Raw genomic sequence first — 228,913 nt, forward strand, 5'->3', positions numbered from 1 at the left:
GAAACGAAATATACTAAAATGTTGGAAGTCCATAGATCCTCCCAGGCGACTGGACTTCTTGAAAGACCTGTCGATGGTTAATGAACTTGAAGAACAATTTATTATTACATTGCCATCGAGATACCGCCCCAAAGACATATGGACGCTGTTCAGACTCTATCTATGTAATATGTTATCTGATGAAGAGGACAATCCATCGTCACCGCTCTAGTACTGTCAAACAATGTGCAAATGTGTAGTGTATACTGTAAATGTTCATCTATGTTGTTATATCATGCTGGGATTCGCTAGCGGCTGGGAGGTTTGGTCTTGTTGTACCTCTCTCTGAACAAAAAAAAAAAGAAACAAAAAAAAAGAAATGTAAACATCTTTTTCATGCTCCACCCTCCAACTTCTCTGTCACATCCTGATTGCAAAAGGTGCAGTGGTGATGTGATAACTCCGCTGTCCCTGATGAATCTGCCACATGCCGCGGTGAGTGCACTCAATAGTGGGAGGGTGGCTGTAAACCACTTTACCTTGCGCTGTCTCTTTAGCTTGTTATCTTATGTTAGGTGGTATTTGTATAGCTTTGTCTACCTATAGTTCTGTGAGGATAAACGCCCTTTGGAAGACCTTAGTCTGTGTTGAGAAGCAAAAAAAGGAGTGATAAAATGCACGTCAGCATTTATTGCTAATTCGAAAGTAGGTAGACAGTCGCTGTTTCAGTAACCGCAGCTCAAACGGCAAAGGCACGAGGAATTGTGAGAAATTAAGGGCCTGATTCACAGAAGCATTTTATAATAGCGCAATACGATAGGAAAACATTCTGTGAATCAGGCCCTATGTGTGGAGTGAAGATGCCCTATAGTGATTGTGAACCTGAAAATCAATTGAAATGAAGCAGGTCCAGATCCTGTGTTGCTTACACCAGGTTACATTAAGTAGCCTCTCAGGAGCCCGCTAGCACCCATCACCCAGGCTTGATCCCTCCAACTCCTGAGTATAGAACCTTACCCAATAAAGACTCTCTCCCTCATACAGCATTCTCTCAGCATTCTCTCTGACATCATAAGATCCATGCGTCCATCCAAGCACTATACAACCCAATCAATATCTAAACAATAGTGACTGGACCTTGATAAAGCTGCAGGAAAAACACTGGGGTATCATGAACTATGCTATGTTGTCCTGTATTATAGAATGTGTCACATTATGTGTTAGAAAACGTCATGATATGGATTATCCGTTAAATGCCATAGATGGCATCAGCTTGCCAGAACCATACAAACCATGAGACCAATCAGATCTCTCGGAATGTGAAGGAGACATTTGTGACCAACTACCAGAATTCTTAAGTGACTTTAACAGACCAATTTTTGTAATTCTTTTGCACTTCATCGACAATAATCAGAAAGTCATAATGTCAGGATGAACATAGACATGTTTCTATAAAGCATTTAAAGTCTCATTATTAATAATAAGCAATCATTCATTTTTCAGTCCTATTGAAATAATACATTAATGAGGTCATGAGTAATAATAACCATTAGTAAAACGTTTATTAAATAACAACAATAATACCATTACCTTTACTAATATTTTGCTTCATTTTAATGACTGTTTTTCTTTAATGTAATCAACCTCAAAACATTAATGTATGAATCACATAAAAAGTAATATAATTACAGTGCATTTTTCTTTTGTTACTTATTAGCATTAAAACAAATGTACAATGATCACATTTTCGTCAACATGTTTTCTTTTCAGTCTTGTTCCCTTGTCGCAAAGTGTCATGAAATGATCATTCTCGCTCATGTTTCGGGGGGAAAAGCCAGGATTTTAATGCTTTTCAGGATTAATACTGATGTGAGAGACTGACGTTTTCTGAATGGTTGGAGGATTTGAAACAAGTGTCCAGGTTTGAGAGAATAATTCTTCACAGAGATAAGAAGATGAACCTGTTTGATCAAACGTGTGGTCGGTTTTCGGAATTGTGATATTGAAGTCTCTTAGTTGTTTTCTGTTCCATCTCTGTGAAGACATGGCCAATTTCACCTTTGGAAAGGGGTGGTGGTTACTGAGAGATACTGATGGTGATGAATTTAATTGTATTGCTGTTAATGATATTGTTTTCTTTCTTATGTTTATAAAATTAATAAACATGTTAATTAAAAAAAAAATACTGATGTGAAAGTCTTACTGTACTTGTAACCCAAGTACATTTACTGAAAACAACACACATTCCTGAATAAAGGAAAAGAGTGACTATATCAATGAAGCCCTACCAAAGAGTTCCGCCTGCAAGCCCAACAGCAGGCCTGTCCTTAATCGTTGATCCCCTACAGGGTTTTATGCATAAATGTGCAATATATACAGACATGTAAACATCATCCTCATTTTTGTACGTACATAAACCACTTATATTAGCTTGTTTCTAAAATTCACGACATCCTGCTACGGTGCCCGTTTCTCATCCTCTGAGTTGGAGCCCCAGCACATAATTCTAATAAATGGACTGGCATACAAGGGGGGTAGGGAGATCACATTGTGGCAGAATTCTTTGAATTTATCTAAATATTTTAGACAAATTTGGTCGCAAATATATGTGGGGGGTTGGTAATCATAATAAAGAAAGGGGGAGGCGCGATGTGAGCTGTGGGGGTCTCCCCCGCATATATTTGTGGTCAAATGTAAAAAAAAAGAATAAAATAAATTGACAAAATCGAATTCGACAAAACAAAATCTACAAAATCACATACAGCCCATACAAGGCAGCCTACAGCAATTTTACAGGATGTGCATTTCAATGTTGTGAAGATACGGTGAACGCTACAAAGCATCTTTGGTGTTGACAGAGCAGAACGTTGGAAATACAGTCCAATCATAAACTGGAGTGGCCTTAGCGTGTCCTCGCCTTGCTCACAGCTCTTCTCGCTCCTCCTCGTTACAGGTGCAGGAGGATCTCTGGCTGTTCATGAAGGGCCGGCAGCCTAGGGTCCAGACAGTATTGAAGACTGTGTCGGCGACAGACTCGCAAGCTGCACAGGTAAAAGGAAAGGGATCATTAATGGTGGTGCTCTCACTGTTTCGTAGACATGCCTCTTAATTGTTCTTACCCCACTGGTGCGCAACCACATTCTCAGGATATTCGCTATTACATGGACATTTCCAACAGAGGAAATTTGAGAATTTAAACCGATGTAGTGGTCGGTCCTAAAAGCTCATACTTCACTTTTAGAGATTACCAGGAGAAGACAGAGTAAATCACTAACTGGTTCCCCATTGTGGGAGCCCAACAACATTCCATCGGTTTATGTTCCCATTATTTACAGGTTTATAGATTCCATTGATTTAAGTAGTCTACTTTTTAAAATGTGTTTGGACATTAACCTAGAAACAAATAAATGCGAACAGAGGGCCTCGTTATAAGTTTGCCGGTCCAGTAACTAGGTTACCAGTAAGCTTGCCGTTACCACAGTTACTGGACCGGCAAACTACGAGTTCTGCTTGCGGGTGCCTTTTCGCCCACCAGGTCTGACCTGGCGGGCAGACCGGACCCCGCGAGCAGACCATGTCGGATGCACCGGCACCATCCTGAATGGTGCCGGTGCATCCGGCTTCCCCATTCCCATTGAGCTCTAGGGGGCTCGAATGGGTAGCATTTTTTTCCAGCGCCCGGGAATGGACAATTACCGGGTCCGGCGGGGTCGTAATGACCCGGGAATTGCCCATTCCCGGGTGCCGGAAAAAAAATTATACCGGTGGCAGCTGTGCCAGTTTTACCAGTCTCAATATGTTCACCTCAATTCTTTAGGACTTCTGGTACAATATAATGAGGCCTCCAGGCATTAGGGCTGCTGCAAGATAAAACAATGACTCTGTGTTACTGGGACGCAGCGTGACTCAAATATTTCTGAACACGGGACACCACTCGATGGACAAGTACATGTTGCTCTAGACAGGAGGCTTTGGTAGGTAGCCCGTGATTACTGCCGAGTCTGGAGGTTTCGGGAAGGTTTTTGTCACGAGGTTGGGTGCAGCAGGTGCACAGGAAGGTGAAGATGGACTAATGAGAACAGTAAAGAAGGACTAGGTGGAACTTGCTTCGGAATCAGAAGCGAGACATCTGCCCAGGATGAGAAGATCATTGAAAGTGGAGTGACCCCATATCGACAAGGTTTCCTTTTCATAAGCATGAACTCTATAAATGAGTATGATTTGGGGCGGGGCACAGATGTCATTTAGGGGTTGCCAGGGGTCTCCCTTGAGACTCCTGAGGTCTCCCTTGCTACCATTAAAAAAACGTTTTTCTTTTTCTTTTCCAAATTGAAGCTCCTGGGCTGTGACCAATGCCATGTGGCTCTTTGTGTCTGGGGTGGCTGGCTTTCTTCTTCAGGCTTCTTAAAAAAACAGGGGGTTCCACAAGTGTAACACTTTGAACAGTGACCCTAAATAAGAAAGAATAGGAATAACAAATAATTCGTTTTTTTGGAATTCTATACAATAATTGCCTGACTCATTAAAGGTTTATTTCAGGCACACTTCAGGGGGTGAGTCACTGATTTAGTCTGTTCTTAAACACCTCAAATTCACAATCCAGATCCAAAAACCATTCCGAGTGGAATAAGCATCCATTTCGGACTATGTATTTTGCTTTTCATAAGTTGCAGTTATAGCATGTTTTTTTTTTCTGCCGATACATATGGTGATACATTCTTGTATGAAATATATATCAGGTTACAGTGATATTGTAACCATATTTTGCATAGTGTACTTAGAAACAATTCTATGTGATGCCACTTCCTGTTTTGTCAAGGGGTAAACGGCCGTGTTCCATCACTTTCCGTGATGTCACACTTCGGGTGGGGTCAAATGACATACTTCCTGTGATGTCATCATAGGTCAATGGTCATGTGATGTCACTTCCGCTACCCCTGGCATTTTGGTGAAATGACATCCCTGGGTGGGAGGTTAGGTTGCTGCAAGTTATTGTGTTTCACTAAAATGTAGTACATTGTCTCTGTTCCTTGCTACCCTATGGCATTATCTGTCTAAGCTATGCTTCTCCCATACCATGGAACGCAGTCTATGCAGGGCAGTGCTTGCGTCACAGATAGAAAACAAGGACCATTACACAGCGTTTGCCTATGATGTGCTTGTATGTTATATACTATTTCTTTAATTTAAAATGGTCTGCATGGGTGACAGAGATGGAAATAGCTGGTCTGTATCTCTTCCTTGTAGCTCAGAAGAGCCTGGTTAGCCAAGTGCTTCTAGGAGCAACATTTGACACCCCAGACCACCCGATGCCATACAAAAATACCTATATCCTATTACCTTATTGAATTATGGAATTTGCATGAAGGTGCATAAGGAAACTTCTAGACAGCATTACAAACATAATGGGTCACATGTGATGCATATAGTTTGCCTTTGATGCAGAAGTTACATGTGTTGCTCCCTATTCACCAGTTCCTCATTATTCAGTGGTGGCTCCTGCTTGCTGGATGGGAGGCGTGTCTAATGCTGGTCCTTAAGTGTTAACACCCAGTCATCAACCACATGTGATCCCCAGCGTAGATTATTTGACATTAACGCAATTGAATGGGAACGTGTTGACTGATCGCCACCTGGTGGTCATCATGACACATTGATCCACCATAATGACGTCATTTTGTATATTTGCATAGTACTCCCCTTTATTTTGAAGCACTTGTCGCCTTAGGTTAATATTACCTTTGTAAGACACCTGTTTTCTTACATATTTATTTCTGTTTGTTTTGTTTCTGTTTGTCCCTGGCATATTTCCCTCTCTTTTAACACCCTTATAATCTGACTTACCACTTGTTCTCATCTTTGTGCTATCTTACAGGCACCGTTCGTGGGAATGCCTTACTGTATGCAAATGTGTTATCGTAAGTCATTTCTGATTGAAACTGACATCTGTGTTCATCAAATAAATCAAATAAATACAAACATATTGATTGTCAACCAATTAAATTGTACCAAGTCTGCAAAAATATATTTGTCCTCCCTCCCTCCCTCCCTCCCTCCCTCCCTCCCTCCCTCCCTCCCTTCCTTCCTTCCTTCCTTCCTTCCTTCCTTCCTTCCTTCCTTCCTTCCTTCCTTCCTTCCTTCCTTCCTTCCTTCCTTCCTTCCTTCCTTCCTTCCTTCCTTCCTTCCTTCCTTCCTTCCTTCCTTCCTTCCTTCCTTCCTTCCTTCCTTCCTTCCTTCCTTCCTTCCTTCCTTCCTTCCTTCCTTCCTTCCTTCCTTCCTTCCTTCCTTCCTTCCTTCCTTCCTTCCTTCCTTCCTTCCTTCCCTCCCTCCCTCCCTCCCCCCCTCCAGCTAGGCCTGCATGTCCTGCCTCCCCACCAGGGTGACCCCTTAACTCACAAGCAGCCCCTCCCTCTGCTGCATCCACCTTTAGGCTGTTCACCCTCCCCCCCTTTCCGTGGACCCACCGTCCCTGGCACCTTTGGGTAACTGGTCATCATGAACAGACTGATCATACGGACATGTGACCCAGATGTACTTGGCGACCATCCTGACCTTTGGAGCAGTTTCTAATGAGCAGATACCAGTGATTATCAGCTGAGAGTCGAACAGGAGAAACAGTGCCTCTGGATGATATCCTGCACCCAGGAGCTGCTCGTAGGCATCCTTACAACACAGGGACTATTACTCATATCCTAGGTATGGACAACATCTACCGACAATCACAATATTAACACACACGGGTGGACAGGTCACATCATGCTTGTAGTCATGGCATCTTTATTACAATGCCCTGGCGACTGACTGTAATGTGGGGGCAACGTGTATCAGCAAGCACTTTGAGAAGGGCTAACTTGGAGTCATGGAATCTAGCAAGTTGCCCATATCCTTGTCTATGTGAAAAAGAAATAGGACTTGAATGCAGAGTGAAAGTTGCGAGCATAACAGACACCATGGGCACAATGCTCACTAACAGCTTACGAAATATCAGCGAAAAACCCTAGATATAGTTCTCGACAACCATCTGTCTCAATATCTGGAAATTCAGAATTACTTGGAAACTAATAACATCCTGGGGTTACGTCAGTCTGGTTTCCGAAACAGCATTACTGGACTTAAAAATCCAAATGGACAATCTGAGGGACAATGGGAAACTAGCTATGCTTCTTCTCCTAGACCTCTCCGCTGCATTCGATCTGGTGGACCACAACATCCCATGTGAACACCTAACGTCTACAGCAAACTTCTCCCATAATGCCACACTATGAATTAATTCCTTCCTCAGCGACAGAACTATGAAAGTTTTCTCCCCTAAAACCGAAGCCCCCCTGCCCCCAGTCACCTGTGGAGTTCCACAAGGATCCTGTGTGGCCCCCACCTTGTATAATATATTCACAAAGCCTCTCTTTGACCACCTCGATGACTTGGGTGTCATCTACACCAACTATGCAGATGACACCCAGGCCCTCATACCTATCTCAGGAGACCACGAAACCGACACAGCCACCATTAATGCCATATACCGATCTATCCAAGATTAGATGCCTAAATGACGATAAGACCGAGCTGCTTATCATCGGCTCTCAACACAAAATCGACAAACTCAATCACCTCGTCAAGTCCTTTATCATAGATGGACACACCATTAAATTCACCAACAAGGTAAAAACGCTTGGCTTCCACCTAGATTCCTCACTTAATCTCATCAAACAAGTAAATGCCACCACCCCAGCCACTGCCTACACATGCAGACTCATTAGTGCTTGCAGAAAATTCCTCTCACCAGACAGCTGTCTTACTCTAGCTAGAGCCCTAGTCCTTACGCACCTCAACTACTGCAACGCACTGTATGCTGGTACGAAGACACAGAATATCCGGAAGTTACACGTCCTACAAAATAATGCCCTCAGGGCAGCGCTCAACATCCCCAGATCTGCACACATCTCAGCCACTAGACACCAACAACGCTGGCTCCTAGTACAGGAACGCATCATGTTCAAATCACTGACCCTCACACACAAATGTCTGCACCAGATGGCCCCAGTCTACCTATCCAACAGCTTCACGCTGACACAACGCTCTAGACCCACCCGAGCTACCTATCAGCACCGCCTAGCCATTCCCAGATTCAAGCTCCAAAAGGCAGGCGGGAGCAGCTTCCCCACGTTTGCCAGCAAACTCTGGCACTCACTGCCTCTCCCACTCAGAGCTCAAGAATCCTTCTGGATTTTCAGGAAGCAACTCAAAATGCACCTCTTCACCCAAAGCTTAAGCAACCAAGTACCCCCTCTCACCTAGCTCGTCACCACCTCCTCCTGCTCCTACCGGTATTCGAAAACATGTATGTTATTATTTTCATGCCATCTATTTGTAATGCCATTATCTTCACTCTGCCTGTCTTGTACTTTTTTTTTTGTTTAACTATTTCTAGTTTTTACAAATTTGCTTGTTTAAGAGTTTATGTTCTTTGTTTGTTTTAATAGATTCTTGCTATTCTTTTCTTTTCTTCTTTTCTTCTTCTTTCTTTCAATCTCTCATTCATTCTTTCTTTCCCTCCCTTGTCTCTTTTGTTTATTTGTTTCTTAAAAATAAGTCAGTTTCAATTTCAAATTCAAAGTTCCAAGTTATTGTTGTTCTTGTCCTTTAGTGAACGTCTATTCATGTTTGAGCTATTTTGAATCCAAGTTAAGGCTTACAAGGAAATTCCCCACTGAGATGACAGGTTTGGTGAATTCTCCATTCATCAGATATGCCCACCAAGAGTCCTCTTCCAAACTACAGAAATAGGTGTAGAGGTGGCCGAGATGAGTGCTTCTGGTTGTAGATAGGCCTTTACAGTTAAGGAGCAGATGTCTTAGTGTTTCCACCGTTTGCGGCTCCTTACAATATCTGCAGTTGTTGGATTTAGTTTTATCCCGGATTGCTTGAATTTCCATGGTTTTCAGGATGGTCAGCCTAGCTCTCATGAAGGTTGAACAAATTTTCTTGTTCTTGCCTTGTAACAACTGTAACCTCTACACTCTGTAAGAAAGTGCCTAGATGCCTTTGGGCTTGGCGCGTTATATAAGCTTCAAAATAAATAAATAAATAGACGCAGTTAAACTTTCTGTTAGATACGGTAGGTCCATTTCTTTTCCCTTACCCCGTACTCATTGTTTAGCTCTCCCCATTAGCCGGGAACTGTTTGCTCTGTCTAACCCTATGCGGGCTCAGCTTATTTCCGACTGAGCCCCGATGAGGTTATCAAGAGTATAGCTTTTCAATTGAAGTCAACCTATAACAAGGTCAGTAACTTGACCTTGTCAAGAGAGGATAGGAACCCCCATCAGCAAGGGGTGGGAGGGATGCCAGGGAGGAATCCAGAGCCAGACCTACCTCAGAGGGTCGGTGGCAGTTGAGAGGGCCGCAACTCCTGTTCCTTCCCCAACTGCTTACTTATACTTGGGCAGTACCTATCTGCCATAAATGGCATCAATGCTCGCCAGGTTCTTTCTTTCTCTCCCAGGCGTGAAACCAACTGAGCAGCTGGTATGAGAGACCCACAGAAGAAGCACAACCCAGCAGTGCCCCATGCCATACACTCTGCAGCAGTGACCCGGTGGAGAGAGAGAGAGGAGAAGCCGGGGGCCTACATGGTTCCCTGACATGCCAAGTACTGCTCCCCAGTACCAAAGCGTACCGCAGCAGTAAACCTGAAAACTCACAAAACCACCAGTGACTACAACCATTTTTCCTTACAGCCACAAAGACTGTTAATACTTGAGGGAGCCCAAGCCAGGTCCCTTTACACAAACTTGCACACCGTACAGCATGAGCCGCCCCACACAGAGAAAAGGGGCGGGGTTTAACTTGTGATATGAAACATCGATATGTTCCCTTGTGCCCCCCACCCTTTTTGCACACAGGTGTTGCCTGTTTTGCTTGATTCTTCTACCGTGCTCTATCCCCCTCCAGCCTATTTCTGCAGGAGTCTGTCCTGATACATTCTGGTTTCACCATCACTGTCTTGAGGCCAATGCTGGATTTGACTTTTATGGACTTCATTGACTCACGGTGCGTCACCCTTTCTCAACTCTCATGCTGGACTTCCTTTGGATCTTGTACTCATGGTGGCCCTAAATCGTGCTGTTCCCATCTTCATCTTGTATCTTGGCTTGCAACATTATGTGTCACTACTGACTTCTGCAAATTCTGCAATTGTATTCGCTCTCACCTCTTGCCTCTCCACTCTTTTTGACTGCTCTGTGTTCTCTCCTCCTTTCCCTTCTCCCTTTTCATATCTCCTCCCCTCCTCCCCTTACTTTCTTCTATGCACTTTCTCTATCAGAATAGTCCTTGGACCTAGTATGATAGCAACCTTGTCTGGCACCTCCCCCCTGCCCTTACTTGTTTACCCCCGCTCCCCTTCGCTCCAGCACTATCTGAAATATCGTCAGGCCTAGTACGATAGTCCCTTGTTTTGTTCCCTCCCTTTCTGCACCCCTCTCCCTCACCTTTTATGTTTCTCTGGCTCTACCAGAAATATCTTCAGGCCTAGTACGGTAGTCACCTGTCTGTTTCCATTTCCTTCCCACTCTACCCCTCCCTTCCTTATCTATGTCTTAGCTCTTGCACTATCTGAAATGTCATCAGGCTGTGTACGATAGTTAATTGCACATCCTTACTGTCCATGGCCTGTAAGAATGTCATTGTATTTTCCCTTGTTCCCTCCCTTGCCTTGAAGCGCTTTGAAACACATTGTGTATAGGCGCTATATTAATCAACAATCATATCATATAATTTCTCAGGTGGGGAAGATAGGGCCAGGTTGGCCAGGTTACAGGAGCAGCCAGAGGACAGTTGTGGGTTGTCCGGGTGAGGTCAGAAGAGGAGGAGGAGGTGGCCATACCAAGAAATCAGCAGGAGTAAGGATGATGGACAAGGGCGTGAAGGCAAATTGCAAAGCAGGTGAGGTATTAGTAGTTGAGCGCGAGTGGTACTGCATTGTGAATGTGCATTGAGACCAGCGTGTGAGATTATTGGTGGTAGTGTAGGGAGTGAATGTGGAGTGGTTGTGAGAGTGAAGGGTGTGTGACTGGGGAAGAAGATGGGGAGGAGTAGTAGTGTGGGGCAGAGAGTAGTAAGAGAAGGAAAAGAAGCAGTGAAAGACATCAGAGGCATAGGAAGACATAAGGGATCTCATGTTCCATGAGCACGTAGTGTACATGAATGGCATTAAAGCCTTAAACACCCCCTGTTATGCCAGCATGCCAGCAACGTTTACTCACTTTGCAATGCAGAGTGCAAATGTGAAAGGGAAAAGGCAGCATACAAGCGTGTACGCCACCCTTTGCCCTTTACATTTGCACCCCGCAGTGCAAATTATGAACATTTGGTGGTGGGGAGACGTTTACGTTTCCTCTAAACACACAGGGAGTAGATGGAGTGAAGGTGGGTGGAGTTGGAAGTAGGGGAGCTGTAAGAGGGGAACACCAGATAGAGAGAGAAGGGGATGGGCACATGGCCATGATAGAAGAAAACTGTCCGAAAGGCATGCCCTATAATCCCGGTTAGTGAACTACAACATTAACAGTGCAGAGCTGGTCTAGGAAGTCGCTGAAGGACTTTAGGTGGAAAAGGCACTAGCCTTTAGGTTGTCCATGTAGCAAAGACAGAACCTAGACAGTAGGGACACCCCTGCAGGATTTTCTAAACTGAGGATTAGAGACGCCACGGCTCGGGAGGATGGGTGCTTTTTAGATGAGAGAGAGGGACTACCATTGAGCCCTGAGAAACCATTGAATAAAAGTCCTTGCAACGTCTCTAAGACTAAAAGTATTCCTTGAGCTATCGGTGACATTGCACTGCAGCATCACGTGAAGTCTTGCTAATGGTCTTCAATGTAAAAATATAGATGAATGTAAGTACCTGTGCCCCCAACATTCCCTTGACTCTATTCAAAGTCTTACATGGGTCATTGTAGCCATAGAAAACATGTGCTCCCATCATGTACAGATGACCAGCGGGCTATCATCCCCAAATGGAGAACTACAATTTACTACAGCAAATCCAATGTTCCATATCTCTTGCCATTGTTCAGGTTTTTCCACATGTGCTGCTAATTGTCCCACTTCATCTAGGTTTCGAAAGATCTTTGCTTCTCACACATTTTGCAATGTTTCTGACAAGATATGTGTCAGTATCGGTCTTTATATTGATCAATGTGGTTCTCCAATAATTAACAATTTTCCCAGAGTAACATTTTATCAGAACGTCACATTATTTTCTAACCCATTTTTGTAGTCACGATCACGTACCAGATCTGCACAGGTTGTATGTAAATGAGCTATGTGGATCAGTGTCACATCATCTATTTTACATCAACTAGACCGAATTGAGTGATTTGCTTTATCTTATCCCATAGTAGGTAGCCAAGAAAAGTAATTAGATTCGTCCGCAATAATCTGCACCAAGAAGCTGGAATGGACTCTGTCAGCTCCAGGCTTAAACATAGGTCTTGTTGAATTTTGTGAAAGTGTTAACAGGAATTCCCCCCGTTTGAGATCAGGCTTAAATGCTTGGAGTTGCCAGTCTCCTCTCTGATTCTTCTTTTGTGGAGGGAGAACTATAGGTGCTCTTTTCTCGTGAAGTAGAGCATTTTCTATCCCCACAAGACATGGCCCTGCCAGATCCTTTCTTGGCTCCATAGGAAACCCTGCATGTTTTACCTATGATACTATTGCCTGACCTAGCTTTATTTGCCAATTCCAGCCTTTGGTTTCCTTTCATAAATAAGCTTATTTCATTGACTTATTGTCCACTGGTTTGCATAAAACCTTACACATAATACAAATATTAAAATACAACAAATTCTGTATCTAAAATCTTTCAAATCCCTACTAACAGATGAATATAAAAACAATATTAATACAACCTACCATAAAAGAGTTAACCTACAGTATGTAAACATGTTAGATATATTATGACAGACAGAGTAAGTGAAGTTTGAGTCCCTGAAAACATTCACACCCCAAAAGTATCTGATGTTAAATAATTGGCGTCATGCACAAATCTTCCAAAATATAGTCGTTGCTCATTTAAGGAATTGCGTAAAGAAACAAATACTTCAGGGATTCAAGTTGATCAGTGTTTCAGCAAATTCTACAAATGCGCTCTGTCGGGGGAAGTTTGCCGCGCATCCCAATTATTTCTCATGTAGGCCATATGTTCAAACAAACTCTCATAAAGAGCCTGTTTCAAATAGATAATAATAAATGGGCTTATAAACACCCTTGCCCATTTGTACGAAGGTCATTCAACTGTGGAAACATATAACTGTTCTTCTTCACCAGGGCAGGTGTTAACTAATTAGTCTTTTCCCCATTCCTCATTTCACAAGTGTGTTATTCATTTTTTTTTATCACAACGGGGGCTTCATACATAACTGACCTTCGACTTTGGAGACGAAGCCCAGGCTTTTTTTCAGGTCAGAACATATGGAATGAAGGCACCACCGGAACTTGGCGTCGCAGCGGTACTTGTTGGCCCCACAGGTGTCATAGCAAATGTCCAGCTGATTGCAGCACTTGGTCATGGCAGGGATTCCCATGTCCAGCTAGAAAGAGAAGAGGAGAGACACCTGCTGAACAGAAGTCCATGTCAAAGGTAACTGCGCACTGCCTATGGCTGAAAGAAGACAATTTCAATGTCTTTGATGCTACCACATTATTTAGTATTCGATGTATTTTGCACTAGTCTAACGCAAAGATCTTCGGAGTCATTAACATACCCAAATTAAAATGGAGGCTGTTCAAATAAATTCTTCAAATAGTTGCTTACATTGGGGAAGGGGCAGAGAAGTGTGTGAGGGAGATTGGGACTGAGGAAGAGAAACAAGTCACTGGGAGAGAAGCATAGAAGTAGGAGATAGAAAAATATTCAAGAAAACCTTTCTTGGGCCTTAACCATTTGTTTGAAAAAGAAAATCATCTTTAATGTATATAGGATGACATAGGCAACCCTATGGTGCATGTTATTGTGCCCCAACCTACCAAAGACATGTTCGATGCTTTTCACTCAACTCCCGGTATCTGAACATCTCCACTCCCACAAGAGACAGACAGATGGCCCACATACACCATCTCTCATTATATGTGAGTGACAGAATGTCTCTAGAAGAAGATGAACCAGAATTAAATTCTGTCAAACTAGCTCCTCTCTAACTAAGGGGATATATGGAGATACACGCTACAAACTCCTTCTACCCCTGGCCGAGACCTTAGTCCATACTCTTAACCACTCATGCAGCCTCACTTTGTGCCTTCCTCCAAATCCCTTTACCCTGATGTAATACGGTGCTTCTGTCCTCTTGATAACCTTGAACCTGTGCAAGTTTGCTGATATATATGATGTAGTCAGGATGTCCTAATTGTAAATGGCATTGCAAAATATCATTTACAGCACTGTGATACCCAATGCACCTCGTAGGTGCTACAGAAATTGCCCAGATAAATAAATAGTTATAAAAAACAGTAAGTGCAAAAATGATCCATAAGTTGGTCAGGATATTCCGAGAGGTGGGTCACTTGCTTGCTATACCTAAAAAAAATAATCAAGGGGCACTTCACTGGTGATTCCCAAAGTGGCCAAACAATATCTGGCCTTGTTTTTGTTCCCACCCCGAGGTGGAACAGTCTAGCTGTTTCAGGGGGACTGTTACCATTGGTGGCAGGAAGACACTGATTTGCATATCTGCCAATGCGCAAACAGGCTAAAAACCAATGGTAGGAAAGACTGTCAAGGGCAATGGCCGTGGTTAAGGCTAATCAAAGGATCCAGTCCATAACTTGTTTCTTTTATTTTGTATGTTCACCTAAGCGAGTGCCAGTTACCCGGACGTGGAATGAAGCTGCATTTCACTGTTGAGCCTAAACAAGGCTAACAATTGCCAAATGCTGCTTGTTTATCCATACAGAGGGCAACCGGTCTAACAGGTCAGACAGGGCTGCTCTTATTAATGACTGGTCCAAGAATGATTTGCATGTGACATAAGCCATCCTTTAATGGAGCACACAGGCTAATAAAACAATCATAGTTAAGTCTACTCAGAGCACTGCCGGTTCTAATGGTTCATTCAAATATTTCAGCCATCATTTTTTTAGTTGTTTTAGTTTCCATTTTGCCCCCAGTGGCGTGCCATTTTCAGCAATGTCATGCTAGTTTTACCCATGGTAAGCACCTTGCCAGGCCAGTTTCCACAATAATTATCTAATGATGTATTGTGTGCTTGTAACAGACCCATACAGCCTTGGGTTTGCTTCAGAACATGGAAGATGTTAGCATAGAAGATTGCATGGAATTATGGCAGAGTGGTGGCAGACAAGGCTGAGTGTTATGGAAACTGCATGTCTAGGATAATCACATTGAAATCATTCTTTAGTTATGTCCCGAAAATGCATACAGAAAGTTGCAATACCATTTTCAGGATAATGCCATGGGGGTGGGGGTTTACATTGTCACCATAAAATCACCAGGTCATCAAAGGTGCCATGCCAGTATAGCTCAGTTGAGGATATTGTTATGCCAGTTTCACAATCCTCCAAGTAAATGTATTTATTTTTAAATGTATTTAGCGCACACAACCCAAGGGCATCGAGGCGCTGTTACAACCGGGTACTTTTACATTGTGGAGAAGAGGGAAGGAAGAAGAAAATAAACAAAGGGTAAAGTGTCCGGGGCACTAGGTAAAGAGCCAGGTTTTCAAATTGCTATGCTAGTTTCATGCTGCCCAAGGAAAATGCCTATGCCAGTTTCAACCATGCATGCCATGTTCATTTTGCCCAGCTAAGCAGTGTCATTACCTGTTGCTACATCTCCTCTAGAAAATGGCCCTTCCAGTTTTACACCGACCAAGAAAAGAGCTGTTTGTTTCACATTGCTCACAGAAAAAAAAACATGTCGGTTTCCTATTGCACTGAGAAAAGCATCAAGCGAATGGTATGTAGCTCTGAAAATAATTCCCTGTGTCAGCTTAATATTACCCTCTCTCCGGATAATTCCCCCATTCTTGTTTCACATTACTACTCCAACAAATTCAAGGGAGTGCCCCCCACCAAGCTCACCCATGGCTCAACAGCACACACACAAGCGCTCTATGTGCCTCTCTCTCTCTCTCTCTCTCTCTCTCTCTCTCTCTCTCTCTCTCTCTCTCTCTCTCTCTCTCTCTCTCGATAACAGCGGATGCACATTTTCAAGCAAGCGCTCAGGCAAATCCGATCGCAGAAGAGGTATGGCTAGCGCATTTTAGACAGATTTATTCTAGCTCTTCTGCGTGGGACCCTGCGAGTAAACCTTGTGCAGAGGCCTGGGAGATAGACTTAGAACTGAATAGAATTGAAGGGCGGATTAGCGCGAGTAAAAACTAGAGAACGTCGGGCCCAGATGGCCTTGCAAACCTAACTCTAAAGGCCTCTCTGTCATTATGGTCAAATTTTCTGAAGACACTGTTTGGAAAGATATTGGTCTCTAAGGAAATCCCTGAGCCTTGGAGAACTAAACCCTCCAATTACAGGCCCATTGCCCTCTTTGATATACCTAACACACGTTTTTCTGCATTATTGTGAGAGGAGATGTTTGAATGGGCTACAATTAATGGAAGGCTAGATAAGTGGCAGTGAGGCTTCGTTAAAGGAACAGGTACATCTTAGAATGGATTCCTTCTTAGCCTGCTTAAAGCTGAAGCGGTTCGTAAGAACAAACCGATCTATATTGCGTTCATAGATTATTCTATGGCGTTCAATAGTGTTAACCGCAACCATTTATGGGCAAAGTTATATAAGTGGGGTTGTCCCCTGGCACTGTTGAATATGGTAATTGCCCTGTATTCACATACCCAGGTTAGGATTAGGTTGAATAATCAGGGACTACCTTCGGCGCCAATAGAGACCAACCTGAGGTCTGAAACAAGGATGTGTCCTTGCCCCTCTTCTTTGCAATCTTTTTATTTCAGATATTGGTGAGGTTTTGAAAAGTTCTATCTCTTTCCCCCTAAAAAAGGTGTTGAAGTGATCCAATGGCTACTCACCCTCTTGGGTTATAGGCCAATCAGGCTTCAACGCCCGCTAAAGTCCTTGGAAGTTTATGCAACCAGTAATGAACTTTGTGTAAATATCGCTAAAACTAAGATCCTAACCTTAAGCAGGAACAACTCGAGAGAGTTCCCTTTTTTATATATTTGGAATTTCGATTATTTGAATCTATAAATGAAATGTATGTATTTAATTTGCTAAAGAATAAAATCTCTAGTTTGGCATCTCAAGCGATTATTATAAATCGTAGATTTAGGCAATTTGCTCTTTTGCCAGTTTTGGAATTTTTTTAATGTTCAGTTGTCCCGATTATAACTTACTGAGCTGAGACGAGGCTGAGAGACTCAAAACTCTGGTGGGCTCATCTGGAAGGTACTTTCTGAAAGCAAATTCTTCAACTTCCGAGGGGATTGCCTAATTGTGCAATCAGATTTGAACTTGGGCTTACGTCTTTGGAAACTATAGTAAGGTAAAAAAAACAATTGTTACTTGCTAAAATAATTCATGCCCAAGTGCCTTCAATTTGGCACTCGCTTAAAGAATTGAGAATATAATGAATGGAATCCTGCACTGGATGGGTCAAATTCTGCTTGGGGTTTTTAGAGGAAATTAGAGCTTAGGAGGAGCTGATTGTGTCAAATCCCCTGATGGTTAAGAATAAACTCTATCTGATTGGTTGGCTATGGACCAATGATGAACTCGGAAAATACAAATCACTGTATCAATTGGCAGATCAGACTAAGGCTCCAAATGGATCTATACCTCACTAACAATGTGTTGGGGCCTATTAATGGGACCTCACAGTATAACTTTGTATGCCGCTTCTGCGCTTCTCAAGGGGTGGTGTAAACTCTCTGCCACCTGATTTTAGAATGTAAAGCCCTAAGGAATTTGCTCACTCAGCTCTTCAGACCTCTTTTAAAAAAATGTAATATCTTATCTCACAAGAAGTTTGTGGAAAAGCATTACTAGGTTGTCCAACATCATAGGTATTGACAGCTCTTCGTTTGGTGACACAAGTTCTACAGTGATTCTTGGATCTTTAGATACACACTGTTGGATGTTATTATGGTACAAGACGTAGAGTTCTAAAAGTGAATTTGATTTCCTTCTGTTTTATGTGGATACATTGCAGATATAATTAAAGTGAATGTGCTCACTAATATAACTGAATTTTGCATTTAAATCTTTTAATATTTTAAGTGTGGTGTATTATGTAGTAAATCTAACTCTTATTATTGTGATGGGTGTAAACATAGTGTGAAAAGTTCATGCATGAACTAATGTACTTTAAAAATAAATAAACAAAAAAAAGAAATAAAATAAACTTTATTTAAGATTCTCCTTTTCCATACTGGGGACTCTTGCTTGACCTCTATCACTATCCGGAGATTGCATGTTGCACTTTTCATAATTAATGTTGACTTTTCAATGATCATTGTAGCATCGCTTGCTCGCAATATTGAAAAAATAGATAATTAAAAACAATCCTGTCTGCCAATGTTCTTATATTGGTGAACGACTTCAAATGTATTTTAATCAAAAGAGGAGAAGGTTGCAGCCAGGGTCGGAAACAGAAAAAAACACAACCGAACACCAACACAACAGTAGCTCTCATTTCCCGGGACACTACTGGAAGTGAGATTTTTGGGAAATATTGTTGAAATGTGTTTATTTTAAACCACATTGGGCAAGTAACTTTGGTCAAACTTGTCAGCTGCACAGGGTACACTGCCATGAAACAGGCCCACCTTGGCAAATGAAAGCAAACCACAATGCCATGATGGACCAGCCCTACAAGTGTTGCCCTTTTGACCTGTATGCTAGCCACGGGCCACTTACAGTGTAATAGTATTCTTATTTTATCCAAAATGTGTCCAGTAGTGTAGAGGGCACGTAGGCTTCCATTAGCATGCATCTTTTCTATATTGAGATCAGAGATAAAATGAGACAAGACTTTTCCCGCATATGGAGGACATTGGGTTGGATAAGTCTTTATGTCTGAAAACGAATATCACACAACTATTTTCATAAGCATTACTCTGAAAAGGCTCCCTGCATGCCCCATGTTCTCTGTCCGTCTCTGCATTTGAAATGTAAGACTTGTTCTAGTGATTTTCCTCATTTGTGCTACTTGTCATGAAATGTGCATCAGCTAAACAGTGTACTCACAAAACCAACTATGAACAGTGGCGTTAATGGTTTGTCATTGTACAGAGGTTGGGCGCCTGAACAGCCCTTGGCCACGTTCACCAGAAATTGTTAATAAATAATTAATAAATACAATTTCCTGGAAGCCATCTTGATGTGCCTCCATTAGTTTGAGAGAAGAAACTGGATCATAACACCTCACTGATTTTCTTTTCCAATAATATGGAGCTGAAATAGTAGCCAGACATGCCGACTTCATTGTAAATGGGTGTGGTAGGTTCTGACAGCCTTGCGAAGGGGTGTCTTTGGAACAATTATAGAGGTTTGAGCTTGATTGCTAAGAGCTCAAATGGGTCTAACTGGCAATGTCTGGGATCAGGCAAGCTTTGCTCTGCCATCATTGAGGGAGCTAAGGGGGGGCAGAGAAAAGAATTGTTAGAAAGTCTAGCTTGAAGTATGCATTTGTCGTCCATGAGCCAACTGTATTGTTGACAGCTACGTACTTATATGTAAAACTGTATTTAATTCATAAGAAAAATAACATCCATTTTTAAAACCTATCCGATTGAACTCTATTCCTTGATTGAGAACCTGGATGATTTGGTGGCTCGCCTGGGTCACCTGAGATGGTCAGGTAAAATGAGAAAAAAAGCCTGCCCGCAAAATGCTTAGCAAAAAAGACTACCTTACTTTATGTATATCGCATGTCTATTTTAAAACAATGATGAGGACAACTAGAGAAGTGACTAAATCAGTGGAGGGCGTAAGGGGGGATGGGCACACCCTTAAAAACAGACTAATTCACAATAATCTTCCCAATTTTCAGATGTACTTCTGGGGTCACAGCTTCAATGGCTAATGACTAGTTCTGTCTAGGTGAATTAGCCCCACGCATAGGACACATGAGGGCTGCTAGCCACCTCCAATTCTCTAAGAACTGCCTAGACTAGGGGCACTTCACCGATGGCAAGGCCTGTTGCCCAAGTATGGAGGGAAATCATGGAAGCCACTGAGATGAAAGAGAATGTCACATTGGAAGACCCAGGGCCTCATTACACGGAAGGCGGTAATGGTTAACGGCCACCGTTAATGGTAACGGTGGCCGTTAACCATTACCGCCTTACTACGAGGTCCCTTAGCGGGTTGATGCTTTAACGCCTGCTTTTTGCAGGTGTTAAAAACCAACCCGCTAAGGGACCTCGGAGCTAATTACGGCACCGCAAAATTGCGGTGCCATAATTAGCGGCTTCCCCATTCCCATAGAGCCCTATGGGGCAGAAATGGGAATGGGGAAGGGCAATGGTGGAAGGGGGATTTACCGCCCCTCCAACCTTGGAATGGGGCGGTAAATCCCCTTTCCGCCAAGGCGGTGCCGGTATTTTACCGGCATGAGCCATGGCGCTAATAGCGCCATGGCTCACCGCCTTCCGTGTAATGAGGCCCCCAGTCTGGAACAACTTGGATCTACCGAAATTGTGCTACATAAGGAAAGCCTAGAATTGGGAAATGAAAAGAATTAAAATGCTGAAGGATTTGATTAGGACAAGACCTACAGGCTTAAAACCAGCTCAGGGATAGGTACCGATTACAGTGACGTGAATTCTTCCAGTACTTGCAGTTGTGACATGCACCTCCAAGGGAAGTTTTACATCCACAAGTGATCCCTTCTGGAAGAGAATGTGGTGGGAATAGAAGTAAAACCTGACTCAGCATTATAAAACATAATACTGAATTTGATAACCTCAACCCCAAATGTACTGCCAAGTAGGTGGGATATCGATGAGGGTTCTTCCCAGAGGAGGACTAGGGCATACTTTAATGGCCCGTTTGTGAATTGAGATCTCCTGTAGTTTGTGACATTTTACACTGAATAATGCATAGAGTGTCTGTTTCCACAGGGTAAGACCACACTATGGTACTTCTCAGAAATCTAGGACTGCTGCAGGAAAGTGTGCACCAAAATAATTAGTGTTGGGAAGACCTATTGAAATAGACCCGATCGTGTTCTCCTGGGGCTCTGAGGTGACCTGGACATCAATAGATGGTGCTGACGAGCAGTTGTTAGCAAAATGAGACATTTGAGCAAGATGGCGGACATCTGATGTTCTTGACCCGGAGGGATGGCATTAAGGGGCTGTATTGCTGTGTGCAAGGAGAGCAAATGGCTGTTTGATCACGGGAGTGCCCCAGGAATTGTAACAAGAAATTACACAGTGGCATTACATGAAGTAGACACAGCCATGGACAATGGTACTTGGCTCACATAAATGAAACTCGTAAAATGGTCAGAGGAATTGTAATATTTATGGATCTGGTACTCGAATGGGGTCATGATTGAAGGAACCAGACTTTGGACGATAAATGGCAACTGTGATGTCCTGAATATAGCTGCTCTTCGGATTTATTTCTGATTAAACGAGTGTCTGAGCACCCTCATAAATGGAGCTGAAGGTTCTCAAATACTGGAACGAGGCATTTCCTGTCTTTTAAAGAGACAGGCAACAATTTCCCAGCATGGAGTTTGGGTCTGTAATGAGGGATCTTCAGGTTCCCGTCATACTAGGGGGGCTTCTGCTCTTTTCTTTCTCTGGTTCTGGGGGTCTTGAGTTCCTTTACAGGCCTGGGCAACCTGCCTGTGACTCCCCCCTGCATGCTCTGCAGGGACTGTTTTCTGTGCATTTTACGCATGTCTGAAGATTGTTGGGTGTGTGTGTGTGTTTGTGTGTGTGCGTGTGCGTGCATGTGTGTGTGTGTGTGCGTGCATTCCTCTGTCCGTCCTCACCCGCACGTGTCTGTGCACATTTGCCCTACTGCTCAGGTTCAGGTACAAAGTAAAGATATGATTTGGATAGTTTAAAAAGTGAATATCTCGAGTTTGCCTTATCCGATACAACAACGCCTCCTAGTGCTATGCCAAACATCTCAGTGGACATTTTCAAAATATTTATCCCAACCTGTTTTTTAGGTTTATCTAAAACCCAATGCAAAATCCTCCCTTTTCAAAGTGAAAACATTCATCAAATTTCACAAAATGTGGAATGTGTGTTTTGGGATGTGGCCAAACATTACTTTCCCCCAGTTTTGGTTAACGTTTATGGACGTCACAGGTTACAGAGCAAGACATCACATTTCCGAGTCTTGGGGCATAAACGGAGAAATCCCGTCTTCTGGTTCTTCACTTCCTGCACCAGTGAAGTTAAAGTCTGCACATGTCTTTACTTCTAGTGGATTGTGGGCCTCCAGAGATGCTGAGCCTCTCAGTGAGATAGCTTGAGGACGTCATTGTGACAGCCTTGTATATGATGCAGCAGGATATGAAGATGACACAGGCTTGCAGCGGGAGCCAGTGTATTTCAATGAGGTTCTGGGTGATGTGGTCGAATTTGGTCGAATTTGTGGAGTCCTTTGATAAGTCATGCTGAAGCATGCAGGACACATCTTGTGGGTGCCCAGGTGGTAATTTGAAGGCCTTCCGAAAGGGTATTGCCACCAACCAGGTGGAAGAGGACCAAGACTTGGACAGCAGATTGAAAGTTGTCTTGTGGGATGCCAGGCTTGATGCTCACAGGAGAGAAATTTGGTACCAAGCTGTTTGAGTCTTCCTTGCTATGTGCTGTTTGAAGGAAAGGTCTGTCGATGTCAAACCCAAGGGACTTGGCACAAATGGCCAGCTGGGGTGTGAAGCCTTTGAGGTGCATAGCCGAGAGCCAGGTCTGGATGTCAGGGTGTTCAGTGTTGTTGGTCAGCAGTAGAATTCAGTCTTGGAGGGATTGAGCTTCTGGTAGGCACTAGGCATCCATGACTAGATCAACGACAGGCAGACCTTGAGACTATGGATGTCTTCAATGGATGATATCTTGTCGGAGAGTTGCATGTCTTCTGTGTATTGCAGATATGGATGTTGTGTGGAGCGAGGAGGGGTCCAAGCAGTTCCATATAAAGAAAACTGGTGGAAATTAGCAAGGTAGGATTTGATCCAGCTGAGGACAATCTTGCTGATCCCCCTGTAATGATGTAGATCATTTGTGAGTGTCTAGTGGTCTACTATGTCGAATGCTGCTGAGAGGACAAGGAGAACCAGGAGGTAACGATGGCCATCATTGAGGATTTTAAGGGCATCATTGATTACCTTGATGGTAGTCATTTCTGTAACATAACTAACTTTGGAGTCACTATCACAATGGCATTTTACATTATACTGTACAGTTCTGAATTATAGCTAGATTCTGAACATTTTAAAAAAAAATGAATATCTCGAGTTTGCCTCTTCGATTTTTGATATTGTTGTTGTGTGCAACAGATCTTCTATGCTCACAATCTAAGTGGGTAGTTTCAAGATATTTGTCCCAAAAATGTGTTTTTGTTGTAGGTAAAACCCAAAGCAAAAAACAACCTTCCCTTTTAACATGAAAACATTAATCAAATTTCACTATATTTGGAAAGTGCGAAAGAATGTAACCAAACTTTACTGTTCACGAAATTGGTGAACTGTTAGGAATGATATCCTAAGTTACACGGCAAAATGCAAAGTCTCATGTAACCTTATCTGTGGTGTCACTATTTCAACACCATAATATACATGCCTATGTTTATTTTCATTTGACCACATAGTTCAACATGCATCAAAGTTGGGGAAAATATATATTTTTTAAAAGCCAACTTTATAAGCGATCTGAAATGCAACACTTGCATTCATCTTAAACACACCTCTTTCTTATGGTCATAATGTGACTTGGATTCCCATGACAATTTCTGGGAGGTGGCTATGCACCATTCATTTTTTTATGCACACACCTTTAAGTGTCTGTGCTCTGGCACGCTCCAGGTGATGGGTGATGAGGTCAGGTTGCTGGGATTAGAAGGATCCTCTGGTGCTGAGTGTATCATTTGTCACTTGATTGTGGGCTGTGGCTGTGCTGTTTTTGAGAGCTAGTGTCCTAAAGGAATAGTACTACATGTTTTGTTACTGCTGGTTAATAAGTATTTGTTCTTCACTTGCTGACCGTGCAACATTGGGTTGTATTTTTATAGACAGGTAGACGAGCAAAGTCATGGGAGTGGTCTTCATGTCTGTGATGTTTGCATTGATAATATTGTCCCTCTTCTTCCGCTCTGCTCTTGATGATTCCTTAAAAAATCTGGTTGACAAACACCCTCTCTGATGTCTTTGCTAATTGCAGACATTTCATTATTCATTTTCTTGTGCATTTCTCTTCCTATGTATTACGGTAGAGGGGGTCAGCATATGAGAGCATTGTTTTGTTGCTCCTATACCCAGTATACCCAGTGTTAGAAGTATACCAGTATACCCGGCGGGGGACATAGTAGGCAGGAAGGGAGCACCGTGCAACACATTTTTCAAGGGTTGCAGTCATACTGACTGACAGCCAATCGAGTTGAAGCAGATTTCAAATTAGCTGTAGCTGCCATTGGGTAGTAACGTGGAGGAGTGTGCTTTAAGTTCTCAAAGAACAGTTCTGGAATGGTGAAAAAGTTACAAAAAGTAGTGGAACTGTTAACAGTAAAAAATAAAAGTAGTGGAACGCCGCTCCCGACCGTTCCCGCTCACTTTGACCACTGTCTATACCTCCTATTTTTGGGACATCATTTCAGGCCTCTAAGATTCACAGATATAGCCGCCACTTATACATGTGTGTCTTTGTATATAAGCATATATAACACATATTGTAGAGTGTAGAGGTTAAAATGCAGACATGTTTCAGCCCTCTGGTTTTGCTTTCCGTGGAATTGCAGGCCTATCATAGTGTGACTGTCTTTGGATTTGTCGTAGAAAGCAGTCTGCCTTCAAGCATGAGTACCAGTTGACACTGGTCCCTCAATAGATAGGTTTTAGGCAGAATTCCCTTTAGGAACACTACAGGTAATTAGGACTACAAGTGTAAGCGCAGTTTCACCTTTGGTACAAGCCTGTCCTACACAGTAAAGTGGTAGCGATGGCTGCGCAGCCAGACTTATCTCAAGAGTTTAAGTGAGCAGTAGAACAGGTTACACAAAGGACCAACCAATACAGTGATTCAAGTAAACATTTACTTAAGGTTTCTTAGTAAAAGAATATACATTTATTTACTCAATCATTTATAAAACATTACACTAGCATAAGCATCTCAATATCCCACACTAATATACCACAAAATTCCAACCGGTAAGTAATTGCAAAAATGAAGTGTGAGCAAAACGGCACTTCAGATACTTAAGAAGGGAGGGAAAAGACAAGGTTATATGAATAGACAGCCCAAATACATTCATAGGCAGGGCAAAGGGTTTCAGTTAAATACAACCAGCAATTCTTCTCAATGGGCCTGGACCAAAGTCAATGGTTCAGAGTCTTTTGTATAGGATAGCACAGTTCTGGTATGTAACGGTTAAGTCTTTGCCCCAGATTTCTAAAGGATTTGGCTAGGCAAAAAGTTTGATGAATGTTTAGGGAAGGACAAGCCTTCGTAGTTGAGGAATGTTTCACGCACTTTCTCGATGGCCGAAAAGATTTCCGGACCGCGTTTGCACAGTACCTTTTAAATGAAGAAAGCTGTAGCTGAGGCAGTTGTTCCTGGCAGTTCGAGCAGATCTCGCTGTTCCTGTGCTTCAGTCGTGGGGACAAGAAGGAGGAAGTCGGGAGGTTCCTACACTGCCCAGGGAAGAGGCCAAAAGCTGTAGCAAGACGTCGGTTTAAGGTGTGAGTGCCTTAAAGTCCCTGTGGTTTCCTTCCCTCTGGCTATCCGGTTTTCAACAGCACTCTGATGAAAATTCGACCAGAATAGGACGGTGTCCAGGTGGCCTGCGAGTTGGTTGTTCCCACCAAACTCAAGGGAAGAAGTTACCCTTGAAGGGCTTCTCTGTTGTCTGAGTTTCAGCCAATTTGTACCTGCAGCAGGGCTTCACCGGTCGTCCAGGAGTTGCAGCAGTCCTCTCCCTTCCTCTCCTCATTCCAGTGGTCGACTCTGCTTTCCAAGTCCCAGAGACCTGCTTTTAAACAGTTTTCCCCCATTCATTCCAACCTGGCTGTCACTCACACAGCAGAGTGGCTGTCCTTGCCGGACAGCCAGCCGGCCAATCACACCAAAGTGCATTCAGGTCTCCTAGGAGGCTAAGCACAGGGAGTTTCAGGCACCTCCCTCACATCCTGTCCACCCCAGACACTCTGGCACCAGAGGAGGGCTTCAGTACAGAAGCCCACCAAAGGGCACGAACAAAGGGACCAAACCTGGTTTGGCGCGCAGAGACAAACACAAGAAGGACTTTTCCTAAAAGAAACGGTGAAAAAAGATGACCAGAGTCTGTTTTTATAGATAGGTCTGGGGCGCCATATTGAAAAACATGGCTAGCCCTGATTTTTAGCTAACGTTGTTAGCGGTCACGAAAAATCACGGTAGTTGATCTAAATCACTGCCACCAGCCATTTAAAATAGGAAAAGGTAACATTTTACTGTTACATGGGTGTTTTGACTGAGGGGAAGCTAGGCAACCCCTCCAGCACTCTATAGGAAGATAGTGTGTGCTGGGTCAGTACATTTAAAAAGACTAGTGAAGTCAATTTAACTTTACATGCTCTGGGAGACAGTAGTCAGTCCCAGAGAAGGTATTTAAACCTTGGGAAGTCTGAAAGACATCACTGTGCCACTGCACTGAAGGTGCTGTGTGACACACAGAAAAGGATGATTCCACTGGAGTTGTTTTAAATCTCCATAACAAAAGAATACAAAAGTAAAACACATTGAAAATGAAAAGTGTAAAGCCCCAAAATATAGCAAAAGAGCTGGGGGGCTCTAAGGTAGAGGGAATTTAGAACTTGTGTGAGAATTCTCCCCAACAATACGCTCTCCAGCTGGCTTTACAGACAAAATATATTGTAGGCTACAGATGCTGAAGAAGGCCAATGAACACAGATCTTCTCTTGTTTTATCACTGTATTACTTTCACACCGAGCTCGAGAGTGTTTTGCTTTTGAAAGGCTTGAATAGAGAATGTTAGTCACTAAGACACCGTTTGGAGTACCGGCCTAAGGCTGGACCTTTGCTGCTCTTTCCAGGACTCCTCCTGGGGTAGGACGATGACAAAATTACATTAGCAGGAGGGCTTTTGTGTGTTAAGTGTGCTTTTAGGAGTGGTGTGAGCTAAGCTTTTGTAGTGAACCAAGGATGATGAAGTCATAGGATGAGCCATCAATACATGTTTTGAACATGTGTGTGACTTGAGACCCACAATCACTATGCTTTGGAGAAGCAAGTGTCTGCTAGGAACATGATATGTTTCATGCTTCTGAAGAATCTTTGCATTATTATGACTTGAGTAGACCTGGGAAGTGAGATGTGTAGAGAGGAGAGAGAGAGAGAGAGAGAGAGAGAGAGAGAGAGAGAGAGAGAGAGAGAGAGAGAGAGAGAGAGAGAGAGAGAGAAGAAGCTTTGATGTATGATTAAGGCGAGACTAACTCCAATGGCACTTGTCTTTCATGAATGACTTTAGTCGATTTCTGAGACTGTGTTTGCTCAGGTGGGTGTAAAAGGGTCTTGCACCCAGGGGTGTTGCTAGGTCTTGAAAATATCTGGGGCTATGCTAATTTCGGGACTGCAGGCTACATAGCCTTTTTGGTTGTAACCCCTGAGCTTGTATCCGGGGCTACAACCAAAAGACCCGGGGCTATAGCCCCCTGAGGCCCTGAGGCCCCCCCCCTAGCATTGCCTCTGCTTGGATCTCTTAAGAGCCTTGAGCACCACTGACCCCCAAGACATTACACACTCATCTCACGTGTACATATAGAGTTCAGTGCTTGAAACCCATATTATATTCCATCCAAAAGGGGCTTATAGCTCATGCCAGGTCCAATTCATGCTTCCACAGAGTTAAGTTCTTCTGTTGGTGGGAGACCTACTGCCCATGAATGTCTGGACTCCCTCACAATACTCAAACTACATGCAGCTACATTTCTCTGAAACAGATGCCAAACCACTGTGTAACAATGTCGTATTATCATCAACACACCTGAGCCAGCAGGTAAGTTATATGGGTTTATTAGTATGTACACAGCAGGAAACACCAGCACATCCTTGCCAGCCAGCTCTCTATCTCCAACTGCCCCCCATGGAACACATATTCAGATGACAACACTCTAAGCACAGTGACATCACCTCATTCCACTGACACCACTACTCCAGGGAAGGAAATGGAATAGAGGGAAGACACAGGAGGGAAGACACTCATTATAACACTTCTCCCTCCCTTCATTTAATAATATGAAAGCCCAACATTGGTAGAGTCTTAGTCATTCCTACACACAAAGTACCATCCTACACAATACTGATACAAATATGCATGCCACCACGTACCTGCCCAGCAACACCCAAGCTCATATGAACACAAGACTCAACCCCAGGAAACGGTCACATGAAGTCCATTCACCCACCAAGGCCAACAACAGAGAACAAACACTCCACACTACCATAAAGGTACAAAAGGGCACTGACACCACTGAAAACCAGTTCCCCACTAATAAAACCCAAAGCACAAAGCAGGTGGAAATATAACCTTGCACAATGACACCTACTCAGAAAGGAACACAGATCCAATGTACAACACTTTAACTACCCACTGTCCACCAATAAACTCATAAAAGAGGAACCCACCGACATGAAATAAGGGCTGCACCTCCCTTCAACTGAACTGGAATGACACTCAAGGAACAAAACAATAAAACAAAGCACTCCACCTGCTTCAAGCTGCCCCTTGAAGCCTAGGGCCTGCCACACCCTTGTGTCCCCAAAAACGGATATACCACTAACAACCACGACCCCTCAGTGCACCTATAACCTTCCACCCTGGTCTGCACCCCAGGGCACCAGGGCTGCCACCCCCGGGCACTAACCCAACTCAAAAGAGCAACCACCGGGCACTAAACCAACTCTAATGAGCAACAAGCACAACTAACAACATCAGTTCCAACACTCTAAAAATATAGAGAACACTTTACCTCTAAACCAACCCAACCTGAAAATACTATTCAAATCTAGTCCCTGTGAACCAACGCACAAGCTCACCAAAAGGATCCAAAAAGACCCCTATATCACAGTGCAACCTAGACACGACACCTAACACCACGGGACCCCGGGTCCCTGCCACACAGAACACCTAAATGCACCACAGGACCCCTAGTCCCTGCCAAATACAGAACACCTCTACAACCACAGGACCCCTAGTCCCCGCCACAAAGAACACCTCTACAACCACGGGACCCCTAGTCCCTGTCAAATACAAGACACCTCTCCAACCACAGGACCCCTAGTCCCTGCCACACAGAACACCTCTACAACCACGGGGCCCCTAGCCCCTGCCACAACAAACACCTCTACCACCACAGGACATTAGTCCTCGCCAAGTACAAAACACCTGTACACACCAACGGGACCCCAAGTCCCTGCCAACTACAGAACACCACCTCCTGATGTGGGACCCCAGCACCAACTAGCTGCCACGGTGGTCACACCCACCAAGAACATCCAAAATGGCAAACACCACCTTACAATGGGACCCCTAGCACCTACTAGGCTACCAAGGTGGTTACCACACACACGCACCACAACATGCGCACAACCAACATGCGCACTCGCACCCACACTCACACCTCAACAAAAGACACACAACACATGAAAATATCACTTGAGTTCTTAAACTAATGGCAACTGTTCAAAAGACACAAAAACACCATTCATTATGGCTGGAATCGTCACACACTGGCGTGTTCTATATTGCGGAACATTTCTATACTCGAAAAACAAAGTGTCAGTAAAATTGTCAACAAAGAGTAACTGGCAAATAAAACACCAGCCACAGTTCAAACACAAACCCAGTTCCCAATGATATGAGTCAGTTTCCCCCGCAAGTCCAGAGCAGGCACGGCCCTCCCCCCTTTCACAAATTAATAAAATGACATGGTGGAGGGCACTCCTCCAATGCCCCAGACCAAACCCTTCCTAGGGAAAAATAATGTTACAACAATCATAGATAAATCGCGGCACATTGCAATAAAGTTACATTACTAACGCAAACGGGCCACAACATAAACATCCACACCCTTGCGTACCGGCCCAACACCAAAGACTACATTAATACTAAAGGCCACAACATATACACGCGACAACACCACACAGGCCTTACTACTGCAACCAGGTCCGGAAAATCTCAAAACGTCCTGGTTACGAACATCGCTGCATTCCAGCTAAGGCGAAAGGAGTTGCTTCCTCCACCCATGAAACACGTTCTCTGCAGCAACCTCAACTTCTTTGTTCCCTGCTCCTGAAGCAACTCCAGGATGATCCGTTCAAAAACCTCTGCCATGACCCGGCACTCCGCAGTAGCAAAACGCACTTCCTCAGTCCTCCACAAACACGCTGTGACTGGGTCCACAGTTTCCATGGACACAGGAAGGCGTGACCCTGTACACGTAACAGAGATGGCAGCGTCATTGCGTTCGCTGCGCACTGCAGGCGCAATGCATTCTGGAATCTCCTGGCACGGAGACGTCATCATTACACGGCTGCATCCACCAGGAATACATCTCCAACGTCCCCCAACAGGATGACCAGTTCTATTACTAGGGCGCTTATCCATGACCACGCCCACGCCGGCCTTGATATGAGCGCTCCTCCGGCAACGCTGTGGAGACATGAGACACCTCCACCGGCAAGTGCGTACCTCAAACGGGCACCTTCCACGCCCGAAACGCTTGACACGCGGCCGCCAGCCACAACACTGGACCACCTGGGGCCAAGCAACCGCAGGGCGAATCCACTCTCTATTGGGTTGCCGCCACCACGCTCAACCCCCCTCCTGCACCGGGGAACGCAGGCGCATGGCACAATGAGGACCAACTGGTCTCCTCACCAGATGACTGATCCTCCTGCACAGACGACTGGACCACCCGGCCTCCAATCAGCAGACCACAGGACCTCTCGAAGACGGCTTCACTGCCACTCGACACTCCAGCTCTGGACCCGGGGTACACTCCCCCGCTGCCAGACCGCCGGAGCTCTCCGGACAGCTTCCCTGACCCTGCACCTCCAGAGCCCGGCTCCGACCGTAAGGGAGCCTTCTTCCTCCAGCACCACCCGACCGGCTGGGCTGCAATCTCGGTCCGGACTCCAAAGGCTGCACAGCTGGCTGCTACTCAGGATGTGGACACTTGGAGGGCGGTGTCCTGTTCAACTGCTGTCCCCTCCATGACAGGATCCCACCTTCGTCGCCAGTTTAACAATGTCGTATTGTGATCAACACACCTGAGCCAGCAGGTAAGTTATATGGGTTTATTAGTATGTACACAGCAGGAAACACAGGCACATCCTTGCCAGCCAGCTCTCTATCTCCAACTGCCCCCCATGGAACACATATTCAGATGACAACACTCTAAGCACAGTGACATCACCTCATTCCACTGACACCACCACTCCAGGGAAGGAAATGGAATAGAAGGAAGACAATGAGGGAAGAAACTCATTATAACACACTGCATATAATAGGCATGGGTGCAAATTCTGACACCCATCTTCTGCACAATTAAGGGCCTAATTCACAGAAGCGTTTATAATGGCAAACCCCCATTGGAAAACGTTCTGTGAATTCGGCTCTAAGTTTGTAGCGATAGATGCCATTCTCCATAAACCTGACATGTCATCTTGGGGAGTATTACTTCCAAAAGATGTAACCAAAGCTGCTTTTATTTCTATTGCCAGGCCACTTGGGCTGGTGGATCTATTTAAATCACGTTGAATAATAATCCAAGTGTCTCAATTTAAATTACATTCCCATGACACCGATTTCAATGTTGAAATCGTTTGTCTGATCTTGCCTTGTCTAATGTATCCACTTTCTCAAAGGTCTCCCCCAAATCTGTTCTAACCTCCACGCCAGCCACCCAAAGCTGCCCTTCTCGGTTCTGGAACCACACACTGAAACTTCAAAGTCACTTCTGCGTGGCCTGCACTTGCTATAACTGAAAGCCGGAGCCTGCTCACAATAGCCTGCAGACACTACCATGGAAAGCAATAGACATTACACCCCTAACCCAAAGGGCCACTATCTGACCATGGAACACAGCGCTGGTTCAAATACTCTACTAAAAGCGTGCATGAACAATGAGCCGGGTGGTCTCCATTGCCCGCATCGCTACACTTGGACGAATGTGTGTATGTAGGCTGGTTCGGGCAGCTATCAAGGCTTCGATTTTGCAATTACTTTCTTATAATGTGAGCACATCCTTAACAGACTGCACTGACTGTGTCATTTGCATATTGCAACAACCAATATGTGAACATTTTATATGTCCTACAGCACCAGCAAAGCTCCAAGCTCCTCAAACCTCTGCTTCCCAGGCCATGATGTCTGCCCTTTAAAGAAAACTAAAAGAAATCATTTGTGCCTTTTGAAGGTTTTGAAAACTGCCCACAACAAGCCTGGAAAGTGAAACCTATTTTGACCTAACTTTCCAGATAAGTAGCATACCTGCCCGTTTTACTACCTAAAATAGGCAGATACTCCCAACAGAAAAGTCAGTGTAATGAGATCGCCTGCCTGGATCTGAGACCAGCATGGTGGCTGTTAGACCTGGGGGTCATGTGAGGAATATCCTCTGGTCCCGGACACGTGCTAGGGGACAATCACAGTGGCCCACCACAAGCCAGGCTCACCCCACCAGCCTGGCATGGAAGAGCATCCCTGAAAGAGTATATATGACCGAAAAAAGCTTGTGCGATCCTGCAGAGTAATGTAGATACCACCCCCACCCTACTGAGAGAGCCTAAACCGTCTTATAAGCAGACGTAAAGGAAGAACAAAAGGATCACAAGAGGCACAGTGAACTCTGCAAACCCACTAACGCAATGTTTCCGGTTCATAACTTCCCTCATGCTGCTGATTTAGTGTGGGAGACAAAGTTATCAAAACAGTGTTTCCCGGCAAGAGATTCTCATGCCAGAGATATAATGTTGCAATTTCCCCTCTGTGCACATGATATATAATAAAATGTCAGGTGTATATTTGTCCAAACACATCCTTCCCGCTTCACCTGTAATCACCGCTAGTGGGAGTTGTTGCCTTACGCATTCAACAAAAAGACTTCAAGTTCATCTTCTAGGCGAACAAAATGTGTATTTCATGTTATCACCGCTAGAGGGAGCTGTTCCCTTAGGAATATATAGTGATCCTACAGTGTGAATGAAAACCTACTGTATCTTCTGCCTTAGGATACATAGTGGGCCTACTGTATTAATAAAAAACTAAAAACATGTTTTCCTATGAACATGAATTACAATCAAATATGCCACAAAATATATTGACACTATGAAAATGTCTTTCCTCACGCAGTTTGGCCCGTGTACAAAGGCTTTCACACTAGTACAAATATATGAAATGAAGTGTCCAGTATGCTTACTTAGGGACCCTCAAGCGTCCAACCTACATCCTGGAAACATTGATGCTTCCAGGCATCACAGAGAGCACCAGATAGGGGTAGAGAAGGAACACTTCTATTGAAAAAGGCAGACAGGTCTATTATAGACTTGGTCTAGGACCTGGATCTCAAAGAAGCCCATCTGTACTTAAGGAGAGCAACCAAGCCCAGCCTTTACCCATTTAGCAGTCACAGGTGCAGATCTTTACTAGAAATTCTACTCAGGGGTAGAGGGGAAACTACATAGAAACACCCAGACCCAGGTGCTCAGTGTGGTTTGCTGGAGCAGGAGGCTCGTGTTTGGAGAAGGCTGGAAACTGGGTGAAAGAGCAGAGGCTAGAGAGATGGAGGATAGTGCAGAGGTGGCAGCAGTGGAGAACAGGAGCAGGTGTTAAGAAACAACAGGACCAAAGAGGAGTTGGTAATATGAGAGGGGGAGCAGGAGGTTGTGGAAGTTGATTAAGAGAAGGAGGAGGTACTAGCAACAAAGGGTGAGAGTGAACAGAAGGAGATGGTGGGAACTAAGAAAGCAAAGGAGAAGGTGGTGACATCAAAGGATGAAAGGGGAAAGGAGGAGGTGGTAACCAAATAGGGAGTGGTAGCAATGAAGAAAGAAAGAGTGAAGGAGGAGGTGAGCACTAGTAGAATAAGAGAGACTAACATGACAGGAGAGTGGGAGGAGCCAGGGTTCAGGAGGAGGTGCAATACCCAAGGAGGCGGAGGATGAGGAAATGGGAAAATCAACTGCTAGTGACATGGAGGACGACTGAGGAGAGAGCAACACAGGAAGAGGTGTTGTGATACTAAAGATGCTATAGACAGTATGGATCTAGTTAAATACAACACAAGTTTTACTGTGAATCCCAAAATATTTAATTTTCTTCTCTGGTTTTCTGTTCATTTCATTGAGTATAAATGTGGGGGAGGCAACCCACCCCCCACCCACAAAACCACCCATCTTTATTAATACCCCAACCCAACCCCTCCCCCCATCTATTATCCGATGAAAAGTGTAAAAATTCGATCTATATAATGTGTTATTTTATGATTCACAGTAATGGTCTGTGATGTTTTGTAGTGATACCAACAGTATAGAATAGCCTAAGGTTTAACATCAGAGAGAAAAGGTAATTCTGGAACAGAAACATCAGGTCGTTAGTGAAGAGACCACAAAGAGAGTGAAAGAAAAGCCACACCTAGCTAGTAGGAACCGGAACGGCCCGGGGTCTCGGTGGGCAGTAGGCAGGACCACAGGGTGGGAGTTTGTAGGAGCTGGGGTCAGGGTGCTTAATGTGAGTTTAGAGACAACGGCGACCATTAGTCCCATATCAGACCTGCTGTTAACCCCTATACACACCTTCTCAATTCTCTTGCTCCACAGAAACCATGACGCATGCCTCACCCTCAAAGGACACCCCCTGAAGCTGACACCTCAATGATCTGCTGTGTTTTAATGTACAGATTAGTGTTAAGGTTAAAATGTGTACTAGCGCACATTCTAAGGCGCAATGTGACTTAGTTGGAGTTAGTCATACATACACTCTCTGGTACCTGCAGACCCATGAAGTAGGAGCTGCATCCATTCGGCTCTGGCGCCTTGTAGTCGGGTCTGGGCATCGGGGCCTTCCCTGGGGAGAGAGAAGGAGGAAAGGCGAGACTTTTAGCATGCAGGACTTTTCATTGTCACAGTCATCATACAACAACTCATCTAGTCGTTGAACTGATACAATATTTTCATGGTTACTAAAATGTCCGCTCACTTTAGGCACTTGGACCGGTGTGTATCATAACATGAACCCCTTGTTTCAAAAGCTGGTGCAACCGCAGCAGCGGTCTCAGTAATGGGGAGTCACTGCACAAAGACAATTCCAGGCACATCCAGATTGCAATAAAGCTCCTTTGCACAAAATGAAATGACTCCACTTCCTCACGCGTGAAACCCTCATGATCCAGCATCTTTAAAGAGCAAGACACGCCGGCTTGTGAGTGTCCTGGGCTACCCAGCATCTAGTTACCAGACAGGTTCTACCACTAGGTGGCCAGCTAGGCTGCCACCAGCAGGGGGCACCAGCAGTTTGTCAGACAGCCCCTACGTTTTTTTGTCCCATTGACGGGAGGAGGGGGCGGCGGCGGGTTAAAAAGGCATGAGTCTAGATTTTGCATTCCCCCTCCTGCAGAGACACAGTAATCACATCTTTTGAACATGCATCTGGCGCAGGAGAGTATCTGTAGTATCGGGGATGGTAAGAAGACATCTGTTTTCAGGTAAGGCACAGGAGACCAGTATATATAAAAGGAGTGAGTTTATTTATAAATTACAGAGTTACAGGGCTAGTTATATAGAAAGGGACAGGGAGCTAAACAGATGACATCCTTTCAGTAAGGTTCTCCCATCCTGTGTTCCCAACTGTAGTTCCTGGAACCCTCAGGTCCCATCACATTCCATATGACATAGCTGTATTCTACTAGCAGCACTGTGTGCACCCAGTGCAAATAGATAGGTACAATACTACAGTATCCTTCAGATCCGGATAAATTCTGAAGTATTACGTTTGCACTGGTTTTAATGTTGCCTATTTTAATCGGTTATATGTGATTTTACCAAAGTAGAAGAGTAGGTAGTTTTACCAAGGTAAAAAATACAAAAAAATACCTTTTTTTATTTTATTTGGGGGGTTCAGGGGTCCCCCCAAACCTCCCCATTTTCCTACCATTTTAACCCCATCCCCACCCATTTTAACACCTTATCCCACTACCACATATACATATATTCATTTAAAATGTTCAGTATTTTTTGGTAATTTTTACTTCAGTAAAACGTACCCCTCTGAATTGTTTTCAGTTAAATGACTGGATACATTTTAATTATGTCTAAAGATGTTATATATCAATATCCCTACCAATATTGATTGGTACGAATTAGCTGAACAGTCAAAATTATTCATACTTACGAAATGTTTCCTAACAGGAAATGTTGACATGGCTATGGAATAATATCCCAGTTATGGAATTTACTTGATTTTCCTCTTATTTGGGTTATGTCAATAGAGGCTGCGGTCTGGAATCCCAAGGGAAAACAGATGGAACAACGTGGCTCCAAACCTCTATCACTGTCTCCTCAAAGGGGAGAATTCAAGATGTCTAATACAGCCGTGTGCCCCCCCCCCCCGAACCACACAGAATCAATGATTTAGTTAAAATGGGAGAAACAATTGTTTACTTTTTTACCTTTATTAGACTGGACACATTTTCCTCCCTCGGAAGTATGTAAGAAAATTCAAAAATTCGACACAAAACTGCCAGCAACATAAAATGTACGCAAACCTGAACACTCTTGAACTAAAAGCATTGATCCCACTTCCAGAAGCAAGGGCGTTATCCCCATGTCCATATGTTTCATCACAGTCTTCAATTATGAAGTCATGGAACCCTGGAGACAGGAAATCACACCTGGACCTTCCAGAGGTGTATTATCCATCAAAAGTCCCTCCCCTTGCACTTATTTACTCTGCCTTCCATTGCACTCCCATTTCCTGTTTCCTGTTTCCTGTTTCCTGTTTCAGAGGCAGCACAGTCATCCCTCTGATGAATGCACATGGTCACTGGTTAAGTACATGTGTCTCTTCCATGTGTTATATCTCTCTGTATGTCAAAGCCTGTTGTATCTACCTGTGTCAGGGTCAAACAAGGGGCTTTGGGGACGGAAAGGGATTGAGGCAATAAAAGAGGCTAAAGAGGTTTGGGGGCAAGAAAAGGGACTGTGATGAGAACAGGGGCTAAAGGGTGATAAGGGCAACAAAAAAGGGTATGGGGCAACAAAATGATGCTAACGGGGCAGTAACAGGGACTAAAGGGAACAAGCACATGTGCTAGTGGCAACAAAAGACACTATATTGGACTGGGTGTCGAGAAAAGGGGTAAAATGGGTCTGGGCAGCTAAAATGGTTAAGGGCCACGAAAAGGGGTAAAATGGGACCGGGGATCAAGAAAGGGGCAAAATAGCTCTGGGGCATCTAAAAAGGTTAAGGGACAACAAAAGGTGTTACATGGGCATGGGGGTCAGGAAAGGGGCAAAACGTGTCTGGGTCAGCTAAAAGGGTTAAGGGCACCAAAAGGGGCTAAATGGGACAGGGGGCCAGGAAAGGGGGCAAAACGGGCCTGGTGCAGCGAAAAGAGTTAAGGGACAACAGAGGGAGCTAAAAAGAACTGGGGATCAAGAAAAGGGGCAATTGGGTATAGGGCAGCTAAGGGAGTTGGGGCAACTAAAGGGGCCAAAGGGTGCTGGAGGAGAAACAAAGGGTCTCACTTAACTTTTTTTGAATTCGCGCTGCCTCACAGCACCACCAGGAAGTGTTAAAGTCCTGCTCCAGCCAATGAAAGAGTGGCTGGGTGGGACTAAAAATAAAAAACTGTGCTCCAGGTGTGCCGGCAGCACTTACAGGAGCCCCTCTGCCTGATTTCCCGTCCTTCCGCCTCACTTCTTGTCCTGCCTCAGCCAATCAATGTGTGACTGGGGAGGGACTGGCAGTTAGGCGCCCAAGTACCAGAAGTCAGGCGCTCGGTATGCTTACAGGAGCGCGTCTTTTTTCTTTTAATCTAATGATCTGAGGAGAGGGCGAGCACCCAATAGGGCTTGTGTCTGGGCCCTGCTTTGGGCAGGAACTGGCCCGAGGGGAGGGTCAGGTCATAGCTTAGCTCTAGAAAGGGGAGTGTCCTTATTGTACTCTCCAGAACAACGACAGTGAGATACGGGAGGCAGCGAGGAAATGCAGGCTAGATGGGGTTAGGAGCAGAGGCCGAGGGAGGGGCTGTATGGCAGTTCAGTGGGCAGGTGGTTCTGGGGGCGAGACCCCCGACCCCTTGGAAATGGACATGGGGAAGAGGGGAGAAGTATAAGAGCGAGTTTGTGTGGAGCAGCATTTACGGGTGGGCTTTAGCAACGTCTGTCTTTTACAAGCGCCATTTTTACTTAGATCCAACTGGGACGTGAAAGACCAGCATAGGAGTAATGCGCAGATTATGAATGCAGGCAACGCACATATCAAAAACCTTTCTTTAAAAGGCAAACCCTGCTTTCTGCGAGGCATGCAGTGGTGCATTCTTTCACACTTTTCTCATTCTTGTGGCGCCCTTACAGCATGCGCCTAAATCTGCCACCACACACTGGTCATTACACTGCTGCACGGTGGGCGTGCACAATATTACACAGCATGCGCCATAATGCAGCGCTAAATGTTTACTGTAAGTAAAGAGCCGCACCTCATGCGCCCCTTTTATAAAAGCAATGTAACTGTCACATGCATTTATGGTCCCTGTCTTGCTTTTATTTATTTTAATTTAATCAGAACCACTGGCGTAATTAAAACATCAAAACCAAAATAAGAAGCAGTTTTCTTTCAAGTTGTAAAATATGCGTTTCTGAACCAGAGCAAGATTCTGTATCTGAATCAATATTTTCTAAAAAGCCGTGTTTAGTGTGCACACGTGAATACGTGATAAAAAAGTTATATCTGTCGCTTTGAATGGGCACATAAAAAAGCATTACATTTAAGACGGATCTCTGAGGTCCTTGCGGATGGTACGCTCGCTTCACCAGTTCTTCTAATGGCTGGCACAGCGGGTCCCCTTCTCTAAGGTAAGGGGAGATGTTTCGGTTTCTTGTCGCCCCAAGAGGCTTTATTTGGTTGCTACATATTTAGGCTTTATTTGGACAGGGCACTGTGCTGCCTTCGTCTGAGCAGGAGCGCCACTGTGTATATTTTTTGCAGAGCCCTTTTGCTCTGCAACGAAAGCTCATGTAGGGTGCATGCAGGTAGGATTTTTGTATAAAATGTAATGTGTAGTTATGGGTGGATTCGTTGTATGTATTTTGGTGTTTGTTTTTACAAATGTATGAATGATGTGTAAATGCACAGGTGAAAGTGTTTGTGTGTGTGTGGGGGCCGCTGGAGGCATGCCAATTGTTTGCTTTACCCTTGATGCACAATCCTGTTCAGCAAGGGTAAAGCAAAAACGGTGAGTTAAGTATTATTACGTGGCTACACTGTCCTACAGTGGATGTAGGACAGTTTTGCTACGTAATAACCCTTAGGTTTGCTTTACCCTTGATACACAGTTACTGTGCATCAAAGGTAAAGCCAACATGACAAGAGTTTTCCATGGCCTACATTCAATGTATGCCAGTCTAACCAAGTATTACCTGGCATACATCAAATGTCGGTCAATCTAGCCACATATTAACACTTATCATGTTTGCTTTTCCCTGGATGGCAAATAAAAAATGTCTTGTCACATTAAGAAAGTAAATTCAGACTGACACTACAAGTGGCCTACATTATTCTGGAAAAATATGGGACCCTGTCCCACCTGATGCGGAACATGAGTCCCACAATTCTTCCTTGGGGAGCCCATACCCTCTATGGGTCTGGAAAGCACCATTTTGGAAGAGTTCTGTTTTCTGAACCGTAGGTGTTTAGATCCTGCTCTCAGGTTAGGTTTAAGAGAGTGTCATAGAATGTAATAGACTGTTGACTATAGGCCAAAATTGTGCCCTGCACTAAGCTAATAATGGATGTCAAACACACCGTAGCCCCATCCATCGTCATTATTCCTGCTGAGCTTCTAGCCTCTCAGTCACCCACCAGCCAGACTTCAGCCTCCCAAAGCAGGAGTGGGGCCGCTATCTTAGCCAGTGAAGACTGTGACTAACTTCTAAACTGCTCAACCGTGAAAGCCTCATGGGCATTTTTAAGTCACTCCCTCCAGCTTCATCATATAGAAGGAGGGATTGAAATCTCAGTGGCCTTACCTATGGATTTTGTTGACTTGTGTTGCTGTACCCAATACCCTCCCATGGACAAGGTGCCTGAGTGACAATGATTTTCATGGCTTTAAATGCTCTCTCCACCCTTCAAATAAAGGTCATATTTAACTTCGTCCTTTCCATCCTTCCTTTGTTTTTCTAGTACAGGGGGATACTTGCTGATACACAGAGAAAGACCGAACACGTCTAGCCGTGGACTCACTCTCATACACACAACTACCTGTGCTGTTCAATGGCCAACTCTCCAAGGCATTCCTCCTTCAAACTCATAGTTTCTAAAAACAGGTTCTTCCTAAACTCTTTTGAAGCCCTGATCATGGCTGACAATTTTCTGAACACCTCAGTGTGACCTTATGACATCCATTGTCCTGCGCAACTCTCCTAACATCTCCCCTGGACATCTCAAGATCAGCATGAGAGCAGAACATACCTTCCTTGTTAGGAATGCACGCTCAATGCATGATTTTCACCAACTACTTTCTCTTCCAGTGTACAATAAATGGAAAGACAACTGTACCAATACAATAACCAGTGGGCTGGAGACCGCAATTCACAATGACTGTTCAGACAGACCACTGCACCATGCCGCAATTCACAATGACTATTCAGACCACTGCACCATGCCGCAATTCACAATGACTGTGCAGACCACTGCACCATGCCGCAATTCACAATGACTATTCAGACCACTGCACCATGCCGCAATTCACAATGACTATTCAGACCACTGCACCCTCCCGCAATTCACAATGACTGTTCAGACCACTGCACCATCCCGCAATTCACAATTCACAATGACTGTTCAGACCACTGCACCATGCCGCAATTCACAATGACTATTCAGACCACTGCACCATGCCGCAATTCACAATGACTATTCAGACCACTGCACCCTCCCGCAATTCACAATGACTGTTCAGACCACTGCACCATCCCGCAATTCACAATTCACAATGACTGTTCAGACCACTGCACCATGTCGTAATTCACAATGACTGTTCAGACCACTGCACCATGCCGCAATTCACAATGACTGTTCAGACCACTGCACCATCCCGCAATTCACAATGACTGTTCAGACCACTGCAACATGCCGCAATTCACAATGACTGTTCAGACCACTGCACCATGCCGCAATTCACAATGACTGTTCAGACCAGTGCACCATGCCGCAATTCACAATGACTGTTCAGACCACTGCACCATCCCGCAATTCACAAAGAGTGTTCAGACCACAGCACCATGCCGCAATTCACAATGACTGTTCAGACCACTGCTCTATGCCATAATTCACAATGACTGTTCAGACCACTGCGCATCCCGCAATTCACTATGACTGTTCAGACCACTGCACTTCACAATGACTGTTCAGACCACTGCACAATCCCGCAATTCACAATGACTGTTCAGACCACTGCACTATGCCATAATTCACAATGACTGTTCAGACCACTGCACATCCTGCAATTCACAATGACTGTTCAGACCACTGCACTTCACAATGACTGTTCAGACCACTGCACCGTCCCACAATTCACAATGACTGGTCAGACCACTGCACCATGCCGCAATTCACGATGACTGTTCAGACCACTGCACCATCCCACAATTCACAATGACTGTTCAGACCACTGCACTATGCCATAATTCACAATGACTGTTCAGACCACTGCACCGTCCCGCAATTCACAAAGAGTGTTCAGACCACTGCACCATGCCGCAATTCACACTGACTGTTCAGACCACTGCACCATGTCGCAATTCACAATGACTGTTCAGACCACTGCACCAGGCCGCAATTCACAAAGAGTGTTCAGACCACTGCACCAGGCCGCAATTCACACTGACTGTTCAGACCACTGCACCGTCCCGCAATTCACAATGACTGTTCAGACCACTGCACCATGCCGCAATTCACAATGACTATTCAGACCATTGTACTGTCCCACAATTCACAATGACTGTTCAGACTACTGCACCATGTCGCAATTCACAATGACTGTTCAGACCACTGCACCATCCCGCAATTCACAATGACTGTTCAGACCACTGCACCATCCCGCAATTCACAATGACTGTTCAGACCACTGCACCATCCCGCAATTCACAATGACTGTTCAGACCACTGCACCATGCCGCAATTCACAATGACTGTTCAGACCACTGCACCATCCCGCAATTCACAAAGAGTGTTCAGACCACAGCACCATGCCGCAATTCACAATGACTGTTCAGACCACTGCACCATCCCGTAATTCACAATGACTGTTCAGAGCACTGCACTATGCCATAATTCACAATGACTGTTCAGACCACTGCGCATCCCGCAATTCACAATGACTGTTCAGACCACTGCATTATGCCATAATTCACAATGACTGTTCAGACCACTGCACTTCACGATGACTGTTCAGATCACTGCACCATCCCGCAATTCACAATGAATGTTCAGACCACTGCACTATGCCATAATTCACAATGACTGTTCAGACCACTGCACTTCACAATGACTGTTCAGACCACTGCACCGTCCCGCAATTCACAATGACTGTTCAAACTACTGCACCATGCCGCAATTCACAATGACTGTTCAGACTACTGCACCATGCCGCAATTCACACTGACTGTTCAGACCACTGCACCGTCCCGCAATTCACAATGGGCCTCATTACGACCCTGGCGGAAAGTGACTGACCGGACCGCAACAGCGTAAATAGCGTTTCCGCCATTGCACGAAGGAGCAAAGTGCGGCCAATCACGACCCATCGGGCACGAGCATTACGCCATGGCGGAATCCGAAAGGCTGCGATGGCGGAAATGACCCCAAAACGGCCCTTACCACCGCCGTACGCTGCACCAGGTGCAATACCGCCACCCATCTTAGCGGTCACCGTAATGAGCGGTCACCGTAACGAGCGTGCACCGCAAATTACGGCCACCGTAAATATACGGAAACGGAAGTAAAAGCATGTGGCCGGAACGGGAAACAGCACGCCGCACAACTATAAAATCCGAATCCCAACACAACCATAAAAAATCCGACCCTGACACACATCCCAACCCGTTAGCAACCCCAGTTAAAAAAATAAATATGGGAAAGGTAGCCAAGAAAGCGTGTGACCGCAAGCGGCAGGTACACTTCTCCCGAGAGGAACTGACCGTGCTCACCGAGACCCTCCAGGAAAAATCCGCCGTCGTCTTCTCCAGTCAAATGACCAGGACGGCCCTTGCCAACAAGAAGGCCATATGGGCCCTGGTGGCACAGCGCGTAAGTGCGGTGGGGACAACACCCCGCACGCCACAGCAATGTCGCAAGCGGTGGGACGACCTGCGGATCCGCGTACGCAGCATACTTTCTGCGAACAGGAACATCGCCACAGCTACCGGGGGGGGTTCAGAGTCGCCCATCAAGTTGACCCCCTGGGAGGAAATCTGCGCCTCCACCATAGGAATGGAGAGCATAGAGGGAGTCGGAGGGATGGAGAAAGGAGTGCCGACATCCGGAGAATCAGGTAGGTTGGCCAAGAGAAACAATGCGAAATCCACAAACCACGAACATGTGCAGTACCATGTGACCCCATAGTGCAATACATACTTTGCCCTGACAGCGCCCTCTAAAAGTCAGAATGAACAAACAAATCAATCAAGAAGCCATAAACAACCCCTACATGTGCAGCATGCACCCCCTAACTGCAGGCAGCCAAATGAATGCATCCTCAATCCACACGAAAATGAGACCACCTCCAAGGCCCAGTCCCAAATCAGCCTCATGTACCACCCCAATGCATTTGATACGTTGCCATTCCAAATCCGACAGACCCATAACTAACGCTCGCCCCTCTTTACTCCACCACAGGGTCCGATACCAACGACGAGCTGCAGGACACCCCTACCAGCACGCCTGCAAAGAGGGCCAGGACCAACGTCCCAAGAGCCTCCACCTCAGGTGCAAGGATCAAGACACGGCAGCAGCAGGAATCAAGTGGCAGCACACTGGAGGGGACTGCAACAGGCACCCCAGCAGCCAGCAAGTCCACAACCCCAGCACCACAGGTCCCCCCAAAGAACGTATCTGATGGCACTGCCTCTGGTGGTAGCAGCACCATAGGTGACACAGCTGTCATGCCAGCATGCTCCGACACGGAAAACAGTGCTGGCGACGTAGGTACCATCCATGACCTTTCCCAATCCCCCTGCATGTTCCATCCCCTACACCATGACGAAACCACGCAGGGGCACCCTGAAGACGACGACTGGCCAACCCCCACAAGTCCTGTGCCAAGGCAACATGTGTTGAGCAGCCCCCCTGTCACACCACCGCAAATGTCCATGGCCCAGCAGAGGCAACAGTCCCTCGACCTGCTGATCGAGCAACAGCAGGAAGCGTCCACGCTACTCAAGGACCATGCAAATGAATGCGGGGGTTCCAGGGCAGCCATGGAAACATCCACCGAGACACTCAGGGCACAAATAGAGAAAAGTAGTGAGAGCCTCAGGGGAGAGATGGAGAGAAGCACCGAGAGCCTGAGAGCACAAATGGAGAAAAGCACCGAGAGCCTGAGGGGGGAACTGCATGCGACGTCCAAAGACGTTTGTGCTGAACTTGCTGCTGTGCGCCGTGTGCTCTCGGAGCTCTCACAAACCCTCAGAGACATGCATGGACGCGAGCAGGCAGAGACATCATCCGTGGCAAGTTCCGTCCAGGGCAGCCCCCAACGCAGATCTGGCAGGAACCTGCGCTCCACGGGCAGGGGTGCCCCTGATACCCGTAGAGGGGGCTTGCAATAGCGTCTACCCACGGACAGCATGCATATTTGGACACTGGTGTTGGGGGGGGAGGTAGTAGGGTGGAGGGGGTGTGTTGGGCTTCACTGGGTGGCGGGTCCATAGGGTGTATAAATCTAATCACATTAACAATACAGCACCTCATTATCATCCAATGACATGTGTGGACATTGATATTTGCGTACGAGGCCTTCATAGGCGTACAGTCCACAATGTGCCTGTACTACACACACACAGTGCCACAGGTCCCCTTTCCGTGTAATAGGCACCATGCGTGGTTGCTAGAAGCATGCATCTATGATGCTCTGTCGGATTGCACGTACATCCTGTGCCTCATGGACTCCTTGAGGTGCCTCCACATCCCCACCCTCATCATCATCATCATCTTCAGGTGCATGCAGTACAGCGTCAGGGGGCATGGGCACATTCCTACGTATGCACATGTTGTGCAGCATGACACATGCCATGACCATCTTAGAAACCTTCTCATGGCTGTACATGAGTGCCCCGCCAGACCTGCTGAGGCTGCGGAAACGAGCCTTCAGTAGGCCGAATGCCTGTTCAATGACCACACGGGTACGTGAGTGGGCATGGTTGTAGTCCTCCTCATGCTCGTTCTGTGGGTTCCGGATTGGTGTAAGGAGCCATCTCTTCAGTGGATACCCGGCATCACCTGTATGAGACGAATAAAGGGTGTCAGTGGAATGATAGTGCTAAGTAGCCCCCCCCCCCCCTGCAAGGTCATTGACGCATCAAATGGGCCACGATGTCATGCATGGAATGAGACTCACCGAGTAGCCAGGATCTGTGCCCTGCGTGTCGCTCCATGTAGCGTGGTATTCTTGTGTTCCTCAGGACCATAGAATCATGGGTAGATCCTGGAAATCTGGCACAACAATGCGTAAATATCTTGTTGGAGTCACACACCATTTGCACATTGATTGAATGAAATTGTTTCCGGTTGCGGTACTGGACCTCCATGGCATGTGGGACAACCAATTCAACATGGGTGCAGTCGATGGCACCAATGCAACCCGGGATGCCGCCAAGTGCATGGAATCCCACTTTAGCGTTGGTAATCTCCTGGTACGTGCGTGGTAGTGTGATGTGGTCGTCGGCGTGCTTCAGGAGGGCATCGTGCACTTGGAAGAGTGTCCGTGAGAACAGTGGCTGTGAAATGCCATGCAACTGTCCCACTGTGTGCTGGTAGGTGCCTGTGGCCAGGAAGTGGAGTGCAGACACCACCTTCAGTAGGGGTGGGATGGCGGTTGGGCTATCTATCATGCTCACGAGGTCAGCATGTGTCATGTCCACAATGGCGATTATGGTGTCCCGGTCCAAACGGTAGAGGGTGTGGATCTGCTCAGCAGTGAGGTTGAACGGATCGGCTCGGAGGCGTGGGATTGCGGGCCGCCTGCGTGGTGGTAGTGGCAGTGCTTGTGGGCCTTGCTGACCCTGCCTTGCCCTCCTCCTCCTCCTTCTCCTCCGTCTCCCCTGTGCGCCCGGTTGTTGTACCTGTTGTTGTTCGTCGTCTTCTTGTAGTTGTAGCACTTGCAGTGCTATCTGGTACCCCAGGCCCAACATCGCTAGTCCTGCCGGTAGCATTTTGGAGTGGGAGTGGTTGTGGGAGGGGTTTGGGTCTGCAATATATGTGCTGTCGGCCTGTATGGCCTCCACCTGTGCTGATTGAATGAATCTGTGGCAGATGCAATCCCTTCTGGCCGAGCACGTCCCGCACGTAAGGCTGCATTTGGCCGCATGGCATCTTGGGATTTGAATCATGTATCAAATCCCGATGGCAGTGTGATGTACTTTGACTGATCTTCATGCTATGCTCCCATTGTTACACATGCTATGATTGCAGCCGCTTACATACCTGTGAAGAGTCAGTGGTATGTAGGGCTCGATCGATGGCCGACCCTCATGCAGCACAGTAACGTACTTCACCGACGGGCGTGGCGTGCCATTTGTGATTGCAGCCAGTTAGCATCATGACACACAGCCGCACTACATTGATGTAATTGTGAATGCAAGCGTTCACAGAAGCCTTTTCGACGTAATGTTGCAAGTGAGGAATTCGAAGGCCAGCATTTTGGGTTTTGAAGTAGCGGCGAGGATACGCCCACAGGTCTGGCTGGAAATGTAACGTTCTATTGTAGAATGTCCTTGGGACATGGCCCATAACGAGCAGGCAATGAATGATATGAATTGAATGGGATGCGCAACAGCGTAGTGGACGATAAGGCAGGACGTTCCCAAATCCATCTTGCTTCACAACACTACAGATCCGGCCAGGGGCACAGTGGTTTTTGCGGACTGCATTACGCACAGACGCGATGGAAGTTTCACATATTATGTGAGTGAATATTCATGCGTTTTCATTGCGGGATGAGGGAATGATGTGTGGATGCATGGACTGATGATTCCGTTTAGGGTCTGCCATGTACATGGGTTTTTTGATTCACTCCCCTTCCCCTGCGTTATGTGATGCAAGGCTGCCATAGTGGGACATACGTCTATCTGCCCTTGTCGGATCCTCCCTGTCTCGACGCGCCTTCATACACTTGTGTCTAGGCACGTTACTAATCCCATGTCATGGGTTCTATCTTGACGGACGCATGCACAGTAACCGACGTTGACAATGGTGTATTTAGCTCGATTGGTTTCGTTATGATTCGATACTGATTTAGGGGTGTGTATATTCCTTTGGAGTGGGCTAGCATGCATATGGGTGTGGATTTGGTGTGTTGAATGAAGATTGTAATGCATCATGAGTCCCGTAATGCAATCGGTTGATTTGTGTTTCTTTTGGGTGACAGGTATCTCCTGCCCTATTGCAGATGCCATCTCTACGCCACTCCTCCAGATGGTTTTTACTCTCGACTCCTGCAGCTTCGGGTGAATCAGTGGAGCACCATTTCGATCATATGGGACGATCGCCAATGGGCCACATGCCCTTACGCTGTACTGGTGGCTAGGTGCAACATTTCGGCCTTTCAGCTCGACTAGTGCCTGCCTCATGGGACGGACCTGCGGTTCTTGCCGCTTCCATGTTGCCTTTTGGAACGTTGATGTAGGCCCTGTGTGCCATGATGGTACAGGGCGTCACACAAGTGGAAGCCGGTCAATTATTGCAGATGCAGCCCTCGGTGATGATGGTTGTTTTGGTGGTATTTTGAAAATTGCTGTGGGGCCTTTGTCATTTGGATGTGCATTTAAATTGTATTCCGATATTTGTCGTGTTGCGTTGTTCTTTGCAGGTGATGTGGCGATTTTCGCTTTGTGGCGGTATGTATTGCGTGATGATCTGCATTGTGTTCCGGCTTCTGAGTTGAGTTGTGTGGTACAGTACTGGCCGCGTTTGCCTACGTAGCACAGTATGGTCACGGATAGGGGCTGCCATTGTGACTGTTTACATGATGTGCTGTTCAGGGGCGGGGGATTGGCTTTTGGCCGACTGGTGCCTGTCAGCCAGGTCGATTGGTGGAATGATGGGTTGTTCAGAATGTGGCTGGTCACAGGTGACTGTGTTTGCGTGCGTTTGTTGGAGGGGGACTGGGGTCATGTCCATTGGAATAGCTTCTGTATTGATGCCATCTGTGCCCTGCAGCTCCCATCGGCCCCTCTTGGGATGAGCCTGGCTGCTCAGTCACTCTGCCGACTTGTGTGGTACATGCTTCTGCTGATGGTTGGTTTGTTTACTGGCATGAGTACAGGGCTGGTGCAATCCCCCTCAGGATGCTGTTTTGGATGTTGCCTTGCGCTGGTGGCAAGCGATGGGGGACTACTGTTGTTTTGTGTCATGTGTTCTTGATTTTCATTTTGATGTATTGTAGCTTCACATGCCTGTGCTGCGTCAGTACGGCTATGGTGACATGCCGTACATGGATGCCCACTCACGGGGCGCTTTGAGCCCCTGCATGCTTTTCTACGTTGGCATGCATGGGTGAATTGTGGATTTCACTGGTTGCATAGTGTGAGTACATTGCGCCTGCCAGGAGTTGTGCAATGAGGCCAGGGAGTGGAGTACAGGCACTCAGTGGGCCATTTACGGTTGGTTCGCGTTGCCGTATTTCTCGCCATGGCGGAATGGTACTTTACGACGTGCTTGATGGCGTTCAGTACATGTCCGCTAGGGTCAGAATTCGCGTACCGTTGCGCCATGGCGGTGATTCCGGTTTTGCAAGGCGCGCGTGCGCGTACTTGGTGCAGTTAGCGTTGCCGTTCACTGCGGTGTCGCTAATGGCATCGTACTTTACGGTGACGGGTCATGATCGCAACGAGCGGTGTTCGATGGCGGTATTGCATTTCCGCCATCATTTTTCCATTTCCGCAAGGGTCGTAATGAGGCCCAATGACTGTTCAGACCACTGCACCATGTCGCAATTCACAATGACTGTTCAGACCACTGCACCATGCCGCAATTCACAATGACTGTTCAGACCACTGCACCATGCCGCAATGCACAATGACTGTTCAGACCACTGCACCGTCCCGCAATTCACAAAGAGTGTTCAGACCACTGCACCATGCCGCAATTCACACTGACTGTTCAGACCACTGCACCGTCCCGCAATTCACAATGACTGTTCAGACCACTGCAGCATGCCGCAATTCACAATGACTGTTGAGACCACTGCACCATGCCGCAATTTACAATGACTGTTCAGACCACTGCACCATGCCGCAATTCACAATGAGTGTTTAGACCACTGCACCATCGCGCAATTCACAAAGAGTGTTCAGACCACAGCACCATGCCGCAATTCACACTGACTGTTCAGACCACTGCACCGTCCCGCAATTCACAATGACTGTTCAGACCACTGCACCATGCGTGCAATTCACAATGACTGTTCAGACCACTGCACCATGCCGCAATTCACAATGACTGTTCAGACCACTGCACCATCCCACAATTCACAATAAGTGTTTAGAGCACAGCACCATGCCGCAATTCGCACTGACTGTTCAGACCACTGCACCGTCCCTCAATTCACAATGACTGTGCAGACCACTGCACCATGCCGCAATTCACAATGACTGTTCAGACCACTGCACCATGCCGCAATTCACAATGACTGTTCAGACCACTGCACCGTCCCGCAATTCACAAAGAGTGTTCAGACCACTGCACCATTCCGCAATTCACACTAACTGTTCAGACCACTGCACTGTCCCGCAATTCACAATGACTGTTCAGACCACTGCACCATGCCGCAATTCACAATGACTGTTCAGACCACTGCACCATGCCGCAATTCACAATGACTGTTCAGACCACTGCACCATCCCGCAATTCACAAAGAGTGTTTAGACCACAGCACCATGCCGCAATTTACAATGACTGTTCAGACCACTGCACTATGCCATAATTCACAATGACTGTTCAGACCACTGCGCATCCCGCAATTCACAATGACTGTTCAGACCACTGCACTTCACAATGACTGTTCAGACCACTGCACCATCCCGCAATTCACAATGACTGTTCAGACCACTGCACTATGCCATAATTCACAATGACTGTTCAGACCACTGCTCATCCTGCAATTCACAATGACTGTTCAGACCACTGCACTTCACAATGACTGTTCAGACCACTGCACCGTCCCACAATTCACAATGACTGTTCAGACCACTGCACCATGGCGCAATTCACAATGACTGTTCAGACCACTGCACCATCCCGCAATTCACAATGACTGTTCAGACCACTGCACTATGCCATAATTCACAATGACTGTTCAGACCACTGCACCATGCCGCAATTCACACTGACTGTTCAGGCCACTGCACCATCCCGCAATTCACAATGACTGTTCAGACCACTGCACCATGTGCAATTCACAATGACTGTTCAGACCACTGCACCATGCCGCAATTCACACTGACTGTTCAGACCACTGCACCGTCCCGCAATTCACAATGACTGTTCAGACCACTGCAGCATGCCGCAATTCACAATGACTGTTCAGACCACTGCACCATGCCGCTATTCACAATGACTATTCAGACCATTGTACTGTCCCACAATTCACAATGACTGTTCAGACTACTGCACCATGTCGCAATTCACAATGACTGTTCAGACCACTGCACCATCCCGCAATTCACAATGACTGTTCAGACCACTGCACCATCCCGCAATTCACAATGACTGTTCAGACCACTGCACCATGCCGCAATTCACAATGACTGTTCAGACCACTGCACCATCCCGCAATTCACAAAGAGTGTTCAGACCACAGCACCATGCCGCAATTCACAATGACTGTTCAGACCACTGCACCATCCCGCAATTCACAATGACTGTTCAGACCACTGCACTATGCCATAATTCACAATGACTGTTCAGACCACTGCGCATCCCGCAATTCACAATGACTGTTCAGACCACTGCACTTCACAATGACTGTTCAGACCACTGCACCATCCCACAATTCACAATGACTGTTCAGACCACTGCACCATGCCGCAATTCACGATGACTGTTCAGATCACTGCACCATGCCGCAATTCACAATGACTGTTCAGACCACTGCACCATGCCGCAATTCACGATGACTGTTCAGACTACTGCACCATGCCGCAATTCACAATGACTGTTCAGACCACTGCACCATGCCGCAATTCACAATGACTGTTCAGGGAACTGCACCATGTCGCAATTCACAATGACTGTTCAGACCACTGCACCATGCCGCAATTCACAAAGAGTGTTCAGACCACTGCACCATGCCGCAATTCACACTGACTGTTCAGACCACTGCACCGTCCCGCAATTCACAATGACTTTTCAGAGCACTGCAGCATGCCGCAATTCACAATGACTGTTCAGACCACTGCACCATGCCGCAATTCACAATGACTGTTCAGACCACTGCACCATGCCGCAATTCACAATGAGTGTTCAGACCACTGCACCATCCCGCAATTCACAATGACTGTTCAGACCACAGCACCATGGCGCAATTCACAATGACTGTTCAGACCACAGCACCATGGCGCAATTCACAATGACTGTTCAGACCACTGCACTATGCCATAATTCACAATGACTGTTCAGACCACTGCACTATGCCATAATTCACAATGACTGTTCAGACCACTGCACTTCACAATGACTGTTCAGACCACTGCACCGTCCCACAATTCACAATGACTGTTCAGACCACTGCACCATGCCGCAATTCACAATGACTGTTCAGACCACTGCACCATCCCGCAATTCAGAATGACTGTTCAGACCACTGCACTTCACAATGACTGTTCAGACCACTGCACCGTCCCACAATTCACAATGACTGTTCAGACCACTGCACTTCACAATGACTGTTCAGACCATTGCACCGTCCCGCAATTCACAATGACTGTTCAGACTACTGCACCATGCCGCAATTCACAATGACTGTTCAGACCACTGCACCATGCCGCAATTCACAATGACTGTTCAGACCACTGCACCATGCCGCAATTCACACTGACTGTTCAGACCACTGCACCGTCCCGCAAGTCACAATGACTGTTCAGACCACTGCACCATGTCGCAATTCACAATGACTGTTCAGACCACTGCACCATGCCGCAATTCACAATGACTGTTCAGACCACTGCACCATGCCACAATGCACAATGACTGTTCAGACCACTGCACCATCCCGCAATTCACAAAGTGTTCAGACCACTGCACCATGCCGCAATTCACACTGACTGTTCAGACCACTGCACCGTCCCGCAATTCACAATGACTGTTCAGACCACTGCAGCATGCCGCAATTCACAATGACTGTTCAGACCACTGCACCATGCCGCAATTTACAATGACTGTTCAGACCACTGCACCATGCCGCAATTCACAATGAGTGTTCAGACCACTGCACCATCCCGCAATTCACAAAGAGTGTTCAGACCACAGCACCATGCTGCAATTCACACTGACTGTTCAAACCACTGCACCGTCCCGCAATTCACAATGACTGTTCAGACCACTGCACCATGCGCGCAATTCACAATGACTGTTCAGACCACTGCACCATGCCGCAATTCACAATGACTGTTCAGACCACTGCACCATGCCACAACTCACAACGACTCTTCAGACCACTGCACCATGACGCAATTCACAATGACTATTCGGACCACTGCACCATGCCGCAATTCAAAATGTCTGTTAAAACCAGTGCACCGTCCTCTATTTGCAATCTTGTCTATGCCTACACCTGAAAGGAAAACCCAAACTGCCCAAACTCCTCAGATAAACACCATCTTCTGCCAAACCCCTGCTAGCCTTACCAGATTCAATGCTGGTGTGCTGTGGTTTTTAATCAGATGTTGTCAGTGCTGTATGAGTGTCAGATACCCTTAAGAGGTTTCTGATCATTTTAGAGCACTCTATAACCCTAACCCTGGTCCATGATGGCAGGTTGGTGTTCCCCATCTACTAACCATCAAAAGCATGATTGTTAATGCCTACATGTCACCATTGATTGGTCTACAACCTGATTAGTGCCCAGTCTTACTATGTCACATTCAGGGGCGTTGCTAGCGGGGGCTAAGGGGGATATAGCCCCTGATCTTTTGGTTGCCCCTGATCTTTTGGTTGTAGCCCCGGATAGAATCTCAGGAGCTACAGCCAAAAAACTAGCTAGCCCCCAATCCCAACAGTTCCGACATCAGCTTAGCCCCGGATCTTTTGCAGACCTAGCAACTCCCCTGGTCACATTACAGATTTGCAGCTCTGAAAATATCCCTCGGGGTTCCGTGTCGTAGCTGTGCAAGATCCACCCAAGTCGTAGCCGTATGGATTAAACATGCCCCTCGCTCAGACACTCAGTCCTCACAAAGTCAATCATATTTATCCCTGAGGGGATACCGTACTGAAACATGGCCGCCACCGATGCAAGAAAGGAAGCAGCTTATTGGCACTTATATTGTCTCATTTCAATGTCTCATCATTCTGGCGCTCCATCACATTCTGATAATGTTTCATCCTGCCTTCATTGAATTTGAAATTAGGAGTTCTACAGCCTTAGCTAGTATTTGAATTTAAATGAAAGATTATCCTCCACCAATTCAGGAAAACAAAACACACTGTGCTATCGATCCAATCTTACACAACAGCGATGATTTGTGTGGTGGCTGTGGATACTAATCCTTAGAACAGTTAATGCTCCTATTTTAAGGCTTTTGAGATAAACAATCAAAATCAGCTCTTGAAGCCGTGATTTTTAGTAATTTATAAACGCATGTCCCAGTTCGGTCCATGAAGTCACAAAGCCAGTTATCGTTGTAGTAAGAGCTCAGTTTGGAAGAAATAAGCACCGGGCGCACATGTTTCCTCGACAGACCCACCGGTGAGTGGTGACATGTACTGCCAGTCTACAAGGAGATGGGTAATTTTGCTTGAAATCTTGTTGCTATTTCACAACATTATTAGCCTATAATAGGAACCAAAATAATCTAAATTAAAACACATTTTGGTCTAGTAGGCTCAACAAAAATGGAAACTAGGCGCAACATCAATACTAACTCAATGAAAAAAACACAGTATGGTAGCAGTGGTGGTGCCAGTAGAGGGGGAAGGTGGGGCGGCCACCCCCTTGCCCAAACTGGAGCCCAGTGCGTCCCCTCACTGCCCACTGGTGCCCTATTATCCGCCCACCCCTCTCCCCGGCACCAAAAGCTGCCTCCACTACTGTGTGGGAGATTAGAGGAAACTCACCGGTAACTGTGGTGCGAATGAAGGCTGAGGTGAGCGATTAAAAGGCAATGAAGCTAAACCGCGAGCAGGTTTAGTAGAATCTTACATACGCCCCTCCTCATCCAAGCTGTTATTACATCTCGGGTTCTCCCTTCGAGAGACACCATACACCCAACCACTGAGAACCACACTGGCCCTCAGGACTCGAGGACCTCCCACCAGCACCCCCCCCCCCCCCGGCCACCACTCAGATTTCATACTTGCCCCTCGCTCTCTCCCCACTGATCCCACCTCTACCGTTAATTCCAGAACAAGGTGCCGATAAACTGCCAAAATGGAGGCCGTGCACTATTCAAGACAACTTTACAGCTCGAACAAACGAGCCAGATGGTGCGTTTTAAAGCACATTTTCACAATACACGGCCATGGGTTCCACAGACCGTTCTGTATAGCGCCAAAAATAGTATAACCGCCCCCTATGCTAGTGGTACAGTGCATTATTTCGATGAAACAGAAAAAAATAAGTGCCACAGTAGCATAAACAATGCACATCAAAACATATTTGCCAGGGGAAAAATATCAAGAGACATGATAAAAAAAAAGCTGCGTCACAGTCTACCCCTCTGAGCCCATGTGGCATGGGAAGGCCTATTAGAGTTCATGTGCAGAAAAAGGCATTCATCACGTGCCACAGAAAGAAATCACATTGTTATTCAGCCACACCACCTCCACATCTAAGCTCCACAATGAGACTTTTTATTATCCAACGTCATAATATCCAGTGTATCGACCTCTGGAGGTTGAACAGCTAAGTCAGCCTGGACTGGATTCCAGTCAATTGCACATTGGTCCCTTGAGCAAGTGATTTCCTCGCTGAGCTACCTTCCCATTTCCACAATCAGAATTCCCGCCCTGTTCTGCCATCAAGCTACCAACCTCAGAACACAATTTCATGGCAGCACTTGCTTGCGATGGAGTTTTATAATCATGTCTGCTTTGCAGAAGAAGGCCGCCTACATGCATTCAAATGCAGGTAGGTTACTGTGACATCGAATGTCTCTGCCTTATTCACAGGACAAACGCATGCGCCCGGCCACTGTGCCAATGATGTTAATCCCTGCCCATCAGCTAATGGACGCAGAATGATGCGCCATCAATCACTGTGCATCAGGGGGCATGGCCATCAATCCCGCAATATGCCCCATTACAGCTCGCCGCCTCGCTTTCCCATTCAGTCGGTCTCCGCCTTTCTTCTCCGGCTCTCTTCTCCCTCTCCCACCACTGTATTCCCTTTCCTCGCCATCACCAACCACCACACCCTCGCTTTCCCATTCAGTTGGTCTCTGCTGCCTCTTCTGCGGGTCGCTTCTCCCTCTCCCACCACTGTATTCCCTATCCTCGCCATCACCAACCACCATACCCCCACCTTCCCAATTTTAGTGCTATCCCCTCTTCTGCATTTCTCTCCCACTTCAAGCCTTGTTTTCCTCTCCTCCTCTTGCCTATCTCCCTTTCACTTAATTCAGGGATCCCATCCTCTTATTCACTGTCTGTTTCTAGCATAACACCCCCGTGAGAGCAGAGACTCCACTCCTAGCTCCGACCCCTCCCGATTTAGGATTGTTATATCATATTATGCTTTGTCATACTACTGGGTTTTATACGACGCTCCAGGGGCATTGCTAGGGGGAGGGGGGGGGGGGGGGCTATAGCCCCGGGTCTTTTGTTGGTAGCCCTGGATTGAAGCTCACGGTCTACAACCAAAAGGCTAGCTAGCCTCCCGACAGTCCAGACATTAGCGTGTCCCCGGATCTTTTCCAGACCTAGCGACACCCCCTGCCGTGCTCAGCTGCCCATCGCATGGGCATTGGGGCTCTGGCCAATCTTAAATAGAGCAAGTCTGAGTTTGGTTAATAGACACAGAGAAGGGGAAATGCAATATATGTTTGCTGTTGTGTTGATGCATGGGGTTAGGAAGTTCCTGGGTATGGTGCGAGCGTCTGGTTCTAGGTGGGTAGGTGGATGCTTTGTTCGGAACTGTGATATGTGAGCTGTACCATTCTAATGTTTCATGTCTGTAGGGGGGGAGGGGTGTTCATTTGCCATGCCTGGGTGGCTTAGTTGGTGTGCATGTTGCATGTTGGAGTGTAGAATTTAAGCATGTTAGTGCAGCAAGCATTCACTCTGATAGGCATTTGGAGCACTGATCCAATTGGGCCGTGCCTACATCCTGGTAGTGGTGCACCTTGGGTAGGTTTATTGGGGGGAAATGTCCTGAGGCAGCCTAGAGTGGGCTGAATCCCTGGCAATGGGCAGCATGGGTCGCCTGATCCTTGATGGCAGCAGAGAGGACCCAGGCTTTCAGTCTGCAGTGGGTACTGTGACAAAGTCCCGTGCCTAACCTTGGGGTAACCAAGGGAGCCGTGTACCGCCCTGAGTAAGTGAACGAAGGGACCGGGGTGGTATGGGGATTCCCCCCTGGTTGCGCACACTTAGTCCCAGCTTTAAGGCAGAGGACCGTAATTTAAGAGCATTCAAGGACACTGTCACTTTAAGGGGGAAAGCCCCTAGACCTGGGGACTTCCCATTCCCAAAGAGGGGAGGTATTGCATGTATCCCTGAAGCAGAAGAAGCTGTGAACACTGTCCCTTCAAGAGAATTGAACCCAGAGAGCAAAAGAAACCATCTATGAAGGAATGAAATCCCTTTGGGTGGCGAACACCTGCCCAGACATCAGAGGCATGTCACATCCCGTTACGCCGCTTGTGCAACGATGTCCCTCAAACACCAGGAGCACATTACATGTTCCTATAATGATTGCATAGCATGTCCACTTCCGAAAAAGATTCTGCATTTGTTTCCCTGCAGCGCAAGCCCAGAGAGCTCACAAGTGCTTTTTCTTTGCTCACCAGCTGCTGACAATGCCACAGACAGCAAGCGCAGGATTTGAGCTGCTAGCACACCTGTGAAATGCTTTGGAAGGCCTGCGGTGCAGCATGCTCACAGTCCGTAAAAGTAGAAATCAAGATGGCGGATCAGCGTCTTACAGACTTGGACCGGCTGCAAAGTTCCAAAACAAACACAGGTGGGTCAATTAAGTGCACCCAATCACAGCCCCTCATTGATTCCCATCCACAGGTGTAGACATTCATAGGAATCCAAACCCCACGGGAGGAATCAAAGTTCCATATAGGCTCAGAGTTCCAGTCACGCAGTGTGGGTGTTTGACATAGGAGCTGGCAGCAGGAGTTTGGAGGGAGACTGGACACTGGGGAAGGCTGGAGATGAGAAGGAGTGATAAGTCATCAGTAGGAGACTTTGGTTTGAGGTGAAAAGGATGGGGTAGGTTAAGTCATTAGGAGGAGATTCGATTGAAGTAGAAGGATGAGGTTAGGTTAAATCACCATGAGGAGGAGGTTGGTTTGAGAGGAAAGGAGGTTTTGAATGAGCCCTCATGAGGTATGATTGAGTCTTCAGATGGTTGGTTGGAGAAAACAGGGGGTTCATTGGAGACATGGTGGGAGGGCACGTAGCATCCCCAGGAGGCATTTGGAAGTAAACAATGAGAGGAGGTGCAGATGGCCATCACAATACTAGCTCATAAGGTCATTAAGGCACGAGATTGTACGATTGGCCAAGGCAGGGCATAGGGGTAAGATCCTGATCTGAAGGGGTCAAGCCCAAGTTGGGTGGAGGAAAAACCACTTGGCATAGGATCAAGGAGGAATAGGACAAGAGCAAGAGTAAGGATGTAGTGAAAAGGGAAGAAGGGAGGAAGCTAAGGGGGGGAGGTGATGCAGAACCAGTGAAACAAAGGGAGGCAAATCCTGTTACCTCATTGGAGGAGTTGAAAACCCTGAGAAGAAGGGTGCAGGAACACCTTAAAAGCAAGCCTGGCAACCAAGGTAAAGGAAGACCTGGGAGGAGCAGAGAAGAAGGGTGTGGGAACACCTGTATGTCAGAGGTTTGAGATCAAAGGGGGAGACCTTGAGGAGAAAGGGAGTGAGACCCTTTAATCTAGAGCTTGTGTTCCACCATCAGTTCCCTGTGAGGGATCCCAGGGCAAGGGAAGACACCATCAGTTTTCATTTGTTTACATTTACAATCTCCGTTTGTTTTGTACACCCTGCATATATACCTGAAATGAAATAACTTCACTTTCAACCCTTCTGCCTTGGCCAGGTACAATAATGCCCAACGAACATAGTTTTCATACCGTCTACGCATGCATAAAAGACTCCTTTTGTGATGGCCACCAGATATGCTGCCAGGAGCCTCCCACACCCTTTCTGTCTTCCTAGTTGTCTTGGAATCTCTTCACGCACCCTTTACTCATCCCTTCTGCTGTCCCCCATCACTGTCTCTGGGCCTCTCACTTGTCTGTGGCCATCTCCCTCAATGCTAATCTCTACCTATAACAAACTCTCAATTTCCGGCCAGTGCCTTCCTGTCTCAATCTCTCTTTGTCCTTCATCCTCTATGTGCCTCTTTCTCTCGCTCACTCCCTGCACCCACCAGTCATGTGTACCTTCCTTCTCTCTCTGTCTCTCACTCTCTCTCTCTCTCGCTCTCTCTGACTAAATATCTCTCTCTCGTTTGGTCTTTCTCTTTCTACCCCCTCGGTCTCTGGCTTACCAGTCCTCTATTCCAATGTCCGTCCTGTCCACACCCATTTCCCCCTTAGTACCCATCTCGGGGTATTTGTGTTGGCCATTTCTTTGTCTGCCCTTCTTGCATCTTGTGCCTCCTTCTTTCTCGATATTTCAATATTGCATGGAAGGAACCTTGAACATTGTCACCACCCTGCAGTCTCACCAAAGAGGAGTACAGTAAAAGAAAGGGCTGAGATACATTCGACATTTCGATATTACATGCTTTAGATTTGTATTGATCCCTTTCCTTAGTAGCAATGGCAATAATACTGAAGCGCCCTCACACCGAGTCATCAGAGCCACCTCTGCTAGTCTGCTTTCAGCTGATGAGAATGCACACGTTGCACACGCAACACATAACACAATAGAAAGCATAGAGATCACAAAAACAACCAACGCAGACATAAGAGAACACATTCACATACAATATTGACAGAATAGTTTATGGGTCTTGTTGGTAAACATAAGAATGTACTTTTGGACTGCTTCAGACAATCTATTGTGTTTTGCATTTTAACCACGTCTTCCATAATTAAGGCAGAGTGGGGTTCTTGGGTTCGAGACCTGGGCCTTCATCACAAGGGCAGACATTTGCACATTATCCCGATAGGTTTATTACAAACTGTAATCGGAAGGACTGAAACATGTTGGGCTGGGTTGAGCCTGTTAATTCAGACATTGTTTTTTACACCAGACATAGAATTTCACACAGGCAGCTATATGTATTGGAAAGGGTTTGCTTGGTTTTGTTTTTTATGTGGTGTTTGTTTCACAATGAGTTTTGTGTTTTTTAGAACACAGTTTGTATTTAAGTATGTCTTCAATTGATAACATATCTTCTGTATACACGTGTACGTGAGGATTTGGCCTCAGAGGTGTTCTTAAAAAGATGACGTTGCCTGACTAGAGGAATTAACATGCAGAGCTTCAGTCCCTGTTGCCAAGACACATTTTCTCTGACAGGGTTTCCTTTGTTGAGGAAGTTGTGTGGATGCCCCTATGACCACCCTCTGAAAACATAGGGCTTCCCTCTTTTGGTTCTATTATTACAAACTGGGCGCCATAGATTACAAGGGATTAATTAATGTAATTACATAAAATGATATAGCGATTATAATTCGCATTAGTGTGACAAATATGAATGGTTTTGGCTGTGACAGCTAGAAACAGAATAGGAGGCAAGCATGCACTGTAGGGCAGCATACATTAATGATATGGATGTATTAAGAATAAGGGTTAGTAATGACATGTATTGCTAGGTTTGTGGAGGGAACTATTTAAGCGAAATCCCTGCTTTCCTTGCACTTCTCCTAAAACAAGACAATTGGCCCTCATTATGAGTGAGCCGGTCTGGAAATAAAGCCGGTAAAAAGTGACCGGCACCTTTTGGGGACCGGCTCACTTTGAGTCTGCCGGTGGGGGCCACGAATCTCCCGGCAGGCCTGACCTGTCGGGAGTTCAGGCCCCTAGCGACAGGCTTTTGGCTGAAGCACTGGCACCGTTAATAATGGGGTTGCATGGGGGGGTGGCGCTGTGGAGGAGCCCAAGATGGCTGCCTTGCTCTTGAGCCCCGTGTGGCTCCGGCTGAAATCCGCCATCAACTGCGGTTCCTTTTGCCTGCACTGCTTTATCTTTTGTGGAGCTGTTACCCCATCCCTTCTGGCAATCTTGCTGCAATCCTGACCCGAATCGGCCCCGGGAAGCCTGCGAACGGGGCTTCTGGGCCGGCTGGCGTTTGGCGGGGCGCGGTGCCGGTGTGCGTGGCCTCGTCTGCCCGCCTGGGGGGGCCTTGGCCGCCAGACGCGGCTGCTCCCTTGAGGACACCATCGAGCAGGGGACCGCTGCCGGGACCTGCGCGCCCTCGCCTCCTCCTCCACGATCGGCGCCGGAGCGCTCGTCTCTATGCGGTGGCTGGCCTGGAGCCTGACCGCCTTGACAACACGCGGCCTGCCTCCCTGGGCTGGGGGGTGGCTGCTGGAGAGCGACCCCACCTCTCCCCTGCTATCAGCGCCGGAGCGCTCGTCCCGGCGTGGCGACCAGACTGGGGCCTGCCCGCCTGCCTCGGCGACATGTGGCCACTGTTCCTGGGCCCCGCTTCTCCCCTTGCTTACAGCGCCGGAGCGCTAATATCGTCTCAGCGGCTGGCTGGAGCCTGGCCACCCTGAGATTGTGTGGCTCACACTACTGGACTGGGGAGGTGAGGAGCGGGGGGGGGCACCGGGCGGACCCCCATCTCCTTGTCTGGCTGCTCCTGGGATCCTGGCCCTCTCACTCTGCCCTGCGTGTCATCTGAACGGCCTGCACCCGCGGGGGACCTGGGTCTCTGGCCACAAACTGCTGCACCGCTTCCCATACTGGAAGCCCGGACCGCACTGGGTTCCCCCTCCATATACGGGCTACTGGTGGCTGCCGCATCTCAGGCCCAGTGGGGTACCGAGCCTGCACATTCCCATTCCACCAGGGGCACCTGGCAAACGGCTTCTACTCAGTACTCTCTGACATGATTAGAGGTGGACCTCTATAAAACAACTGTCCAACTTCATTATCAGGGAGCCGCTCGCTCACTGGGGCTGGCTGCCTTTTCCTATCGACTCCTGCATGGCCTTGGCTTCCTACTTTCCTGCAACCTCCCCGACCCCACTGCTTCTATAATCTGCCTGGGCTGCCGCCGCGGGTGCGGTGCTTGACGGTTGCCTTCGCTCTGTTCCTTGGGCTATTCGCCTTTTCTACCTGCTGCGCCCGCACGCTCTTCCACGCGGAACCTAGTCTTCGGGGGGCCACTGGTGCGGCACCCTTGGCTTTTCGCTGTTTGGATCCCTTGACTGGTCCCTCAACTCCGTCGTCTGCCCCAGCGGCCCTCTGCCATCTCTGTGTTTCTATCCATAATGCCAAATAAAACCAAGGGGGCCTCTGGGAGGGGAACCATGGATAAATTTGCCAAATCAGTCCAGAGGGAGGAGATGGGGCACACGTCGTCCTTGCAGGAGGACCCGGAAAGTGACACTCCCTCTGGGGCGAGAACCCCCGATCTGACCACACTTATGGGGTCCATGGCCAAGAACCTCGCCTCTTTCCACGAAAAATTGGACAACATTAACGCCAATGTTGCTTCTCTTAAAACCCGAGTGGACCAGGCAGGCACCAGAATTACTGAAGCCGAAAGTAGGATATCCACGAACGAGGACGAGATTCATGTGCTGCAGAATACCCTCGCCTCCCTGTCGCGCGACATGAAGAGTGTGAGAGCCAAGTGTGACGACCTAGAATCGCGCTCTCGTAGAAATAACCTACGTATAATCGGGGTCCCTGAGAACGCACTTTAGGGCCGCATGGAGGACGCCGTCGAAGCTCTACTCAAGGATCTACTAGGCAACCCGAATCTCTCACCGTACTTTACTGTCGAACGTGCGCACAGGGCCCTGTCTCCATGGCCCAAGCTGGGATATATCCCAAGGCCCATCATTGCCAGGATCCTCAACTATCGGGACAGAGACCTTATCCTCCGGCTGGCCTGTGAGAAGGGAGACTTGCGCCATGAGTCCCACACCATCAGGATCTTCCCGGACTTTTCAGTTGCGGTGCAGCAGGAGAGCGGCGCCAATTCATTGGGGTTAAGAAACTGCTTAGAGAACGCAATGTCCCGTATGCCATATTGTTCCCGGCACGTCTCAAAATTACTCATAATAATAAACTATACTTTTTCACTGTCCCGGACGAAGTGGCAAAATTCATCGAGGCTCACATACCACTCCACAATCCGGTGCCTGACCGCGCCGGCGTTGACTGACCAGATGTAGCTTAGTCTGTCACTGCTTCACCTGGCTGGTAATCCTTCAATGTGCATGGGTCAATGGCAATCTTCTATCATCAACCATGCGGTCTGGGTACCCTCAATTTACTTACGGGCCGCAGCCCGGCTTGGGTGCTGGAGACTAGCTTTGGGACCTTACAAAGACTCCGTATTCCGCAGAAACCTGTTGTTTGACAGCTTATGCTGTCTTACACAATGTTTAAGTAGCCGTCCACACGGCAACAGCGCACCTCACTGCAATTGCAATGTTTATGTTTTGTTGGATGCTACTGCTAGTTGGCCGCAGTTGGGCCCTGGAAAGGGCATATCCCTGTTGGATTTCGCCCATTGACCCTTACTTCCTAGTGATGGTCGGGTTAGTTGTTGGCACGTGCATCCGGGGGGGGGGTGATTTCCACTGCACGTTGTGGGTGGGCAGTGAGGGAGGGGGGTGGTATGGTTGGGGTCTGGGGTAACAATATTGTAAATGACAGGGGCGGTTTGGCAAAGCGCACGACATCGGGGCACCCCCGTGGGGGCTCTCTTCATTCACTGTGTAAGTTTCTACAGCGGTTGTGGGATGTACCTTAGTCTTCTGAAATGTCCACAACAGTGATGTCCTGGAATGTCCGGGGTTTAAGTAACTACACCAAGGCGCGCAAAATCATGGCCCACACCAACAGACATGGTTGCAAGATATTGCTATTGCAGGAAACACACTGTAGGGGCACGCTAACTAGGTGCATGGCACCTTCATGGGGTCCACACAGGTACTTCAGGGCTTACGCGACCCGCGCCAGAGGGGTATTGACAATGATCCACAGGTCACTTAAGTTTGTACTCCATAAGAGCTACATCGATCCAGAGGGAAGGTACATTATCCTACATTGCGCAATAGCGAACTGGGACTATTTACTGGTTAATACGTATGGCCCCAATGTGGACTCTCCTGACTTTATTGACCGGATTGCTTCCATACTGCTGGGATACGTAGGGGTGCAGATCATTTGGGGGGGACATGAACTTTATATTAGACACCACACTTGACAGAACAGGCACGTCCCCCAGACTCCTTTCCAAAGCAGCGCGCAAGCTCCTTGCACATAGCATTGCCCTTGACATTCGAGACCCCTGGCGGGTAATGCACCCGCAGATGCGTGAATATACTCATTACTCTTCGGTGCATGACAGCTCCTCCAGAATTGATATGTTCTTCCTGTCTAGTTCTTTGCTGGGGAGGGTGTTGGAAACTCAAATATTGGCGCGCACCCTGTCGGACCATTCACCGATCCGGCTATCTATAGATTTGGGTGTGCCCGCCCCTACAATTAACACTTGGCGTTTCAAGTCCTTGGCCTTATAGGACATAGTATTTAAGGCTGATATTTTGCCAACATCCAGTCCTACTTTGAACTTAATACACCTCAATCTACTTCTATAGGGGTTCGGTGGGAGGCTTTCAAAGTCTTCATCAGGGGAATGTCCATATCTAGGGAGGCGGGAGTCCTCAAGGCCATTAGGGCTGCCCTTGCCCGCTCTGAAGCCAAATTGTGCGAACTTGAGAGCGCTCATCCTACATCTATTGACCCTGCTACTCTATCCCAGATCAGCAAGGAACTCCAATTTTTTAACGAACAAGCCACCAGAGAAGTCCAATACTTCAGTCGCCCACAGGCGGCTCGTAGGTATGGAGAGGGGGACAGACCTGGCAGGACACTGGCTGCATTGGCCAGGGGTGAGTGGGGCCAAACCCAGATCACTTGCATCAAGGACAGCCTGGGGTCGGAACGGTGGTCTGACCAACATATTCTGGAGGTCTTCACGGACTTTTACTCAGAGCTGTACACCCAACCCCCCGAGCACAGTGAGTCCCAAATGCGCGACCTCCTCGAGCAGATCCCCATGACTATCGTCTCCCCCGCTACCAGAGACCAATTGTATTCCCCCATCCTGTTGGATGAAATAGTTGAGGCTATGGGTCTCATTACGACTCAGGCGGTAAGGGTTTTACGGCGGCGTAAACAGCGCCGACCCTTACCGCCTGATTCCGAGGTCCCTTAGCGCCATGGAGGTTTTAACACCTGCATTTAGCAGGTGTTAAAATCCATGGCGCTAAGGGACCTTAATGTTAATTACGCCACCGTAATTTACGGTGGCGTAATTAACGCCTTCCCCACTCCGATTATGCCCTATGGGGCAAAATGGGAATGGGGAAGGGAAAATGGGAAAATGGGGATTTACCGCCCCGCCAAGGTTGGAATGGGGCGGTAAATCCGCCAACCACATGGCGTAAACATAGTTTACGCCATGGTGGTAAAGTCACGGCCCAGGCGGTAACTTACCGCCTGGGTCGTAATGAGGCCCAAATTCCCTAAAGGAAAAGCACCTGGTCCTGACGGGCTGACAGCTGATTTCTACCAGGAGCACGTGGCCATCTTAGCCCCCAAACTGCTTGAGGTTTGGAACGAGTCACTTCGGCTGGGCACTCTTCCCCCATCGCTGCGCGAGGCCACTATCACGGTCCTGCTCAAACCCGGTAAACCCACTAACGAGTGCAGATCATATAGGCCCCTCTCACTGATGAATTTGGACACCAAAATCTTTGCCAAAGTGATTGCCAACCGCTTCCTCCCGGTCATGTCGTACATGGTCCACGATGATCAATCAGGCTTTGTACCCGGAAGATCAACATCCCACAACATTAGGAGGCTGCTTAACGTCATGGCACGCATTGACCAAGGGGCGAGTGCGGTTGCGGTCACACTGGATGCCCAGAAGGCATTTGACATGGTGTCTTGGAAATACATCTGGTTGGTCTTGGAAAATATGGGGGTAGGACCCAATATGATAGCATACATTAGGTTACTGTACACTTCCCCGCTGGCCAGGGTGCGAGTTAACTCTCAGACGTCCGGTCTGTTCCCTCTCTTTAGAGGTACTCGACAAGGCTGCCCGTTTTCCCCGATCCTCTTCGCCTTGGCAATTGAGCCGATGGCCGATTACGTCAGGGAGCGGGATGTGCGGAAAGGGGTGCGGTTGAAAGACTCCCCTGAGATCATCTCGCTTTATGCGGACGATGTACTACTCTTTATAAGAGACCCAGCTGTTCATCTGGACTCAATCTTACGTCACGTCACCCGCATAGGTACATACTCGGGGTTCACTATGAATTATACGAAATCTGAGATCTTCCCCCTCACTAGCTCCACGATGCAGCCCACCACCGAGTACCCGCTCCGTTGGTCCCCGAATGGGATTAAGTACTTGGGAGTCCAGGTGTCCCTCGCCAAAGAATCGCTACTAGCAGACAACTACCAGGCTGTAGCTGAGCAAGCCAAGGCCAAAATCACGCGCTGGCGTACCCTTCCACTATCACTAGCCGGAAGACTCTCGCTGGTAAAAATGATCTTGCTACCCAAGTTGTTGTACATATTTGGTAATGTCCCTGTCTGGCAGGGTAGGAAATATTTCACGAACCTGCACAATTTGTTTGCTCAATTCCTATGGCACTCTGGCGCGGTGCGTAAAAAGTGGTCAGATATGTCACTGCCCAACGACAGAGGGGGTTTCACAGCCCCAGACTTCCTGCGATATTGGACTGCTTCACAGGCGCAGTTCGCATCTTACTGGTACCCTGGGCCCCCACCCCGTCCCCACGTCAAACTTGAGGTTCTGGTAGCGACAGGCACTGATGTCATGTCCTTGATTCTAAACCGGCAGTATGTGCCGGACTCTCCCATTGACCCGGTCCGGACCACGGTACAGGCTTGGGGCCAGATATTCAAAACTTGCGACGAGCAATATCCGTACTACAAATGGCTCCCCGCCTGGAGGTTTCCCGGGCTGGAACCCACGCATGACACCGCCCTGGCGCGCCACTGGGAGGCCCTGGGATACCGCGCCCTTACCGATTTCTATCCAGAGGGACAGTTTATAACACCGCAGACGTGGAGGCCGGGGCACTCGGGTTCCGTTCTGGAGCTCCTGAAGTTCTACAGACTCTGCGCTGCCTTCCGAAATGCATGGCCTGTCTTCCCCATTGAACCCCAGGACTCTCCTGGGATTGCTTACATCGCCAACTCGGGTGGCGCCCGTGGGGTGGTTTCCTCATTATATAAGCTCCTCTTGACCTCGGCCTCTCCACTTCCGTCCAGGGCCCGTGATGACTGGGCCTCCGAGCTGGAACTGGAACTTACTGATCAACAGTGGGAGAAGATGTGTTCCCATACTAGCAGAGTGTCCCTAAACTTCCGCTACCGCACCATACAATATAAATTGCTCAAAAGGTTGTATTACACCCCAGCTAGAGTGTCAAGGTTTGCTTGCTCCGATCCTCGGCTGTGCCCCCGCTGCGGTGCGGAAGGCGCTGACCACCTGCACATGTTTTGGGACTGCCCGGAACTGGCCACATTCTGGAGTAAAGTCATAGAGACATTGTCTGTGATCACTGATACTGTTGTGGACCCTGATCCAATGGGGGTTCTGTTTGGACTGTGGCAGACCGGGGGAGCGAGAGACATAATTAAGTTCTTAAATGTAAGCTGTATCATAGCCAAGAAATGTGTCTGACAAAGCTGGAAGAACCACAGTCCCCCCACATTCCAGAAATGGTTAAATTTACTCTTGTGGTCCCGAAACTGTGAGGAGGAGTTTCTGGGTATGCTCCCAGTACGTTCTCGTCCTCGAAACATATGGTCTGCATTCAACAGCTACTTGATTAGCTTAAATGACACTTCCTCGGTGGATGAGTCCTCCTAGCGTCCCTATTGCTGTTCGGCATCTTGGTGCTCTGTGATATGTTGTTACTCAACCGCTGTTATCATACTTCTGCCTATATGCTCTGTATTCACCTATATATGCAACGAATTTGTGTCTATTGCTCGGATGTGTGTGTATGCCTTTTGCCTCTGTCAGCAAAAATAAAAGTTAAAAAAAAAAATAAATAATGGGGTTGCATGCAACTCCATGGGAATGGGAACGTACTGTACTGCCGCCTGTGAAATCCTGGTAGCACCGGGATGTTAGGCGGTGGTAACAGTATTATGGGATTGCCGGTAACCTACTGGATACTGGCAGGTTTTACCAGCAACCTCGTAATGAGGCCCAATGTTTCACATTTAGGGCCTGATTCACAGAGCATTTTCCAATGGGATTGCAACATTATAAAACGCTTCTGTGAATCAGACCTTTGATATATTCAATGGCTAAATTGATCATTTGTGATATTGATCTGTACGTTGATGTTAAGGATGTTTTTGACAAAGGGCAAAAAAAGGGTTAAGTACATCTTTCCCAAAATCTTTGTGTTCTTCCTTTCAGTTTCGCCCCACTCCGGTCACGCAGAGCTGAAAAGTGTGCGCAATGCAGGCCTCCCATTGGAGGCATAGCTGGGGAGGGGGTGGGATGTGTGAAGGAGTGGAGCCACCTAGGGACACATCTTACACTTTGGCGGATGCTCAACGGGTGTGCGCATGTCCCCATTCCGGTGGGTGAAGGGTGGCGTGCAGACTTGTCTTGGTTCGTTCGGCGGGCCAATCTACTTTCATCCCACAAACAAATGTGCCACTCTTTAGGCGTGTGATGTACACACATGACCTTCTTATAATGAATTATTGGCTTAGTGTAGTGCATGTAAAGATGGGAGGGATGGAGTATTTTGAGTCTGGCTGGAGTGGTTGCCTCTGTTTTCGTATTGCGCTTCTGGGGGTGGCGTGCCGATAAAGATTTGTGCGTGTGTGATATCGCTGAGTTTTTAACTGATGTTTTATGTTCTTATGGGGCTGATTCATGGAATTTGTGCGCCGAAAAACGGGGATGTGTGCGCCATTCTGCCCGCAAATCCCCATCTGTTAAACAGGGATGTGCGGGCATAATGGCGCACAAATCCCCATCTTTCCGGGCACAAATTCCATGAATCAGTCCCTATATGTTTTATGTATGTTTTATGTAGATATGGGTACAATGGTTTATACCGAATGAGACATGACGCAACTATGAATGAATTTAAAACAATTGTGTAATTGAAAGAACGAGCATCTGTGGTAAGGCTGAATAACGTTTTTATTGGTTTTTACGTGTTTTAATCTTTTTCCAAATATTTTATCAGTCTTTTAGATAATAGAGATGTAATAGGATGTTGAGTATTTAGATAACTGTAACTCTGTAATGATTGCAGTGTATTGTTTTAATTGAATTGATGTTTATTCAAGTGCAATTAATTTCTATTTTTTGTAAAGGTTTATGTTTCATAGACTGGATACAAATAAAACATAATTTAACAAAAGATATTGCTTAAAACACGTGTTTATTGCTGATGTATTTATTTGTATACTTTCTGGAATTGGAGAGTTTTTTGCACTGCAGAGGGCTATTTATATTTCGTGGTCTGTCCGAAGAGGCCCACTCAGCCGTTTCTGCTACACTTTGATACTCACACGCCACGGTTGTGTCCTTTTGTGTCCATCGAGGTAGGGCAGTTGCCGTGACCCCTGCTGTCGACCCAAGCTCATGGCTGTTTTTGGTGGCGCGACACCAACTCCAGCGTATCCATCGCATGGAGTGGTCTGCGGGCATCCTCGCTGCTGTCCACTGCGTTTTTTCTGGGATCAGTGTTGTGGTTTTATGTGCACGCTCGTGTGTTGGTTGGTAGGTTGTCGCGATTGTTCATCGTTGATTGACGTGGCTTGCAATAGAGGCGCTGCGCTTAGTGCTTTGAATTTCTTTTGTGTGCAAGGGCTTTGTGTGTCAATTAGTGGTTGTTGGCATCGGCACCTATATCAGTCTGATGGATGGGTGGCACGGCTCCTCGCTGTCTGCAGTGTGGTCGGGAGAGTGCCCTCGGTTCTGTTTTTGGTTTTCTTTGTTGGTGTGGAGGAAATAGCACTCCCTCGTTAAAATGGATGTATACGAATTGTTTGTTTCCAAATTGCTCGAATTACAATTGACCTTTTCACAATTGACCGAATTGTGAAGGTCAATTGTAACATATATGCGGGGGGAAACCCCCCACCCAACCCAAACCCGCCCCAAACCCTTCTATATATATATATATATATATATATATATATATTTATATTACCAAAGCGAAATATATATATATATATATATATATATATATATATATATATATGTATATATATATATATGTATATATATATATGTATATATATATATATGTATATATATATATATATATATATATATATATATATATGCGGTCAATTGTGAAAAGGTCAATTGTGACCCTTTAAATTCGTGCAATTGTGCATTCGAACAATTGCAAACGAACCATTCGGGTAATACCGTTAGAATGGGGGAGTTGTGATAGCAAGACTACCTTATTTTGCCTTCCATGACCGGAGCACTAGATACCGGCTTTCCCCGTTTAACTATGCTGTTCCACTAGGATGATCCTGGTCATACTACCTTCCATTGGCCACGCTCCCATATTCATCTGCCCGCCTTGGGAACCATTACAAATATGTATTGCGCATTATGGAATACTGCACCTGTATAAATGGTTGCCCACTAGCCACACATGCAGTGCACAACTGCTCTGGGCTTCAAATTGCAATGGGCTAAGACAGGGCAGGAAGCGTAACCACAAGGCGAGCTGAGTGACTCACAGTAGATACTGTATTCCTATTGTTCCCAAGCAAGTTGGGGTTGTGCCTTCATTATCTTTAGGGATCATACCCAGGGATGTGAAGGTTGTGTTCATTTGATGTACCGTGGCACGCTATGCTCCTGGTGTGGGGGTTCTGGGGTAGCAACAGCAACACATGGATCACTCTAAACAGACCAAAATATTTTAAATGGGGGAAAAAACAATGTTGCTTAACATTCTTTTCCTCTTCTGCTGTAAAAGTTCGCTATCATGCCACAATTTCGCGGCAAAAAATGCCGAATCCCAAAATACAGAATTTCGGATGACCCATTTCTCCGTATATGTATGTGGGGGGTGGGTAAACTTAATAAAGAAATGGCGAGGGGTATGCAGCAGCTACAGGGGGTCTCTCGCGCCTAGAAACACTGGTGTACAGGCGCGTTCTAAATGACTTATCATATCATACATATGTGTTTGAAATGGGGTGAAAGAAGACGAAAAAATTCGGTATTTTGGGATTCAGTAATTTATTTTCGTAAATATCACATAGATCCAAAAATCACTACCAAGTCTGCTTGAGGGGCTTACAAGCTGCTGGTCATGAGCTAATTTCTCTAAAATTAAAAAAAGCTGCCCCTGAAACAATACACCAGGACCAGGATGACTGTTGGAAGCTGTTTCTGCTAGGCCAGGTGCTGGCATGTGGATACTGGGACGTCAATGTGTTCGGGGTGAGGGCACCCCAAGAGGAATGCAGATACTTCCACCCTCGGTGATTGGCGCCGGTTGGTTTTAGTTTATATAGTGTTCTAATGGAATGCACCGTTCCTATGCTCCACATTTATACCCCAAGGTACAAATTCACATATGACACATGTTTACTTTCATGTATGTTCAGACCACAGTCCTTCGGTCCCCACAGATCCCAAGGTGCTTCAAAGCCCCATGGCAATGGCAGTAGGGCGCCGGGCAGATATCGAGTAACATAACTTATTGTTCACAGATGGCCTCCATCTTACACACCTGCAAGACCCGGGGAACACTGTCACCGCAGGCTGGCCATTGGGTGGTACAAACGATGGCAAGGTCTGCAATTGCAGAGATATAAGGATTTCCGCGTGACCCTCGAGCTACAGTGAGAAAAGCAGCTCATTTTTCTGCAGCAGCCAGCTGGCCTTTTGATCTTGGCCTCGCATATACCATTGGTTTACATACTAATATTAGCATCCCTCATTAAAGAAATTAAAGGACTTCCCTCTTTGGATACCACAGTAAGTTTGGATCTGTATTCGTTACCATTTCCTTATGTTATCGATGGCCTGACATTGACAAAACGTATTCTGCACTTTATTTGACAACACTGTGACCACTCATTACATAAAAAAGGATGTTGTTGATTTGTATGGGGCTCGGGTTGTGGGGGGGGGGGTTAGAAAACACCACATCCAAGAGCTGAGGACGAGTATGCTCATCCTATTTGCACAATAGCCCAGCAGTTAAGGGGTTAATACACGCATTCATTATTGTACTGCCAATGTGTTCAGTCGCAATAAAAGGTTTAATAGACACTGGATACCTATATGGTCTAGACTCTTTTCTGGGGCCCCTTGCGTTGTTCTGATCTTTAAATAGCACCCCTTGTATTTACACACAGAGTACTAGGCCTGCCTTCTTTACACACATATTAAGTCACATACTATCAATATTGTCTTAATCTAAGTGCATGCCCAAGTACATTAGGCTCTACAACTAGCTGACAGACGCATCCCCCGCCTGCCCAAGCCCTCAACAGACTTTCCTTCACAATACTATGGGCCTCATTACAACAATTGCGGAATGGGTTTAACGGCGCTGGTAATGGTGCTGGCGCCGTTAAACCCACTCCGCACTATTACAAGGTCCCCTCGCGGGACCCGCTCTGGACGTCTGGTTTTTCCAGACGTCCATAGCGGGTCCCGCGAGGGGACCAGGGAGCTAACAACGGGCCCGTTTGTAATGGGGCCGTTGTTATCTCCCTCCCCATTCCCATTGAGCCCTATGGGGGCTCGAATGGGAATGGGGAAGGACCGGGCACGGGTTCCCTGAAGGAGGAAATACCGGGCCCTCCATACTCGGAATGGCCCGGAATTTCCCCATTCAGGGAACCCGGACACGATTTTGGAGGCAGCCAAAGTCGTAATGAGGCCCTATAGCTTCTTAAGGAGATTAAATACACTTGCCTACCCTTGTTTTCTATCAATTCCTTAATTAAAACATTTGTTTGAAAGCCTAATATTTCAGGACTGAACCCCCTCTATTCCATATTCCCCTCATGTGTCTCCCCACGTATTCATCTTTACACGTCGTCCTGTCCTTGGCGCTGACTCTTCGTTCAGCTGCCTTGGCAAAACCAGTGTCCTGCCCCTGCACAGGGGCTGCGTTACAAACCAACCTGGTAAAAGCCCCCAAAATACTAGGGCCCACTTGAGCACTTCTCAAGTCCATCACACAACCAATCACCAACTTAATCTAGCAGCCGGGCTTAACTGGCCTAGAATATGCCGCCACATTAAATTCAACTGCACGCACCAGAATCCTCTATTCTCGTCTTACTGATAACCACCTCTGGTTATCTCACACGCATCCACAAAACCACAACCATATTTCACACCACCCTCCACCCCCTTTACCCTCGTTTTTTCCTCTGCCTCTTTCCTATGGTTCTTTCTATATGTGATTTGACAGAGGAGAATTTATCGAATTCAAATTCATATATTTTTTTTGTGATCCATTTAATCGCAAATATATGTGGAGGAGACTCCACATAGTCCTCCCCCTTCTACCTCCACCTTAATTATTACGTTTACCCCCTACGTGCATATATTTACAGCAAAATTCAATTAAATAAATTTGTTGAATTTGAATTCGACGAATTCTCCTGCGCAGTAAACTATATCCCCTTTCCTATTGCTATTCTTACTAATCTCGCCAGTCCTATCTTAGTCCATCTGACTCTACCTTCAGACTTTACCCTTAGACCAAGGTCAAGTTATACCCATGTGGGGTCACAATACGCTCTGTTCTCTGACAAGGCTTATGCGCCGTCAGACCACGATGGTGGTGAAGGGCGGAGTAGAAATGCCTGATAACACTACTTATATGAGCCAAACAAAATGGCCGCCCCCATATCGCCAGCATCCCATGTGAACCGAAGATCTGCATACACAGATGGCCAACACATTGAGAAAGTGGATATGTGAGTTCGTCTACTCTCTTCACACTCTCTTCTAAAGGGTTAATATTGCACATGGAAAACGTTCTATGCATGGCACCAGAAAGGAATGTACAGAGCATGTCCCACAATAGAAGATAGGTGTTTAACGAGTGTGCCCTTTAATCCACACTAATTCTTGCAAGGCATCTGAAAAAATACGATGAAGAACCGTTAGCAATTAAAGACTGAACGCACCTAGCAGTCAGAAGGGCACAAACGCGCGATGGTAAACTGTGCGCTAAAAAGAAACAAAAACACTGGCAAACCAGTCATGAATAAGCCAACAGTGTCATGACCCATAATGAGGATGTTAGCATGAGGCTCCCCAGTGGGAGAAGGGTATACCTGTCATCAAACGCTTCAAGCCCGCAAGTCAGAAGAACCTAATCTAATCGAACAATATAATAAAAGGCCAGATGTATGTTTGTCCCTGTATGTTTAGCTTCACATGTTGTCACCACAAGAGGGTGCTGTCCCTTAGGATATATAGGGCCTCATCACAAGTTGGGCAGTATCAAGACGGTAAATCCACCAGAATACGGCCCCCAACGCAGGTTGCATTACCGCAACTCGGTCCGGTGCTATTGGCGGCAGATCCTGAATTGCTGCCATTCGCATTGGGTCTATTGGACCCCATGGGGCATTCTGGGTGCTATTAGACTGCGGTAATAGCACTGAAAATGGACGGGAAGCAGCAATATTTACCTCCAGCTCAAAGCTAGAAGTAAATCTCCAAATTTCCGCCCAAACTCGAGATTGGGCGGAGCGGTAATTCAACATTTATAGTGTTACCACTGCATTTTGTACTGCTCCACCCAACCCATGATGAGGCCTATGGAAGCGCTACTGTGTTAATGTAACTTGTACTTTGGCCCGTGAACACCTTTCTACACTGATGAAAAGTAAAGTACCTAAAATGAGCGTGTACAGGGGTCCATAACTCCAGATGCAGGGCTAAAGGTGGGGACGGCCTTATGTCTGCAAGTTAGAAAAGGCGGGAGGGGATATAACAGGCCCAGAAGGCACTAGTCAGATTCTCACATCCGGTTGAGATACTGAAATATTGTTGTCGAGCGAGTAGCCACCCGCATAAAGATGGAATGAAACACAGTGGCAGGCTGAGCCTCAAAAGACAGAGGCAGTTCAGAAATTTCACGAAAAAAGAAACACAAGCCACGGGTTTAGAAATATGGATCTGCTCTGGGCTGATCTCGAATCGCTTAGCCCAGAGGCATGGAAATACCATTGGGACGGATTCACCAAAAATGGGAAAATGCTTTGTAAATCAGGCTGCATAGTGTTACACCTAAATCGCAAGTTCAATCAAATTGCACACTCTCCCCATAGTGCAGGCAGACAATCCACCGTCAAATGAATCGGACGAGCCTTGGTGTGTAGGAGTGCACCATTTCATTTTACATAACGATATTATTGTACACTATTGGGGTGAGCATAAAGGTGTTTTTATTTTAATCAAGGAGCAGTTCCATAAATAGGGTGAAGGATTTGGGTGAGAGGTGGTGCCATGCCTTGTTGCATTTGGGCATATTTTGGGGGAGGGGCTGGATCCAATTAATACATTGAGATAAGAACCCGAATTTGGACATGACTGAGCACAGATGCGCCCACTGAGCCAGATCAAACACTTGTTCGATAACTATGTGTATATCAGTGGCGTCTGGTGATATTTACCATTGGAGGGGCGTAAGCATCGGCCATGAATGTGCACGACCAACCCAGTGGAGCGAGTGAGCCACATCCAAAGCAGGGGGGTTGGGAGGGGGGATCTCCCCCCCCAGGAGATTTTCAAAATAATTGTTGAAAATTGTGTACTTTGCAGCACACCTTTTGTGAAACATTAGGTACATGGTCTTGACATTTCCAGACAATATTGTAAGGTGACATATGTAAACAAAAAAAAGAAATAAGGAATATTCCAGGTCATCAAAAGTATCAAAAATAGTTCTTTTGATCACAATATGTGTTATCTCATGTTACAAGGCATTTATACCTGAATAACATCACCAAATAAGTAGTCTCAGAGAACCTTGGCTACATGCCTGAATAAGAAGACCTTTTCATCCTGGCAGTGCCCAATAACACCCGTGTGCCATTTTAAGGAGACGTCATGATGTATGTGCCACTATATGCCAGTATTACCACTGAGAACACTCATGTTGCCTTCGCCCAGAATGCCATTTCTGCCACTGTAAGAAGAAAGGTATGTGCTGGCCGTGCCAATGTATCCCGGTATTCTTATATATAAAAGTATGCGCACATGAGAATGCTCATATTGCTTTGCCCCCAATATCAAGAACAATGCCACTGCAAGAAACCATGTCCATGTAGGCTGCACCAATATGGACCAGTGTTCGTACACAAGAATACTCATTAGGCTTTGCCCTTCATGCCAAAAATAACTACACTGTAAGAACACATGTCTCAAGTTCTCTGTGCCCAGTGCCCGAGAAGGTCATCCGGTTCTAATTTTGCTCGTAATTCTGGGACTCATAGCTTTCCTAAATTTCAAATGAGAAATAAAAAACTACAAGTCCCACAATCCATAGGGGGAAAAAGGAACTGAATGGGCTTCTCATGCATGGCCATAGGAAACTCAATAATAAGTTTGTAAAACACCATGTTTATGCAGCCTATGCAAACATAGGCCAGTATCCATCCACAAGTCAACATGCCCCATTCCATCCAGTCCAGTCTTGTTCTTTACTTTTGGGGGTTGCTGTCCTGGATAAAAATCCTGAACTACAAGTCCCAGAATGCAAATGCAAATGTCAAAGAACTGGACTAGTGTCTTCCAAATGAAATTCAGCATGTTGGCATGTATGATATTTGCATCAGGAGAGCCCCGAAAATATGCGGTTGCATGTCTAAAGTGCAGACTGGGCTTCATTTTCATCTTAACTACAGTGTTTGATCCTGGGCAAATCATTTGAGATCACTGTGCTGAATGTCAAAACTGAGTTGCCAGGCACACGGTCATGTGTTGGGATTGGGAGTGGGACACTAGGTATGAGTTTTATGTTTTGGGGGGGTGGAATGCAGGAGGGTTTATCATCAAGATATTGAAGCACTGGGAGCCAGTGGCTTTGTCTAGGTAGTGGCAGAAAGCGGCAGAGTAGAGCGCTGATAGACATGGGGTGCTTTGTCTCAATTGAGAAGTGTTTTTTTTTGTAAAAACAAGAAAGACTTTTCTTTCGGACATATAGCCTTTGGGGCATGAACCTAGGTTTTGTCGTCCCAAATGGCCCTTTTATTTGTGGTTATTGGGTGGCCCTCATAAGCTAAAACTATTGCATTTCAGAACACAAACCTTGTAGCTGTTGTTTCGTTATTTTCCCACCCATTGACTGCCCAGGTCCATGCTAATCCCTATTTACCAGTCCCACCAATTTCCTGCCCCTCCCCGTGCAAAACATATCCTCGCGGACTGGGGTAGGGAAGGGGTAAATTACTGAGAGCAAAACGAAATTGCAAAATTCCCCACCAATTACATTTCGCCAGCTTGCCAGTTTTTTCACTGCTCCTCCACATTTTTTGGCAGATTTTTTTTTGCTCAAAAAAATTGAGTTTTTCCTAAAATGTCGTTTTTTTGGGGAACTGAAACAATTTAAGAATCAGAAAAATTAATCAGCCATTTTGTCCACCTTTAGTCCTAGGATCACTTTGAGCTAGCTTTATCAAGCAGTATCTTCCAGCTTGGTGCTCGAGGTGCCTGCCAGTGTTATTTCAAAGCAAACTTCGGAGACATAATGGCTTAATTGAAGCTGTAAATGCACTGGTTATTGGTTTCATAAAAATGTCTTTAAGTGTGTGCAAGCAATTGCCATCTGGCAAGGGTGTAGAAGCCCTGGCTTTTTATATTTTTAGTAATAATAAAATGATGCTAGCCAGAGGCGTTGCTAGGGGGGGGGCTAAGGGGGCTATATCCCCTGGTCTTTTGGTTGTAGCACCAGACAGAATCTCAGGAGCTACAACCAAAAGGCCAGCTAGCCCCTAGTCCCTACAGTTCCGACAGTTCCGACATCAGTGTAGCCCCAGGTCTTTTCCAGACCTAACAACACCCCTGATGCTGGCAGTTCCATATCAGTAAGTGTGGCCTACTAACCAGACCCCCTTTTAATCAAACTCCATGCCAAAGTATAATGTACACCTGTGCCCTGCTGCATCAGTAGCCTGATCTGCAGGGCCCTTGCTTCAGTGGCACAAAGCAAGTTCAGAAGTCATAGGGGCCCTGTCTGACATTGCTGTGACTGCTAAATCATTGCAGTGCAGAGGATACATTTAAAATCTGTGCCTCGGTTCAAAAACTATATAATTACAATGGAGTACCATCCTTGTAGCAGTTTAATCTTTAAACAGAAGCTATACATGAGTTTAGGATATGGTGACTGGTAATTCACATAATTAAACGCCACATCTGATCAGAATCATACATATGTCAACACTGCGAGCCCAGGCTGTGTGTATTTTCCTTAGAGTGGCTGCCTCTGGCCAACAGGATAACAGCCAGCGGGAGCTGCCTCTCTTTTATTCTTTGTGATGTCAGGTAACACCTCTCTCCAGCAGGGCAGCCCTGAGCAGGAGTTGTCCCGGGAAACAGGATACAAAGGTCACACCCTATACAAAAGGACTTGCCTCTCACCAGGGTGTTGCATACCAAAATGCCTTTGATGCTATGGGTTTGATGAGGAGTTGGGGTTAGTGTAGCAAGAGGGAGCTACGCACAATTAGGGAAGGATTCAAAGATCTTGTTTTTCGCTGTGCCTTTCCTGCCTCCTAAACGTCCTCTAGCATTAAGCACTTTGGGTATGATGCAACCAGACAAACACCACTTTTCACAATGACAGGGATTAGACCACTTGAAGCAGGCTTGCTTTTCTCCAATCCCTGGGGACGTTTGCCTATAAAGGCAGGGGTATCCCAGCACTTCTTTGGTTCACTTTTGGACCATCAAGGACTTTGGGAGAGTTGATCTTTCCAGGGCCCTCAGCCCTGAGGTGAAGGAGTGCTCAGAGACAGAGTCATGCTGTGTTCCCTAACCACTCCCAGGTCAAATTGGAGGTGACTCTTTCAGAAAACCAAGGCCTGCCACTCTGCTTGAAAACCTCCCTTGCCTGGAGAGCACAACCTGAAAGGACTCCTTGTCATAGTGTCCCCTTGCAGTGGGCTTCACTGCATCCTGAGGACCAATCAAACCACATTTGAGTCGTGTTCACTGTCTTTGAGGCAGAAGGATCCACATGTGCTCCTTTTGGCACTCACTCGAACTCCGAACCACTGCTGCTGCGTCTTTGGTCTGACTCATAGCTGCATCGTACCATGTAGCGTGTCGCATGTTTGGCTCGAACAACCAGCTCAAAGCTGTGATCGACTTTGAACCACCGCCACTCGAACATCGCATCGGACCATCAGGGTTACAGCTTCGTTCCCCTGCACCTTGACTTAAACTGCTGAAGCATCCCATCACACATTGACCTGAATAAGTGGTTAGCAATGTCTCAAACCCATTTGACCATCGAACAGATCCTGGTGAGCCATCTGAACTACATTCCTCTATCGCCACCTTTGAACTGCACCGAGCACCCGCTTCGGACAGACTCAATTCCAGCTCTCCACCTGGACTCATACGACTTGTCGCAACCGAACCTATTTCAACCCACAGTTGCGCACATGGCGCTTTGACATGATCGAACCACCTGAACCTGGAATATGGTACTTTGAAGTGACGCTGTGGACACTGGAGACCATCCCACTTTGCACACAACTCTTTCCTCCCTCGGTCTTTCAGGTATTGTCTTTAACAGGCTGTTTTCCTATCTTTCTAATCGTTACTTTTCCATCTCACGGAACTATCCACCTCTCATCCCTTTCATCTCTTCCACTGTGTTCCACAAGGCTCTAGTTTTGGTCCTGTTTTATTATCTCTCCACGCCTCTTCTCTTCCTGCAGTAATCACAAGCTTATGATTCCAGGCACATCTTCATGCTGATGACACCCAGATGCTTCTTTCGTTTCCCACTTTTGCTGACCATTTATCGTCCTGCCTGCTTTTTCTTCCTGGATGTCTTCCTGTCTTTTGGGCATTAATTCTAAGGAAAAGGTCATCTTATTTTTCCTGTCTCCCCTAAGATTCCCCCCTCTACCTATCTACTTCCCTCTGTTGCATCTCCTTACGTTCCCCTCAAGTATGGAACTTGGTGGTCATCTTTGATGCCTCTTATTCTTTTCAATCCCAAATCTCATCTGTGGTCCGTTCTTGTCATCTCCATCTATTTAATATTAGGAAAATTCACCCGTTGCTCACATTCTCTTTCACCAAAATTCTGCTTACATCCTTAGTCCTCTCTTGTCTGTACTGCTGCTGCTTACTTTACGTCGGGTTACCTAGTTACGTCTTCCTTCCCCTACGCTCCATCTTGTACTCAGCTGTTAGGATTCTGTTTGGCTTGCCCCCTTCTGCTCACATTTCACCTTTGTGTATTTGTATTTTATTTGTATTTGTATAGTACTACATGCCAAAGCGCAGAACAAAAAATATTATGTACAAATCGAATGGATAGTGACATCATATATAAATTAGAGAGTAGATTGTCTTTAAGGTCAGAGTGAAAAAGAGGATAGGAGGAGATAGAACTAAGAGAAAGCATGAGTGCCTTACAGTGAAGTGGAGCAAAGGGAGAGAAGGAACGAGAGCAAGAATGAGTACAAGGCGGGTGCTGGACTGCAAGAAGAAATTGGGACTGAGAGAGCGAGAGGGAGAGTAGAATGATACCAAGGAAGAGAGATAAGAAGAAGCAAGATTATGAAGAGATTTGTAAACGAAGCAGAGGAAGTTAACCTTCACATGCGAATGCAAGGGCAGCCAATGAAGAAATAAGAGAACAGTACAGATAGAGTCAAGGGGGGAAAGTGAACATAAAAGACAAACAGATGACTTATAGATAGATTGTAAAGGACTAAGACGTGAGACTGGAAGCCCAAAGAGAAGGCAAGAGCAATAAAAGAGGTGAGAGAAGAGAAGGGAAGAGATTAATAGTTAAGAAGCCTGAAATGTAACAAAAGGCTGGACTTTGCAAATGTTGAAAAGATGAGCCCTACAGGAGCGAGAAAGAGAAGAGATGTGCAGAGTTAAGAGAAGAATCAAGATGCACAACAAAATTGTGAGCAGATGGGGAAATAGGAAGGAAAAAGGAGGAAAAGAAACAGAGGCAGAAGGCAAGGGAGGAGGAATAGTTGAGGCACAAAAGAAAACAACCTCGTTATTAGAAGAGTTAAAGGGGAGTTCACTCAAAAATAGTATTGTTTCAAAAGATGAGCCATAATCAAAAATATATGAACAAAATATTTTTAAAGAAAGTTCCTATGTCAAATTTTCAGGGAAAAAAAAGCTCAAAGTTTTGGCATGGGGCATCCATTTTGTGAAATGAAGCCGCCTCCTCTGTTCATGCTAAACTCTGCTCTTGTGGCAATAATCAAGCAAATGCCCCCTACTGGGAGCTTTTGCTTACTGCTGCCAGAGAGCAGAGCTTAACATGAAGAGAGAAGGCTGCCACCGTAATTGCCTTGATTTTCATTTGACATGTTCTGTGTGTGAAGCACAGAAAATGTAAAATAAAGGCACAGCAATTATAAATTCTTCGCCAGCAGAGTTTTCATAATTGCTGTGACTTTCTTTTCTAGTTTCCCAAGCACGGGAAACTAGAAAACTAAAGTTGCAGCAATTATGAATACTCTGCCCGCGGCTAGCGAAGTATTCATAATTGCCTAGACTTTCTTTTTAAGCCTCCTGGACTCCCCCAGGCTCGGGGGATCTTGGGATACTTGAAACGAAAGGCATGGCAATCATAAATACAACATTGTATGTATAATTGCTGGCACTTTCGCTTTAAATCTCAGAGACTTAAAAAGAAAGCCATGGCAATCATAAATACAACCCTGTTGTATTTATACTTGTTGCCACTTTCTTTTTAAGTCTCCAAGGCTCCCCCGAACAGGGGGAGTCAAGGAGACATAAAAAGAAAGCATATGAAATCATAAATACAACAACGTTGTATTTATAATTGCCTGAACCTTCGCTTTAAGTTTCCCGGGCTCCCCCAGCTCAGGGGAGCCCGGGAAAGCAGGAAAAAAAAGAAGCACTCACCAGCAGCACAGGGCAGGAAGGAGCCTGAGATCATTCTTTGCTCTCCGGCTGTAATAAGCAAAAGCTCCCAGTACGGGGCTTTTGCTTCATTATTGCGGTGAGAGCAGAGCCTAACACAAGCACAGGAGGTTAATTCATTTCACAAAATGAATGCCTCCTAGTGCTTGAAATTATTGACTTTGAGCCTCATTTCCTCAAAATTTTACATAGGAACTTTCTTTAAAAATATTTTTTATACACATTTTTTATTATGGCCCATCTTTTGAGACAATAAGATTTTTGAGTGAACTTCCCCTTTAAAGAGATAGTGATCTACCATCCACGATTGGATGGCTAGAAGACATGAAGTAAGTGTAGCGTAAATGGAGGAGGTGAAGGCTTATTTTAGGTGACTGCTTATCTGGCCCGTCTCAAATGGTTGGCTACCTGTCCAGAATCGTTGTGAATTTAATTTCCTATATCTAGTCTTTGAATGCATCCATACCTCTGCTCTCTGATTTCTCTTTACCAACCAATTCAAAAACGTCGGTCCTCTTTTCAATTTCTTCTCTCTGTCCCTCATCCTCCTTTTAGCTCCTCTCCCTTAAGATGTGAAACTGTCCCCCATTTTGAAACGCACTCTTGTCCCTCTTCCTCTCTCTCTCCCTCTCTCTCTCTCTTTCTCTCTCTCTCTCTCCCTCTCTCTCCCTCTCTCCCTCTCTCCCTCTCTCTCTCACACACACACTCTCTCCTTAAAAAACAGGTCAAGATCCACCTACTACAGCGTTCCTTTTCCTAACATTGTCTACTGTCTTGATCTTTGATCCTTTCTTTTCAATTGATTGATTCTCATTTTATTGTACCATATTTTCCTTGATAAGCACTTTGGATAAAAGCACTAAATAAGCACTGCAAATAAATAATTACCTCACTTAAAAACTCAGCAGCTCTGGAGGCCTATGAGCCACCAGAAGTAAGGGCATGTGCAGACTTCAACTCCATCAGTGCACAAAGGAAATAAACAGAAGACAGGCATTCTCTGTCTGCACCCCAAAACTCTGGAACCCCCTTCCCATCTACATCAGAATCGCTGCTCGCTTTTACAATTCAGGAAGGATCATAGGACCCTCTGCTTCAAGGAATGGATCCTCCCTAACACCAAGGTCCACACACCCTCCACTCCTCACCCTACCTGAGACTGTGTGATCTGATACCCATTGGGCCTCATTACGAGGTTGGATGTAGCCATGGCGCTATTAGCACCATGGCTGCCCCCTTACTGCATTCCGGGTTCGGGTTCTCAAAATAGGGACTTACCGGGTCATTCCAACCTTGAAGGACCCAGTAAGTGCCCATTCCGAGAACCATTCCCCATTCCCATTCGAGCCCCCATAGGGCTCAATGGGAATGGGGATGGAGCTAATAATGGGCCAGCTAATAGTGGGCCCGTTATTAGCTCCCTGGTCCCTTAGCGGCTCCAGCTAAGGGACCTGGTAATAGGGCGGTAAGGGTTTACCGGCACCGGTCTCCTTACCGGTGCCCGTTAACCCTTACCGCCCACCTCGGAATGAGGCCCATTGTTTCCTCGCATGGTTCCTGGTAGATCCCTTGCTGCCAATTGCCCGCCCTCTCCTCCCCTCTTGTTGGTTCCACACTCCCTTGTTTCTCTATTTACCCAACCATGTTCTTGCCCCTGTGATTTTGATCAAAACGGGACAGACATGGACAGTCTGTGCTGAAGTTCAGGGCCCTATGCTTATGGTGGCCCCTGTAGAGACCAGCTGCCACATGAACACCGATTAATACAGATTGTATTCTAGAGAGACTGTGCTGCTTTGTGGCACAAGGCTCTTTTTTCTTTCTGCCTGTCCCAAGCAAGGCTTGCAGTCACCACCCAACTCCCCGTGAGGCTTTGGAAACAAATACCCCCTACTGGGGCCTCATGAATACTTATCACCCTCTTTTTTGATTGAGCATTTAATAGAAAAGCTATTTAGTGATGGTTCATTTAAGAAGCCACTGTTTCAGTCAATATTTATTAACGACTCAGTGATGAGAACTGCAACAGGGGGGCAGTGTTGTTCATAAAGCCACAAAAAGCACAGTTAGCCACCCAAATCTATCCCTTCATCCAAGGAAATATGGCACACAAAATTTTTTATAAACTATCCCTCTTATTTGTATGTGTTTTCATTTGGCACTCTAAAGTGCATGTATTTTTTTTGTAGACTGTCACCTATTCCTCACATCATATATGAGGCCTGCATTTGTTAAGCAATGAAAAACCAGCAGGTTACCGTTTCACTCAATTTTCTTTTGTTATGTGTTTTTAAAACTGGAAAGTACATTTACAAAAACCACAGGCCATTTTATTTTAGCCTCTTACTGACTCGCATTCTTATACTTCTAGTCTGAGGAAAATAACACTAGAATCATACTCTATATAGAGTATTGTTGAAAGCCAATATCAGGGGGTATCCAGTGATAATGTCACCAGCCAAGTGGCCGCCAGGTGGCAACATTTCCCTAAAAATGTGCCCTTCAGACAATCACTTTCCCAAATATTCTATCATTGGAGGTAATAATATATAATTATACCCCTCCCAGAATATTTGGGGAAAGAATGTTAGCGGTCAGGAAAACAAAGTCGCCTACCTGGCAACTTTTCTACTGCAACATTATCACATGGAACCTATCGGAGAGTAGAGGAGCGGGCAAATGAGGCGTGGTGATTTGCCAGGTGTTTGGGATGAGAAATGTTTGCTGCCCTGGGAACGCTGCTTCCCTGGGCTTGTTCTCCTTTTTGTAACATTTGAAGACCTATGATGTTGCTTACTGCCTAAAGACCTCACAGGTATATACCCTCTACCTCGATCGCGCTATAAAGCACTCCTGGAGTAGAGGAACTTTGCCCTGTCCGCCCCAGGCCCAATTCCTGTGCTGACCTCTTTGGAACCTGCTGACGCAGCAGTAAACATAGGTATGTAGCTCAACTTATGTTTTGGAAATAAAAATGTACATCCATTAGCAAAACGTAATCATATTCCTTGGCACTGCACTCCACAATCAAACACCTGTCACAAACAAAAAGTCTACCAACACAGCTGGGAAGATGTGTTCAAGTGCCTGATTGGCAGACTGGCCTCAAGCCCCAGACTCACCACTTAACAAAAGTATGTGCTCCTGGGCATATGTGTTTATCTCAGTGAGACTTATCTGCCAAAATTAGAAGTCCCGAAAACTGGTCCAACTCACACTGTTTGCTACTCCAAGTAAAAGCCTCACTCATGATATTGCCACATTTGTAATCAGAACAGTGCCCATTCAGATACTGGAAATCACCAAGTTTGCTTACTTCCGGCAGCTTCTTTAAATGTAACTTCCCATGATCCCTTCAAAATGAGACAGTCTTTCTGTGACATTGTTTTCTGTGTTGTCACTGATGTCACAACATATGCAAATTGAGGGGCTCAAACATCTTTTGCCACCAAGGGCCTCACAAATGCTAGGGACGGCTCTGAAGGATGTGACTGGAAATGAGCATTGGCTCACCTTATAGTCCCCTCAGTTAGGTCATGAAACCTGCCTTGAGCGCACATAACACGAAAACGTGAACATCTGATCCCATGGCGCCATCATGTGGACACTCTTTATCCGTTCAGTGAAAAAAAACATGAACTCGCAGATCTGCAAGCCCGGACGAGTAACAAACAGGACTAGACCGGGCTCAGACCTGGATGAAAGAAAAGGAGCTCAATTGCCCAGTAAAAATCGCTGTCTACACAATTGTGCTCGGTAAACACGGTGAAGGTTGCGTTGCTTTCGTGGTATTAAGGCTCTAAATCTGGTCAAACAGCACTGGAAGGACGTGTTTACCTGCACTGTTATGTGACCCGCCGCCATTGACTTAAGGCAGGCTGCGAGTTAAAAGAATGCAGCCAATGCGCCCTCAGACAAAATCCTGCTGCCCGAGTCCCCTCCCCCCAACTGATTTATGTGGAGATGTGGAGGGAGAAGTTATGTTATTATTTTTCCTTTTACAGAAATATTTTATAATGCGACACCTGCATGAACCGTTTTACAATGCGTAAACGGAAATTCGGCAGAACAGCGTTCTCACGTTCAATTGCTAACCTCTGGAACACATGCAGGGCTCAAGTCCTAAAAATAAAAGTGGAGGGACTCATTAACATACCAACTGAATATGGCGTCACCAGAAATTAGCATATCAAGGTGCCCTCTGAAAAAAGTGGGCGGACGCTGTAAAAAAGTGGGGGGATTCCGTCCACCCGTGTGTACCCTCAACTCGAGCCCAGACACCATGCCCAAAGAAATTAGAACCACAGAAGACCACATCACCTTCAGGAAACAACTCAAAACCTGATTATTCAACAGACAATGACAATCGCAAAGGGATACCAGCAGCAATAACATCACAAACAAACAACTAAAGAGCAAGTGAGATGGGTGACAAACCACAACCAAGAACCTGGTTAGATACCATCAAGCGACAACCAAAGAGTCACACCAGAGGCACCAACAAACTGACCGACTTACTAACCCACCTCCCCTTCCTGCTCCTTCAACATTATCAACGCCACTACACCAGACCTAGGGCTAGCCACCCTACACATAAACACCCTAAGAATCAATTTTATGTTCACAACCTCCATCTCTGAGATGCTGGAAGCACACCTTGAGTGAACTACCCCACATAGTCCATAAAACCATCAACAACACAACTACACACCAAGACACTAGCTAGCTAGTCTTACAGCTACAGCGACCTGCAACTCTGGATCCCTTACGGACACTATCCAACCAGTGTGCACAACGTAACCCACCCCCACATCACACAACACACTAAACACCAACACAAGCACACACCCGAGGCACTGAGTCTTACCAATATGGTTACAGCGGACGGGCCCTCCCGCACCAACTTCCACATGTAAAACAACACTCAAAGATGCCGTTCCTCCTGGTTCTGAACCTATCCTCTCATCCTATCCTCACTAACCTCCCCAAACCCCCTCACTTGCCGAGCCACGCGAGTGCCTGGAGACTGCCCCTGGGTGGTAGCGGTGTGCGGTATAAATCAACTTAGCATAACAATGGGCTGAGAATCAAAAGTGGCCCTCATGTTAGGCCGTGCGAGGAGGCCCAACCCCTCCGAATAGGGATTGGGGAATTTTCCCACAGGAAAATGTGCCACTTTTCAAAAAGGGTAACTCAGATGAGCTGCCAAATTACTGCCCAGTTTCATTGTAGGACTCATTGGCATATTTAAAACTACCCTGGCAAGATTGGCGGCATGCGTGAGGTAAATCAGATAATGTCAGATGCACAAGTATGTTTTAGAAAGGTTTGGTCGACTATGGACCAATCATTTAGGCTATATTTAATTACCCAAAAGTTTAAATGTCTCATAAAGCAGCCAATTCATATGGCATGTGTTGACTTACAAACAGCCTTGACTTGGTCACACATTCAAAACCTCGGCTGACCTTGTTTGATCTAAAAACGTCCCCTTGTCTCGCACATGCTATACAATGTTTGACGATAGTTATGCTTTAATATGATGGGGTGCAAACAGAAAATGAACCAACCCTGTTTTGATCAACACGGGGTGTCAGGCAGGGCGGCGTCCTGTCCCCCTGCTATTCCTGATAGATATCAATGTCATTGAAACAGGAATGATTTCTTTGGGGGGGTGCTCCAAGTATAGATGGCCGTTAGTGGGGCATTCTGATGTTTACAACTTCAACTGAATGCCTTCACTGCTTTCTGAAAAGGAAAAGGATTTTTTATTCAACAACTAAACTAATGGTCTGCAAATTGCCAAGACCGCTCAGTGGCCAAACTTTGAGCTTTACCGTGGATAAAAAAAAAACTTGCAACCAGTGGAGTCCTTTGATAACGTAGGCATACGTTTCCACGGAACGATTCATTGGTCTGCCAAAATTGAGGAATGCAGGAAGAGGTGGTCAACAACTTCTTCAAACGCAATGGGGGAAAGACTACATCTCATGCCATATGGATATAAAGAGCACAAGCGGTTCCAGCAGCCATCTGTTATGTTGGCCTGCATTTCTATAGTGCCTACTGCCATAGTTCCTGGTGTCTAAGCACTTTTGCCTGTCAGAGAGGCAGAGGAGGAGCATGATGGAACATTCAGTAGTGGTAGGGAGGAGGAAAGTCGGTTAGATAGTTGGGAAGAGAGCGAGCGATCGATAAGGTACTCAGGAAGATGAATGAGCTATGTGTACAATTGGCCTGAATTTAGTGTGCTAACTCTGCACATGTAAATACTCCCAACCTGTTTCCATGCACATATTGTAACTGTAAACTGCTGTTATCTATTGCAATCCTTGTAATTGTAAATTTCGCTAACATTGTTCATTGTAATATTATGTGTGGCGTACTCTGTAACTAACTAACTAACCTAAAGCCTACTTGTACTGCTTGCGCCCAGTTACCTTCGGGTTTGGTGCGCTCTATAAATAAACAAACAAACAAACAAACTTACTTCCCTAAGCCCTCAACAATATTTGGCAGGGGTTGTGTGACAGAAATCCTAATTTGACAATTTTTGCAACAGCTCCCTGAAAAGCGAGCAAAAATGGCTCACATTGTTTTGGTTTCCTCATTTATTTATGCCATAGTTACCAAAACCCTAGGCTTGTGCGCAGAGTGCTTAAGCGCAGCAAGCCTGTCTATGGCTTAGCCATGGTCAGAGTGAGAATTGTGAAACCCAGCCATTATAAGGTAGTGCAAAGCATGGCATGTGGTGCCTGTTGGCTCTTACTGTTCTGATCTCCCTGGCTCATGGTGGCTGCTGTATACGACAGTGCCATTCAGTGGCAAGCACAGCCTGTGCCCAGCCAACTCTACTTGATGCAACATTCCTGACCAATCTGCAGTAGCTATGCCACTGTCAAGTGGTTCCAAAACGTATTTCCTTGAGTGTCCCTTTTACATGCATTGCTTGATTGAAATCCTATTTGCTGGCTGACAGAAAATGCAGAATGTTGTCAGTTTGGCACTCTGGGTACCGTAGCAAGGGTGTTCAGGAAATAATTGCAACACTGAATGTGTGTTGAGTGGGCATAGCAAGGTTATCTAATGTAAGTATAGTTTTATGAACGTCGTTTATATTAGTTAAATGGGGTGCAAACCCTCTAAAGGCCACTTAGCATATGCCGCTCAAACTGAACACTGTGAACAAAGACCTAGGCCAACAGGCCTGCAGTGAGGGCTGCGCACCCTGCTCACGGAAAGTGGTGAAGAGTTACCGAATGTGGTAGGTGCAATGGTAAATCATATGGTTAAACACAACATATTCATATGGATTCAAATGTAAGAAAAGGGATCAATTTAATTTATTCCCTCTGGAGAGATGCCTATGGCCAATGCATTTCGGACCATGCAGGGCCTTCATCAGGGCACAATCTGTCGCCAAAATAAATAGTTATGGGTCACTTGGAAAAGGAGAACTCTCTCAAAAATACAATGTTGGACTGCAAGTCCTGCCGACATCTAATATCTCGAAAAAAAGTGGGGACCTGCATACAGTCATTTGAAGAGAATGTGCCGTACGGCCTGGCGCGAACATACAGAAAAGTACATGTGGTATGAGACTGAAGTGAAGGTCTCATAGGAGGGGACTGTGGAGGAAAAATTGAGTAAAGCATGGCCATATAAGTACTGCCCCTTTATTCCACCATTGTATAGCAGTATATTCTGCTTGCCTAACACCATGATTAACCATTGCTCTTAGCCACACACCGAAATATACTGAAGTTCACTGCGCATTGCACCACTCTAGAAGTGCCTCACCCTTTATTAAAGAATGCTCGCCTTCACTGTTCACGCTTCTGATGTATATCCATTTTGGCATTGCTAAGCGTGTTTTCAGCTCTTGCCTTTTAGTCTGAGGCATCGTTAGCAGGTAGATGTCATTACTTTACAAGACATCTCGCCTGCTTTGGGGCGAGATGTGAAGCATTAGGGAGGATAGTTACCTTGAAGAAATGTGTCACATTGAGCTGCTTACTTATAACACTAACAAGCACTGCCAAATGCAGCTGGTATCAAAGTGGCAGGCTCAGATTCAGATAACTGCTGTTGCACAATTTTCTTCCCCCCTTAATTTGACTCACAATGCAGAGCAGTAATCAGTTCTTCAGTGACGTTGGTAGTAAGGGTCAACAGACAAGACACATAATCGTCAGAAATACAGTGTATTATAGCTCCCATACTAGGATAGAGGATAGTGTAAAATATAAAGCATGGTCGCAACTTGCATTGCACATTGAGGATTTCCAGTAACAAGGCCTGGGTTGTGACAAGACAATCACGAGGTTCTTATCCACGTATGCATACAGAACACATTCTTCCTTGTCCTACACTACTCTGACTGACCTTGCATTCTCCTGTATCCTTTAAGTCAGTAGGGAGCATGTATGTGCTGCTTATACAACTGCAGTGGCCAACCGCTTTACTGTTTTTGCTTCAGATAACCAGGTGGCCAGCCAAACGTTTTCATGTTAAGATGAATATCGGAGCATCGCACCCACTCTAAGAGCATGTGCATTTTCTCAGACACCCCATTCGGAAAGAAATTGAAGATGCCGTTGGCATAGGAGGTACGCCCATACCTCACCCCATGTCCACCCCTATTATGGTCAAGATAGGCCCCATTTCTGAACAGCACGCCTTCCTACTAAGGCCTTGTTATCCTGTGTATCTGTTTGCTTTAGATTTACAGTGTAAACTAAGCTGCACCATTCACTGTTCCCCTGATGGTGTGTATTTGGATATCCCCACTCATAGAGAGCAATAGAGCACATAGAGAGCAAGAGATGCTATATACCCATCTCATAGGCTCAAGAAAACCTGCTCCTGCAGACCAACACGAACTGTCCATAGCCATCGCCTCCACGCATCATCCCGAGATTCAAGCGCATCAAAGCTGGGTGCTCCAGCTTCCCCGTCACAGCTTCCACACTCTGGAATACACTTCCTCTCTCCCTAAACACAGAACATTCCTACTACGCCTTCAGAAAACACCTGAAGATTTGGCTCTTCAACTAACACTTTTCCTCACTCTTGATGAACTCTTATATTCATGTAGCCATCGCCTAGATGCCTATTGGTTGTGTGCACTTCTACAAAGGTAAACATAAAATAAATAAAATAAAATGTTACAAGAAGTAGCCCACCAAGAAACGAAAGACCATGCTGACACCCCGTGTCCGTGTATAACTGGGGGGTGTGGTAGCCGCCGGTTTTGAATTAGAACATAACTTTAATGTTTTATGTTATAGTATTCTGATATAGCTAGATCGGTGTTCTAACGTCAAAGCTGAACGTTGGTCTCAGAATTGTGTGACATAAATTATTTACATATGAACACAAAGGACACTCTACATTCGAAAGAACCATCCATTGAGTTCAAATAAATCAAAAAGAATTAGTTGCAATACGGCTGTTGAAGTGCATTGGTGGAACTCAGTAACAGCAATTTTTCAAAAGCAAATATAGATAGAGAAAAGCAACAGACAAACAATGTAAAAGTCTAATGATGAACAACTTCCATCTGACAGTAGTTCGAGAGGAAAGGGTGTTCAAAGTATGGAGGATGTTCAAAGTCCAAGGGAACAATCAACTGGGTTGATGTCCTGTAGGATGAAGTGCTTATTTTTATAAAAAGAGAAGGAAGGGTGTGTTTCACGGTAGTTTGGTAATGACCAATCCTTGGTCTACGTCGGGAAAAGAACTTCCCAGATTTTAGCTGTCGGCAGGCTGGTGGTGGGGCATGCTTCAGGGACATTTCGGCTTCCAGGTATGGTGCCTTCTTCTGGGCCTCTGGATTGCATCACCCTACACAATGTGAACATAAAAGGGGACAAAGTCTACTTAGTTGAAGATTTACCTATGCAATAGTATAGCAATACATGTTGGGTCAGGAACAATAAAGGGACATAGACAAAACCAGAAAAAATTGTTTGTCTTTTAAAAGGTAGTTCCTCTGACTTTGTGCGTATGGATCCGGACTGTGAGTAGAGAAGGGGAAAAGACGTGCATCAATTGTATCCGTGGCAGGGGCTGTTGGGCTGTGTCCTAGCGGGCCTATGGCCAACCCATGCAAACGATACGGGGTACATGTTGAGTGCTGAACCTGTCAAGATCACTCTTAACCCAGCAAAATCCTTGCCATGTGTGCCTGACGGGCGGAAGAAGGTATCCGCCCGGTGATCGAGTACCTGCTCCATCAAGGTATCATTGTACCAACCCGCAGACCCTGTAATACTCTGATACTGCCTATGAAAAAGCCAGCGAAAAAGGCGCATCATTTCATTCAGGACTTGTGCGCTGTGAATGCCGCTGTGTTGTCATCCTTTCCTGTGGTACCCAATCCTGCTACAATTTTGTCATGTATTCCATACACTGGCAAATAGTTTACTGATGTAGATTTGTCTTCAGCATTTATCTCTATACCCATACATCGGAGTGTCAGTGGGGGTCATTACATGTTTGGCTGCATACGGTAAAGGTGTCGGTAACCAGAATTACTGCCACTTTAACTGTACCTCTGAATCACAAGTCTGAAATAATACAGTCGCTGGTAATACCATTGGCAGTAACATAGTTGGTGGAAAATCCATACAGTCGAAAATACCAAAATGGTATTAACAGCATTAAAAGATGGGATATGACATTAACACCACCAATATTTGGCAGTAATTCAGCCAAAAACACAGCAGAGATACCACCACCTTTTAGGTGGAGGTAAATGCATACAGGTGATGGAAATGAGGCCACATGTGCACCCAATCCACTCATATGCACCCAATGCACTCAGGAAGGGTACATAAGGGCCGCTCATTCCCTAAACAAACTTTCCAATACCATCATGCTGCCACTGGTTTTTCAGTGCACATTGACATGCAGCTGTTCAAGCTCCACAGTGAGCTGCAGGGGCTGGAGGACGAACAAAGGGTACAGGAAGCATAGGAAAGGAGGAGGAAATGCCATGCAAGGCAATGCGCCGCCCATACCCTATGACAGGCCCTCACCCTGGACCCTGACAGGCAGCCTGCTAGTCACCATGTACCGGCTGAACAGGGAGACAATTGCTGAGCTGTTGACCCTTATCCAGGATGCCATTGGAAGCAGGATCAGCATAAGAACCACCACTGGTGAAGCTTGTTTCGGTCCTGCACTTCCTGGTAACTGGCACAATCCAGCACACCATAGGCACACTGAATGGCATTTCCCAGCACACATTTTCTCATGTGCTTGCAGGTGCTGGAATTACTCCTGCGCCATGTGTCACGGTACATTGCCCTGTCCACCCTGTCCACCCCGGCAAAAGTGAACACCACAAAGGCCGATTTTTAAACCTTAACCCACATGCCTAATGTCATTGCAGCTCTGGACTGCGCCCATGTGGAGTTGGTGGCACCCCAGGCATCAGAAGAGGTCTATTGTAACCGGAAGCAGTACAACTCCCCCAATGTCCAGGTCAACTCTGATCCAGACCTCATCATAACGCACTGCTGTACTCGCTTCCCTGGTTCTACCCATGATGCCATGGTCCCGCGGAACAGCACACTGCTGGGATACATGGAGAGGCACAGAGGGCAATAGACCTGCATGTTGGGTGAGTACAAGTGCCATCACACTATGCTTGCAGCACAATTGGCATGCTATGTTAGGGGGGATTACCACAAATGTAGATTGCATGCCATGTCATGGGTCTGTACATGCAGGATATGCCCACACATCACAGACCACAACCTACAGGACGAGGACATGAGTCATAATGCTGGAGTAAATGGCCAATGCATATTTGCCCAAAAGGCTAGCTACACACACATTAGACTAAGGAAACCACAATGCAACATTATACATCCCAACACATCTATGGTCTTCAAACTGAGGGGCTGTCCAAAGTATGTCCAGTGGGGGCCCAGAGTCAGATAAAAAGGATGGCAATGACTGTCAGTAATATAACAAAGGATCAAGGTGGCTGTTCTTTAAATGCAAAAGGATTAAGTTGAATGATTATCATACAATATAGAAGCAGTACAAAATCTTAGCATTTTTTGAAGAGCCTGCCCCCCCGCCCCCCCGCACAAGAGCTGTGTACATGGTGTACCACGACAGAGCAAATGCACCCCCTGAGTAGATGACTCCATAGGCAAGGACTGGAATGGGAAATCATGTTGTCTGACAATACTTGTGAAATACATGCACAGACTGTCTATCAACACGCTGTTGTAACAGGCAACACATCTACAATGCACTGTGGCTGACACCTATGACCTTTGCCCTTGCAGGTGATTCTGGATACTCCCAACGTCCCTGGCTCATGACAACACTGTGGAATCCACAGATGCCACAAGAGGTCGCCTACAACCTGGAAAACATCTGGACTAAGGTCTGTATTGAGTCGACCTTTGGCATGTTGAAGGCTTCCGGTGCTTACACTGCTCTGGAGAGGCCCTCATGTACAGGCCCGATAAGGTGGGACAAATTGTCCTTGCCTGTGCAATGTTGCACAACATTTGCATCAGGTGGAATGTTCCACTGCACCCGGATGAGGACATACCACCGCCTGATGAGGATGACTCAGTACCTGCGGGTGCTGTTCTGGCACAAACTGAGTGTGAAGAGAGCAGGGAAGGATGCCTGGCTCGCCAAGCACTCATTGACAATTCTTTTTTATCACCATTGTTATGCACTTGCCTTGCACCTATATTCATATTCACAGGCAAACAATAAAGAATGTCCTAGCATTGCTTCAAGTGAAAAACATTTTAATTTTGAAATGTGAAATGGCCTTCCCCAAAACGCCATCCTCCGCCCCTAAATCCCTCTCAAAACCCCCCAAAAACACCCTCCTCAAAACCCCATTCAAAAACCACCCAAAACTCCCTCTCAACCCCCCAAAAAAGAATGCCCCAAACACACTCTTGCAGTGTCCAATAGTTAATGTCTGCCCCTCTCAGGCATGAGGCCCTTCTCCGGCTCATTGCCAATGAGGTGGTGGTGACCTTGGCATGCTGGGTAGGAGTCCTCTGTTGGGGTCACAAAGGTGATGGGCTCTGACCCCTGGACCCGGATGTGCTGCAGGGTGAGCTGCATGCATTGGTTCAGGATCTTGGCAGAGGCTGAGGATGACTCTGTGTGCTCCTGCACTCTCTGGCGGCAGTGGCATTGTCGAGTGACCGGGACATCCTGTGGCTACACCCCTGCAGTCAGCCATGCATGGCCTGCATATGTTGAAGCTGCTGCCCCACTAGAACCTCAATGGATGACTGCTGCTGCTCTATTGCATCCAGCCTCGCCCATACTGCCGACATAGTGGGCACGGGCAGTGGTGGTGCGCTCTGTGGAGGGTCTGAGCTGAAGCACAGTGCTGCAAATCCCATGTCATGCTCCTCCCCATCCCCCTCATGCTCAACGGTGGTATCGACATGGGCCCTGCCATGATGGACTGGCGGCTGTGATGGTGAGGAGGGTGTGCTGGAACCCTGGTGACTTCTAGCCAGAGCAGGGACGGCAGCAGTACGTCCCATGGCAGTAGTGGTTTTAGTGACAGCTGTGCAACCTGCCTGGCCGGTGGAGGGGCCACTGAGCGCTGCTATGGGGATGGTGACATCCTGCAGACTTGCTGGTGTATCCACTGCAGTGGTAGGTGGAGGTGGTGAAGGTGGAGGCGGTGGCCTTGCTTCCCTGCTCTGCTGCTTGCTCCCACTGGCAGGCGTCTGGTGTGTAATGGGGTGGAGGCAGATGATGTGCCTGAAGTGGTGGGTCCTGCTGTCAGTCATCTTGCAGTCATGTCTGTGGGCTTGCAAGACACTCATGCAAAATTGTGTGTGTTCCAGAGATGCACATTTCTTATGATTGGTATGGGTGTTATCGGTCCAATGAGTGCTGCTACTACTAGGTGGTGGTAATGCCTGCTGAGGGTGTACATAGTGCATGGATGTTCACATTGCCTGTTGGCCTACCAAGGTGGCTTGTTGTTGTGGGTGCGGTGGGGCCTCACTTGCCGACATGGACTATCATGGCATAAATGGGTTCTGCTCATGTGTCCATATGTTGGCAGGCACGTTTCGTTTCATCAACAGTGCATGTGTATTGCTACATTTTCCTGCCTCCCCTGGCACATGAGGGTATACTTACTCATGAACCCCTTGGATATGATATGATATGATAGGTTATTTATAACGTGCTTAATACCCAGAGGTTTCTAAGCGCGGACCCATGGTTCGAACCTGTGTTGCTTTGTGTCATCTTGCTTCCAAGGCGAGCACATTACCCCTGAGCTATCCTCCCGGGACTAAATAACATGTCTTTCTGCTGTATATGATATGATAGGTCCTCTGCGGAGGTGGCCATCGCTATTGGATTCCGACCCTGGTGACAGAGAAGCAAGGGAGGATCACCTGGGTGGAGGATCCTTGGGAACTAGGAGTGGGGTGCCCTTGGGTGAAACATGGTATCCCCCATTCCCTAATGACAACTAACCCAACCCTTCCTCATCCTTCATGGGTTATTGTAAGTCAGCTCCCTTTATTCCTTCACACACAACAATGTGGGACGAAGAAGAAGCAACAAATTGCAATGAAGACTATGCTCTTTTACCACTCTGGTACTGGGACTAGGAAGATGCCTGCTGAGAGTTGTAAGGGTCAGGCATGCCCCTTTAATTGTGACCAGGCAGGGCTAGCTGAACATTCACACCTGCAGCCTGTCAAAGGGCTGCAGGTACATAAAAGGAGCCCAATTCAAGGTGTAAAGACGAAGGTGGAAGCAGAGGCAGAGTCCAATCAGCAGCAGCAGGGAGGCCAAGAGAAGCAGCAAGGAACCGTAGCAAAGAGGCACACTGAGGCGCTTAGGTTTGCAGAGGTAGATTACCTGTGCAAGCGCAGCATGAGAATTGAAGAGAGTTGTGCGGAAAGGCAGTTTCATGGAATTGGAAGTGCTTGTTCCTCTGTGTTCAGAAAGTGACAAAGGAGTGCCTGAGGGGCAGGAATTTGAACCAAGATCTGGAAGGCAAAGACCAAGCGATCCGCACTGCTGGGAGGTCCTTAAACACAACTGGTGAGTTCCTAGCAAAGAAGAAACCCGGTATGCAGTGTTTGGACTTCCCGAGTGGAATACATTTTATCGGAGTGGTCGCTTGTGAGAGATGACATGTTTTCAAAGGTCTCCGAGCAATGGGTATTCCATTTTGAAGTAAATAAACAAGTATTCACTTTCTAAAAGGAATACATTGTATTGGAGTGGTCACGTGTGAGAGATGACACGTTCTCGAAAGTCTCAGAGCATTGGACATTCCATTTTGAAATGAATAAAGAAGTATTATACAGCGGGCTGAACAACGAGTGTGTTGTGAATGCAACTCGTGCTTAATGAACAATTTTGACGAAGTATTACACAGTGGGCTGAATAACAAATGTGTTTTGAGTGCAACCTTCACCTATTGAAAACCAAACTTACACCAGGGGTAAAAAGGGAAGGTGTGTTATAAGTGCAACCTGTGTCCAGTGAATCCTAAAACTGAATGAAACCTTAGCAAGCACAATTCCACATTTATTGAATACTGAACTGAGTGAAACCTTTGCAAGGGAGGTAAGAAACTGCATATTACAAAGAATTACCATTTTAAGATTTTGAAGTTACTTTTGAATATAATCACAATTTATACCTCCAAATGCAATATAATTTCTCTATCCGCTCCAAAAAGAGGGCCCACATTCAAGCCGCATTTCTGGAGCCACTCACAACACAGCTGACCTTTTCAAAATCTGCAAGGAATTTGCCAATCCAACTGCAGTCTCCACCTTTCTCCTTCCCTCCTAGGCTCTCTGTACCGCATTCGCCTCCCATTTCTGATCTAAAACACTCACTCCCCTCCACCCCATCTCCACTCCTGCTCCCCTGCCTGCCTTGGCTCCCTTTCTTCCACCCCCCACACTCTCCTCCCTCCTGCCCATAGCACTGTATGAGGTCTCTAAAGTCCACCTACCATCTGGCCGCCCTCCTTGGGCCCTCTGCCCTCACCATCTTGTGAGGCCAAAAACCATGGGGTCATCTTTGACTCTGCTCTCTCCTTCACCCCTCACATCTTGCCAAGAAGGCCCGCTTACAGCTTCACCTCCTCAGAGGCATTCTTCCTTTCCGTACCTTCCCCCAGAAGCTCAGTGTCTCTAGAGTGTTGGTCCTTTCTAGGCTGGACTACTGCAACAGCCTCTTCCTCAATTTCTTCCTCTGCTCCCTTCGCCCCCTTCAGCTAATCCAGAATAGGGCTGCAAGACTTATCCTTGGCAACAAGCCTATGGACTGTATATCTCCAGCCCTAAAATCTCTCCACTGGCTCTCTGTGGCTGCAAATATCAAATTCAAGACCCTCTGCATCATCCACAAGGCTTTCTGGGGTCTGGGACCAAAAAAGTGATGGGTGCAAGGTTTCAAATTAATCTGGACCACTGGCATTTCTCTGGGCAACCTTCCACACCACCGTTTTTTAGCCTGTCTGCGCCATTGCAAAAGGGGTCCAACCATATTCAAATCAGTCAGGTACTGCCACCAATGGGAGCAACTTTGCACAAACTGATAGGCCAGGTCCCCTCAGCATGGAAACATAAGCAACCTCAGACATGTTTCAGCCTCGTGGGGTCTCCACAGTGGGGTGCAGCTTGGTTCCCTATGGCGCGGCAAGCAAGGGACCCATGTCTGGGCATACCCTCTCTCACGTAGGGGGACAAACTAAAACCAAAAAAGTGATGAGTGGAAGGTTTTGAATTCATCTGAACCATTGGCATTGCTCTGGGGCCTGGGACCACGCTATCTCCAACTTTCCCTTCCTAAATACTCCCCTGCTAGAGCCCCCCCTCCGCTCCTCTCATTCCAACTCTTTGATTGTCAAATGCTTCTCCAAGCAGAGAGTGGAGAGCAGGTCTCTCTCTTTGGCTGGCGCCTCCCTTTGGAACAGCCTCTCTGCCCCTCTCAGACTTGACCCAGACCTACTTAAGTTCCGAAAACTTCTCCAAACTTGGCTCTTCTCTACCCCTTTCCCTTCCTTTCTAACTACCCCACTGCTGCTGAGACTGGTAGCCTGGTCCTCATGCATCTCACAGGTTCCCAGGCCCTCTACCCAGTTGATACCAGCACCCCCTGCTCCCACTGTACTGCCCCCTGCAGGCCCTGCTTGGTGGCTGTGGACCCCGCCCGAGGATTAGTCCGCCCCAGCACTTAGCCTGATGCCTCCTCCTGGCTCTCCTTGGCACTTTTCTCCCGGGCACCCACCAGCACTTGTCCATCCCCCCACCCATCCCTATATCTTTCACTTCTCTTCACTGCACTTGCATGTCCGGATGCCATAAGGCCTAGTAGGACCACAAATGTATACTTGTTGTTTTGCCATTGTTCTTAATTCCCCTTGTTCCCTCCCCATTTAGCCTTGTGGCACCTTAAAACACATCTCTGTTGTATAGGCGCCCAACAAATGCTCAATAAATAAATAAATAAATGCATGATCGATTAACAATATAAAGAGAAGGCGCATGAGTGGCAAAGCCTTTTACAGAGACAATTTTGGTGTGGCTGAACTTAAGGCTTGCGAAAGGGAACCCTGAGGCTGGAACTATTTCTGTTTTGGTGTTGCTGTAAGTATTGGGGAAGGGAATCCTGAGGCTGGAACTATTCCTGTGGTACTTGGATTTGTGTTAGTTGGAACTTGGGGAAAAGAAACCCCTAGCACTGGTGAAAACTATATTATTCTAAGTTCAAGAGAGGTAACTTTGTGACTTTTGCTAAAACTGTTTTATACCTGCGGAAGTGAGCTGAAATGAAGCTGAAAGCCGGAAGAGGCACGAAACTTTGTGTTGGACATTGTTTCTTTTGGTTGCTGACATCCCTAAACCTTGTATAGATTAGTTGTGAGGGCAAGTGTAGGCTTTCAACGCAGACAGATTCTTCAGTTAAACTCAGATTTCCTTAAACTCTGACTCAGATTTCCTTAGTTTAATTTAGGTAGGGAAATCCCACTTTCGCATAGGGGAAGTTAGGCCTTTTTCCATCCTAATAAAACTATTTGTTTTGAATTCTGAATCTGTTGTCTGTGTCCTTCTTCATGATGCCTTCACAGTACTCACTGAGCATTTGATGTGATTGCCATGTGTTGACCCATTCCCTTGCCCATTTTGCACATCTGTGCTGGGGGATGCATGCTTTTGGACACTTTATTCCCATGAACATGGGGTGAGATAGACTTACCCCATCCCCTCTATGCCCTCCAAGTGGAGGACGGAGCTGGCGGTCTTCTCCCAAGGCATGAGGTGGAGGGGTTCCACCGTGCCACCTCCTTTGGCAGCACTCTCCCCTCTGTGTCTGGCAATGAGGCTGTGGTCCCTGGCCTTGAGGGAATCCCAACACTTGTGGTAGTCCTTAGCGCCACAGAAAATGGTGCCCACGGCCATCACCCTTGCCATGATTTCAGCACATATGGCTGTCTTGTTCTGTGCACAGGTTTTCCTTTGCCTGCTCCCAAAAAGTTCCTCCACATGGTTCGCTACTGCATCTGCCAGTGCAGTGAGCTCTGTGTCCATAAACTTGGGCTTCCGCAGCCAGAGTTCTGGGAAGCATGCCTTTGACATAATGCTACTACCAGTATGGGGACTGGGTGACTCAGAGTGTGTTGAGGTTTTAAAGATGGCTGCTGCTGTACTTCCCACTCCAGTGATAACGTTATTTCCACCACCTATGGCGGTGTGCTTGCGGTAATGGTAGGACTGGCCGGTGTGCTTCCGGTAACTAATACCGGCGTGATTTTTGCAGTTTTACTGTCTGATGGCCATTGCCGGTAGTATTACGACCAGGCGGTATTATTATTTCCACCAGGGCGGTGAGCATACCCGACAAGTCATAATACAGCAGTAATTCCGCCAGTCATCCCAGCAGTAACAGTAATACTGCCAGGGTGGAATTACCACCATATTAACGGCAAACTCATAATGACCCAGTATCTCTTCACGTTCAAGCATAAAGCCACACACTGTTCTCCTAACTTTTGAAAGGCATGGATTTGTTGCAGTACCCAGGAGGGTTGATGCGTCGACGATCTGCTCATAGCCTCCCCTTCCTTGGAAGCATGCGAGGAAGACACACTATTTCTGTTGAAAGTGCTAGCTGAAAAGGGTCACAAGGTATTGAAGGATAAATTACAATTATGCCTGCTCCGTGTGGGATACCTGGGCCATGCGTTCTCGGCAAGGCAAAGACACCTGTCCCAGGATCGGCTCTCTGTGATCCAGAAAATGTCTAAGCCCCAAACCAAGAGGCAAATGAGGGGGTTGATTGTGATAGTCAGTTACTGTAGGCACTGTGTCCCCGGATTTGTAGCAATCATGAAGCCCTTTCAGAACCTCACCCAAGATTCGACCTTCAAACCCCTGCCGCGGTCCCAGGAAGCTGAGGATGCTTTGTCACCATTAAGCAGACATGGGAAACCGCTCCGGCTTAAGGGCTGCCAGAGTATAGCAAGCCCTTTGTCTTATTTTTGCAATGAGCGCAACGGGTTTGCTGAAGGTGTGTTGACCCAGTTACGCAGTGATAAGCACCGACCTGAATCCTTTCACCGCATAACTCTAGACCCTTTGGCAGTGGGGCTCCCAGCTCACCTGAGGGCTGTTGCCACAGCTGCCCTGTTGATCGAGAAAAACAACTCGCTGGTCGAAAGGTATCCTGTCACAATTCTTGTCCCACACTCTGTATTGTCATTTCTGCTAAAAGGAAACCCAACATGTGTCCAACTCCCGCCTTACTAGGTACAAGAAGCTGCTTATTTCTCCTGCAAATGTGACCCTAAGTCGCTGTCCTGTCCTAAATCCTGCCTCATTGTTACCAACCCCTGAAGATGGGGAGCCACATGACTGTCAGGTGGTTGTAGAAACCCTGTTGTCCCCTCTCCTCAAATTGGTTGATGTACCCCTGTTGTACCCAGACCTCATCCTCTTCAAAGATAGCTTGTGCACTCCTTTCTCAGAGAACGGAGAATTGGTCTTGGGGTATGCCATATGTATACCCCATTCAGTTCTAGAGGCATACAGATTAATCATAGCCAAGTTGGCACAAGTAGCCAAGCTCATGGCTCTCACGCAGGCATGCACTCTGGCCCGGGTAGATAGACAACCATCTACACCATCTCCAGGAACGCCCACATGGTTGTCCATGACTAATGGATACTTGACATCCAAAGAATACCCCAATCCAGAATGGACAATGTGTGGTAGCTCTATTAGATGTATTGTGCCTCCCTGCTGCAGTAGCAATTGTGAAGTGCCGAGGGCACAGCCCCTCACATTCCTATACCGCTCTAGGAAATGATTTACCGGACAGTGCAGCTCACTCAGTGGCCCTCAGAGGGCCCTCGGCTCCTAATTAATGTTTTGTTTGCGTTGCAGTTCCATGGTCACCCATCCTGTCCCTTGCCAGTCTGGTGATTCTCCAAAAACAAGCCCGAAGACTGAGAAGGTGACTTGAAAGCAGCATAGGTATAGCCTGGGAGCAGACTTCCTGTGGTGCTCTGCAAACAGCTGCTTGATAGTGCCCAAGGTATTGCTCCCTTATTTGGTCCACAAAGCCCACGGCATGGCCCATTCAAGTAAAAATGCCATGATCTCGCTACTCCAGAGAGATTGGATAGCGCATGGGCTAGCTTCAATGGCCCAACATTATTTTGAACACTGTACAACATGCTTATCGTATAATGCTAGGAAGGCAGTGCCCATGAAACTATCTACACATCCTATACTAGAAGGTCCATTCTTGCACATGCAGGTAGATTTCTACAGCTCCCCACCTGTGTGTCATATCGGTATTGTTTAGGGTTTGTAGATGTGTTTTCGGGAAGGGTGGAAGCCTACCCATGCAGGAAGACAGATGCGATTACTGTAGCCAAAAAACTACTGGCTGAATTAATACCTTGGTTTGGACTGCCCTAAAGTATAGACAACGACTGAGGTACAAATTTCACAGGCCAGGTTGTCAGGGAAGTCTGCAAGGCTCTAAGGACAGAACAGCAGTTCAATTGCACTTAACATCCACGCTCTAGCGCGCACATAGAACGCTGCAATGGGGACTTTAAGCTAAGGTTATCAAAGGTGTGTAGAGAAACTGGGCTGAAATGGCCCCTTACCCTCCAACTATTCCTGTTAGGTATGAGAAATAACCCACAGTGTAAAGATAGACTGTCTGCTCATTAAAATCCTCACAGGGCGCCTGATGAGAATCGGCACTACCCCACCCACAGCTCCCTGCACACTGAGTTTGGCTTTAGAGGATGACACATTAATTCAGTACTGTTGTACATTGATTTAAACTGTTCACTCTCTCCACACACAGATCCACAAGCCCCTGCCCAAACCAGCTCTGGGACCATGCCACCGTCTGCGACCAGCACAGTGGGTCCTGGTGAAAATAGTTCAGCGAAAGACATCGCTTCAACCGAGTTGACGTGGTCCTTACAAAGTCCAACTAACCAAAAACTCTGCTGTGAAGTGTGACGGATTCCGGTCTAGATCCACGCGTCGCACTGCTGGAAGGATCCCTGCTCTGTCTGATGACATCACCACTGATGCCACTGATCATCTGGGGATGGGACCCAGAACCATCACGGCAACCGATCTTCCACGCACCAGCACTGCTAAAACTCCCAACACCACTGTCTGTGACCCCTTTGGCCCAGTGCCAGCATCGTCTGGAGTTTCTGGATTAAATCGAGCTTTACCAGAGAGCCAGGGCTCAGCCTGCCATCAGCCAAAACATTCACCTGTTGCATCAGAACACGCAATTGCTGAGTCTCTTCACCATGTATGCGGCATACTCCAGAACCTACTTCATCTGCACGGATAAGGCGTATTCATGGTTGTTCATTAACTAGGGAGGGAGCTGTTACCTGGAATATATCTTGCCTGCAGTGCGCCCCAACCCCACATTTACCACTCTTCCCCATTCGAAGAGAAAATCAGAATGGGTTTTGTCTGTTGCAGGCGTGGGGTACCTGATACCAGCAGCCCTTGGGGACAAAATAAACCGGGACTGATTAACAACACTATCCAGTTTAGTGGAAGACATTGCCAATGCCACCACTGCTTCCGTCATTGTTGTCCAGTGAACAGCTGTCCATCCGCACGATGGTACTCCAAAGCCGTATATCCCTAGACATCATAATTGCCTCCCACAGGGTCACCTGTGCAGTTGTACAAAGTGAGTGGGGTACTTTTATAACACATTACCCCAGCAACACCACATACATAATCACAAACATTCATAACCCTGTAACCCGCTTACACAGTGGCAATGAGTCTGGCTGGTCCTTTGGATCATGGATCATAGGCCTATTGGGGACACTGGGTGCATGCATTAGGCAAACCCTGCTCACGGTATGATTATACTCCAGGGGCTGTCCTGTGTGTCCATGGTATGTAAATGTGTCTGCCAACATATGATCAACACCTGTTCAGATGATTAACTAACTGCTCAAGTAATGTACTGCCAGGTGACTGATGATACAATTTGTTATGACATGCCTACATATGAAGTATGCACTATTAAAAATCTGTGAAATGAGAATGAAGGGAAGGTCTCATAGGAACGGGACTGTTGAGGAAAAACTGAATAAAGCATGACCATATCATACAAGAGCTCCATAGCACTCCACCAATCTATAACAGTATATTATGTTTGTCTCATGCCATGTTTAACCATTGCTCTTAGACGCACACCGAAATGTACCGAATCTCACTGCAGATGGCACCATTCTAGAAGTGTCTCCCCCATTATTAAAGAATGCTCACCATCACTGTTCATGCTTCTGACGTATATCCGTTTTGGCATAGCTATGCGTGTTTCGTGCTCTCGTCTTTTAGACTGAAGCAGCATTAGCAGGCAGATTTCGTCATATTGCAAGGCATCTCGCCTGCTTCGAGGCGAGATGTGAAGCATTGGGAAGGATAGTTACCTTGAAGAAATGCATTACATTTTTCTGCTTACTGTTAACACTAACAAGTGCTGCAGAATTCTGCTGGCATCAAAACACTGTACAGGAAGGGCTTTGCCTCAGTAAACAATAAAGTGCAAGGGTTGACCTTCCCAAAGAATAAGGCCACCCCCTTCCATTGGATCCAGGAGGAAGGGGGGTTTACTTGCATTGAAGTCTTGTGTTGTTGTTGGTCATTTGGTTTGCTTACTTAAATAAAGCATGACCATATAAGTACTCCCCTAGCACTCCACCACTGTCTAACAGTATATTCTGCGTGTCTCACGCCATGTTTAACCATTGCTCCTAGCCACATACCGAAATGTACTGAACCTTCCTGCAGATGGCACCGCTCTAGAAGCACCGCCCCCATTGTTTGCTTTGACTAATAAAGTGTTCATCAATCCACCAGAATCAAGTGGTCTTTATTTTCCACTACAATCGTTGCGGGAGCCTGAGAAACCCGATTGGGCAAACTCCCTGTATGAATCCGTGCAAGAGTAATCCAAACACTTTGTATCAAGATTGAGAGAATCTACAAGGTCACTGGAGCCTAAGAAACCTGAGGGGGCAAGCACCCTGTATGAATCTGAGCAAAAGAAATACAAACACATTACTCTGTATCAAGGTTGAGAGAACCGACAAGGTTACGGGAGCCTGAGAAACCCGAACGGGCAAGCAGTCTATGTAAATCTAATCTAGTTGAACGCGAACACAAGGTTATGGGAATCTGAGAAGCCCGAGTTGGCCAACACCCTGTGTAAAGCGCAACGCTGAGACTGAGCAAGTCTGCCAGAGAGCTATTAGACTTCAGGGAGCCAGAGAGCCATGGACTTGTAATTTGAGAGATATGGGTTTTTGGGGTTTTGTTTTGTTAAATAATTATTATTAAAGGCTGTCACACCTGTCATACATAACAGATGACAATGTCATCATCATCTTACATGTATTGTTACCACGGTATTCTTCCAATGGTGGCTTCCCTGAGCCTTGGAAGGCAACTAATGAAGAAGCCGATAAAATGTCAGTAAAAAAACATCCACCATCTTACCTTAGACAAGGACTGCAGGTTTTTCCAATTCGACGTTATGTTCTTGAGAGCGATTGCTATCAGGGCATCAAACAAATGTTGCTGGGCCTCATTACCCCGAAAATGAGGGTGGATACTACCGCACAACACAGGCGCCAGCGATAGCGCCACATGTTCTCTGCAAATACTCAGGATCATTGGCCAAATAGACACCCAAAAAGTGAGCGTAAATTTGTAATCATACAGCATGTGGCGTAATGAACCCTTAGCCTCCCGACATGACCAGCAAGGGGAGCCTTCACACCTCGATCTTATATATCATGAAAAGCATCTGCGTGACCAAGGCTGAGTGAGGTGCGCCTTATCTTTATCCAGATGTCAGGCCAACAGTGCACTAGGAAATCCCCTTCAGACACTTCTTCCCAGGCCCGCTCCGTTTTAAGATTAGACTTGGAAAGTAGGAAGGATGATAGTGTTCTATAGATTGACACCGCTGATGAGGGAATGGATTTAACTATGACCACCACCTTAGGGTGCGAGCCCGTGCTCCCCCTGACCACCTCCTAATACCCGCCAGTACCACAAAAACTCGCCTTTAGGAAGCCAATATTTACCCTGCAGCTCCTGGAATGAAGTAGTACCTTCATCAGACCATATTTGTTTGCTATAGCAAATCCCTGTCGAAAACCACATGGGCAAGAAAATTGGTTTCCACTACACCTGGATCTCGCCATTATACCAAAGTGGCTGATGGACAGTCATCCCCTGGGAGTATCTCGTATTTTTAAACCAAGTCTGCAGAGCTTTGCGAGTGAAAACAACTGTGGATATGCTTTCGGAGTGCCGGTTTGCCCAACAGATGGGGGATATCCAGCAATCCGTAAGGAGCGATCAGGTCTGATTCCACCTCGAGCCACCGAGGTGTATTGTAATGAGTAGGATTTGAGAACCCACCTAACCCTTATCTTATAGGAAATGCCTCCTGAAACATCTGGAACTGTGGGAAATGTACTCCATCCTGCGAATGATGCAATGCCAGCCTGAGCAGCGAAATCCTGGGCTTCTTATTACTCCACAGGTAATTGAGTAATACTTCTATTAAGAGTTTTAAAGTATTGTGGTGGCCACGGCAAAGAGAGCATCGAAAGGGCATATACAATTACTGGGGCAACAGACATTTTGATGGTTTCCATCCTATCCCAATATGACAAACCGAGCAGGGTCCACTTAGATAACAAAGATTACCCCTTGCACAGGATCGCATCTATACACACCTGAACATCTGCCAAGAACTTGATACCCGGGTATTTAATCTTGTGAGGTTTCCTCAAGAATCCTGCTTCCTCACAGTGTGTTCTAAGACAGAGTTGTTGATCTTATAACAAAGCTAAAATGTTGTCTGCATATACCACCACACTGACCCTGATTCTATGGAGCAGGGGTTCCAATGTAAGAATGAAAATGGAGGGGCAATAGTGGGCATCAAATGCCATATCATATCCTTGCTTTCGTGAGGAAAACCGAGATCGTGCCATTGACAAACTCTGCAGATCTGGTATGTTGAAAGCGAGTGAAGATTAAGTAAATGAATCGTGTGTCAAACCCGTGCCATTTCAGGGCCTCTGCCAGGAATGTCCATTCAACCCGATCAAAGGCCTTCTCAGCATCCAGTGTTGCCACCGCCCAGAGCCTGTCAGAATCCTCCACCACGTCAATTAGGTTGCATAACAGGTGGGTGTTTGCCGCTGCAAGTCTTCCCTTTACAAAGTATGACTGACCCTTATGGATCAAATCTGGTAAGAGCAGATCGAGCACCCTGGCTTAGATCTTTGCAAAAATGTTTGCTTCTGCATTAATCAAATAGATATGTCTGTAATATTTCACCTGGGAGGGGTCCCTGCCCAGCTTCAGTATGACATATAGCTTATCATCATAAAATGTCCCCTGGGGCTGCTCATCCTGAGTGTATCTGCAGAATATTCCCACCAATCTAGGAGCTACCATATCAACAAATGTGCAGGAAAAAGTCTACAGGCAAGCCATCCAGGCTGGGGGCTGTGCCAGGTGTTACCCTGAATTTCTCCAATGCAATCTCATCTAATGTAATCTCCCTCCCCAGTGCTTCAAATGTGGATGCAGGGATGCTGTTCCTCTTGAGACGCGGATTGGCAGTCAAATACAGTTCTTTATGGTTGGGAGGAGTAGTAGTTTCCAGTGTGTATAGTGTCATATAAAATTCAACGAAGGCCTGGGCAATTATCCCATCATCAGTTGAGTCCCCATCCTTAACCTTTATTGCAGTTACCCTGTTATTTTGGCAACAGCCAGTAACTTCCCTGCCTTGTTCGTCTCCCCCAAAGAATTTTTATAATATTTTAGCAGCATGCCTGCCGCCTTACTAGAGCACTGTTTATTTATAATCCATTTTTTCTTTGACCAATGCCGTCAACTTCCCTTGGGAGGACGAGTTAGCATAATCGGCATCCATGCGCTTGTTATTCTGAATTCGCTTGGCTGCCTCAGCTTTTGCCTTTTTGCTCTGCCTCACCACGTAAACAATTATGTTTCCCCAAAGTGAGGCTTTGTAGGTATCCCAAATCAAACCTGAGGACAGACCCCCCCACCCCCTGACCCCAACTTATTGTGTTCAAAAAAAGCCTTGAGTGAAAAGCTCTATGGATGTAACGAATTCGGGTACCTTCAGGATATCAATATTTACCCCCCAGAGAGACTTATTTTAAGAGAAACATAGTCGTGAATACCTTCTGGTTTATTTTAACAAAAGTGTGCAAGAAAGTTGTGAACTGTTGTCAAACTTTATGAACTGTTGAGAATACTGGCAGATGTCTAAGCCCAGAGACCTTGCCCTGATCTCCTCCTTTTAGTTGGTTTTCTAAAGTAGTAGGGTCAGTTAGTGTGTAAGGATTTGGAGGGAAGACTTTTATTTTGGACTTTAACAAGCACCCTTAGTTCAGATAGGTAGGGAACTTCCCTCAAAGAAATAGGACAAGTTCACAGTTTTCTTTATAATTTAAATACAACTAATTTTCACACACATATTTCGCGCTACTCCTTGCTCTGGTTAGCCACACCAGTCAAGCTACTAATGCACTGCAAATTCTTCTGGAATTCAAAGACTACGAATTTGGGAGTTGATTGTTTCTGTACAACTCGAGGTAGATATGGCCAGCTTAGGTTGGGGGAGGGCACAGGACCCTTAGCATGGGCCATGCCGAATGCATGAGCACTGGAAGGACAGCACCTTGAGAGCAGGAACAGCAACAGTGTCATGTGATTTCTGCCATCTTTTTATCAGGGAATGAGGGTCACTGGACTTAAAGTGGCAACAGAGAACCACACCACCCACACCACCCACTCACAAGAATCCGAAACTGAAAGCAAGACCCTTTTGAGAATGCATCCTTATACAAGCCAGGCATTTCAGCACAGGAACACCTAAACAGACCAAGCGCAGACAGTGTTGAGCGGTGGTTTGGGAAGCAGTGAAGTGACGTGTAGTAATGTGTGCTTGAAGGTGCGCGTGTCTCGCGTGTGTGGTGTTGGGCGCATGCAGGCTGGTGACGTGGGGGTGTTCTATGAGCGGCAGTTGGGGACAGTTGTGGACCGCCGGGTGGGACGGCAGTTTCTCTCACATGCTATCTGCTATCTGCGTAAGTGACCTAAGATGCTAAAGCAATAAACTTATCTACTGACTTATCTGACTTGAAGCTTACTTACCTGATTGTTACATTGGTGATGAGGATGGGTTTTCGTCACAGAGGGGATGAAATGCTGAAGTGAAGACACTGCCCTCTGTCGTTCCATCATCCCACCCGACGGGGCCAGCACCAAGACCGGTGTCGTGGCCTTGGCGATCTGCTGGCCGACAGAATCCTGGGATCTGACAGCTAAATTCCAGGACAGAGGGAAGCCCACTGTAGCCGGGGTCCAGCAGTGGTGCTATAGCCGGGTTCCAGTGCGGAAGCAGTCCTTGCCACTTTCTGTGAGGTGAGTTCCAGGTCAGCGCTCCTGTTGGTGATGCGCTGTAGCCGGGGTCCAGCAGTGGTACTGTAGCCGGGGTCCAGTGCGGATGCAGTCCTTGCAATTTTCTGTGAAGTGAGTTTCCTGTCAGCGCTCCTGTTGGTAATGCGCTGTAGCCGGGGTGCAGCAGTGGTACTGTTGCTGGGGTCCAGTCGGAAGCTGTTTTTGCCATTTTCTGTGAGGCGAGTTCCAAGTCAGCGCCGCGGTTGCCGGGAGTGTCCGGAGTTGTTGCCAGATCTGTCACGGTTGAGTGGCAGTTGTGGTCCAGTGTATCCGGGGACATCCAGGATGGCTGGCGAAGCTACGTTTTTCTCATCGGATGTGGCGCGCAGTTCAGGACATAATGTAGGAAGTGTTCTAACTTAACAGGAACCACCAGAGGGGGCCTGTGCACCGGTGCCCCCGGAACCATCCGAGCTGAGCATTTGTGTGCGTGGGGAGCTTGGTCAGTGGCTCCGGAAGAGGAGAGATCGTAGTTGGAGTGATCCCCACCTGCGTCGGGGCAGCGTCTACGCGGCAATGAGGATAAATGTGAGGAGACTGTTTGCACGTTGCCTGAGGCGGAGGTGTCAAGGAAGAGGTCATCTACACAAGACTGCAAGTACTGTGAACGTGTAAAGAAATTGCGCATGTACCGTTGTGCCGTGTGTGATGTTGAGGGGTGTCGAGATGATTGTTACTGCGGCACTTGTGACTCCTTACTCTCCGTATCCTGAGAAGTTATGATCCGGATCTGTACGATTTTTATGTGAGGATTAATGGCCTCACTTTTGTGGAAGTTTAGCGGACTGTGTTGTATGACATGAGAGGCCAGTGTGACAGCGTGTAATAGGGTGTTTGTGGCCTCTGTCTCGGTTTTGGTGAGGGCCGGTGTGGGTGTGGGTGAGTTAGTGTGTATCTGTTGTGGCCCTGTTTTTATGTGTTGTGCTATTACTCCGTTCAGTTACAATTGCTCTAATTCGGTTTTTCCTTCCAGGTGGGGGGAGGGGGTTGACGGACTCTTGGGTACAATGGGGAATGAGGTGGCCCTGTTCTATGTGTTTTTCTAATACTGTGTTCAGTTACAATTGCTCTAATTTGTGTTTTCCCTTCCAGGTGGGGGGGGGGGGGTCTGACGGACTCGTGGGTATAATGGGGTGGTTGCACCTCTTGTGTTGTTTTCCCTTTACAGGTGGGGAGGACGGACTTGTGGGTTGATCAGGAAATGGACTTTATACGCTACCTTTTTGGGCATTAGGTCAATGTACCTCTTTGGGTATTTTGAGGTTAGTTGTGGGGTATTTGAATGCCTGTGTACTGTACGAAGTAATGTACGTATGACGGGCGTGAGGTGTTTACAGCAAATGTGAGCAACCTGTTGTGTGCAGTTTAGGCTCTGCAGATACATGTTACGTGTTGTGGATCTTTTGCCACTGGGGGTCAGGTGATCAACGTGCCAGTGCAGTTTGGGTCTGCGTGCGCTCTGTTTTTGATTGATTGATTGATATTTTATTTCTATCGCGCTCGTACACAAGTGTTTCAGAGCGCGACACGGCAAGGGAGGGGAACAGGGGAGAACAAGACAGCGATCTTACTAGGCCCAGTGACATTGAGAACATGCAAGTGCATTTGAGAGGGGGGAGGGGAAAAGTGCATGGAAGGGGGGAGAAGTGGAAAGTGCGAAGCAGAGGAGAAACAGATAAATAACAATAAATAAATAATAATGGCAACAAACAGTGGTAATGTAGCCAGCAATTTGCAAGTGCTAGGTTTAAGGCAGCAGACAGGGTAGGTCTGATAAGTGCAAACATGGTTTGGTTGTGTTTAGGGGTCTGTAGGTGGCCGGCTGGACCAACATTGTTTGCTTTTGCGGTTCTGTGTGCGGCGAGCCTGTTTCGTCCTCGTCGTTGGTGGCAGTGGCCTGGGGCGACGCTGTGGTAGTGCTGTATGCAGATTAAGATTGGCTGTGTTGGGGTTCTGTAGGTGGCCGGTGGACCTACATTTTGTGCGGTTCTATATATGGCGAGCCAGTTTGGTTCTCACCGGTGGTGGCAGTGGCCTGGCACCACACTGAGGTAGTGTTGTATGCAGCTTAGGATTGGCTGTGTTTGGGGTTCTGTAGGTGGCCGGGTGGACCTACATATTGTGCTTTTGCGGTTCTGTGTGCGGCAAGCCAGTTTCGTTCTCGTCGTTGGTGGCAGTGGCCTGGGGCCACACTGTGGTAGTGTTAATGCAGCTAAGGTTTGGTTGTGATTAGGGTTCTGTAGGTGGCCGGGCGGACCTACACTTGGTGCTTCAATGCGTTTAGTGTGGTTGGTTCTAGGATGTGCTTCCTCCTTGTGTTTAATGGAAGGGAAGTAGTGTTGTGGTTGTGGCAGTGGCATGCAGGGCTCATGAAGGATGCGTGTCTGTTTGCTCTAGGAGCTGGGATGTGCTTGGGTGTGGCAGACCCAAGGCTCTGAGGGGCAGCTTGGAGCGGATGGGGTTTGTGCTTGGTGGCGGTTGAGTGTTAGTGTTTCGATTATGTGTGGATTTGTCTGGGTGTGGCAGGCTCAGGTTCCGAGGGGCAGCTCGGAACGGGTGGAGGATCTAATTTATTATTTTTAGTTCTTGTGGGCCGGGTCCTGCATAATTGTTGTGGCTGTTTAAGGAAGGTATTTGTGTTATGGAATTGTGGAGTTATCTGGTTGTCGGATGTTATTGTTAAGGGGGTAGGATCGACCAAGAGGCTCCCCTTTAATCTAGGTCTCTTTGTTTCTATGTCACCGTTGTGTAGGGCATATACGCATTTCTGTCATTGGTTCTGGCCCATTCTCCGGGTTTGTGTTGGATTGTAGTATGGGTGCACTGCGTGCTGGCCACACGTGGTGCCAGGAGTGGTTCTGGTTAATGGTATTGTGTTATCCTTTTTCAGATGTGACGGGAGAGGTGTAGTAATGTGTGCTTGAAGGTGCGCGTGGCCAGTGGACCTACATTTTGTGCGGTTCTATATATGGCGAGCCAGTTTGGTTCTCACCGGTGGTGGCAGTGGCCTGGCACCACACTGAGGTAGTGTTGTATGCAGCTTAGGATTGGCTGTGTTTGGGGTTCTGTAGGTGGCCGGGTGGACCTACATATTGTGCTTTTGCGGTTCTGTGTGCGGCAAGCCAGTTTCGTTCTCGTCGTTGGTGGCAGTGGCCTGGGGCCACACTGTGGTAGTGTTAATGCAGCTAAGGTTTGGTTGTGATTAGGGTTCTGTAGGTGGCCGGGCGGACCTACACTTGGTGCTTCAATGCGTTTAGTGTGGTTGGTTCTAGGATGTGCTTCCTCCTTGTGTTTAATGGAAGGGAAGTAGTGTTGTGGTTGTGGCAGTGGCATGCAGGGCTCATGAAGGATGCGTGTCTGTTTGCTCTAGGAGCTGGGATGTGCTTGGGTGTGGCAGACCCAAGGCTCTGAGGGGCAGCTTGGGGCGGATGGGGTTTGTGCTTGGTGGTGGTTGAGTGTTAGTGTTTCGATTATGTGTGGATTTGTCTGGGTGTGGCAGGCTCAGGTTCCGAGGGGCAGCTCGGAACGGGTGGAGGATCTAATTTATTATTTTTAGTTCTTGTGGGCCGGGTCCTGCATAATTGTTGTGGCTGTTTAAGGAAGGTATTTGTGTTATGGAATTGTGGAGTTATCTGGTTGTCGGATGTTATTGTTAAGGGGGTAGGATCGACCAAGAGGCTCCCCTTTAATCTAGGTCTCTTTGTTTCTATGTCACCGTTGTGTAGGGCATATACGCATTTCTGTCATTGGTTCTGGCCCATTCTCCGGGTTTGTGTTGGATTGTAGTATGGGTGCACTGCGTGCTGGCCACACGTGGTGCCAGGAGTGGTTCTGGTTAATGGTATTGTGTTATCCTTTTTCAGATGTGACGGGAGAGGTGTAGTAATGTGTGCTTGAAGGTGCGCGTGTCTCGCGTGTGTGGTGTTGGTCGCATGCGTGATGGTGACGTGGGGGTGTTCTATGAGTGGTGGTTGGGGACAGTTGTGGACTGCCGGGTGGGACGCCAGTGTCTCTCACATGCTATCTGCATATGCCTAAGTGACCTAAGATGCTAAAGCAATAAACCTATCAACTATCTTACCTGACTGGAAGCTTACTTACCTGATTGTTACATGATGCTTGCAATGAAGCTACCAGAAGAAGGTTGGCAATGCAACATGAGCAGGCAAAAGGTGCTTTCAGGATAATCAGGAGGCTTACAGTGGTGGGTCCTAACACCTGATCTGTGCCTTTGTTAGTGAGAGCAACACAGAAGTACTGTCTGGGCTCATCTGGTTGGATCTGACTGCGCCCATCCGCTCAGTTGCTGCTCTCGTCATTCTCGTGGTAACGCCTGTCCGCACCACCACGTGATTGACTGTGTATGATGATTGCACAAAGTACCTGCTAACACAGCGGGACCGCGCTGATTATCTAGAGTACTGCGCACACTTGCATCATGCCCATGAGCCAGATTCTGCCAGATGGGGGGAAAATGGGGGGGGGTAAAGCCAGAACAGCACGTGGCAACCGGCCAAAGTCCACCATTCAAAGCCACCTAGAGCATTAAAACACAGGCTCACTGAGCGAATGGAATGGCACTGTGCGGTGCAGAAGTCAAAGGAAGCCTATCTTTCATCCAGTCCCACCACACACTAGTAGAGAGGTGTGCAGAACAGAATACTTGCATGTTATCCTTACTCTGGGACGATAGGAGTCCAAAAACCAAAACAGTGAATGGTTAGGTATGGGCGATTGCAACAACATTATTAAAAAGTGGACAGTTCCATCAACTCCCATTTGTGAGTTTAGTGGCTCTGTCTCCTACATAAAGAGAAGTGCTTCTTTCCGGCAATATAAGCAAATTGGATTTGCCATAAAAGCTTTTGAAGCGACCGCAAACATAAATACAACGTTGTGTTTGAAAACGCTGCGGTTTTTCTTTCCAAGTATCTCAGGCTCCTCCGGCTCGGAGGAGCCTGAGAAACTCGGAAAGAAAAACCGCAGTGTTTTCAACACACAACCGCGTTGTTTCTGCCCGCTGTGGCTATCACTTTGGGTCTCCGGTGCTCCCCCAGGGGAGCACCGGAGACCCAAAGTGAAAGCCAAGGCAGGCAGAAACACAACGCGGTTGTGTTTCTGCCTAAATCTGCTTTCCCATTTGGGGCTCTCGGGCTCCCCACAGGGGGCCCGAGAGCCCCAAATGGGAAGGCAGATTTAGGCAGAAACACTGCAGCATTTAGCATTTCCCATTTGGGGCTCTCGGGCCCTCCGTGGGTACCCCGAGAGCCCCAAATGGGAAATCAGATTTAGGCAGAAACACTGCAGCATTTAGCATTTCCCATTTGGGGCTCTCGGGCCCTCCGTGGGTACCCCGAGAGCCCCAAATGGGAAATCAGATTTAGGTAGAAACACTGCAGCATTTAGCATTTCCCATTTGGGGCTCTCGGGCCCCCTGTGGGGAGCCCGAGAGCCCCAAATGGGAAATCAGCTGTAGGTAGAAACACTGCGGCATGTAAACACAACCGTGTTGTGTTTCTGCCTGCCAAAGCTTTCACTTTGGGTCTCCGGTGCTCCCCTGCGGGAGCACCGGAGACCCAAAGTGATAGTCACAGCAGGCAGAAACACAACGTGGTTGTGATTGAAAACGCTGTGGTTTTTCTTTCCGAGTTTCTCAGGCTCCTCCAAGCCGGAGGAGCCTGAGTAAGTTGGAAAGAAAAACTGCAGCGTTTTCAAACACAACGTTGTATTTATGTTTGCGGTCGCTTTAAAAGCGACCGCAAACATAAATACAAGGTTTTTAAAGCTGCGGTTTTATTTCTAAGTTTTCCGGGCTCCTCCAGCCCGGAAAACTTAGAAAAAAAAACGCAGCTAGTGCTTATTTTTTAAAAAAAATAAATAGCAATTACCGAGATTCAGCTGCAGCTTTCCTGCTCTGGTCTCCGGTCCCCGTCCTCCGCGTACAGCACCAATGAAGGAAAAGCCACCCAGCGGTAGCTTTTGTTTACTACAGCTGGCTGGCTTTTCCTTCATTAGTGCCACAAAAGCAAAAGCCAGCACAGGCGGGCATCCATTTCACAAAATGGATGCGCCCATGTTTTTGCTTTTGCGAATTTTGAGCTTGAATAGCTCAAAATTTTACATAGGAAGTTTTTTTAAAAAAAAGTGCTAGTATTTTTTTAATGTTGCCTATCTATTTTTAAAATAAACATTTTTACTGGACTATCCCTTTAAGTTTTGAGATTAATAAGGTACGCTTGTACCTAAATACTCGCCTTCACGGCGTAAAACCTTGTGGTGAAATAGTAATTTGTTTATAGGGATTTTTTTCCCCCTGGAGTGCATTTGGGCTTGCTGCGTAGCAATACACAGCCCTGGTTCTGCTCAACACAGGTTTGATCCCCGGGTAGCGCTAAGAAACCTCTGGGTATTAAGCACATTAAAAATAACCTATCATATCAAGAGAATTCTATAACGTGGGGGCATAAACTTGGAAGAAAGTACTTCCAAAGTGTTTTAGCTTGTATCTGGGTACAGTAAGTTTATTAGAACCACTGGAGCAGGGGTGCGCTGAAAGGGGGCCTTGAGAAGATGGTTGGTTACATACTGAGGGGCCCTGTCGGCCATGCATTTATGGCTAAGGGTAAGCATTTGATAGGGGATACGATGGTGTACAGGAAGGTATAAGCACTAAGAAGTTATACATATATTGCAGCAGTGTGGTGGAAATGTCTAAGGACAAAGCATATCATTTAAAACAATTAAAAACGATCAACTTGATTTTTTTTAAAACGACCAGCAGATACAAATGGAACAGTGCAAATAAAACGTCCTAGTGCACAGGGTGCAAGTCAAACATGACAAAAAACACCCTGGGTTGTTGTACACCTCTCTCCTCTGTCATGCCACCCCATCCCTGGGGACAATAAGCAAATGCCTACTCTGTGTGCAAAGGCGGCAGTATTTTGCCTGGAAATTCCAGCTTTGACCTTTTGAACCTGAAGTGATACATTCCCTCTCTTTTTCGCGTGTATGCTTTTTTGACTGCATTTCCTACACGATGTGATACGCCTGTTCCCCATATGCAATTAACAAATGAACTCTAGCGTGCCTCTGCTCCTCTCCTCGCGCTGAGGGTGAGCCTTCCTTGAACAGGGGCAATTCAAGAAAAAATGTGTAGGCTGAGATTTCTTGCAGCCAACTAACAAAAATCTGCTGGCAACTCCCTGACCCTGATCCCCTGCTTCTCCCAAACCCCAGCGGTGGAGGCAGCTTTCGGTGCCAGGGGGCCGGATAGCTCTTGAAGGGGCACCAAGATACTGAACGATTCATGGGCGACCCCTCACAGAGGTTGGTTAATGTTTTCAGTGGAGGGTGCCACATTTTTCCTCAAATTAGCATGACCCCCCAAACCCTCTAGAAAAAAAATTATAAACTGAAATGATGCATTTGGCAGCACAGTTCACAAAAATGAGTTCAAAAGCCGTACAATTTAAAGTTGGTTCTGTAAGGTAACACATGAAGAAATCCAGAAAACGCCATGTCACCAAAAGTGCACTACATAGGAGCACTTTGTACCATTTTCATGTGGCTTCAGCCACAACCAATTCATGCCAGTAATTGTCACTTTAAAACCTATTGGCACTGCAGCCCCCCCCCCCGAACCGCCAGCTACCGTCCCCCTTCTCCTTCCCCTTCCAAACCCTCAGTTCAGCCACCATGCTGCCACCTTGAGCCCCTGGAACCAAGCTAGACCCCCTGCGTCAGCCCCGGCTCGGCACTTATCTGACTCATCTGCTTGTTGCCGGCACTTCCTCTGCTGCCAACGCCAAACCACCTGATGGCCCAGAAGGTCCAAGCCTCAGCCGTGGAGCCTCTCAGCAGTCTGCTATCAATCAGGGAGTACTATAACGCATGGGTTTTACGCAGGCAAAAATGGCCAGCAGGGCCGAACATCGAACAGGCTTCGTCATTGATGAGCCACCTACATTAGCACAAAGCCCAGAGCACTCCATATGGAAAAAACTAAACGAAATTTGCTTGCAGCGGGACGCGCCCCGGCCAAGTATCACACTCCCTGCCAATGGCCATCAGCCACCACAAGATGGTGCTTTGTCCAACTGTATCAGGCCGCAGATCTATGGTGAAATTGAAAGATGGATGTTTTGACTTTAAAGCAAAACTTACATGTCATTTCACTGCAAACAAGGTGGGGCTTTCCGCCTACGTTCCAACATACCAACCGCCACAATCTAGCTCAAGTGACAGAAAAGATCCCGGACAAAAACAAGTCAGTTTCAGCTGCATCCCCAGCAAGGCTGGTAAGTTTTCTTCTGCTAATAAAACAGGGTTTGGAGCCACTGGCTCTTATGTGACCTTCAGAAGATAAATACCCTAATGACAGCATCCCGCCACTACTTGCCTGAATCCCCGCTTATCACCCGCCAGCGCACACTTTTGACCCGCTACTCATAGAATGTATGGCTCAGAGGTTGCGCAATTTTGATATCCCAATCAGTAGCGCCTCTTATCTGCTCCCACTGAGATAATGACGAATCACAGCTTGACGTGGCTATTGTGATGTGACAAACTAGGACAGCATGTGCCAGCAATTTATAAAAACAATGCAGCAAACGGAGACATCGCATGTCATTGCATGACATTGAACAAGCAAACAATTAATAAAATGTACTTCATAGCTCTCACCCTTTTGTGTGCCCAGGGTGAGTGAAACCCCGATTTTGTTTTTGGTGGGTGAGAGCCCATTGACAAATATAGGCTTATTAGGGGTAGGCGGATATAGGTTGAGAGCTAGGAAGGATAGCTCAGCGGCAACGTGTTTGCTCTTGAAAGCAAGACGATACAAAGCAACACAGATTCGATCCCTGGGTCGGAAACTTCTGCATATTTAAGCGCATTAGAGACAAACATAAAAAATCTAATTACACAACTAAAAAAAAACACACAACTCCTGTAACAGCTCACCAATACTGTGTGAGTGCTTTAAAAATGCAAAATAAATAAAATAAAAAATTGTGTTTATCAACTTTGGCAAGCATCCGATAGGCTACGCAGAAGGTTGCAGCATGCTTGGCCAAGTTGATAGGCTCGAGAGAAGCGAGGTCCTTTTATACAAGTTTTGGGGCATTACATTTGGGGCATCCCGCTGGACAAACCCTAACACCATTTGTAGCTCAGCATGGCACTGAGGGTGTTAAGGGAGACTTTATTTATTTAAAGGCTTGGTGTAGGCCACACATTGCATTTTAAAACCAAAAATAATGTACCACCATGATGTCAGCCAAGAGAACAGAAACGGATGCTCAAGGAAGAGTGCAGTATGCGTGTGATGGGTAACCAATTGTTTTACGACAGTTATTACTTTGAAGTAATTTACTTCAAAGTAATTACTTCGAAAATACTTTGAATAATATAAGGTGTTGGGTTAAGGGTTAAAAAGAGGGTGGGTAGGGGCCTGGGGTAGGGGTAGTAGTGTAGGGGACTGAGGGGTATTGGGGGGGAACCCCAACCCCCAAATTTTAAAAAAATGAATTTGAAGTAAAATTTAAAAATAATTACTTTGAAGTAATTACTGGCGTTGAAATGACATGGAACCACTTGACTTAATGGGGGCCGGTTCCCGGGCCTTGTGGGGAAGGGGCAGGGGATGGAGGCTATCTGAGGGGGCAGGCAGCAGATTGCAGGTCATTATCACCAGAGGGGTCAGCCTTGTGATTTAAAGGATAGTTCCGGGACTTTTTTTTTATTGTCCCTACGGTTCGGCCATGTGTTTTTAAGCATAAATCGGTAGATCGTAGAAAACTTTCCTATGGACCTTACCCGACTTTTCGTCCATTAACGCACTCGAAATCAGCCGCCATTTTGTGATAATCCTATCATTTCCCCCCATCGACCTGGCTCACCTGCGTTTGCGGCACTAAATCAAATCCCCCGCCCCTGAGCCTGACATCAGCAGACGCGTACCGCCCATTTCCCAACGCCAAAGCACGTTTCGTGTCAACAATCGCTGCGCCTCAGCTAATGAAGTGTCGCCATGGAAATGGCAGGACGCCTCTTTCCTCAATAAGTATAAACACACCGTTTCACAACACACAGCAGCAGATTTTCGATTCCATTCCTCTCTCTGTGTTACTTTGAGTATTCTGTGACTCGTTTCTGTGCTCTGGTCAGCTACCTTCGCCGCTTCTAGGCCTTGTGAACACCTGTACCATCTCTGTAAATTATTTTACTTTCTTTACCACACAATGGCTACAATAATGCCGTATATGTACGAGCCCGAGTACACCGAGGAGGAACTACTGGAAAGGCAAGCACGCGAAAACGATGGGGATTCGGACGGCAGTTGGGAGGACCAGTCAACGGATGAAGAGCCTGGACCATGTCGCATGGACGGCGTCTCCACCTGGTGCACGTGCAATCGGTGCGAGCTAATGCCAACTGAGGAGGAGAACTGCTGCTGCCGTGAAAATTCCGGGTGCTTGGCCTACATTTCGGAAGGCGAGCCAAGTCCGCAATGCATCACCGAGCTGCCAGAGTTCAGGGAAGCCTGCCTCTCACGGACAGTGTTGAGGATGATGATGGTGCTTATGCACGAACTTCGCGGCACTGTTCGTCCGCGTAATCCGAGTAACGAGTAAGTATACTCTGGTTGTGATGTCAGTGATGACACTACTATTTCATGGTCGTCTCCCACATATAAAATTACATCTACATATCATTCGAACGCATGTAAATTGGTTCCATATTGTGCATTTTCTAGATAGAATTTTTTTCAAAGCAGAATGACATTTTTTACCTGAATCGACATTGATAAGAAAGTTTTGTCATTTTAATACAGTTTGCATCTTTCTTTTTCACAGGTGGTACAGGCTGGTGGCCTATCGTTGCTTCACTTGGTGGCTTCACGGGAGGCTCGGACACCGCGTTCGGAGAGTAATACCTGCCTGTGCGGTACTTGCCATTAGACAACATTTCCCCAGCGACAGTGGACAATACCGCAGATTTTCCCTGGATGTGCTGCAACCGGAACTTTACAATGTGTAATGTTTATTATTTATGTTCAATTGAAATTAAGATCTAAAATAAAACCCAACATATATTTTAACAATGGTTGTTTTGATTTTTTAAATGAATCTAGTGTGTCTCCATTGAATAGTCTTCCTGTGCCTTGTCTTGTCACACCACATGTCTCCGGCCAGCATCCTCCCTCACGCTGGCCGCCCACCTTCAATCCACATAAGTGTGTCTCCATTCACGAGTCTTCCTGTGTCTTGTCTGCACGACCACCGCCCCAATCCACCCCCCGCCCCATCAAAGGCAGTTCGCACCGGGGTACTTGAACTGGCAAATGGATCTGTCAGGGAGCGATAAAGGCCAAGAGGTGCCAAAGACCATGTACACTTCAAAGTGGTCTATAGAGCATGGGTTGTTGTTCCCATGTCTACCTCCAGACCCCGTGTCTCCTGCCAAGCATCCCCCCTCACGCTGGACGCCCCCCTGCAAACCGCATAATGCCACGACATATACACGTCATTCATTCACAAACACACCCCTGTTTCGAATTCTTTATAACCCACTTCATATTTCTAATGAGAACTTCTTTGCGCTTTGCTAGTCAACCCGTGAAGGTGCTGGTTATCTGCTCTTCGTCTCTGTGAACTTCCGTGACCACTTCGAGCAAACTCGTCAGTTTGCAATCTGTGAACTGCTCCCTGTTCTACGACAAGAAACTACTGTGATCCCTGCATCTAACTGTTTGTTCGTCAAGGTAAGGCCATGTACCATAATCATTTTGCGTCCAATTTTTTAATTTATATCTATTTGCTAGTAGTCATCAAATTGCATCCATGTTTTCTTTTCGTTCAAGACAGTACATGCAAGGAACTAGTCACATGTTCTGAGTTTAGTCAAATTATTTTTCTATTTTTTTAAAGTTATTCAAATACTTATCCGCATGTGAATAACGTGTATAGTTCCAAGAACCAAAACGAACCTTGCATTGGACCTTTTATGTGTCAGTTAATTTTTTAACACATTGGTATTCATTGAGAATTGTTGATCTTTACTTTTCAGAACTTTCCACAATGCCTGCCTGTTCCATTGGCGGTTGCCCTTCGAAGACCCATAATAAATCTGAAGGTACTATAATGCATGTTTTCCCTAAAACAATAGATCAGATAAGAGAATGGGTCCGATATTGCGGATATCCACCGTCTGAGCTTGAAAGTAGAGTCCTAGAAGTCTTTGCGGACAAGACGGGTGATCGATACCGCATCTGCAGCAGGCACTTTAGCTCAGACATGTACTCCACATCATTGCTAATAAAGAAGAAAACACCGCGAGCGACGCGAAAATTGCTCTCAACCGCTATTCCCACTCTATTCGTCCACATCCCTCCACTGGTGAGTCAAGTTTACGGATTCAGCTCTCGGCCTTGCGGTAGTGTGTAGCATTAGCTAACAATAATTTCCCCATTTATGTATCCACTCAATATGAAGGCGGAAGATTCTCCATCCGTGTCGTTATTGCAGTCATCAGCCACTTCAAGCGCCTATCGGGTAATCTTACTTAGCTATTCTGCCACTGACTTGTTTTAGGCATGTAAATCAATAGTTTTAATTTATCGTGTAATTATTTTACCTAATGGTACACCCTAGTACTCGTCCTCTAGTCTTTGTTTTCAGTTATAATTATTGTTATCCAAAATAATGCAAGTACTGTCTTTCAGTGAGATGCTGAGGAGTCCAACGCATTGATGACAACCGTTGATGTCACTCAGATGCTCGAGGTACGTTTCCGGACAGTTCCATCGATGGAGATCATCAGATCTTGCATTCTTGTAGCGTGATTGTTACACACAATGTTTCTTTCGTTTTTAGCCATTGATATGTCCTTCTGTCGTCGCCCTCCTATGTGTCTTCTTTTTTCAATAGTGTGTTCATTACTAATGAAAGTCCTATGTTTCAGGGAGTCGATGGAGCATTAGTCCAAGAAGAAGGGGGAGCATGCAGTTACGGGTCGGCGCAACAGCTTGCAGAAGTGTGCACCGCAGATACAGCGTCCCTTGATGTTCTTATGCATTTCGAGGTATGGATACTGACAGTTCGATCAAGCGAGAACATATGACGTGATTACATCCGCTATACTTCCTTCTTTATTAACGCAAGTACTATGTTTCAGGGAGATGACGGAGCTTCTTCTACAAGAACATCACCCCTAGTAGTTGATGCAGATCTCTGGGTGGTGACACTTCCAACGATCGAGCAAATCGAATCATATTTAGATATCCATTATTTATTTTAGACAACTGATCATTTGTGCAGGTCTATTTAGATGAGCCGTTGACGTCTGCACAAAGTTTATGTTCTTTTTAACAAAATAGAAAACCATACTAATGCCGTTACTGTGTTTCAGGGAGTTGCTGAAGTGTCATCTTCAATAATATCATCAATGGAAGTCTATGCGGAGCCCGAGGTATGGATCTTGACAGTTCCAGCTAACTAGATCAACAATGCGTGAATAATTGTCGTTTGAATGTTCTACACAATGCGTTCATTCGTGTTTTGCTATTGAGATGTACGTGGGTATTGGTCCCCAAGTACATTTTGTGTTTTCAATATTATTATACATACTAATGAAAGTTCTATGTTTCAGGGAGTCGATGGAGCGTCAGTGCGTGATGGATGTGCTTATCATGAAAATATAGTCGTTGCAGCGCAAGAGGAAGTGGAGACATGCACACACGAGTCGGAGCAACAGCGTCCAGATGTTGAAGTTCGAGGCAAGAAAGTTTCAAAGAAAAGAAAGCAAAAGAAGGTTAGTGTCCTGGTCACTATATTATGTTGTTTTTCACTGTTAATAGTTCAATACTGTAAGTTGTGTTTAAACTGAACATCCCTTTTCCAATCTGTCCTCTAGTTGCGAGTGGGTGTACGAACTAGATCTACACAGACAGTGAAGCGAACGAGAGATGTTGCTTGTCAAACCTTTTGGCAGGGACTTGAGACTGGAGATGCATCGTGCCAATGGGAAGAATATGAAGTGATTGACAACGGAGCTATACCACCACCAGCCATTGATAGTGAATGTCCTCCTGGTAGTTCGGATGCAGTCGGAGATCAATTCACAGAATCCACACCCGCAAAAACTAAGACCGCGAGAAAGTTGAAGAAATTGTTTTATTCTCCCATCGCCGGAGAAGGAACAGATGTTGCAATGGAAGAGAATGAAATGGACGACAATGAAACACCATCAATATCACTGAACATAGCGGAAGACGATATCAGAGATTGTACCTTTAATGTGAGTGACATGTCCTCAACGTTACAGGCCGAACCAGCTGGGATGCAGAGTGACAGTATAAGGAAAGAGGCCAAATTCATTGTATTCGATAGTTGTTTGATTGATATTATTATTATGATGAAAAGTGGGCATTCGGTTGGTGGGGAAGTATGTGGGGAGCCATTGATTAATGTGACTCGTGCAATTCGAGGCACTAACCTTAAAATACATGCCACCTGTACACAATATCATCCGTTCTCATGGTCTGCACAACCCATGCTGGGGCAACTGCCAGCAGGCAATCTACTTTGTGCAGCGGCCGCACTTTTTAGTGGTTCAAGTTTTAAAAAGTTAGAGTATTTCTTTCAGTTTGTGGGAATCCATTTCATTGCGAAAACTCAGTTCTACAAATACCAAACCGATTATCTATTTCCAGCCATTAGCGAAGCTTGGAGAATGGAAAAAATGTCTATTGAAAGTACATTCGCGGGCAAACGGTTCAGGCTAGCCGGTGATGGACAGTGCGACAGCCCAGGAATTTCAGCCAAGTACTGCACCTACCACTTTCAGGGCATGGAAAGTAAGAAAATTGTGAGTTCGGTGGTCGTGCAGGTGTCACAAAGTACATCCTCAGTGGCCATGGAGAAAGTTGGCTTTGTAGCATCATTGCAAGAACTACAATCGCGGGGAATGGTGATCGACCTGATAGCCACGAACAGACACGTTTCAATTGCCAAGACAATGAGAGAAGAGTACAAAAATATAAATCACCAATTTGACGTATGGCATCTTGCAAAAACAATCAATAAAGAAATGTCGGCTGCAGGTAAAAAAAAAGATATGCAAGGTATTTCACAGTGGTCCAAGTCAATCAGCAACCATCTTTGGTGGAGCTCAAAAACATGTGAAGGGTCGTTGGAAATTCTACTGGAAAAATGGCGGTCAGTAATGCTACACTGTAGCAACGTTCACCGCTGGACCACAAACCAACATTTCCACAATTGTGAACATGGCCATTTGTCCACAGAGGAGGCACGGAAGAAGAAGTGGTTGATTCCTTCATCACCCACTCACAAAGCCATTGAAAAGATTGTATTTGATAAAACTATAACAAGAGATTTGAGGGGACTCACGGAATTCTGCCACACAGGAGATTTGGAGGTGTTCCACAATATGTGCCTAAAGTACAGGCCAAAACGATTGCATTTTGGCATGGAGGGCATGATAAATCGGACTCTTCTAGCGCTCTTGGCACATAACCATAATGTTGGCCGTCAACAAAGTAGGACGACCGGAACTTTAGGGACGCTTCGCTACAATAAGGCCTTCACTAAAAGAAGTAAACAATGGGTGATCAAACCAGTGTTTGAGGATATGCAATATGAGTTTATTGAGAGACTTATTGTTGATGTCCTAGATAGGCACATACATGGAGTTGTGAACGAACCTGTGCAGGGGACAACTGCATTGCCACCCAACATTGCCTCTGTTCCATGTCCACCTAAAGCAGAGCTCATTGAGAAATACACATCACGGTTTAATTGATTGTCTGTTCTCTCGAGTCTCCTCATGTTGCAGGCCCATTGAATATGTGTATCTATGTAATGTGTAAATAAAAGTGATTGCTCAGTGTACATGCAATGTGTCTCTCCACCCTTGCCCCTCCCTTCACCGTGCAGTAATGCGAACCACCCGGGTGTCACCTGTGGCTTTGCTCTCGAGTCTCCTCATGTCGCAGGCCCATTGAATATGTGTAGCTATGTATTGTGTAAATAAAAGTGATTGCTCAGTGTACATGCAATGTGTCTATCCAACCTTGTTCATTTGCGCATTAAATTAAACCAAACAGTAATATAAATCATTTTTCAAAAAATATAGAATGTCTCCGTATTTATGGTTCTCTGGGGCTGCAAAGCACGCAGACAAAATGCAAAGATGGAGTGTAAATTTCAAGTCCTGTGAGATGGCCTTACACTGAATGTAGCTAACTAGGAATGTGTGCTCGTTCAAAGTGAAGGTCAGCTGCTTTGATTTTTTGCTCGTGTGCCGGAATGGCCCACGACTCAGTATAAGGTTCTATTGTTATTTGACCTTGACAGGCCGGGACCATCCCGAAAGACTTCTTTTTGGGGGTGTGGTGCAATAACGTAAGAAACGATAATGAATAAAATTTCAGAAACGATAGCCATTTAATGTTCGTTCATTAGAAGAAATAACGTCGGCATAGAAGGAGTGGTATTTCGGGGCTGCCCTACGCACAGACACAATGGAAAATGCAAATATAATGTAAGTAACTCTTTAGATGAGTTTATACCACAATTTAATTACTATACAGTAGCTTTAAAGACGGGTTAAGTTGTACTTGTTCGTTCTATGTGGCATATTGTTTTGTACCGCGCACTATCTTGAGGAGAACCATCTCCTTTTACGGAAGCACCTCAAAACCTTCCTCTTTGCTTCTGCTTTCTCTCTCCCTCTCCCCTGCTACAACTGGTCCACTGTCTGCGACCTCGGTCCTGGGCCCTTCCACTCTCCACCTGCACTGCCTCCCTGTCAACCCCTGCACTGGGGGACTGTCTCAGTATCCTACAGCTCCCCCTTCCCAGCACTTGTTCTGCACTTACCTTGCACTCGCCACCACCTGGCCCTATGTATTTATTATTTTATGCTACTTACCTTGTACTCCACTTCCCCCCTCCCCTTCCCCTTGCACTTTTACCTTCCCCCTACCCCTGCACTTGCGCGATCTGAATGACACCTGGCCTAGTAGGATCGTTGTCTGTCTTCTCCTTGTTCCCCCCCCCTCCCTGCCTCGCCACGCCTTGAAACACTTGTGTATAGGCGCGTTGCAAATGCCATATTATATCATATCAGTGACGAAGTGGTCCACTGGCGCTCAGGCGGCTCTGAAAAAGGCAGAGGAGAGGGGGTGGGTTACTGGAAATGACGTATAATACCCAGTTGCACTGTCCTAGCTATGAAATAATTTCCCAACCTAATATATAAAATGAATAATTTTAATAAAGATCTGATGGTGAGACTAATTTCATTTTTTATGTTTTTAAAACAGGTACATCCTTCATTATTGTCTGTGTCACGAGTACCAGACACCGGCGGATGGCTTTTACAACCGCCAGTTGCTTCTCCGCGTGAACAACGTTACCACCCTGACCATTTTATGGGACGATCGCCAAGTACAAGTATGCCCTTACGCGGTACTAATGGCTAGATGCAACATACATACCGTTGTGGTGGCCTAGTGCCTCGTTGTTGGAACAGCCATGCGATTATCAGTGCGACCGAAGAGCTTATTTTATCGTAAACCAACACCCTGTGTACTGCACACGAACATCGCTTGCCTCAAGACGAACTATTTTGGATCGAGAGCAAAGAAAAATGCAAATCGCTGAATATTCTCTAAACATTTGATGTCCAATAAATGTACTTTGCCAAATGTACAATCTTGCGGTTTGATTTAAAAGTACAGTTTCATATTCCGAATTGTGGCGCGCTGTGTTGTGAGCTGATCTGTGTTGGTTTCCGGGTTCTGTGTGGAGTCGCGTAGAAGACGCCTGGGCGCGTTTGCCTACGCAGCACAGTCACGTCACGGATAGAGGCGGGGAATATGAATGTTTTGATAAAGTCTGTTTCAGGGGCGGGGGATATGATTTAGTGCCGCAAACGCAGGTGAGCCAGGTCGATGGGGGGAAATGATAGGATTATCACAAAATGCCGGCTGATTTCGAGTGCGTTAATGGACGAAAAGTCGGGTAAGGTCCATAGGAAAGTTTTCTACGATCTACCGATTTATGCTTAAAAACACATGGCCGAACCGTAGGGACAATAAAAAAAAAGTCCCGGAACTATCCTTTAAGTGAGCTGATTGCCTGCATCATCTGCCCCGGGTGCTAATGCTATGTATATGATCCCTGCATCCAACCTGACTTTTTGGACTATGACTCCCATGATCCCTCACCATTGACTATGCTACCTCGGATTTGATGGGATTTGTAGTCCAAAAGACCTTGAGATCCAAAGGTTGCAGACCCCTGTTTTAGACCCTGCTGCTCTGATTTAGAACTCATAACACCCCGTCTTCGATGTTCAGTGCTTATGTTGATCAGAATTCGTTTCTCGCTATGTGTCTCATAGAAATGACAGCTGAAGAAATACATTGTGATATTTGTTCGTCATCCTGACCCTCGCGTGGAACATGTTACTGGGTCTTATCTCTGACAGGTCAGGAAGCCATACGACTCCTGGTCTTTCACTTCCTTGACCTGCAGACAGGGGCTGTTATTGACCCATTACACAAGCATATTTGTGTAATGGGTTTTAGCTCACTGCCGGGTTTAAAATGTGCTTGGGATCTGCTAATTAGTGATCCCCCCAACACCCACCTCCCAGTCCTGCAGCCATGTATGTGCCACCAATGAAGAGTGTCATCTTTTTCTTGAATTATACTCTGCGCCCAGTAGTAAGACTGTCATGCCTATGCTCCCCAAATGCCCATATATAGGCATATAAAGTGACCACTTATGCAGACCTGGTGCTGGGATTTTAGCTTCCATAGACAAAATGACACGTGGGCCCTCATTACGAGGTTGGCGGTAACCTGCCCATTTTACCAACAACCCTGTATTATCGTTACCGCCGCCTGACATCCCGGTGCTACCAGGATATCACAAGCGGTGGTGGTACGGTAAGTTTCTATTCCCCTAGAGTTCCATAGGACACCATAGGAATGGGAACCCTGAAGCACTGCCACCATTAGTAACGGTGCTGGTGCTTCAGTGAAAAGATGCCGGTAAGGCCCTGAACTACCGGCAGGTCAGGCCTGCCGATAGTTCAGAGCCACCTACTGGCTAACACGGAGTGAGCCGGTCTGGAAAAGTTGCCGGTAACTTGTTACCGGCACCTTTATTTCCAGACCGGCTTGAGGACGTTGGCCACCCAATCACCCTTAAGCAAGCATTTTTTAAAGGCAATAAGTTTGTCCTTTGTTTGGTGAAATTCGTTTTTTGGGTGCTCACTCACACTGACACATGTAGGCAAAGGCGGAGTAAGTAGTGGAGGGGGCAGGCAGAAACGGGGGGACACATAATAGGGCAGAAAGAGGGATAGGGGTGGAGGAATGAGGAATGAGTGTTGAAGTAGATGTTGCCCGCAGCGCCTGGGTCTGGGGGAGGGCGAGGGGCAGACGTGTGCAGAAAGGCAAAAATCATTGATAATTTCCCTGTCAGGTTGGCAATAATAACTGGTAATCAGGGCAGTTCCCTTGCCTCTAACGGCTCCAACAAGACAATGGGCAGCAATGAAGGCCCGCGTTTTCAAGCATGGCGGCCATCTTTACAATGAAAAAGCAAGGAAAACTCCATCGACGACTTCTCCTAGTTCCACGTCTTCATCCTCATCATTGGCCACAGGTGCTCAGGATGAGCATCCAAAGAGGAGAAACCTCGACTAAGTGGCCAGGGTGGTGTAACGGGTATCGGTGTATATGGGGTTCAGAAGCAGGAGCCTGCAGCGACAGGAGAAAGGCAGGGGAAACCTCACCGCCCAAAATACAAACATACTCTAAAAAGGGATGTCCCTCTATTGCATGGATTGTCACAAAAGGCCTGGGGCCTATCGTGACATTTCTGCATGCAGAGAGAATCCAAATATACCCTTTTTCGGACGATTGGATCCTCCGGCCACGGACCCACGTGCAGGACACTGGAGGCAGTGGGGTTCGTACTGAACAAGGAGAGGTCACACCTGACACGTCACATGATCTGGAATCCATTGGAGCACGATGCTGGACCTCCACAGGAGCGTGTCTGTTGCCAGAAGAAAGGGCTGTCAGGCTAAAGACATTGATCAAGAGTTTGATGGGGTTGCAGCGGGCGACAGCAAGGTTCCTGCTGCAGATTCATGGGCACGCGGCGTCTTGTGTGTGGTGGTGCCATAGCCCATCCTGCTGCCGCACCTTCGCAGACACTGGGTCATTGAGTCACAAGATTTCTAGGCGACAATGCCTGCCTCGATAGAATTGAAACTCAAATTACATTGATGGCTACAGGTGGAAAATGCACTGACATGATTTCCATTGAAACAGCCCTGGCCAAGCAGGGCCACCACAGATGCCAACAAACTGGGGTGCTTGTCATGGTGGAAAGTCTCACTCATCAGGAAAGATAGGGGCCACAAGAAGCAGCAGATTCCCCTAATTGGAGTGTGTAAGTGGGCCCCTGCCGATGTTTGTTGCTTTGCTGCGGGGGATGTGGGGAGCCATGGCAGTGCAGATGCACAACACGTCTGCCGTGGCATACATGGGGTTAGAACTTGAAGGGAGCCTGGAGCTATTTAGCTCATTGCTTGATTAGCTTGACATCAACAACTACCAGGAGCTACTTACTTTTGGCTCCCAAGGCCAACTGATGCTGAACAAACACATTCATGAGAATGTGACTCTGAGTTTGGAACAATCTAGAAATAAAATGATGACACATCTATATGACATTTTCAAGCGTCAGGGGTCATACATAATGGAGAGAATGATATGTTTCCATGTTATGTGGAAGTTTGATTTTGGGAATGCAATGAACTAGCGCTCGTTACTCAGTGGTAAAGCCTGGTCACAGGTTGATTTAGCTCTTACTTTATCATTAATGTCTCCCGACCTGATTTGATGGCAGCTTGTTTGTCTCTCGCCCCCTCCTCATTTGCTCTCCCACCTCCCCCCCCCCCCAGCACTATCGGAATTGTCGTCAGTCCTAGTATGATTGTCGCTTGTTTTGTTCTTCTCCTTCCCCTTCACTCCAACCCCCCTACCGCTCCCCCATCCTCGTTGTTGAATTCCGGCACTACCTCAATTGTCATCAGGCATAGTAACGTAGCCACTTGTCTGTCTCTTTTCTCCCTCCCCCTCCTCTTCATTGTCTATAGCACTTGCAGTATCTGAAATGTCACCAGGCTGATTATGATAGTTACTTTTCACATTCTGATTGTATCAAGGACTTGTTAGAATGTTCACTGTATTCTCCCGTGTTCCCTCCCTGCCTTGCGCTTTGAAACATATTGTGTATAGGAGCTATACAAATAAACAATCAATTCAATTCAATTCATATCCAGGAGCTGCTTAGCTCCTACTTATCCAATATCAATTTCGATTCCTGCATACTTCAGCAGGCAGTGCGTACTCAGTTCATGGCCCTGGAAAAGTATGCAAACTCCCCAGGGGAATGGCCAGGAGGGAACCTGCTGTAGGCTGCGGGTAAAAGGGGTCCATATCAGGGGGAAGGCCAGCACTGCAGCTCATCAGTCGAGCAGAGTGTTACCTTCAGACTTCAAAGTGTGAATCTCACCGAGATATTTTTTGCCATAACTTTGTGACTTGAGTCCTGCCTGGTTTGCCTCCCTCCGCTCATAATGCAAAAGTCCCTATGTTCTTTTCCAGTGGCCAGAAGGACTGGTATTTGCATTTTCACCTCTACCACTGATTCCCACAGCTGGGACGTCATTCTCCTGGTTCCATTCTGGCCAAGGAGGTCATTGTGTCTGCTGATGATGGAGCTGCAGGTGACCCCCCCTCCCCATGCTGTCATTCCCGCTCCCTCTCAATCTGAACCCTGATACTGAGGGGCTCTGCGGTTGAGAGGGAAAGGGTGAATAAGCAGGGTCTGACCCCGCAGCTAGCAATGATGCCAGGAGGGTGTCCAGTCAACTGGTCGACAACAAACTGGTCGACTGCAATTTGGTCGACACCATTTGGTCGAATGCCAAATGGTCGATTTTTTTTTTTTATATATATATATATGTGTTTTGTGGGTTTTCGTGTGGGGAAAAAAAATAAAAAAGAAAAAAAGGGGGTTGGGGGGGGACCCCCCCAAAAAAAACCAAAAAATGGGTAAAAAAAAAAAAAAATCGACCATTTGGCATTCGACCAAATGGTGTCGACCAAATTGTCTGTCGACCAAATGTTTTCGACCATTTGACTGGTAACCTGCCAGGAGGTCAGCAACACTTACGTGCATGATGGACGTTGTAGGAATTTTACCAAGTGGAGCGCGAAGAAGGGACTGTGGGCTTTGCAGTGTACCATCCCAGTGATTCCACAATTTTAGAATGAAGGCTTTGAGTGTGGGGGCAGTGGGGTTTAGGGTGATTTGCTCCAATACATTTCCTCGAAGGAGAATTCATCGACATTTTCTTTTTGACAGGTTGATTTTGCCACATATATATGCAGGGGGAGACCCACGGCAGACCCCCCTTTAAATCTCCTACATTAATTATTTCCCCAAACCCACCCACCACATATACATGCAGCAACATCTGTTGAGACAAATTCTCTTTCGACGAACTGTATTGCGGAAAAACCTCCTATTTCCCAGATGGGGTTGGCAGCCTCACCCACGAGTGCTCAGTGGGCAGCCATGCAAGCATTGAGAGAACCATGGGATGAGGATTCGGAAAATGAAAAATTGATGGCCAAGCTACTGAGAAGTTCCATACATTCCAGGCCTATGCAGGTGGCAGGATTGCCACCAAGAGAATTAGTGATAAAAACAATTCAAAAAGCCTCTTTTGGACATATGGGTGGAATAGATCTAACATTCCTAACGGTGAAGGCCAAACTCCTGGTGGGAATCACAGCAGCAAGACCATTAACAGAAATTGGGACGGTAGCATGCAAACCACCATGCTTAGCTATACATTCAGATGCACTTTCCTTGAGATTTGATCCAAGCTGTGAACCGGAAGTTGTATCAAAATGTCATCTAAGGAGATATTACTGCTGGTTTTTATTCAGAATACAGTTTCTCCAGAGGAGGCATGGTGGGATATTCTGGCTGTTAAATGCTCAGTTTTTAAATACTTGTACAAGGTTACCGCTATTCGTTAATCAGATAGTTTGTGACTTTTGGTGGGGCCTCGGTGGGGAAGAAAGCCATTGCTTGGAACTATCAGTCGCTGGATCCGAGAGGCAATTACACTGGCATTCGAAACCTTGGGCGCTCCTCTACCAGCTACATTCCACAGAAGGTCCACAAGGGGAATGTCAACCTCACGGGTAAAGGACTGTGGTGTGTCCACACAGGACATTGGTGGGGCAGTCATGTGGGCGGCCCATAACACATTTACAATACATTATCGACTGAATCTACGCACTCACGAGACACAGCCTTTTTGCAATAGTGTGTTATGGTCAGGAATATACCAGCTGTTTTCAACTAGTGATACTTACATTTAATCTATGCTGGGGTGTGCGCATAGCATACTTTATGTTCTGACTTCCATTTCTCACGCCATTCCACTGGGGATTTGGTATGCCTCATAAGCAATGGGGCATGGAAGAAAAACGTGGAAGAATTACTTGCCGCTAATCTTAATTATTCCTCGTCCTGCTCTTCCTCGTAACAGTACTTAGGACCTACTGCTCCCACTGGGAAATGATGCAATTGGTATCGACATCTTGGTTGGTATAAAGAAATGAATGCATTCTGGGATTGTGCAGTAATATACACTGTGTGAGAGGGGCATGGTTTAGGTGTATATAAATGGAGGTTTGGTACCGCATAAGTAAGCACTTTGACGAGGAAGAGCAGGGCGAGGAGTTATAAAGATTACCGGCGGTAAGTAATCGGACCAGTGCTGTTCAGCAGAGTTCTCCAAACGCTGACCTCTCGATGCACGAACCTCTTCTATTTCATTTCTAGACAGCGCTGCTGTCAAAGGAAAGGCATTTTAAAAAAGACAGAGTAATACCTGCTGTCAACATGGAGAGTTGTGTAAACGCGGGGGTCGCCAAATATAAGAGTCATATCTGGGAACAGTGCCAGGGGTAACTGTGTGTTAACCTCAGAAGCAATAGCCTGTCACGGTAACATCCCACACATGCCTGCAAGAGGCGGAAGCAATGCGTTTCCCATCACTCACAAGCAGCCGACTGCAAAAAGAGTGATGGGCACTTGCATGAGTTGTTTACAACGCCATTCCCATGGCACTGCAGAGGTCCCTGGGAGATTCACAAGTAATGAATACGAGAACGCACACTGAAAAAAGGTCATTTATGAAAGGAACACAGAAATAATGCCTTTGTAGCAAACCAATATAAATGCCCGGAAAACTTCGTTTTAAAAAAAATAAAACTGCTAACAGGAGCCTGAAATCACACCGAGCGATGCAGTCTATACCCTATGAAAAAGGCAGGTTGCACTTATTCTCCCTACGCAGCGCCATTATAAAAGGTTATGCAGTCTGTCGGGGATTCATGCAATATCAAAGATCTTTATTTTGCAGGTACGTTCAGTGGTGGTGGTAAATGTTTTAAGTGGAGTGCTGTAAATATTTTCCCCAAATATGCCCTGGCGATCGAGCGTAGCGAGGGAACCCGAATCAATCAGGGAGACATCCCCCTAACCCCTCAAGAACATTTTTAGAATAATGATTTAAAATGATGCATTTTAAATGACACTTTTTTTGAAAAATTGGGTAAAAAGTCAAACAGTTTGCAATTGGTTTTGTAAGGTAACTCGTGAAGAAATCCAATATATGTAAGTCACCAAGAGTGCACAGGAGTATTTCTCCAACACATTTTCACGATGCCTTTGCCCACAATATGTGCCAGTATAAAAAACATTTTCACAGTGGCTGCACCAATATATACCAGTATTCTCATATAAGAGCATACTCACGATTGCTTTGCGCATGTCAGTAAGGATACTACAAGAAAACATGTCCACGCTTGTTCTGCCAATATATGGCAGTATCCCCATGTAAGAATATACTCCAGTTGGTTTTACCATTAAAAATGCATGCCGCCGTATGGAAACATGTCCAAACTGGCTGCACCAAAATGCCAGTCTAGCTACATAACAACACTTATAATGCTTACTTCATCAAAGATGCTGAACACAAAATGTCATGCCTGAGTAAGAAATGACTAGACTAGCTGCACCAAAATTCCAGTCTAGCCACATAATAACACCTATCATACTTGCTTTATCAGGGATGCTCAGTAAAAAATGCAGTGCCTGCCCCCTGGTATGTGTGCCAGTGTCTCAAACTCACACATAATCACATTCATTATGAATGTGATTATGTGCGCATGCGAGGCACTGGGTGGCCCAGGAGCCGATTATGTATGTGAGGCGCTGGTGTCCCAGGGGGCATTCATGGCATTTTTACTGGGCATAAATGCCCAGTAATAACCAGTGTACCCATATGCAGGCAGAGAAATACATTGTTGTGTTAGGGGTGTCTGTGAATGTTTTTCTCCCATCCCCCCCAAGTATCACACTACACGTTTGCTCAGGTGTTGGTAAATAAAAGGCTGTGGGTTTTAATTTGCACAGATATGGTCATAAACAAACATAGTAATAATCACATATCCTAGTATATTGTACTTTTGGGCACCGGGTCCTGAGGTTACCCCATCTGACCCGTGCCGCCTTCCTTGTCCCATGACTTGTGTGTCGTTACCGTACGTGTCCTGTCTTTTTTTCTATTGGTTCTCTCCCTTTTTCTTGGGTGGGAGGGTTTTGCGGAAAAGAAAAAGTAAACGAGACTCTGCGTATACAGTGTATTCGCTGTGTTTGGGTCCCAAACAGTTTGCGTCTTTTCTGCTGCATTGCAGCTTATTATATAGGACCCAGGGGTAGTCCCTGGGTTCTTGTTGTGTATGTGTGGGGGCTGTGAGGCCAGTCCCCAGGCCGGCAAGGCGGCGACAGTCTGTGCACCTGGGGGTGCATACCTTTATTGTGGCCCTGGCTCCCTACTTCCCCTCATCCTCGGTGTGTAGCGCCTACTTTGGAAGGAAGGGCGAGCTGTTGTTTCATACCTCACCCTTCCTGCATGTCATGCCGGACCGCGACTGCGACTGCGTGTCGCCGTGCCATGCAGGGGGTGAGGGGAAGCCAGCCCTGTTTGTTGGGCTGCTGCCCCTCTCCCCCATCTGGCTGCCATGGGGCACTGGTTACCAGGCCTCGCTTTGTGGCTGGCAGCGTTGCCCAAAACATCCATACCTGCCCACTGGGGCCCCAGTGCCTTGCAGGCACAAATCATCAATTGGGTGCATACAAGGCACTGGGTGGCCCAGGCATATCATTTTGTACTGGGCGTCTATCACAGATGTCCATACAAAATGGCATCCCTTCCCCCTAGCCCCCCCAGTGAGTCTCACGCACAGATAATCAGTTATCTGTAAGGCGCTGAGGTGCTCAGGGGTCACGGATGACATTGCATGCAAGATACCGGGCAACCCAGGGGACTAGCATGGCATTCTTTCCTGGGTAAGAAATGTCATGCCTGACTCCTCGGGCCCCCAGCACCTCACACGCCCACAATCCTCACACGCCCACAATCAATGTGATGATGTGTGTATGCTTGGCACTGAGTGGCACAGGGGGTCAGACATGGTATGTTTTACTAGGCATCTATCATAGACGCCCAATAAAAAAATGTCATGCCTGCCCCATGAGCCTCCCAGCTCCTCACACACGCACACAATCAATGTGATTATGTGTGTATGTGAGGTGCTGGGGGCCAAGAGGGCAGGCATGGTACTTTTTACTAGACATCTATCATAGATTCCAAGTACAAAAAAGATCATGCCTGCCCCCATGACCCCCCCACTCATTCACACGTGCACCCATCAGTATACACAGACTCATTACACACATGACAAGCACTGATGCATCCATATACATATTTAAATTAACTTACCTTCTGCCCCGGTTCTGAAGTGTCCTAACAGCTCTCTAGCTCCCACGTAGCACGAACAGGAGCCAAGAAGGGATGGGGCACCCCACTCGTTTGTATGGGGAGGGAGGTGCAAAAGATCGCCTCGCACATACATCTATGTGATTCCCCAGCCAGCATTCCCAATGGAATATGCAAGGCTGGGGAAGCCAAACACCCCTGGCCTTGCATGGCTCATTGAGCATGTGTGGCTGGGGAACACAACTGTCAAAGGGAAACCGTGTTTCCTCTTGACAATTCAAGCTAGCCCAGGAATGCTCCCTCAATTGCAAAAAGCAGCTGAGCGAGCACTGAGTGTTTACACTGGGCTGGCTCCTCCATAATGGGCGAGGGTGCCGGTGGGTCAGCAACCCCTCGCACATTATGGAAGAGCCACCACTGGGTGCGTTTAAGGACACTACAAGTCAAGAAGAGGGTAGGCTGGTGGTGAAAGGGCACTGATAAAAAGCAAACTCTAGATATACAGTCCTGGGACCTGTCTCACTGTTTCCCCACATTTCATGAATTGTGGTTACATATCTAGTACTTTGAAAGAGAACATTCTAAACAATGGCTTCTCAATGAACTAATGCACATTATTTGCATTGAAACCTATGGGAAAATATATATTCCTGTTGGCCAAGTGCACACCGTTGGGTAAGAAAGTATGGATGAGTTAAAGTTAATTAGTGGGGTGCCAGGGAGAAAAACAACCTTGACACTGGGTTGTGTTAACAAATGTAAGACCAACAGATGTCCACACAATTGCGGAACTCTCCCGTCCCCTGCACACCCAAAGGTTATTGTATAAACAAGCAATATAGACTACAGTGCCTTATATATTTTTTGTTTATACAATAACCTTTGGGTGTGCAGGGGACGGGAGGGTTCCACAAATGTGTGGACATCTGTTGGTCTTACATTGAAACCTACGCGTCCATAGCCAAATGCACAATTTACTGAATACAAAAAATGTTAAACACGTACGTCAAGAACTAGAATTACAATACACAATATAATACAATTCATTATGAATTGCTATACAACATGGAACCTACAATCAATCCTTTCCTCAAATAATCATGGGCGTAATTTTAGGGGGGACAGGGGTGTTTGTCCCCCAAACCTTCATGGCACACCATTTTGTCCCCATTCCTTTGGCTGGGGCACCTTTTCTTCAGATGTCATGTCCCCCCCAACATGTTCAGCAAAGTTACTCCACTGCAAATAATACACAATTATTTAATTAAGCACTTGCAGAGGACACATCTCTAGGTATACAGAAGATATACATACACTGTAGTAATAATAATGCAATATTGTTTAACGTAGTGAATGGTCGTAATGCGTATTTGGTATAGAAATTTCATAATGGATTGTATTATATATTTTGGATTTTAATTCTAGTTCTCGACATATGGGTTTAACATATTTGTATTCAATCAATTGTATATTTGGCTATGAAGCAGCATACGTTTCATTACAAAGAATGACTATTAAGAGTATGCGTTTTTGCCCTTGTTTTGAGGTACTTTTTCATAAGCACCCAGAACGTGGTGGTCAATACTATAATTAATCTGGGTTATCCTGCACTGGCAAATTCAGTGTTAAAAATCTAGGCCAGGGGTTATTTCATCACCGTTAGCCACATTTCTTCACACATTTTATTATTACAATATTTCTACTTCATACATTTCGTGGCTCCTTTGGAAACCTGAGAAACTGTGTTGCATAACTGTCGCATATTTGAGAGTCAGATTTCTAAACTAACGGCCACATTTTATGGTGTTTGTTAATTCTGTAGGATGCCGGACAAGACCGGTCCAGCGTAGCCCTGGCGGTACTGTGGTATCACTCCATCACCAGCAAATCTCAAGATGCCCCTACTCAAATTGTTATAATGGATAATTAGTTATTTATAACGCACTTAATACCCAGAGGTTTCAAAACGCGGACCCGGTAATCAAACCTGTGTTGCTTCACGCCGGCTTTCTTCAAAGACAGGTGCGTTGCCTCTGAGCTATCCTCTCGAGACTCCGCTGGTACCCAAATTAAGATGAAACAAGGGCAACTTGGTTGGGGGCTCATCATATGGGTTCATGCACTCAGTCGTCCATGCGCACTCAGTTTGCTGAGGCGCATTTTAAAGCTAATCCAAGTAAAAGGAAGCACGGAGGAAACTTGCAATTCCTCAGCAAGACTCAAAGAACTAGAGCTCTCTCCGTGTGGCACGCTTCAATCTGGGCAAACTCTATCCCTGGCCTGCTCATAGAGCTGTCCAAAAAGTAGAGCGGTGTTCAGGAGAAACTCAGAAGATCCTCTTATGGATTGATAACAAAGGTTTCATGAGCCCAAACATGGAACTGGTAACCAATGTTGTTAGAATAGGGCCAACAACCTTCTGGTGCCCACCACACCCAAGTTGCAGCATAGCTCTGTCATTAGCTTATGCGGAACCCGAGGCAATGACTCAACGAGATGCCTACATGAGGATTACCCATGGTACCCAACACCACAGCACCCATCATGATGGGGAAGGAGAGGCGACTAGGTGGAAGATGTGTCTGATGGATCATATTGTAAGAGGATGGAATGATAACAAAATGCATGAGGTACGGTCCATAAAGCAACCAAACCCATGGTCCTTAAGACTCCCAGTAAAACATCTTGGAAGTTTCTTAGATTATTCCTGAGGATCAGAATTCTTGTGTGAAGGAGTTGGAACATTAACATAAAGCATCGCAAAGATTCATCTCTGAGAGCTGACCCAGCAGAGGGAGGGGATGCAAGTAGCCCTCTGGAGCGGAGATGCTCGGCCGCTCCCCTTAAAGTTACAGGAAGTGCATTCCACCGTCACAGTGGTCCCTGAACCCTTGAATGCTCTTTTACCCTGCAGGGAGTGTTTAAATGCGGGCCGTACGAAGAGTAGGCCTACGAGGGGACAGAGGATTGACATAGTCCAAATGCCCGAGTGGGCCACCAAAAAGCAGTCTGTAGGTTGGGTAAGCCCCATTAAACTAATCTGTGCTGGCCACTGCAAGTCAGGGCAGCAGTCTATGACGGTTTGAGACCGAGGACGCAATTATGAGGCAGGCAATACAATGGAAGATGGTGAGAGCCAGGGGCAGCATCACTTTTATTCCACGTAGTTCAAATCTTTGTCAAATAAGGCTGTAACTATGGGTTATCGCCACTTTCATCTGATTGGAAGATGCTCGCGAGAATCTTGCCTTTTGGCTAGGTAACACTTACTGATTCATTCGATGAATGTTCTGACATTTTTTCCTCTCAGCGCCTTTTTTTTACGAATACATTAAATACAGGGATTGATAGCATCACGCAATTCCTGTGATATATGCCATCATTTTGGAAATGCTCTTCTTGTGGTTGCATGAAATAGGGATAACATGTTAGCACTGAAATGTTTCTGTAATTTATGAAAGTTAATCTCTTGAATGTTGTGCCATCTACAACTTGTTCAGCAAGGTAAAGGTGCCACTCAATACAAGCTATTGTAGCAAACAAGCTTTTTGTGTCATTGAGGAGCAAAGCTGGATATCGACAACCGGCGCACATGTCATGAGCCTCAATGACTCCATTGAGTGGTCCTTGTTTATGTAACAGCCTATTTGAAGGTAGTAACACAGCATTGTCTTATATCCCCCTCTGTTCACACATAACATTGTTTTACTCGCCCTTATGAAAGGACAGGGTTCCATATCTTGTCACACCACAGTCAGAAATGTTGCCATATTTGTTTCAGTATCATGTGTGGAGAAGTTTGGTTCGCTATTTTATCAGCTATGCATGAAACCTGATACTACTGGCAAACTAGACTTTCCGGCAGTTACTGAAATGCTGCGTGAGAAGCAGAAGACTTTTCCTGCCTTGGACATTTTTGTTAGTCTTGGCCATAGACCTCTCTGATTTGAGAGCACCCTCTGGCCAGATAGATGGGACATTTCCCCCACCATGGGCCTGACAGCCTCGCTCTGATTCGCCTTAGTAATATTCTGGAAGTTAGCTACACAAGGTATTGTATCTCAGTGGGGCTGATTGCAAAACTTCCCACCCACAGCGTTTTCACTCACATACCTTAGACGCCCCAACTCCAGAGAAACAGACTCTGAATCAGGCTCGGACTGGCCTATATGGCAATAGGCCCATAGTCGAACCAAAAATGCAAAATGCTCGTGTGGGGCAGTTTTTTTGGTCAAAGTGGGCCAGTTTGATGAGTTACTTCCCTGCGACTAGTAGTTTTGACCAGTGTTGCTGAATAAATATTCTTTAAAATGCAACATTTGCATCACATTTGATCAAAAACTGCCCCTTGGGTACTATTCAAACAGTGTCACAAAAGGAATGAATTGTCATTTGCAGCTGTGGGCCACTTTTTCATTGGTGTCCGAGACAATTGTATGGCCCAGTCCGGCCCTGCTCTGAATATGCTCTCTTGTGTAGAAGAAAACTTTTGATGTGTTTCCCTGAAACACTGACCATGTTGGTAAACTATTTTTCTAGCCGTCGGCCTCAGGAATAGTGTTAGTGTGCTCTATTCACACTGGATCTCTGTACATATCAGTAATGTCTGATTTGAGACTGAGGCAATGGTTCACAAGGAAAACAACTCTGGAAAAATAAAGAATACTTAAAAATGAAGAGGTAAACATAACTTGTATTTTAAAAAAACGAAAAATAAAGAAAGCAAAACTATCCCAACTTTAATTTTTAAGTCAAGAAAAACATAAAAAAGATCAACACCAAAAGGAAGTCCTAGATGGCATCAGTATGGTTAAGAGCAGGAGAGGAGGGCTTGAAAAGTTATTGGATGATATGGGGTTCCCCCCATTTTGAAGGTGTACCTACAACACTGGAAATAGGTGAGTGCAAGTAATGTGGTAGTGGTTTCAGATGGGGGTGGTATGGTGCAGTTACCTTGGCATTAGTAAATCAATAAGAAAACAAACACATTTTTTAAACAAATACATACATTTTCACAGAATTTGTTTTTTTCAGAAAAAACAACAATAATTATTTTAGCTATTTTTATTTTCTTCATTCAAAGGGGGTCATCACAAGTTGGGCGGTATTCCTGCAGTAATTCTGCCGGGATACCAACCATCGCAAAAAGCATTACCGCAACTCGGTTTCCGGCGCTATTTGCACCGGATTCCGAGTTGCGACAAGACTTTAAATTCCTATTTTATTCAGAGTCCACAGGACTCTATGGGGCATTTTCGGCGCATTTACCGTGGCGCACACTGCGCCACAGTACATGTGTCGAAAATGGGCGGAAAGTCGGGAGATTCACCTCCAGCAGCTGGAGATAAATCTCCCAACTTTGCGCCCAAACTCAGGATTGGGTGAAGCGGTAATGAGATTGTAATAGCGTTAACGCTGCATTTTTACCACTCCGCCCAACTCGTGATGAGGCCCAAAATGTCTTTATTCTTTCTGTTCACATTACTTTCAACTTAATTTTACTTATTTTAAACTCTTTGTTTTACTGCACCATGTTAAGTCTTGGTTATTTAAGTGATTTTTTTAACATAGAGCAGGGGCAAACATGTCTTCCCTTCTGCCCTCCTTACATACGCTCCCATCTCTAAGAAGAGGCAGCGTGGGATTTACACACAAAAAGCATCCACATACGAACGAAGGGACCTCACATATGTTTGCCTGTTCAATTCTTTCCCACTGAGTGGATGGTTGCTAGAGGGAATTAAGGGTTTTCCTTTCAACTTCGCCAAGTCCAAAGAGCACATTATCCAGGACAGACGTTACTGGCGCCTATGCAGGTACGACTTTTGCCTGTTTATGCGTTGTGTCTATTCACCTTTAGGGTAATTGTGACTCCCTTGTTACACTCAGTACCAAATGTCAACTTTTGCATTACAGAACAGTAAAAATGACAATACAACATTTTTCAACAAAGAGACATCCTTAAAACCTTAACACACATTATACTAATAAAATATCATATACATAAAACATAACATTCATTACCATTAATGAAATACAGCCATTCAAGCCCTTACCCACTCTTAGATCAGCATCATTTTAACTATTGTCGAAATATGTAATGGAGCGGCTACCGCCGTCAGCGGTTCTGCATAGTAAAGCATAGATCAAAACTGGTCCGATTTGTAGCCCCCACACTTTTTGACGTGAATCGATCATAGCCCCTAGCATGCAACCTTTTTTGTCCAGCACAGCTAGTCAAGATGTGCCTACTAGACTCAATCTCTGCCCCACAGATTCGGCACATTCTCAGCTCTCTGGATTCCTTAATCCAGGCCCCTGTCACCTAACGTAAGTAGAGAGCAAAGCGCCGTAAAGATAAACTACAATATTTCGTGATAACTACTGGGTTTACGCCAAGGAAAACTCTACTTAATGAACTCAGAGTATCGTTTATGTGATGTCAATATGTCAATGATCTTCCAACCTGATCCCACAGCAACGATCGCTTCCTCAGTTCAAACAGAAATACCCCTGATTGCAACATATCGGGCCTCATTACACGTTATGCAGTAAACCATGGTGCTATTAGCACCATGGTTGCCGCCGGTACCATACCGGTACCAACATGGAGAAAAGGGGAATTACCACCCCATTCCAAGGTTGGTGGGGCGGTAATTCCCCCTTTTCCCATGGCACCTTCCCCATTCCCATTTTTGCCCCATAGGGCTCAATGGGAATCGGGAAGGAGCTAATTACGGCACTGCAAATTGCGGTACCGTAATTAGCACCAAGGTCCCTTTGCGGGTCCCAACTTTAACGGCTGGTCTACACCAGCCGTTAAGGTCGGGTCCCTCAAAGGAACCTCGTAGTAAGGCGGTAAGGGTTTAACGGTACCGGTGCCCTTACCGGTACCGGTAAACGCTTACCGCCTACCGTCTAATGAGGCCCATCCTCTACTTGTTTTTTTTTTTTTCCAAAGTATTTTATTGGTTTTGTGGCAAAGGTGAAGCAATTCAAACTTACAGATTAAAACAAACAAAGAGAATAACAACTTAAACAACAATAGTCTTCGTATGATGTAACATGTGGGGTTCGAGATGGTGGTTCAGACAAAGTTTTCACTTCTCAGGAAGTGGAGGGGAACAGTTTCAGGGGACATCTACATTGTGTTAATGCAAGGAATCTGTTACTACAAAACACTACGGGTGCTCAGGGGGGCTTATGGTCTGCGCCGAAGTACATATCCCTCAGAAGAGCCTTCCAGGAGTCAAGAGTGCCGCTTGTAGCGTCCCCACTGGATGTGGTTCCTTCCTGCCAGGCTCTGGTTTCTGCGGCTGTCCATCTCGCCATTTCGTTTAACCAACGTTCGTGCCTGGGGCCTGCGGGTGTCTTCCAGGCCATCGCTATGGTTCTTTTAACAAGTATACATGAAATGTCCATTAACTTCACAAGGTGTTTGAGTTTGCTTGGTCTGGGGTATGTACCTAGCAGGCATTCTCCGGGTGACCAGTCGTACCTCTCCATTCCGGCGTCTCTACAGGACTGCTTAGCTTTTGACCAGAGTGTCATCACTTTAGTGCAGGTCCAGAACATGTGGATCATGTCTGCCCTGTCGTTCCCGCACCATGGGCACACCGGTGAGACCTTCCCGTTGAACGAGGCAACTCTGTGGGGAGTCATGTAGGTCCGATAAAGGACATTCAGCTGTATTTGGCCAAATCTGGAGTTTCTTGACACTTTCTTGGGGTATATTAATGCTCTTTCCCATTCCTTATCAGTGAGTGGGGCTACGAGATCTGCTTCCCATTTCTCCCTCAGCGCCGCTCCCTTAGGGTTAGGTTTGTCGATGAGCTTGTTGTACAACCTGGAGACCGGTCTCCATCCATCGGAGAGGTCATACATTTCCTGTAGCAAAGGGTCAGGGGTGGGTTCCTCTGGCCAGGAGTGCCACTGCTTCTTGGCAGTTTGTTTGAGCCTATGGTACCAGAGAAACTGGCCTTTGGATAGTCCTTCGATGACTTGTATCGACTCAAAGTCCCTGAACTCTCCTCCTTCAAACAGGTCTCCCCACGTATGTATACCAGCTTCCTCCCACCTCCTTGCTATGGGGAGGTCTGCCTCCGTTTTGCACACGTCTACCATTATGGGGTTGTCTGGGGAGTACGGGTGTTGCACCTTCCTGATGTAGTAAGTCCTGGCCCATATCTGTCTGCCAAGCTCCACAACTAAAGGGGTTTCCAAGGAGCGGCGGAGGGGGTTCCATAGGGTTTCTTTAGGAATTAGGTTGGTGTAAGGTTGCTTCAGTAGCCCCAGTTCAGCTGAAGGTTCGTCTGATAGCCACTTCGTGATGTGACTGAGCTGGGCAGCCAGGTAATAGAGCTGGAGATCTGGGAGTTTTATTCCACCTTCTTTATGTGGCAGGGTTAACGTGGCTAGTGTTAGTTTGTGCCTGTGGGGCCCCCACAAAAAGTCCTTAATGATGGCCTCCAATTTCTTGAAGAAGGGAGGCCGTACGTAGTGGCAAATGTTCACAAAGAAGTACAAGAAACGGGGGAGGATTATCATCTTGGCAATCGCCGCCCTCCCCACCATTGCCAGTGGGAGTTTGGACCAAAATTTTATAGATCGCCGGAGGTTGGTGATAGCGACTTCTGTGTTGTGCTCATGTGTGAGCTGCGGGGTGTGGCCGACATTGATCCCCAAGTACCTGAACTTCTCGGGTTGCCATTTTATCCCTATATTTGGGAGGTCTTCTGCTAAAACGTCTCTCAATCCGGCTAGGGGGAATGCTGAGGATTTGTGTCTGCTAAATTGGATTCCAGAGTATTTCGCGTAGTTGTCGAGTACCTCCAGTGTTGTCGGTGCGTTGAACTCGGGGTCTTTTAAGTACAGAAGGACGTCATCTGCGTACAATGATATTATGTTATAAGCGTTGCCCACCTTAATGCCGGCGTCGAAGAGCTGTTGACGGAAGTATATGGCAATCGGTTCCAGTCCCAGTATATACAGCATGGGCGAAAGTGGGCATTCCTGTCTCGTGCCTCTCTGTATTTCCCAGGGTTCCGAGACTATTCCGCCTGTCTTGACCCTGGCCACTGGAGAATTGTAGAGAACCTGGACCCATCTGATGAAGCCATTTCCAAAGCCAAAGCCCCTCAAGACCTCCACTAGCCACTCCCAGTAGATGGAGTCGAAGGCCTTGATGGCGTCAAGCGACAATATCGGTAGGTCTTCCTCGGAATCGTAGGTTTGGGCCATGATGTGTTGAAGCCTCCTCAGATTAGCTGTGGTGTTGCGCCCTGGAACAAATCCGTTCTGATCGTCGTGAATTATAGATCCCACCACTTTAGCAAGTCTGCCAACCAGTATTGATGTGAGGATCTTGCTATCGTAATTGAGCATGGCCAGAGGTCGGTATGAGTCACAATCAGTGGGCAGTTTGTGGGGCTTAAGCATGGGGATGATTATAGTTTCTCTCATGGTGTTGGGGAGGATCCCGTTTGCGTAAGCTTCCTGGTAGACTTCGTGTAGGATGGGGGTGAGGATGGCTTCGTATGTTTTATAAAATTCCGGCGGAAGTCCGTCGCTGCCAGGGGTCTTGTTGGTAGCAAGCAATCTGATAGCCCCTCTTACATCGTCGAGAGTAATTTCCATGTCCAGTTCTGTTCTCTGTTCGCTGGATATTTGGGGTAGACCAATCTCTTCCAGGGTATCTATTATTTCTGTGGTGGGTGTCCGGGCTTCATGTGCGTATAGTTTTGAGTAGAACTCAGCGAATGCTTTGTTGATCCCCATTTGTGTCCTGTCGGATACGCCTTCTGCGTCTATTATTTCCGTTGGTAGGTGTTTAGGGTGCTCTCTTCTGCACAACCAGGCCAGCAGCCTACCTGGTTTGTCTGATTCTTTGTGGGATCGGGCGGTGTGCGTGGCAAAGTCGAATTTTTCCAACCTGTCCCAGGACAGCTGACATTTTTCACGGGCTACTTTCAGTTTCGTTTCGACCTCTGGGGAGGCGTCAGAAGTGGTCTCCAGGCGAGTAATCTCTGATTCTTGGGCCTCAAGTGACGTCTTTAATTGCCTGCGGGTGCCACCAGCTCTTGATATAATTTCTCCTCTGGTAACCACCTTCATGGCTTCCCACAGTGTGCTCCAGGTGGACACCGATCCTTTGTTGATTTCGACGTACTCCTCTAGTCTCTCGGCAAGGTCTTCTCTGAACTGTGGGTCCTCTAATGTCGCAGAAGGCATCCTCCACATGGGGATCGGGGATCTGGGTCCCCTCTGCCGCCATTGCATGGTTAACGGAGAGTGGTCGGAGATAGATCTCCCCAGGTACTCTGTGGCTATCGCCAGCGGGACCTGGTCCCGGTCAATGAAAAAATAATCTATTCTTGTATGGACGCTGTGTGGGGCTGAGTAATGTGAGTAGGTCCTGTCAGCTGGGTGTTGTATCCTCCAGATGTCCACCAGATTGAGTTGGTCGAGTGTCTCCGCCATAGTGCGGGTTGCGGGATTGCTCGGTTGGGGGGGAGGGAGTGATCTGTCCATAGCTGTATCCATGACACAATTAAAGTCTCCTCCCCATATGAAGGTTTGGCCTCGATGGTGTGCCAGCTTGGGACTCAGTGCACTGAGGTATGACGGGATTCCATGTTGTGGAAAGTATGTGTTAGCCAAGCAGATCGAGGTCTGTTCTATAGTTCCCCACATTATTACGTATCTTCCGTCCTTGTCAGATTCGCATCCGTGTAACTGGAAAGGCACATTCGGGTTTACCCATATTAGCACACCCCTCGCGTATTTGGAGTATGGGGATCCTCTCACAGTCCCTTCCCAGCGGTCTGCTAATTTGGACAGAGCGTCCTCGGTGAGGTGTGTCTCCTGTAGCATCGCAATCGAGACTTTCTTCCTCCTAAGATAAGACTGTATGCGGTTCCTCCTGAGGTACGAGCCCATTCCCCTCACGTTCCATGTCATCACGTTGAGTTGTGATGCCATTGGTTCAGTGTTCTGGGTTTGGGTGAGGCACAATCACGATGGCCTGGTACGACATCAAGGCGTGGTTGGTGGGCTGTAGGCGATTGATTCGTCAATTCCTGGAGCGTATCTTGTGACCATCTCTATTTTTTCAAGCATCAATGGGAGGAAGACTGTAAAACTAACAAAACTAATAACATAACACAAACTGGTGCGCCCAGCGACTACAACACTGTCGCGGTGCTCAGGCGCTCCCGCGCCGTCTGAACCCATCCGGGAATCGGGCGCGAGTTGGGTCGGGCAGAAAAGAACGAACTAGCCCTGTTGGATTTTTCGCTGGGGGCGGGGCTGCTGCGAGACGGCGAGGCCGAACGAGGGTCGTTTCCATACGATATACTGTTAATTGGATTACCTTCTTGGGTCCGGCTGTTTATGCTTCATGTGTGGGTGGTGTGAAAGGTCCCTGGGGTCCAGTCTTCCTCCCTCGGGGTTCAGTCTTCCTCCCCTAGGTTGTCCCCGCTGTCAGCGAGGTTATTGTCTTCTAGCCACATGTTGGCTGCTTCCGGGTTTTTGAGAAATATTGCTCGCCCTTTGTGGATGACTTTTAGGCGGGACGGGTACAGCAACCTATATTTGAGGTTCAGTTGACGGAGCCTTGCTTTAATCAGAACAAACGAGTTCCACTCCCTCTGCACTTTCTGGGTATAGTCAGGGTATATAGAAATCTTAGAGTCGCCCTGTACTATAGGGCCTGTTTCCCTGGAGTGTCTTAATATAGTTTCTCTGTCTTGGAAATTTAGTATCTTAGCTATTATTGGCCGTGGATGCGAGCCAGGGGGAGGTCGTTTCTGGAGGGACCTGTGAGCCCTTTCCACCGCAAATCCCTGAGTCAGCTTGCCGGCCCCAATCTCTTGTAGCAGCAGGGTTTCGACATAGGACGTGGTATTCAGGCCTTCATTTCCCTCCGGGATGCCCAGGATCCTGATGTTCCCCCGTGTAGCCCGACCTTCGGCTTCCTCTGCGCTTTCTTCTAGGAATGCGACCTTCCTTTTCAGGTTCGAGACTTCGGATTGTAGGGCTGCAGTGGCCCCGGACTTTTCCTCTGTTGAATTCTCCATGGCCGTCACCCTCTCCGTTAAGTTGCGGGCATCCTGGCGAATGAGTTGTATGTCTATTTTGAACTCATCTATCTTGGAGTCTAAATGAGTCTTTAATGAGGCAGTAGCGTCCATTATCTGGGAGTGATTATCGTTGGGCTCCGTCTCGTACGAGCGAGTGATTTCAGTGGAGCCAGCCCTGGCTTGGGTGGGAGTCTTTGCCCGGGCTGAGACGAAGGAGTCCATGGTGGCAGCTGTAGTTTTATTTTTGGCGGTCATGTTGGAGGCGCAATAGCAGTTGCCCTGGAGCTCTGAAGCTGGTGGGGTGGGAGTGAGGGCCACTCGCTTATGTGGCCTGGAATGGGGTTCTAGAGTGGACTGTGCCCCGAGAGTTTATTATTGCCAGTCCGGGGGCAGCTCTCTGGTGCTGTGTGTTCCACTGTACGTTCGAATGATTCAGCCGCTGCCTTGGCGCCTATGTCGCTGCCCCTGGACTCGGGCGTGTTGGTGTTGGAGCGCTTAGAGCTCAGCCGTGGGCCGCAACCAGAGGGCAGGAGTTGTCACCCCTTGATGTGTGAGCCTAATTGGGTGGCCCAGCCGCAGAGTTAATGCAGGCTGTAGCTGGGGGGGGTGACAGGGGCCGCACTCACGGTTGTTTCGTGGTTTGACGCACCTCGTCCCCCAGGGCTCCACCGTCGCAGCTTTCCGTGTCGTTTCTGGTTTCTGAGGCGGAATCCGATCCTTCGGGTAAGGCGGCGGATCACAGTGACCCAGCGGCTGTTGCTCCTCTGACTCTGCTACCCGGTGGCGGCCTCGTTGAAGTTGGATGTGGGCAGAGGCTAGTGGTGCCGCCGTGTGATCTCGTCCTCGGGATGTGTGCCGTGCTTTTTGTGTAGGTCGCCGGCGCTTAATGTCGGCCGGGGCAGTCCTGCGCGGCGATGGGGAGGAAGGGCAAGAGTCTGGTGCGGACTGCGGTCGGATGTTGCGTGGAGACCCTCTCCGCCGTCCCCGGGATGTGCGTTGTGCAGCAGTGGAGCGGAGCTCCGAGGATACAGCAGCTCTCGCGTATTGTGCGAGGTTCCGGCGCGTAGTGTCGACCGGAGCAGTCCTGCGTGTTGAAGGGGGAGAAGGGCGAGGGTCTGGTGCCGACCGCAGTCGGATGTCGCAAGGAGGCCAGCTCCGCTGTAGTACGCCTCCTCAGTGCTCCCAGCCGTCATCACGTCCCAAGAGTGTGCCGGTGGGGGTGCTCCGCACGGAGGCCCCGCTAGGCTGTGTGGGGCGCCATCTTGGGTCCAGGCACGGCAGGGGGAGGGAGCGCATTCCAGGGCCTGCGCTACCGTCCAGAGGGCCGGAGATTCCGACCCCTCGAGCAGGTTTTGTGCGGGATCGCCTCTCGCACCAATGCATGCTTCTCAGCGGGCTGCTGTTCCACTTAAGCCGGAGAAAAAGGATTCGGAAACGGCGTCTCGGCCGGAGCTCGGCGGATCAGCCTCTGCACGCCATCGGCTCCAGGCCACACCCCCCCATCCTCTACTTGGCGGCCAATGTCTCTTAAATGGCTCAGAACTATATTCGGCAAACTATGATTAGTTACGTTGCCTGGTCTAAACTTGTGTTGCGCCCCCAACATCTGCAAAAATGGGTTAGTAGTTGCCCCAGACTTTCCCTCCAGGATCTTCATATATGTCACAACCGCGGGTTCCTGGCGGTTGTGGAACAGGTGGAAACATGGCCGCCATCGTACTGTGCCGCCACGTATCCTCCCTAGACGTCATTTGACAGTCTAGTCTTTTCCAAGATGGCTGCCGCCAAGTGTATTTACCATCCCACACTCGGCGGCTCGGCGCGTTGCAACTCTCGTTCTTTCCCTTGTTGCCTACGCTCCGTTGTGATTTCCCTTGGCGCTGTTCCGCCCTTCCTTCCTTGTTTTTTCTACCTTTTCCCTGTCTGCCTGCTTTGCCTTCCCGGGTCCTTCTGATACTTGCCTTTCTGTTTCGCCCCCGTTCCTGCTTCACTTTCGCGTTCTGCCATTCCTTCCAGTACCTTTCATTCTGCTACCTGCACCTTCCTGCCTTATCAGTGCCTGGATTCATCAGACCTGCTGCGCTGTTTTAGCGCTCCTTTTCATTGTTCCCGGACCGCTGGGATTACCATCCGGAGGGGGTTTTGTGCCGCAAGGCTTTTCCCCTGCTTCGTGTTGCCTGTCACGGAGGGGAATCTTTGTTGATTTCGTTCGAAGTCACAGTGGCTTCCTTCCGAGGCCGGCCTTACCTACTTAAGAAGAGCAAGACACACGTTTGTCGCACATGCCAGGAGAAGTTGACTACTCATCTACATCAGGTGAGGAGGAGGGGGAGCTTGGAGACACTCTGTGTTTGAGTGGAGAGGAAGACATAACTGATAAGTCGGATAACCTACCTACACAGTCTAATATACTTGATAATATATAATCGGGTGCACCTCATCTTCCAGAGGGTAGCAATCTAGGTCAGACCCAACTCCATCTTCAGAGCTTCAACTGACACGGATTTAGGAACCCCCACAATTGACCTCGGGAGCTGTCCCTCGATGGTGCTCCACCATTTAGTATTGACACCCAGCATAGATGCAACACCATACAAAAAAGGAGGGATGGCAGATGTACAGATATATTATACACTTCGAGGAGGCCTTCAATAGACTCACCTCCCCTAGTTTTTATAAAATGTCCCCAAACCTGCCAGTTGTGTATCAACTTATTAACCACAGGGCCCCCAACAGTAGTCTGGAAAGGTATTCCAGGGAATGTAGATCTCAAGTAGATGTAATTCTTAACTTGGTGCAGTGTAGTGCCATCTAAGTACCATCTGTATCTCACAGTCTTTTTTTCCTTGCACTGAACTTGTAATGTCTTAGTCTTTTGTAAATGTATTTTGTATACAATATTTATTTGGAATACTGCGCAAGGGCATTTATGGAGTTTTGTAAACCCCAGGGGGTGATCAAGTAAAACTATGTCATCCGTGTAACCCATCCAAGAGATGGGTACGCTCCCCAAGCGCGTATTATGGTTGCCACATTGGGCCAAACACCTCCCCATGTCTGCCATATAGAGGTTGAGCAACAGGGGTACTAAAATGCACCCCTGTTTCAATCCTCTATTAGTGGCAACTGGTGCAGTCATAGCACCTTCCTGGGAGACTCGAACAGACACAAATGTGTCAGTATACAAAAGACGTATGAGATACAGCAATTGTGGGTTGATTTGCCAAGCGGCTAATTTATTCCACAGTTGAACACGATCCACAGAATTAAATGCTGCAGTATAGTCGACAACCCACATATAGAGCGCCCCATCCAAGCCATAATAGGCATCAGCGAAACCCAGCTGCAGGGCACACATGGCTAGCACTATGGAGCATCCTCTCCTAAAGCCAAGGTGTTAAGGCTGAAGGATATGCTGTTTATCTGCCCACTCTTCCAACAGCTTTCATAGGATGATATCAAATACTTTGCTGCTAGAATCAAGCATGGCTAGCAATCGATAATTCCGTGGATCGTTATATGAGCCTTTTTTATGGACAGGAATTAAAGTTGACAATCGCCAACTTTCTGGAATGATGCCACTATCCATTATAGCGTATGTATGTTCTTTGAGGGGAAATTAGCTATAGCGATCGCCATACAATAAGAGGATTTCCCATCCATATCATACCATTTGGCATCCAACAGTGAGCGTAAACCAATACAAACCCCACTTTTCAGGCAGCCTCTGCCATTAAAAAGTGCATTCTGAGTCAAAACCCTACATGCGTCCAATACAATGTCTGTGGTGAGCCATGTTTTATTGTAGCAAAATGACATCTACAGTAGTAAGGGCCACAATACCCTGAATATTGGAGGCAAAAGAATTATAGCCCTGAGTGTTCCAGACTAGCAGCAAGCAATACTTACTGATGGCCTCATTTCAATATTGACACACTACTTGAACCGGCTGCCAAACAACCGTGCCCCTCTGACCACCACCATACATTTGCTTAGGTTGGGCTCTGTGAGTGATAAAACCCTTAGGCTGATTATGTCCTAAATTGCCAACTTCCCTCATATGGTAATTAGTTTCGGTCAGTGCACTCTCCAGCCAGCCACCCTTGCTAACCTGGACCTCAAAGCCCAAATGATTTATTTCCCTGGCTGCCACCAGGGAGACAAAAGGCGCAATAGCCCAGTTCGTAGTACTAGGTATGGTGGGCAAGTCCACTGTTTCTATGTCACAGGATCTTCGAATGTGTAAGCCCTTCATTTGTTGAAATAAAGTCATTAAATTCGTTTGATTAAAAAATGGACTGTCGTCTGCAGGGTCCAATTCCTCAATTCTTAGGGTTCGTTCCCCTCCATCCTTAATAAATGCACACTCCTTATTGCTCTTACTGGACGCAAGTATTAAGTGGTTCCTCCCAACGCTAGTGCTCTTATTGGGAACCAATCAAGCATTCAACAGCATGTGTCATAACTGTTGAATGCTTGATTGGTCCACATATAAGATGGAGTCTAGATTCCATGCCCGCCTCATTTTGTGTGTATTACATTCCCAAGGGGACCTATAATGGTTTCCCTGCCTTATTAGGCTGCATCGGGACACAAGATTACGTTGGCATGAGAAATTGTGCCGGGAGCATCGCCGTGTCATGCATACACATTGCTTGACATGGTAAATACTAACCCTTATCAAACCATCCCTGACCTTGTGAAAATACTGGGGGGGGACTGTGTATGGTGCACCCTATGTTAGCATCAGCAACTGTTCCTGCTCTAGCAGGCCTAGCTGTTGCAGTTGATGTTCATAAGGCTTAAAGAACGGGATTGAAGATACTTGCAGAGGACAATTTTTCTGCCGCTCTTCAGAGATATTTTGCAGGGGTGCCAACCTAGGGTAAACCTGCTCTTGCAGCTGTGTAGGGGCAGGCACAGTGTTCCCAGAAATTGTAGCCATTTATCAAGAGTTCGAGAAAACACGCCGCAGGTACATTTTGCCAGCAGATGTATAACACTGTTCCCCACTCATTGCTACATTACGCGGTTCACTGGATTTACTTTCCAAACTTGGCTGGCCTTGATTCACTGAAGGGGTGGGCACAGGCAGTATACTAGACAAGTCTTTAGCGGCTGGGATGACTTCAGTTTTTCCCCGCCTCTGCCTTCGACCACCTTTAACCTTATTTAATGCACTCAACTAGTTTTTTTACTCACTGAAGTCGGTTGTTTGATATACGTCGCTTTGGCTCAGAAGTGGAAATAGCCGCGACTTGTGTAGGACCATGAGCTTCAGCCCGAGGAGTGGATGATGAAATAGTCAATGGTGAATCCAATATGGAGTACTCCTGAACAGTTTATGGTCATTGCATCAAATTCCTTGCATCTAAATACAATAGCATTTTTTAGAAAATGTGCAACAAAAGCATTTTATTTTGTTTTGTTTTTTTGTGAGTAGGGGGTCCCCCACCAAAGCCCCGTTTTTTACTCTTTAAAATCCACTTGAACAAAATACAACCCCTTACCCCCCAAAAACATGCATTCGATGCAGATTTTTTAGATGGAAAAAATTAGATGGAATGGCATTAGAGGCAATGCCCAGATACCCTCCTGAACACATACAAATTCTGTCTTCTTAACTTCTTTCTGATTAATTGAAGGTAGACTTAGGGAAGAATTCACACGATTGGCCAGTATAACATCTACAACCAATGCCAACACACATTTTTAATTCCCTTTGCTCACAGGCAATCGTGGAACACAGTCCAAATATTGCGTTCACAGTAATAGCAATAGAACTTAAAGTGGGCGCAATTGACATTTCGTGGGCTTCTACTAATTGTTCACTGGAGGTGGATAATGTCGTGCGGGTCAAAGTGCTGTCAACCCCTGCAGAAATTCCAGTCAGGTCAGGGCTGGCAGAAAGTTTAGTTGCCCTTATGCCAGAAAGAGCATTGTCACATCATATTGGTTTACCCAATGACCTCCTGCTTAAGTCTAGACACATGTTTAAAAGTGAATTATTATTGTCGGTCACCTTAACCTTTTAACTGCCATGGGTTTTCCCCCCCAAGTGCCAAGGCCTTTTTTGGTGATTTTGGTATTTCGCCATTCAATGCCTTTTAACGTGTTCTGTTTCATTAACCCCTTAAGTGCCAAGGACGAGGTATCTCGTCGTTGGCAACAGGGTGGTAATCCCAAGGACGAGATACCTCGCCCTTGGCACTCAAGGCCACCAGGATGCTGTTGGCGACAATTTTTATAATTTGCTGCGGTTTGGATTGCTTAACAGGAGGGAAATAGTCAGTGATCTTTTGCAGTTACAGCGATTTGTTTAACCTGGGCTTTTGCCACGGGAGTCGGCAGTGGGGCTGAGGATGTACCTTCACCCTCCATACTCTTAGCAGTTAGCGCCAGTTTGGCTAATTTCGTTTTAGTGCAGCACTTCACCGTCTGGGACCCGCGTTTATGCTGCTGCAAACCTTTGGGTTAATGCACGTAACCGAGGGTTCCATCCTACGGACCCAGCGAATTAACTAGCCGCACAGGTTGTATCAGACGCTCCACAAGGCACAAGGGTAATGGAAGCGGGGAGGGGAAGCAATAGGAAATGTAATGCTATAAAAAGTCTATCAGTATAGCTACCGGTTGCCAGAGCTGCAATGTCTAACGGCACCTACCGCCCTCCCAGAGCCGCCACAGACCACCACAGACCATTTGCCACACCGCACCGTACGAGGAATGAGTTTATGTAAGATTCAATGCAGACTCCTCCTCAGTGACTGAAGAGAGCAAAGACAGACTGTTTTCCAGCATTAGGTCCCACAGCCACCACAGACCCCTCGCCACAAGCAACTCCGCTTGCAGATTCTTCAGTAGACTCAATTTTACAACTGGACTGACATGACAGGCTGGCGTGAGACTATAACATTCTCAATTTCAGTCACCCTGACACCTCCACAGTTCGCTTTAACTGGTGGCAAGTCATTGTCACAAGCTGTGTCAGTTATGCAGCCTTTTGCAATGCGGCTTTGCACAACTTTGGCCGGCCAAATGTTTCATTTCACTTTCTTCTTCCTAAATCTGCAGCTGAGGCTGCCTCTGAGGCTCAGAGCTAACCTGGATTCTTGCGCTCTGTCCATCTTCCCCCCACTTCCCAGAAACTCTGAGGGATGAATTATGAGTTCCCGCTCTCAATGGAATTACCAGCAGGATCAGACAAGACTGAGCTGTGCGTCTATGCCCAACTCCAGAGAAAAAGCATCTCAAACTACCATCACAATCGCATTATGTTGTTTAGATTTGAGTAAGTATTCCTGAATGCTACTTTGGCACCGGGGAGGACTTTCAGCCTTATATGTCCTATATTAGATCATTTTGCGAAACTAATAGACCTCTTTTTCTTTTCTTTTTTTCTCCTCTAGTATCGGAGTAGAATTGACGCAGCTGAATAGTATCTGAAGCAACCAATTGGTATTTAGTATTTACTTTTCTGATAAGAGACATCATCATAAATTATAGACCCTTGTTGTGTGCATCTGTATGATACCTTTGCAAGAGAAAAATATGTACTAGCCGATCTGTTATATTTCTAATTTTACTCCTTAATTCTCCCTTTTTTAAGTAGCTAAGTAGCACCTCAATGGTGTTTTGAGTGATTAAACTTGTGAAGGATAGTGACATGAATGTGGAGAGTGAGTTAAAAGTGACCTATTTCTGATTTATTTGGTCACTAGGTATGTGCATCTTATGAAAATTAAACACATTTTGTTCTAATTAAATGCTGAGGCTCTGCCCATTTGTTTTCTGGGATTAACAGATTGATAGTAATGTTGAGTGTTTGAGTAAACCTTTTGTAAATTATACAGTACCTTAGGGACTGTTCCTATTTATCCGTATATGAGTCCCACTGTGAGGGTTTCTCTAATGAATTACCAGGGATTCCCCCCTCCCTCCCCCTCATATAGATGCTTTACTATTTCTCTGCCGGACATTCCAGAATATCCTCTAGAGTTGGAAAGACTCTTCTTACAATTAATCTATGAATTTAAGGTGAGCTACTGTCCAACCAGAACCCTTCTTGACAGTACCTATTTTTTTTTGAGAATTTTTCCATAACATCCAGCTTCAGACAGCCCATGTACATTGAGACCTCCTTTAAAGTACGTCTATATAGGAAATGTCTATTCAAGCTAATTCAGGGGATGGTGTGTATGTTTACATGAGTACCTTTGCTGTTAATAGAACGCTCAAACCATGGCTTTAGGTCAATTTAAGTAAGGCTCTAAAATAAAAAAAAAATCAAGGCAATTGAGAACATGATAGTGTAGAGGGATTTAAGAAAGCCCCGCTGGCTTTACAAGAATCATATGTCATTCAATGACTCCTACATTCAAAAAAACATTGATGAGCTGTTCCTGTCACACTTCTGAATGAAGGACAGGCGAGACGATGTAACAGCACAGTGTCGCAGGCCACCAAGGAACCATACAAAGCAGTTTTGATTTGTATGAATCGAATGTAGACAGAGCGGATCCAGAAGGCTATTAGAATCTAGACTTGTCTGGGGGTGTCGCACATCACACTGCTTCAAGAACTTGGATGGAGGGGCAAGTTGCAGAACCGAGCATACAGTAGCTGAGAGTGATTGAATGGTCTTCAAATCCCACCTTGAGGATATCGAGACCTCTCTCTCGGTTAAGGCGTGAGGCTATTTAATGTACCACTTGCTCACAGCCCTTCTTGAGCGGGGCAGGAATGGGACCTTTGTCGGCCGTTGGCTCAACAACTGAACAGACCTTTGAGAAAAGGTTTTCAGAAACTGGAAGTCGGGCCTGTGTTATCAGGAACTGCAGAGTTGAGCTTGGTAGAGTCAGTTGAGGTTCCCTTGACCCTTGGAGTCAGTGCGTCTTTCCTAATGATGCTTGTCTTATCATAAGCCAACTTTGCCACGTTATCACATGATTTCTGGAATGACTCCATGGAGGGATGATAAGAGTCAGAATGTAGAAGCTTGCTTTTAGCAGAAGATAGCCATTCGAGTCCAGCCGTGGCGGTATTGATTGTACATTCCCTGCATTTTCTCAGAAGGCGACTACGTGGAAGCATGGTCTGGAGGTTTTATAAGTAAAAGGTTGCCCTGAGTGAATGGCTTCTCCACACTGATCTTGCCTTCTATGCAATCCTTTCACTACAGAATCAGATCAAAAGAAAGCCAGAGGTTGAGTTGTCTTTCGACAAAGGTTTAGTGAAAGAGATAGGGCCCAGTTTCAAAGACCTATGGGTCACAGGAAGCGAGAAAAATTTTTTAATAATGGGGAAATGGTACATTATACTGCACATTTTCTGTGAAAAATAGCGTACCGAGTCAGATAGCTTGCAATCTGTTATCCAACAGATGCAAGTTACCAACAGTGCACAGGAGCATTTTTGAACGTATTTTCATGATGCCTTTCCCGACAACATATGCCAGTATAAAAAACATTGTAACCCTGGCTGTGGCCATACATTTCCATGCCGGCAGCACCAGAACACTTATTCACACACACACACACACATTCAGGGCCCGATTACAAGCTCTATATAAATTAAGAAAAGTTTATTTCCGTCACGGAATGACACTTTCCTTATTTTACATGGAGCTCAGAAGCAGAGCCGTGACGCACTCATATCGCTTCTTCCAATCATTCACTCGGCACCCACCAGAACACAAACTCACGCAGATACAATCTGTCAATCACACGCACGCACCCTTTACAACTAAAATCTCACACACACATATACACCCACAAATACACATTTTTATTTTTTTATTTTAATAGTTTGCCTGGGCCACCTTCTCTTGAACTTCCCTCCTCCTCCAGATGTCATCATGTTGGGGGAAGAGGGTCAAGGGTCTGGAGACATCCGGTGCCTTCATAAAGAAAGAAAATAAACGATTTTGTGTTGAAGCCCGAAGGCTCCCCTAACACATGACATGGAAGCCTCTTGGCTGCAGGCCTCCATGTTATGGGCTGGCGGAGCTCTATGGCTTCCATCTATTATTTCCATTATGGTTCAGTCCTTAACAGAAATATTTTCTTTATGAAGTCAGAATGACTTCAAAAAGAAACCATTTCTTTTTGAAGTAACAGGGCTCCCCTAAATCCAATGGTGTGTGTATGTGTGAGTGTATGGTGAAAGGGTGCACAATTAAATGTATAGGTGGCTGCCTGTGTGAGTGTATAGTGAAAGGGTGCACACTTAAATGTATAGGTGGCTGCATGTGTGAGTGGATAGTGAAAGGGTGCACACTTAAATGTATGGGTGGCTGCCTGGGTGTGCCTGTTTGGTGAAAGTGTACACACTTAAATGTCTGGCTGGCTGGGTGCTTCAGTTTGTGTGTATGGTGAATGGTGTGTGCTTGTGTTCAGGGGCGCAAGGAAACCTACATTTCCAGGGGGTGCTAACACTTCAAATGTTGGAAGAGGTGCTAACTTCACGGGTGGTGGGGGAGGGCCAAACGTATGTGTGTGGGGCACCTAACTTCTTTATGCATTCTAATGAGACTATTCTAGTGCAGCGTTAATGTTACACGCAGTTAACTCTCTCCTTTAAGTCTAAAAGCAGGCACTTAGGGACTGCTTTGAGAATAAGTGGTTTCCTGTCCCCTCTCTAGACTTCCAATCACTTCCCTGGCATGCAAGTACTAAACCCACATCAAGATTTCAATTGCCTAAAGAATTATGCATTTGAATGCAGGTACTAACAGTGAAATCTTTATGTTACTAATTACTGGGTTTTTGTGTGGCCTTTGTTAACAGCGAAACCCAGGTGCCGTTCAACATCTAGTCCTGGTCTGTCTGACAACAGCTCTGTAGGTCAGCCATGTCGAGTCAACACAGCCCAAAATGTCTACGGGAGGGGCTCGGAGGATTGCTGAAGCCCAGCCAGCTCAATTGTCTTGCGCCACTACTTGTGTTTAATCCCTTGGTTACTTATTGGTAATCTTCCTTACTCATAGCCCTATTCTACCTCATCCCAGTACTTGTGTATGAGGCACTTTGACTCATACACAAGTACTGGGATGAGGTAAAGGGACATGGTATTTCACGCCTAGAAACACTTGTGTACAGGCGGGTTATAAATGCCATATCATATCATGGAGGAAATGTCTGGCTTAGTTACCTGTAATCTTCATCACTCCTAGACCCACTCTTCCTCATCCCAGTACTTATCTATGAGGCACGGAGCCTCATACGTAAGCGCTGGGACAAGGAAAAGGGACATTGAGGTCATTCTGGGCCGAGAAGCTGATTTTGGAGGTTGGGGCAGAGGGTGCGAGGGAGAGGAGATGTGTGGGTGGGGTGGGGCGAGGATTGTGCGATAAATCATAATGGTCATCCATGTCCAGGCTAAGCAGGCATGATATGTGGTATTAGTGGCTAGAGAGGCATTTTGGTGCAGCCAGTCTAGTCATTTCCTAGTTTGCCTTGACTTATTTTTAACTGGGCATATCTGATAAAGCAGTCCTGCTAATTACATGGCTATACTGATATTTGGGATTGCCAGTCTACCTGTTTCTTACTGCTCATTGTATATTTTTCTGGGCATCTGTGATAAAATAACCATGATAAGTTAATTTAAATGTTTTTAGACTCTTTGCAAATGCAAATACTACATTTGCATTGTCATAGAGTGAGTTAAAACCACTTGCTCCCTAAGGCGAATGCACTTTTTTGCTAGTTTTCTAAAAGGGGCCCAGAGGGTTCAAAATATGAAGGGGGGTACCGCCCTCATGCCCCCTATGGGCAAACCCCCACTGCAGCACAGTACTTTACATTGACATAAGATAATCTGTTCAGGATCACAGTATCGTCTGATGGCAAAGCCGTATTCTGAGCCTTTGGATCTCTGGTTCCACGGTCTCCAATGTGGCTAACTGTCCTATCTCACAATGAATGCACAGAATGTCCCTGCTGCTAAACAACTCTCAATTGGAAGGAAAGTTCTAGACCTGCACTGTACTGGTGCTATATTAGTTTTAGTAATTAGTGCTTTCTCGTCTACGTACATTGCTCTGTAGCATACTAGGTGTTAGTATCTCAGTTGGGGAAAAGGCTGACTCAACCTCACTGTGATTTGGTACTGTGATCTGGCATGTGAACACAGATTTCTCCCGGCTCTTTACACGCTGAGCTTTCTTCTAAACCATCATTCCACTTCCATGCATCAATAGGCATTTCACTGTCAGCTATTGCACAGTGTATATTCCCCCAAAGAGAGTTGAGAACACTGCATGAGCTGTGCTGTTTCCTTTGCATTCATCAGCCAGCTGAGGATCGTTCCCAGGGTAGGGGCCCTTTGCTCTCCATAAGGCCTCTGGGAGTTGGGAAATATGGGGTGAGGGTATGATATGATATGGTATTTGTAACGCGCCTATACACAAGTGTTTCAAGGCGCGACAGGTAAATGGCATGGTATCCCTCTATTGTACACTGTGAGTGGGATAGGGTGCCTACCATTCCCGCAGGTTCCAACGCCCCATGTTCCATGCATTTCTAAGCATTGAATGCTCTTGACACTCAGTTAGGTTTCAACTTCAGGCCTCAAGGGTCGGATCCATGAGGGTTTTCAGGATACCCCTCATTAATATTCAGGAGATAAATTTGCATGGAGGGAAATGTATGCAAATGTTTCCTCATGAATATTAATGAGGGATATCCTGTGGACCTGTCAGGATTCCAGCCCTCGGGGCCTGGAGTTGGTGGACAACAATGCCGGCTAGAGGGTTCCAGGCCAGGGCTTGCTGACGTTTATAGGACCCCAGAATTCCTTGCAGGTGAGGGCTGGGAGTGTATTTCAAGTGGCGGGCCATCTGAAAGCCTCATTTTACATTACAAGACCTATTTCAGGGATGGCAGCACATGCACATTTCTTTTTAGGGCACTGTAGGGCAAACAGGAGTCCAAAGTGGTCTGTCGCGCGCATTCTGTGGGACCTGGACAGCAGCAAGTCCCCCCAGGGGGCCAGAACAGATTGTCTACTGCTTATATTTTCTATTAATGCAGTCACCTTAATCCTTTTTTCCATTAAAAATAGTAATCTAATCCCTTCTTAAAGAGTCTGCACCCCACCCCCCCGGATATCCTTCAGGCCCCCTCATGAGGGGGTCTGAAGGATATCCCCCCCAGTTTGAAGACCACTGCCTTAGAGGGAATAAGCCTTTGCTCTCAGTTTCCTGCATCACACGGCCCATAAAGAACATGCATTTCCCTAAAGGTCAGTTTAGAACCAACGGTTAAAGAAATCTAAATTTAGAGTTGGGTACTATCGGGCAATAAGGAGCCGGAAGTTGGGATGATTTCACTTTTTAAAAAGAGAAATCTATAATTTCTGCCGCTGTATGAGTGGAGTTTGGACTAGTTTGGGGCGATTCCACGTTCCTGCAAGTGGTGTTCTAGGGAGTCTCCAGTAGCTTATTGAAAATGCACAGTAAATTAGCAGGTGATCATGGAAGATGAGCTCTGAGGAATTAAGCACACCGACCTTAAAAATAAAAGATTAGGTAGTATGCTGGTTACTCGCTCCCAGCCTGCTCGTGCTCTGCCTGGGCCCTTATTGCTAAGTTTCCGAGGTCTCAGCAAAGTGATAATGGCCCCAGAATGTGGTCTTGAATAGCTGTCTGGCACGCAGAGGTCAGGAGGGTAGTGCAAAAGGGGTACGTGCAAAAGGCACCCCAATATCATATGCCTTCTGTCAAATCCCGGCATTCAGTGCCTTGCACAGGCTGCATGCAGCCTGGTGTGAAGTTGTTATAGCGCGGCGCGCTCAGCAGCCGCTCTATGTGACGTGGAAGATGTTTTTTTTAAAACCTCTTAGTATGACTTAGCGTGGGTCATGATCGGCCTTCTGTGAATTCGAGCTGTGATTATCAGGAGCAAATTTTAGGAAAAAATGACACGTTTTGCATCCTGTGAGATGTACGAAATACGTTTATGACTATTACCCCACTGGCAGATTTGCAGGAAACTACAGGGAGCCTACATCAGCCAGTTTCAAAGGGGGTGAGTAAGCGGAATATGGAGTCGGCGCCTGGATAATATTTACAAACACAAGTTGTGTCCAATTAAGCACACAATTGCTACCTGCAGTGGACAGCTGGCATAATGGTGGAGGTCCCACTACGAATCATTGAAATGACTTATAAAGACATGGATTGCAGGATGTAGGAGGGGCCATGACGGTCAAATGCAATGGAGCCATTTGTCAGAATGGTCACGTGCTAGACCAGGTGATGAGTTCAGGATGTGGTGCTCTTTGGTTTAAATAAAGCCAAGAGTGTGAAACTGATGAATTCACAAGATGCTCACAAATGATATTGGTGGAGGGGCTGTGGTGGTGCACTGGGCTGTGCTAAAATAGACAGATCACTTAGGAATCGATAGGTTTTTCACAAACCTTAAAATGTCATGATGGTGCTAAACCAAAGGTTTTTGCAGGCGAGGCGCAAATGTCCGGCGGAAACCTAAATCCTGTTTCATGCCATGACGGCAAATACAATGACAATCTCCCGCATCAGAAGAATATCTTACACACTAACGCTCGTCGTTAGCACTTTGTTCCCAATCTCGGAGATTTTAAAATAAAATATGAGCCCAATGGTGTCCGTTTAGTACACAGAATAAAATGTACCAACCTTTATGCCATAAGAATGCCGCAGGTCACCTCAGAGCTGCGTGTCCATAGAGGACCTCCGTCTGCGGCCTCGTACCTCCCCATGAAACTCCTCAGTGACTTGCAATATCCTTATAATGCACAGCTGGGGTAGTGCAACCCAAAATGGGGTCATAGTGAGATGGGATAAAGACAGGAGAAAGGGTGCATCGGAGTCATACTACCATTATATGACATACCCCCTCACATATATATATATATATATATATGGTGTAAGGGGGGGTCTTAAAAAAAAAAGAAAGGTTGGCATATTCAGCCACCGTAATTGTGAGGGAGACATTTTGGGCCATTACCCTGTGACTTGGCCATTGCAGCACTTCTCAGTAGGCTTTAACATGTGTGATAAGCCGTCCCAGCACCTCTCCGCAGCAGTGTTCTACTTGCACCAGTACAGTGGGAGTACTAGCCAGCGGCCTTGTACATTTGTACTACAGCAGTAACAGTACTTCTCAGCAGCGCTGCCATACTTATGATAAAAAACGAAATACATTTCTGAGCAGGTATTATGCTTGTAATGGGACGTTGCCAGCCTTTCTCAGACAGGCCCTATGCTTCCGATGGCAGTACTTGCCAGCCGGTCTCAGTGACAGAAGTGTACCTAAAAAGGGGGGGAACTGTGACTCCGACGGGGGACACAGTAGGAAGGAAGGGAGCAACGTGCAACATATTTTTCAAGGGTTCCAGTCAGTTGCAGTCATGCTGGTTGACAGCCAATTGAGTTGAAACAGATTTCAGTTTAGCGGTAACTGATTTTCGGTGGTAAAGTGGGGAAGTGCGCTTTAACTTCACAAAGAACAGTTCCGCAGTGGTGAAAATCGTTGCAAAAAGTAGTGGAGTTGTTAACAGTAAAAAAAATAAAAAATAAAAAAAAGTAGTGTAACATCTCTCCCGACAGTTCCCGCTCACTTCGACCACTGGGCGGTCTTCTATTTCTGTGGTTAATTGGGACAATGCCAGTAGTTCTTAGTAAGGCTGCTGCTATCAAGTGTCGACTTGCTATAACTGCAATATAGCAGCGGCAGCAGCTCTTCTAAGCAGCCTCGTTATAAAACAGAAAAGTATTAGCACTTCTCTCTGGGATGTGGCAACACGTGCATTTGGACAGAAGCAGCACTTTCCAGCTGGGCTTCTGTACTTCGGGCGGGATAGTTGTTGAATTCACAAAAGGACCTGGCTGGCTATCAATGTGATAGGGTTTTTTTGCCCTCTATCACCAGCCAGTAAAATAAATCATTACATTTATCATTTACCTACATTTTACCTCGTATTACTAAATTTAGCAGCAAAGTCAGTGTATGAGGAGGTCATAGCTCTCAACCATTTATGTCGCAAAGGCGGGTGAAAACACCCGATTTTATTTTTGGCGGAAGAGAGGCCCATTGAAATTATTGGCCGTGCAGGAGGCTTGGCGGGTGAGTCAGCTGTTTACAAGGCGGGTGACACCAGGGGTGGACTGGCCTATAGGGAACTCTGGAGATTTCCCGGTGGGCCTCTGCACCCTGGGCCTCTTTTGTGTGGTATTTTTAAATTTTATCATAGGAAAAGCATTGGGTTTGCTAAAAATGTGTCATATGGGGCCACTTTTAACATTATTTCCAGGGCCTCTTTCAGTTCCCAGTCCACCCCTGGGTGACACCCGCCAAAAGCGTGTGAGTTGAGAGCTATGGGAGGTGCAACGCACAATAAGCTACTCACCATATCTGCACCTGTACTGACAGACACCGTTTCGCCCACCCAGCAGTTCCAAGAAAGAGTCGAAGTACCCATTGACAGCCTCAAACCCGTCCCGAACGCTTCCAAGGCCCCAGTCCCCCGTGGAGGTTTCCTCCGAGGCAGCTGGGGTGAGGGGACCGGGCGTTGGGTCTTCTGTGGCCCTTCCTGAGCCCAGCGCGAGGCACAACACCAGGATTCTGAAAACAAGCGCCATCTTTGCACAGTCAAGATCCGCTGGGCTCTGGCACAGCACTGCAGACCAGCAGGATTGTGCGCGGCATTGAGGAGAGCACTCGCCTTGTACTATCTCTGTCGGGTGGACTTTACACGCTGCTGTGTAAAGAGCTGAGGTCACACAATAATAATAATAAAACGGCGGCCAAAGGTCGGACAGAGTGGCACCATGACCAATGCTAGCTAGAGTTTAAAAACTGCCCGGCTGATGAGTCATTTATAAAGAGTTAATTGACTCCAAAACGAGCTGCTGTAAAGCCAGTAGTTGTGTCTTTTGCATTGGGGAACATTTGCTCGATTCACGCAAACAGACAAAGGGAGATGGGAGATATTAATTTGTTTTAACTTGAATTTGTATTGTCATTTTTCTAAAAGGTTCCAAACATCTTACAGTTCCCAAAATCCACACCCGTTTAAACTAACCCAACCCTCCATCGCCCCCCCTCTGAGCCCACCCTATAAGGGGAAAGAAGACAGTGGTTAGACATCAGAATAGGTGGATGAATGAATACAAATGTGAGGGCGATGAATAATGAGCACGAGTGAGGAATTGTGCAGGAATGTTTACAAGGAAAGATGAATGAACTAAGGGTAGAGTGAGGGAAGGATGCATTCAAGATTTTGAGGCTAGATGAAGGATAATAGTGTATTAAAGCGTGAAGCTACATGGAAGAGTAAATACATAAATGTAACATGGATGACTGGATCATTGATATGCATATACAGAAGGATAAATGAGTGTGTAGATGGGTGAATCAATGAGAATGGGAGGATGGGTGAATAAGTGAGTTTGAGAAGAGCAGTGGGAAGTCACCAGCAAGCCCTTGTCACGTGATCCCACCATTTACAGTGCAATAGCCAGGAAGTTCGAGTATAGGCACCGCAGCGTGCGAAGATGCAAGAGTGACAGTGCGTGCAGAGGTGCAAAACAAAAAATGTGGGTGCCCTCCCGTGGGACATGCTGAGGGCACGCCACCCCAAGTTCCACAACAAAGCACGGCACCTGCCATACTCCGGGCCGGCCTGGAGAACGATGCGTGCGCAATGCCACGAGGATCATGCTGCTTCAGGGGCACGCACTCACTCCTCTAGGGGAAAGATGTATGCTTTTAATCAAAGCTTACCTTTTTCACCTAGCATAGAAACAAGGAGGTGGTGCATGGCCCCTGGCACCCAAATGTACCAGCCACCTGTGGAGGCTGGTGATTTTATTTTTTATTGGAGGGGTGTAAATATTTGCCACAAGTGTGCAAGAGCAACTGAGTGTAGTGAGGGAGACCCAATCCAGAATTCGTTTTTAACAATGGGTTCAAATTGTATATTATACAGCACCCTTTCTGTGAAAAATGAGTTAAAAAGCCAGACACTTTGCAATCGGTTTTGTTGGGTAACTCATGAGAAAAAATCAAATAGATGCAAGTTACTAACAGTGCACAGGAATATTTCCCAAAGCATTTTCATGCCTTTATCCACAATACACTAGTATACAAAATCATTTTCATGCTCACTGTGCCCATACATTTCCATGCTGGCTGCACCAATGTATGCCAATATTCCCATATAAGAACATACTCATGTTTGCTTTTTGTGTGATCCCACTAATGATACTATGAAAAAGCATGTCCAAGCTGGCTCTGCCAATTAATGCCAGTACCCCTGCGTAAGAACAGACTCCTATTGGCTTTGTCATTAATAATGCCATGTCACAATAACAAAACATGTCCAAACTGGCTCCAATGTAGGCCAGTCTAGACAAGTAAGTACACATCATGCTTGCTTTATCGTAGATTCTCGGTAAAAAAATATGTCATGCCACAGTAAGAAATAGCTAGACTGGCTGCACCAAAATGCCAGCTTAGCCACGCAATAACACTTACTATGATTGCTTTATCATAGACGCGCAGTAAATAAAATGTTATGCCACAGTAAGCAATGGCTAGACTCCCTGCACCAAAAAGCCAATGTAGCCAAGTAATAACTCTTATCATGCCTGCTTTATAATAGAAAATGCTCAGAAAATAAATGGCATTCTGCAGTAAGCAATGGCTAGACTGGCTGCACCAAAATACCATTCTAGCGACATAACAACACACATTAAGTTGGCTTTGCCCAAAAAATGCCAGTGAAACATGTCATGTCACTTATGGAAATGTCAACAATGTCCCAATGCTCTCTGGGCACCACAGCAACTTGCATGTACACACAATCCCATTTCTACCCATTAAGCCACCAGTCACTCACCCATACGCTTTCTCTCACATCCACTCACACATGCATCCAGAACTTCACACCACATTCATTAGCACGGGCACCCGACCCAGAACATTCACACACATGCCAGTGAGTGCATGCATAAACTTAACAAAAGCCATGTACGTGACAGGATGAATAAAGGCCTTTCAGAAGCAGCCAGCAGCGAGCCACACTTGTTTCTACACTTTGAATTCAATGGACAGGTGTGCTTCCTCTGTTCCTTCTGCCCGAAGCCTGCTCTGGAGTGCACACAGTTGACACACGTGAAGCAGAGGGGGAGCGGTGGCTCCTCATGGGGCACCAGCATTCAAAAGTTTCAATGTCAGGTGTAGTTGGTGAACATTTTGAGTTGGTGGGGCTTTCATATTTGCCCTGAATTAGTGCAGGTACCCCTAAGTAATGAAGTTGGGGGTTGGGTGGTATCCATCGAGAAATCATTTTAAATAATGGGTTGAAATGGCACTTTTCAGAGATCAAAATTTGAGAAGAATGAGGTAAAAAGCCTTAAAATGTACAATCGGTTCAGTAGGATAACACATTAAAAAATACAGTCGACACCAGGACACCAACAGAACATGGGTGCATTTTACAATATTCTCATGATGCCTGTGACCAAAAATATAGGACAGAATTGCACCTGGAAAACAATTTCATGGCGTGCACACAATTAAGGAAAGCATTCACAAAGTAAAACTGTTGTAATGCTGCATCCACAATATATATGCCACAATGCCCACTGTAAAACATTCATGATGCCCATATTCAGCCACATTATATGCCAACATTCCCACTGTGAAGAACTTTCCTGATGCCTATTGCTCGCAATATGTAACAGCATTCCTGCTATAAAGCATTTGTGCTCAAAGTGACCCTCGCCACTGCCACTGTAACACTTTCATGAAGCTGAGGCTGTGCCAACAATTTAATATAATTCCAGCATTGCAAAACTGACCTGAGAATTGTTCTAACGTGTTTCCCTTCAATGCACCAAGAAATGAAATGTTATCATGGGGACATTGGAAGTGGGTGGGAGAGTGGGCATCTGTGATGACTACCTGCTCACCCACCAACATTCACATGTAACACATACAAGGGTCAGAACTGACCCTTTTGTGCATTGGAAAGAAAAGAACACGAGTGGTAAGAACCACTACTATTCACTGTCCATCACCAGAATCAATAGGAGTGTGGAAATGTAAAGAAGAAACACACGCCGGTTTTCTGAAATACTGCCAGTGGTATTGGAATGATATTTGAAATACCTCTGGCAGTGGAATTTTACTAACAAATCCACCCAGATTGTAATGAAGCCCTGATAAACCTTGCACAAGATAAGTCCTTAGGTGGGGGGGGGGCGGGCTGGGGGAGAGATTGGTGAGGGGGACTTCCCTCGATTAACAAAACATTTTTTTTAAAGTAATTTTTGTTTTTCGTTCAGAAAAAAATTAGGTCATTTCTCAATTTGTGTTTTCTCTCGAAATGATCATGATATCCCTAGGATAAGACCATTTAAACTTACTCTGGTTATATTATGGATATCAATTTGATTCAATGAGAAAGTGGTCATCTCATATACTATTTTAAGAGCTCTTCACCTAAAGGATATAACTTTGGATCTCATTGGTTGGCTAATGGGTTCTTGATTTTACACGGCATAGGCTTTTCAGCTTTACTAACTTATTTGGCTGACTTGCTAGAGCAGTGTAAGGCATAGATTTCCAAAGATGTTTGGTGTGTCTTAAAAGCTAAGTAAACTGTATGAGCCTATATGTCTTTTATGCATGTTCCTTTTTAGTGAGGAATATTATTTACGTTGGGTTTTTAAAGTTCAAGCCAGGAAATTGATAAACATGGCTAGGTTTTCATCAGCTACACCTAGCCGAGTATCAAAGAAATTGGACATTGTGCCGCTGGTGTGTGCTCATGACCATCAATTGTGTTGGAGCCTTGGAAGATATTTAACCGTTGCCTTGGGATAAGAAAAACTAGAATGGCAAACCCAAGTGAAATATTCTTATTTGCCTCAAGATTGCTTTTGGTGCTTTTGAGATACATGCACTGTTGATCTAAAGGACGTTTTAATATCTTCAAACATATTATGTTTCTACATTTGTGCATGATATTTTGTACTGTTTCATGAATGTTATATTCCAGATAAACATAACTAACTACCTACATACAATTGTAAGAATGCACTAGGCTGGCTTTGCCCAGTAATACCAGTACTGTTATTGCATATGAGGATCTGAAGGAGAGACAGGGCTTGCTCCTTCCTTTTTAGTACTGGTTGAAAGTTAGCCAAAACAGCTTGGCCAAAATATTACTACTGGGTATTGTAGGCTTTCGAATTCCTGTAAGGAGACACAGTAGCTGGGTTTGTGTTTCCTTCCTTTAGAGCAGGGTTGTCCAACTCCAGCACTCGAGGGCCGGATCCATGTCGGATTTGTAGGATACCCCTCATTAATATTCATGAGATTAATTAGCATATAATGATTCTAAATATATGCATTTTTTTCCTCACGAATATTAATGAGCAATATCCTAAAAACCCGTCAGGATACCGACCCTCGAGGCCTGAAGTTGGACAACCCTGCCGTAGAGCATTCGTCGAATCAGGTTTTTTGCCAGACCCTTATGTGACAGCATCTGGCAACCCCTGATTGCATGAATACTCCTTTCAGCCCATTCCCAACACTACATGTAGTTCCTCCGCTCCTTCTCAGTTGTTTTTAGGGGGTTATCACGTAGGACATCTGAAACCAAGAAGGAGGAAAAGACCAAATATCATTTCTTCAGTGCTTTATTTTTGGCTATGTGCAAGTAGACTCAAATGAAATGTTAAAACTGCAGAATGTGTTACAAAAGATAATCAGGGTCTGGATGGTCTTCTCCAAAGAAAATGCCTCTTCCACAGATGCAGATGTAGTCAGGCCTTTGGGCGTTCGGTACCTCAATCTCAGTCTTTACAGTTCCGTTGATTCCCTTCCCATCACCTCTCTGAACTGGAAATAACCTCTGTGGGGGTGGTACTCCATTCCCTTCATAAACAAACAAACAAACAAACAAACAAACAAACAAACAAACAAACAAACAAACAAACAAACAAATAAATAAATAAATAAATAAATAGGTAAATAAATAAATGCATGAACGTAAGTACCGGGAAGACAGCGAGAGTGTGGGGTTTCCCTTTGCAGAAAGGATTGGGAAGCTCCCAAATGAACTTCAGATATTGACGCCCCATTATTATGATTTTGTCTCCCATGTGTCCTTAGTTTGTTCTTCTTTTAGCAGACGTGTATTAGGCCCTCCATTTCCCTCTTGGCTGAAGGCAATGATGGACATTAAATGCATGCACAAGAACACTGGACAGCTTTGCGCCTGAACCAGTATAAATAATGGACTGCTGTACGACACCAGTCGGCATCATGACAGTAGGGGATGGGCACCCCTCCTCTGATCCAGCAAAACCGGTAAGAACTTTTCTGGAAGTAATCTCCACCCCTGGCTGACTATGACATAACAGAACTGTGTAATCTTCATATCATATTTGTTCATGGACATTAACGACGAACAGTCCGAAATATGAAGAGTATTATTGTTGTTGCAGTGGTGCAACAAAACATGCTGGAAGGCCTTGGAGGCGGTTTTCTATAATGTTCTATTTCAGTTACCAAGCCTGAAAGGCAGGTTAGGTCAGCAAGGTGGGACTAGTGGGATTGCTACACTGCGTTCCTTGACTTGCAAGCCAATGAAAACATCACCTCTGCCATCTTGAGAATAAATTAGTGGGACCTCCTTGGCCAAACATGCCCCTCTTCCCACTGTCTGGCCCTGCCTAGTGCCAACCTGGTGTACCAGAACCCCCTTATTCTCTTCCTTGCTCCTTCTTCTAGTCTGCTCTCATCCCACCTACTTTGTACCAACCTCTCCTTTTGTGTGAACGGTTCTGTATCACTCATTCACACTCCCGGATATCCCACCTGTCTCCTGTTTCCTGGGTCTGACCTACTCCTGAGCTCATCCTCCCTTCTGGCTCCACCACCTGCTCTGGCCGTGTAACCTCCGCAGTTGCTACCACCTCCCTTTCCCTGTTCTTTCTCCCAAAACCTCATTTGGTTCCCTTTCTCTTCCTGGTGTTGCTACCTCTTTCTCTACTACCACCACCACCTCCTGTTCAGAGTCCACCTCCACTTCGGTCTTCTCAACCACCAACTCCTGTAGTTCATTCTTCTCTTCAGATATCACCACCTACTCTAAACTCTGACCTTCTCCATCAGATGTAACTGTCATCTCCAAACTCTGGACCACCTCCTCCTGCTGTAACATCCTTGCAGCTCTAACCACCTCTTCCTTGCTCTACAGTGCTGCTACCTTTCCAACCTCCTCCGTCTCTCCAGTCTCTTCTTCTTCCACCGCTCTTCCAGCTGCAGCCTCCTGCTGAAACCACACTCAGTAACTATGGCCATCTGCATGTACACTCTGGTACCCCTCCCCCTGAGTGGGTCTTACTTTGAGAGTCTGCTCCTGTGATGGTTGATTGGGTGAGGGCTGTGACTAGTAAGCTTCTTTGTGGACAGCTAATGAGGAGATGTGTTGAAGAAGTATGGCCAAGCCCATATTAGCCTGGTTTGCCATCTTGGAATACAAAATTGTCCCTTTGGCCCTCTCTGAGGTTGCCCACAGTGAGTCGAGAGCTGTGATGTCGAATCTGTCTGATTTTACTGCGACTAAATAACCCGCAATGGAAATGACCGCATGGGAAATGTACGCAATACAAAACTGTTGGTACATTTCCCATGTAGTCATCCATTGTAAAACAACACCAAATACATAGAAGCACACCCCCTCACCCACACCCCCAACACACCCCCAACCCCCTACTTACCTTTCATTCCGACAAGCTGTGTCCCTGCAGCGCCGGTTCCCTTTCACTTCCGTGATTGGGAACCGGGGCCACAGGATCATTTTCTTTTCTTTTTTTCTTACTTTTAGTCGGGTCAGCTGCAGGGGTGTCCCCCGCAACCCCCACTCACTATACTGTATAGTATAGTAAGTGGGGAGTTGCGAGGGACACCGCTGCAGCCCTGTCTTTTTTTCGGTCGGGTGAGCTGCGGGTGTCCCCCCCGCAACCTCCGTTCACTATACTTTATAGTATAGTGAGCCGGGTGTTGCGGGGGACAAACCCACAGCCCCCGCATATATATTTCTTTTTCGGTCGGGTGAGCTGCAGCGTTGTCCCCCTCATACTGTATAGTACAGTGAGTGCGGTGTTGCAGGGGACAGCCCCGCAGCCCCGTTTTTTTTTCCTATTTTCGGTCGGGTTGTCAGTCTAGAAATATGGATACCTCTACTTTGAGACCGCAAACGCATTTTGGTGGCCGTGGGCCAACCGTCTCATGCACGATATGACAAAATATAGGTTTTCGAGTTTGCCAATGAACGGCCATTTTGATGTAACAAGAATCGCCATTTTGTTTTCTAACTATTGCTCATTACTTTCTGTTCCTATTGCTTCGAAGTATATTTTCCGCTTACACTGCTCGACTGTGAAACATTGTTGTCTGTATGTGAAAAGGACAGGGCCGCTGGGCCATGAGGATAACAAGAGTTTGCTGAAACACAAACGTAGGCAGCGCCAGGAAGAATGCCCGGCTCCCTCCCAAATGTAGCCTTGAAGCAGAGCTGCAGGGCATTTAATCATTTCACAGCTGCCAGCCAGTCTCGTTATATGGTAGAATATGTTAGAATAATACCGCTAAAGACTTGAATTATGCTTTTCTTACGGCCCCCCTTTGCTGAGCCCGCTAGAGCGTGTCGGCTCCCAGGACGTGAATAGCACCTGATAGATAGCAAGGTCCGGAATGCAACTCTTCCCCCCGTATGTAGCTCGCTTCCAAGAACAGAAGCGCTGTGTTCTATTCAACAACTGAAAGATGCCTTCACACTCACAAATTGCAAATTGTTACTAGAATAGATGTTTGAAGGTGTCATAGTGGTCAGAGATGTCCATCATCACACCAAGTTCAAAGAAACCAAATAAAGGGGGGTGTTAAACATGTCATAGCTGATTGTTTGATATGCATTTTGTATATATGTAACTTATGTACGTAATTCACTCTCTTGCGTCCCTCGAGGTCTAGAGATACATGTCGCGGGGCGTGAGACCGAGTTGGCCAACTGAGACTTTTGCTTTGCAATAAACCCTAGATTTGGGAATACAACCTTGTGTCTGGCGTATCGATCATGTGTGGTGACTCACCTTGTTTCCATAGACGTCAGGGTCCCCTAGTGGCCCCTTTCAGGGTGGGGTGTATCCTGCAACACCCCGCTCACTCTACTATACAGAATAGTGAGAGGGGTGTTGCGGGGGACAGCCCCGCAGCCCCGTTTTTCTTTGTTTTTTCGGTCAGGTGGGGTGTACCCTTCAACACCCCGCTCACTGTACTGTACAGAATAGTGAGAGGGGTGTTGTGGGGGATACCCCCGCAGCCCTTTTTTTTTTGACCGACCCCACTGACAGAGCTAAACATATACCACAAAAAGATTGAACTTTTGGTAGTTTGAACTTTTCGTTGTTTGTGTTTTAGGTCTTTTGGTGGGGTCCGTAATTTTGGGTTAGGTAATTTTGGCCTAGTCCATAATGTCTGCAGCGTGTAAACACCTTGTCTGAAATACATTGGGTACACTTTTACACTCTCAAATTGACTGTCAACAGTGCGCGTACAGGGTGTCTGAAATTTTGCTTCCCTGGGGCCACCACACCGGCCAGGCCCGGGGTAGATATTGCAGCTGGTCCAAGTGCGTGAGGTGAGCGGGGGGAATTCATTTGATGCTGAGTGCAACTATTAGCCCCTGGTGATGCAGCCTGCTTCAACACATTCATGTTACCCATTATCTTGAATTGTTACCATTCCATCCGCAGACCTCCCTGGGCTTCACTAGTTTGCATTAATGCCGGGGGGGTTCAACCATGCTGTCTGTCATTGGTCCCAGTGTGCCCCGGTGCCGATGTTATCCAGCCAACACGCACCTCGGGTGAGAGCAGCAAGTGGCACGGTTGTGACGTTATCGTGGGCCACTTAGGTTCCTGAGGTCATGCCTGGGCAGAATCCATCAAAGGTTAAAGATTTTCTAGTATGCTCCCCTCTGTGCGCTGGTCGGATGGCTGGGGTCTCGGCTAGCTGATCTACAACCCTGTTTGTGCACCTGCTGGCTACATCACCATCACTGCTGCTGGTGATTAGGTCATCCTTTTTTACCTTGGTGATTTGTACATTGTCTTTGCCCCACGCATGTGTCCAACTTCGTAGGGGCATTGATGGAGCCGAGGAACTGGTGTATCCCACTGATTAGGCCTATTCTTAGTAGCACCAGGTGGTGTGCGTGGTGAGGAAGCTGTTGGGATTTTGCGCATTTTCCGTTTGGGTGCAACAGGTAACATGGCAAGTGACAGTTCGGTCAGGATTAGTGGATGTTGTGTGACTGCTCCTTCAATTTTGGATTTTGGATTTTGTGGCCGTTAACACCGTTTGGTGTTTTGCGTTAAATGCCAAAGAGTGGCTTGAAATGTCAATACAACGGCAATACAATGTGGCTGTGGTGATATTAGGATGTTGTTACAACAGTGTTATCTTCCCCCCGCTTGTCTTCTCACCTGGGCTCAAAAGTCATGCAACTGGGCAGTTTCCTCTTGCTTGGTTTTGCAGGTTAGCAGGTTGGTCCTCCGCAGAATATTTACTACTGGTCCACAGTAGATTCACTGTAAGACAGTTTCCAGTCGTGGCAGCTTCCCTGCGCAGAATACCCTGTGTTGAAGTGCATTGAATTCCCCATCTGTAATTTCGCACAAGAGCTCCAGAAATGACAGACCCCCCTACTGATGCATGTGAACATCTGAATTGGGACTTCAATATGCCTTTTGCCTTTTGATGATGGAATGGCTGCACTGTGACTCTGCTACTGTCCTCAGGCTCACTTCTGGTTTTAATGGGATGGGCCCCACGAGCGATCCACTGTCACTTTTGCCTTGCAGAGTACAGGTGTTAATATAAAAAGCCTTGGCAGGCGCTAGAGGAACGCCCGACCAGCTTAAGGGGCAGGCAAAATCTGACTGCCATCCCTCCAGCCACTCCGAGCTTCTCACCTCAGTTTGTTAGCTCACTCCCTTGCCGGATTTCTCCTGATTAAAACTCGGGGCATACAGCATGCAGCACAACACGTCCTTAAGCCCTCAAGCCCTCAAATCCTTATTGCGAGTGGCCCTAACCAGCTGATGGGCGGTTAACAGATGAGTCGCAGGAGGAAAAAGAAAGAAGCAAAACTCCTCAATAACAAGACATCACTGCTATCACTGGCAATTACAGACTCCTCAGGGTCTTGAAGCCACAGCCCGACACGCACGTCTGCAGAACTGCTGTTGGGAAGGAGACACAATCTTCCCACATCCCCAAGCACTTCAGAATAAGGCAATGGCCATCACGGGTAATGTAACAGAGCAGGGGGGAGGGGAGTGCCCTTAAAAGTTTCTACACAATTACATTATTGCATCCTTTGTAGGTGCAGTGCACATGTGGAATAGCAGCCATCTTAGATATGAGTAGCCCTATTGGAACACAAAGCTTAAATGCAGTGCAGCAGTCAGCTTCCGAGGCCTAGGCGGCGAACATGAGCAAAGGAATCGGTTGCATCCCGTTTACCATGAGATAGTGCAGAGCTACAGAGATCCATAAACCCTTCATTGTCCTAAAACATTGCCAACCTTCACGCCCTGGGAAGAATGTGTCCTGCAAGGCCATGGGAGGAGGGCTGAGAGTCTTTGTACGATACAATGCCAGGAGAAGGAGGGCATAGGCCTCCGACTCTCAACAGTCCCAATTCTAAGTAATAGCACTCATATGCCCTGGCTTTAGGAAATATGAATTCCAATGTACCAACCAGTCCCAGGCCACTGATCATAAACCTGTTGGACCCACAGATCGATCAAAGAGATCAGAAAGCAGGGCCGACCTGCCTTCACTTCTAGGTCACGTGATGTGTGCTGCAAGGTGCAGGGAGGGATGACATTATAGCCCAGAACTAGGGTGGAAGACCTTGGAGAGGTGCCGGCCTGTCTGGGAGCGAGTGAAGTGTGTGAGTTATTGTGACCGCAGCTTTCCCAACGAGTCCCTGTCTGCTTGTACCAGGTGCACTGCTACATAGATAGAGATGTGTTGTTCAGTTTGCAACTAAGTACCAATTAGCCGGCTTGTCACCAATGGTGAATGCAGCATTGCCCACGTGGAAGAAGATGGACGGGCAGGATGGGACCAATGGCCTGGAATCCCGTATGGAGCAGGTAATCTATGCATAGGGTCACGCCAACCAGCCATGTGGGTTGTCACTGTATGTAATGACATCACTGATGCCGCTGTGTACCTTCATAATGTGCTGCTCATGCAGATTTTGCCAGAACTTTCCGCGGCAGCAGAGTTCTTTGTTGGCGCTTTTCCTTTTTTGTATGGAAATAAAACTTGTTATCCTTGCAAGAGGTGTATTGGGCCTTTTACACTAGTGGTTTATATTTTTTCTGGTGTGATCATCTAGAGGCTTTCCTACACTGCCCTGAGCAGTCCTTCGCCGTGGTTTCGCCCAGCCAGGCTTTTTTCAAGCCAGAAACAAGCATCAGGTGAGCAGTGGCAAAGCCAGCCCCTTCCAGCAGCAGTCCGTGCCTCTGACTGCAGGACTTCCCTTAGCAGGAACATTTTATTCCTGGGCCTGCTGAGTTCCTCATGGGTAGTGCAGATTCCATAATATAACTCCTTTGATGTGTCAAGTCAACTGGTTACAGATGCGATGATCCTTTGCAGTTTTTGAGGTATGAGACTGGCTAAGGCAAGCTGTGGGCAGTCACAATTGGAGAGTGGGCTATTCTTCACCAAACTGTAGTGCTTTATAATTTTCTGTATCAGAGCTTAAGTTCCTAACCTAGATTGTTCCTGATGGGTCAGTGTGGTGGACAGAGACTGAACAAGCGGGACTGGCTCATGGTTAGGCAATTTAACTGTCCCCGGATACATGCCAGGGACAGGTACAACATCCTTTCATCACAGCACGTTTTTTCAGTTTTTTTTACCACAGATTTTTTAACGAAAAAACCCATTGAATTCTTTTTGGGGGTTTACTAAATTAGATATGTGTGTTGTGGGTGTTCCGGGAATAGATTAAAAATTAAAGGGAATGGTGAGGTTTGGGGGGGATCCCCCAAAAATAATTTTAAAAAAATTCGATGTTTTTTTTGTGAAAACATTTGCGGTAAAAAAAAACGCTAAAAAACATCCTGCGATGAAATTACATGGAACCCAGGGACAATGGCCAAATGGCCCTCCCTATCCCTCTTTCAGCCCAAACATCAGCTCACTCTGGGTGGCCCCCAGCTCCCAGAGTCACTGCCTCAGTCACTGCCCTGGTGATTCCCGGGGTCAGGTTCGGGTCCCCATCACAAGGCGTTTGTGCGATGCACTAAAGTCCTAAACTCAGGAAGGACAATTCACAAAGTTGTATTGATGCATAAATCAACAGAATGGGACAAAAGGAAAATCAGAAGACAAGGGGATGATAAAGTTCCACCTCCCAGTGAGGTGGTACTGTGGGCTCACAAACCCTTTTTTCAGACCTCTTTCCACAAGCGGGAAAAATCTCTCAGTCAGTCATGATGTTCCTTGGATCAGTTGTTGCTATAGACACAGTATCTAAGTCAGGGTGAGGATGGTCCAAGGTCACTGCCACTGATCATTGGCACTTCTTCCTTCCCTAACTCTTGGATATCTTCCTTCTCAAATATTAGGGCTCCCTCACTGCCAACCTGACTACTTTTGCACTGCCCCCCTTGTCGGGGTCTCGTTCCTCCTCCCATCTCTTCAGCCTGACCTCTGCCAAAATGGCCGTCTTCTACCCTCCGGTGCTTTCTGGCAAAGGGACTGCCCTTCTCCTTTCCTGTAGCTATTTGTCCTTCCACCATGTCTTCCTTTTCCGTGGTTGCTACCACCTCCTTTTGTTAAACGTTGTCTCTTTCTGTGTTGCAGGTTTTGATCTGCTCAGAGGGAGGAAGGTGATCTCAGTTAGGACAAGAGTATATTATTGTTGCCTTTGCATAGTTGTACTGTGACTGACTTCTGCCATGCACTATGTCCAAGGCCAGGTAACCAGAGCATCCTCCCCATTACACCACTGGTCAATCATCCACTGGCTCAGGGAGGTACCTGAGTTACCAATCATGTCATTGGTAGAGCCAGACAGGGCTCTTCGTCACGCCCCATACTTGTAAAAAGCGCATTTTGTCCACTTGTAGAAACAATATAGCTGGAGCTGGAAATGGGGGATTGGTAATGGTATTTTATTTATTTATGAAATGGTATTTATAACATGCTTAATACCCAGAAGTTTCTAAGCATGGACCCGAGGATCGAACCTGTGGTGCTCTGTGTCTTCTTGCTTCCGTGTCTTCTTGCTTCCAAGGCGAGCACGTTGCCCCTGAGCTATCCTCCTGAGACATAAAAGCTATGATATGTTAAAGGCATGCAGGTGTGGATGGAGTAGGAGGCGCTCAGTTGAAAGAGGTGCGGAAGGCAGACTGGGCATCAAACAAAGCTTCCAGTGGTGGTTTCCTGCTGGGTTAGGGCTGCCTTTCTGTATGGGCAGTATCAACACTAGGGTGTGCCAATCACTCACAGAGAGTTGGGGTTCCCAACTAGCCTATCACACAACACGCTCTATGAGATCAGTTCTGCAAGGCAGTAACACCATTAAAACAATAATGAATCGATATTTCAATGAACGCGCAAAATAATTTCAATTGCCAAACTTAATTGCATAAAGACAGGCCACATATAGACACATAATTTACAATTATAATTTAATAATTTAAGACAAGAAAACATGTATACAAAATATATAAAGTGCAACAAAGTTGGTAAATGCGAAGTAAAATGCAGAAACTGCAAAGAATGCATATGTGTATCTCATAGACAGTATTGTGTGATATGCTTGCCTTTGTGCCTGGGGGCAATACCCCATGGCAGAGCCCTTTTATCAATGGGTGTGGAAGGGTTCTATTGCTGCTGGGGCAGCGCCTCTAAGCAGAGAGGATGTCACAGTAGTGTGTGTAGAGGAGAGGTTATTTACAGTGCTGGAAATGGAAAAAATCTGGTGGGGGATCCCACAAGGGGCGGAGTTTTGGGGGTGACCAGTGTCTGAGGAGGCGGGGGAGGGGCGGAGCTGGCATGTGACCTCCGATCAAAGGAAATGTCCAAAATAATAGTTTAAAACAGCACAATTTCTTTCATGCTACTTCTTTTTCAAGCTATATATCAATTCCACTTTAAACCACTTCCATGGTGCTGGAGCACCCAAAATATGATATCATTAACACTCCCCACCAACCCCACCGCCACCCCCGCACCCTCCCACGCACAATACAAACCCCAAAACACATGTGCCTGCTAGGGTGGCCAATTGTCCCAGATTTCGCGGGATTGTCCCGCAATTAGGGACTCTGTCCTGTAGTTTGCAGAGTGGCTGTGCAGGACGCAGTTTCATCAGGACAACCTGCCTCCAGCATAGCCACTCTGCAAACTGAAGTGGGCATGTACACAGCACGGCGCTGCCGCCTGCTGCTTTGTTTCTCTGGGCGCCTCTGCAGCCCTGGCTCCTTTTGAGCCTGTAGGTCGAGCTGTGACGCTATGACACCTGCCTTAATTCAAATGCCAATGCTTTATTCCTGGGGTCCTTATGGTCATGTTGCCAGTTAAAAACGTGATCATCACCTCCCAAAGACAATACATTTGTATTTCAATTAAGCCAGGAATTAAGAGCCATTAAAAATATTTACATTACAAAAGGGGCTGGTCAAATGTGAATGACATGATGTCATCACTGTGGGCAAGTGTCCTGAGAAAGACTATCAAAGAGTTGGCCACCCTAGTGCCTGCTGTTTAGGGAAACGTTCGGTGCAGTGCACTAAAAGTGCAAGTTTGAACTCCATCCTACACTATTTTAAAATGAAACTGTTCTGGAGCTGTTTCATTTAAAATAAAAGCATAGGAACGCTGAATTTTGCATTCAAAGCAATGCCCTGTGCGAGCACTGAGCACAAAGAGTAATCTACTCTGTGTGCACTGTCCTCGCACAGGGCAGATTAGATCTGCCGGGCCCACGAGGGTGGGGGCTGTGTTGCTCCGAGCAGACTGCTCTGAGCAGCACAGCCCCCACCTTCGCGGGCCGGCTGTGGTGCCTGCATGAAGAACTCGTCGTGAAAGTGCAGGACAGCCTTCCTTAAGAAGGTCTGTTCCAGTGTCCTGCTGTTGTGGATACGTAGGGGGTGAAGCCAGAAGAGCGCTAATGGCGGCAATGAGCTGCTCCGCCCCCCTACGCCATGCCATTGCGGGATTGTTTTTTTTTTCTCTCTCCTCGAAACCCAGCTGGAGAGCATGGGTTTGGTGTTTGGGCGGCTGACTCTGGCCGGATCCCGAGATCCGGCTTCACATCTCGTGCCGGATCTCGGATCCAGCAAGAGCCGGCCCAATGACCAGCACTGGTTATTTACAAAGACAAACAGAATATTCCCTGGATATGCGCGTGCATATGCCAGGGTGGGGGATATCCATGCCCAGCCCTGACCCATACACAGACGCTGTTAAATGCATTGGGGAGGCCTGCCTGACGTCAGAGCGTTTAGTCCCCTCCATGGGCACTAGGAATCCACGCCACTGGAGAGCAAAGACATCGTTATCCCTCCCTCTCTGTGCCGATCTCTCTCTGGGCGCGCGGCCTGATTCCAGAGCAGGGAGGAGGGTTGCACGGGGGCCCCTAATCTCTGCGAATTGCGTGGATGAGTAGCGGCTGGGTAGAGGCGCTGCTGTGTCTAGTGGTACTACGTCTTTAGAAAAGGAACGCGCGCGCGTGCGTGTGAGAGAGATTGTTTGAAAGCGGGTGGAAGTGTGTGCGCGAGGGACAGAGCCTGTATGAGTGAGTGTGCTGCCTGATTGTCTGTGTGCCTCAGTGTGAGTGTCACGCCCCCATGGTGAGAGGGAGGCCTATTTGGCAGTGGTGGGTAAGCCTGCCTCTCACCATAGAAATGACGGGCTAGGCGGCATTGCCGGGCAGTGGGCACCATACGCAAGAATGTTATTACATTAGCAACAACTGACAGTTACTGGGGCTTGGAGTGTTGTGATCTGAATATGTGTTCCATGGAGAGCAGTTGGAGAAGGAGAGCTGGCTTGCAAGGACGTGCCAGTGTTTCTGCTGTACTACATAACTAATAAACCCATATAATTTACCTGCTGGCTCAGGTGTGTTGATGACAATACCACTTTGTTACATACGGGCCTTATTGGAAACAGCCAAGCCAGGCGCATTTTTACAGTACTCACTTTAATGGGCAACGTTACTGTGTGTTTGTTCTTGCAGTTAAAGTACTGGCATTATTGGGCAAAGCCATTAGGGTGTGTGTTCTTAAAGTGACAGTACTGCCTCTGTTGGGGAGGGCCATTATGGGTGTGACCTTAAAGTTAAAGTACTGGTATTATGGAAAAGCTGCCGTGGGTGTGTTCTTTCAAATCTGAAAGCCTGCCATATGCATTATAAATATTTCAGCCGACATTATAATGGAAGGAGCAAGCCCTGGCTCTCATTCCGCTCCACGTGTCAGTCCACACACACGACCAGAAGATCATGTTGCGCTTTCTGTCTAGGTGTTTACGTTCATCTCGGGTCTGTGTGTAATATTTAACCGAATTCTTCCAGGAGGACAAACACTTCTTTCAAGTTTATCCCGACTCCTAGCGCCATCTCCGGTGCACTTTGACCAATCACTGGCTGAAAATCTTGCTGTAGTGATAACCAGCAAACTAGCTCAGCAAATAACATTTAAAAGCATTAACAACATATAACCCAGGGCGATAATCTCTAATGAATTGAGTGGTGGATCCTAAAAAAACGTGTCAAATAGAGGAACTGAAATTGGTTTCTGAAATGCTTGATGTCACAGCGTCTAGGCACTATGGAAAAATGTGGGTCGACGTCATAAGCAGCAGATCAAAAAAGGGTAGTCGAGTCATGGGACCACTTAAACCATTTGCTTGTAAAGAATTCTTTATACATTGTCCACAAGGCTTTCTGGGGCCAGTGCCCACCACTTCATCCGACGCTCTTTTCCAAAACACCTTCCTTCTCGAGCTCTTCGCTCAGCTACCTCCGACTCTCTAAGGCTTAGACACTTCTTCAGGCAGAGAGTGGGGTGGGGGGGTAGATCTCTCTCCTCTGCAGGTACCTCCCTCTGAAATGGCCTCCCTGCCCCTCTCAAACTTGAGCCAGACTACATGAAGTTCCGGAAGCAGCTCAAAACTTTTGTCTTCTCCTCTGCTTTCTCCCTCTCTCTCTCCCCTGCTGACCTACCTGACCTACCTGTCTGCTGTACTGACTGGTTGCTTGGCTACCCTCAGAGTCTCACTGTGTACCCACCAGGCTCTTTCTTGATCAGTCACCCTTGCACTGCCTCTGGGCCTACCACGCACTGTAACCGTAGAGTCCCTTGTTCACCTTGCACTACCCAGAGCCACGCTGCCCGGGTGGCACTTACTCAGAGCATTGCTGCCCTGTTTCCCCCTCCCCTCGCCCTTACACCCCTCTCCCTCCCTTTCCACTTGCACGTCTCGTTCTCCCACTTGCACGATCTGAATGACACAAGGCCTAGTAAGATCGTTTGTCTTGTTCTTCCTCTGTCTTCCCTCCCTTGTCTTGTCGCGCCTAGAAACACTTGTGTACAGGTGTGTTATAAATGACTTATCATATGATACATGGCCATGGGCTACATAGACAAGAGTGGCCTGTTGAATTACATTGCTAGAAATAGATGCCTTCAGGGGATGCATCACAAAAGGGTACTATATGGGGGCTCTCAGCCTGCCTGTCAACTTTCATGGACACTCTGTTGTTAAGCCCTGTAAGCATTCAATTCTTTCAGTTGTCTCAGGTAAGAAGCAGGACTAGTAGGAGCACAGGTGCCAACCCCTCTCGTGGAATATTTATTTTCTTAACACCCTACTGAAGATTATAACAAGACTGTAACAAAAGCAACAAAATAAATCTTGCGTTCATATCAATCTGAACATTGATTTGTAGTCCAGGTCAGATATATTTGACAAACCAATACTATTTTGAGCATGGTATTATAAGCAAATATTTGGCAGTGCGCATCGTTTTCTTTTAAAAACATCAAAGTAATCATGCCTGGCACCTTGGATAATAGCAATAGCATGTATGCAAATATGTAAATTTGCTCCCAAAATCAGCCTTGAAATTGCTGCCTGGATAGAAGAAAGGAGCTGCATTGTAGAATGATTCTTCGCTGCTCTCCAGTAACTGCCACAAAGAGCAAGATTGATGACTACTTCCTGTCTGAAAGGAAGCGCAGACCATAGACTACCACTGCACTACTTAGTAGAAACGGACATTCTGAAAGCGGTCGCTCTTGCTCTCTAGATGTGCATGGATCCCTGAGATACAACTAGTCACGAATAACCATTTCAGGTCTATTGTCGACAGTGTGGCCCTATGCTGTTCCCATTCAGACAGGAAGGAGCCTTACCCGAACAATGCCAGGCTTGCAGTCATCAATCTATTCATGTTACTTTGTATTAGGTGCTACAGAGTAACAAAGATTAATTCCGAGGTGTGGGTCACCACAGGGCAACATTGGAGTCTAATTGAGGGCTTGTTTTACTCTAATACAATAAAATTAAGTTCATGAAGCTGAAAAGAAAGGATATTATTTAACTAGTGTGGCCTTCTCTCTCATCTTCAATACACACAAAAGGAAGCTGGCACAGCCTTGCGCCACAACCTTACAAGAGCAGATAAGGCAAAGATCAATGCCAAGTGAGCCACGTTCAGAATTACATTGTACAGTTAACTGGCAACCACATGCCTCGCTTTAGATGTTAACTGTCCAAACACCCCTCTTAATTAGAGGTCATTATTGTCTGTATAGAAGCCTCCTCAGTGCCGTTTATGATCATGTAACAAGAAGCTCCCATGGATGCACGACTTGGAATCATACCGGCCTAACCTCCGAAATTTCAGGAAAGTCCCTGGAATCTCAGGAATGTTCACATTCTTTCCGGGTCCCGTCATATTCTCCACCTGATTGGTTGCCGCCGGTAGCCAATCGGGTGGAGAAGTGGGCAGACCCGGAAACGGCATGAAATGTGTGAGCGAGAATCGATTCGGGAATTGGGATCCACAAATAGAAGTAAGTGCTCGTATTTCATTTTTGTTTTTTTTTTACTTTTTCTTTCCTTTCCCTCAATGCGACCACCGACCGCCGTAATAATACTGCTTTCAATCCATGTCATTGGATTGAAAGCACTATTATTGCGGCGGTGGCGCCGCCTTCAGTTTGCTTACTATAGCATTGAAAATCATTAATTCAATGCTATAGTAAGCAAAATGAAGGCGGCGCCGCTGCCGAAATAATCTCCCCTTGTTTCTTCATAGTCTCTTCATGCCTTCATTGCACATATTGTTCACCATTATTAGTCGTATAGGCAAAATGCCGGGACTAAAAGTATAATACTAGCAATACACACCAGGGAGATCACAAAATGTCTGGTTACTTTATATTATTAACCATGCTAGATGCACCAGCTAAAGTATTTGACAGAATTGTTGGCTGAAATTAACCTCTGGCTTGAGAGGGCTCATATATTGCTATTTAATCAAACTCGATTGAGAGCGGGCTGGTGTAGCATCACAAATATGTTAATTGACTACCATCATTGACAAATCGTGCTGTTCCTGTAATTATCCAGCTTATGCTGCATTTGTAGACTACACTTGTGCAAGTAACCGTGCCATTTGCAATAAACTATGAATTACTGCAAAAATGTTTCTAATGACATCTACAACAACCGAGTTTACCTTTTTGACAGGTGGGTGGGGCGTGTGTGAGCAGAGCTGTTGTGGCCTAGAAGGACGACAGGACACTGTAGTGGATCTACTCTACTTTATTAAATAACAGCTGGTGGGGACTTGTATATGTCCAACTTCTTATCAAGCGCGTACTTACAGTTCAGTTCAGTTCAGGGCTTCCCCAGTTGAGTCACTGAGGGAAGTAGGTGCACTAGGGTGGCACGCTGTAAGCTTCTAGGGCCTCCAGGTAACCTCCTGTGGCTGTGGTGTTACACCCTAGAAGCTGGGCTGTACGGCTGCTGGAAGTTCTTGCCTTCTTGGCTCCTCATCAGGAGCAGCGCTCTGGTGCGACCGCTTCATCTGGCGGGCTGCCAGCTCTGAAGCGGGAAACGTTTTCCCGCGGAGCGTGGGCTCGCGAGATCTCGTTAGGTGCGATCTCGCGAGAACACGCTCCCGAGATCGAGAGATATCCCCACAAGAGCCCTGTGCAAATGGGTGGAGTCTTGTGTGGCTGTGGGTAGGGCATACATCTCAGGAATTTTGATTTTAAAAAGTAGGCAGTTATGCTTGGAATCCTGTAGAAAGCAGGCGACTTCACTCTGAAGGATAACTTTTCTATTGCACGGACCTTCTGGAAATAACTGTTTATTACAAATGTTTTTAGTGAAGTACAACCGGAGGGGGCATTTATTAAAACCATATTGTATATTTCTTATGTATAAAAAAAAACTGACTGGGATTTTCCAGCTTTTCTTTTTGCCTCCAAGTAGTGAAGATCTTTCAGAAATATGGACATTAACACCCTTTATGATTCATTACAGATAGTAGTCCGCTTTCTCGGTCCATTTCATTTAGGTCAGCATTTCAACTCCAGAAAAATGGCGAGATCCTCAAACAAGTAAGGAAAGCACTCGTTATTGGTTTTTGGCGCTTTGGTGGCGCAAGCCACCTAATCGCTAAACCATTGGTACTCTATATGTAAAAAAAAAAACAATGGAGAAAGGGAATTTCGGGAGCAGTGCATGGCGTTGGCATGGCAACTTGCCGATGCTTGAACATGAAACGCCAACGCACCCTCAGGGCTTTCACCCTCTCGCTTACGTCTGCTGGTCTGCTGCTGTTGCCGGGGAGCTGTGCACGGTCTGAAGTAGGAGCAAAATGACTGCACTTAACTAGTTGCGGTTATATTTTCATTTCGAGGCACCAATCCTTTTTTGCAGTTGGACTCCTGGGGACTATTTCAAGAAGAGCTGAGTGCAGAGGATGGCATGCGAAGCTTATAGTGCAGGAAATTGCTGTGGGTGTGAGCGAGAGGAGTAGAGGACTATTGAGAGAGAGAAGGGCGGAGCACAGTGTTAGTGACAAGAAGAAGGCGCAGCGCCAAGGGTACAAGGCTGTGCTGCCCTTGGGACGCTATGCCCCCCAGCAGCTGACTGTGGGAACACATGGTAAGTTGGTCATTTATTTTTAACATGGGTTTACTCATGGTGTGTGCATTTCCATTACAATGTCAGCGTGGACTTACTAGGGTTCCACTCTTGAACTTTCATTGAAGAAGCTGATACATTGTGGGAACTGTAGTTTTGCTTGGTAGCAAATAAAACTATTGTCTCACGCAGCACAGTGGTTTGTTGAGCCCCAACATATTGGCATAGGAGGGAAGCCAGAGTCCGGATGAGCAGAGAGGTGAACCGTGTTTTGTATCAGCCCTTCTCTTTGGCAATACCACACGGAGGGGGGAACAAACGATAAACCGCGGGAGGTGAAGAGACTGCTTTGCAGGGCAGCCCCTCCGATCTTGGGCAACATACGTATGTTTGGTGCTGCTGCCAGCTGAAGTCTATATTCCATGGAATTGTAAAGTTTACATTAATTAATATTAGGAAATACACAAATGTGTATGGTCTTGTCCTAAAATGACCCATGTTGCAATCAATGCTAGGCAGGGGTGTAAGAGACCCATAAAATCTGGGGGGGACAGGGAACACCTTGGGGACGTTGTGTTTTAGTCAAAGAACTCGACTTTTCCCAAAATTAAAATAGCAGTACGTATTAAGTTACATATATCATCATTGTATAAAACAAGAGAAAAGGAAAGAAAAACGAAGAAAATTAAGAAAAAGAAAAGCAGTTCAGAGTATAAAATCCTACCAGCGATGGACCTTTAGCGAGATCTTTTATAATACTCTCACCTGCGCTTTAAGTGCAAATGCTTTATGGCGTTTCGCCAACCCATCCTATCCTATTCCACTTGAACCCTCAATGATGGAACATGAGTGTGCCCCTTTACAGCAGTATATGGGCTGCAATCATACCTCGGCACCAGGGTATTCACTGGATTTACATGGATAGCGGAACAAGTGCTGTTTTGAATCTTAAGGCTATGCTTTATTTTTTTCTGGGTCACCCGGATGGCTTATGGTGGCCTCTATTAAAACTTGTCTACAATTCATAATTCAGCTGGTGGTGGGTACCAAAAATGCAGTTGCATCCCTATTTTAAAGCAAACGTTGGCAAGGCCAACTGTTTGGGCTTTAATGTAGGCATGGAAAAGGCCCTTGCCGTAGCAGCTACAGAATGGTGCAAGTACCTGAACATTTAATAGCAATGCCTGGCAAATGCCCAATACGTATAGACAAGCAAACACTCGCTATTGCTGGTTTTTAGCAGGACTTCAGTGAAGGAAATGCATAGTGCTCATAGAGTGATTGATTGATTTTTTGATTGATTGTTTATTTGTATAGCGCCTGTACACAATGTGTTTCAAAGCGCTTCAAGGGGGGGAGGGAGCATAGGAGAAATACAGTTACATTCTTACAGGTCCTTGAAACAATTAAGAATGTGAAGAATAACTATCATAATCAGCCTGACGACATTTCAGACAGTGCAAGTGCAATGAACAATTAAGGAGAAAAGGAGTGGATGAAGGCGTCCCTGGATAAGACATATGTATTACACCAGTAGTATGTTCCCAGCTCCAATTAAGTTATTAACTACCCATGGCTTTGTAGTAAACATCCCTAAGTCAGTGGCTTTATCTAAACCAGAACTGGCACTTTACGTGCCCTTTATAGATCATTCTAGTGTTTTGTTTAAGGAATAGGTTATGGCGTAAAATGAGTCTGCGGCCTGCGTGGCATCCATCCACCAAAAACCCATGAAAGTTGCTAAGATAGCCCAAATAACATGATACTATGTCGCAAGGCAGGATGCCATGCACTCTGGCACCAGCTCCCACTACAGGACAGGTCAGAGGTGTATATATACCTCATTTAAGATTAGTCCTGACTTCAGACCTAGGCTACAGGTAGGATGGAGTGAAAAGGGAGTTAATGCAGGAACAGCCTGCTGTGACAGTCTCTTCATGGAGAGGAACCAGACAGGAGCGCAGATCTCACTGGGGCAGTGGGAGAGCACCAAGCGACGGGGGGCGCTTTGTGTATTATAAGGCCCAATATATGTGCAGACAGATATGGTGTAGTGTATATATCTGCAATTATTTCAACAAACAACTTCTAATTGTCCTCGTGCAGGCCTCGTAAGCATGGTTCAAGCGTTAGAAGAAGACGCATTTATGACTGCACCCTTTATCTGGGAACATGAGGCGAGGCACCATTCTTCCTTGTTCAAATCTCCCCTCTGTACCCTTCTCTACTCCACATTCTGGTCTGCTGTACACCCTTTTCTCCCAAGTCCCTTCCCTGCACCCCACACCAAGTCACTCCTCTGACACACTGTCCTCTGCACTTTCTCACTTGTCTGTACTTCTCTCTCATTTGCTAAACCCAAAGCACCTCCTATTCCATTTCTGCCCTACACCACTCTCCCTGTGTTCTGGTCTTTCCTGCACCCCTCTCTCCCCTGCACACCCTGGTCACCCTGTGCTGCAAACCATCCCTATCTGTCATCTGCACTCCGTTCTTTTTCCCATCTCTCCCCTCCCTTTCTCCTCTCTTTTTCTGTCCTCTGCACCCTTTCTACCCTTTTTCACTTTGCAGTCCCACACTCTACTGTACCCCAGTACCTCGGTTCCCATTCCCCCATGGCCAGCACACCACAACTCTCATCTACACTTACTGAGGACTTTGTCCTCAGTCTTCAGAGCACCCTCGATATCCTGGCTTACATTTCACAGGTTTTCTCTTACACGCCGTGCATGGCCAACCACTCCATATAGCTTCTCAGAATAAGCTGGAACAGGCATGCCAGATCCATGACCTTAAAAGGGCCCATTGATACCTGCTAGCATTAACTCTTAAGAAATAGTCAGGAGCATGGATATTTGGAAGGGGGGACAGACACAGAAGTCACTCACTAAATCCACATACTGCTGAGGCTCTACCCCCAAAATCTGATCGCACTGCGACCACTCAAGTACGCTGATAGAAACAGCCACGCTGAATAAAACAGGGTGAAGCTTAGCCAAGACCTACAGAAGATTAGCGCTTGATTTCTTTTAAGAGATGCGCAGGATAGGCACCAATAAATGGTCTGTTTTGGGCAGGGACAGAGTTCAGGCCTGCGCTAGTAATAATTTGCTTTGTGGAATATAATAACACTTTGGTCATAGCGCTTCATGCTACATGCTTTCAGCTTCTAGGCAATGTAATAACAGGTATTATTACCCTCAGTTGAACAGCACTGAATTTATGAAAGGCTAAGTGGACCCTGCTGCTGGGTTTGAACTATCAAAAAGCAGGTAGCCCTCATGTCAAAGACCAAGCTTTAGGTGTGGTACCATCCAAACTTCAAGCAGGTGTGAGTTGGTGGGAAGAGGTGGAGGGGTGTGACTTAAGTGAGTCCTACTGATATTAAAGTATACATCAAGTGTTTTCCCTTGCCTACCTTAGACATTACTATGAAAAAGAGTACACATCCCACGTAGAGGCCCTTCTTGGAATTGGCTCATCCTCATTTTACTTTATATGATTTCTTGAGGATTTCCTATACAATGTAAGGCTGATATCTCAGGCAGTGTCTGCACTTTGCAAGCCAGGCCTGGGGTACAGGTACATCTTGGAGAAAATCCAGACTTCGCCAGATTGTGTGATCCTGGGTGAATCGTGTGACCTCCTCCCCACCCCCCACTGTGCATTATTTTCTATATATGTTTACTTGGGATCACCTGGAAGTGACTCAGTTGGCAGTCTACACTATAACAAAATGCGTCCTTGTATGTTAAGCATGTTGAGTGAGTGTGAAGAAGGACAAAGTGTCACAGCAATAGATGTCACCTCAGCTGGGGGACCGGGTCTCATTTTGGGAAGCAGTTATAGATGCATAGAATTTGTAATTTTTTTTGCAGAGAAACATATCAGGTGCAGTCAGTGTGATCCAACTCTAAGGAAATAAACTACAAACAATCTCAAAGTAACATAACGGTATAGGGGCACTAGTATAGTGTAAGCAGCAAAAGTAATCATCACACCCTTCTCCTTAAAAAAGGCAATACATAATATATTAAATGGTGTTGTGGCATTTGTACAGAAACTGCATGTACATGTAAATATATACCGGCTCCTATTGTGCACCTTTAATCCTCTGCTGTATAGGTGAATGGGCTCCGTATTGTTTGTGCGGCCTTACAAGCCCGTGTTAACCAATGCTTGGAGCTTAAACGTGAGCCCTGGCTGCCCATCAGTAAGGAACGAACAAAGAGCTGTTCCGAATGCATACTTGCCAACCCTACAGATTTAGGCAGTAGGCTACTGCTTTTTAAGCAGCCCTACCGCCTACAGATTTCAGTGACAGATCCTACTGCTTTTTATAGTGGCATGTATTGTATGTGATTCTAAGGCAGGCTCCAGGACAGAGCATGCAGCACAATAATTACTCTGTCTATACAGTGGACTGGTAGGTGATTACCTTGATTGCACTCAGACCAATCCACTGACCTGACAGCTGCGTGACTCTGTCCTGCACTCTTGCCGGTACAACCCGCAAGTGAACCAGCAGTGAAAGCCAGTGGCAGAGTGTAACACCATCCCCCAGCATCTGCTGACAATTTGGTGTTAGCATTCAGAATTATATATTTTTAACATTTCAACATCTTTCCATGTTGTGCTGTTTGTATGTTTTGTTTTTCCTGTGATGTCACTGTTATGGTAATTATGCAAATGTGATGGTCCTCTTTGGCAGGGGCTGGGACACACTTTCGTTTATTTATTTTATTTATTTATTTTACATTTTTAAAGCGCTCACACAGCCCGCGGGCATCGAAGCGCTGTTACAGGAATTGTTTTTTGGTTGTGTAATTGTTTTTTTTTTGTCTTAGTTGTGTATTCATGAATTGAAAAACATGAGGGCGGCACTGGCAGGGCCTCAGGTTTTTCAATTCATGAAAGTGTGCACTGCCAACGTCAGATACACAGTTTCTAAACACGCGCCACACATTGCAAACTGATCAGTGAATCCTGGCCTCTTAATGTTTCATTGAAACATTAAGAGGCCAGGATTCACTGATCAGTTTTGCAATGCACTGTGCGTGTTTAGAAACTGTATATCTGACATTGGCACATTGAATTCACCCCAAATAAATCCACTGCCAACATCAGATATACAGTTTATAAACACGTGCTGCACGTTGCAAACTGATCAGGGAATCCTTGCCTCTAAGAGACCAGGATTCCCTGATCACTTGTAAGAGGATTCAATTCAACACTACAGCTAAGTCAATGCCTAGTCTGGGATACTGAATGGAAACCCTTATTGATATATCTTTATGTCCAGTTCATGCGTTCTGGATGACTACCCCTATATAACACCCCTCTCTTGGAATCCCCCTGACCCCACTGAGCCAAGAAGTAGTTCTGTTTTGCAAGTTTAAAAGGTTTATTTGATAATTTAAACAATATATATATATATATATATCACACTTTATAATAAATTAATAATTGGATATCACACTTAATCTGATATGATAAAGATTAACAACGGAGAATCTGGCACTAGCACACTTGTGAATAGGAACAGAATAATAAGGTGGTAGAGAATGCTTTATATAAGTTCAGATGGATGTAATGTTGAATGAAAATGCAATACAGAAAATACTCAATATGATTTCAACAAAACAATGTAATCACTTTTCTCTGGCAAACCCCTCCCCCCTTTATGCAAGGTAAGGAAATGGAAGGAAAGCACACAGTTCTCAGAAATGCAATCAAATGTAATTCAGTTCACCCCCAGCAAGCTTAGACTACAGAAGTTTGAAACACAGGCCCAAAATGCTTTTATATGTGCTGGCAATGAAGTGAAAAATATGCTAAAATGCTTTTAATTCCCTCTAGAGGTTCAGGGTGAGTGGTATCTAGTTAATATTAGTCCAGGCTCACTCTTGCCATGATTCAGGAATGATTGGCAGGTTAAACAAATTTTTTATTTAACGGAAGGCAAGCAGCAGCAGATTTTTACACGTGGAGAAACTTGCAAATCGCGGCAAAATGTCAAATCGCTGCAGATTTTTCCGAGTGCGCCGGGCGCGATTACAGAGGAACTACAAGGACTAGCAATATCGTTTTGGGTTCCTAGGACAGCCTAGGATCTCAGCTTCCAGATGAAAGTTACTGCAAGTCTCTAAGACAAACGGTCGCGGAGATATGAGCGATTTTGTGAAGTTGTTTTTCGGATTTGAAATTTTAAAGTTCAAAGTGACAAGTGACAGTTTTGCAAAATGACAAGGTACAACTTCTAGGAGACAGTTCTGGTTAGATTAAAATAGATTGAATTATATTATTTTAACTAAGAGATTGGTTCTGCACAGTTCTGCTATGTACTCACAATATATTTAGAAATAGAATGGGCCTCACCACGGATCTGGTCAGGTTTTGGACTGGACTCCGGTTCAGCTCTCTGGTTCTGCTGACAGCGGTCTGGGTCAGCTCTACTCTGCTGGTCTGGTCTGGGTCTCTGAAGGCGGATAGATTAAAGTCTCTATGTTAGCTCTCTGGAGGTTGATCGAGGTAAAGTATGGATTTTCCGGCAGAGCGTCCCGCAGCAGATGGAAATGAATGTCCCTATCTGTCCTGTCTGTCTGCTTTTATCTGTTTTTAAAATGGGTGTGTGTGCAGCATCACTAGGCTCTACCCCTCTCCACTTATCATTGGCCACTTCATCCACTTCCCCTTGATTGGGGGAATGAAATGAAGTGTCATCATGATGAGGTCTGTTTATGATACAGAGAACCCACCCCTGTCAAATTACACACAATCTATATTTTGACCCAAAAGACATATTTCATAGCTACACAGTGGTTTGAAATTACATGCACCCATCATGCATTACAGGAGGTATACCCTGTCCAAATCTGCTCTTCCTGGGGGCTTGCATTCAGAAATGGCAACATTTGCACTTTTTAACTGATTTTGCAATTTCGGACATTAACCCAAATTTACACACATGTGCGCAAGGAGTATGGACATTAATTGATGAAGTGTCAGATTTTTAACATGCATACATTTTGAGTAATATCCTCTTTTCCGCTAAAACCCCCCTGAACATACCACCGGGTCCTAACACGTCTTCAAATGTGCACCGAAAAATCACAAGAATTATGGCATCATTTAAATAATTATGACAAGTCCGTACTATGAGTTATTCATCTTTTTCTAAAACCGTATTCTGGCTGGCAGGGGTGTGTCTTTTCAGGTCACATGGTACAGAAACCAGTCTTTCCAGTTTCTGCCAAGCTCAGAGACCCTGCCCCTCCCAGCTTCTGCCAAGAGGAAGCTGTTTTACGACATCTGCAATAAACCATCTGCCTGGGTGAAGGGGGTTGCATTGTTCAGAGCTCCTGTATTCTGTGGGGGCTCCCCTTAATTCAATTATCAGAGAGATGGCATATCCTTAGTGTGGCCAGCAGGAAACAGCCAGGCCTGGGAAGTTACTTGTGAATCAAGTTTCACTCCTGATGGGGTTGTTGCCAGGCAAAATTGGAATCTCTTTAAGCCAGTTTTTAGCCACATGTCGTTTCTGTTCCCCAGTTTTCTGCATTCAAATAACTAACAATTTTTTACATATGCAGCTAGAATGCTGATTCTAAGTTTAAAACTATGACATTTAAACAATTGCAGCCTATGTGACACTCAAAAGTAGGTCACTCATTTCTTTTAAACATTTAGATTTTTAGTGTCTTTCAGTCCAAATTTACTTAAACTGCTGAAATCCACAGCTCAGCCAGTCTTGTTATAAACCTTCAAGTCACTTCAGAATATAACTTTTCATCCTCTTTCCAGATTTTGTATGCCCACAATACTTTATTCTGCCAGATGTCCGCTGGTGTTCAGTGAGATTTTTGGATGTGTTGCAAATAGGCATTTTGAGCTGGCATTCAGAGAAACAAAAGGTGATTTTAAAGTGTGGTTTTTCCTTTGGCACACATTTCACTCATGGCACCCCGGCCCATCCTGCTCGCACTGGTGGGTGGCAAGTTAGGCAACCATTTTAGTGTGCACAACTGCGCGGTTTTCATAGATTCTGGCGCACATGTGGGCTTTTTCGGCCATCTTGGATTTCCTAAGCCCACAGCACCAAATGTTGTAGCATAATAGTCCAAACGTGGGTCAGAACACCCAACAAACCCCCCCGCCCGACGGCACTTGGATTGAGTCGAGGGGATGTCGGGTGCACAAGGGTTTTGACCCACGCCCTGGTATGTCCGCATAATCTTCTTCCAATTCTGCAAATGGCACAGTTCAGCATCTTTTCCTCCATCCGGTACTGATCGATCGGTTCTCTTCGCCGGTCCTGATGGGAATATTGGGCGGTACACCGGGCCCCTTGCGTCTCTGCTCCCGGTCTCCGGATCGTCCTCCTTGTCCCGTCTCCAGGTTTTCTTTCTCCTAGGACGACAAAGGAAGAGCGGCAATACCTATTCATAGACATTTTTCCACCACTGTTGAGATAGTGGGGCAGCATATGCATTTCATCATAACGAAACATTACATTCTTATTTTGAGAAAAAAAAACAGTATAACTAAGAGACAGTTTCATGCAAATCACAATATTTTAGAGACTAGATGTGGTATGTTTTATGGTTGGAACTGAATTAGTCTGAGACAGTACCCGCTAGGATTCCAGAGGATTCCTCCAGTTGTTGCAGAGTGTGCCTGGGATGGCAACATTTCAACTGGTTTATGTGGACCCACTTGTCTTCCACCGCTGCCAAAGGACCTTTGGGGATGTGGATTTTGTAGGCCACAGGGGAGATCTTGTCGATGATCTCAAAGGGTCCCTTCCATGTAGGCAAGAATTTCCGCTGTTTTGCCTGGTTTCTTTGGAAGTTGTATAGATAGACCCGGTCCCCCACCTGATATTCCTTCCTGGAAGTCTTCAGGTCATAGTGGGTCTTCATGCTATCAGCCGATCTTTCTAGATTCCGCTGAGCGTAAGCAAAAGCATGTTGGAGGTGTTTCCTTAAATTCTCCACATACTCATGAGTAGTGGAGGCATTTATCAGTGTCTGCTCTTGGGTCCTATAGAGCAAATGCTGCGGAAGCACCATCTTGCGCCCAGTCATCAACTCAAATGGTGACATTTTGGTTGCAGATGAAGGGGTAGATCTGATGGCCATTAGGACCAGAGGTAATCGGATATCCCAACTTGGCCCAGAATCTGCCACAAACTTCTTTAATATGCTCACAATGGTTCGGTTATATCTCTCTACTGCCCCAGAAGAAGCTGGCCTGTAAGCAATATGCAACTTCCTTTTGACCCCCAGTATCTCCCACATCTTTGTCATTACTTCACTGGTGAAGTGGCTACCCCTGTCTGACTCAATCCTTTGAGGTAGACCAAAATGGGAAAAGATGTGGTTAATCATCAGGGCAGCTGCAGTTTCTGCCTTGCAATTTGGGGCTGGGAGACATTCCACCCACTTGGTAAACAAGCATGTCACAGTCAACATGTACTTATTCCCCCTAGCAGAGCGAATCACGGGGCCTACAAAGTCGATTTGTAAATCTGACCATGGCAGTGTCATCCCCCTCTTTTGGAGAGGCGCACGGTGCGTGAGGGATGATGGCTGAAATTGTGCACACACAAGACACCCCTTCAAGTATTGGTCAAGGTCCTGCCCCATGTGTGGCCAGTATGCAACCTCTCTTAAGATTTCCAATGTTGTGTGAAACCCCCTATGACCGGCGGTGGCCGCATCATGGGCGTGACTTAACATCAGGCTTCGGAATGAGATAGGAACCACCCACTGATCGTGGCCAGCTTTGGATTTCCTTACCAACAAACCGTCTTGGATCCGGAACATTTTTGGACATTTCATCAACACTCTCAGGTCCTCTTTCCCATAGTAATCGGTATCTGTCAGGGGAAAGTTCTCAGGGTCCTCAATGTGTTGGTAAAACTTACCAATTATGGGATCCCCCTTCTGAGCTGTAATCAAATCAGCATCAGGGGTCTCCTTACTCCATTGTACAGTTGGAAGATCATTGTGAGCATTTGTCTGGGACCTAGTGATAGCAGTGACCTGGATTTCCCCCACCAGGGACTCAATCTCAATTAGATCCCCTTGGATGGCTCCGGTTTTGGCCAGCTGATCAGCTAAGTCATTTCCAGTTTTGTCTGGTCCCTCTACTTTGGAATGACCCTTGATCTTTTTCCAATAGATGGTCATCCCATTCGAGGTGACAAGGTCATCAATGTTTTGAATCAACTTCCCATGTTTCAAGGGTTTGTTATTAGCACATAACATGCCTCTGGTTTTCCAATTAACCAGGTGCTCCACGAACCCGTTCCGTACATAATCCGAATCTGTGATTATGACCAGTTCGTGGAGTTGATGCTGGACAGCAGTGAGGATGGCCTGATGCACAGCCATCAACTCTGCCACCTGACTGCTTCGGGGACCAATTTTGTATCCAGCGGAGGGTTCTGGGGACTCATTCACCCATGCATTCCCTACGCCGGCCACCAGTTCTTTCTCCCCGTTGTTGTCAACATGGTAAGAGCATCCGTCCACATAGACAGTGGGCATTCCCTCACACTTGTCCTCTTCAAAGACTTTGTGTGGGGAATTAAGGTACGCCTCCATGTTGTCCTTGATTTTTAGACTTTCGTCCTCGAGACAGTTTTCTCTGGCACAATCATGCAAGTCAGCCAGACATTGCGCGAGGGGACTCTTCTTGTTTTGGCCATATCTGACCTCCACAGGAAAGCCTTGCATTGACAGAATCCAGGAAGTAATTCGGGAATTACTCACATTTCCAGCCCGGATTCTGTCACTTTGGAGATATTGCAGAGGCTGGTGTGGAGTCTCCACTATGATGTGTTCCCCCTGGATAAACAGGCGGTAATTCTTCAATGCCCACACCGTTGCCAGGAGTGCCTTCTCACAATCATTGAATTTTTCCTACACAGAGGATAAAGTTTTGCTCGCATAGGAGATTACTTTATTGACCTTGTCATGCTTTTGGTATAATACTGCCGTCAAGCACGTATTAGAGAACCCCGTCTCCAGGAAGAACTCCTTGTTTCTGACAGGGTAAGCTAGGCAAGGCGCTTGTGAGAGGCTTCTCTTGAGTTGTTTTACCGCCTCGGCTTGTTCTGGACCCCATTCCCACTTGACCCCCCCTTCAGGAGATGAATCAGGGGTCTGGTGATCTCTGCGTAGCCCTCAATGAACTTTCTGCTGTAATTAGTCAGTCCAAGGAGGCTCCTTAGTTCCCGCAGAGTTGTGGGGTCTTTCAGTTTCTGAAGTGCTTCCACTTTATTTTCCTGGGGACAGAGACCCTGAGGAGTAATCTCATGCCCCAAGAAATTAACACGGGTTCTGCACCACTGTGCTTTTTGAAAGGAAAGTTTTGCTCCGGCGGCCCTCAACTGCGTCAGAACATAACGGATCTCTGCTATGTGTTCCTCCACAGATGAACTTTTGATGAGGACATCATCTACATAAGCCAGGTTACCCCTCGCACCCAGGTCGGGCATGGCCTTATGTAGGAAAATGTTGAATTCATTGCCGGAGTTGAGGTATCCGAAGGGAGTCCGGGTCCATGTGTACTGCTGGCCCCCAAAGGTAAAAGCCAGTTTGTATTGGTCCTCCCTGCTGACAGGCACGGTCCAGTATCCATTGGTCAGGTCTATTGCAGTGAATACCTGTGACCCCTGGATCTGGGCCAGCCCTTGGTCAATGTAGGGCAGAGGCCATCGGGAAGTATGGACCCGTTTGTTGAGCTCCCTGAGGTCGGCACAGAGTCTCCACTGGACGTTTGGCTTCAATATTCCCAGCACCGGATTATTGAAGGTGCTGTGGACTGGACGGATTATTCCCCGGGACTCAAGGTTCTTAATTATTTCAGTAAGGGACTCCATGGATGCGAGAGGCAAGCGATATTGCTTCGCAAACACTGGAGTCATGCCAGGGTCCGTGGGGATTGTTGTGTGGATGTCGGTGCGACCACAGTCATATGAGTCTACCGCAAAGAGATCTTGGAAATCCAAGAAAACTTGTTTCAACTTTTGCTTTTGTTCCAGAGTCACACAGGCATCAGCTAGGTTGACTCTCTCTTCCACCATCTGCCTGAAGCCTGGAAAGACTTCTGGTTTGGCTATTTCAGCGGCCTCCTCCAGCTGGGTGGAGTAGTCCCTGGTCAGAGTGCTGATTTGGACTGGAGGCTTCAGGTGGGAAAGGCAGCCCTCATGGACCTGGAAAATCACCTCATCCCTCCTGACGTCACAAGTCACATCTTCCTTACCATAGGGGCAGGAAGTGTACACCAGGAAGTTCCCCCCATGCCGGGTAAAAATCCTGTCTGGTGTTGTAGTGTTATCACTGTCACTGTCAAAGCAGTCCTTGGGGATTGGCCCTAACAGTTCATTACCTAAATCTATGGAAAAATGTCGGTCATCAACCGCCATTCCAATAATGGTGCCTGCGGCTAGAGTAATACTCTTTAAGTCGCTGTTACCCACCTCTATTAGAATGGTGTCATGTTCTATGTTGACTAATGGTGTTGGGTTTACCCCTAACCCTTGCTGTTGGAGAGAAGCATTTAGATGTATGTAAGCATCAGGGTTTTGCAAATATTGTCCTCTTTTAGCTTTCACTTCCAGGGAGAATTGTCGGGTCCTTTCTGGGATGGTGACTTCCTCTTTGATCTGAATTTCAACTGCATAAGGTAGCAATTGAGCTGACCTAAATGCTTTTTCTGGATCATCAAAGCCCATGGGATTATCCGCTAATCGGGACCAAGCTTTGAAGTTTATTAGGTCCAAACTAATGGCAAAGCGATTGAGAATGTCACTGCCTAAGTAAAAGGCGGCACTGACGTCTCGCACGACCCAACAATTATGGACTATGCTCTTGTTGCCAATGGAGATTTTGAGCATACACCTGCTTGGCACGAGATGTTTGGAATTGGGTGCTTCCAGGTCCATTTCCCATTTGTCTATCAGTTTGAATGTGGGAATGGCTGGATCTTTTGGGAGTTGGCGGAACATGGCTTCGCTGATGAAGCTCTTACCGTTGTTCACACACACTCGAGCGAGAACAGAGTCCTTCCCATCATTTAATTGGACAGGGATGAACAACTGCTCTCCAATTTGCTGAATATCAGCCAGGCTCTGAGCTGATTTCACATCTTTCTGGACTATAGGAGTGGGAGTTTCTGATTGTGGATTAGTATAGAATCTCAGAGTGTTTCCTTCCAGCGTGGAGTACCACTTTAGACTGGAAGGAAGGTTGATTTTCAGAAATAGAGAGGACCCCCCATCACCAGTCTGTTGTCCTACTGCTATTACTGTCACGTCTGGAATTTGGTTGTTCTGGAAGTGAAATTCTACTTGGTCAGATTTTTGTTCAACCATGTGGCAGGTGCCGTTTAAACTAACATGGTTGACACTCTGTTTTAATTTTATTGGTCGGCTAGTCTGGGTCCAGAGGACCTTGTTTACGCAATCTATTAAGGGTGACAACCTCCTCAGGAGGTCATTCCCCAGTAAACAAGGAGTGCCCTCTGGAGTCACTACTATGACCGGGTGTTTCACCTTGTGTCGCCCGATCTTAATGTCCAAGTCTGCAGTCCCCTCAACGGGAATTTCCTTCCCGTCAAAGTTCTGCAGTTGTCCAGGAAGAGAGGTGAGAGGAATTTGGTAATTCTCTCCCCTTCCTGCATTCAGTTCGTCAAAGGCCCTTCTGGACAGAAGGGTAGCTTGAGATCCAGTGTCCACCAGTGCCAAAATTGTACCCTGCCCCTGTACTTGTACCGGGGCATAGTATCGTCCCTCCTTCTCCTCAAGGGGGCACAGATAATGCACATTTTTGGACAACTGGTGGGCTAACTTTCTGGTTTTGGACATTGCTAGCGAAGAGATTTGGGCAGAATTCTGTGGAGAGCCTTGGGAATTTGAAAGAAAAAGTTGGCAACTGGAGATCAGAGCCATTGTGGGTTCCCCTGGTTCCGGTTCTGGGCCGCCCCGCCCTTTTTGGAGGCAGTCACCAGGATGGGTTTGAACCAGGGGATTTTCTCGCTGTTGGTTCTGGGCTGAGATGGTGGGCGGTGGTAGCTCAGTCTCCCCATCTCCCCAGTCTGGATTTGCATCCCTAGGGACCCATTTTTCTTTGGGAGGAGTTGCCCCATCTCTGAAGGAGAAGATCCTTTTCCCAGGATCCTCTGAGGATCCCTCTCCCTTAAATTGGAAGATCTGTACCTCCTCCTCAAACTGAGTCTGTTTGGGTCTTTTGTTTCTCCTACCCCCCCCCCTCTGCTCCTTAGGAGGCAGACTTTCAGGGGCAAGAGATTTTTTTTCCAGTTCCTGGGTTTCCAGGGGCTGTTTACAAGTGAGGAAGGAAGCTTCCTCCAAGGCTTTACACCCCCCTTCCCTTTGTGCCTCCTCCCTGGGAACCGGTGAGTTATCGGGGTGCTGCCCCCGTCATTGTTCTGGAGCACCAGGTCCAGAGTTGGGTGCGTTCTGCGCCGGCATGCCGATCTGAGGGTTCTCCTGAGCCCTCAGTATGTGACCCAGATCCCGTGCCATGTTTTGAACCTGGCGCTCTAACTGGGAAACCCGCTCAGGCTGATACAGGGCCCTGTTTTCTCCCCTGGGCTGATCCCGGGAAGGGTAGCTATCCCTTCTTTGGTAGTACCCCTGGTTGGGAAGATTTGGATACCCCTCCACCCTTGGCCTCCCCTCTCCCGGATTCGGTTGTCTGGGCTCAGGGAATTGGGGAAAGAAGGGTGGAGGATTTTGGGGCTGGAAGTTGGGTGGATACCTGGGGAAGAAGTTCTGCCCAGGGTTTGGTGAGTTTCTGCCCTCCTGTGAGAAGTTTGGAGGGAAGTTCTCTGGGTTAGGTGCTTGGCTGGATCCCCCCCCTTGGGCTGGAGGAGTCCACACGTAACCCAGGATGGGTCTGTTTCCCTTGTAACGGGGGCTTACATAATCAGGAGAGCGAGGGACCCCATTTGTGGGGCTGCCTCCCTGGCTCCCTGTCTGTGACTGGCCCGAGGACCTTCTGGGCCTAGCATTATTAGGTGCAGGTAGGTTTTTAGGCCCCCCCATCTCCAACTCTAAAACGGGGGTGACCTTTACCTCTGCCACCTTGGCAGCAGCAGGGGTGTTGTTGGCTTTGGGGTTTTTGGGCGCATTATTTTTATTTTCTATTGGCTTCTGCACCTCATAGATCCGGGTCGCCTGTTCAATGACCCTGTCTAAAGATCTTTTCTCGTGAAAATCCCTCACGAGCTGGGTCATTATGTATTTGGGCAAGGCATGGAAAAACGTATTAATAAATTCTCTGCTATCCGTGCGCACCCTACTTGTGGTCTGTGCAAAGGCACGCTTTAACTCCTGCACAAATTCTTGTGGGGCCTGATCCTCCCCACATTGTAAATTGTAGGCTGCCTTGCGAGCCTCTTGAGGATTTCTATGAGTAGAAAAATGTTTCAAGATGGCCGCCTTATAGGTGGACCATCTTAAATGATTTTGGTCCTCCAGCCCCGCAAAGAAACTGGAGTATTCCGGGGAGAAGGTCCACTTTACATATTGAATACAGCTTTGACTGTCTTTCAAATGGAAAGTCTCCATCATTTGCTCAAACAACTCTAAGTGCTCCCAAACAGAATACTTGGTGTTCTTATGATAAGGCGTGATGACACTCCTGATTGCCTTAATCTGTTTCAATGGGTCCTTAAGCAAGGCCCTTTTTGCCTTATTGGCCTTTTTGGTTCGGGTAACCCTGGTCCATTCATCCTCTGACTCAGAGGCACTGCTCCCAGAGGTTCCTGTCTGATCTTCCAAGTTTTCCCGGATTCTGCGAGCCTGGGAATGGCTGGCAGAATGTGGGGACCTGGTCCCCTGTGTCCTGTACCGCTCAGAGGAGTCTTCAGATCCCTCCTTGCTGCCAGGATTTGATGGGTACCCCTCCCACTGACCTAACTGGGCAGAAGTTTTCAGGATGCCCTTAATGGGCCTATTCTCCTGGGGTTCCCCACTAAATTGCACTGTGCTTGGGTGCCCATACCCGGATGCCCGCCCATCCATTCCTGGGAGGTACTGGCTTATGAGCCCCATGCTTCTGGCTGGATAGTAATCTGCCATCCCTGTGGCCAGGTGCTCATGTGCGCCAGGGGACATGGGGGTGGCAGAGTCCAGGGACTGAGAGAGATACAGGCCTCTGGTACTAGGGCTCCTGAGGTTATGCTCATGAGTCTCCCTCTCCCAGCGAACCTCATCTCTATCCGCCCCTGCTCCCTGTTGCAATGCAAGAGCCTGCGCTTTCAGTTCCTCAGTTAAGGCCTTACTCGACTCTATCAGTCTCTCCTGCATCGCTACCTGTTGTTGGAGCCTATCATTGTGCTGGCAGAGAGCCTCATTCTCTCTCTGCGTTTCCTGATTGGTCCTGGAGCACTGGGCCAGTCTTTGCTGCAGGAGGGTTACCTCTTGAGCTGTGTCCCTATTGGCCTGCTCCTGTCTTGCCAGAGCCTCCTCCACCTTCCTGGTGTGCTCTAGCAAGTCCTGGTGTTCTTTTTGGAGGTCACCCAGTCCCTGGTGGGCCAGGTGATTTTCTTCCATTTTTCTCCTTAAGTGGCAGACTTCCTGGCCTAAGGTGTCCCTTTCCTGACCAAGAGCTTGAATTTGTGATGCCAGGTCGTCCCTTTGCCTTTGGAAGGCACCAGCTTTCTGGCGCTCCTGATCAAACTGTGCCTGGGTATCCAGGTCTTTCAGGATCAGTTTATTGCTCTCCTCTTTCTCTCTGTCTAGTTGGATTTGCAGGGTGGCTACCTGCTCTGTGCATGCCCTGTTGAAATTGATCTGTTGCTCCAGCTTTTTCTGGCTCTGCAGTAGGGAGTCCAAACTGTCTTGGCGTTCCTTCTGCAAAGCCAGAATTCTGGTATCCTGGTCTGCCTTTTCCTGTTGCAGGATATCCATATCCTTCTTTATTTTAATGATGTGCTGTCTACTCTCATTTTCTGACTCCTGGCTCCCCTGCAGCCTCTGCTCAGAAGAGACCAGGTCAGATTGGACCTTCTCTAACGCCATCTGTCGCTTATTCGCCAGATCTTGGCTTTCTGTACATTTATCCTGCATGTCTCCCATATATAGGTACAGGTATGCCGCTATCCTAACCATCTTGTCTTGTTCATCCTTAGCTTTAGGAGCCATGTATAGTTCACTCAGGGCCACATGTAGGGGACCCTGATCTCCCCATATATCTGACCTTGTTTCAGTGACCTGTTGCGTGATGGCCTGCAACCAGACCATGCGGTCCTGGTGAGTCCACTCGCCTCTCACAAATAACTTATGTAAGAAGTGCTCTCTGGCTATTTTCATGTCTAATAAGGTCGTCATTCTAGAGATTGGTCTCTGTCCTGACTTACAGAGGTTTATATTTTATTTTTGCAAAACAGACCTTTTCCTTAGAGCGTTCCTTTGAGGAGTGCTTTACAGCGTAACACAGCGTGTGATCCGACCGGATATGTGTATCTGGTCAGCTGGCACGCTGTATTAATCTGCACAAGTGATAGATCTAATCCAAACATCCGGCACGAGCCCCCAACTGGTAAGAGGATTCAATTCAACACTACAGCTAAGTCAATGCCTAGTCTGGGATACTGAATGGAAACCCTTATTGATATATCTTTATGTCCAGTTCATGCGTTCTGGATGACTACCCCTATATAACACCCCTCTCTTGGAATCCCCCTGACGCCACTGAGCCAAGAAGTAGTTCTGTTTTGCAAGTTTAAAAGGTTTATTTGATAATTTAAACAATATATATATATATCACACTTTATAATAAATTAATAATTGGATATCACACTTAATCTGATATGATAAAGATTAACAACGGAGAATCTGGCACTAGCACACTTGTGAATAGGAACAGAAGAATAAGGTGGTAGAGAATGCTTTATATAAGTTCAGATGGATGTAATGTTGAATGAAAATGCAATACAGAAAATACTCAATATGATTTCAACAAAACAATGTAATCACTTTTCTCTGGCAATCCCCTCCCCCCTTTATGCAAGGCAAGGAAATGGAAGGAAAGCACACAGTTCTCAGAAATGCAATCAAATGTAATTCAGTTCACCCCCAGCAAGCTTAGACTACAGAAGTTTGAAACACAGGCCCAAAATGCTTTTATATGTGCTGGCAATGAAGTGAAAAATATGCTAAAATGCTTTTAATTCCCTCTAGAGGTTCAGGGTGAGTGGTATCTAGTTAATATTAGTCCAGGCTCACTCTTGCCATGATTCAGGAATGATTGGCAGGTTAAACAAACTTTTTCTTTAACGGAAGGCAAGCAGCAGCAGATTTTTACACGTGGAGAAACTTGCAAATCGCGGCAAAATGTCAAATCGCGGCAGATTTTTCCGAGTGCGCCGGGCGCGATTACAGAGGAACTACAAGGACTAGCAATATCGTTTTGGGGTTCTAGGACAGCCTAGGATCTCAGCTTCCAGATGAAAGTTACTGCAAGTCTCTAAGACAAACGGTCACGGAGATATGAGCGATTTTGTGAAGGTTGTTTTTCGGATTTGAAATTTTAAAGTTCAAAGTGATAAGTGACAGTTTTGCAAAATGACAAGGTACAACTTCTAGGAGACAGTTCTGGTTAGATTAAAATAGATTGAATTATATTATTTTAACTAAGAGATTGGTTCTGCACAGTTCTGCTATGTACTCACAATATATTTAGAAATAGAATGGGCCTCGCCACGGATCTGGTCAGGTTTTGGACTGGACTCCGGTTCAGCTCTCTGGTTCTGCTGACAGCGGTCTGGGTCAGCTCTACTCTGCTGGTCTGGGTCTCTGAAGGTGGATAGATTGAAGTCTCTATGTTAGCTCTCTGGAGGTTGATGGAGGTAAAGTATGGATTTTCCGGCAGAGCGTCCCGCAGCAGATGGAAATGAATGTCCCTATCTGTCCTGTCTGTCTGCTTTTATCTGTTTTTAAAATGGGTGTGTGTGCAGCATCACTAGGCTCTACCCCTCTCCACTTATCATTGGCCACTTCATCCACTTCCCCTTAATTGGGGGAATGAAATGAAGTGTCATCATGATGAGGTCTGTTTATGATACAGAGAACCCACCCCTGTCAAATTACACACAATCTATATTTTGACCCAAAAGACATATTTCATAGCTACACAGTGGTTTGAAATTACATGCACCCATCATGCATTACAGGAGGTATACCCTGTCCAAATTTGCTCTTCCTGGGGGCTTGCATTCAGAAATGGCAACATTTGCACTTTTTAACTGATTTTGCAATTTCGGACATTAACCCAAATTTACACAAATGTGCGCAAGGAGTATGGACATTAATTGATGAAGTGTCAGATTTTTAACATGCATACATTTTGAGTAATATCCTCTTTTCCGCTAAAACCCCCCTGAACATACCACCGGGTCCTAACACGTCTTCAAATGTGCACCGAAAAATCACAAGAATTATGGCATCATTTAAATAATTATGACAAGTCGTACTATGAGTTATTCATCTTTTTCTAAAACCATATTCTGGCTGGCACGGGTGTGTCTTTTCAGGTCACATGGTACAGAAACCAGTCTTTCCAGTTTCTGCCAAGCTCAGAGACCCTGCCCCTCCCAGCTTCTGCCAAGAGGAAGCTGTTTTACGACATCAGCAATAAACCATCTGCCTGGGTGAAGGGGGTTGCATTGTTCAGAGCTCCTGTATTCTGTGGGGGCTCCCCTTAATTCAATTATCAGAGAGATGGCATATCCTTAGTGTGGCCAGCAGGAAACAGCCAGGCCTGGGAAGTTACTTGTGAATCAAGTTTCACTCCTGATGGGGGTAGTTGCCAGGCAAAATTCGAATCTCTTTAAGCCAGTTTTTAGCCACATGTCGTTTCTGTTCCCCAGTTTTCTGCATTCAAATAACTAACAATTTTTTACATATGCAGCTAGAATGCTGATTCTAAGTTTAAAACTATGACATTTAAACAATTGCAGCCTATGTGACACTCAAAAGTAGGTCACTCATTTCTTTTAAACATTTAGATTTTTAGTGTCTTTCAGTCCAAATTTACTTAAACTGCTGAAATCCACAGCTCAGCCAGTCTTGTTATAAACCTTCAAGTCACTTCAGAATATAACTTTTCATCCTCTTTCCAGATTTTGTATGCCCACAATACTTTATTCTGCCAGATGTCCGCTGGTGTTCAGTGAGATTTTTGGATGTGTTTTAAATAGGCATTTTGAGCTGGCATTCAGAGAAACAAAAGGTGATTTTAAAGTGCGGTTTTTCCTTTGGCACACATTTCACTCATGGCACCCCGGCCCATCCTGCTCGTACTGGTGGGTGGCAAGTTAGGCAACCATTTTAGTGTGCACAACTGCGCGGTTTTCATAGATTCTGGCGCACATGTGGGCTTTTTCGGCCATCTTGGATTTCCTAAGCCCACAGCACCAAATGTTGTAGCATAATAGTCCAAACGTGGGTCAGAACACCCAACACAGTTTTGCAATGCGCCGCACGTGTTTAGAAACTATATCTGACATTGGCACAGCTGCACATTCGGAGGAGGGGGGGACTTGACTGACTTACCTTATGATAGCTGCTGCCTGCTCAGCCTGTTCTCACTCTGTCTCCCTCAATAACACACACGGTGTCACGAGCACAATGTCACTGCAGCACGCGTCGCTGCCTGGCTTCTCCTTCGTTCTGAAAAACGAAGGCTGAGCAGCAGTGCAGTTTGTTACTTCCCCGGCCTAGGCACGTTCATTATGCGCAGGTGAAGGGCAGCAGCAGACGTTGCAGACAGTCTGGTGTAAACTTGTAAGAGTAGACTCTACTTTAACTTTTGCAAGCTTACATGTGAACTGCAGCCTGCAGTGCAGGCTGCAGTCGTATTTTACAGCAGAGACACAAATAATTTGGGGGGATAAAAGCTATTATATCCCCCCCACTTAAAATTGTGGGGGGGATATGTCCCCCTCAGCCCCCCCATCTACGCCCATGCCTGCTAGGCTGCCCTTTAGATGACCACATCTCAGTTTAACATTATTGTAGGAACTGCCCTTTTAATCTGGAACCCCACACCAATAATATTGGCATGCACATAACCCTTAGCGCCGACACCCTGCATCAGAAGCCCATACCCACATTCTCCACAGTCATCCGCCCCATCGTCTCCACATTACATTCTCCACACCCCTCTTACCCTTGTGACCCCCCTCCAATCCCAATATAAGAGAAGGACCAGCTGACTGAGTGGAAGTTGAAATTGCCACAGCAAACTTTATTAAACATACATAAAGTCAGGACTTATCTTACAGGTGTTCTGTCTCCCCGCCACGCCTTAGTTTTCTTCACTGAGCGTGGCATCCTAGCGCCTCCCCGTAAGGTCCTTCAGGACACTGTTGGGGGCCCGTCCCTCCCTAGCCGTCCCTCTCTACCCCTGTCAATTTTTTACTTTACGTAACACTTAACTTTTCACTTTTCTTTTTTCACTTTACGTGGTGCACTTGACTTTGTCCACTTTAATTTCCCACTTTAATTTCCCACTTGACTTTCCTACGTGACTTTCCTACTTTACTTATCACTTGACTTTTCCACTTTACTTTGCGACTTTACTTTCTCACTACATTACACTTTACTTTTCCCCCTTTCCCATTGCGTTCGTCCCTTTACTCTTTGCGACCCTTTGCCCCCCTTTCCTTCCCTTTCCTCAAACCCAGTGCTGTCCAAACCACTCCTCCCTTCTACACTGCCCCCCCCCAATCCTCGCATTGCCCAGCTCCTGCCCTTTTTCCCAATTCCTTCCCCTGCCATGGCCAACCCCCGTTTGCTACCTTGCCCCCCACTCCCGTTAGCCATTACCTTCCCCATCTTCATACCCTTCCTAGCTCCTAACGGTCTTCCCCTATTTTTCCCAATCCCTGTTCCTCTTTGGCCCAATTCCCACTGCATTCCAATGTCCCCATCCTTTGCATTCCCAATTCTCTTCATACGCTGATCTCTTCCATTCCCCAATTCCTTGCTATCCCCGCCCTTTCCATCCCTCTTTCCCAGGTTCCAATCCCTATTCCCTCCCTAGCCCCAATCTTAGATTCCTCATTACTTCCCAGAGCCCTGTTCTCCCTTAACTCCCTGCGTTCATCTCCCTTTCCTTGTTTCCTATTCGCTGTTTTCTCTCATTCTCCTTCGATACTCTCCAACCCCCCCGCCCCCCTTTTCATTAGTTGAGCACCACCCATGCATTCATGGGCGGCTTAGTAACTAACAATGAAAGCCGCGGCGGGGCGCAGCGTTACCTGCGGTGGCAGTGCTCCATTCCTTTCTTGCCCGGCTTGCCTTCAGTGAGCTACCGGGGACAAAGAGCAGGTCTCTGCCACTGGATCTTTCAGTGCCCCCTGGCTGGGTGGTGTAGCACGTACCATTAGCGCTAGTGGCAGGAGTTGGCGAGCCCCCCCCCCCACCACTACAGAGCTGTAGAAGCCGGCGGGGACCAGAAAAGCCCGCTGCATCTTTTAGGGTCTGGAGTGCCGAGTGAGTGTCCCAGCTGCTGCTGTGTGTGATCAGTGCGGATAAAGTTACAAGCTCGGCTCTGTTCTGCGCTCCTCTGCCACCCTCACTGCCGCCCCTGCAACTCACAGGGGCGGAAAAAGCACACGAAGCCCACCCCCTGGATTCCAGCACATTCCATGCATTCAGCTGCATCGTATTCTCGCGAATGAAAGGCACTCGTGGTCTCTGAACTGAATAAACTACATAGCCCCCAGGAAGCTGTTTGGAATATATTGTGCGCACAGTTTGCATACCACTTAAGGGGGAGACAGGCTGCCCCAATAATAAACATGCATAAATGTGTTTAGTTAAAATGCACATAATGTGTAGTATGTAAGCAGGTGCCACTAACAATTGTTTGTGCTTTCGATGATTTGCAAAATAGGTGTTCCTTTTCAGTATTCAATGCTACTAATTGTATTCACATGTTGAAATGCGGAGCTAGGCATAACGGGATTGGAATTTGGGATCACAAGGTTGTACATGCATTCTCTGTATCTCCTGCTTCCAAAGTCTCTCTACTGCAGTGGTCTTCAAACTTTTTTGGCCTGGGCCCCCCCTGAGCAAAGTTTGGGCAGGCCAGGCCCCCCCAAAAGAGCCAGATGGACAGTATGTAGAAATCGCTATGAACTTTTGCATGCCGTCACCGCACCCTATTCCCAGTACAGACCCTGGGCTCTCCCCACCCTACTCCCACCACTATCCCAGTGCTGCAGCCCATCCTGCTCCCACCACAGTCCCATAAAACAAGCATACACATTTAAATAAAAAATAAATCTCCATAAGCGTACCTTCTGCAGGGGCCTGGGCGTGGTGCTAAAATGCCCCGCTCCAGGTTGCTCTGCACGTATGTGCGAGGAGGCACTGGAGCACCCCCTCGCACATACATACATGCAGTGCCCCAGCCATGCAAGGCTGGCGAAGCAAAACACCCCCAGCGTCGCATGGCTCAGTGATCATGTGCGGCTGGGGAAATGAACTGGCAAAGGCAAACAGTGTTTCCCTTTGACAGTTCAGCCAGCCCAGGAACACTCCCTCAGCTGGAAAAAGCAGCCGAGGGAGTGCTCAGTGTTACACTGGGCTGGCTCCTAGGATCCTCCATAATGGGTGAGGTGGCCAGTGGGTGGACGACCCCCTCACCCATTATGGATGAGCCGGCAGGCCTGGACTGGCCTGTAGGGCAATAGGGCGATGACCGTACCAAAAATCCAAAATGCTAGTGTAGGCCAGTCAAAATGGGCCATTTTTTGGCCAATGTGGGCCAGTTTGAGGAGTTACTTCATTATGCAGCTAGTAGTTTTGGCCTTGTTGCTGAATAAATATTCTTTAAATATCACCATTTGTTTACATTTGACCAAAAAACAACCCCTTGGGTACTATTCAAACAGTCTGTGACTAAAGGACTGAATATCCATTTGCAACTGCTGGCCATTTTTTCATTGGTGCCTAAGACCGTTTTATGGACCAGAGCTGCCCCTTCCCATTTCCTCCAATCTATAAAAAAACATTTCATGCTGGGCTCTGGAGCCCCCCCCTGAGGGGCGCGCCCCACAGTTTGAAGACCTCTGCTCTACTGCCATGCACCCTATTCCTTCTCTCCCTAGCCCCATCCACCTATCCTACCCCCTCTTTATCTTCTCAACCCTAGCCCCTCGCTTTACCCCAATACGCACCCTACCCCCTCTCTAGCCCCACCCACCCTACATGCTTTATTCCCACACAAGCCCACCCTACTGCCTCGATTCCCCCGAATCGGGGTTGAAAGCCCGCGGCTGAAATGTTCGAGGGAGAAAAGACGGAAAGATATTTTTCCAAAAATAACTTTTGGCCTTCTCTCCTCTGAACCTTTCAGCCTCTGTCCTTGCCCCCCCACCCACACCCCCTACTTACCTTGTGGTGGCACACATCGCTGTGTGCCTTCGACTCGCTGTGTCCCTGCGACGCCTGCTCCCTTTCACTTCCGTGATCGGGAACCAGCGCCACAGGGTCCTTTCCCTTTTTAATGTTTTTGATTATTTTTTTTACTTTTTATAGGACCAGCTGAGGGGGACACTCCTCCAACCCCTACTCATAATATAGTGAACAAGGATGCGGGGTACACCCCCGCAGCACCCTGCAGCCCTTGCCACCGAATGGGGTATTTGGTTGCACTTTTCGGCCGTTCGGAATTTTCAAATGGCCGAAATTCAGCCAAATCTCCTATTCAGTCTTTTTTTTCTGTCTTTTTGGGTGTTTCCTATTTCCCATCCACCCACCTTACTCGCTCTCCCTATCCCCTCTCATCCTTCCTCTCACACTGTCACTTTATTTGTTATCCTCTCACTCTCACCCTTTCCCGCACATATATCCTCTTGCTCATCATCGGCAACCTCGATCCATAGCTTCCTCCGTTGCTCTATTCCCTGTCTCATTCTATTGCACACCTGCACTCTTGATCACATCCTCCTTTCAAATTTTGCACTCTCCTCTTTGCACCCTGGTGCGTATAAATGCATAATGCAAAGAACAACAGTAAACGCCAAAACTATCGGCATTGCCAATGCTTGTTGCTTAAGTGTTGGTAGACTCAGAAGCCACGCTGATGGGAAAGGGTAGAGTCGGCTTTCTGAACGGGTCAGAGCATACAAGCTTCTCCAGTCAATGATGAACCGGTGCAGATCCCACAGGATCAGGCCTTGAATGTAAACGGGCAGGTTTGGAAAACCTATAAATTACACTTTTGTAAGGAAGTCATAATGGTAATGTCCTATTAAAAGGATGAGGGTGGATACAGGAAGTCCAAGGGATTGCCATCGCCCTCGGCTACTGCAAGGCAACATGACTTGCCAGACGCCGCATAGCAATGCACGAGACTCGGATGTCCACGCTTGCAGTTGAACTTGATTGACCTGTTGAAGTTATTGAAACATTACAAAGTGTTCAGTGCCATGTATGTACCCAGCTGTGGACCAACAGGCAACTCATCTCATCATCTTCAAACATGCAAGAACATTTTCTCCCCTTGTGTTTACCAAAGGCTGCCAGCATGGCAAGAAATCAATGTCACATGTTAGCTGTGCAGGATGTTGAAAACATATTGGGAAACAATCGTTATGCAAAACCCTACAAGAAAACAGAGCATTTTCTAAAATAGTCAAGCATCAACGAAAGCATCTACCGCTGGTTATGATGGGTGAGGAATAGTCGAGTGGTGGCAGCAATGGACCAAAGAGGATTCTTGTTTGTGTAGGTTACTATTTTCAAAAGTGCACCGCATCACTCAGAAGCAATGATCAGAGAGGGGACAGGCACTCGGTTGTAGGGACCCCTCTGAAATAGTGCCACATCCAATAGATGGGGACGGTGTGAACTCACTCCAGTGATTACATTGAATGAGCCTGGTCTGTAAACTCGGCTACTGGTCTGGATAAGGTTGCCTTGTCCATCAGGTATCCCAATCCTCCCTCATGGGAGAACAGCATTAGGGCATCAAACCCCAAGAAAAGAACATGAAGGGCCAGATTCTCAAATATGAGCACAAATCTAAGGAGCGCAGAGAGAGCGCACCTTTCATGTGCACTCATTGTCGAAATGCTCAGGTTACATTATTCACAAAGGTGAATTGAGCATTTCAGGAGGGGCTGGATAATAGCACAAAGATGCGCTCTCCAGCACCTTTGCGCACCACAGACACTAATGTAGGACAGGCTACCAGCAAACATGTGCCTTCTGGGGGCGCATTTCACCGAGATGTAGAGGTGGGGGCGAGCCTGGCGAGATACAGGTTGGCTCGGTCTCAAACGGCGTCTTCAGCTCGACCCTCGTTTTGGGACGGTACCCATGGATGCCACGTCCCACCACAGGCCCCACCATGGTTGGCCAGTGTCCAGGAAAGTCGAAGCAAAAAAAAAAAGCAACACGCCCCCACACCACCATCCGAGTCATGACATCCTGTCCCGCCCCCCCAAACAACACGCTGGGGGCAGAATAAGGGAGTCACCCTGCAGCAGCTTCAACCTACGATTGAGGTAGGCCCGTGCCACCCACTCCCCATCATATGTCAATGGGCATTTATTTCAATTTTGCCGGCTCAGCGCAGGCAAAATGGAAAGAAATGGCCAAATATGAAGAAAAAGAAACTGGCCCTGATGGTGGCTCGGGTGCTCTGATTATTTTTTTCTTTTTCTGAATTTCTTTCCATTATTCCCGCAGCGCGCCCATATGGAAAGAAATACGCAAAATGGGAAAAAATAAATGCAGCCCTGGTGGTGGCTCACCAGGGCCTCGTTCATTTTTTTTCCTTTTTATCTGGGGGAGCCAGGGATTTCATGGGCTCGACCTTTTGTGGGTTCCTAGAGCCAGGTCTGACCCCAAGGCTTGGCCCTGGCTCAATCCTACCCATAAAATCCCTGGCACCCCTAGCTCTACGAGATGGACCGTTAAAGGTGTTAAGGATTTCAATCGGACACACACCCGGGTCTCTCCTAGCATGTATGAAATACTTATTAATTGTGTCTATAGGTTCAATATTCTGAGTGATATACCACTCATATCACACCTGTCTCAAAATACCCCCCAGGTCACATTGTAAAGGTAAACATTTATTTAAAATTCAAATCACACAAGTATATATATATATATATATATATATATATATATATATATATATATATATATATATATATATATATATATATGGGGCAGCAATGCAATCACCAATGTGGTGACAATATAATCAGAAAATAAGTAAGGCATTTGAAATCACTTTTAACCAGTACAGAAGATAAAACAGGGAAAAGACAGTTTTGGCTTGTGAAAAGATAGTGTTTAAGTTAAGATTCCCCCTGCAAAGTTCTCAATTCACAAATGAGCAGTTCTACACAGATGTAAGTAAGCAGCAGGTATTTAGGAATGAAGAACAGAGTACAGTGTTTGAATATAGTCTTCCCTCCCCAACAAGAGAGAAAAGCGCTTTTGGAAATTGACACTTTTTAAACTGACAGTTGAAAATGGCTTTGTGAAACAATGAAAAATGTGCAAAAATGTTTAAATTGATAGAAATTCTTATGAGAGCAACACTAAACAGGTCCTAACAAACATGAGCTACAAGATGAGCAACAGAACACACTTTATATCAGAATGGGAGTTAAGAAACACTTTGAACCGACAAAGACACATGTAAAACTTTTGCAAAATGTGAATTTGTGTCAAAATTTCACAATGCAATTTTTAATAAAAACGGGTCAAATATGTTTCACACTGTGTTAGTTGTGGATGTAGCTACAGGTCTTAGGTTTAACTGAGAGTTGAAATTAAGTCTCTAGCTATACATTTGAAGAAGTTATGTACGTTTTAGTGAGAGGCGTTTTTGAAAAAATAGAACAGAGAAAAGCAGAAATTCAGTTTTAAAAATGACAGATTGGGTTTATTAACTATATTAATGACTAAAAAAAAAGAGAATGCCACCCATGAATCTCCAAAGTTACGCACAGCCGCTTATAACTCTTCACGTGTGATACTCTGTTTTCTGTTCTGGGAATTACTTTATCTAATCCAAATCACTAATGGCTTATAGTTTAATGACACAAATGAGAAAAATCAGCGCAATAATGGTTCTGACAATATTAGGGTTCTGAAGTTAAAGATAGGATAGGTAAAGATTGAGATAGGACAAGGCAATATATACTATGGTTTACTATGATTCCTGTTTATACTTACAGTCCACTGTAAATTAAGATTGGACTGTCAGGTTGGTCATCACTGATTGGGTCTACCGGCAGCAGGGCACCTCTGGTAGGATGGTCAGCTGGGCGGTTCTGGTCAATTTGACTGGCACCTCAGACTGGATTTGGATTGTGTTGGCCCTTCTGGTCACTGGACACGGTAGATTAGCGGGATAGCGAGTTTCAGCAGGCAAGCATGAAAGGTAGCGAGCCAGACTGGATCAGAATTAAATTCCTGAAGTTCTTTTGGGGTGGTTCAGGATTTGGGCCTAGCTGAAAAGAGTTCAGCAAATGCTGGGCCTTGGTTTTGCAAAGTAGTCTGGATCAGGAACAAGATGAAGAAGTCGGGAACAAGATGAAGAAGTCAGGAACAAAGCGCTGCACGGGAATCAGGAGGTAGTCAGGAATCAGCGTGTGTGTGTGGTGAAGTTGCTATATTTATCATGCCAAGTGACATCACAAAGTTTATGGTAGGGGCAGAATTTCAAACCACACCCTCACGGCTGTGAGTGGTCAAAGGCACTTGCCTTGTTCTGGTTGGAAGTCAGAAAAGAGCTGTCATCTTTATGATGTGATTTGGGAACTCCCACATTGATTTGAACCACAATTTAACTTTCCCAAAATTGCACATTCCTATAATTATGCCTTCTTATAAAATCTGACACATATATTACATATTTTGTGGGTTATCCTTACGTCTAACTCCCATCTCAGTGAGAGCTATATTTGTCGTTCTGTGGAATTTTGTCAACTTTAATCATAACAGTTTGGCCTAACAATTTCTAATTCAGTACATATCTGGGCGATTACCCTTAGTACGCGGGTATACAATATTATATTTGCAGCATCAATAGTTTTGCTACTATTATTCTTTTCATGTAACTTTGGTGCCTTATGTAGTACAAGGTTCACTAACGTCTCCACAGAAAGAGCATAACATTAGATTTACAATTACCAATGTTTAGATTTGTCCTCCTTCATGGGGCAAAGTTAAAGGTTTTCAAAGCTTAGTCACAAATAGGCATTTTAAACAAGATTTCTTTTAGCAGTTTTTTTCTCTCCTTTCAACAGACAGCTGTCACATCCCATTGATCAGGGTGGGGTGTAGAGGGAAGTTTCCTACCCATCCCCAGAAGGGATCAGTGTTCAGCCTGCCATTGTCCTTGGCTGGGCCAAAGACGAATGTCTAATGAGGTTTTTGTTCTAAATATGCGAGAACCTCCAGCATCAAGTAAACCTTCCTGGTAGCAGCAGAGCGTCAACATGGAGTGTCATCTTTCCCAGGCTGGGCACTGTCCAATCAGAATTAACCAGTTAACTCCAAACTGGGTTATTTTAGATTCACCTAAAATCTTTCCTTTAAAATATATAAAATGAATATAGTTTATAAGGGATTTTTTCATTTAAAAGAATTAATCCCTTCACACAAACATGCTTTTAAACAGGTGAATTTTGCACTTCTTCAGGGAAAAAGCACATTTAAACTGAGTCTTTTACATCAGCTTTTCCTCTGCAGCACCCACCCATTTTATGCACCATTATTTCTGTCCATGAGTGCTGGGATTTTTTTTTTTCAGTTTGGAGATATGTATCCAGCCTTTTGTTTGTAGTTTCTCTCCGCACAGCTGAATTTGTTATATGTTGCCACTTTTAGTTGCATTTCTCCCGTGGAGCTTGAAATAATGTTGCTGGGCTGCCTTTTTCATGAAATGCATTTCTTAGCTGCTGTCAGCCAATGAGGCCCGGTTTCTCTGAGCCACCTGGAGGAGCTGCGATTTCAGTACACTTTTAATTTCAGTGGTTCACTTGGAAAATGACTGGATCTAGCGCCAAAATAGCACTTTGAAGGTTGCAATTGGTTGGGGAAGCTGCATTTTAAAAGGCATTTTCGGTTTTTAGCCCAATTCTGTGGCCTTGCTTCATGTTAAATGTAACAGCACCCACTGGCATCCTCCTGCAGTGAGTTCTGTTTTTACCCCAACTTTGACTGTGTGTGGCAGGGGTGTGTAACATTTGTGATGGTGAACCATGCACAGTTTTGCAGATGTTTGCATGCACATGGGCGAGCACATCAATTTTTGGCTGTTTCTTTCCACATTGGCAAAGGGGTGCAATGGGGCGCAATAGCATGGGTAAAACTATCCCACAAAGGGCATGTCTCTATGAAATGCCAAAGGAAAAAATGCATTTGCATCCCTGTTTGGGGAGACGGAAATGCTAGTGTGATGAACTTGGTCTAATCCAAGGGTGTCACACTTCAAACGAAATCAAAGCAGTGTCCCAAATGACGTTGTTTTATTTGTGCCTCCCCATGTGCCTGTTTCAAAAGGTGCAGGCGGATGACACTCACTTCAGGTCAGTTAAAAGATTCCATTCGTGAATTTGGGGTTTACTTTTTAAATGCACAAAAAAAATATTTATGCAAATGCACAATGGGGGGAAAAGGGCATTTGAAGAAGCCATTTGTGAATTGGGATTAATTTTTTGGCGCCAATTTTTTCTTTTTCAGAATTTGGACCAATGGGCTCATCTAAGATGAGCTCTTTCAGATGCCCTTTGTGAGTTGTCCTTATCTTTGTTTTTGTTGTTGAGAATCTGGCCATTTTAAATGCCCTGAAACAGCCCCTTATTTAGGCAAATGCGCAAAGGGGTATTTCTGACCCTGTTATGAATTTTGTGTAAGTGTGACAGCAGCAGGTTAAATCGCGCCTGTCCCACTTGCATTTTCATCCCCCCATCAGGGATCAAATTCCTTTTTTTTAAAACTAGGATTTTACTGAGATGGGGCTTTTAACAGCCAGTCTCTGTGAAATGGTCTCCCAGCAGCAACCAGGAGGTTGCTGGGAGCCTGGCATACATGAATGTTAGGAGCGCGCTCCCAACACTAATGTAGGCCACAGGGTTGGACAGCGCATCTTTGTGCTATTGCCCAGCCCCTTCTGAAATACTCAGGTCACCTTTCATAATAAGGAGACTTGAGCATTTCTTAAAGTCAAGCAAATGAAATGCGTGCATTCTCTGAGCACCTTTTGTTTGCTCTGGTTTTTGAGTACCTGGCCCAAAGTCTCAATATCGGAAGCACTGCATTCCAAGAGAAGCACTTCATCTTCTCCTCTTAATTATATTCTAAGGCAATGTATGCTCCTTCCCCACAGCCCCACAATTGTTACCTGTGATAAATCAGCATCAAAATATGGCTGAGAGAATCTCTTTCTCAGAAGTCTGGTGTCCATGGCTGTGGTCAGGTTATCCGGCCAGTGTCATTGCAGCTGGGTGAAAAACATCCAGGTGAGGAAAGGGACAAGGTCATAGCCCTGCTTTAGTGGATAAACTGTGTATGCTATGATATGATATGGCATTTATAACGTGCCTATAGGCAAGTGTTTGAAGGCGCAACGAGGCAAGGGAGTGGTAACAGAGGGAAGATAGAGACAACAATCTTACTAGGCCAGGTGGCATTGAGATCGCACAAGTGCAGGGGAGGGGGGAGTGTGAAAAGTGCAGGGGGAAAGGAGGAGGGCGCCTTGCAGTACATAGAATAACAGTAAAATAAATAAAATAATAAATAAGAAGTGCGGCCAGCTGCTGGCAAGTGCAAGGGTAAGTGCAGTCATGTGGTGGCTGCACCAGGTGCGATATTAGTGAAAGGAGTGGAGATCCGAGGGACGCTGTTACACTGCAAGACTCCAAAGAGCAAGCCCAACACCAGAGTGCCCACTTAATGTTTGAAATAGAACCTGTGAGAGACGCTGGTCAACCAGAATAGAACCCCTGCCAAATTGGAACAGGAGGGAGAGATGCCCGGGGAGATGTTAACTGCTGCAGCCCAGTAAAAGATTGGAGACAGACAAGCTGACATGTAAAGCTGGGAGAGAAAATGGTGCAAGCGAGCGGAAGCTGAAAGCAGTCCAAACAGGGGAAGGAGGGCGAGCCCATAGAAGTGCACGTGAATCCGAGTGAGATGAGAGCAAAGGTGGGAAGGCCAGAAGAAGCCAGTAATGCTCGGATCAAGGAGTGCCCGCAGCCAAGCAGTACAGATGAAACCAGAGGCCTGAGCACCCGGGAAGAAAATAGGTGTGAGAAAGTTATTTCTGTGTGAAAATGCTGCATGCTGGGATTCAGAGCCTAAATTAACAGAGCAAACTAACAAAAGCATTCCTTTATGAAAATTATGCCTGGAGGGTTTCGGGGTCCCAATTCCCAGAAAAACCCAAGGAGAAAAGATGAAACTCGGAAACTACAATAAGTGGAGCCAAGCACGTAGAAAGTAGAGGAAGTCTGAGGACGTCATTTCTTTGAGAGCATCAGTCTTGGATTCAGACCCTGAAAAAAGCTTCACGCCCCACCTTCGCATTTATAATGTCGAGCCGTCCATGTGACGCAGCACATACAACGTATCAAGGTCATCAAGAACGTATCATCATGGACGGCGGCCATAACATAGTGTGCAAAGTTCCTAGATTACTCAGAACGAATCGCAAAGTGATTACACAGTACTTCATTTTGTGCTGTTCTTACAAGTTGAAACCAAAAAAGTGATGGGTGGAAGGTTTTGAATGAATCTGAACCACTGGCGTTGCTCTGGGCAACCTTCCACACCATCGTTTTAGGTAATGCCACCAATGGGAGCAGCCCTGCCCAAACTGCTAGGCAAGGTCCCCTCTGCACAGACACACAAGCAACCCCAGGTATGTTTCAGCCTTGTTGGGCTCCTCGTTGAGGTGCAGCTTGGTTCCCTATGGCACAGCAAGCAAGGGACCCACGTCTGGGCATACCCTCTCCCACATAGGAATACAAACTGAAACCTAAACAATGATGGGTCGAAGGTGTTGAATTAATCTGAACCGCTGGTGTTGCTCTGGGCAACCTTCCACACCACTGTTTTTTAGCCCGTCTGAGCCATTGCAAAAGGGGTCCCGCCATATGCAAATCAGTCAGGTACTGCCACCAATGAGAGCAGCACTGCCCGAACTGCTAGGCCAGGTCCCCTCGGCACAGAAGCACAAGCAACCCCAGACATGTGTTTCGGCCTTGTTGGGCCTCCTCAGTGAGGTGCAGCTTGGTTCCCTAAGTGTCATCAGAGTAATAAAATAAACCTAAACAGTAGTTTAACAAAACAATAATAATTGTTCCAAAGAATGCTAACATCACTCCCAAGAGTCTCTTAAACATTCCAGTAATATACAATCATTCTTTACCTAACATTAAAAGGTGCGGTCAATATTCGTAAATGCAATGATTTTGCGTGTGCAATAACAAAAGAACAACTTGTGTAGCTCTAGAACATCTAATCAAATTCAGTAAGGATCGATACTGTAGGAAGGACATTCCATACTAATCAACGCACAGTAGAAAGCTCATCAAAATTATCTTGCATCATGTTAAGATTTCAAATTAACATAATGCTATGTGGCAAACAATTTATCATAAATAATCTGATCATTATGGAGACCACAGTTAATCATTTAGGAGACGCTTCCAAATTCATACCCCAGGGGGTCATTGCATCCAGCTTATTGATCCAAAAGATGTCTTTTTGTAACAATGGTGTATTAATATCACCACCTCTTATAGGTAATACAACCTGCTCCAGAATGACTACTTGCATTTGTGCGATTGAACGTCTATCTGAATGCATAGCATAAAGTGACCTTTCATTTTGTACCTGAATATTAGATTGATGCTATGCTCACCTGGTTTTGGCTTTCCTTGTGGTCAATCCCACATAGAAAATTCCACAAGGGCATTTCAACCCATATATCATATTCACAGCATCACTCGTAGATAAATGATTTAAAGGTATTTCTTTACCGGTATAAGGATGCTTTCATTTGATTTGACTTATTTATATCATGCCAACCGGATGAACTTTATCGTATTTGAGCGCAGATGCTTATCACATAACGGTCAGATATGGCAGAAAAGCCGCAATTAAACTAACGTGAAAGGAATAGAGTCCAAAAAGAATCAACATCCCTAACTAGCACCTCAAATCATTTGAATAAGTTAGTCTTTAACGCTTTTCAAAAGAGATTCAATGATTTGATTGCACAAATACATAGGCATAGTTTGTTCCAAACTCACGGTCTGTAGACCAAAAAACTCTGGTCACCCCTGGACACACAAGAGGATGATGGAATACAACAGTTTGCCCTCAGACCGGAGCGAGCAGGTTGGGCAGTATCTTTGGATTATATCTGCCAGATCGGCCGAGGCCAAGTTGTTTAGGCATTTAAATATATGACTGAGCACTTTTAAGTTGATTCTGTCCCTCACAGATAGGCAATGTATGGAACGACGGAATCCTGAGGTATAGGCGGACTTCTTCACCCCACCACAATCTCACTGTAGCATTCTATGCTCTCTGCAGGCGCTGGCACTGTTTAACTGAGATACCTGCAAGCAGTCTGTTACAGTAATGTAGTTGAGAATGTACAATGCTCCAACCACTGCAGCCTGCTTGTCCGACGGTAGATAGAGCCGGAGATTGTAAAAAACTGACTGCACCTTGGCACTCACCTGGGCCTCACTGCTCAGATTCTCTGACATGTTAAATGTAACTTCCTTTAAATATGTTACCACAATGTTGGCAGTTATTACATGGTCTTGTGCCCAAATGAGTTTGTCACACATTTCTGGGAAACTCAATCTGCTTTAATCAACGATCGGCTTTAATTAAGCACCTCAAGTCCTTCCTATTTTCTTCTGCTTTTGCCCCCCCCCCTCTCCTCTGCTGATCTATTCTCTCTTGGCACCATGCTCCTGGCCACCTTCTGTCCTCCTGGCCCAGGTACCTGCTCACCCTGCCCCCCCCTCCCACACTGCCTTAAGCTCACCCTGCAACCCTCCCGCACTGCCTCCGGGCCATCCCTTGCACTGGGGTCTGTATCTGTACCCATACAGTTCCCCCTTTTTTCTTCCTTTCACTTATCAGACCTACCCTGTCTGCTGCCTTACACCCAGCACTTGCCACTTGTTGGCTGCACTACCACTGTTTGTTTGCCTTTATTATTTCTACATTTGTTTATTATTATTTATCTGCTTCTCCTCTGCTCTCAATCTCCATTTCTCCCCCCTTCCATGCACTTTTCCCCTCCCCCCTCTCATTCACGTGCGCATTCTCAATGTCACTGGGCCGAATAAGATCGTTGTTTTGTTCTCCCCTGTTCTCCTTCCCTTGACTTGTCACGCTATGAAACACTTTTGTATGAGCGCAATAGAAATAAAATATCAATTCAATTCAATTTCTCAAGGTGACGCTTTTGCGGTAAGCAAACACTGGCAAAGATGGGAAAAGTTGACTTAAAACTGGATCTAGCTTAAGCATAGGTTTGTAAGATCAGGTTTGTATCTCCATTCCAAAAACCTCTGTTTATGTGCTTCATATGTAATAGTGTATTCATGATTGCTTGAGATAATACTTTTTTATTTTACGAACTGACTCGAAGGGATGTTCTTAAGAGTCCATTGGGGAGAAAACTCGCAGCGAGGATAAGGCTGTTTCTATCTGTTGGTTTGGAATAGAAGGTCATGTGCCATTGACCCTGACTCGTATAGATCTCAACATCTGGAAATTGAATTGGGAGTAGCTGAACTTTGCCGTACACTTCATGCATGGTTGTAACTGATTCGTATCATCAAAAGTAACTCAAGTTCAGTGCCATTCCAGATACCAAAAATATTGTCAATAAAATGTTAATAACATTTTAAATGACTTATCCACCTCTCTTTTTTCAGAACGTTCTCCGTTTCAAAAAACAACATATATGTATTAGCATACAAAGGGACCATAGCTGCAGCCATCTACCTGCACGACGTCTGGAGATAATATTGGGTAGCAAACCTAAAGAAATTGTTTAAAAGGACGATTTTGAAGAGCAACATTAAAAATACCTCATCTAATTGACATCTATCAGTAGACAAAAGTAACCATTCGAGCTCCTCAAGTTCTACATCATGATTTATGTTAATATATAAACTGGAGACTTTTCAGCACTACTGCACTTTCAGCATATGTTCCATGAGGGGGTAACCTCTCTGCACTTAACCCAGGGCCCTGCTGGACTGGGTGCACTTGCCCCCCCTCTCACACTTCCACCTGTGCACTTACATGACCTAAATTTACTAGACTAGTAAGTTCTGGCCTGCCCCTCTGTAGAGGAGCCGCTGCATGCCTCTGAGGAGCAGCTGCATGCCTCTGCAGGAAACCCCGCCCCCCTACCTCCCATACATTGGAAGCCTGTGATTGTGCCGTGTTTGACACCAGCAGTTGTGCCAATACCCCAACGTATGTTCGAAAAAAGATACCCATTGAGACAACCCAATCGAATGTATCCCCAAAGGGATGACAATTTGAGGGAGGACCTCTGTGAAGGAATATAAAAAAAGAGTAAAGTAAGTAGCCTGTGACGTCATGAGGGAGCATGAATGACATCTCAGGATACTGGCTGAAAAGGATGTATGGATCCTACAGAAACTAATGACGAAGTAAAGAATCAAGTGAACTTTTAAATACGAAAAAGATTACACGTGCACAAAATGTTGCAGAGAATCCACCGTTCAATAATTGTACAGATGCTGAAAAGCAAGGTAGACTGAGTTATCAGAGAAGCTGGTTATATGTAGTGAATAAAATGCAGGTGAAGCCGCCACTGACTGTATAGGAGCTGGACATTGGTATCATGAATTTTAGTAAACCAGGACCCATGAAGAAGAAAGGGAAAATATTGTTGCTGCAAGAGTAAGGTGAATCATGGTGAAGCATGGCGAAGTTGTTTGGCCTGAAGACAAGACTGAAGCAGCCATGGTCGGCTATCCATTCTGGAAAGGAGTGAACGTGCAAGGAGGAATCATTTCTTGTTAAGGTGCAAAGAAAGAACACCAAGAGTGCCAAGTTTATTTCATTTCAGACATTTAAAACCTGCAAAATTGACCAAATCGTGGTCTCCCATCACGTGAGCCAAGGATGAAAATAGAGTTTGAACTTGGAGTCCAAGAACATGATAGCGAGTGCCCTCACACCTGTATATTCTCAGAGACAAGGATACTCTGCAAGGCCAAGTTCAAAGACAATCTTCATGGCAGAAGGTTTGGGTGATGAGAAATGCTGGGCTAATTGGGTGGGGAGGTAGAGTCAGGTCCCATCTCCTTGCACCCGAGTCTGGTCTTACATGCTGCTAACTGTACCGAATGTTCCAGACATGGCATAGGCGTGCAAACCAATTGTGGTGGTCCATATAACGAAGGACCTTATAGTGTGAAAACCAATGAAAAACTGTGTATCTAATGTTTCTGAAGATTACATGTTTTAGAGGTAGGCATATGTTGTCCACCTGACAGTGGGCAGCCAATCACAATCCTAGTTCCTATAGAATGTGTACTTAGATGTTCCCATTAAGCCAATCCCGATCCCTAGTAGTTTTTTTAAATTTTTGCCACATAGTATGACATGACCTCTGACGTATTTTTGATATATAACCATGTTTTCTTGAAAAGATTGTTGAGAGAAATCGAGCGTACGTCCATTGATGTTCATTGTAACTCCCTATTTTAGATAATTGTTAATAAAACAGTACTTTGCCATCTTCCTGAGTTGGTTCCATTATTTAGACTCAGATTTATTCTGTGTGAACCCAACCATTGCATCCATGTTCCTAAAGGGCCATAAACCCACCCCCTTTATCTCCCCTCCCCAATTAGGTTGCGCCTGAAACACTTCATGCACTTGCACTAAGAGAAATGCCGTCAGGCCTAGTATGCTAGTTGTTTTTTTGTTAGATCATTCAGAAACCTCAAGGAGGCCTGAGAATGACTAATGTATTCCTGTGCTCCCTTTCCGCCTTGAAGTGCTTTGAAGCATTGTAAATAGGATGTCATCTTTTCCTGCAAAACTAACATCTCTAATTTTAGAGAAAAAGTGCCCTGTATCTCTTATATATGTTGAGCTATTTTGGATAAGAGGCTGAATCACCTTGTCTACGTACTGTGCTAAAGGTTCAAGAAGACTGTTGGTAGCGGTTATGATGGGCCTACCTGGAGGACTTCTCAAATCTTTATGGATCTTTGGTAAGATGTACACAACAGGCATAATAGGATACTGCTTAGTCAGAAAAAATCATATGCCAAATGCCATAATCTATAACTCAAGCTATCAATATGCAGTCTCACATGAATATCAACCATATGTCAATTTCGAAATTCAGACTCATAAAACAGGCAAATTAAATACACTTGGGATCGAATCTTCACTCACCAATATGAAGTAAAGAAAGCATCGCGTTCTACAATGCTCTAAAAAATGGGGATATAGATGGTCATAAAAAATATCACCTTGACTAGGGCAAGAAGACTATTACAACAGTTGGCAGAGTGTCCTGGACAGAAATCCTGGAGAAACACAAAAGAATTAGCCAAGACCTTGTGCTTGATCTAAACACAAATATTTCTGTGTCTGAGAGACTGAAATGAAATGAACAAACTAAAACTAAGGATCAACCTGACATGCATATGTTGTAACCATAGCAACGCAGCCTGTATCCACCTGTGCATACCCTATGAAGGAATAGGAGAAGGGACAGGTGCTAGCATGGAAATTATTACAATAGTCAAAATAACATTGGTCCCATTGCTTATCATCCTAAATTACTTCTGCTACCGTTCAACACATGGTAAATAAGGACTTTCTGTGGATAATCTGGTGCATTAGGAAATTGTATTCAACACTAAACATTGAAGGTTGGTTAAACATTCTCACTTCTTAAGGCAATTTTGGAAACAGCGGCCTACGCTATGGTGGTTGATTCCTTGACCTTCAGGAGCAGCTAAACTGTCTACGCGAATCCATATTTCCTTCAACGCCATTTGTTCCTCTAATGATCTTCCCTCTTGCGGCCTCCCTTGCAGATATTATTTTCCAGAGTCGGCAATTGTTGAGTTTTCTGTTAAAAAGGCAATTTTGAGAGGCTTATAACTCTGGCTCTTGTAGAGGAAAGTGCATGAAATGTTCATACAACAACATACGCCACACCTTGAGTTTTTGGGAAAGGTTTGTGAAGCTACATCCAGTGACTGGTTGGGGAGGCAAAGTTATGGGCACTGTCGTGACATTGCTATTGATTAACAGATTACAGTAGCCTAAAGCACTGAGAACTAAAGCAGTTCATTCTCATTATTTACCATTTACTAAAACGCAAAACAATCAAATAGTTGTGGGACTAGATGTGAACTTCAACATAATCCCCTTGCCCAGGACCGTCTTTGGCCTTTTCATCTTTTCTCGAACTCAAAAGAACTCCGCCTTGGGTCAAATCTTTAAGAAAATAAATCAAGCAAAACATGTAAGGCAAATTTTTTTGTCAACAGCTCCACTAGTTCAGAGGTCTCATTTCACTGTTCACGTGATTTCAGAGCCCCCCTGGACATTTACAGTCTCTCTGGTTCATTTTCACAATTGAAGAAGCAATATTTTACTGGCCTCATGGTGCTGTTGGTACAGGGCCACCCCTGATGCTTCCTGCAGGGTGTGTAGCTCTCACCGTTCCATGTCTCTTACTGTGCCCTTTCCTGTCTGTTACAGCGAAGGTGTCTTCCCCGTATTTACTTTCTGCACCTCTGATTTTCTGGGGCTCATGCCCTACACCGTTCAATGCTAAAAGGGGGAGTCCTCCCTACTGACTCCTCCACTATTCTCTTCATTGGAAGAAGGGTCCCCACCGACACTCCTTATTGTCACATACCCTCCCCCTCAGATTCCGCTCAGCTCTGCCTCGCTTTTCCGGTTCCCCACTGTCCACTTCCCACTCCCTACTCAGCCTGCCTCCATCTTCACTCCACCGCCTCCGTGTCGCTTCCCGAATCAGGTAGGGCCCCAGCCATGCCACAAAGTTGGTGTGGTAAATACCTGTGGGCACTACTGTCACCGTGTCTCAGTGGCGGGCCCTAGAAACGGCTAATCCCTTCTTTCAGTTTTGGAAAGAACAAGCTGGGGGTTTCTTTTCGACTCCCACGAGGAGTCTCAGAGGGCCCTGCCGTCTCCCTTCACTAAGGTCCTGATTTCTATCCTCTGTCTCCTATGCCGTTCCTGGCATATCACAACACATGCTACTTGTTGGTTCATCCTCCCATAATGGGTTAAACCCTTTTTCATCAAGGTCGCCCCTACCATCACCCTTTGGGGGTGCTTGCTCTCTCCTTCCTTCCTGCTCTCTCAATTTACTAGCTCACTAGGGCTGGATTCTTCCAGTTTCTCAATCTGATATGCCAAACAAAAACAGTCCCGCTTTCTAACTCTCGCTCGCTCTCTTTACCTCTCTCTCTCTCTATCGCTGATCCAACCTTCTCCTACTACTCCCCCCTCTCTCTTATCTTCATACTCATATGAAGCTCATACTCCAACGTTACCTACTGCTACTCCTTCCAGCACACCCTGGTCTTACGCTCCCTCTATCGTTTTCACGTCCACCCTCACACTCATGTTTAAGAAGTGGTTTCTATTAGAGTTAATAAATGTTCATGGTTACATTAATGATATCATAGGTTATTTATAACACGCTTAATATCCAGAGGTTTCTAAGCACGGACCCGGGATCGAACCTGTGGTGCTCCATGTCGTCTTGTTTCCAAGGCGAGCACGTTGCCCCTGAGCTATCCTGCCGATACTGCATCCTGTGAGATGTACGAGATACGTTTATGACTATAACCCCATTGGCTGATTTGCTGGAAACTACAGGGAGCCAACATTGCCAGTTTCAAAGGGGGTGAGTAAGCAGAATATGGAGTTGGCGCCCTGG

General features: G+C 46.3%; 1 protein-coding gene across 2 annotated transcripts; it reads right to left on the minus strand.

Moving 5' to 3' along the window:
* Positions 1 to 1,565: 1,565 nt before the first annotated feature.
* PLA2G12B (phospholipase A2 group XIIB) lies at positions 1,566 to 166,314 on the minus strand. Of its 2 annotated transcripts, none has more exons than XM_069610526.1 (4): positions 165,991 to 166,314; positions 35,197 to 35,273; positions 13,405 to 13,570; positions 1,566 to 3,020 (listed from the first exon to the last, which is right to left on the minus strand). In XM_069610526.1, the coding sequence occupies exons 1-4, from the start codon at positions 166,220 to 166,222 to the stop codon at positions 2,902 to 2,904; spliced, it is 594 nt and encodes a 197-aa protein (XP_069466627.1). In that variant the 5' UTR covers positions 166,223 to 166,314; the 3' UTR covers positions 1,566 to 2,901. The 2 variants fall into 2 exon arrangements, with proteins under 2 accessions (XP_069466627.1, XP_069466626.1); XM_069610525.1 differs by having other exon boundaries at positions 35,185 to 35,273.
* Between the last annotated feature and the right edge of the window lie 62,599 nt (positions 166,315 to 228,913).

Source organism: Ambystoma mexicanum, chromosome 8 (genome assembly GCF_040938575.1).
Source record: "Ambystoma mexicanum isolate Mex_15411 chromosome 8, UKY_AmexF1_1, whole genome shotgun sequence".
NCBI lineage: Eukaryota > Metazoa > Chordata > Amphibia > Caudata > Ambystomatidae > Ambystoma > Ambystoma mexicanum.

Coding starts and splice junctions, on each gene's coding strand:
- PLA2G12B (XM_069610525.1), bottom strand. CDS start 166,222: ATGGCGCTTGTTTTCAGAATCCTGGTGTTGTGCCTCGCGCTGGGCTCA. Junction 35,274..165,990: donor TCAGTACAGGTGCAGATATG/GTGAGTAGCTTA, acceptor CTCTCTCCCCAG/GGAAGGCCCCGATGCCCAGA. Junction 13,571..35,184: donor GTCTGCAGGTACCAGAGAGT/GTATGTATGACT, acceptor TTCTCTTTCTAG/CTGGACATGGGAATCCCTGC.